This window comes from Oncorhynchus mykiss, chromosome 12 (genome assembly GCF_013265735.2).
Source record: "Oncorhynchus mykiss isolate Arlee chromosome 12, USDA_OmykA_1.1, whole genome shotgun sequence".
Taxonomy (NCBI): Eukaryota; Metazoa; Chordata; class Actinopteri; order Salmoniformes; family Salmonidae; genus Oncorhynchus; species Oncorhynchus mykiss.
Genome location: NC_048576.1, coordinates 95,620,108 through 95,908,465, shown reverse-complemented (window position 1 = coordinate 95,908,465; position 288,358 = coordinate 95,620,108). Strand labels below are relative to the sequence as shown.

General features: G+C 44.7%; 3 protein-coding genes across 8 annotated transcripts in view; 1 reads left to right on the top strand and 2 right to left on the bottom strand.

Moving 5' to 3' along the window:
- Positions 1-60,026: 60,026 nt before the first annotated feature.
- Positions 60,027-84,584, bottom strand: LOC110486806 (axin-2). 4 transcript variants are annotated; one of them, XM_036939345.1, is made up of 10 exons: positions 83,771-84,568; positions 81,416-82,350; positions 76,550-76,681; positions 71,647-71,749; positions 69,567-69,707; positions 68,655-69,385; positions 68,157-68,381; positions 67,798-67,926; positions 67,006-67,191; positions 60,027-61,333 (listed from the first exon to the last, which is right to left on the bottom strand). In XM_036939345.1, exons 2-10 carry the CDS (start codon positions 82,237-82,239, stop codon positions 61,207-61,209), a joined length of 2,598 nt encoding a protein of 865 aa, XP_036795240.1. In that variant the 5' UTR covers positions 82,240-82,350; positions 83,771-84,568; the 3' UTR covers positions 60,027-61,206. The 4 variants fall into 4 exon arrangements, with proteins under 4 accessions (XP_036795240.1, XP_036795238.1, XP_036795242.1 ...); XM_036939343.1 differs by having other exon boundaries at positions 67,798-67,929; positions 83,771-84,567; XM_036939347.1 differs by lacking the exons at positions 60,027-61,333; positions 67,006-67,191 and adding an exon at positions 67,208-67,573 and having other exon boundaries at positions 83,771-84,584.
- Positions 84,585-93,238: 8,654 nt separating this feature from the next.
- LOC110538761 (centrosomal protein of 112 kDa-like) lies at positions 93,239-278,972 on the bottom strand. Of its 3 annotated transcripts, none has more exons than XM_036939340.1 (28): positions 278,831-278,972; positions 278,121-278,226; positions 277,814-278,004; positions 277,423-277,586; positions 271,273-271,360; positions 269,708-269,788; positions 265,553-265,600; positions 265,369-265,443; positions 246,397-246,486; positions 240,109-240,208; positions 239,477-239,595; positions 236,279-236,422; positions 224,351-224,505; positions 223,952-224,081; positions 223,161-223,253; positions 222,848-222,907; positions 221,295-221,374; positions 197,965-198,100; positions 189,974-190,081; positions 182,469-182,651; positions 168,826-169,056; positions 133,581-133,643; positions 127,685-127,834; positions 110,641-110,730; positions 109,318-109,416; positions 98,601-98,702; positions 94,167-94,231; positions 93,239-93,691 (listed from the first exon to the last, which is right to left on the bottom strand). In XM_036939340.1, the coding sequence occupies exons 2-28, from the start codon at positions 278,218-278,220 to the stop codon at positions 93,688-93,690; spliced, it is 2,949 nt and encodes a 982-aa protein (XP_036795235.1). In that variant the 5' UTR covers positions 278,221-278,226; positions 278,831-278,972; the 3' UTR covers positions 93,239-93,687. The 3 variants fall into 3 exon arrangements, with proteins under 3 accessions (XP_036795235.1, XP_036795236.1, XP_036795237.1); XM_036939341.1 differs by lacking the exon at positions 278,831-278,972 and adding an exon at positions 278,771-278,793; XM_036939342.1 differs by lacking the exon at positions 109,318-109,416.
- Positions 278,973-287,327: 8,355 nt separating this feature from the next.
- LOC110486837 (protein kinase C alpha type) overlaps positions 287,328-288,358 on the top strand; it is a 225,879-nt gene continuing 224,848 nt past the window's right edge. Inside the window, exon 1 of the mRNA XM_036939339.1 lies at positions 287,328-287,497. Within this exon, the coding sequence (XP_036795234.1) occupies positions 287,328-287,497 (170 nt within the window). The remainder of the gene's footprint in view (positions 287,498-288,358) is intronic.

Genomic DNA, 288,358 nt, shown 5'->3' with positions numbered 1-288,358 from the left:
GGGAACCAACAATAGTGTATGGGCCATAAAGCTGAGGGGAACCAACAATATTGTATGGGCCATAAAGCTGAGAGGAAACCAACAATAGTGTATGGGCCCTAAAGCTGAGGGGAACCAACAATAGTGTATGGGCCATAAAGCTGAGGGGAACCAACAATAGTGTATGGGCCATAAAGCTGAGGGGAACCAACAATAGTGTATGAGCCATAAAGCTGAGGGGAACCAACAATAGTGTATGGGTCATAAAAGCTGAGGGGAACCAACAATAGTGTATGGGCCATAAAGCTGAGGGGAACCAACAATAGTGTATGGGCCATGAAGCTGAAAAGATACCAACAATAGTGTATGGGCCATAAAGCTGAAAAGATACCAACAATAGTGTATGGGCCATAAAGCTGAGGGGAATCAAAAATAGTGTATGGGCCATAAAGCTGAGGGGAACCAACAATAGTGTATGGGTCATAAAGCTGAGGGGAACCAACAATAGTGTATGGGTCATAAAGCTGAGGGGAACCAACAATTTTGTATGGGCCATAAAGCTGAGGGGAAACCAACAATAGTGTATGGGCCGTGAAGCTGAGGGGAACCAACAATAGTGTATGGGTCATAAAGCTGAGGGGAACCAACAATAGTGTATGTGCTATCAAGCTGAGGGGAACCAACAATATTGTATGGGCCATAAAACTGAAAAGATACCAAAAATATTGTATGAGTCATAAAGCTGAAAAGATGCCAACAATAGTGTATGGGTAATAAAGCTGAGGGGAACCAACAATATTGTATGGGCCATAAAGCTGAGGGGGAACCAACAATATTGTATGGGCCATAAAGCTGAAAAGATACCAACAATATTGTATGGGTCATAAAGCTGAGGGGAACCAACAATATTGTATGGGCCATAAAGCTGAGGGGAACCAACAATAGTGTATGGGCCATAAAGCTGAGGGGAACCAACAATATTGTATGGGCCATAAAGCTGAAAAGATACCAACAATATTGTATGGGTCATAAAGCTGAGGGGGACCAACAATTTTGTATGGGCCATAAAGCTGAAAAGATACCAACAATATTGTATGGGTCATAAAGCTGAAAAGATACCAACAATATTGTATGGGCCATAAAGCTGAGGGGAACCAACAATAGTGTATGGGCCATAAAGCTGAGGGGAACCAACAATATTGTATGGGTCATAAAGCTGAGTGGAACCAACAATATTGTATGGGCCATAAAGCTGAGAGGAAACCAACAATAGTGTATGGGCCATAAAGCTGAGGGGAACCAACAATAGTGTATGGGCCATAAAGCTGAGGGGAACCAACAATATTGTATGGGCCATAAAGCTGAGAGGAAACCAACAATAGTGTATGGGCCCTAAAGCTGAGGGGAACCAACAATAGTGTATGGGCCATAAAGCTGAGGGGAACCAACAATAGTGTATGGGCCATAAAGCTGAGGGGAACCAACAATAGTGTATGAGCCATAAAGCTGAGGGGAACCAACAATAGTGTATGGGTCATAAAAGCTGAGGGGAACCAACAATAGTGTATGGGCCATAAAGCTGAGGGGAACCAACAATAGTGTATGGGCCATGAAGCTGAAAAGATACCAACAATAGTGTATGGGCCATAAAGCTGAAAAGATACCAACAATAGTGTATGGGCCATAAAGCTGAGGGGAATCAAAAATAGTGTATGGGCCATAAAGCTGAGGGGAACCAACAATAGTGTATGGGTCATAAAGCTGAGGGGAACCAACAATAGTGTATGGGTCATAAAGCTGAGGGGAACCAACAATTTTGTATGGGCCATAAAGCTGAGGGGAAACCAACAATAGTGTATGGGCCGTGAAGCTGAGGGGAACCAACAATAGTGTATGGGTCATAAAGCTGAGGGGAACCAACAATAGTGTATGTGCTATAAAGCTGAGGGGAACCAACAATATTGTATGGGCCATAAAACTGAAAAGATACCAAAAATATTGTATGAGTCATAAAGCTGAAAAGATGCCAACAATAGTGTATGGGTCATAAAGCTGAGGGGAACCAACAATATTGTATGGGCCATAAAGCTGAGGGGGAACCAACAATATTGTATGGGCCATAAAGCTGAAAAGATACCAACAATATTGTATGGGTCATAAAGCTGAGGGGAACCAACAATATTGTATGGGCCATAAAGCTGAGGGGAACCAACAATAGTGTATGGGCCATAAAGCTGAGGGGAACCAACAATATTGTATGGGCCATAAAGCTGAAAAGATACCAACAATATTGTATGGGTCATAAAGCTGAGGGGGACCAACAATTTTGTATGGGCCATAAAGCTGAAAAGATACCAACAATATTGTATGGGTCATAAAGCTGAAAAGATACCAACAATATTGTATGGGCCATAAAGCTGAGGGGAACCAACAATAGTGTATGGGCCATAAAGCTGAAGGGAACCAACAATAGTGTATGGGTCATAAAGCTGAGGGGAAACCAACAATAGTGTATGGGCCATAAAGCTGAGGGGAACCAACAATAGTGTATGGGCCATAAAGCTGAGAGGAAACCAACAATAGTGTATGGGCCATAAAACTGAGGGGAACCAACAATAGTGTATGGGCCATAAAGCTGAGGGGAACCAACAATATTGTATGGGCCATAAAACTGAAAAGATACCAACAATATTGTATGAGTCATAAAGCTGAAAAGATACCAACAATAGTGTATGGGTCATAAAGCTGAGGGGAACCAACAATATTGTATGGGTCATATAGCTGAACGCATACCAACAATAGTGTATGGGCCATAAAGCTGAGGGGAACCAATAATACTGTTTGGGTCATAAAGCTGAAAAGATACCAACAATAGTATATGGGTCATAAAGCTGAGGGGAACCAACAATATTGTATGGGCCATAAAGCTGAGGGGAACCAACAATAGTGTATGGGCCATAAAGCTGAAAAGATACCAACAATATTGTATGGGTCATGAAGCTGAAAAGATACCAACAATATTGTATGGGCCATAAAGCTGAGGGGAACCAACAATAGTGTATGGGCCATAAAGCTGAGGGGGAACCAACAATATTGTATGGGTCATAAAGCTGAAAAGATACCAACAATAGTGTATGGGACATAAAGCTGAGGGTAACCAACAATAGTGTATGGGCCATAAAGCTGAAAAGATACCAACAATATTGTATGGGTCATATAGCTGAACGCATACCAACAATAGTGTATGGGCCATAAAGCTGAGGGGAACCAATAATACTGTTTGGGTCATAAAGCTGAAAAGATACCAACAATATTGTATGGGTCATAAAGATGAGGGGAACCAACAATTGTGTATGGGCCATAAAGCTGAAAAGATACCAACAATATTGTATGGGTCATAAAGCTGAAAAGATACCAACAATATTGTATGGGCCATAAAGCTGAGGGGAACCAACAATAGTGTATGGGCCATAAAGCTGAAGGGAACCAACAATAGTGTATGGGTCATAAAGCTGAGGGGAACCAACAATAGTGTATTGGCCATAAAGCTGAGTGGAACCAACAATATTGTATGGGTCATAAAGCTGAGGGGAACTAACAATAGTGTATGGGTCATAAAGCTGAGGGGAACCAACAATATTGTATGGGTCATAAAGCTGAAAAGATACCAACAATATTGTATGGGTCATAAAGCTGAGGGGAACCAACAATTTTGTATGGGCCATAAAGCTGAAAAGATACCAACAATATTGTATGGGTCATAAAGCTGAAAAGATACCAACAACGGTGTATGGGCCATAAAGCTGAGGGGGAACCAACAATATTGTATGGGTCATGAAGCTGAAAAGATACCAAAAATGGTGTATGGGCCATAAAGCTGAGGGGAACCAACAATATTGTATGGGTCATAAAGCTGAGGGGAACTAACAATTTTGTATGGGCCATAAAGCTGAAAAGATACCAACAATATTGTATGGGTCATAAAGCTGAAAAGATACCAACAATATTGTATGGGCCATAAAGCTGAGGGGAACCAACAATTTTGTATGGGCCATAAAGCTGAAAAGATACCAACAATAGTGTATGGGCCATAAAGCTGAAGGGAACCAACAATAGTGTATGGGTCATAAAGCTGAGGGGAACCAACAATAGTGTATGGGCCATAAAGCTGAGGGGAACCAAAAATATTGTATGGGTCATAAAGCTGAGGGGAACCAACAATAGTGTATGGGTCATAAAGCTGAGTGGAACCAACAATAGTGTATGGGCCCTAAAGCTGAGTGGAACCAACAATAGTGTATGGGTCATAAAGCTGAGTGGAACCAACAATAGTGTATGGGCCATAAAGCTGAGGGGAACCAACAATAGTGTATGGGCCATAAAGCTGAGTGGAACCAACAATAGTGTATGGGCCATAAAGCTGAGGGGAACCAACAATAGTGTATGGGTCATAAAGCTGAGGGGAACCAACAATATTGTATGGGTCATAAAGCTGAGGGGAACCAACAATATTGTATGGGTCATAAAGCTGAGGGGAACCAACAATAGTGTATGGGTCATAAAGCTGAGAGGAAACCAACAATAGTGTATGGGTCGTAAAGCTGAGGGGAACCAACAATATTGTATGGGTCATAAAGCTGAGGGGAACCAACAATATTGTATGGGTCATAAAGCTGAGGGGAACCAACAATAGTGTATGGGTCATAAAGCTGAGGGGAACCAACAATAGTGTATGGGTCATAAAGCTGAGGGGAACCAACAATAGTGTATGGGTCATAAAGCTGAGTGGAACCAACAATAGTGTATGGGCCATAAAGCTGAGGGGAACCAACAATAGTGTATGGGTCATAAAGCTGAGGGGAACCAACAATATTGTATGGGTCATAAAGCTGAGGGGAACCAACAATATTGTATGGGTCATAAAGCTGAGGGGAACCAACAATAGTGTATGGGTCATAAAGCTGAGGGGAACCAACAATAGTTTATGGGTCATAAAGCTGAGTGGAACCAACAATATTGTATGGGTCATAAAGCTGAGGCGAACCAACAATAGTGTATGGGCCATAAAACTGAGGGGAACCAACAATAGTGTATGGGCCATAAAGATGAGGGGAACCAACAATATTGTATGGGCCATAAAACTGAAAAGATACCAACAATATTGTATGGGTCATAAAGCTGAGGGGAACCAACAATATTGTATGGGTCATATAGCTGAACGCATACCAACAATAGTGTATGGGCCATAAAGCTGAGGGGAACCAATAATACTGTTTGGGTCATAAAGCTGAAAAGATACCAACAATAGTGTATGGGCCATAAAGCTGAAGGGAACCAACAATAGTGTATGGGTCATAAAGCTGAGGGGAAACCAACAATAGTGTATGGGCCATAAAACTGAGGGGAACCAACAATAGTGTATGGGCCATAAAGCTGAGGGGGAACCAACAATAGTGTATGGGCCATAAAGCTGAGGGGAACCAACAATAGTGTATGGGCCATAAAGCTGAAAAGATACCAACAATATTGTATGGGCCATAAAGCTGAGGGGAACCAACAATAATGTATGGGCCATAAAGCTGAGGGGGAACCAACAATATTGTATGGGCCATGAAGCTGAAAAGATACCAACAATATTGTATGGGTCATATAGCTGAACGCATACCAACAATAGTGTATGAGCCATAAAGCTGAAGGGAACCAACAATAGTGTATGGGTCATAAAGCTGAGGGGAACCAACAATAGTGTATGGGCCATAAAGCTGAGGGGAACCAACAATATTGTATGGGTCATAAAGCTGAGGGGAACCAACAATAGTGTATGGGTCATAAAGCTGAGTGGAACCAACAATAGTGTATGGGCCCTAAAGCTGAGTGGAACCAACAATAGTGTATGGGTCATAAAGCTGAGTGGAACCAACAATAGTGTATGGGCCATAAAGCTGAGGGGAACCAACAATAGTGTATGGGCCATAAAGCTGAGTGGAACCAACAATAGTGTATGGGCCATAAAGCTGAGGGGAACCAACAATAGTGTATGGGTCATAAAGCTGAGGGGAACCAACAATATTGTATGGGTCATAAAGCTGAGGGGAACCAACAATATTGTATGGGTCATAAAGCTGAGGGGAACCAACAATAGTGTATGGGTCATAAAGCTGAGAGGAAACCAACAATAGTGTATGGGTCGTAAAGCTGAGGGGAACCAACAATATTGTATGGGTCATAAAGCTGAGGGGAACCAACAATATTGTATGGGTCATAAAGCTGAGGGGAACCAACAATAGTGTATGGGTCATAAAGCTGAGGGGAACCAACAATAGTGTATGGGTCATAAAGCTGAGGGGAACCAACAATAGTGTATGGGTCATAAAGCTGAGTGGAACCAACAATAGTGTATGGGCCATAAAGCTGAGGGGAACCAACAATAGTGTATGGGTCATAAAGCTGAGGGGAACCAACAATATTGTATGGGCCATAAAGCTGAGGGGAACCAACAATATTGTATGGGTCATAAAGCTGAGGGGAACCAACAATAGTGTATGGGTCATAAAGCTGAGGGGAACCAACAATAGTTTATGGGTCATAAAGCTGAGTGGAACCAACAATATTGTATGGGTCATAAAGCTGAGGCGAACCAACAATAGTGTATGGGCCATAAAGATGAGGGGAACCAACAATATTGTATGGGCCATAAAACTGAAAAGATACCAACAATATTGTATGGGTCATAAAGCTGAGGGGAACCAACAATATTGTATGGGTCATATAGCTGAACGCATACCAACAATAGTGTATGGGCCATAAAGCTGAGGGGAACCAATAATACTGTTTGGGTCATAAAGCTGAAAAGATACCAACAATAGTGTATGGGCCATAAAGCTGAGGGGAACCAACAATAGTGTATGGGCCATAAAGCTGAGGGGGAACCAACAATATTGTATGGGCCATGAAGCTGAAAAGATACCAACAATATTGTATGGGTCATATAGCTGAACGCATACCAACAATAGTGTATGGGCCATAAAGCTGAGGGGAACCCATAATACTGTTTGGGTCATAAAGCTGAAAAGATACCAACAATATTGTATGGGTCATAAAGCTGAGGGGAACCAACAATTTTGTATGGGCCATAAAGCTGAAAAGATACCAACAATATTGTATGGGTCATAAAGCTGAAAAGATACCAACAATATTGTATGGGCCATAAAGCTGAGGGGAACCAACAATAGTGTATGGGCCATAAAGCTGAAGGGAACCAACAATAGTGTATGGGTCATAAAGCGGAGGGGAACCAACAATAGTGTATGGGCCATAAAGCTGAGTGGAACCAACAATATTGTATGGGTCATAAAGCTGAGGGGAACCAACAATAGTGTATGGGTCATAAAGATGAGGGGAACCAGCAATATTGTATGGGTCATAAAGCTGAAAAGATACCAACAATATTGTATGGGTCATAAAGCTGAGGGCAACCAACAATTTTGTATGGGCCATAAAGCTGAAAAGATACCAACAATATTGTATGGGTCATAAAGCTGAAAAGATACCAACAATGGTGTATGGGCCATAAAGCTGAGGGGGAACCAACAATATTGTATGGGTCATAAAGCTGAAAAGATACCAACAATGGTGTATGGGCCATAAAGCTGAGGGGAACCAACAATATTGTATGGGTCATAAAGCTGAGAGGAAACCAACAATAGTGTATGGGTCGTAAAGCTGAGAGGAAACCAACAATAGTGTATGGGTCGTAAAGCTGAGGGGAACCAACAATATTGTATGGGTCATAAAGCTGAGGGGAACCAACAATATTGTATGGGTCATAAAGCTGAGGGGAACCAACAATAGTGTATGGGTCATAAAGCTGAGGGGAACCAACAATAGTGTATGGGTCATAAAGCTGAGGGGAACCAACAATAGTGTATGGGTCATAAAGCTGAGTGGAACCAACAATAGTGTATGGGCCATAAAGCTGAGGGGAACCAACAATAGTGTATGGGTCATAAAGCTGAGGGGAACCAACAATATTGTATGGGTCATAAAGCTGAGGGGAACCAACAATATTGTATGGGTCATAAAGCTGAGGGGAACCAACAATAGTGTATGGGTCATAAAGCTGAGGGGAACCAACAATAGTTTATGGGTCATAAAGCTGAGTGGAACCAACAATATTGTATGGGTCATAAAGCTGAGGCGAACCAACAATAGTGTATGGGCCATAAAACTGAGGGGAACCAACAATAGTGTATGGGCCATAAAGATGAGGGGAACCAACAATATTGTATGGGCCATAAAACTGAAAAGATACCAACAATATTGTATGGGTCATAAAGCTGAGGGGAACCAACAATATTGTATGGGTCATATAGCTGAACGCATACCAACAATAGTGTATGGGCCATAAAGCTGAGGGGAACCAATAATACTGTTTGGGTCATAAAGCTGAAAAGATACCAACAATAGTGTATGGGTCATAAAGCTGAGGGGAAACCAACAATAGTGTATGGGCCATAAAACTGAGGGGAACCAACAATAGTGTATGGGCCATAAAGCTGAGGGGGAACCAACAATAGTGTATGGGCCATAAAGCTGAGGGGAACCAACAATAGTGTATGGGCCATAAAGCTGAAAAGATACCAACAATATTGTATGGGCCATAAAGCTGAGGGGAACCAACAATAGTGTATGGGCCATAAAGCTGAGGGGGAACCAACAATATTGTATGGGCCATGAAGCTGAAAAGATACCAACAATATTGTATGGGTCATATAGCTGAACGCATACCAACAATAGTGTATGGGCCATAAAGCTGAGGGGAACCCATAATACTGTTTGGGTCATAAAGCTGAAAAGATACCAACAATATTGTATGGGTCATAAAGCTGAGGGGAACCAACAATTTTGTATGGGCCATAAAGCTGAAAAGATACCAACAATATTGTATGGGTCATAAAGCTGAAAAGATACCAACAATATTGTATGGGCCATAAAGCTGAGGGGAACCAACAATAGTGTATGGGCCATAAAGCTGAAGGGAACCAACAATAGTGTATGGGTCATAAAGCGGAGGGGAACCAACAATAGTGTATGGGCCATAAAGCTGAGTGGAACCAACAATATTGTATGGGTCATAAAGCTGAGGGGAACCAACAATAGTGTATGGGTCATAAAGATGAGGGGAACCAGCAATATTGTATGGGTCATAAAGCTGAAAAGATACCAACAATATTGTATGGGTCATAAAGCTGAGGGCAACCAACAATTTTGTATGGGCCATAAAGCTGAGGGGGAACCAACAATATTGTATGGGTCATAAAGCTGAAAAGATACCAACAATGGTGTATGGGCCATAAAGCTGAGGGGAACCAACAATATTGTATGGGTCATAAAGCTGAGGGGAACCAACAATTTTGTATGGGCCATAAAGCTGAAAAGATACCAACAATATTGTATGGGTCATAAAGCTGAAAAGATACCAACAATATTGTATGGGCCATAAAGCTGAGGGGAACCAACAATTTTGTATGGGCCATAAAGCTGAAAAGATACCAACAATATTGTATGGGTCATAAAGCTGAAAAGATACCAACAATATTGTATGGGCCATAAAGCTGAGGGGAACCAACAATTTTGTATGGGCCATAAAGCTGAAAAGATACCAACAATAGTGTATGGGTCATAAAGCTGAGGGGAACCAACAATATTGTATGGGTCATAAAGCTGAGGGGAACCAACAATATTGTATGGGTCATAAAGCTGAGGGGAACCAACAATTTTGTATGGGCCATAAAGCTGAAAAGATACCAACAATATTGTATGGGTCATAAAGCTGAAAAGATACCAACAATATTGTATGGGCCATAAAGCTGAGGGGAACCAACAATTTTGTATGGGCCATAAAGCTGAAAAGATACCAACAATAGTGTATGGGTCATAAAGCTGAGGGGAACCAACAATATTGTATGGGTCATAAAGCTGAGGGGAACCAACAATATTGTATGGGTCATAAAGCTGAGGGGAACCAACAATAGTGTATGGGTCATAAAGCTGAGAGGAAACCAACAATAGTGTATGGGTCGTAAAGCTGAGGGGAACCAACAATATTGTATGGGTCATAAAGCTGAGGGGAACCAACAATATTGTATGGGTCATAAAGCTGAGGGGAACCAACAATAGTGTATGGGTCATAAAGCTGAGGGGAACCAACAATAGTGTATGGGTCATAAAGCTGAGGGGAACCAACAATAGTGTATGGGTCATAAAGCTGAGTGGAACCAACAATAGTGTATGGGCCATAAAGCTGAGGGGAACCAACAATAGTGTATGGGTCATAAAGCTGAGGGGAACCAACAATAGTGTATGGGTCATAAAGCTGAGTGGAACCAACAATATTGTATGGGTCATAAAGCTGAGGGGAACCAACAATAGTTTATGGGTCATAAAGCTGAGTGGAACCAACAATATTGTATGGGTCATAAAGCTGAGGCGAACCAACAATAGTGTATGGGCCATAAAACTGAGGGGAACCAACAATAGTGTATGGGCCATAAAGATGAGGGGAACCAACAATATTGTATGGGCCATAAAACTGAAAAGATACCAACAATATTGTATGGGTCATAAAGCTGAGGGGAACCAACAATATTGTATGGGTCATATAGCTGAACGCATACCAACAATAGTGTATGGGCCATAAAGCTGAGGGGAACCAATAATACTGTTTGGGTCATAAAGCTGAAAAGATACCAACAATAGTGTATGGGTCATAAAGCTGAGGGGAAACCAACAATAGTGTATGGGCCATAAAACTGAGGGGAACCAACAATAGTGTATGGGCCATAAAGCTGAGGGGGAACCAACAATAGTGTATGGGCCATAAAGCTGAGGGGAACCAACAATAGTGTATGGGCCATAAAGCTGAAAAGATACCAACAATATTGTATGGGCCATAAAGCTGAGGGGAACCAACAATAGTGTATGGGCCATAAAGCTGAGGGGGAACCAACAATATTGTATGGGCCATGAAGCTGAAAAGATACCAACAATATTGTATGGGTCATATAGCTGAACGCATACCAACAATAGTGTATGGGCCATAAAGCTGAGGGGAACCCATAATACTGTTTGGGTCATAAAGCTGAAAAGATACCAACAATATTGTATGGGTCATAAAGCTGAGGGGAACCAACAATTTTGTATGGGCCATAAAGCTGAAAAGATACCAACAATATTGTATGGGTCATAAAGCTGAAAAGATACCAACAATATTGTATGGGCCATAAAGCTGAGGGGAACCAACAATAGTGTATGGGCCATAAAGCTGAAGGGAACCAACAATAGTGTATGGGTCATAAAGCGGAGGGGAACCAACAATAGTGTATGGGCCATAAAGCTGAGTGGAACCAACAATATTGTATGGGTCATAAAGCTGAGGGGAACCAACAATAGTGTATGGGTCATAAAGATGAGGGGAACCAGCAATATTGTATGGGTCATAAAGCTGAAAAGATACCAACAATATTGTATGGGTCATAAAGCTGAGGGCAACCAACAATTTTGTATGGGCCATAAAGCTGAAAAGATACCAACAATATTGTATGGGTCATAAAGCTGAAAAGATACCAACAATGGTGTATGGGCCATAAAGCTGAGGGGGAACCAACAATATTGTATGGGTCATAAAGCTGAAAAGATACCAACAATGGTGTATGGGCCATAAAGCTGAGGGGAACCAACAATATTGTATGGGTCATAAAGCTGAGGGGAACCAACAATTTTGTATGGGCCATAAAGCTGAAAAGATACCAACAATATTGTATGGGTCATAAAGCTGAAAAGATACCAACAATATTGTATGGGCCATAAAGCTGAGGGGAACCAACAATTTTGTATGGGCCATAAAGCTGAAAAGATACCAACAATATTGTATGGGTCATAAAGCTGAAAAGATACCAACAATAGTGTATGGGCCATAAAGCTGAAGGGAACCAACAATAGTGTATGGGTCATAAAGCTGAGGGGAACCAACAATAGTGTATGGGCCATAAAGCTGAGTGGAACCAACAATATTGTATGGGTCATAAAGCTGAGGGGAACCAACAATAGTGTATGGGTCATAAAGCTGAGGGGAACCAACAATATTGTATGGGTCATAAAGCTGAGGGGAACCAACAATAGTGTATGGGTCATAAAGCTGAGTGGAACCAACAATAGTGTATGGGCCCTAAAGCTGAGTGGAACCAACAATAATGTATGGGTCATAAAGCTGAGTGGAACCAACAATAGTGTATGGGCCATAAAGCTGAGGGGAACCAACAATAGTGTATGGGCCATAAAGCTGAGTGGAACCAACAATAGTGTATGGGCCATAAAGCTGAGGGGAACCAACAATAGTGTATGGGTCATAAAGCTGAGGGGAACCAACAATATTGTATGGGTCATAAAGCTGAGGGGAACCAACAATAGTGTATGGGTCATAAAGCTGAGGGGAACCAACAATAGTGTATGGGTCATAAAGCTGAGGGGAACCAACAATAGTGTATGGGTCATAAAGCTGAGTGGAACCAACAATAGTGTATGGGCCATAAAGCTGAGGGGAACCAACAATAGTGTATGGGTCATAAAGCTGAGGGGAACCAACAATATTGTATGGGTCATAAAGCTGAGGGGAACCAACAATATTGTATGGGTCATAAAGCTGAGGGGAACCAACAATAGTGTATGGGTCATAAAGCTGAGGGGAACCAACAATAGTGTATGGGTCATAAAGCTGAGTGGAACCAACAATATTGTATGGGTCATAAAGCTGAGGCGAACCAACAATAGTGTATGGGCCATAAAACTGAGGGGAACCAACAATATTGTATGGGTCATATAGCTGAACGCATACCAACAATAGTGTATGGGCCATAAAGCTGAGGGGAACCAATAATACTGTTTGGGTCATAAAGCTGAAAAGATACCAACAATAGTGTATGGGTCATAAAGCTGAAAAGATACCAACAATATTGTATGGGTCATAAAGCTGAAAAGATACCAACAATATTGTATGGGCCATAAAGCTGAGGGGAACCAACAATAGTGTATGGGCCATAAAGCTGAAGGGAACCAAAAATAGTGTATGGGTCATAAAGCTGAGGGGAAACCAACAATAGTGTATGGGCCATAAAGCTGAGGGGAACCAACAATAGTGAATGGGCCATAAAGCTGAGTGGAACCAACAATAGTGTATGGGCCATAAAGCTGAGGGGAACCAACAATAGTGTATGGGTCATAAAGCTGAGGGGAACCAACAATATTGTATGGGTCATAAAGCTGAGGGGAACCAACAATATTGTATGGGTCATAAAGCTGAGTGGAACCAACAATAGTGTATGGGTCATAAAGCTGAGTGGAACCAACAATAGTGTATGGGCCCTAAAGCTGAGTGGAACCAACAATAGTGTATGGGTCATAAAGCTGAGTGGAACCAACAATAGTGTATGGGCCATAAAGCTGAGGGGAACCAACAATAGTGTATGGGCCATAAAGCTGAGTGGAACCAACAATAGTGTATGGGCCATAAAGCTGAGGGGAACCAACAATAGTGTATGGGTCATAAAGCTGAGGGGAACCAACAATATTGTATGGGTCATAAAGCTGAGGGGAACCAACAATATTGTATGGGTCATAAAGCTGAGGGGAACCAACAATAGTGTATGGGTCATAAAGCTGAGGGGAACCAACAATAGTGTATGGGTCATAAAGCTGAGGGGAACCAACAATAGTGTATGGGTCATAAAGCTGAGTGGAACCAACAATAGTGTATGGGCCATAAAGCTGAGGGGAACCAACAATAGTGTATGGGTCATAAAGCTGAGGGGAACCAACAATATTGTATGGGTCATAAAGCTGAGGGGAACCAACAATATTGTATGGGTCATAAAGCTGAGGGGAACCAACAATAGTGTATGGGTCATAAAGCTGAGGGGAACCAACAATAGTGTATGGGTCATAAAGCTGAGTGGAACCAACAATATTGTATGGGTCATAAAGCTGAGGCGAACCAACAATAGTGTATGGGCCATAAACCTGAGGGGAACCAACAATAGTGTATGGGCCATAAAACTGAAAAGATACCAACAATATTGTATGGGTCATAAAGCTGAGGGGAACCAACAATATTGTATGGGTCATATAGCTGAACGCATACCAACAATAGTGTATGAGCCATAAAGCTGAGGGGAACCAATAATACTGTTTGGGTCATAAAGCTGAAAAGATACCAACAATAGTGTATGGGTCATAAAGCTGAAAAGATACCAACAATATTGTATGGGTCATAAAGCTGAAAAGATACCAACAATATTGTATGGGCCATAAAGCTGAGGGGAACCAACAATAGTGTATGGGCCATAAAGCTGAAGGGAACCAAAAATAGTGTATGGGTCATAAAGCTGAGGGGAAACCAACAATAGTGTATGGGCCATAAAACTGAGGGGAACCAACAATATTGTATGGGTCATAAAGCTGAGGCGAACCAACAATAGTGTATGGGCCATAAAACTGAGGGGAACCAACAATAGTGTATGGGCCATAAAGATGAGGGGAACCAACAATATTGTATGGGCCATAAAACTGAAAAGATACCAACAATATTGTATGGGTCATAAAGCTGAGGGGAACCAACAATATTGTATGGGTCATATAGCTGAACGCATACCAACAATAGTGTATGGGCCATAAAGCTGAGGGGAACCAATAATACTGTTTGGGTCATAAAGCTGAAAAGATACCAACAATATTGTATGGGTCATAAAGATGAGGGGAACCAACAATTGTGTATGGGCCATAAAGCTGAAAAGATACCAACAATATTGTATGGGTCATAAAGCTGAAAAGATACCAACAATATTGTATGGGCCATAAAGCTGAGGGGAACCAACAATAGTGTATGGGCCATAAAGCTGAAGGGAACCAACAATAGTGTATGGGTCATAAAGCTGAGGGGAACCAACAATAGTGTATTGGCCATAAAGCTGAGTGGAACCAACAATATTGTATGGGTCATAAAGCTGAGGGGAACTAACAATAGTGTATGGGTCATAAAGCTGAGGGGAACCAACAATATTGTATGGGTCATAAAGCTGAAAAGATACCAACAATATTGTATGGGTCATAAAGCTGAGGGGAACCAACAATTTTGTATGGGCCATAAAGCTGAAAAGATACCAACAATATTGTATGGGTCATAAAGCTGAAAAGATACCAACAATATTGTATGGGTCATAAAGCTGAAAAGATACCAACAATATTGTATGGGCCATAAAGCTGAGGGGAACCAACAATAGTGTATGGGCCATAAAGCTGAAGGGAACCAAAAATAGTGTATGGGTCATAAAGCTGAGGGGAAACCAACAATAGTGTATGGGTCATAAAGCTGAAAAGATACCAACAATATTGTATGGGTCATAAAGCTGAAAAGATACCAACAATATTGTATGGGTCATAAAGCTGAAAAGATACCAACAATATTGTATGGGCCATAAAGCTGAGGGGAACCAACAATAGTGTATGGGCCATAAAGCTGAAGGGAACCAATAATACTGTTTGGGTCATAAAGCTGAAAAGATACCAACAATAGTGTATGGGTCATAAAGCTGAAAAGATACCAACAATATTGTATGGGTCATAAAGCTGAAAAGATACCAACAATATTGTATGGGCCATAAAGCTGAGGGGAACCAACAATAGTGTATGGGCCATAAAGCTGAAGGGAACCAAAAATAGTGTATGGGTCATAAAGCTGAGGGGAAACCAACAATAGTGTATGGGCCATAAAGCTGAGGGGAACCAACAATAGTGAATGGGCCATAAAGCTGAGTGGAACCAACAATAGTGTATGGGCCATAAAGCTGAGGGGAACCAACAATAGTGTATGGGTCATAAAGCTGAGGGGAACCAACAATATTGTATGGGTCATAAAGCTGAGGGGAACCAACAATATTGTATGGGTCATAAAGCTGAGTGGAACCAACAATAGTGTATGGGTCATAAAGCTGAGTGGAACCAACAATAGTGTATGGGCCCTAAAGCTGAGTGGAACCAACAATAGTGTATGGGTCATAAAGCTGAGTGGAACCAACAATAGTGTATGGGCCATAAAGCTGAGGGGAACCAACAATAGTGTATGGGCCATAAAGCTGAGTGGAACCAACAATAGTGTATGGGCCATAAAGCTGAGGGGAACCAACAATAGTGTATGGGTCATAAAGCTGAGGGGAACCAACAATATTGTATGGGTCATAAAGCTGAGGGGAACCAACAATATTGTATGGGTCATAAAGCTGAGGGGAACCAACAATAGTGTATGGGTCATAAAGCTGAGGGGAACCAACAATAGTGTATGGGTCATAAAGCTGAGGGGAACCAACAATAGTGTATGGGTCATAAAGCTGAGTGGAACCAACAATAGTGTATGGGCCATAAAGCTGAGGGGAACCAACAATAGTGTATGGGTCATAAAGCTGAGGGGAACCAACAATATTGTATGGGTCATAAAGCTGAGGGGAACCAACAATATTGTATGGGTCATAAAGCTGAGGGGAACCAACAATAGTGTATGGGTCATAAAGCTGAGGGGAACCAACAATAGTGTATGGGTCATAAAGCTGAGTGGAACCAACAATATTGTATGGGTCATAAAGCTGAGGCGAACCAACAATAGTGTATGGGCCATAAACCTGAGGGGAACCAACAATAGTGTATGGGCCATAAAACTGAAAAGATACCAACAATATTGTATGGGTCATAAAGCTGAGGGGAACCAACAATATTGTATGGGTCATATAGCTGAACGCATACCAACAATAGTGTATGAGCCATAAAGCTGAGGGGAACCAATAATACTGTTTGGGTCATAAAGCTGAAAAGATACCAACAATAGTGTATGGGTCATAAAGCTGAAAAGATACCAACAATATTGTATGGGTCATAAAGCTGAAAAGATACCAACAATATTGTATGGGCCATAAAGCTGAGGGGAACCAACAATAGTGTATGGGCCATAAAGCTGAAGGGAACCAAAAATAGTGTATGGGTCATAAAGCTGAGGGGAAACCAACAATAGTGTATGGGCCATAAAACTGAGGGGAACCAACAATATTGTATGGGTCATAAAGCTGAGGCGAACCAACAATAGTGTATGGGCCATAAAACTGAGGGGAACCAACAATAGTGTATGGGCCATAAAGATGAGGGGAACCAACAATATTGTATGGGCCATAAAACTGAAAAGATACCAACAATATTGTATGGGTCATAAAGCTGAGGGGAACCAACAATATTGTATGGGTCATATAGCTGAACGCATACCAACAATAGTGTATGGGCCATAAAGCTGAGGGGAACCAATAATACTGTTTGGGTCATAAAGCTGAAAAGATACCAACAATATTGTATGGGTCATAAAGATGAGGGGAACCAACAATTGTGTATGGGCCATAAAGCTGAAAAGATACCAACAATATTGTATGGGTCATAAAGCTGAAAAGATACCAACAATATTGTATGGGCCATAAAGCTGAGGGGAACCAACAATAGTGTATGGGCCATAAAGCTGAAGGGAACCAACAATAGTGTATGGGTCATAAAGCTGAGGGGAACCAACAATAGTGTATTGGCCATAAAGCTGAGTGGAACCAACAATATTGTATGGGTCATAAAGCTGAGGGGAACTAACAATAGTGTATGGGTCATAAAGCTGAGGGGAACCAACAATATTGTATGGGTCATAAAGCTGAAAAGATACCAACAATATTGTATGGGTCATAAAGCTGAGGGGAACCAACAATTTTGTATGGGCCATAAAGCTGAAAAGATACCAACAATATTGTATGGGTCATAAAGCTGAAAAGATACCAACAACGGTGTATGGGCCATAAAGCTGAGGGGGAACCAACAATATTGTATGGGTCATGAAGCTGAAAAGATACCAAAAATGGTGTATGGGCCATAAAGCTGAGGGGAACCAACAATATTGTATGGGTCATAAAGCTGAGGGGAACTAACAATTTTGTATGGGCCATAAAGCTGAAAAGATACCAACAATATTGTATGGGTCATAAAGCTGAAAAGATACCAACAATATTGTATGGGCCATAAAGCTGAGGGGAACCAACAATTTTGTATGGGCCATAAAGCTGAAAAGATACCAACAATAGTGTATGGGCCATAAAGCTGAAGGGAACCAACAATAGTGTATGGGTCATAAAGCTGAGGGGAACCAACAATAGTGTATGGGCCATAAAGCTGAGGGGAACCAACAATATTGTATGGGTCATAAAGCTGAGGGGAACCAACAATAGTGTATGGGTCATAAAGCTGAGTGGAACCAACAATAGTGTATGGGCCCTAAAGCTGAGTGGAACCAACAATAGTGTATGGGTCATAAAGCTGAGTGGAACCAACAATAGTGTATGGGCCATAAAGCTGAGGGGAACCAACAATAGTGTATGGGCCATAAAGCTGAGTGGAACCAACAATAGTGTATGGGCCATAAAGCTGAGGGGAACCAACAATAGTGTATGGGTCATAAAGCTGAGGGGAACCAACAATATTGTATGGGTCATAAAGCTGAGGGGAACCAACAATATTGTATGGGTCATAAAGCTGAGGGGAACCAACAATAGTGTATGGGTCATAAAGCTGAGAGGAAACCAACAATAGTGTATGGGTCGTAAAGCTGAGGGGAACCAACAATATTGTATGGGTCATAAAGCTGAGGGGAACCAACAATATTGTATGGGTCATAAAGCTGAGGGGAACCAACAATAGTGTATGGGTCATAAAGCTGAGGGGAACCAACAATAGTGTATGGGTCATAAAGCTGAGGGGAACCAACAATAGTGTATGGGTCATAAAGCTGAGTGGAACCAACAATAGTGTATGGGCCATAAAGCTGAGGGGAACCAACAATAGTGTATGGGTCATAAAGCTGAGGGGAACCAACAATATTGTATGGGTCATAAAGCTGAGGGGAACCAACAATATTGTATGGGTCATAAAGCTGAGGGGAACCAACAATAGTGTATGGGTCATAAAGCTGAGGGGAACCAACAATAGTTTATGGGTCATAAAGCTGAGTGGAACCAACAATATTGTATGGGTCATAAAGCTGAGGCGAACCAACAATAGTGTATGGGCCATAAAACTGAGGGGAACCAACAATAGTGTATGGGCCATAAAGATGAGGGGAACCAACAATATTGTATGGGCCATAAAACTGAAAAGATACCAACAATATTGTATGGGTCATAAAGCTGAGGGGAACCAACAATATTGTATGGGTCATATAGCTGAACGCATACCAACAATAGTGTATGGGCCATAAAGCTGAGGGGAACCAATAATACTGTTTGGGTCATAAAGCTGAAAAGATACCAACAATAGTGTATGGGCCATAAAGCTGAAGGGAACCAACAATAGTGTATGGGTCATAAAGCTGAGGGGAAACCAACAATAGTGTATGGGCCATAAAACTGAGGGGAACCAACAATAGTGTATGGGCCATAAAGCTGAGGGGGAACCAACAATAGTGTATGGGCCATAAAGCTGAGGGGAACCAACAATAGTGTATGGGCCATAAAGCTGAAAAGATACCAACAATATTGTATGGGCCATAAAGCTGAGGGGAACCAACAATAATGTATGGGCCATAAAGCTGAGGGGGAACCAACAATATTGTATGGGCCATGAAGCTGAAAAGATACCAACAATATTGTATGGGTCATATAGCTGAACGCATACCAACAATAGTGTATGGGCCATAAAGCTGAAGGGAACCAACAATAGTGTATGGGTCATAAAGCTGAGGGGAACCAACAATAGTGTATGGGCCATAAAGCTGAGGGGAACCAACAATATTGTATGGGTCATAAAGCTGAGGGGAACCAACAATAGTGTATGGGTCATAAAGCTGAGTGGAACCAACAATAGTGTATGGGCCCTAAAGCTGAGTGGAACCAACAATAGTGTATGGGTCATAAAGCTGAGTGGAACCAACAATAGTGTATGGGCCATAAAGCTGAGGGGAACCAACAATAGTGTATGGGCCATAAAGCTGAGTGGAACCAACAATAGTGTATGGGCCATAAAGCTGAGGGGAACCAACAATAGTGTATGGGTCATAAAGCTGAGGGGAACCAACAATATTGTATGGGTCATAAAGCTGAGGGGAACCAACAATATTGTATGGGTCATAAAGCTGAGGGGAACCAACAATAGTGTATGGGTCATAAAGCTGAGAGGAAACCAACAATAGTGTATGGGTCGTAAAGCTGAGGGGAACCAACAATATTGTATGGGTCATAAAGCTGAGGGGAAACAACAATATTGTATGGGTCATAAAGCTGAGGGGAACCAACAATAGTGTATGGGTCATAAAGCTGAGGGGAACCAACAATAGTGTATGGGTCATAAAGCTGAGGGGAACCAACAATAGTGTATGGGTCATAAAGCTGAGTGGAACCAACAATAGTGTATGGGCCATAAAGCTGAGGGGAACCAACAATAGTGTATGGGTCATAAAGCTGAGGGGAACCAACAATATTGTATGGGTCATAAAGCTGAGGGGAACCAACAATATTGTATGGGTCATAAAGCTGAGGGGAACCAACAATAGTGTATGGGTCATAAAGCTGAGGGGAACCAACAATAGTTTATGGGTCATAAAGCTGAGTGGAACCAACAATATTGTATGGGTCATAAAGCTGAGGCGAACCAACAATAGTGTATGGGCCATAAAACTGAGGGGAACCAACAATAGTGTATGGGCCATAAAGATGAGGGGAACCAACAATATTGTATGGGCCATAAAACTGAAAAGATACCAACAATATTGTATGGGTCATAAAGCTGAGGGGAACCAACAATATTGTATGGGTCATATAGCTGAACGCATACCAACAATAGTGTATGGGCCATAAAGCTGAGGGGAACCAATAATACTGTTTGGGTCATAAAGCTGAAAAGATACCAACAATAGTGTATGGGTCATAAAGCTGAGGGGAAACCAACAATAGTGTATGGGCCATAAAACTGAGGGGAACCAACAATAGTGTATGGGCCATAAAGCTGAGGGGGAACCAACAATAGTGTATGGGCCATAAAGCTGAGGGGAACCAACAATAGTGTATGGGCCATAAAGCTGAAAAGATACCAACAATATTGTATGGGCCATAAAGCTGAGGGGAACCAACAATAGTGTATGGGCCATAAAGCTGAGGGGGAACCAACAATATTGTATGGGCCATGAAGCTGAAAAGATACCAACAATATTGTATGGGTCATATAGCTGAACGCATACCAACAATAGTGTATGGGCCATAAAGCTGAGGGGAACCCATAATACTGTTTGGGTCATAAAGCTGAAAAGATACCAACAATATTGTATGGGTCATAAAGCTGAGGGGAACCAACAATTTTGTATGGGCCATAAAGCTGAAAAGATACCAACAATATTGTATGGGTCATAAAGCTGAAAAGATACCAACAATATTGTATGGGCCATAAAGCTGAGGGGAACCAACAATAGTGTATGGGCCATAAAGCTGAAGGGAACCAACAATAGTGTATGGGTCATAAAGCGGAGGGGAACCAACAATAGTGTATGGGCCATAAAGCTGAGTGGAACCAACAATATTGTATGGGTCATAAAGCTGAGGGGAACCAACAATAGTGTATGGGTCATAAAGATGAGGGGAACCAGCAATATTGTATGGGTCATAAAGCTGAAAAGATACCAACAATATTGTATGGGTCATAAAGCTGAGGGCAACCAACAATTTTGTATGGGCCATAAAGCTGAAAAGATACCAACAATATTGTATGGGTCATAAAGCTGAAAAGATACCAACAATGGTGTATGGGCCATAAAGCTGAGGGGGAACCAACAATATCGTATGGGTCATAAAGCTGAAAAGATACCAACAATGGTGTATGGGCCATAAAGCTGAGGGGAACCAACAATATTGTATGGGTCATAAAGCTGAGGGGAACCAACAATTTTGTATGGGCCATAAAGCTGAAAAGATACCAACAATATTGTATGGGTCATAAAGCTGAAAAGATACCAACAATATTGTATGGGCCATAAAGCTGAGGGGAACCAACAATTTTGTATGGGCCATAAAGCTGAAAAGATACCAACAATATTGTATGGGTCATAAAGCTGAAAAGATACCAACAATAGTGTATGGGCCATAAAGCTGAAGGGAACCAACAATAGTGTATGGGTCATAAAGCTGAGGGGAACCAACAATAGTGTATGGGCCATAAAGCTGAGTGGAACCAACAATATTGTATGGGTCATAAAGCTGAGGGGAACCAACAATAGTGTATGGGTCATAAAGCTGAGGGGAACCAACAATATTGTATGGGTCATAAAGCTGAGGGGAACCAACAATAGTGTATGGGTCATAAAGCTGAGTGGAACCAACAATAGTGTATGGGCCCTAAAGCTGAGTGGAACCAACAATAGTGTATGGGTCATAAAGCTGAGTGGAACCAACAATAGTGTATGGGCCATAAAGCTGAGGGGAACCAACAATAGTGTATGGGCCATAAAGCTGAGTGGAACCAACAATAGTGTATGGGCCATAAAGCTGAGGGGAACCAACAATAGTGTATGGGTCATAAAGCTGAGGGGAACCAACAATATTGTATGGGTCATAAAGCTGAGGGGAACCAACAATAGTGTATGGGTCATAAAGCTGAGGGGAACCAACAATAGTGTATGGGTCATAAAGCTGAGGGGAACCAACAATAGTGTATGGGTCATAAAGCTGAGTGGAACCAACAATAGTGTATGGGCCATAAAGCTGAGGGGAACCAACAATAGTGTATGGGTCATAAAGCTGAGGGGAACCAACAATATTGTATGGGTCATAAAGCTGAGGGGAACCAACAATATTGTATGGGTCATAAAGCTGAGGGGAACCAACAATAGTGTATGGGTCATAAAGCTGAGGGGAACCAACAATAGTGTATGGGTCATAAAGCTGAGTGGAACCAACAATATTGTATGGGTCATAAAGCTGAGGCGAACCAACAATAGTGTATGGGCCATAAAACTGAGGGGAACCAACAATATTGTATGGGTCATATAGCTGAACGCATACCAACAATAGTGTATGGGCCATAAAGCTGAGGGGAACCAATAATACTGTTTGGGTCATAAAGCTGAAAAGATACCAACAATAGTGTATGGGTCATAAAGCTGAAAAGATACCAACAATATTGTATGGGTCATAAAGCTGAAAAGATACCAACAATATTGTATGGGCCATAAAGCTGAGGGGAACCAACAATAGTGTATGGGCCATAAAGCTGAAGGGAACCAAAAATAGTGTATGGGTCATAAAGCTGAGGGGAAACCAACAATAGTGTATGGGCCATAAAGCTGAGGGGAACCAACAATAGTGAATGGGCCATAAAGCTGAGTGGAACCAACAATAGTGTATGGGCCATAAAGCTGAGGGGAACCAACAATAGTGTATGGGTCATAAAGCTGAGGGGAACCAACAATATTGTATGGGTCATAAAGCTGAGGGGAACCAACAATATTGTATGGGTCATAAAGCTGAGTGGAACCAACAATAGTGTATGGGTCATAAAGCTGAGTGGAACCAACAATAGTGTATGGGCCCTAAAGCTGAGTGGAACCAACAATAGTGTATGGGTCATAAAGCTGAGTGGAACCAACAATAGTGTATGGGCCATAAAGCTGAGGGGAACCAACAATAGTGTATGGGCCATAAAGCTGAGTGGAACCAACAATAGTGTATGGGCCATAAAGCTGAGGGGAACCAACAATAGTGTATGGGTCATAAAGCTGAGGGGAACCAACAATATTGTATGGGTCATAAAGCTGAGGGGAACCAACAATATTGTATGGGTCATAAAGCTGAGGGGAACCAACAATAGTGTATGGGTCATAAAGCTGAGGGGAACCAACAATAGTGTATGGGTCATAAAGCTGAGGGGAACCAACAATAGTGTATGGGTCATAAAGCTGAGTGGAACCAACAATAGTGTATGGGCCATAAAGCTGAGGGGAACCAACAATAGTGTATGGGTCATAAAGCTGAGGGGAACCAACAATATTGTATGGGTCATAAAGCTGAGGGGAACCAACAATAGTGTATGGGTCATAAAGCTGAGGGGAACCAACAATAGTGTATGGGTCATAAAGCTGAGTGGAACCAACAATATTGTATGGGTCATAAAGCTGAGGCGAACCAACAATAGTGTATGGGCCATAAAACTGAGGGGAACCAACAATAGTATATGGGCCATAAAGATGAGGGGAACCAACAATATTGTATGGGCCATAAAACTGAAAAGATACCAACAATATTGTATGGGTCATAAAGCTGAGGGGAACCAACAATATTGTATGGGTCATATAGCTGAACGCATACCAACAATAGTGTATGGGCCATAAAGCTGAGGGGAACCAATAATACTGTTTGGGTCATAAAGCTGAAAAGATACCAACAATAGTGTATGGGTCATAAAGCTGAAAAGATACCAACAATATTGTATGGGTCATAAAGCTGAAAAGATACCAACAATATTGTATGGGCCATAAAGCTGAGGGGAACCAACAATAGTGTATGGGCCATAAAGCTGAAGGGAACCAAAAATAGTGTATGGGTCATAAAGCTGAGGGGAAACCAACAATAGTGTATGGGCCATAAAACTGAGGGGAACCAACAATATTGTATGGGTCATAAAGCTGAGGCGAACCAACAATAGTGTATGGGCCATAAAACTGAGGGGAACCAACAATAGTGTATGGGCCATAAAGATGAGGGGAACCAACAATATTGTATGGGCCATAAAACTGAAAAGATACCAACAATATTGTATGGGTCATAAAGCTGAGGGGAACCAACAATATTGTATGGGTCATATAGCTGAACGCATACCAACAATAGTGTATGGGCCATAAAGCTGAGGGGAACCAATAATACTGTTTGGGTCATAAAGCTGAAAAGATACCAACAATAGTGTATGGGTCATAAAGCTGAAAAGATACCAACAATATTGTATGGGTCATAAAGCTGAAAAGATACCAACAATATTGTATGGGCCATAAAGCTGAGGGGAACCAACAATAGTGTATGGGCCATAAAGCTGAAGGGAACCAAAAATAGTGTATGGGTCATAAAGCTGAGGGGAACCAACAATAGTGTATGGGCCATAAAGCTGAGTGGAACCAACAATAGTGTATGGGCCATAAAGCTGAGGGGAACCAACAATAGTGTATGGGTCATAAAGCTGAGGGGAACCAACAATATTGTATGGGTCATAAAGCTGAGGGGAACCAACAATATTGTATGGGTCATAAAGCTGAGGGGAACCAACAATAGTGTATGGGTCATAAAGCTGAGGGGAACCAACAATAGTGTATGGGTCATAAAGCTGAGGGGAACCAACAATAGTGTATGGGTCATAAAGCTGAGTGGAACCAACAATAGTGTATGGGCCATAAAGCTGAGGGGAACCAACAATAGTGTATGGGTCATAAAGCTGAGGGGAACCAACAATATTGTATGGGTCATAAAGCTGAGGGGAACCAACAATATTGTATGGGTCATAAAGCTGAGGGGAACCAACAATAGTGTATGGGTCATAAAGCTGAGGGGAACCAACAATAGTGTATGGGTCATAAAGCTGAGTGGAACCAACAATATTGTATGGGTCATAAAGCTGAGGCGAACCAACAATAGTGTATGGGCCATAAAACTGAGGGGAACCAACAATAGTGTATGGGCCATAAAGATGAGGGGAACCAACAATATTGTATGGGCCATAAAACTGAAAAGATACCAACAATATTGTATGGGTCATAAAGCTGAGGGGAACCAACAATATTGTATGGGTCATATAGCTGAACGCATACCAACAATAGTGTATGGGCCATAAAGCTGAGGGGAACCAATAATACTGTTTGGGTCATAAAGCTGAAAAGATACCAACAATAGTGTATGGGTCATAAAGCTGAAAAGATACCAACAATATTGTATGGGTCATAAAGCTGAAAAGATACCAACAATATTGTATGGGCCATAAAGCTGAGGGGAACCAACAATAGTGTATGGGCCATAAAGCTGAAGGGAACCAAAAATAGTGTATGGGTCATAAAGCTGAGGGGAAACCAACAATAGTGTATGGGCCATAAAACTGAGGGGAACCAACAATATTGTATGGGTCATAAAGCTGAGGCGAACCAACAATAGTGTATGGGCCATAAAACTGAGGGGAACCAACAATAGTGTATGGGCCATAAAGATGAGGGGAACCAACAATATTGTATGGGCCATAAAACTGAAAAGATACCAACAATATTGTATGGGTCATAAAGCTGAGGGGAACCAACAATATTGTATGGGTCATATAGCTGAACGCATACCAACAATAGTGTATGGGCCATAAAGCTGAGGGGAACCAATAATACTGTTTGGGTCATAAAGCTGAAAAGATACCAACAATAGTGTATGGGTCATAAAGCTGAAAAGATACCAACAATATTGTATGGGTCATAAAGCTGAAAAGATACCAACAATATTGTATGGGCCATAAAGCTGAGGGGAACCAACAATAGTGTATGGGCCATAAAGCTGAAGGGAACCAAAAATAGTGTATGGGTCATAAAGCTGAGGGGAAACCAACAATAGTGTATGGGCCATAAAGCTGAGGGGAACCAACAATAGTGTATGGGCCATAAAGCTGAGTGGAACCAACAATAGTGTATGGGCCATAAAGCTGAGGGGAACCAACAATAGTGTATGGGTCATAAAGCTGAGGGGAACCAACAATATTGTATGGGTCATAAAGCTGAGGGGAACCAACAATATTGTATGGGTCATAAAGCTGAGTGGAACCAACAATAGTGTATGGGTCATAAAGCTGAGTGGAACCAACAATAGTGTATGGGCCCTAAAGCTGAGTGGAACCAACAATAGTGTATGGGTCATAAAGCTGAGTGGAACCAACAATAGTGTATGGGCCATAAAGCTGAGGGGAACCAACAATAGTGTATGGGCCATAAAGCTGAGTGGAACCAACAATAGTGTATGGGCCATAAAGCTGAGGGGAACCAACAATAGTGTATGGGTCATAAAGCTGAGGGGAACCAACAATATTGTATGGGTCATAAAGCTGAGGGGAACCAACAATATTGTATGGGTCATAAAGCTGAGGGGAACCAACAATAGTGTATGGGTCATAAAGCTGAGGGGAACCAACAATAGTGTATGGGTCATAAAGCTGAGGGGAACCAACAATAGTGTATGGGTCATAAAGCTGAGTGGAACCAACAATAGTGTATGGGCCATAAAGCTGAGGGGAACCAACAATAGTGTATGGGTCATAAAGCTGAGGGGAACCAACAATATTGTATGGGTCATAAAGCTGAGGGGAACCAACAATATTGTATGGGTCATAAAGCTGAGGGGAACCAACAATAGTGTATGGGTCATAAAGCTGAGGGGAACCAACAATAGTGTATGGGTCATAAAGCTGAGTGGAACCAACAATATTGTATGGGTCATAAAGCTGAGGCGAACCAACAATAGTGTATGGGCCATAAAACTGAGGGGAACCAACAATAGTATATGGGCCATAAAGATGAGGGGAACCAACAATATTGTATGGGCCATAAAACTGAAAAGATACCAACAATATTGTATGGGTCATAAAGCTGAGGGGAACCAACAATATTGTATGGGTCATATAGCTGAACGCATACCAACAATAGTGTATGGGCCATAAAGCTGAGGGGAACCAATAATACTGTTTGGGTCATAAAGCTGAAAAGATACCAACAATAGTGTATGGGTCATAAAGCTGAAAAGATACCAACAATATTGTATGGGTCATAAAGCTGAAAAGATACCAACAATATTGTATGGGCCATAAAGCTGAGGGGAACCAACAATAGTGTATGGGCCATAAAGCTGAAGGGAACCAAAAATAGTGTATGGGTCATAAAGCTGAGGGGAAACCAACAATAGTGTATGGGCCATAAAACTGAGGGGAACCAACAATATTGTATGGGTCATAAAGCTGAGGCGAACCAACAATAGTGTATGGGCCATAAAACTGAGGGGAACCAACAATAGTGTATGGGCCATAAAGATGAGGGGAACCAACAATATTGTATGGGCCATAAAACTGAAAAGATACCAACAATATTGTATGGGTCATAAAGCTGAGGGGAACCAACAATATTGTATGGGTCATATAGCTGAACGCATACCAACAATAGTGTATGGGCCATAAAGCTGAGGGGAACCAATAATACTGTTTGGGTCATAAAGCTGAAAAGATACCAACAATAGTGTATGGGTCATAAAGCTGAAAAGATACCAACAATATTGTATGGGTCATAAAGCTGAAAAGATACCAACAATATTGTATGGGCCATAAAGCTGAGGGGAACCAACAATAGTGTATGGGCCATAAAGCTGAAGGGAACCAAAAATAGTGTATGGGTCATAAAGCTGAGGGGAACCAACAATAGTGTATGGGCCATAAAGCTGAGTGGAACCAACAATAGTGTATGGGCCATAAAGCTGAGGGGAACCAACAATAGTGTATGGGTCATAAAGCTGAGGGGAACCAACAATATTGTATGGGTCATAAAGCTGAGGGGAACCAACAATATTGTATGGGTCATAAAGCTGAGGGGAACCAACAATAGTGTATGGGTCATAAAGCTGAGGGGAACCAACAATAGTGTATGGGTCATAAAGCTGAGGGGAACCAACAATAGTGTATGGGTCATAAAGCTGAGTGGAACCAACAATAGTGTATGGGCCATAAAGCTGAGGGGAACCAACAATAGTGTATGGGTCATAAAGCTGAGGGGAACCAACAATATTGTATGGGTCATAAAGCTGAGGGGAACCAACAATATTGTATGGGTCATAAAGCTGAGGGGAACCAACAATAGTGTATGGGTCATAAAGCTGAGGGGAACCAACAATAGTGTATGGGTCATAAAGCTGAGTGGAACCAACAATATTGTATGGGTCATAAAGCTGAGGCGAACCAACAATAGTGTATGGGCCATAAAACTGAGGGGAACCAACAATAGTGTATGGGCCATAAAGATGAGGGGAACCAACAATATTGTATGGGCCATAAAACTGAAAAGATACCAACAATATTGTATGGGTCATAAAGCTGAGGGGAACCAACAATATTGTATGGGTCATATAGCTGAACGCATACCAACAATAGTGTATGGGCCATAAAGCTGAGGGGAACCAATAATACTGTTTGGGTCATAAAGCTGAAAAGATACCAACAATAGTGTATGGGTCATAAAGCTGAAAAGATACCAACAATATTGTATGGGTCATAAAGCTGAAAAGATACCAACAATATTGTATGGGCCATAAAGCTGAGGGGAACCAACAATAGTGTATGGGCCATAAAGCTGAAGGGAACCAAAAATAGTGTATGGGTCATAAAGCTGAGGGGAAACCAACAATAGTGTATGGGCCATAAAACTGAGGGGAACCAACAATATTGTATGGGTCATAAAGCTGAGGCGAACCAACAATAGTGTATGGGCCATAAAACTGAGGGGAACCAACAATAGTGTATGGGCCATAAAGATGAGGGGAACCAACAATATTGTATGGGCCATAAAACTGAAAAGATACCAACAATATTGTATGGGTCATAAAGCTGAGGGGAACCAACAATATTGTATGGGTCATATAGCTGAACGCATACCAACAATAGTGTATGGGCCATAAAGCTGAGGGGAACCAATAATACTGTTTGGGTCATAAAGCTGAAAAGATACCAACAATAGTGTATGGGTCATAAAGCTGAAAAGATACCAACAATATTGTATGGGTCATAAAGCTGAAAAGATACCAACAATATTGTATGGGCCATAAAGCTGAGGGGAACCAACAATAGTGTATGGGCCATAAAGCTGAAGGGAACCAAAAATAATGTATGGGTCATAAAGCTGAGGGGAAACCAACAATAGTGTATGGGCCATAAAGCTGAGGGGAACCAACAATAGTGTATGGGCCATAAAGCTGAGTGGAACCAACAATAGTGTATGGGCCATAAAGCTGAGGGGAACCAACAATAGTGTATGGGTCATAAAGCTGAGGGGAACCAACAATATTGTATGGGTCATAAAGCTGAGGGGAACCAACAATATTGTATGGGTCATAAAGCTGAGTGGAACCAACAATAGTGTATGGGTCATAAAGCTGAGTGGAACCAACAATAGTGTATGGGCCCTAAAGCTGAGTGGAACCAACAATAGTGTATGGGTCATAAAGCTGAGTGGAACCAACAATAGTGTATGGGCCATAAAGCTGAGGGGAACCAACAATAGTGTATGGGCCATAAAGCTGAGTGGAACCAACAATAGTGTATGGGCCATAAAGCTGAGGGGAACCAACAATAGTGTATGGGTCATAAAGCTGAGGGGAACCAACAATATTGTATGGGTCATAAAGCTGAGGGGAACCAACAATATTGTATGGGTCATAAAGCTGAGGGGAACCAACAATAGTGTATGGGTCATAAAGCTGAGGGGAACCAACAATAGTGTATGGGTCATAAAGCTGAGGGGAACCAACAATAGTGTATGGGTCATAAAGCTGAGTGGAACCAACAATAGTGTATGGGCCATAAAGCTGAGGGGAACCAACAATAGTGTATGGGTCATAAAGCTGAGGGGAACCAACAATATTGTATGGGTCATAAAGCTGAGGGGAACCAACAATATTGTATGGGTCATAAAGCTGAGGGGAACCAACAATAGTGTATGGGTCATAAAGCTGAGGGGAACCAACAATAGTGTATGGGTCATAAAGCTGAGTGGAACCAACAATATTGTATGGGTCATAAAGCTGAGGCGAACCAACAATAGTGTATGGGCCATAAAACTGAGGGGAACCAACAATAGTGTATGGGCCATAAAGATGAGGGGAACCAACAATATTGTATGGGCCATAAAACTGAAAAGATACCAACAATATTGTATGGGTCATAAAGCTGAGGGGAACCAACAATATTGTATGGGTCATATAGCTGAACGCATACCAACAATAGTGTATGGGCCATAAAGCTGAGGGGAACCAATAATACTGTTTGGGTCATAAAGCTGAAAAGATACCAACAATAGTGTATGGTTCATAAAGCTGAAAAGATACCAACAATATTGTATGGGTCATAAAGCTGAAAAGATACCAACAATATTGTATGGGCCATAAAGCTGAGGGGAACCAACAATAGTGTATGGGCCATAAAGCTGAAGGGAACCAAAAATAGTGTATGGGTCATAAAGCTGAGGGGAAACCAACAATAGTGTATGGGCCATAAAACTGAGGGGAACCAACAATAGTGTATGGGCCATAAAGATGAGGGGAACCAACAATATTGTATGGGTCATAAAGCTGAAAAGATACCAACAATATTGTATGGGTCATAAAGCTGAAAAGATACCAACAATATTGTATGGGCCATAAAGCTGAGGGGAACCAACAATAGTGTATGGGCCATAAAGCTGAAGGGAACCAAAAATAGTGTATGGGTCATAAAGCTGAGGGGAAACCAACAATAGTGTATGGGCCATAAAGCTGAGGGGAACCAACAATAGTGTATGGGCCATAAAGCTGAGTGGAACCAACAATAGTGTATGGGCCATAAAGCTGAGGGGAACCAACAATAGTGTATGGGTCATAAAGCTGAGGGGAACCAACAATATTGTATGGGTCATAAAGCTGAGGGGAACCAACAATATTGTATGGGTCATAAAGCTGAGTGGAACCAACAATAGTGTATGGGTCATAAAGCTGAGTGGAACCAACAATAGTGTATGGGCCCTAAAGCTGAGTGGAACCAACAATAGTGTATGGGTCATAAAGCTGAGTGGAACCAACAATAGTGTATGGGCCATAAAGCTGAGGGGAACCAACAATAGTGTATGGGCCATAAAGCTGAGTGGAACCAACAATAGTGTATGGGCCATAAAGCTGAGGGGAACCAACAATAGTGTATGGGTCATAAAGCTGAGGGGAACCAACAATATTGTATGGGTCATAAAGCTGAGGGGAACCAACAATATTGTATGGGTCATAAAGCTGAGGGGAACCAACAATAGTATATGGGTCATAAAGCTGAGAGGAAACCAACAATAGTGTATGGGTCGTAAAGCTGAGGGGAACCAACAATATTGTATGGGTCATAAAGCTGAGGGGAACCAACAATATTGTATGGGTCATAAAGCTGAGGGGAACCAACAATAGTGTATGGGTCATAAAGCTGAGGGGAACCAACAATAGTGTATGGGTCATAAAGCTGAGGGGAACCAACAATAGTGTATGGGTCATAAAGCTGAGTGGAACCAACAATAGTGTATGGGCCATAAAGCTGAGGGGAACCAACAATAGTGTATGGGTCATAAAGCTGAGGGGAACCAACAATATTGTATGGGTCATAAAGCTGAGGGGAACCAACAATATTGTATGGGTCATAAAGCTGAGGGGAACCAACAATAGTGTATGGGTCATAAAGCTGAGGGGAACCAACAATAGTGTATGGGTCATAAAGCTGAGTGGAACCAACAATATTGTATGGGTCATAAAGCTGAGGCGAACCAACAATAGTGTATGGGCCATAAAACTGAGGGGAACCAACAATAGTGTATGGGCCATAAAGATGAGGGGAACCAACAATATTGTATGGGCCATAAAACTGAAAAGATACCAACAATATTGTATGGGTCATAAAGCTGAGGGGAACCAACAATATTGTATGGGTCATATAGCTGAACGCATACCAACAATAGTGTATGGGCCATAAAGCTGAGGGGAACCAATAATACTGTTTGGGTCATAAAGCTGAAAAGATACCAACAATAGTGTATGGGTCATAAAGCTGAAAAGATACCAACAATATTGTATGGGTCATAAAGCTGAAAAGATACCAACAATATTGTATGGGCCATAAAGCTGAGGGGAACCAACAATAGTGTATGGGCCATAAAGCTGAAGGGAACCAAAAATAGTGTATGGGTCATAAAGCTGAGGGGAAACCAACAATAGTGTATGGGCCATAAAACTGAGGGGAACCAACAATAGTGTATGGGCCATAAAGCTGAGGGGGAACCAACAATAGTGTATGGGCCATAAAGCTGAGGGGAACCAACAATAGTGTATGGGCCATAAAGCTGAAAAGATACCAACAATATTGTATGGGCCATAAAGCTGAGGGGAACCAACAATAGTGTATGGGCCATAAAGCTGAGGGGGAACCAACAATATTGTATGGGTCATAAAGCTGAAAAGATACCAACAATAGTGTATGGGCCATAAAGCTGAGGGGAACCAACAATAGTGTATGGGCCATAAAGCTGAAAAGATACCAACAATATTGTATGGGTCATATAGCTGAACGCATACCAACAATAGTGTATGGGCCATAAAGCTGAGGGGAACCAATAATACTGTTTGGGTCATAAAGCTGAAAAGATACCAACAATATTGTATGGGTCATAAAGCTGAGGGGAACCAACAATTTTGTATGGGCCATAAAGCTGAAAAGATACCAACAATATTGTATGGGTCATAAAGCTGAAAAGATACCAACAATATTGTATGGGCCATAAAGCTGAGGGGAACCAACAATAGTGTATGGGCCATAAAGCTGAATGGAACCAACAATAGTGTATGGGTCATAAAGCTGAGTGGAACCAACAATATTGTATGGGTCATAAAGCTGAGGGGAACCAACAATAGTGTATGGGTCATAAAGCTGAGGGGAACCAGCAATATTGTATGGGTCATAAAGCTGAAAAGATACCAACAATATTGTATGGGTCATAAAGCTGAGGGGAACCAACAATTTTGTATGGGCCATAAAGCTGAAAAGATACCAACAATATTGCATGGGTCATAAAGCTGAAAAGATACCAACAATGGTGTATGGGCCATAAAGCTGAGGGGGAACCAACAATATTGTATGGGTCATAAAGCTGAAAAGATACCAACAATGGTGTATGGGCCATAAAGCTGAGGGGAACCAACAATATTGTATGGGTCATAAAGCTGAGGGGAACCAACAATTTTGTATGGGCCATAAAGCTGAAAAGATACCAACAATATTGTATGGGTCATAAAGCTGAAAAGATACCAACAATATTGTATGGGCCATAAAGCTGAGGGGAACCAACAATTTTGTATGGGCCATAAAGCTGAAAAGATACAAACAATATTGTATGGGTCATAAAGCTGAAAAGATACCAACAATAGTGTATGGGCCATAAAGCTGAAGGGAACCAACAATAGTGTATGGGTCATAAAGCTGAGGGGAACCAACAATAGTGTATGGGCCATAAAGCTGAGTGGAACCAACAATATTGTATGGGTCATAAAGCTGAGGGGAACCAACAATAGTGTATGGGTCATAAAGCTGAGGGGAACCAACAATATTGTATGGGTCATAAAGCTGAGGGGAACCAACAATAGTGTATGGGTCATAAAGCTGAGTGGAACCAACAATAGTGTATGGGCCCTAAAGCTGAGTGGAACCAACAATAGTGTATGGGTCATAAAGCTGAGTGGAACCAACAATAGTGTATGGGCCATAAAGCTGAGGGGAACCAACAATAGTGTATGGGCCATAAAGCTGAGTGGAACCAACAATAGTGTATGGGCCATAAAGCTGAGGGGAACCAACAATAGTGTATGGGTCATAAAGCTGAGGGGAACCAACAATTTTGTATGGGCCATAAAGCTGAGGGGAACCAACAATATTGTATGGGTCATAAAGCTGAGTGGAACCAACAATAGTGTATGGGTCATAAAGCTGAGGGGAACCAACAATAGTGTATGGGTCATAAAGCTGAGGGGAACCAACAATATTGTATGGGTCATAAAGCTGAAGGGAACCAAAAATAGTGTATGGGTCATAAAGCTGAGGGGAAACCAACAATAGTGTATGGGCCATAAAACTGAGGGGAACCAACAATAGTGTATGGGCCATAAAGCTGAGGGGGAACCAACAATAGTGTATGGGCCATAAAGCTGAGGGGAACCAACAATAGTGTATGGGCCATAAAGCTGAAAAGATACCAACAATATTGTATGGGCCATAAAGCTGAGGGGAACCAACAATAGTGTATGGGCCATAAAGCTGAGGGGGAACCAACAATATTGTATGGGTCATAAAGCTGAAAAGATACCAACAATAGTGTATGGGCCATAAAGCTGAGGGGAACCAACAATAGTGTATGGGCCATAAAGCTGAAAAGATACCAACAATATTGTATGGGTCATATAGCTGAACGCATACCAACAATAGTGTATGGGCCATAAAGCTGAGGGGAACCAATAATACTGTTTGGGTCATAAAGCTGAAAAGATACCAACAATATTGTATGGGTCATAAAGCTGAGGGGAACCAACAATTTTGTATGGGCCATAAAGCTGAAAAGATACCAACAATATTGTATGGGTCATAAAGCTGAAAAGATACCAACAATATTGTATGGGCCATAAAGCTGAGGGGAACCAACAATAGTGTATGGGCCATAAAGCTGAATGGAACCAACAATAGTGTATGGGTCATAAAGCTGAGTGGAACCAACAATATTGTATGGGTCATAAAGCTGAGGGGAACCAACAATAGTGTATGGGTCATAAAGCTGAGGGGAACCAGCAATATTGTATGGGTCATAAAGCTGAAAAGATACCAACAATATTGTATGGGTCATAAAGCTGAGGGGAACCAACAATTTTGTATGGGCCATAAAGCTGAAAAGATACCAACAATATTGCATGGGTCATAAAGCTGAAAAGATACCAACAATGGTGTATGGGCCATAAAGCTGAGGGGGAACCAACAATATTGTATGGGTCATAAAGCTGAAAAGATACCAACAATGGTGTATGGGCCATAAAGCTGAGGGGAACCAACAATAGTGTATGGGTCATAAAGCTGAGGGGAACCAGCAATATTGTATGGGTCATAAAGCTGAAAAGATACCAACAATATTGTATGGGTCATAAAGCTGAGGGGAACCAACAATTTTGTATGGGCCATAAAGCTGAAAAGATACCAACAATATTGCATGGGTCATAAAGCTGAAAAGATACCAACAATGGTGTATGGGCCATAAAGCTGAGGGGGAACCAACAATATTGTATGGGTCATAAAGCTGAAAAGATACCAACAATGGTGTATGGGCCATAAAGCTGAGGGGAACCAACAATATTGTATGGGTCATAAAGCTGAGGGGAAGCAACAATTTTGTATGGGCCATAAAGCTGAAAAGATACCAACAATATTGTATGGGTCATAAAGCTGAAAAGATACCAACAATATTGTATGGGCCATAAAGCTGAGGGGAACCAACAATTTTGTATGGGCCATAAAGCTGAAAAGATACAAACAATATTGTATGGGTCATAAAGCTGAAAAGATACCAACAATAGTGTATGGGCCATAAAGCTGAAGGGAACCAACAATAGTGTATGGGTCATAAAGCTGAGGGGAACCAACAATAGTGTATGGGCCATAAAGCTGAGTGGAACCAACAATATTGTATGGGTCATAAAGCTGAGGGGAACCAACAATAGTGTATGGGTCATAAAGCTGAGGGGAACCAACAATATTGTATGGGTCATAAAGCTGAGGGGAACCAACAATAGTGTATGGGTCATAAAGCTGAGTGGAACCAACAATAGTGTATGGGCCCTAAAGCTGAGTGGAACCAACAATAGTGTATGGGTCATAAAGCTGAGTGGAACCAACAATAGTGTATGGGCCATAAAGCTGAGGGGAACCAACAATAGTGTATGGGCCATAAAGCTGAGTGGAACCAACAATAGTGTATGGGCCATAAAGCTGAGGGGAACCAACAATAGTGTATGGGTCATAAAGCTGAGGGGAACCAACAATTTTGTATGGGCCATAAAGCTGAGGGGAACCAACAATATTGTATGGGTCATAAAGCTGAGTGGAACCAACAATAGTGTATGGGTCATAAAGCTGAGGGGAACCAACAATAGTGTATGGGTCATAAAGCTGAGGGGAACCAACAATATTGTATGGGTCATAAAGCTGAGGGGAACCAACAATATTGTATGGGTCATAAAGCTGAGGGGAACCAACAATAGTGTATGGGTCATAAAGCTGAGTGGAACCAACAATAGTGTATGGGCCCTAAAGCTGAGTGGAACCAACAATAGTGTATGGGCCATAAAGCTGAGGGGAACCAACAATAGTGTATGGGTCATAAAGCTGAGGGGAACCAACAATAGTGTATGGGTCATAAAGCTGAGTGGAACCAACAATAGTGTATGGGCCATAAAGCTGAGGGGAACCAACAATAGTGTATGGGTCATAAAGCTGAGTGGAACCAACAATAAATTATGTAAAAGAGCATGTGAAGAGTGTGAACAAGTTCTACAAATGTTTTATTTATTTTTTATTTTACCTTTATTTAACCAGGCAAGTCAGTTAAGAACAAATTCTTATTTACAATGACGGCCAACCAGAAGGCATAAGGCCTCCTGCATGGACGGGAGCTGGGAATAAACATCAAATAAAATATAAATATAAATATAATGACAAAACACACTTCACGACAAGAGAGACAACACAACACTACGTAAAGAGAGACAACACAACACTACGACAAGAGAGACAACACAACACTACGTAAAGAGAGACAACACAACACTACGACAAGAGAGACAACACAACACTACGTAAAGAGAGACAACACAACACTACGTAAAGAGAGACAACACAACACTACGTAAAGAGAGACAACACAACACTACGTAAAGAGAGACAACACAACACTACGTAAAGAGAGACAACACAACATTACGACAAGAGAGACAACACAACACTACGTAAAGAGAGACAACACAACACTACGTAAAGAGAGACAACACAACACTACGTAAAGAGAGACAACACAACACTACGTAAAGAGAGACAACACAACACTACGCAAAGAGAGACAACACAACACTACGTAAAGAGAGACAACACAACACTACGTAAAGAGAGACAACACAACACTACGACAAGAGAGACAACACAACACTACGTAAAGAGAGACAACACAACACTACGTAAAGAGAGACAACACAACACTACGTAAAGAGAGACAACACAACACTACGTAAAGAGAGACAACACAACACTACGTAAAGAGAGACAACACAACACTACGTAAAGAGAGACAACACAACACTACGTAAAGAGAGACAACACAACACTACGTAAAGAGAGACAACACAACACTACGTAAAGAGAGACAACACAACACTACGTAAAGAGAGACAACACAACACTACGACAAGAGAGACAACACAACACTACGTAAAGAGAGACAACACAACACTTCGTAAAGAGAGACAACACAACACTACGTAAAGAGAGACAACACAACACTACGTAAAGAGAGACAACACAACACTACGTAAAGAGAGACAACACAACACTACGACAAGAGAGACAACACAACACTACGTAAAGAGAGACAACACAACACTTCGTAAAGAGAGACAACACAACACTACGTAAAGAGAGACAACACAACACTACGTAAAGAGAGACAACACAACACTTCGTAAAGAGAGACAACACAACACTACGTAAAGAGAGACAACACAACACTACGTAAAGAGAGACAACACAACACTACGTAAAGAGAGACAACACAACACTACGTAAAGAGAGACAACACAACACTACGTAAAGAGAGACCTAAGACAACAACATAGCAAGGTAGCAACACAACATGACAACAACATGGTAGCAACACAACATGGTAGCAGCAAATGAACTGTCGTTGTTCGGAGTCAACAAATCCTACTGTTTTGAAACTATATTCATGGTTATTTTATTGTGTTAATCCAAAAAGTTACTTTTTTCTTCAAATTCCGACCCTGGTTGGTTGATTTTCATTTGGTTGAGTTGTCAACTAACGTGAATTCAATGTGAAATAAACAAAACATATCCCCGTATCAGACGATTTAGGTAACAAGTTGGGTGAAAAAAGACATTTTCTTATGTTGATGACTTTTTGCAAATCCAATGACTTTTCCACGTTGATTGAACTCCATCACATTGTTGTTGAATTTAGGTGGAAACAACATTGAAACAACCTGTTTTTGCCCAGTGGAAAACCAACTCTAAACTATTTTATTTCTTTAACCTCTATTCCATGCTTCATTTCTCCAGGGGATTGAAATGACTCTTTAGATGTTTGGATGACTGACTACTTGCCTGACTGACTGACTGCCTGACTGACTGCCTGACTGACTGCCTGACTACTTGCCTGACTGACTGCCTGACTGACTGACTGCCTGAGGTTAGGACTCAATCCGAGGCACTTAGTAGCGAGCTTGACATTTAAAGGTAATTTCTAATTGAGCCTATATCTGCAGTGTGTACCGTGAATGTGATCTCGGTGAATACGCGAACATTGCCTTTAAAAAGTGTATTGTCGACATGACTCTACAACGGGCCTCAGATTGAATCCCGGCTTGACTGTTGCTCTGGCCCACAGCCAGTGGTCTGTTTGTTACAGTGTGTTGTGTTCCAGTGATGGAGGAGGCCTTAGCTTCCCATATAAAGGGTCATCTGGCCCAGACTTCCATCTGGTGGATTAGAAAATGTCTGCGTCCCCAATGGAACCCTAGTCCTTATATAGTGCACTATGAGCCCTGGTCAAAAGTAGTTAATAGGGTGCCATTTGGGATGTATCCCAGGCTTTGTTAACATGATGTCACGCCACTTCAAAACAAACCAGAGGTCTTTTTCAAACACGTTTTTCCATCATCATAAAGGGAGAGATTAAAATGTGATTGGCACAGATCACAACAGTGGAAAAACACACACCCCCACAAAAATGTCAGCACACACACACACAAACGTACACGCTCAATAAACAGACATACACACCCACAGTCACTCAATAAACACACATCCCACAATGCACACTTACCACACACAGACATTTCTGCTAATCACCAGCTGGAACTTGATATTGTTTGTGTGATGTTTTGATAATCTACTGTGTTTCTAAACTCAGGCCAAGTCAACCCATCCTCTGCAGCCTGCATTACACATGTGTGGGAAAATGTGAGCGTCTGTGTTTGTGTCAGACATACAAACATTAATAATCTCTTTGATGCCCACCACCCAACCTCTCGCTCATTCACTCTGTCGCTCTCTCTGTCTCTCTCTCTCTCCCTTTCTCTTTCCATCTCTCTCTCTCTCTGTCTCTCTCTCCCTCTCTCTTTCCATCTCTCTGTCTCTCTCTCTCCCTTTCTCTTTCCATCTCTCTCTCTCTCTCTCTCTCTCTCTCTCTCTGTCTCTCTCTCTCCCTTTCTCTTTCCATCTCACTCTGCCTCTCTCTCTGTCTCTCTCTCTGTCTCTCTCTCTCTCCCTTTCTCTTTCCATCTCACTCTGTCTCTCTCCCTTTCTCTTTACATCTCTCTCTCTCTCTCGCCCTCTCTCTTTCCATCTCTCTCTCTCTCCCTCCATCTCTCTCTCTCTCCTTCTCTCCCAGTACACAGCCTGGCTAATTAAAGTGCAACGTGTCAATGGGGGTATCCCCTACATCCCCACAGCCTGCGTGGCGCACCCCTGACATGATTGATTGTGACTCTCAGGGCTCTCAGCTGGGTGTCCCCCTCTGCTCCCTTCCCCGTCCCCCTCTGCCCCTTCCCCGTCCCCCTCTGCCCCTTCCCTGTCCCCCTCTGCCCCCTTCCCCGTCCCCCTCTGCCCTCTTCCTCGTCCCCCACCCCACAGAAAGGCTTACATGGGCCCTCCGTAACCTTCCCTGGCATTGTGCCACATCAAAGACCCGGCGGGGGACATTAGCATTTTTAATCAGCAGCCGGGCCCCATGCTGGCACAGGATGCCTGATCACTATAATCAGTAGGACACAGAGAACACCCTGTCCAGTGAACACACACTCACACAGAACTGATACACACACATGAACAATCACACACATCCCAACTACCCTTTCAGTTCCCTAGTGCACCATTACACATGCGTACACGCTTCCACCTAACATGCACACACACACACGCACGCACGTACGTGCACACACACACCACACACAACCCCAAATGAGCCAAACAAATCGTTCCCTTTTTAGTTAGCTGAGTGGCTTGTTAGTGGAAATTAGCGAGCTCCCTCTTTGTGTCAGCCTCATTCTCTGTCCTGGTACCCTCATTTCCTGGGCCATCCTATCATACTCATGTTCTGTCCTGGTACCCTCATTCCCTGGGCCATCCTATCATACTAATTTTCTGTCCTGGTACCCTCATTTCCTGGGCCATCCTATCATACTCATTCTCTGTCCTGGTACCCTCATTTCCTGGGCCATCCTATCATACTCATGTTCTGTCCTGGTACCCTCATTCCCTGGGCCATCCTATCATACTTATTCTCTGTCCTGGTACCCTCATTTCCTGGGCCATCTGATCATCTTCCTCTCTTCTCATTAGAAATGGGGGAAAAAAATACAACTACCCCCCCTCTCACCCCCTTTCCCCCTCGCTCCCACTCTCTCTCCCTCTCACCCCCTTTCCCCCTCGCTCCCACTCTCTCTCCCCCTCTCTCTCTCTCTCTCCCCCTTCCAGGAATGACACAATCAGCGCCTATACCACAGGGTAAAGGGAGGTGAGAGGAAGCAAAGCTACGATCATAAAAGTCCTCCTCCATTCATTAGCAGAGACCTCTGAGTGACCATTTAAAGTACAGATACAGTTCAATACAGAGAATATAAAAGTTATTCCGTTACTCAACAATATGAAGGCAGACATCATTAAATAGAATCCTTTTCCCATGAATCTTACAGGTAATCTTACCTCTTTAGAAGGGCATGTCTGACAACTCTTTTGTATTTATTTTCAGTAATACCAATTATCCCCAACGAAGACATTCTTTAAAAAAGTATACTTGATCGAAACAGACCTTATATGGGCAAATACAATTCATAGAATAAAGAGGAAAGTTTTCCATCTTCCTGTCTGAGGTTTTAACCTTCCAGACTTTGAATTGTATCAACTTGCTACCCAAGGCTTTTACTCGTGACATATACAGTGGGGAGAACAAGTATTTGATACACTGCCGATTTTGCAGGTTTTCCTACTTACAAAGCATGTAGAGGTCTGTAATTTTTATCATAGGTACACTTCAACTGTGAGAGACGGAATCCAGAAAATCCAGAAAATTCTTAAGTAATTAATTTGCATTTTATTGCATGACATAAGTATTTGATACATCAGAAAAGCAGAACTTAATATTTGGTACAGAAACCTTTGTTTGCAATTACAGAGATCATACGTTTCCTGTAGTTCTTGACCAGGTTTGCACACACTGCAGCAGGGATTTTGGCCCACTCCTCCATACAGACCTTCTCCAGATCCTTCACGTTTCGGGGCTGTCGCTGGGCAATAGGGACTTTCAGCTCCCTCCAAAGATTTTCTATCGGGTTCAGGTCTGGAGACTGGCTAGGCCACTCCAGGACCTTGAGATGCTTCTTACAGAGCCACTCCTTAGTTGCCCTGGCTGTGTGTTTCGTGTCGTTGTCATGCTGACCCAGCCACGACCCATCTTCAATGCTCTTACTGAGGGAAGTAGGTTGATGGCCAAGAACTCGCGATACATGGCCCCATCCATCCTCCCCTCAATACGGTGCAGTCGTCCTGTCCCCTTTGCAGAAAAGCATCCCCAAAGAATGATGTTTCCACCTCCATGCTTCACGGTTGGGATGGTGTTCTTGTGGTTGTACTCATCCTTATTCTTCCTCCAAACACGGCAAGTGGAGTTTAGACCAAAAAGCTATATTTTTGTCTCATCAGACCACATTCCTCCCCTGGATCATCCAGATGGTCATTGGCAAACTTCAGACGGGCCTGGACATGCGCTGGCTTGAGCAGGGGGACCTTGCGTGCCCTGCAGGATTTTAATCCATGACGACGTAGTGCGTTACTAATGGTTTTCTTTGAGACTGTGGTCCCAGCTCTCTTCAGGTCATTGACCAGGTCCTGTCGTGTAGTTCTGGGCTGATCCCTCACCTTCCTCATGATCATTGATGCCCCACGAGGTGAGATCTTGCATGGAGCCCCAGACCGAGGGTGATTGACCGTCATCTTGAACTTCTTCCATTTTCTAATAATTGCGCCAACAGTTGTTGCCTTCTCACCAAGCTGCTTGCCTATTGTCCTGTAGCCCATCCCAGCCTTGTGCAGGTCTACAATTGTATCCCTGATGTCCTTACATAGCTCTCTGGTCTTGGCCATTGTGGAGAGGTTGGAGTCTATTTGATTGAGTGTGTGGACAGGTGTCTTTTATACAGGCAACGAGTTCAAATAGGTGCAGTTAATACAGGTAATGAGTGGAGAACAGGAGGGCTTCTTAAAGAAAAACTAACAGGTCTGTGAGAGCCAGAATTCTTACTGGTTGGTAGGTGGTCAAATACTTATGTCATGCAATAAAATGCAAATGAATTACTTAAAGATCATACAACGTGATTTTCTGGATTTTTTTTTATTTTTGTCTCACAGTTGAAGTGTACCTATGATAAACATTACAGACCTCTACATGCTTTGTAAGTAGGAAAACCTGTAAAATCGGCAGTGTATCAAATACTTGTTCTCCCCACTGTAGTTGAACTCACTAAAGAGGAACAATGGGTTCATATTGAAGATGCACATGCTCATCCCCAGAATCTTTTCATGTGTCTATTTTCAAAGGATAAAGCTAAGAACATTAACAACTTCATAGTTAAGAACACTTTAACAATATGGAAGAAAATGAATCATATTCTATAAGAACCAATATCACTCCCATAAAATTGGATAGCTTTTCAGAATTCATCTGTAAATTGGTCCACATGGAAAACTGAAGGCACCATAAATGAACAGGAAATACATTTATTTCCGTTACAGAATTTAAATTTGGACTGAACAATGTCAAAAGTTTCAAATACATGCAACTTAAAAGTTACATATCACAAAATGTCAATTTGAAACAGTCTTCACATCAGGGCAACCTTGAGGGAATCTTATTTGAGTCATAAAAAGATGTTCATATGATAGGTAAGATATACAAAACCTTGCAGAGATCATATCCAACTGACAATCTCTTAAATATAAACTGTTGGAACCAAGACTTAAAAAGAACTGATGTTGGCACAATATGGAGGGAAAGTTGGAGTAGAACTAACAAAATTATAGTTAATGAAAATGTACGCTTGGTCCGGTATAAACTAATCCATAGAATGCATTATACAGAAGTCACACATTTTAAAGGACAATGGCAGAGAGAGAGAGAGAGGGAGAGAGAGAGAGAGAGAGAGAGAGGTGGGGGTAGAGAGAGAGAGGAGAACAAACACATGCCATCTGCCACACAATGCATGTCACGGTCATATTAAAACTTCATCACAGGAACAGCATGGCAGACCGCTGTACATTAACCCCAATGACAACAGAGAACAGACAGAACAAAACAACAGGTGAGTTGAAGAAGAAGTGGAGGAACAAGAAAAAGAAGAGAGAGGAGGAGGAGGAGGAGGAGGAGGGGAAAGAGGAGGAAGAGGTAGAAGAAAGATATTCAAATCCATTCAGTGTAATACTATCATCCATCTGGTTATCTGACTTGTACGCATCGTCTCAGCACACAGCGGCGCGCTATCATCAGTGGCTTTTCCCCAGTACATGAAGGCACAGGATTAGCTTTTTCCAAGACAGATGCAAATTCACCATGGGAGCAAGAATAGCATCAAATCTGGGCCTGTTAATAGTTGAGAGAGAGAGAGACTTCCAAGTCCTAATATTCCCTCAGAAGTAGCATTATCTCACCAGCCCAACCTGCATCTCAGCACAAACCAGAAAAAAACACAGACACAAACACACACACACACAGCAAACACACACACGCGTGCAGGCACGTACACACACAAAGCTTTAAAAGCTATGGCAATCCTTGGATGGAATTAGAGAAATGTGGTTTAGTAAAGCTTATCAACTGACTCCCTGGTGAAAGAAACAACCAAGAGGCACGCTGTTTTATTTTCATCTACCTTCTCTTTTCTGCGTGTCTCTGTGAACATGACGTTTAGATATGGTGCGCTTGAAGTCCTTCCTCAAAGTGGGATCTGGGCACGACATTGCGTGGCGCGAAGTGGTGGCTTCCTGATGTTTCCCTCGCCGCTCTCCCACTGCGCAGCGGACGGAATCACAACCCAGAGACGACCGTTGGAAATGACATGTGATCAGCCCATATACATGTTCTGTTCACTTTGAGGATGAAAAAAACAGCACAACAGAGAGACGAGCGATAGCTTTAGTTTCCTGGTTTTGTCTAAGTGCTTGATGATAAAGTTATAGCTGTGCATTGCGCATTCCTTGACTAATCAGGTGCAGGACCACTCACAGCTGCTGATGATGTTTTCATACCGTGACATCATGACAAGTACATTATAGCACACTGGGCAGAGAATTCAACATATATTCCAAGTTGGTTAAACTTGATTTCATTTAAATGACGTGGAAACCTCATTGATTCAACCAGTGTGTGCCCAGGATGTGTGTGTGTGCATGTGCCCCAACATGTATTCATTCACCTCATGTCCTTAACCATGCTGTTCCTGTTCTATCTTTTCTCCACCTCCAAACAGACAGATTGTTCTGCTGACTGAAGATGAAAGAGAGAGATACAGAAAGAGACAGACTGACAGAGAGAAAGAGATGGGGAGGGAGAGAGAGAAACACATATATATATATATATATACATGAGAGAGAGGCATAGAGAGAGAGAGAGAGAGAGAGAGAGAGAGAGGGGGAGAGGGAGGGAGAGAGGGAGAGAGAGAGAGGGAGAGGGAGAGGGAGAGGGAGAGGGGGAGAGAGAGAGAGGGAGAGGGAGAGAGAGAAGGGGAGAACAAACGGGTGCGGTGGAGAGCAGAGGAGAGGCAGCAGCTCTCAGCAGTGTCCTGCCTGTATGACTTTAAAGAGCAGAAACAGGAAGGAGACTGCTCTCTCTTTATGGCCTGCTAGCTCTCAGAGATAAGGAGAGAAACACCAAAAGGAACAGAGAGAGAGGGGGAGAGAGAAGGGGGAGTGAAAGAAAGAGAAAGAGAGAGAGGGCGAGAGATAGAAAGAGAGAGAGAGAGAGAGAGAGCGCGAGGGAGAGGGCAGCTGGACAATGGGGTGTGAGGGGGAGGGAGAGGGGGGGATAGAGGGGAACGAGGTGACAGTCATCTCAATAAGCATAGAGTGAAGTTAGTTAAAGAAACAACTACAAGCCAACTTTCTCTCTCTCTCTCTCTATTACCCATGTCCCTCTCTTGCGCTCTCTCTCTGATGCTGAGGAATTTGTGCCTGACTTTCACAGCTTTATCTCAACAGAGGAGTTATAAAGAAATGAGCTTGCAGCCACTTTTCCTCTGATGTCAGAAATACACAGGCGAAGGATTGGGAGTAGAGAGGGATCAAAGAGAGATTGGGCCTGGCTGTGATGGAGTTACTGCAGACAGAGACAGAGAGAGAGAGAGAGAGAGAGAGAGAGAGAGAGAGAGAGAGAGAGAGAGAGAGAGAGAGAAAGAGATTTACAAACAGCCAATAGACCTCTCCCACATCAGTTTCGTTTTTAGCGACAAAACCATCATGAACTTCATCTATTCATGAGTATCAATGTAGTCTTAATGTCTTAATGTCTTGAATACATTTTACATAGTTAATAAGTTGAATGGAACTTTTGGAAAACGTGTATACATGGAATGGATTTTCCATGACCATGCCTTTAAAGTTTCTAACAAAAAAGTTGTTTACCAGATCATAAATGAAAGATTCCGTCTTTCTCCGAGGGGAAAAGTTGAGCTGAAAAAGAGACGTCATGTTCAGACCAGCTCCTTACAACCCGCATCAAAGGAACATCCTGCTTTTATAACGCCTGGCTGCCTTCCAAGTAGCACCCGGTTCCCTTTAATGCACTACTTCTGACCAGGGCCCATCCACAGCCCTATGGGCCCTGGTCAAAAGTAGTGCCCTACATACGCAATAGGGTGGCATTTCGGACGTAGACCATGATATACAAACTTGCCAACTGCTATGCAGTTTGTGTGGCTAGCATGATGGTTTTTAATGGTAGATGCTATAGTGTCGTGGCGCAGACAGTCTTTAGTGGGTTCAGCTACAGTGGTGAGACCGTAGAGGAGGATACAGCTGGGTTTAAATGAGGGTTTAAATCTTAACAAGAGGGGAAAGAGACAGACGTGGAGGAAGAGAGGGCATGGCAGAGCTATACATCTTACACCCTTTCACTCACACACACGTGTACACACACACATCAAGAACACGCACACGCACGCACACACACACACACACACACACACAGACAGGGAAACTGGCCTTGAGCCCTCTGTCCCAAGCTCGCCAGCTGTCTGGGCTCACCCAGGCACAGCAGCAGTCTTCCTATCTGCTCAGCATTAGGACCCTGGCTGGCTGCTTTAAAGCCCAAGCCCTTTGAAGTGACACCAAAGTCAGACACTAGTATCTCTCATCTCCCATCTCCCTTTTAACACGGCAGCACCAACATTTCAGCCCTTCTTCGCCCCTTTTCATGCTGCTGCCTTTGAATTGATCCCCTTTTAAATACTAATTTTAACTTCTTCAAGGCAAAGCAAAGCATCGTGGTTAAGATTCTTCCGCTTCACGTATTCCTTTTCAGCCAGATAACAAGCGCTCAAAGGTAGCCGAGGTTCAGAGAGCTCTGAGAACAGTAAGAGTCACGCAGGGCTCTGATCTTCTGTGTCAGAGTCCTGCTAAACGCTGTGTTGTCCCTTTGAAGGCTTCACATTCTGGCTTTCATCTAGCGGATAACAACATCTCAATTGGTGTGTTGGTTCATTGCTTAGGATAAACCAAGATATCAAACGACTTCGGAACCTGTTGCTAGAATATCTCTATATGGGGAAACTATAACAAAATATGACATTACACAGGCTTTATGAATGATTTAGGAAGCATCTACGGAGGGCTCATAAAGGCTTTATGAATGATTTAGGAAGCATCTACGGAGGGCTCATAAAGGCTTTATGAATGATTTAGGAAGCATCTACGGAGGGCTCATAAAGGCTTTATGAATGATTTAGGAAGCATCTATGGAGGGCTCATAAAGGCTTTATGAATGATTTAGGAAGCATCTATGGAGGGCTCATAAAGGCTTTATGAATGATTTAGGAAGCATCTATGGAGGGCTCATAAAGGCTTTATGAAGGCTTCATAATGCCTTTATTGGTTGATAACCTGAGGTTGAAAACATCAACAGATGAAAACATCTCTTGCTAGTCTTTGTGATCCTGCAGTTTCTGTCTTTCCCAACCAACGCTCATTTTCCTGTTTTCTGGGTGAAACATTTCACGGTTCAGCAGATCAAACACTCTCATAAGCTCAGGGTTTGTTTATTCCTACCCACACCCACCGAGAGAGAGAGATATGCAAGCAGCACTGCTCATTTTCCACATTTGCCTCAACCCTTCCTCTTTCACCCTACTCACTATAACATTCTCCTCTCTCTGAACAGCCTGTCATTTTAAACACCTCCCTCTTCCTTTTTTCTTCACATATTTGTACCTGCTTTTGGGACTTTCCCCAATCCCTCTCCCTCCCTCCCTGCACCCTTTCCTAACCCCTCCCTCCCTCCCTCCCTCCCTCCCTCCCTCCCTCCCTCCATCCTTCCCAAACCACTTCTCCCTTCCTCCACCCTTCCCTAACCCCTTCTCCCTCCCTCCCCCCCTCCATCCTTTCCTAACCCCTTTTCCCTCCCTCCCCCCCTCCCCTCCACCCTTCCCTAACCCCTTCTCCCTCCCTCCCCCCTCTACCCTTCCCTAACCCCTTCTCCCTCCCTCCCCCTTCCACCCGTCCCTAACCCCTTCTCCCTCCCTCCCTCCAACCGTCCCTAACCCCTTCTCCCTCCCTCCCCCCTCTACCCTTCCCTAACCCCTTCTCCCTCCCTCCCCCTTCCACCCGTCCCTAACCCCTTCTCCCTCCCTCCCTCCAACCGTCCCTAACCCCTTCTCCCTCCCTCCCCCCTCTACCCTTCCCTAACCCCTTCTCCCTCCCTCCCCCTTCCACCCGTCCCTAACCCCTTCTCCCTCCCTCCCTCCCTCCCTCCCTCCCTCCCTCCCTCCCTCCCTCCCTCCACCCATCCCTAACCCCTTCTCTCTCCCCCCCTCCACCCTTCCCTCACCCCTTCTCCCTCCCTCCCCCCTCCACCCTTCCCTAACCCCTTCTCCCTCCCTCCCCCTTCCACCCGTCCCTAACCCCTTCTCCCTCCCTCCCTCCTTCCCTAACCCCTTCTTTTCTCGGTGTGTACCTGTATCCCCTCCCCAGTCACCCCTTAACCCTTTTCCTGCCCCTCCCCTCGCCTCTATCCGTAAACACAGTATGCACTACATTAAACCCCATCTCTCTCTCTCTGTGAGAAGGTCTGGTGCAGGTTGAGGTGATGTGTGTGATCTCTAGCCAGGACCATTCCTTTCCCAGGCAGACAGGCAGGGGGTTGCTGGGCAGGCACGTCTGACTTAGATCTGAGACCTGCTATCCTCCCTCTCTCTCTCTCTCTCTCTCTCTCTCTCTCCCCCCCCCCTCTCTCTCGTCTCCCACCTTTCGTCTCCCGCCTCCCACCCCTCTCTCTCTCCCCCCCCCCCCCCCTCTCTCTCTCTCGTCTCCCGCCCCCCCTCTCTCTCTTCCTCTCCTTTAAAGGAGGCAGTGGAGGAGGATGGAAGGATGGAGGGATGACAACACCAGGGGAATGCTGACAGACCAGCGGTTAGAACACTGTATCCCAGCTTATTAACACTCAATACCAAACAGCCTCCTCCATAACTCCTAGGGTAACCTCTCCCTCACACACCAAGCCAGGGGGACAGATTTATTCTCCCTCAGCTTCAGGTTAGTGCACTATGGGACCATGAAGATCAATATACTACATTCTGCAGTCATTAACTTGACAGAAGAAAAGGCTCCATCAACACCATTTGCAGCACCAGTGTCAGTGTAACAGCACCACATAGTACTCCACAACGATCTCCACTGTAAATATGCCTCTGTAAGAGCAGGAGTACTTCAACATCATGCAGAGCCCTGGGCCAGAGTCTGTTACCTATCAGTTACAGCCAATGGGACTTGGCTGTACAAATATACAGAATTGAAATATACACTGAGTGTACAAAACATTAGGAACACCTTCCTAATATTGAAGCGCACCGGCTTTTGCCCTCAGAACAGCCTCAATTTGTCAGGGCATTGACTCTACAAGGTGTCGAAAGCGTTCCACAGGGATGCTGGCCCATGTTGACTCCAATGCTTCCAACAGTTGTGTCAAGTTGGCTGGATGTCCTTATGGTGGTGGACCATTCTTGATACACACGGGAAACTGTTGTGTGTGAAAAACCCAGCAGCGTTGCAGTTCTTGACACAAACCGGTGTGCCTGGCACCTACTACCATATCCTGTTCAAAGGCACTTCAATGTTTTGTCTTGCCCATTCACCCTCTGAATAACACACATACACAATCCATGTCTCAGTTGTCCCAAGGCTTGAATCCTTATTTAACCCGTCTCCTCCCCTTCATCTACACTGATTGAAGTGGATTTAACAGATGACATCAATAAGGGATCATAGCTTTCACCTGGATTCACCTGATCAGTCTGTGCCATGGAAAGAGCAGGGGTTCCTAATGTTTTGTACAGTGTATATGTGCGTACTATACCATGATAAAAAGGGTTTCAGTCCTAGTCTTTGCCCTTCTGATTTGAGATTGGAGAGGGTTGGTTGATGTATTTGTTATGCTGTGTGTTGTGTTTCTGTCTGTTGTTGAGTGGATGGGAGAAAGAGCAACATACTGTTTAATAATCAGGAGGATGTTTAGATTGCAGACACACATTGGAGCGAACAAACCTAGTCTCCATGTCTTGACTCTCCAAACGCGACCCATGTATCTCTCTCTCTCTGTCTCGTTCTCTACCACTCTCTATTCTCTCTCTCTCTCTCTCTCTCCTCTCTCTATCCCCTCTCTCTCTCTCGCTCTCTCTCTGTCTCTCTCTCTCTCTCTCTCTCTATCCTCTCCCTCTCTCTCTCTCTCTCTATCCCCTCTCTCTCTCGCTCTCTCGCTATTCTCTCTCTCTCTCTCTCTCTCTCTCTCTCTCTCTCTCTCTCTCTATCCCCTATCTCTCTATCCTCTCTCTCTCTCTCTCTGTAACGATTTTCGTCCTCCTCTTCTGAGGAGGAGTAGGAAATATCGGACCAATGCGCAGCGTGGTAAGTGTTCATGTTGTTTATTATAACCGGAACACTGAAACAAAAACAAAAGTGGAACAAAACACAACAGTTCTGTCAGGTACTCACACAAAACAGAAAACAATCACCCACAACTCAAAATGGGAAAACAGGCTACCTACAGTGCCTTGCGAAAGTATTCGGCCCCCTTGAACTTTGCGACCTTTTGCCACATTTCAGGCTTCAAACATAAAGATATAAAACTGTATTTTTTTTGTGAAGAATCAACAACAAGTGGGACACAATCATGAAGTGGAACGACATTTATTGGATATTTATTTAACAAATCAAAAACTGAAAAATTGGGTGTGCAAAATTATTCAGCCCCTTTACTTTCAGTGCAGCAAACTCTCTCCAGAAGTTCAGTGAGGATCTCTGAATGATCCAATGTTGACCTAAATGACTAATGATGATAAATACAATCCACCTGTGTGTAATCAAGTCTCCGTATAAATGCACCTGCACTGTGATAGTCTCGGAGGTCCGTTAAAAGCGCAGAGAGCATCATGAAGAACAAGGAACACACCAGGCAGGTCCGAGATACTGTTGTGAAGAAGTTTAAAGCCGGATTTGGATACAAAAAGATTTCCCAAGCTTTAAACATCCCAAGGAGCACTGTGCAAGCAATAATATTGAAATGGAAGGAGTATCAGACCACTGCAAAGCTACCAAGACCTGGCCGTCCCTCTAAACTTTCAGCTCATACAAGGAGAAGACTGATCAGAGATGCAGCCAAGAGGCCCATGATCACTCTGGATGAACTGCAGAGATCTACAGCTGAGGTGGGAGACTCTGTCCATAGGACAACAATCAGTCGTATATTGCACAAATCTGGCCTTTATGGAAGAGTGGCAAGAAGAAAGCCATTTCTTAAAGATATCCATAAAAAGTGTCGTTTAAAGTTTGCCACAAGCCACCTGGAAGACACACCAAACATGTGGAAGAAGGTGCTCTGGTCAGATGAAACCAAAATTTAACTTTTTGGCAACAATGCAAAACGTTATGCTTGGCGTAAAAGCAACACAGCTGAACACACCATCCCCACTGTCAAACATGGTGGTGGCAGCATCATGGTTTGGGCCTGCTTTTCTTCAGCAGGGACAGGGAGATGGTTAAAATTGATGGTAAGATGGATGGAGCCAAATACAGGACCATTCTGGAAGAAAACCTGATGGAGTCTGCAAAAGACCTGAGACTGGGACGAAGATTTGTCTTCCAACAAGACAATGATCCAAAACATAAAGCAAAATCTACAATGGAATGGTTCAAAAATAAACATATCCAGGTGTTAGAATGGCCAAGTCAAAGTCCAGACCTGAATCCAATCGAGAATCTGTGGAAAGAACTGAAAACTGCTGTTCACAAATGCTCTCCATCCAACCTCACTGAGCTCGAGCTGTTTTGCAAGGAGGAATGGGAAAAAATGTCAGTCTCTCGATGTGCAAAACTGATAGAGACATACCCCAAGCGACTTACAGCTGTAATCGCAGCAAAAGGCGCTACAAAGTATTAACTTAAGGGGGCTGAATAATTTTGCACGCCCAATTTTTCAGTTTTTGATTTGTTAAAAAAGTTTGAAATATCCAATAAATGTTGTTCCACTTCATGATTGTGTCCCACTTGTTGTTGATTCTTCACAAAAAAATTCAGTTTTATATCTTTATGTTTGAAGCCTGAAATGTGGCAAAAGGTCGCAAAGTTCAAGGGGGCCAAATACTTTCGCAAGGCACTGTAAGTATGGCTCTCAATCAGAGACAACGATAGACAGCTGCCTCTGATTGGGAACCATACCAGGCCAAACACATAGAAAAAGAAAACCTAGACCTACAACATAGAATACCCACCCACATCACAACCTGACCAAACTAAAAATAGAAACATACAAAGCAATCTACGGTCAGGGCGTGACACTCTCTTATCTTCCCCATACCTAGTCCACCTCCACCCCACTCTACCCCTCCCCAACCCCCCCCATCCCCCTGTTGCCTCTGCCTGGGAAACATGGAAGCACAGAGACCCAAAAACACTTGGTTAGCCATAAAACTTCACATGCACTCTCTGTCCCCCCCCCCAACACATATCCCCACAAGAGCAGGCATGAGAGGAGACAGTGAGACAGTAAGACAATGAGACGAGAGGAATAGGCAGAGGGACAACAATCAAGGCTGTCTCTGTGGTGGAGAGAAACTAACAGAGCGACAATAGAGACAATTATGGAGAAAGGAAGAGAGAGAGAGAGAAGTGACTGCAGGCTACCATTCCACCAGGGGTCCTGAACAATGACTATCCTGTTGCTCTCTACGGGGCATCACTAGCTTACCCCACTGAAACATTAGACAAGCGTAAACATACCAGGACAATGGTCCTCGGTCTCCACTGTCTCATTCAAAGGTGTATTTTTGCTCCTGCCGTTGGCTGGGTGTAGAGGAGATATCCCACCTCGCCATGTGTCCTCAGTACCCACTCCATATGTAGCCTATCTGTTTCTGTGTATCGTGTTCCTGAACGTCAAAACCCTGTCTTCTGTGCTACCCAAAGCATTTATGAGATAGGGAATCTCCTCATATCAGTGACTTGTGATGGGGAACAAGAAATAGAATTCCTTTTTTTCCAGTGTCATTTCAGAGCCTACGACAATGCACGTCTTCCATTGTTCTGGGTACATACCATTAAGTTACCAAGACAAATAGTAATCTATCTGATGACAAAGAACCTGATGGTCACTCTGACAGATCTCCAGACTTCCTCTGTGGAGATGGGAGAACCTTCCAGAAAGACAACCATCTCTGCAGCACTTGACCAATCAGGCCTCAGTGGCCAGACGGAAGCTACTCCTCAGTAAAAGGCACATGACAACCCGCTTGGAGTTTGCCAAAAGGCACCTAAAGACTCTCAGACAATGAGAAACAAGATTCTCTGGTCTGATGAAACCAAGATTAAACTCTATTGGCCTGAATGCCAAGCATCATGCCTGGAGGAAACTTGGCACCAGCCCTACGGTGAAGCATGGTTGTGGCAGCATCATGCTGTGGGGATGTTTTTCAGTGGCAGGGACTGTGAGACTAGGCAGGATCGAGGGGAAGATGAACAGAGAAAAGTACAGAGAGATCCTTGATGAAAATCTGCTCCAGAGCGCTCAGGACCTCAGACTGGGGAGAAGGTTCACCTTCCAACAGGACAACGATCCTAAGCACACAGCCAAGACAATGCAGGATTGGCTTCGGGACAAGTCTCTGAATGTCCTTGAGTGGCTCAGCCAGAGCCCGGACTTGAAACCAATCAAACATCTCTGGAGAGACCAGAAAATAGCTGTGCAGCAACTCTCCCCTTCCAACCTGACAGGGGATCTGCAGAGAAGAATGGGAGAAACTCCCCAAATACAGGTGTGCCAAGTTTGGAGCGTCATACCCAATAAGAATCGAGGCAGTAATCACTGCCAAAGGTGCTTCAACAAAGTACTGAGTAAAGGGTCTGAATACTCATGTAAATGTGATATTACCGTTTAAAAAAATATAAACTAGCAAAAATAAAAAAAACTATTTTTGCTTTGTCGTTATTGGGTATTGTGTGTAGATTGATGACGGGAAAAAACTATTGAATCAATTTTAGATTAAGGCTGTAACATAACAAAATGTGGAAAAATTCAAGGGGTCTGAATACCTTCCGAAGGCACTGTGTGCCTATAGATAGCTGCTTCTAATGGGATTCTGCTTGAGGTCATTCTACTTTAATCTGGATATATGTGTGACGTTTTTGTTCCACTCAGTCAGTTGAACAGTAAGACTAAAATTGAAGAGTCCTCTGCATGTCGGTCTGAAATAATAAGCCTAAACCCTAAACTGTTTTTGATTGATACCTTTCTGCTCCTCTGGCCCTAGCAGCCGTCATTCATGAGGGGTGTGTTTGTGTGTGTGTGTGTGTATTTATGTATGTGTGTGGTGAGTGTGTTACATCAGAAGACCGGAGCGTATAAGTACCTAGTCATGTGATTGGTCACATGCCAGGGTTCTGTTACCACAGCGGCGCCTGGCAGTGGTCCAGACCAGGCCCGGGGTCCTGACCACAGTCCCACGGTCGTCTAGGGAGATGCCTGAGTGGAGCGCTGATCTGCAGACTCAGAGCACAACTCAGGCAGACACAAAATGACGGGGTTCAGGAGCCAAATTGGGGGACTCGCTCCCTCACATCCGTCTGAGGCGCGGTGGGGAATGGAGGAGGGAGGAGGGGGTTGGTTGGGGAGAGAAGGGGGTTGAGGATGGTGATGACAGACAGTGAGCAGAACTGTGTCTCACTACTGGGCTGGGCTGTGTTCTACTGTGTTGTGCTTTGTAATGTTGTGCTTTCTAATATTGTGTTGAACTTTGCGATGTGCTTTCTCTACTGCCCTGTATGGACCACCTGATGAAGACCTTCACTGTTGAAACCATGTTTGTCTGAGATCCCCTATAAAAACGCCACTTCCATACAGCTACGACTGGAATGTCTTTTTTTGTAGCAGATTAGGAGAATTTACGCAGCAGGTCAGGAAAATGAACGTAGCAGGTTAGGAGAATGAACGTAGCAGGTTAGGAAAATGAACGTAGCAGGTCAGGAAAATGAACGTAGCAGGTCAGGAGAATGAACGTAGCAGGTCAGGAGAATGAACGCAGCAGGTCAGGAAAATGAACGTAGCAGGTTAGGAAAATGAACGTAGCAGGTTAGGAGAATGAACGTAGCAAGTTAGGAGAATGAACGCAGCAGGTTAGGAGAATGAACGTAGCAGGTCAGGAGAATGAACGCAGCAGGTCAGGAAAATGAACGTAGCAGGTTAGGAAAATTAACGTAGCAGGTTAGGAGAATGAACGTAGCAGGTTAGGAGAATGAACGTAGCAGGTCAGGAGAATGAACGCAGCAGGTCAGGAGAATGAACGTAGCAGGTCAGGAGAATGAACGCAGCAGGTCAGGAGAATGAACGCAGCAGGTCAGGAGAATGAACGTAGCATGTTAGGAGAATTAGGTTAAGGTTAGGAAAAGGGTTAGCAAAAATGCTCTCCTAACCTGCTACGGAAAGTCACTTCCGGTCATAGCTGTATTGAAGTGGCGTGTTTTTAGGCAGCCCCGTTTGTCTCTATGACGACAATACAATTTCTGTATTGATACAATACAATTTCTGTATCTCGAGGCCTCACTTCCTGTTTAGTACTGTTGTCGCGCCAACAGTCTTTGATCTCTCCGGTGACAGGCAACACAAGGAGCAGATTAACAGATGCTAGGTATCTGTGGAGGAATAACAACAGAGAGAGAGAGATGTGGACAGTCCGGGCTCAGAAGACAGAGAGATATCAGATAGGCACACAGGCTGGCCAAGTCATTATGAATGTGTATTGGTAAGAAACACCCAGTGCTCCAGTGATAATGATCACTGTCACTATTCATTCCCATGGACAGGGAATCAAGCACAGTATGGGAGAATGTAAGGGAAGAATTTAAATGCAAACAAATGTGTTGATTAGATGGATGATGATAAGAGGAGGATGAGGCGGAGATGGAAAAGGACGAGGAAGTGATGGAGGAGGAGGAGGATGAGGAAGAAGTGGAGATGGAAAAGGAGGAGGAAGAGGAGATGGAGGAAGAAGAGATGGGGTGGATGAGGAGGAGACGGAGGAGAAGGAGGAAGAGATGGAGGATGAAGAAGAAGAGGAGATGGAAGAGGAGGATGATGATCTGGTTGAAATGGCTATGACCTTCTGATTGAACAGATTTGGGTGTTGGGTTAAGGAATGAAGCATGCATGTCCTATACTTGAAAGAACACCACCATCACACCAACTGTCCTCCAATGTGCTCCATGAAACTTCCCACAGCAGGTTTCAATTATTCAATATGCCAGCTGCCCTCCATATTGAATAGCTACCATTTTCCAAAGTAGCCACGGTTTTGAAAAGCAATTTGGAGGTTACCCTGCTTAGTCCAGGCTTTTTAAAGATTGACCCTATCCAAAATAGCCTTTCATACAAAGAGAAGTTCACTGAGTCTTGACTCCATAGAGCCTCTCTGAATACAGCAGCTTGCCTGTGAAGACGGAAAAAGGCCTTCAACTGTATTAAGTAACCTTTGCGGATGAAAGCTGTGAAAATGGTATTTTAACAATATTGTGATGCCCTTTCAATATGAAAGGCGGCGGTATAGGGGATGCTCTCAGCCAATGAATGCATAGGAAGGAGAACGGCGTGTGTGTTGAGGAAGTGGTGATCATCCTCTAATAATACAAGCCTGCCTCTAGTAATACAAGCCTGCCATCCTAGTAATACAAGCCTACCTCTAGTAATACAAGCCTGCCTCTAGTAATGCAAGCCTGCCTCTAGTAATGCAAGCCTGCCTCTAGTAATACAAGCCTGCCTCTAGTAATACAAGCCTACCATCCTAGTAATACAAGCCTACCATCCTAGTACTACAAGCCTACCATCCTAGCTGATGGGTATGTCAGATGTGCAGTGTGATGACAATCATCATGGCCCAATCTAAAGTGTTTAGAGAAAATAAATCAGTCAGAAATCATATCCCCACAATCCACTCATTAAAATACAAATTGTATTCATGTCAGAAATGCACACACACACACACACACACAGAGAAGGGCTCTAGTGGTCAAATTAGAGCTGTGTATTCATTTCCAGCAGGGAGCATATTAAAGCTGATAATAGGAACACATATGACAGACTTCTCTCTGGGTCCTGAGAGCTCCAGCAGCCCACCACAGCAGTGTGTGAGCTCAGGGGTACCCAGCCTAATCCTCCAGTTATCTCCAGGAGGTCCCTCCGGCTTGCCCAGGACCCCCCACACCTCCCTGGGTAGAGGTACAACTGGGAAAGGAAACGTGTGGACAAATATAATTCAAAGATGTACATCCACAATCCATCGTCTTCATGTAGACATGCCAAACTAGTGCTGGGCGATCCATCGTCTTCATGTAGACATGCCAAACTAGTGCTGGGCGATCCATCGTCTTCATGTAGACATGCCAAACTAGTGCTGGGCGATCCATCGTCTTCATGTAGACATGCCAAACTAGTGCTGGGCGATCCATCGTCTTCATGTAGACATGCCAAACTAGTGCTGGGCGATCCATCGTCTTCATGTAGACATGCCAAACTAGTGCTGGGCGATCCATCGTCTTCATGTAGACATGCCAAACTAGTGCTGGGCGATCCATCGTCTTCATGTAGACATGCCAAACTAGTGCTGGGCGATCCATCGTCTTCATGTAGACATGCCAAACTAGTGCTGGGCAATCTATCGTCTTCATGTAGACATGCCAAACTAGTGCTGGGCAATCAGTACTTTGAGGTCGGTTTGATAATTAAAAAATAATCACGGTTTTCATTACTTTTCTAAAGATTAAATGCACTATTCATTGTGGGTTGAAGGATGTACCATAGAATAAAACAATTAATAAAATAAAGTCCCATGAGGGCAGTGACTGACAATTACTTATTAACCACAAGTTATTCACATTCTCTTTTAAAATATTTTGTTTTCTTTGAAGACTATTTAGTTCCAAGTCATCTCATCTCTATAGAGCTGCTGCCTATACTGTCTGGCAAAATGACTGTTTTAGTAGTTCTTAGTATTTTCAGGTAGCGCATCGAAGCAAGTACTCCATGTATCCCTCGATCACGCATTCTTCAGTCTGTTATGCAGCAGGCGTAAAAGCGACAGACCAGACAAGTTGGCACGCACTGGATTATGGTCATTGTAGTTAATCATCACGTTTTCTGTGCAAAACTATGTAGAACACTGGCCTGCTGGAATCTACAACTCCTACACAGTTCAGACATTAACTGATTTATCTCTAGAGAATCTGCAGGGAAATATGAACAATGAGCTCACAGAAAAAAACTACATTCAATAAAAATGATTGAACCAACTTTGGTCAATTAGTTGTTTAAATACCAAAATATAACCAATATTTCTGTTAATCGGTCAGCACTAACGCCTTTTGGGGATTTCAGGTCAAGACCACACACACACACACGTCCCCAGTTTGTTAGACAAGTCTGAACACACACACGATCCCATACACAGTTGAAAAAAAGCAGAGTAGAGCATTCTCATTTCATTTGAAAAATATAACTTTTTAATAAAGGCTACATCTCTTTATAATAATAATTACATGAATTAAAGTACCGAGGCATCTTTCCAATGGAGCTCTACAGAATAGAATGCATCATTTACAGTTTTAATACAAGTGGAACAAAAAAAAGCCATGAAAAATATAAAACAAACGTGATTACAAGGAGATGGTAAAAAGGCATAGTAATAAAATCTCTTTTGAACATAAGCCCCTTGTGAAAACCAAGGGAGTATCATACCCCGATAACAGGGTAGTAACATGGTAAAGGGACCCATGTAGGCACAGCTACTGTACTCAGTTAAACACTACGGCTTCCTCCAAACGCCACCCTATTCCCTATGGAGTGCACTACTCTTGCCCTGGTCATAGGGAAGAGGGTTCCATTTCAGACGCAGCATCGTAGTGTGTGTTAGCATCATAACCTCTTCCTCTGTCAAGGGTCAACAAGACACACAGGAGAGACTGGTCAATTCAACACAATCAGAGGTGTAAATACCACTAACATTTGTGGGGGGGACAAAACATTTTTTTTGGGGGGGGGGGGGGGGACTAGTCTCTCGAAGGCAGACATACTCATTAGGACATGTATCAGAACTGGTTTTGCTAAACAACATGAAAATGTGCGTTTCTTATTGGACAGATCCAGGAAAGGTAGTCCCTCCCCCTTTGTCAGTTTCCTTCCGTTCGACCTAATGAATACACCCCTGGATCTGTCGTTCTGCTCACAAGCCAGGACATCAAGGAATGAGGGGTGGCTATACACAAAACAACTGTTGAGCTTGGCTGGTATAGATTCATTTGGTGGGCTTGTCTTTAACAGGTGTAAATCTATGTTAGCATGTTTCTGCAATTTGGGGTAGTTTGGTGCTCTGGGCCAGTTTAGGGCCAGTTCGGGGGTAGTTTGGTGCTCTGGGCCAGTTTAGGGCCAGTTCGGGGGTAGTGTTGTCCTAAGTGTGGGCTCGTTCCCTGTGCAAAGCCTGGGCAACAAAACAAAGGCACTGAGAGATGAGACTTACAGGGCTGTGGTACCTGTGCTATACCACACCGTGAAGTTAGGGCAGGAAGTCACTGATCAGAACAGAAAACACTGCCACAGGATTAGTTGACAAGGCAGGAAAGGGGAGGGTGGAAAACTAAATACTTTGCATTTGAAATATTGGAGACGACATCTCCCAATTCTCCAAGCAGCTTGTCCATCCACAGGACTATGGGGAGGGGAGTGACATTTCAATAAATTATTTATAAACTCTTTACATTTATCAAAAAAATCATTATATGTCCATCTGCATATACATCTAGGGTTGTTGGTAGAGGCAGGCTCAGATAGGGCACCAGTCCCAACTTTCACCTCTCAACCTTTCACCTCTAGCAGTCTCTCAGCTTTCAGAGGTCCCAGCCTACTCCCTCAGATAGTGGTCATTCAATTCACGTATAGTTTCTGGAACCCAACACCCGTATCCAAACCCAACCCACAGTCCACCATTTTCTCCTCTTTCATCTCCAAGACGTTAAATAGTTGTTAAATAGTCCTGTTGATGGCTACTCCTCTACTCCACTACTCCTGTACTCCACTCTCCATCCTTCATTGGCCAAGCTTCTTCAACAGAATCTCCAGTCATCAGTCCTTAAGACTCTCTGGTGGAACAGGGGGGTGGTGTCCATGCAGTTTCTGTAATACATTCCTCTGGTACTTCTGGAGGGGTATCAGTCCATCCTCTCCACCTTGCCCAGGATCTTCCCCTGGTACCTGGGCAGAACAGAGCTGTCATCCAACACCTCCTCGAACACGGCTCCACACTTAAACTCATCACTGGCCCTCTTGAAGTAGTACCTGTAACCCAGGAGGGGAGAGAGGGGGTTAGTGACAACATGTCAATCATCTGTACAGTACAGCCAACACAACCAGACCATAGAAGACCTGGATTACATGGAACAGTACTATTGAACAGTACTCTATCCAACACATACGTGGAACAGTACTATTGAACAGTACTATAGCCAACACATACGTGGAACAGTACTATTGAACAGTACTATATCCAACACATACGTGGAACAGTACTATTGAACAGTACTATATCCAACACATACGTGGAACAGTACTCTATCCAACACATACGTGGAACAGTACTATTGAACAGTACTATATCCAACACATATGTGGAACAGTACTATTGAACAGTACTCTATCCAACACATACGTGGAACAGGACTATTGAACAGTACTATATCCAACACATATGTGGAACAGTACTATTGAACAGTACTATATCCAACACATACGTGGAACAGTACTATATCCAACACATACGTGGAACAGTACTCTATCCAACACATACGTGGAACAGTACTATTGGACAGTACTCTATCCAACACATACGTGGAACAGGACTATTGAACAGTACTCTATCCAACACATACGTGGAACAGTACTATTGAACAGTACTCTATCCAACACATACGTGGAACAGTACCATTGAACAGCATGCTATCCAACACATACGTGGAACAGGACTATTGAACAGTACTCTAGCCAACACATACGTGGAACAGTACTATTGAACAGTACTATATCCAACACATACGTGGAACAGTACTATTGAACAGTACTATATCCAACACATACGTGGAACAGGACTACTGAACAGTACTATATCCAACACATACGTGGAACAGTACAATTGAACAGTACTCTATCCAACACATACGTGGAACAGTACTCTATCCAACACATACGTGGAACAGTACTATTGAACAGTACTCTATCCAACACATATGTGGAACAGTACTATTGAACAGTACTCTATCCAACACATACGTGGAACAGTACAATTGAACAGTACTCTATCCAACACATACGTGGAACAGTACTCTATCCAACACATACGTGGAACAGTACTATTGAACAGTACTCTATCCAACACATACGTGGAACAGTACTATTGAACAGGACTATTGAACAGTACTATATCCAACACATACGTGGAACAGTACTATTGAACAGTACTATCCAACACATACGTGGAACAGTACTATATCCAACACATACGTGGAACAGTACTATTGAACAGTACTCTATCCAACACATACGTGGAACAGTACTATTGGACAGTACTATATCCAACACATACGTGGAACAGTACTCTATCCAACACATACGTGGAACAGTACTATTGAACAGTACTCTATCCAACACATACGTGGAACAGTACTATTGAACAGTACTCTATCCAACACATACGTGGAACAGTACCATTGAACAGCATGCTATCCAACACATACGTGGAACAGTACTATTGAACAGTACTATATCCAACACATACGTGGAACAGGACTATTGAACAGTACTATATCCAACACATACATGGAACAGTACTCTATCCAACACATACGTGGAACAGTACTATTGAACAGTACTCTATCCAACACATACGTGGAACAGTACTATTGAACAGTACTATATCCAACACATACGTGGAACAGTACTATTGAACAGTACTATATCCAACACATACATGGAACAGTACTCTATCCAACACATACGTGGAACAGTACTATTGAACAGTACTCTATCCAACACATACGTGGAACAGTACTATTGAACAGTACTATATCCAACACATACGTGGAACAGTACTATTGAACAGTACTATATCCAACACATACATGGAACAGTACTCTATCCAACACATACGTGGAACAGTACTATTGAACAGTACTCTATCCAACACATACGTGGAACAGTACTATTGGACAGTACTATATCCAACACATACGTGGAACAGTACTCTATCCAACACATACGTGGAACAGTACTATTGAACAGTACTCTATCCAACACATACGTGGAACAGTACCATTGAACAGCATGCTATCCAACACATACGTGGAACAGTACTATTGAACAGTACTATATCCAACACATACGTGGAACAGGACTATTGAACAGCATGCTATCCAACACATACATATATTCAGCAAGATACACAATGAAGATAATGTCATGTGGATTCAATATGATCTGGTTTAACCTCAGGTTGTGTGTGCGCACCGTGTGTCTCTTTTCCTTCATTAAGCCCTACTCCCCTACCCCAGATAAAGGAGCCATTGTGCAAGGGTCCAGAGAAGACGGCCACTGAGGTCAGAGGTCAAGAGCTAGCCTCCCCCAGCCCTTTGGACTCTTGAGGGGAGGAGAGACAAACTCCTGTGATCTACAATGCACCAACAACACTTCACTCTCAACTAACCCTCAGACTGAACCAATGGCTTCTGTATTATAGGGGTGGTCTTTGATAGTCTCGGGTTCTACAGGGGCTTATTGGATATAAGAGGGTCTGGACTAATTCAAAATCCACCCGTTTCCTCTCATTTCATCAGTCCTGCCCTGGTACTGAGCTACTCCGGCTGACTAACTGGTTATCATTAGGCCCTCAGTGAAAGGACCCTTCATATAAAGAAGGCTCAGATTTTGGGTGCCTGCAAGTCTGCCTGTTATAAACCCTGACCTTGACACACGCATCATATTTTCTCCTAGTCACTGCCCTTCCCTCTGTGAGAGGTATATAGGATGCAGTAGAAGGGTCCCGGTAGGCAGCCAGGGAGGGGGCGGCGTCATCTAATCTAAGCAGCCAACCACCTGAGGGGGGACCTCTTCCTGTCAGCCATGATGACTACACTGGCCCTGTTAATGACCCCCTTTACCCCCCAAAACTACCTCCCTTCTTTTTAGAGGAAGAGGAACCAGCGGGGGAGGAAGGGTAAGTGCTGTATACCTCAGCCATTCATTCTGTAATGGAAAAATGCCTCATTTTGCCCATGTGTGGGGTGGTGCACGTCGTGCGCCTTGGAATTCCTAAAGCTCGTGTTTTACGAGAGAGCTGACAAAGTCATACAAACAATGCTCGTAAAAATGAGGAAAAACATTTTTTAAACAAAAAAAGTATTCTCAAACACACACAAAGGGTGTTCACTAATAAAAACCAGTCTCCATTTGAAACACAGGAAGAGTTCACTAAACGGGGTGCAACAGGGTCTCACACAGCTTCTATTAAATCAGAACAACAATACTCAGACTGGGGAAATAATCATTGTTCTCTGGCGGGACAAGTATGAACTGGGTAAATAAGAGGACATGAAAGAGGAACTAAGACACGCTAGATAATTGGAGCCTTATTTCTGAGAAGGGGCTCTATCCTTCTCCAAAAAACTTCAAAGGAGCACGGATCTTATTTGCTCAAAGAGGGAATGAGAGAGAGAGAGAAATAACTATTTCCATTGGAACATGTTTTATGTGGCAGAATTTTCAGTGTGCAACATCTGGCAGCAATATTGTCTGGCAGGGCCGGGCCGTACTGTTCTTTGTTGAACGTAAGCCATGTCCAAATGACCCAACGCCACACCTCCCCCCCTGCTACTGCTATTAAAACCATAAGCTTTGAATCCCCCTATCCTCCCCTCTAACAACGTGGATGGTTAGACAGAAAGACAAGACAATCAACTACATAGACAAGAGAGAGATGATGGCCACTATGCAGCCCTGCTTCTCACGCCTTAGACCTAGGTTCACATGACCGGACCAGGGAAAACTCTGGACCAGAGCTACAGCCCTAGAGTGTTCCCTTGCTCCATGGCCTAAAAGAGAAACTGAATGTGTGATGCATTCCCATCACATCCCTACAAACCATCTGTACTAGTTATGAACCAATGCTTGACTCTTGATACCATTCTTGTACTCCAGATCACAATGGAACAGAGTTGTCATCTGAAGTGCGTTGGACACACCTCTAATAGTGAACAGGGTGTAGTATCCCAAACAAGCACGTCCTTCCTTTAACCACGCGCCATACAAACAAACCAAGCCTGAAATATGACCAATACATTTCCCAGAAAATGATGCCGCCGTGTAAACCCAAACTACAGTGTGTTATTCTGTGTGTTACTTTAACGTGCGTGCACTTCAACGTGCGCATCCTTAAAGCAGGCTGCCTGATAGCATCAGTGAGGAATTTGCACGGCTGGCCGTTTGTGTGAGTCTTTGTTGGTTGAAATGAAAGGGGCCGGGTTCAAAGGCGTGCGTATTAAGTGTGCCTCGCCATGGAAATCAATACCAGATGGGACCCAAAACACTCCTCACTTCAAATTCTCTCCCTCCCTCTTTCCTGCAACCCCCCCCCCATCCGTCTCTCATTCTCTCCTCTTCCTTCGTTTTAACCACAAACACAGGCATATGAAGTCAATACTCCAACTCATGTGAGCATTCAGCCCAACAGAATAGAGTCGAGAGAGTTTCTAAAGACCCTACCTGGGGCGGCAGGTAGCCTAGTGGTTAGAGGCGGGTAGCCTAGTGGTTAGAGGCGGGTAGCCTAGTGGTTAGAGGCGGGTAGCCTAGTGGTTAGAGGCAGGTAGCCTAGTGGTTAGAGGCAGGTAGCCTAGTGGTTAGAGGCAGGTAGCCTAGTGGTTAGAGGCAGGTAGCCTAGTGGTTAGAGGCGGGTAGCCTAGTGGTTAGAGGCGGGTAGCCTAGTGGTTAGAGGCGGGTAGCCTAGTGGTTAGAGGCTGGTAGCCTAGTGGTTAGAGGCGGGTAGCCTAGTGGTTAGAGGCCGGTAGCCTAGTGGTTAGAGGCCGGTAGCCTAGTGGTTAGAGGCGGGTAGCCTAGTGGTTAGAGGCGGGTAGCCTAGTGGTTAGAGGCGGGTAGCCTAGTGGTTAGAGGCGGGTAGCCTAGTGGTTAGAGGCGGGTAGCCTAGTGGTTAGAGGCTGGTAGCCTAGTGGTTAGAGGCGGGTAGCCTAGTGGTTAGAGGCTGGTAGCCTAGTGGTTAGAGGCTGGTAGCCTAGTGGTTAGAGGCAGGTATCCTAGTGGTTAGAGGCTAGTAGCCTAGTGGTTAGAGGCGGGTAGCCTAGTGGTTAGAGGCGGGTAGCCTAGTGGTTATAGGCTGTTAGCCTAGTGGTTATAGGCTGTTAGCCTAGTGGTTAGAGGCGGGTAGCCTAGTGGTTAGAGGCGGGTAGCCTAGTGGTTAGAGGCGGGTAGCCTAGTGGTTAGAGGCGGGTAGCCTAGTGGTTAGAGGCGGGTAGCCTAGTGGTTAGAGGCGGGTAGCCTAGTGGTTAGAGGCGGGTAGCCTAGTGGTTAGAGCATTGGGCCAGAAACTGAAAGCTTGCTGGATTGAATCCCCGAGCTGACAAGGTACAAATCTGTCGTTCTGCCCCTGAACAAGGCAGTTAACCCACTGTTCCTAGGCTGTCATTGTAAATCAGAATTTGTTCTTAACTGACTTGCCTAGTTAAATAAAGGTAAAATACCAGCTGGGGAGGAGATCTGGGAAACTAATGGAGCTATGAAGACACTTTGTGGGTGGCTGTTTTTCTAGTGTGTGTGTGTGTGTGTGTGTGTGTGTGTGTTCTTACCAAGATGATCATAACAGTGACCTAGCGTGTGAGAATGTCAGACTGTGTATGCATGAATGTGTGTGTGTCCGTGCATTGAATGTGCGCCGTAGTCTCCCTTCTCCATACCTGTAGTGTCCCTTCTTGCGGAGCTGTTCTTTAAAGTGTCCCAGTGTGAGGCTGTGTGTCTTCATCCGCCTACGGTAGGGGATCTCCTCACCACAGAAGAAGTAGGTTACCTCTGTCTCACTCCCCATGGCTGGAGCAACATGGCAGCCTGTCGTCACCTGCAGCACCCTGTTGGTGTCTCTCAGCCTGAGGGGGAGAGGAGAGGTGTGAACACAGACCTTCACTTTCCCCTATAGAACACTATTATTAACAAGCTCGCTTGGTGGGTCGTAGCTATGGTTACACAGAAACAGAGGAACCAGGGCAGGAGTAAAGGCTGGTATATGATCTAGAAAAGACTGATGGTTGACTAGAGAGTAGATAACATCTGTCTAGAAAGAGGAGAGAGGGGTGTGTGTGTGTGTGTTCTCTGCTCCCCTTCAGCCATGTCCAAGGCTCTGTAGAGTTACTTCAGAAGGAGGGAGGTTAACTAGGGCCTGTTCTGTTCTACAACTGCTCTCTGAAGGTCAGACAATTCAGCACCATGAAAGACGGCTCTGCAGTCAGGGGGAAAGGACTACAACACACACTGCACACACACACACACACACCAAAGAAAGATCAGGGAAAGAAAGAAAGAAGAAAACTGACAAGGTTGGCCTCTTGCAAATGGAACTTCACGTGTGTGTGTGTGTGTGTGAATGCATATCTTCCTCCTCCACATATGTAATATCATGTTAGTGAACAGAGGAGAGGAGGAGGAGGAGAGAGAGATGAGGAGGAGGAAGATGAGCAGAGAGATGAGAGGCGTACTCTTCTGTTTGGAGAGAAGCAGCAGGACCGGAGCCGGGACCGGGGCTGAGGGGGGACGGCACTGGGCAGGGCCCACTCTGGACAGGCATAGGGTGGCACTTCTCTCTCTGGAGGCTGGATGTAGAGTGTCTGCTGGGGAGAACAGAATAGACCAACGTTATTACAGTACAATGTGGTAGTCCAGTCTCCGGCATCACACTATCTAACCGCAGACAGGTTTCAACAGCAGGAATCACAATGGTATAGTAAAACAACTGATCAATGCATGGTAGTGTCAATATGTACTCCACTGTCTACAGGGAGAACTACAGCCAACGTTTTAGTATCAACCTCTGTGTGGGTCGGCGTGCGGCTCCTACCTCTGTTTGGGGGGTTTGGAGACGGAGGCCTCCTCTAGTCTGCGACAGGCTTCCTCCAGCTGGGACAGGGTGTTGGGCGGGGGCAGGGGGGGCATGGCCGGGTCCTGGATGAAGGGATGGGCGGGCTGGTGGGCACGGAGATGGGCGCTGGCACCTCCGCCGCCCCACGTGTGTGTCTGGTTGGACGCCGCTCCGCCGCCATACGCCTTCTTAGTGCCCTGGGTACTGTTGGGCGAAGATAAAAACAGCCAATCAGCATGGAGAATGGAAGGAAGTGGGAGGGGTCAATTGTGGGGAATGTTGGGAAATGTACTTTGCATGCATGTAAAATGACATTGGGATGCAATTGTGAAACAAAATGATGAAAATTGTGTTTAAATGTACTGAGAGGACGACAATAAATAAGTTGCAATGAAAGGAAAACAAGTGAAGGGAAATGTATCTCTGAGGCATTGGGAGAGGACTACAACAGGAAGTGGAGAGGCTAGACCCCCCTACCTGTGGGGCTTGTGGTGCTTGTCCTGCCGGTCACTCTCCAGGATCCACTGCCACACGTTCTGGGAGCGGTCTGTGCTGTCACTGGGTAGCTGGAGGGGCACGACCTCACCCCCCTCTGCTGCCCCCTCCTCAGCCCCCGGCCGACAACCCCCTCGGGAAAGGGAACTGGAGCGCCCCATATTGGACTCTGCGGGACTGCTGCCACAGGACACCATCTCCCTGCCCAGGCTGCGACTGCGTGGGTAAGGGGGACCACCCTCCGCCCCTCCAGACCGCACCGGACACAGACACAACACCCTCTGGGCTGCCTCTCTCTCCATCTGCTCCTTGCTCTTGGAACCGGCGTGGTGGTGGATGTAGTGGTGGTGGATGTGCTTGGTGCTGCTGCTGGGCCTGCCCAGGGAGAGGGCCCTTCCTGGAGTGAAACCTACTGAGAAGCCCCCTAAGCTGGAGGTGCCACTGGGGCTGGAGGCCCCGGGTGAGACCAGGGGCTTGAGACCGGGGCCTCCCCGGGAAAGAGTCCTGTGCTCTGGAGAGCGGGAGCGGGGTAAATGGCGGGCCACGGTGGACGGGGACTGGCAGCCAGGGGTCTTTAGGACACGGGACAGGTGGTCATCCAGAATGGCCTGGGGGTCCTCGTCGTTGGGGCCGGTGGGCTGGAGGGACAGGGGGTGGGGGGAGAGCAGGGGGGCACTACTGCCGGGCACCTCAGCCTCGTCCCTCTCCTCCTCCTACACACAGCCAGAACAGAACGGTTAAGTCAGGACAGATCTCAATGACAAACATACACACATGGACAGGAAAGAAGAACAGTATTGAATGACACAATCAAGGAAACCATTAGACCATTGCCATAGACCTCTGAGATAAGGATTCCCACATCTATAAATCCAACTACTAGTTCATCCACACCTCTTGCATCTGCTGCAGCCTCTCCTCCAGGGAACTCATGGTCTCCTGTTCTCTTTTCAGACGCTCCAGACGAGAAATGAGCTGAGACGCAAACGCTGCCGGCTCTACCGGAGTCATCTCCTTAGGACATCTCTGTGTCCGCTATGGAGGGAGAGAGAGGGAAGGAGAGAGAGAGAGAGAGGGATGGAGAGAGAAGGAGAGAGAGAGCGAGAGAGAGAGAGAGAGGGATGGAGAGAGATAGAGAGGGAGAGAGGGATAGAGATAGAGAGGGAGAGAGGGATGGAGAGAGAGAGAGAGAGAGGGATGGAGAGAGAGAGAGAGAGAGAGGGGGATGGAGAGAGCGAGAGAGAGGGGGATGGAGAGAGAGAGGGGGATGGGGAGAGAGAGAGAGAGAGAGGGGGAGAGAGAGAGAGAGAGAGGGATGGAGAGAGAGAGAGAGAGAGAGGGATGGAGAGAGAGAGAGAGGGATGGAGAGAGAGAGAGAGAGAGAGAGAGAGAGAGAGAGGGATGGAGAGAGAGAGAGGGATGGAGAGAGAGTTAAGATATGTAACAGTTAAAGGAGGGGTCGGTGTCCACATTGTCTTCCACCTGAGCCCTCTCCTCCTATCTTCCCCCCTCCCCATCCCTGCTAGCCATCTCATCCTTGCCCCAGTGCCCCCTCCACCCCTGGCAGTGCCACCCCTGGGCCCTGGGTCTGTGGTGGCAGTTGGTTACACTCCTTGGAGCCTGGGCTCTCTGCGTGTTCCCTCTGTAGTGCAACCAAGCCATCAGCGCTTCCCTCTGAAGTCTGTACACTTCAAAGGGCCCTCGTCAAATATCAAACATTCACTAGGGGAGGGAGGGAGAAGGGAGGGCAGTGGCTTTACATCTAGGAATAAAAGTCACATATCGACAGGGGGGAAGGAGGAGAAGGAAAGGGAGGATTAAAAGGAGAAGATGGGGAGATGTGTGCAGGCAGCAGGGAAGGGAGGGAGAGATGGAGGGAGATCAGAGAGGAGCAGGGGTAATTTATTTCACTGTTGCACGCTGGGCACCTCTGAGGTACAGTAGAGTCATTATACCCCTTATGTGTGTGTGTGTGTGTGTTATTTTATCATTGTCATTGTTGCACTGGGGCTTTCTTGATTCCTCTTCCTCTCTTTTTTGTTCCTTCCATCTCTTTGTAGTGGAGATGAAGGGAGAGAAGACAGACAGACAGACAGAGGCGGTCTGCCCGGCCCACGTGTCCTGACAATGGCAGCTATCCCCCAATCAGAGGAGAAACTAACACGAGAAAGGGGGGCGAGGAAGGGAGTGTGAAAGAGCACAAAGATGGAGAGAGAATCTTGGACTCTTAAGAAAGCATATATTTGTGAGGAGAAGAAAGAGGGATCAAAAAGTTTGATTCAACTAGCTACCGATGTTGCTAGTTTGGCCTTCCCAAAACTAATTTTCCCATGTCTCCCCTCTCCAACTCTCTTCTTTCCTTTCTTTTGGCCTTTCCAAAGCCCGTCAGTTACCAACTCCCCCCTGACACACTCCAACTCTTCCCTCAGATCCCTCATTTTAGGGGTGCAGCCTGAAGAGGGGTGGGGTTGTGGAGGGGAAAGCGCTGTTGGAAGTTGTCACTTTCCTCTGCGTTTGCTCCATTCATCCTCTGATCAAAGAGGTGTGTGTGTGTGTGTGTGGAGGAGCCGGGAGTTGATTCCAGAGCCTCCAGATAAAGCTGAGAGAGAGGGGGAGCTCTCCCCCATCTCGCCATTCTATGTATATTTTCATCATCAGTGTGTGAAGAGAAGACACTGGTCTTTAGAATGCACCGGATAAACAGCTTAGAAACAGTCTCCTGCAGACTTCAAGGAACCCAACGGGGGTGTGGGTTACAAAGGTAGCGGGGGGGGGACTTTGACATCTGCTTGGCTCTCAGATCTTTGTTGTTGTTGTTGTTGTTGAATGGAAGACGTAGAATAGAGATGGTGGTACTATACATAGAACAGCAGACCTGAATACAGGCCGCCATGGAAATGGATGTTGCACTACTGAAAAGCACTAATAAGTGGGGCAATAGGACATTTATGTGTGTTTGTGTTTGTACACTTACAGGGAAGGCAGGTAGAGAGACCTGGCTGTTCATCCTCATGTTGCGCTGCATCTCTCTCTGCATGTGCTTCTTGGAGCCCAGCTTGTAGGGAGGGATGCCTTCTCTGTCAGGGAAACACACAGGATACACAGGTCAAACAGCCAATCAGACACAGCAATACACACACCCAACCAGGAAGCAGCTCATTGGTCACCTAATAGCCATTTCAATCACCCCCCATTTAACCCAGATAAAAAAATACAATATATTTCAGGTCAATTCTGAATCTGAGGTGTAGTGAACAAGAGGTGAACATTGGATAGGGTTTCTGCTAGGTCTCAGGTCAGTGTGTCTGACAGAATAGGGGATTTCATCTGCCCTAAAACTGACACTCATCTCCAGCCATAGCTCCCTGAGCAGTGGGCACTTCACCACACACCCCTGCACTTCCTTTTAACTGAGCCCAGAAAGGATCACTCAGCCCTCTGAGAGCTGTGCCAGGCTTTAGCTGTTAGCATTCATCACCAGCAGTATACAAAGTTAGCATTAGCATCCTGCCATTGACTTGCCCTGGAATCCCACTGAAAAGACTAGTCTAGAAGCAAACTATACTGTTTGGAAGGTTAACACACAAACCCACTGATCAAAGTGTCAGTCCTACAGAGAGAATGATCATAACATGTAGGCTAATAAAACATCTCCTCTCAGATCACCCGCCATATACATTCTGCAATCATAGTATAGAGCCCATCACGCCAGGACAATCCAATCATAGTATAGAGCCCATCACGCCAGGACAATCCAATCATAGTATAGGGCCCATCACACCGGGACAATCCAATCATAGTATAGGGCCCATCACACCGGGACAATCCAATCATAGTATAGGGCCCATCACACCAGGACAATCCAATCATAGTATAGAACCCATTCACACCGGGACAATCCAATCATAGTATAGGGCCCATCACACCGGGACAATCCAATCATAGTATAGAGCCCATCACACCGGGACAATCCAATCATAGTATAGGGCCCATCACACCGGGACAATCCAATCATAGTATAGAGCCCATCACACCGGGACAATCCAATCATAGTATAGGGCCCATCACATCGGGACAATCCAATCATAGTATAGAGCCCATCACGCCGGGACAATCCAATCATAGTATAGGGCCCATCACACCGGGACAATCCAATCATAGTATAGAGCCCATCACACCGGGACAATCCAATCATAGTATAGGGCCCATCACGCCGGGACAATCCAATCATAGTATAGGGCCCATCACGCCGGGACAATCCAATCATAGTATAGGGCCCATCACGCCGGGACAATCCACAGCCTATAGCTGACGTAGTCAAAATACAACTCTGTCTGATCTAGTATTGCCTTAAGGTACTTCGTCCACACCAAACAACCAAGAGCAAAACCCAGTGCTTCTCTCCCGGGCCAGGCGAGCCCTGCCCTATAAAACATCAGTGTCTCAGTGACCTAGCCTAGCCAGTAGTGCACCCGACCGCCACTTGTCTCACTGTTGCTTTGAAAGCTTTGAAATCCCACAGTCATGCGCATTGCCCCCCTCCCCCCGTCGAACCGCTCCAGTCTTCATTTGGCAAGCCTGCCTCTGATCTCCTCACATCAAAAAGCTGGTTTGTGAGATAAGGTAATGTTTGAAGTCTGCGCAGCTGCATTCCCCAGCGTCCAAGCAAATCCATAAATAAGATATAACCCCCCCTTTTTATTTTCTTTATCTAGAAATGAGATGAACATTTTTGGTGTGCCGCCCAGCCTTTTCAACAGTCATAAAGACAGAGATATTCTAATCTTAAATGAGCTGAGTAAAAAAACAACAACCAGGAAGCGTGTGTGTGGCTTTGGAGGCTTTCGTCTCCGTCGCAGATACTAGGCCTGTACTATCAAAGAGTCAGAGTACGGTGCAGGATACTAGGCCTGTACTATCAAATAGTCAGTACGGTGCAGGATACTAGGCCTGTACTATCAAATAGTCAGTACGGCGCAGGATACTAGGCCTGTACTATCAAAGAGTCAGAGTACGGCGCAGGATACTAGGCCTGTACTATCAAATAGTCAGTACGGTGCAGGATACTAGGCCTGTACTATCAAATAGTCAGTCAGTACGGTGCAGGATACTAGGCCTGTACTATCAAATAGTCAGTACGGCGCAGGATACTAGGCCTGTACTATCAAAGAGTCAGTACGGTGCAGGATACTAGGCCTGTACTATCAAAGAGTCAGAGTACGGTGCAGGATACTAGGCCTGTACTATCAAAGAGTCAGTACGGTGCAGGATACTAGGCCTGTACTATCAAAGAGTCAGAGTACGGTGCAGGATACTAGGCCTGTAATATCAAAGAGTCAGAGTACGGTGCAGGATACTAGGCCTGTACTATCAAAGAGTCAGTACGGTGCAGGATACTAGGCCTGTACTATCAAAGAGTCAGAGTACGGCGCAGGATACTAGGCCTGTACTATCAAAGAGTCAGTACGGTGCAGGATACTAGGCCTGTACTATCAAAGAGTCAGAGTACGGTGCAGGATACTAGGCCTGTACTATCAAAGAGTCAGAGTACGGTGCAGGATACTAGGCCTGTACTATCAAAGAGTCAGTACGGTGCAGGATACTAGGCCTGTACTATCAAAGAGTCAGAGTACGGCGCAGGATACTAGGCCTGTACTATCAAAGAGTCAGTACGGTGCAGGATACTAGGCCTGTACTATCAAAGAGTCAGAGTACGGTGCAGGATACTAGGCCTGTAATATCAAAGAGTCAGAGTACGGTGCAGGATACTAGGCCTGTACTATCAAAGAGTCAGTACGGTGCAGGATACTAGGCCTGTACTATCAAAGAGTCAGTACGGTGCAGGATACTAGGCCTGTACTATCAAAGAGTCAGTACGGCGCAGGATACTAGGCCTGTACTATCAAAGAGTCAGTACGGCGCAGGATACTAGGCCTGTAATATCAAAGATTCAGTACGGTGCAGGATACTAGGCCTGTACTATCTAGGGCTCTATACCGGTGCTTTGATTATGCCTGTCTAGATGGTCACTGGTCAGGCAGTCAGAAAGTTACAGACTCGTATCATAAACTCTTTATAACTGCTATACTCTAGTAAACCTTCTAAACCACTCCCTTGGCTGTAAAATAAAGTTATTTCGATTTCAGACAGGATTCTTTAGCTAGGTCGTGATTCACAGGAACGACAGTTTGCGAGTTAGCAATTCCAGTGATAAGTGTCATGTGATCCAAAGGCCCAAGATCATCCTGAAGAGCTGACTTTAAGACTACATTACTGTCAAAGACAGGTGATGAATGGAGATATCCTATAAAGGCTGTTTACCATCGGGGAAAATGCTCCCCAGTTCCAGTCTACTTAAGGGGTGGCTCTACCATAGGCACCAATGCATTAGCAGCTGGGTCTGGTCTACTTAGTTCATTGACTTTATATGAAGCAGAGAAAAAGGAGCTCATGAAATGTATTGCTTTCTCTCGTGTCTCTGATTACGGCCATGTGTCATGAGAAACTACAGCCATGACTCGAAGACTTCATCTCTCCCACCATGGCAACACTTCTCCTCTAAATCAGACTACAAACATACTGTACTAGGGAATGGGGCTGGAGCATGCATTGTAAGGCTGGGGTCTAGGGCCCAAGGGGGGGCTAAACGGGGGTGTAGCCTAATGGTTAGAGCCAAGGCTAGGGCCTGGGGATTAGGTCTACAGGCCATCCTGTCCCTGGTCTGGTTCTACTCTGGCCAGTAGGCCTCTGAGGTGTCAGGAGGAACAGCCAGGCTTATTTCACGTGGGGGGGGGCTCCTACTCTCCCATCCACTAGCAGGGCTGTGTGTGTGTGTAGATTGGTGGTCTCAAGAGGGTTCCCTATTCCTGACAGTGCGAGATTCCAGGTGAGCTGTACCGAGGCCTAGAACCGGAGAACCTCCTTAGAACCCCATCAAAGAGGAGCTAGCATCAGACCAGGACAAGTCAGGAAAACCACAAACACTGTTCAGGTTCAGCTAAGAGGCTCTGAATCAAAACTCTTTCCCAGAACGTTCCCAAACACTGTTCAGGTTCAGCTAAGAGGCTCTGAATCAAAACTCTTTCCCAGAACGTTCCCAAACACTGTTCAGGTTCAGCTAAGAGGCTCTGAATCAAAACTCTTTCCCAGAACGTTCCCAAACACTGTTCAGGTTCAGCTAAGAGGCTCTGAATCAAAACTCTTTCCCAGAACGCTCCCAAACACTGTTCAGGTTCAGCTAAGAGGCTCTGAATCAAAACTCTTTCCCAGAACGTTCCCAAACACTGTTCAGGTTCAGCTAAGAGGCTCTGAATCAAAACTCTTTCCCAGAACGTTCCCAAACACTGTTCAGGTTCAGCTAAGAGGCTCTGAATCAAAACTCTTTCCCAGAACGCTCCCAAACACTGTTCAGGTTCAGCTAAGAGGCTCTGAATCAAAACTCTTTCCCAGAACGTTCCCAAACACTGTTCAGGTTCAGCTAAGAGGCTCTGAATCAAAACTCTTTCCCAGAACGTTCCCAAACACTGTTCAGGTTCAGCTAAGAGGCTCTGAATCAAAACTCTTTCCCAGAACGCTCCCAAACACTGTTCAGGTTCAGCTAAGAGGCTCTGAATCAAAACTCTTTCCCAGAACGTTCCCAAACACTGTTCAGGTTCAGCTAAGAGGCTCTGAATCAAAACTCTTTCCCAGAACGTTCCCAAACACTGTTCAGGTTCAGCTAAGAGGCTCTGAATCAAAACTCTTTCCCAGAACGTTCCCAAACATGACTTCCCATGACACTCTTCTCACGATAGTAACCATCAGTATACTCCAAACCAGAGAGGCTCCAGTCCTTTCCCTCAGAAAACACACCATTTAAAACATGACCCTCTACTTACACACTGCTGTCTGTCATGGACATGGAGTCGTCTGTCGTGGCGTCGCTGGACACCTCGCTGTCGTTGGTGCTGGTGGCTGGGGCAAATGAGCCCACATGGTACGGGTTGACCGGGTCCCCTCGCCTGTGGGACCTACACACAAAGGACAATGCAGTTTAAATACGTGTTTAAGGTAGCAATATATCAGAAATACACTAGTACCTTTCATCTGTTTAGACCACAGCTAAGGCCATAGGGCGCTTATTTCTCTTCTTGTGAAATAAGAGAAACTGGGTTGTAGATATTTGTGGACCTATGCTGCCAACTTGAAACTACTCCCTTTGTGTGTGTGTGTGTGTGTGAGAAAGAGAGAGAGAGAACGTGTGTGAGAATGTGTTGTCACGACATTGGTATTGTGATACTACCATACCAGATTTTCCTTGGCAAAAAAAGAAAACACGAAGCAGACTGAAATCTAAGGTCCTTCAAAACCTACTTTCGTAAGATATGTGCTATAGCTTGCCCAAACAAAACTAATGTGACTCTTGGTGACAACATAAGGCAGTTTTTTTCCAACATTAGGACCGTTTTCCTCAAGAAATTATGTCCACTTCATGTTTTGTTTTCTTTGATTCCTAGTATGGTGATAGTGGTGTCGCGACAACACTAGTATGGTGATAGTGGTATCGTGACAACACTAGTATGGTGATAGTGGTATCGCGACAACACTAGTATGGTGATAGTGGTATCGCGACAACACTAGTATGGTGATAGCGGTATCGCGACAACACTAGTATGGTGATAGCGGTATCGCGACAACACTAGTATGGTGATAGTGGTATCGTGACAACACTACTATGGTGATAGTGGTATCGTGACAACACTAGTATGGTGATAGTGGTATCGTGACAACACTAGTATGGTGATAGTGGTATCGTGACAACACTAGTATGGTGATAGTGGTATCGTGACAACACTAGTATGGTGATAGTGGTGTCGCGACAACACTAGTATGGTGATAGTGGTATCGTGACAACACTAGTATGGTGATAGTGGTGTCGCGACAACACTAGTATGGTGATTGTGGTGTCGCGACAACACTAGTGTGGTGTGTGTCTCGGACAGTAATGACTTGGAGTTCAACCACACTCCAGGGCCTGAGGAATGTGACAGGGTTCTCTCTCCCTGGGGGGGGGGGGGGGGGGGGGGGCTAGTAGAAAAGGGGAAAGGGGGATACCTAGTCAACTGAATGACTTCAACTGAAATTTGTCTTCCCCATTTAACCCAATATCCACGTCTTCGGTGCCCGGGGAACAGTGGGTTAACTGCCTTGCTCAGGGGCAGAATGACAGATTTTTACCTTGTCAGCTCGGGGATTCAATCCAGCAAGTTTCGGTTACTGGCCCAACTCTCTAACCACTAGGTTACCGATCAGAGTCAAACTGGCCCTAAAACTGACCAATCCCTCTAGCTGTCTCTCACCGTATTGGCATGGGAAATCTATGTTTACATTGCCAAAGCAAGTGAAATAGATAAACAAAAGTGAAATAAACAATAATAATAAAACTCTTGCTTCACAGCCCATCACCTCCTGCTGTGATGCATTCCTACCCAAGCAGAGGAAACTAAGAAAGGGGGGAATGAGAGAAGAGGAGAAAGAGGGAGAGAGAGAACCTGAGCTCACAGCCAGGTAAGAGAGGGAGAAGAAAAAAATAGGAAGTGTGAGAGTGTGTAGGGAAAGGAAAGAAAGGAGAGCAGAGAAAAGGGGGAAGCAGGGCCTCTTCTTTATGAGCAGCCCACTGGCAGGAGAGAGCCAGAGAGCTGGAGAGGAAGAGAGAGAGGCGCCCAGCATGACTAAAGCCATAGGCCCCAGCTCCAACCTGACCTTCAGAGGGGCTTGCAAACACGCAGGTATTTAGCACAGCTGGCCTCACATCTCTCTCTCCCTCCCTCTCTCTCTCACCCCCCCCATTCATTATTTTGCTTTCTTTCAGGAAGAGACCCCCCCACCCACCTCCTCCCAGTCCCCACAACCCCTTTCTGTCCTTCCTTTCCGCTCGATATCCCTCTAAAGTACATCTAGTCCCCACATCCCAGCGTTTTCTAAGGGAAGAGATAAAAGTGGGGAAGAAAGAGGAGAGAAAAAATGAGAAGGGGAAATCAGAGGAGAATCACAGTAAACAAGTGAGAGGGAGGGTGAAAAGAGAGCGAGGGAGAGATTGGGGGTTTTAAAAAAACATTGAAAGAGAGAATGAGTCTGCTGTCGCTGCTCGGTGGTTTTTGAGAATAATCTGATTCAGGGAGAAGAAATGAGTTCCACATACCAGGGAGAGGAAAGCAGCTAGATGGGGAGTCAGGGACACCAGTCTGATTCAAAACAACACCTAACCAGGTGATGGAATAATGGAGATCGGTCTGAACTGAAGCCTCACTGGGACATGAACCCATGTCCTTCTCAATCCTCCTATGGGGCAGGCTGGGTTGTCAACACAAGATCTTCCTGGTCCCTCCCCTATAGTGTGTTGATTCTATTGACACTTTCTAGCCCAAGCAGAGCCAAAATCCAGCCAAAACCACTAAGAAGTTGCCCAGTTCCCCTCCCTGCAGGCCAAACACCAGTCTGGCACCAGGGCTCTAAAGCCTGATAGACTCCCTCTTTAGAAATGTTAAACTTAAGTGGTTCGCCTGACAAGTCAATGGCCATTGATTCATGACAACCAGCTGGCCTTGGGTTGGGCCTCATCAGCTGATTCGGGTCCCTCATCCATTACAGACCAGCAAGTCAATGGCTTGTTGGATTAGCACATTAGCAAGTTGTCATATTTCACTCCCATTAAGATAAGGCAAATACAATCTGTTTATATATGAGCAGTAAGGGGAGGATACAACTGAGGTATGATATGAATAAATATTCACCTGTAGCTACGTGGTCTACATTCTGCAAAACACCACTCCCTTGTCACCCACTGAACATCTGACATGTATAGATATTACATACACATATGACCATGAAGTCCAGATAAGTGAAACCGAACCACTGCTCTGAAGTGGCTCTGAACATTTCAAAATGACTAGCCTACTATTTGTCATGTTTGAGATACAAGGAGATGTATCCCTATCCTTAGAAATGGCCAAAGCCGTGTGTGGCTGAGGCACAGCATAGCAGAGTAGTGGCATCATGTATTATTGGCTGACAGGCTGGGGCCAAGGCCAGGCGTGCTCTGTTAACTTCCCGTGGAAGGCGATCCCTCTATCTGCTGAACTATTTCAAAGCTCCGGAAACTGAGGCAAGCCAGCAGAGGGCTGCACTCTGTCTAGAGAACACCATTTATATACTACACACACACACAGAGACACAGAGAGACAGAGAGACAGAAGAGAGAGAGAGAGCTAGATGGGAGAGAGAGAGAGAGCTAGATGGGAGAGAGAGAGAGAGCTAGATGGGAGAGAGAGAGAGAGCTAGATGGGAGAGAGAGAGAGAGCTAGATGGGAGAGAGAGAGAGAGCTAGATGGGAGAGAGAGAGAGAGCTAGATGGGAGAGAGAGAGAGCTAGATGGGAGAGAGAGAGAGCTAGATGGGAGAGAGAGAGCTAGATGGGAGAGAGAGAGCTAGATGGGAGAGAGAGAGATAGAGAGCTAGATGGGAGAGAGAGAGAGAGAGCTAGATGGGAGAGAGAGAGAGAGAGCTAGATGGGAGAGAGAGAGAGAGAGAGCTAGATGGGAGAGAGAGAGAGAGAGAGCTAGATGGGAGAGAGAGAGAGAGAGAGCTAGATGGGAGAGAGAGAGAGAGAGCTAGATGGGAGAGAGAGAGAGAGAGCTAGATGGGAGAGAGAGAGAGAGAGCTAGATGGGAGAGAGAGAGAGAGCTAGATGGGAGAGAGAGAGAGAGAGCTAGATGGGAGAGAGAGAGAGAGAGCTAGATGGGGGAGAGAGAGAGCTAGATGGGAGAGAGAGAGCTAGATGGGAGAGAGAGAGAGGGAGCTAGATGGGAGAGAGAGAGAGAGAGCTAGATGGGAGAGAGAGAGAGAGAGCTAGATGGGAGAGAGAGAGAGAGAGCTAGATGGGAGAGAGAGAGAGAGAGCTAGATGGGAGAGAGAGAGAGAGAGCTAGATGGGAGAGAGAGAGAGAGAGCTAGATTGGAGAGAGAGAGAGAGCTAGGGGGAGAGAGAGAGAGCGCTAGGGGGAGAGAGAGGGAGCGCTAGGGGGAGAGAGAGGGAGCGCTAGGGGGAGAGAGAGGGAGCGCTAGGGGGAGAGAGAGGGAGCGCTAGGGGGAGAGAGAGAGAGCGCTAGGGGGAGAGAGAGAGAGCGCTAGGGGGAGAGAGAGAGAGTTAGGGGGAGAGAGAGAGAGCTAGGGGGAGAGAGAGAGAGAGCTAGGGGGAGAGAGAGAGAGCTAGGGGGAGAGAGAGAGCTAGGGGGAGAGAGAGAGCTAGGGGGAGAGAGAGAGCTAGGGGGAGAGAGAGAGCTAGGGGGAGAGAGAGAGCTAGGGGGAGAGAGAGAGCTAGGGGGAGAGAGAGAGCTAGGGGGAGAGAGAGAGCTAGGGGGAGAGAGAGAGCTAGGGGGAGAGAGAGAGCTAGGGGAGAGAGAGAGCTAGGGAGAGAGAGAGAGCTAGGGAAAGAGAGAGAGAGAGAGAGAGAGCTAGGGAGAGAGAGAGAGAGCAAGAGGGGGAGTGTGTGTGTAAAGTATCTCTCAAACAAAGCTAACAAGCAAGGTGAGATAAACGCATCTGGAAACTGTCTATTTTGAGACAGTATATGCTCTTTTGATGTTATATCCTAGTTATTATCCATGACTTACAAAGAGCCATTGACGCTAGGCTAGTCACTGCATTCCCCAACATTTCCCTAATAGTTGGCTATAGTACGTGAAATAGGAAGGGACCAGCGTCTTACCTGTACCCCTTCTCCATCACCGTCCTCATAGACACTGTTGCCCTCAGTGCCTGGGCAGAAAGTCCAACCACAGAAGCCAGCGCTTTGGCTTTGAAATCATTACAACTCCACTCCTCTTCCTCATTCAGGGTGGGCAGGTACCCACACACCAGCTTCAGGCTACCTAGCCCGTTAGGGTTCACATGAGCAGGGTTCTCGCCCCCGCTCCTCACATACTCGAGGTAAATGTCCGAGGTCAAGAACATCTGGTAGGGGCTCTCCTCCATGCTGGTCTGGATCTCAGTCTGTGCCTGGTCGAACATAGCCGAATCAATCTGTTGCTTCTTAATATTATCCCGAATGAAGGTTTTGGTCGCAGGCTTGAGCTGCTTGGCAACTATGCTGCTGGTGTCAATATAGCGCTTGTAAATAGCTTTGGCGACTCGCAGCGTTTTGGTATCCTTGAGGTCCATCTGCCTGAAACCATTACAGGCGAACCAAAAGTCTAAAGTGTCGACGCATTTCTCGCGCTCCAGGAATGTCCTAAATAGATGAGCACCGTCTTGGTCCCCAAGAAGAGAATGCAACGACTTGGTCCACCGGGCTAGCGGCGAATCCGGTGACGCGCTCCCCTCGGGTTCCCCAAGTCCATCCTCGTTCCTCTTCGCAATGTAACCGGGAGGCGCGAGCAAAAGCGCTTTGACCGCGGTACCCTGGGGTCTCATCATGGCGAGTTTGCCGGGGTAGCACGGCAGCACCTCGCCCTCCTCCCCCGGGACCGGGGGACGGGGAGCATCTTCTCGGAAGCTATTGGCGATATGGTCCGATATAAGCGCTCTGCTCATGGCTCCGAAGGCAGCAGCAACAGAAATCCTGTGCGTTGTTCGCCTCAGAGCGCTACAACAATCCCCTCACTCTCTATAGTCAGCCGGGGAGCTTCTCTGCCAGTCTTCTCTCTGAAACAGAAGTATTATTCTAATCAAACTCAGATCCACCACAAACTTCAAAAGGCATACATGCAGTAGAAGTATTTTCAGAACCTTTACAGACTGAGAGAGAGAGAGAGAGGAGAGGTGCGGCAGATTTACATAAGTACTCAGATTTTATTTGGGTGCTCACTGACATACCTTCCTTAGCCAATGTTGGTGTTGAAAGTGATCATTAACATCACACGATTTAGCATAAACTCATAAAACAGATGATGTTCCCATCATCTCGCTCCACTTCATTAACTACATAGGAAAATGATAAATCCAAGACCACAGAAACATGTTCTGTGCGGAAATATCAAGTAGACTAGATGGAATACAATACAAGTGCAAGAGAGAGACATTTGTACACAATAGCATACCGAAGATCGCTATCTGTGAGCCGGTGTTCTCGTGAACACCTCAACAATTAGCTGGCCATCAAGCCCAATCTGATCCTGAACACGCCGCAGCACATGTCCAGTACACCACCGACCAACAGACACCAACCCACAACGAGGCGTGACGCCACTTTCCGTTCACTATTTTCTCATCATACGCGTCACAAAACAGCCAAACGGTCCAAATGGAATAGATGGAATAGATTACACAACCCTAAACGTATCCAAGAAACAGACTAACGTTACTAGACTAGGCTACAGGACATGTTTTGAAAACGTGATGGAGAGCGTTGATTTTGAACTGAACTTGCCTTTTGAAGTAGGCTAACCAAGGTAAAAAATGATAGGCGGGTTCTCTGATTTCTGTTCTACCAACATCATGAACCACAAATTGATAAACACATTTTTAAAGGCCTCCGAGAAGCAAGCTACGGTCCACGAGAAACAGGCTATAGACATGGAAGCAGAGCCGACAACCGATGGCTGCTAAACGCTACACTGTATTCTCCGATCAGAAACTGTAACAAGATCACCTTTCGAAGTTGTAACACTTGCTTTGAGGCGAAAGCGAATAAATCACCTCAATCCATAAATCGGCCGAATCGAGATCCTCATTAGCCTACATCGCCGTTTATATTCTGCACCAGAAATAATATAAATGTGCAACTACCTAATTCCATAACGCTCTTCTATCTTTAGTGGGTAAAATAGGCTACATTGCTTCATCCAACCACACAGAAAAGTATTCAGATCTCACGGGGGAGGAATTCCAAATACTTATTTCGTGATGAATAGTCCTCTAAAAAGCGTATCAAAGTTTAGATAAAGTGCCCAAATACTTATCACAACGAAACGTAATCGCACAACACAGCAAATGATAGTTGTTTGAGCTCTATATCCTGCAAACTAAGTTAATTGCATACAGCCACATTACTTCAAAGAAAGTCAACAGAACATCAAAGGAACTCCAATGGGGCCAGCGCGAGGAACACACTCTTGTAACTTACCATCGATCCACGAGTTCGGTCTTCCAAAAGTATCCGTTTTTTTATCCACAGAAAAATAATCCACAATAGTCGATTCCACGACAGACCCCTTCACAGTCCGATTTTTTTCGTGTTAGCTGCAGAAAGAAAAATGTAGTTTTCCAGGGGGGGGAAAAATTCTGCTTAGTTTCCCCCTTTTCTTTGCAAATGTTTCAGTCTGCCATGCCATACCGTAGGTCTCTCCTGTAGGCTATTCCAATACGTTCTGGGCTCCGCGTAAAACAGCGCACTTCAAAGTAAGGAACCGACAGCCTAGTCCCGGAAGCAACATAGAAAACAATACTCCCCCTTTCCCTTTCAAAAAGAACACAGCGCATTCAAATTCACCAACACATATTCATCCTTTATCTTTTCATGTTTTCAGAGGATGGTGAATTGATGGCCGCGGTGAAAAAAACTAAAAACATTCTAATAATTTTTACTGGCGATTTTACAGATCACAAAGTTACAACAAAGTTTCTAGGACCTTATCAAAGACAAGAACTCTTGAGCCAACTCCCTGAGGCTTTGGAACGTCAGAAGTAACAGATCTGCCGCCCCAATAGCATTATCCCTGCAATCCCTCTGTTGCTACATAAACTTTAAAGACACAGGCCTCTTTTCTTTTAAAGACTCGAATAGTTTCCTGATTAACCCATTTCTATCTTTGGGATGCGCAAAATACACCGTTGTGTTGGCTATCTAATCTGGTATACAATTTCCCCAGGGTAATCCTAGAATGCCAAATTATCAAATAAAACGACAATCCATATATGCCATGTGCAGTTGAAATGCATGTATGACATACATCTCAGCAGCACATTTTCCACAGCTCCTTCAAGTGGCCAGGTTGGGTAAAGGAATGATATACACATGGGTTATTAAAGATGCAATTTGCAATAGTTACTGCAATTCTATGTTCATTTCAATTAACAATATAATATAACCCATTGGTCATTGAAGATTATAAACTGGGTTGTTCAAGCCTGAGTGCTGATTGGCTGACAGCCGTGGTATATCAGACCATATACCACAGGAAAGACAAAACATGTATTTTTACTGTGTTAATGTATTGTTGGTAACAAGTTCATAATAGCAATAAGGCACCTCGGGGGTTTCTGATCTATGGCCAATATCCAGGCACTCCGTGTTGCATCGTGCATAAGAACAGCCCTTAGCCGTGGTATATCTCCTCGGGCCTTATTGCTTAAATATCATTTCTTAATGTCTCATGAGCTTAGAACAACTGCCTTACCCAATCATAACTGAAAAGAGAAATGAGTCTGATTTACTCCATGGTTAACAGCTTGAAAATACATCTGTTTAAAACTATTATGTTGATTTCACACTAGAGAAATCTTTCCCTCAATGTAGGATTAATAGCTAGGCTATATCATATGGATAGAGTGGACTGAAGAGTACAACCACTATGTTTGATTTAGCATTCAGCCTCTTCTCCTTTTTATCAATCATCTCCTTTCTATCAATGTCCCATTTGCTCTACAACCCTGGCACACGAGGCCACCTTTTACATCAATGATATCAATGCCTGGCTTTATACACCACAAAAAGGGGGGAGGAGGAGTATGATGGAAGGAGGAGGAGGAGTATGTGATGGGATGGAGAGAAGGCCCGTAGTAGACAACCCAGCCATTCTACCCATAATGCGCTCATTGACTGACGCAAGCAGCTGTGGGGCTTGTTTTGTCTGGGGCAGACAGTGGTTTCATGGACATCTGGATGTTACTTTAGAAGACTGCCTTGTTTGTCCCCTCTGGGACTCCATACAGTGATTAGTAGAGCAACAAAGTACGCTGTAAACTAGTCTTTGAACAAGATGGCTGTCTAGGTCAGTGTTTATTGGGATATCCATGCAGCTCCTTCTCAAAGCCATTGGCTGTGCAGATGTTCTATCTATCCCTTCTCACTCATAGAACATTAACCCAACACCATAACCCTTTGTTTACCGTTCGTGGTGTAACGGGGGGGGGGGGGGGGGGTAACCTAACCTCTGACAGTAAACGCACAGAGATAAAACCCCATCCCCATGGAAATAGCCCTATACCTCCTACCTCCTGCTGCTGCCAGGGGCCAGATGGGCCCCCGTGTCCCACTCAGGGCCTTTGATATGGCAAGGCCCCCTTCGAGGACACCTCAGTCTCCACCTTCAGGCCCTACTGAGCCTGACCTCTATTCTGACCTGGAACAGAGCTGCCCTGGCCCTAGTGACCCCTATTCTGCCCTGGCCCTAGTGACCCCTATTCTGCCCTGGCCCTATAAAACGATACATAACAGGGGAGAGGAGCAGGGCAGGGTTAGCTACCCCTGATGTTTTGGTGCTTTTATGGCTGGGGGTATATTGTATCCTGAACAGCTCTGACCTGTCCTCCCCATGCTAGCTACCGGCCATCTCAGCTGCTGTTGTAAACTCCACACTAAACAGAGAGAGAGAGAGTGTGTGTGTGTATGTGAGATTGTGTGTGAGAGTGTGTGCGTGAGCATGTGTGTGAGAATGTATGTGTGAGTGTGTGCGAGAGTGAACATCTGTGAGTATGAGTGTGTGAGAGTGTCTGAGTGTGGAAATCCGTGTGAAAGTGTGTCACTGTGTGTGTGTGCTAGTTGCCTTCTCCTCTCAGTGCTGTAGCCCTGTGATCAGTAACTGCTCTCAATTATCCTATTGTCTGCTGCTCCTTTTCAGCTCGGGGTTAAACTCTTAGCAGCTCCCTTTGAAGTCATCATCCCTTTATCTCAAGCCAGACCCAAGAATTTGGTGGAGGACAATGGAAAATGAAACCAAGAGGGAGGCTTATGGCAATTATCAACGAGGGCCCGTGAGTACAAGTAAGTGTGAATGTCCGTTTGGAGAGAAGGTGGGGGGTGGGGTAGAGTGAGAGAGAGGCAGAGAATTGAATTGAGAGGACATGGGTTTACTGTTTCTAATTTGTTTGGTGTGTACACACCAGAGGCAAAACAACTCCAAAGAGGAAATGGTGTCTCCCTCCTTTAAAGAGGTGACAACAAGGGGACAATGCCTTTAAAGGAGCCAGGAGAGGAGAGGAGATGGGGAACGAAAGAGAGGATGACAGGGGGTGAGAGGAGAGGAAGAGAGATGGAAGGAACGGACAACAGCAACAGAGGGACAGAGGAAGAGAAGAAGATATGGAAGGATTGGACAACAGCAACAGAGGGACAGAGGAAGAGAAGAAGATATGGAAGGATTGGACAACAGCAACAGAGGGACAGAGGAAGAGAAGAAGATATGGAAGGATTGGACAACAGCAACAGAGGGACAGAGGAAGAGAAGAAGATATGGAAGGATTGGACAACAGGGGGACAGAGGAAGAGAAGAAGATATGGAAGGATTGGACAACAGAGGGACAGAGGAAGGGAAGAAGATATGGAAGAATTGAACAACAGCAACAGAGGGACAGAGGAAGAGAAGAAGATATGGAAGAATTGGACAACATGGGGACAGAGGAGAGGAGGGGAAGAGGGGAAAAAGAGATGGAACGAAAGGAGGAGAAGGAGAAGTGCAGTTGTTAGCAGAATCAGATGGCATGCTGTGAGAGAGCCGGGAGAGCAGACAATTAAAGTGTGGAGTTAAGAGAGGCTTTGAAGTTGGACATGGTGCCTAATACCCTTAGAGTGAGCTAAAGAAGGGCAACAATTCACCAGCTTGTTATGGGGCTGTTTGGAAGGGAGGAGGAGGAGGGAAGAGGGTGTCTTGTTAAAAGGTTCAATTTGAGGAAAATAACTTTAATTTCAACCCCAAATAGCCTCTGAAGGATTGTGGCGGCACAGCGGCAGCTGTAGTGTGGGAGTACAGGAGTTCAACAGCAACCGGTGCATTCTGATGAGCGACTGTGTGATAAATGTTGAGGCTGGGTAGAGGAGGGAGAGAGAGAGGGAAGAGATAATGAAAGAGAGAGAGGAGGATGAAGAGAATGAAATAGATAGGGAGAAAGGGGAGATGAAAGAAAGCGAAAGAAGAGAAGTAGGCCTCGAGAAAAAGAGAGAGGTTATTATTGAAGGTTATTTATTTGTCTTTTCACCCCAGTTTTAATCCCATTTTGCACATGGCTTTTAAGTCTACCAATGTATAAAACAATGTGGGATGCACAGTCAAATCCCATTTGGCCATGAAGCTCTCCTCTCAAATAACTTTCATTTCCTCTTACTGCATTTCTCTTTCTGACCGCCTTTCTGGGGTTGAGGGCTGATGGACACCCGTTTCAGAGAGGACGTCACTATCTGGCCATGCTGGTAAGGACAGAACGTAGGTATTTTCTCAGGTGTTCACTACAATAAAATGTGTGGTTGGTCACAGATAGACATCCATATCTGGCCTGCGAGAAAAGGGCAGAAGTATGGAACGCTGTGACCACCAATCTGATTTTAACCACTAACCTTAACCCTAAGGATTTAAACCACAAACCTTAACCCTCACTCTAAGGATATCTCTATCTCTAACCCTAAACGTGCATTGGAATATGAACAAAGTCACCATTTTGTCCTTTCTAACATGATCATCTAGTGACTACCTCTCAGATAGATCCACTTTCTACTTCCTGTTTCTCCACTACCGTGGTCAGGAGCGTCATCAGGATTATCACCATGGTGATGGTGGACCATAGTCTGATGTGGACACACAACCTCAGGGGTTGACAGGGGACAGGCCACCAAGGGTTTACTTTAACGGCCTGAAGGTTGAGAGGGGACAGGCCATCAAGGGTTTACTTTAACGGCTTGAAGGTTGAGAGGGGACAGGCCATCAAGGGTTTACTTTAACGGCCTGAAGGTTGAGAGGGGACAGGCCACCAAGGCTTTAGTTTAAGGGCCTGAAGGTTGACAGGGGACAGGCCACCAAGGCTTTAGTTTAAGGGCATGAAGGTTGAGACAGGACATGCCACCAAGGGTTTACTTTAACGGCCTGAGGGTTGAGAAGGGACATGCCACCAAGGCTTTAGTTTAAAATCTCATACTAGGCGTAGACTTTTATACCTATACGCTCATATTCAGTATCATTCTAGCTAATGTATTTCATAACATTACTACACAAATGAATGACTCCTTTAAAATATGTACTAGCCATGCCTAGTTGTAGACTGCCTGGGCTGATAAAATGTGGTGATGGGGTGTGTCTATAAATATATGATAAGCGTTTTGAGGTACATTTTAAGTTCATACCAAGTGTATTGCTGGAGGGTAAGACAATGGGTCAGACAGTGTTCTAGACAGAGAAAGGGAGGAGGGAGGAAGAGAGAGATGGAGACAGACAGATATCGGTACAGAGAAAGAAAAGAGAAAGAGAGAGAGAGAGAGGTACAGAGAGGGAGAAAGAGAGATACAGAGAAAAATAAAAGAGCGAGAAAGAGAGAGAGAAAGACAGATCTCTACAAGCGTATGTGACTGATAATCAGACATCTCAACCCAAGACTTAACTGGAATCTGACCTTTCTGTTCAGGTCTGGCTTGGGTGAAGTTGAGTTGAACAGGGTGGAGTAGAGAGGAACTATACTAACGCCCTGCACAGCGTTCTGTTCTGGGCTTCACTTCAACTTATACTATCAGCACTGACAAAACTCCATCCTGCAATCACACAAATTCACTCAGACAAACACCACAGCTAGCTGCTATCTATCCCAGTGTCTAACAGCCATCCCCGGCCTTGTGTGTGTGTGTGGGCCTCTCAGGTGGCTACCGTATCAGCATTACTGCAACTCAGGGACAACTCAGGAGTTGAGTGATGGCCTGGAAAAAACTAGCAACACTGTTTGCCGTCAACATCAGTGATCATCGCCATATCAACCTCTAGAACCTCTAGGAGTAGAGGAAAAACATGACGGGAAACAGAATAAATAAATAGTGAGGAGACACTGCTGTGTGTGTGTGTGTGTGAGGAGATGCTGTAGTGATAAACAGGGTTATTTATGCAGGCAGTTTGTGCAGAGCGGAGCAGCCAAACACAGGTCTCCCGGGGACTAAGTCAGAAAACAACTCTATAAAAAGATCCACTGACTTTACTAGCGTGTTCACACACACACACACACACACACACACACAGTCAGAGACAGTAGGCTTCCACACATCACCATGCATAAACCACAAACTATACTACCAGGACAGCAAGACAACTCAACCTCAAATCACCTAGCAATTCCCTAAACAGTACCCCTATGACCTTTCTCCATCACAGAGACCATATCCCAAAACAAAAATCACTCAAGACACTTGTGCTTCATGGATTTGGAACTAACAAATCCCCAGCACACACTTTCTTTGGGATTGCCTGGGTGTGCTTCGGTTCTGTGCCACCAGGCGGAGGGATACAGAACTCTGGGACAGTGGAACATCCGTCTCCCTTTTATGATGTCACAGTGTCGGCACTCTGTCTCTGATGGGGAGATAACACAGAGAGGAGGGAGGAGAGGAGGAAGACCTTTGATCTATGCAGTTGGGTTGGCTGTGTGGAAGAAGTGTCATAAAGGTACTCTGTTATTTTATGTGTAGACAGATATAAAGGAGTACATTCTTGGCATCTCAACAGTCTGAAGTGACTTGTCGGAACACAGTATGACGTAAGATAATATGGTGGAATGTCTATCAGGAATTTGACACCTGTCTAGTCCATTCACATCAATGTAGATGAAAGTTACTTTAGACTATTGAGATGCATCCTAAATGTAAATGAGCGAATCTGGGGTCACTTCCTCCTCTGACCTTTAGCACCAATGCTCCAGCCTGGGCCTCCTGCCAAGCCTGAGTTATTTTTTATTTAACCTTTATTTAACTAGGCAAGTCAGTTAAGAACAAATTCTTATTTACAATGACGGCCTTCCCCGGACAAACCCTAACCCGGACAATGCTGGGCCAATTGTACGGCGCCCTATGGGATTCCCAATCTCGGCTGGTTGTGGTACAACCTGGAATCAAACCAGGGTCTGTAGTGATGAACACACACACACCCTAAAGCTGAGCTCATTCAGACAACCTAAATACACACATTCACATCCAAAACCATTGACTCCATTCTTCCCAAACACACCCCTAACCTCCAACCACCCACCAACCCCAGCTTCTCTGCTAGCACATCTCATTGAGAAGGGTCACACATGTTCTCTTAGGACAGTGGTTCCCAACCTTTTCTTACTGTACACCAACTGAATTTACTCTGCCCGGAGCACCCCTGAAGTACCCCTCATGTGCATTTTACCAAGAAGCCAATGGTTGAATGAGTCTTCTCAAGTACCCCCTGTGGATAGGCCAAGTACTCCCAGGGGTCCTAGTACTGTCTTAGGATGCAACTGTGGTGGAATGAGAGTCCTCCGTGCTCCCCTTCCACAAACAACAGACTCTACAAAGGCTTGGTGCCCAAACACTAAATTCCTGTTCCTGTCGGTGTGAAAGTCTCTCTCTCTCTGCCCAGGCAGCAGAATCAGCACATAAAATAAATACGGAGTGGTGTAGTGTTACGCTTGGAAACCGTAGAGCAGGTCACGGACAATGGGAATTTGAGGAAGTGCGCAACAGCACGCGTACAAGAAAAGCAATTCCAATGCTAATGGGGACGCAGGGCTTGTTTGAAATGAAATCTGCTGTTTTGGAACATAATAATAATGCCTCAAACCTAACCCGTCTTCTTCCAGGAAATGAGGATTCCCTTGAACCGGCCAGCATTGAAACCCATGCATTCCTCCTTGTCCAGCATAATACGATACGTAATAAGAGTGGTAAACTATACAGGCCTCTCCCTAAACACACAAACGTTATCATCCTTACCAGCCTCGCTCTGCAGGCATCTGAGACTTGGCCTGGAATTCAATCAAACCCGCTATGCAGTAGCAATGTTTATGCACTGCAATGTCTGTTCACAAAATATTGCTCTTGCAGTCCTTATTCTTACATCTTGAAGCATCTACTTGTGACGGGAGTTTGAAAAAGTAGTAATAGTACTAGTTGTTTTCATGTCATTCAAAACCATTGTGTTAATATATTTGACCAGGGGGGACTGCTTAAATACAGCAATGCCACAAACGGCTGCCATTTAATGGACAGGAACGTCTGAGGTCATCATGGGTTTCCAGTGGAGACAATGGTATAAGCCAGAGTCATTCAGAACCATACTAAACTACTGTTCTGTTTGGCTGGATGTTCCACCATTACTACCAGAGGTCTCTATCTGCACCAACCACAAACCCCCAATACAACAGAACTACTGTTCAGAATAGAAAATGGCTGCCACGCTCCAATGGGAGCAATGAAGATTCAAGGTCTCTGGCTTGGTCGTAAAGAGTAGATCTCAATTCGTTGCAAGCTGAGGTTGTGTGTCAACTCAAAAATAATACAATATTTTTATTACATATGGGATCAAAACACTGTTAAGATGAGAAATTATGTGTTCATTGACAATCAAACAAATTAATATGATGGAAAAATGACTTTAATAAAACAATGCATTCGGTATGTACATTCAGTATGTCTCATGGAATCACAAAAAACAACATACACTACATGGCCAAAAGTATGTGGACACCTGCTCGTCGAACATCTCATTCCAAAATCATGGGAATTAATATGGAGTTGGTCCTCCCTTTGCTGCTACCACAGCCTCTAGTCTTCTGGTAAGGCTTCCCACTCGATGTTGGAACATTGCTGCGGGGACTTCCTTCCACTCAGCCACAAGAGCATTAGTGAGGTCGGGCACTGATGTTGGGTGATTAGGCCTGGTTTGTAGTCGGCTTTCCAATTCATCCCAAAGGGGTTTGATGTGGTTGAGGTCAGGGCTCTGTGCAGGTCAGTCAAGTTCTTCCATATCGATCTCAACAAACCATTTCTGTATGGACCTCGCTTTGTGCACGGGGCATTGTCATGCTGAAACAGGAAAGGGCCTTCCCCCAAACTGTTGCTACAAAGTTGGAAGCACAGAATCGTCTAGAATGTGATTGTATGCTGTAGTATTAAGATTTCCCTTCACTGGAACTAACGATCCTGAACCATGAAAAACAGCCCCAGGCCATTATTCCTCCTCCACCAAACTTTACAGTTGGCACTATGCATTGGGGCAGGTAGCGTTCTCCTGGCAACCGCCACACCCAATTCGTCCGTCGGACTGCAAGATGGTGACGCGTGATTCATCACTCCAGAGAACGCATTTCCACTGTTCCAGAGTCCAATGACGGCGAGCTTTACACCACTCCAGCCGACGCTTGGCATTGCGCATGGTGATCTTGTATGTGGCTGCTCGACCATGGAAATCCATTTCATGAAGCTCCCAACGAACATGCAACGCACTTCAGCAATCGGCGGTCCCATTCTGGGAGCTTGTGTGGCCTACCACTTTGTGGCTGAGCAGTTGTTGCGCCTAGATTTTTCCACTTCACAATAACATCACTTACAGTTGACCAGGGCAGCTCTAACAGGGCAGAAATTTGACAAACTGAATTGTTGAACATCACTAAGCTCTTTAGTAAGGCCATTCTAGTGTCAATGTCTCTCTATGGAGATTGCATGGCTGTGTGCTAGATTTGAAACACCTGCCAGCAACGGGTGAGGCTGAAATAGCAGAATCCACTCATTTAAATGGGTGTCCACATAACTTTGTATTTATAGTGTATGTATGGATAGTACGCACATTAAACATCCACAAAAAGTTATGAAAAATTATTGATTTCTAACGGGGAATGTGAAAAAAAATCTGACAGTGAATAAATATGTACAAATCCATAGTAGTTAAAAACAGTGTGGGTGTGGCCAACATAACTGGCACAACTGATTGGTGCACCCATGGCATGACAGATGTGTGATGCCTGGTAACTGTGGCGATGATTCTCACATCTGATAGACTGTCTTATTCTTCATGTCCGGATAATGGGTGTGGCCAAGGGAAGAACAGTCCATGGTTACCTAGATTGGGTGAGGGGAGGGGTTTAGGACAGGAGAGAAAAGGGAGGGTTGTTTAAGCACATGTCATGTTTCATGAACTTCACATCTCTCAACAGTATTATATTACTCAAAGAGGATAGAGAAGATTCAGTTTTGACTACCTGCCCGGGACTACAGATGGAAAATCTGGCACATTTACAGAAATATTGATTGATGTGTATTGTCCCTGTCAAATCAATGTAGTAAATGAAATGACTGAGTTGGGTTTGGGTGGTGTAATTTGAGTGACTTCGACGCCTCCTATGTTCACCCAGATAGATCACAGCATTGTCCCAGGTGGCAGCAGCAGACTATTTGAATGGCCACTCTCATCACAGGGTATGTATAGATGCTTTCCATAAACACATCCAGTGTCTCTGACAGCATGACGGATGGACGAGACATCAAAGGCTTCCACCGCCAGGCCTCGATCACAGTCACGTTACAGGACATTTACCTCCTGCTGTGACAGGCATCCAGGTCCTCCTGTAACACAGAAGCTCTCTTCTGGAGGAAGTTCACCTGCAGCCAACACAGAGTAAGGGGTCAACACACACAGTAGGGGGTCAGGGGTCAATGCACAGTAGGGGCTCAGTAAGAGGGTATAGGAGTAGAGTGATAGAGAAGGGGTTGAGATAGAAAAGGGTTAAGGCAATAGGGGGCAAGCATTGGAGAGTAGGGGGGAGTAGGGGTTGAAGGGAGCAATTCGTAGGGGGCTAGGGAGTAATTCATACGGGAGTAGGGGGCTAGGGAGTAATTCATAGGGGAGTACGGGGCTAGGGGGTAATTCATACGGGAGTAGGGGGCTAGGGAGTAATTCATAGGGGAGTAGGGGACTAGGGAGTAATTCATAGGGGAGTAGGGGGCTAGGGAGTAATTCATAGGGGAGTAGGGGGCTAGGGAGTAATTCATAGGGGAGTAGGGGACTAGGGAGTAATTCAAAGGGGAGTAGGGGACTAGGGAGTAATTCATAGGGGAGTAGGGGACTAGGGAGTAATTCATAGGGGAGTAGGGGGCTAGGGAGTAATTCATAGGGGAGTAGGGGGCTAGGGAGTAATTTATAGGGGAGTAGGGGGCTAGGGAGTAATTCATAGGGGAGTAGGGGGCTAGGGAGAAATTCACAGAAGAGTAGGGGGCTAGGGAGTAATTCATAGGGGAGTAGGGGGCTAGGGAGTAATTCATACGGGAGTAGGGGACTAGGGAGTAATTCATAGGGGAGTAGGGGGCTAGGGGGTAATTCATAGGGGAGTAGGGGGCTAGGGAGTAATTCATAGGGGAGTAGGGGGCTATGGAGTAATTCATAGGGGAGTATGGGGCTAGGGAGTAATTAATACGGGAGTAGGGGACTAGGGAGTAATTCATAGGGGGCTAGGGAGTAATTCATAGGGGAGTATGGGGCTAGGGAGTAATTCATACGGGAGTAGGGGACTAGGGAGTAATTCATAGGGGAGTAGGGGCCTAGGGAGAAATTCATAGGGCAGTAGGGGGCTAGGGAGTAATTCAAATGGGAGTAGGGGGCTAGGGAGTAATTCATAGGGCAGTAGGGGGCTAGGGAGTAATTCATAGGGTAGTAGGGGGCTAGGGAGTAATTCATAGGGGAGTAGGGGGCTAGGGAGTAATTCATAGGGGAGTAGGGGGCTAGGGAGTAATTCATACGGGAGTAGGGGGCTAGGGAGTAATTCATACGGGAGTAGGGGGCTAGGGAGTAATTCATACGGGAGTAGGGGACTAGGGAGTAATTCATACGGGAGTAGGGGACTAGGGAGTAATTTATAGGGGAGTAGGGAGTAATTCATAGGGGGCTAGGGGGTAATTCACAAAAGAGTAGGGGGCTAGGGAGTAATTCATAGGGGAGTAGGGGGCTAGGGAGTAATTCATACCGGGAAGGGGGCTAGGAAATAATGAATACGGGAGTAGGGGCTAGGGAGTAAGACGACTGAGTGAGATTATAGGTGAGAGGTTAGGATTTTGATACAGTAGTGAAACCATGAGAATCCAAGACATGGGGTCAGTAAAGCTAGGTCACTAGTACTTTACGGGGACAGTGAAAGAGGGTTAGATGAGGCAGTATCAGGCCTTAACTACATACAGTGAAAGAGTTAACTTCCAAAGGGTTAGATGAGGCAGTATCAGGCCTTAACTACATACAGTGAAAGAGTTAACTTCCAAAGGGTTAGATGAGGCAGTATCAGGCCTTAACTACATACAGTGAAAGTCTAAACCCCCTTCAACTTTTTCACATTTTGTTTGTCAGTGCCTCAGTTTCATGCATTTTTACAAATATTTCTACACGCCATACTCCACACTTAAGGACATTTTTTTTTATATAGTGAAAAAAGTATTTATTAAAAATACAAAACTTAAATATCATAATTGGACATGTCTCCACCCCCCTGAGTTAATACTTGGTGGAAGCACCTTAGGCAGAAATTACAGCAGTCTGTTGGGATAGGTCTCAACCAGGTCTCAACCAGGTCTCAACCAACTTTGCACACCTAGATTTGGCAATATTTGACCATTCTTCTTTATAAAACTGCTCAAGCTCTGTCAAGCTCCTTTGGGAGCATAGATGGAGAACAATCTTCAATCTTAAATGTTTTAATTAAATGTAGGTGGGGGCTCTGACTGGGCCACTCAAGGACAGTTTCCTTTTTATAACTTAATCACTCCACCGTAGCTTTGGCTGTGTGCTTCAGGTCGTTGTCATGCTGAAAAGGGGAACTTCCGTCCCAGTTTTAGCTTTCTTGCAGAGGGTAGCAGGTTTTCCTCAAGGACTTTTCTGTACATTGCTTCATTCATTGCCCCTTCTATCCTGATAAGTGAGAAAAGTGAGGATCTCTCTGTACTTTGCTCTGTTCATCTTTCCCTTGATCCTGACTAGTCTCCCAGAACCTGCCACTGAAAAACCTCCCCATAACATGATGCTACCACCAACATGCTTCACAGTAGGGACGTTGTTCTTTGGGTGATGGGTTTGCGGGTATGATGGGTATTGGGTTTGGCCAAACGTAACGCTTTGCATTTAGGCCAAAACGTTTTGCCACATGGCTACTTTGCCTACTTCAAGACCGGTGGGCTTTCTTGAATAATGGCTTCCATCTTGCCACCCTATATGGCAGATTTGTGGAGTGCTTGGGATATTGTTGTCACATACACACTTTGACCAGTCTTGGCCATAAAAACCTGTAGCTCTTTCAAAGTTGCCATTGGACTCCTACTTGCTCGGTCATCCAGTTTGGAGCGACGGCCTGATTTAGGCAGGGTCTTGGTGGTGCCATACACCTTCTACTGTACTTCTTAATAATCGTCTTGACCGTGCTCCAAGGGATATTCAGGCCTTAGAATGTTTTATCCCCAGAACCTACAGGAACTGCTGAATTGATCCTGAAATCATGTGAATCACTACAATTCAACACAGGTGGAGGCCAATTAAGTTGGTGTGTGATTTTGAAGGTGACTTGTTACACCTGAGCTAATTTAGGACTGCTATTAGAAAGCGGTGGAGACTTCTACAACCAAGATATTTCAGTTTTATTTTGTATCGATTTTAAAAAAATTTCACTTGGAAGTTGTGGGGTAGGATGTGTAGATCAATGGAGAAAAACAACGATTTGAATGCATTTTACTCCAGGCTATAAGGCAACAAAAGGTGAAAAGTTTGAAGGGGGCTTTAGACTTTCTATAGGCACTGTACATACTACTGTCTTCCACAACAAATGAAAACAAATACAAATCCTTCTCTTTAGATCAAATGAAACAAAAAGGTTATAATATTTATTGATGTGTAACTACTGTACTGGAACTCAATGGTACATTCCCTTCTCTTGGATGGAAACCTCAGGAACAGATTTAGCGTTTCAGTTGGAGAGGCGGAGCTGCTGCTTTCAGAGGAGTAACAGCACCAGTATGCAAAAACGGAACTGCGGTCGGATGCCATGGAGTCACTCTTTCGTTCAGTAAAATAATGCGTCGTAATGTGCAAAACCCAAGACATCCTCAATGAAAAGGGAGGCCGTTCTGGTCGTGAATTACATCGTATAAACATATCCGATGGTAGAGGCTTGTGGTGGCAGGACTGGAAAGAGATCCAGCCGGAGCTATCCAAAGCAGCCAGGCGTTGGGGCCAGTTTGAGTTTAGAAATGCGGGCCCCCTCCAAATGTTGTTGTTGGTTGGTTAGTGGGGCCCCCCTCTCCCTCAGCCCGCTCCACCACAGCCCGACACAGAAAGGCCTATTGTTTACATTTGAAATTCCCGTCCCTCACGCCGCCCAACACAGTTTTCTTGTCGAACAAGGCCCAGTTAAACTAATAGGAGACTGTCCACGGCGGCTGGGCGGCAGTATTAATGTGGTTAAACGCGGGGTGTAATTGATCATAATAATTGTGTGTGATCTGATGGAGCCTAGAGAAAGAGAGGGAGCTTCAAAGTGGACCGGTCCAAAGCCATGTCTATGGGCTCTGGTGTCTGGTCTACACCACCATATGATATCCCCTCACCACGGCCAAGGAATCAAACAAACAATGCTGACACTCACATTGAGACTAAGTGTGGGTTCTGTCTGGGATGGTTTCTATCAATATGTAGAGAGGGAGGAAAGCAGAAAAGAAAATGGCAGCAAAGGAAAACTGTTCATAGTTGGTATCTGAAGAAACACTGAAAAGGAAAGCAGGTCTATAAGGTGAGATGTATGGAGTGTATTGCCCAGGTACAGGGACCTCGGTCTGTATTACTCCATATAGGTCAGGGGTCAACAACTCTAGGTCACTAACACATTAATCAACTAACCAAGATCTTGATAGTTAGTTGATATGTGGATTAGTTTAATTTGGTGAGTTAGATATAGGCTGTGAGTGTCCTGTGTATAGTGTCCCATGCAGGACTTGTTCCTACCTGAGACTTGAGAGAGGAGATGGTGTCCTCCAGCTCCTGTCGCAGCTCAGCTGGCATCAGCCCTTTCATTTTCATCGCACACTCCTGAAGCACCACCGTCACCTGCAGGGAGAGGAACAGGAGGAGGAACAGGAAGAAAGAGAGGATGTGGTTCAATACACTTATTGTAAGTGTCTCTGGACAAGAGCTTCTATTAATTGACCAAAGAGTAATTATACACACATCGCCCCTTATTGGCTAATAAAAAGATCACGGCCACCATAGACCACATGTGGCCAACTCAGCGTAACCCTTAGGGTATGCAGTAGCTGCAGGTTTGTGTTCCAGCTCAGCACAAACACACCTAATTCAAATGAACTAATCACCATATTCATTTTAGAGACCATCATTATCTGAATCAGGTGTCTTAATAAATCTGGGCCTGAGCAGACATTTACTTCCGCCCTCCTGGACCAGAATTGACCACCCTTGACTTTTAGACCCAGGCCCAGCTGGGTTTGAAAGAACAGACAGAACACATCAAACACACCAGCCCTCCCTATGTCGGGCACAGAGAGGGCTGTCTGGAGCTAAATTACACTGGAGAAAACCATAGTCTGATTACAAAGTTTAAAACGTTTGGTTAGCCATTCCTCCATGCCCACAAACACACACAGAGCATGTACTGAAGGTTCAGTAGGCAGACATGCTGTAATGACAAACTGAGAGGTTTCACCCCTCAGAGCCTGGTTCTTCTCTAGGTTTGGTCCTAGGTTCCTACCTTTCTAGGGAGTTTTTCCTAGCCACCATGCTTCTACATCTGTATTGCTTGCTGTTTGGGGTTTTAGGCTGGGTTTCTGTATAGGCACTTTGTGACATCTGCTGATGTAAAAGGGACTTATAAAGACATTTGATTGATTGATTGATTGACTGATAACTAGGGAGAGCCCCAAACTATTCCTACTATTACATTTTTAGCATGCCGAAGTCCAGTTATTTCCTCTTTATTTTTCTTTAGATATTCAGTTCGAGAGAGAGAGAGAGAGAGAGAGAGAGAGAGAGAGAGAGAGAGAGAGAGAGAGAGAGAGAGGCCAAGTATTAGAAAATTGGTTTTCCAAAAATAATTTTCCTGTTGTGGATTTAACTGATTGATCTGGTTTTCTGTAATGAATCTTTCAGGGGCACAATGAAAGGGATTTGGACGCACTTCAAAGGGGGAGAGTATAAATGATCCCAACACAGAACAGCTCTTTTTGTCTCAGCACAGTGTGCAGTAGATTAGGCCTTTGCCACTTAGCCCAAAATGTTCTCCCTCCCACCTCATTTAAAAGTGTCGGGCCAATAACATCATCAGGAGAAAAAGTCTATCAATTTTCTTTTGTTTCTTTCCTCCGTGAGAAAGGGAGCCATGAGTAATTTGAGAATGAACAATTTCAAACATACGCAAAAAATAATATTTTACAGGCTGTAATTTGGGATGCCAACAAGCAACAAGTAAAAAAAAAAGTGTAGAACCCCTGAGAGGGAGGCAGTTATAACAAGATGGCACCCAGACAAAACACTCAAGACCAAAAAACACAGAACGAACAAACAACGGTTAAATGATCACTGTCCTCATAAACCACATCCAATGTAAAAGTATTGGGATTCTTTGCAAGCTTTCCATTCAAGTTCCCTGGCTGCATTCTTAATGCATATACAGTACGTACAGTGCAGTATTTAAGTTACCACAGCAGTAAGGGTGTACACACTTCAATCTAAATGACTAGCGCCCTCCCGACAACTCCCTGTCCGTTTTCCGTCCCATAGATCAGATTCAGGGTAACTAGAATTCACTGGCTGCATTCTTAATGCATATACAGTACGTACAGTGCAGTATTTAAGTTACCACAGCAGTAAGGGTGTACACACTTCAATCTAAATGACTAGCGCCCTCCCGACAACTCCCTGTCCGTTTTCCGTCCCATAGATCAGATTCAGGGTAACTAGAATTCACTGGGCTACACTGCAGGGTGGACTGGAGCCTCTACTCACAGGATTGAGACTAATCAAAGTAGACAGGCCATGAATGTTTAATTGAATAACTATGAGTACTAGAGAAGGGGGAGAAAGAGAGAGAGAGGATGAGAGAGGACGAGAGAGAGAAAGATTGAGAGAGAGATGGGACGAGAGAGAGAAAGATTGAGAGAGAGATGGGACGAGAGAGAGAAAGATTGAGAGAGAAAGAGAGGACGAGAGATGACGAGAGAGAGAGAGGACGAGAGAGAAAGATTGAGAGAGAGAGATGGGACGAGAGAGAGAAAGATTGAGAGAGAGAGAGAGGACAAGAGAGAGATGATGAGAAAGAGAGGTAAAATGAAAAATAGAGAAAGAAAGCAAGAAAGGAAGAGGGGATAAGCGAAACAGATCTCCTAGGGGGTAATATATTACCCCTTCACTTTTCTTGTCTGACAGCGAGAGGGTATACTGTATAATAGAGATGTCTACCTGGCCACCAGCCTAATGACGTTTCAGCCAGCTGTATTAGATCATCATTAGCCTGGGCGTTGTACTGTAGGACAGACACAAAGAGCTCTAGATCACATTATAGAGGATATGCTCTGCAGCTGGAATGCTATGTAATGCGATGTAATGGCTGCAGGTGGACTTAGTTAGTGGAACACTGCAGTGCTTAATTGTGTTGTCCCCTGTTAGGTAAGATGTGAGCTGTATGTACTGCCTGTTTGAAAAGAGAGTTCTCTAATACAAGTCTGATTCATATATATACAGTGCCTTGCGAAAGTATTCGGCCCCCTTGAACTTTGCGACCTTTTGCCACATTTCAGGCTTCAAACATAAAGATATAAAACTGTATTTTTTTGTGAAGAATCAACAACAAGTGGGACACAATCATGAAGTGGAACGACATTTATTGGATATTTCAAACTTTTTTAACAAATCAAAAACTGAAAAATTGGGCGTGCAAAATTATTCAGCCCCTTTACTTTCAGTGCAGCAAACTCTCTCCAGAAGTTCAGTGAGGATCTCTGAATGATTCAATGTTGACCTAAATGACTAATGATGATAAATACAATCCACCTGTGTGTAATCAAGTCTCCGTATAAATGCACCTGCACCGTGATAGTCTCAGAGGTCCGTTAAAAGCGCAGAGAGCATCATGAAGAACAAGGAACACACCAGGCAGGTCCGAGATACTGTTGTGAAGAAGTTTAAAGCCGGATTTGGATACAAAAAGATTTCCCAAGCTTTAAACATCCCAAGGAGCACTGTGCAAGTGATAATATTGAAATGGAAGGAGTATCAGACCACTGCAAATCTACCAAGACCTGGCCGTCCCTCTAAACTTTCAGCTCATACAAGGAGAAGACTGATCAGAGATGCAGCCAAGAGGCCCATGATCACTCTGGATGAACTGCAGAGATCTACAGCTGAGGTGGGAGACTCTGTCCATAGGACAACAATCAGTCGTATATTGCACAAATCTGGCCTTTATGGAAGAGTGGCAAGAAGAAAGCCATTTCTTAAAGATATCCATAAAAAGTGTTGTTTAAAGTTTGCCACAAGCCACCTGGGAGACACACCAAACATGTGGAAGAAGGTGCTCTGGTCAGATGAAACCAAAATGTAACTTTTTGGCAACAATGCAAAACGTTATGTTTGGCGTAAAAGCAACACAGCTGAACACACCATCCCCACTGTCAAACATGGTGGTGGCAGCATCATGGTTTGGGCCTGCTTTTCTTCAGCAGGGACAGGGAAGATGGTTAAAATTGATGGGAAGATGGATGGAGCCAAATACAGGACCATTCTGGAAGAAAACCTGATGGTGTCTGCAAAAGACCTGAGACTGGGACGGAGATTTGTCTTCCAACAAGACAATGATCCAAAACATAAAGCAAAATCTACAATGGAATGGTTCAAAAATAAACATATCCAGGTGTTAGAATGGCCAAGTCAAAAGTCCAGACCTGAATCCAATCGAGAATCTGTGGAAAGAACTGAAAACTGCTGTTCACAAATGCTCTCCATCCAACCTCACTGAGCTCGAGCTGTTTTGCAAGGAGGAATGGGAAAAAATTTCAGTCTCTCGATGTGCAAAACTGATAGAGACATACCCCAAGCGACTTACAGCTGTAATCGCAGCAAAAGGTGGCGCTACAAAGTATTAACTTAAGGGGGCTGAATAATTTTGCACGCCCAATTTTTCAGTTTTTGATTTGTTAAAAAAGTTTGAAATATCCAATAAATGTCGTTCCACTTCATGATTGTGTCCCACTTGTTGTTGATTATTCACAAAAAAAATACAGTTTTATATCTTTATGTTTGAAGCCTGAAATGTGGCAAAAGGTCGCAAAGTTCAAGGGGGCCGAATACTTTCGCAAGGCACTGTATATATATATATATATATATATATATATATATATATTCATAATACAGTTTCCTACTATACTAAGCTGATCAAGGGGTCGAAAAATGTAGATATTGCCAGATGTTCACTGTCCGAGGAACATGCCGTGGAAGCTTTATTGCTGGGTAAAGTGTCCATAAGCAGAGGTAATTAAACTGTTCTGTGTTCTTTTTCTCTCTTCATCTCTGCCTGTCTTGTTGTACATGCAACCTGTCTCACATGCATTCATTAAAAAACCCATAAAATGTTAGCTGCTAATTTTCAGATTTACACCACATAAACCATTTTCACTGGACTATCTGTTGCTGCCAAGTTCTGATTTCCCTGGGGGGTTGGCCTTGCAATAACCAAGTGGTGAGACACAGCCCTCTATATTTAAATGTTTCAGGTACACTCCGATAGGTGTCTGCGTCACATACAGTATCTTCTATTGACATTATCTTCTATTGTTTGTCCTCATGTGTCTGTTTTTCAGCATAAAGTACTCTGTAGTCACTTAGTGTGGACACCAGGTGAGACCACACACACAATAACCATCTCTCTTCTTCACTTCATCTCTCTCTCCCTTCTCCCTAAATCATCTAGATTATATCAGCTGCTTTGGTGAACCCCTCCCGCATCTGAACTGGCTGACACAGAGGGCACAGCATGGTCATAGGCAAGAGGTCACTTGGTCGGGACAACAGGAAGTATTATTAAAGAGATGCTGACATTGAAATACAGACAGATGTAGTAGTCCCAGAGTTAATGATCCAAGGTCAGTTTTGAATTTCACCTCCTGATGATTATGATGACTGACCGTGTTAGAACAAAAGAAAAACAGGGCTTAATCATGCACTCTCTCTATCCATCTGTCTCTCATCTGCAGGTATGTTTTGATGTGAGAGAGGAAGCCAGTCCCGTCATCGTCAATGATCATAATTACAATAAATGTATTATGTATTCATAACACCTGGATAATGAACTTCTTTCAATAAAGTGTTTCACATTCTCCACTGGTTGAAATTATGTATCTCCTTGAAATACTATCCTGGTTCCTCAGATTAATGCAGATGAAGGGAGTTAGATATGCATAGTTTTTTTCTGTATATATGAATTACAAATCAATCATGTTTCTAGTCTTTTGCATAGTTAACCTTTTGCGTGTAGGGGGCAGTATTTTCGTTTTTGGCTAAAGAACGTACCCATTTGAAACTGCCTATTTCTCAGCCCCAGAAACTAGAATATGCATATAATTGTCAGATTAGGATAGAAAACACTCTAACGTTTTCAAAACTGTAAAAAAATGAGCGTGAAAGATCACATTGCGTAATTGGATAGGTTGGGGCTCTCAGAGTGAGTTTTGCGCTATAGAGTAGAGCGGCCATTGTTTCTCCTGGTGTTATTGAAAAACCTACACACCCGGTTGATATAATATATCTAATATATATTTTAAAAACAACCTGAGGATTGATTATAAAAAACATTTGACATGTTTCTGTGGACATTATGGATATTATTTGGAATATACGTCTGCGTTGTCGTGACCGCTCTTTCCTGTGGATTTCTGAACATAACGCGACAAACAAACAGAGGTATTTTGGGTATAAAACTAATCTTTATGGAACAAAAGGAACATTTGTTGTGTAACTGGGAGTCTCGTGAGTGAAAACATCCGAAGGTCATCAAAGGTAAACGTTTTACCAAACGTTTTACACAGATCGGCTACACATCCATAGGCATTCAGTTATTTTTATCCTCCACTACATAAAAAGCAAGTACATAAATAAACCCTTTTTCAGGACCCTGTATTTCTAAGACAATTCGTACAAATCTAAATAACTTCACAGATCTTCATTGTAAAGGCTTTAACTTGTTGAGTGTAGGGGGCAGTATTTTCATGTTTGGCTGAAAAACGTACCCAATTTAAACTGCCTATTTCTCAGGCCCAGAATCTAGAATATGCATATAATTGTCAGATTAGGATAGAAAACACTCGAAAGTTACCAAAACTGTCAAAATATTGTCTGTGAGTATAACAGAACTGATATTACAGGCGAAAACCTGAGAAAAATCCAACAAGGAAGTGCTGTTTTTCTTGAAAGCTCTCTGTTCCATTGGATGACTTGCCTCCATTTAAAGGGATATCAACCAGATTCCTTTTCCTATGGCTTCCTCAAGGTGTGAACAGTCTTTATACATAGTTTCAGGCTTTTATTTTGAAAAATGAGCGAGAAAGAACCCATCGCGTCAGTGGATGGCAGGGTGCCAGCAGAGTTTTTCATGCGCTACAGCTTGGAACAGCCATTTTCTCTCTCTCTTCCTATTGAAGAAGCTACATTCCGGTTGACATATTATCGATTATATTATTAGATTATTTATATAAAACACATTTGACATGTTTCTACAAATTTTTATTTTGGATATAAAAATAATCTTTATGGAACAAAAGGAACATTTATTGTGTAACGGAGTCTCGTGAGTGCAAACATCCGAAGATCATCAAAGGTAAGCGATTTCATTTATTGCTTTTCTGACTTTCGTGACCAATCTACTTGGCTGCTAGCTGTTTGTAATATTTTGTCTACTGAGAGAGATGTTCTTACATAAACGCTTGGTATGCCTTCGCTGAAAAGCTTTATTGAAATCTGACACCCCAGGTGGATTAACAACAAGCTAAGCTGTGTTTTGCTATATCGCACTTGTGATTTCATGAAAATTAAATATTTTTAGTAATTTAATTTGAATTTGGCGCGCTGCAATTCAGCGGATGTTGATAAAAATGATCCCGGTAACGGGATGGGTGCGTCAAGAAGTTAAACACTGTTTTCCATGCTTGTTCAATGAACCATAAACAATTAATGAACATGCACCTGTGGAACGGTCGTTAAGACACTAACGACTTACAGACGGTAGGCATTTAAGGTCAGTTATGAACACTTAGGACACTAAAGAGGCCTTTCTATTGACTCTGAAAAACACCAAAAGAAAGATGCCCATGGTCCCTGCTCATCTGCGTGAACGTGCCTTGGGCATGCTGCAGGTAGGCATGAGGACTGCAGATGTGGCCAGGGAAATAAATTGCAATGTCCGTACTGTGAGACGCCTAAGACAGCGCTACAGGTAGACAGGATGGGCAGGTGATTGTCCTCGCAGAAGCAGACCACGTATAACAACACCTGCATAGAATAGGTACATCCGAACATCACACCTGCGGGACAGGTACAGGATGGCAACAACAACTGCCCGAGTTACACCAGGAATGCACAATACTTCAATCAGTGCTCAGACTGTCCGCAATAGGCTGAGAGAGGCTGGACTGAGGGCTTGTAGGCCTGTTGTAAAGCAGGTCCTCACCAGACATCACTGGCATTGCCTAACCCACCGTTGCTGGACCAGACATGATTGGCAAAAAGTGCCAATCTTCACTGATGAGTCGCTGTTTTGTCTCACCAGGGGTGATGGTTGGATTTGCGTTTATCGTCGAAGTAATGAGTGTTACACCGAGGCCTGTACTCTGGAGCGGGATCGATTTGGAGGTGGAGGGTCCGTCATAGTCGGGGGCGGTGTGTCACAGCATCATTGGGCTGAGCTTGTTGTCATTGCAGGCAATCTCAACGCTGTGCGTTCGAGGGAAGACATCCTCCTCCCTCATGTGGTTCCCTTCCTACAGGCTCATCCTGACATGACCCTCCAGCATGACAATGCCACCAGCCATACTGCTCGTTCTGTGCGTGAATCCCTGCAAGCCAGGAATGTCAGTGTACTGCCATGGCCAGCGAAGAGCCCAAATCTCAATCCCATTGACCACGTCTGGGACCTGTTGGATCAGAGGGCTAGGGCCATTTCCCCCAGAAATGTCTGGGAACTTGCAGGGGCCTTGGTGGAAGAGTGGGGTAACAAGAACTGGCTAATCTGGTGCAGTCCATGAGGAGGAGATGCACTGGAGTACTTAATGCAGCTGGTGGCCACACCAGATACTGACTGTTACTTTTTATTTTGACCCCCTTTGTTCAGGGACACATTATTCCATTTCTGTTAGTCACATGTCTGTGGAACTTGTTCAGTTTATGTCTCAGTTGTTGAACCTTATGTTCATACAAATATTTACACATGTTAAGTGTGCTGAAAATAAACGCAGATGAAAGTGAGATGTCGTTTCGTTTAGTTAGCTAGCTATGTTACTTCAGCTGCATTGCAAGGCAAGCTTACACAATTGTATATTCAATTTGCAGTAAATGCTTTAGCTAGCTAGATTCTTTATATCCACTGTTGCACAAGACGACAGCCTGGTTTGCTGGTTTTCTCAGGAGTCCCTAAAACATTAAACAACACAAATGACAAATTAATTCTCCTGTCACAACACTAGCTAGCTAGCTGGCTAATGTTAGCCAGTCAAATAACTTGCTAAATAGCGATTTTCGTAAATTAACTTTATGACAAAAATATGCACAAACGTTTGTCTCTACATTAACTAACATATTCCTCTCAATTGTAAATGTTTTGCTTGACTCGTTATGACAACTTACATTTGGTTCCACCGTAATGTTTTGTCAGCCATCTTTGTTGAAGAAAGCCCCAGGGACGGGTGGCTTACGTCAAATTCGTCATTGGAACCACTCGATATGATTGGTCATATAAAAACCTTGGGACCCAAATGCATAATGAATTCTCTAACTCACCCTTGCGGTGGCCTGGAGAAATGAAGCCATGACGCTGGGTACCTCTAAGTCCCGCAGTGTAAGCTCACAACTTTCAAAGGAGGAACCACTGTAGGCCTGAGGATGGGTAGATATATACACAGCCCATCTACACTGATCTATAAACAACTGGGGAGTGCCTTGGAGACAAAGCTTTAGTGATCATAAGGCTAATGTATGTCTCACCAAGGCAATTGGGTGTCCTGGTTTACTGGGCAATGTGCAGGGGTGGAGAGAGGCAGAGCAGCCATTTTCTATGGCAGCACCTTTGTTGTGGCTAATACACGCTAGCTATGCTAACCCAGACGTAGATACTACACTACAGTAGGTCAGGCAAAGGACCTAGTGAACTATTTTCAGCTGTGTATATATTCAACACATGGATAGAATAGAAGTCAATGACATCAGTCAGAACCAGGTCAATTCCATTTCAACTGCAAAATTTGGTGGCAGCGGTGGGATCTGGGATGGTAAGCAGTCTGGGGCTCAGAGTGGTGAGAGCAGGTGAGCGATAGTGAATTGAAATTCACTGAATCTCCCGAGTTGACTGAAGGATCACATCGAACACTCCAGCTGAATATGGAAGCCTTTTTCTGAGAGACTTCACTTTCTTTCAGTTCTGTTTCTCACGGGCTGTTCTATAACTCATTTATAATATCGCTCCCTCGCTTCATCTCTCTCTTTCTGAATCCCTCTCTGTACAGTAAAGGCCTGTTTAGTCTTTAGACAGGTGGATGGAGGGATGTGAGGAGAGGAGGCTTTTAAAGCGGCTCCTCGCCGATCACACAGATGTAAGGAACTTTTGAAGACAGTGGCTGATCAAACCTAGGCGCCAGGTTTTGGCCATTGACAGACTCAGGATGTAAAACAGTGCAACTGTTCTCCAAAGCATCCGTCAGAGAGAGAGAGAGTGAGAGGAACAATCTGACTTTCCACACAGAGACAACGGTTTCATCTCCACCCTCTTTTAAAAGGAAAATAGGAGTTTATTGTTGTTCCTGATGAAGCGTTAGATTCCATTTTGAAGCTCCTGAGAGAAGCAGAAGTCTTTTAACTTGTTCTCCTGCTATCCTCTTAAAATGACAACATTTCATCTATATATAGTCTTTAGATTGTGCTGGTGGTTTTGACTTTCCCCCAGCGCTTGATACTGTCTGTCACACACCAAGGTTTTTGACAGCTGCCAGACGAAAGAAACACGGTGTTGACACTTTGAACATTCAAATGAAGTTTGCCACGTAGCTTGAGTTATGCTAATGACGATGGGGGGGGGGGGGGGGGGCAGATTGTGCTCGTTGTTGGAAGATTCTGGAGTGACAAAAACCTTGTCAGATACAAGGGGGTACATCAAAAACCACGCCGCTCACAAAGTTTGCGCCTCCACATCTCTCAGTTGCACTCTGAGAGTTCGTTGAGAAACGCTTTGAATTCAAAAACGCTTCGCTTCCTTGAAAAAAATAAAGAGCTTCACAGAGAAGTGACTAAAAAGAGAAAGAGCGATAAGAAAACAGATCTGTGTGAACTGTTACAATCCAGGATGGGTTAGTTACTAGTGCAGTGAGTTACACACAGAACTGCTCAACACCAGCGGCTGATTGATCTGTAAATAACCAGTGTACTTTTGATTGTCTTCAGACAGACTGAACCTCACCGTGAGGTGCAGCCGAGCCGCCATTTTACAGCGGGGAGTCCGAGAGGGCTCTGGAAGAAGCAGGCGGGAAACATCTGTGTGAAGTCTTGGGCAGAGAAGCTGTTTTAGTGTGTGAGATCAGATTACAAAGACATGTCTTGGCAGATAAACTTGGGCAATATCCCTGAGAGTTAGTGAGCTAGTAGGCCTCAGGTTTTATTAACACACACATCAGTCGCACAGACACACACACAGACATGCAAAAACACACACACGAACACACACATACAACACACCAGCCTCCGAGAGCCTCTCTCTCCTAGTAAGGAGGTATAGAGAACAGAGTCTCACTATCACTACACTGAGAGGGCCCATCTCCAGTCAGACACAGACCACCAGGTAAACACAGTCTCAGTGAAGCCCATAGGAATGAGTTGACTTCAGACATAGTTATAGGCCAGTCTCCCAGACACAGATTGAGTTTGTTCCTAGACTAAACGCATGTTCAATGGAGAATCCTACACGCCTAACACACCTTTGACGATTTGCATAATGAAAGTCTGTACAACCTTGGAAAAAGTTCACCTTGCAGAAGTTTAGGTTAAGCCCTGTCCTTTTAACTAGGTTGGATGAGAGGAAAAAGCATCTAGGACTGGGTCAACCCACCGGCTGGTGGCCCTACTACCCTAGCACCACTGACCCATTCTGGGGAGATTTATGTCCGTCCGACATGGAGCTGTTCCAGCAAAGTGTGTGTAAGGGTCACTGGGCGGCTCCCCAGGACCAAGAGTTGTCTCCATTGGTACATAGCAGCCTGGAGGTACACAGGCCCAGCCAGAGACAGAGAGACCACCAGCCAGCCTGCTACGTGGTGATTACTGCCTTTCTTCTCCATGTGTGTCAAGGTCAAAGCAGACCTGTGATTACAGAGCTCACAGGGGCCATGGCTCCGGGGCTGGTGTGTGTCTGTGTGCGAGTGTGTGTGCAGTGGTTCAGGATTCCCTCTGAACATTCCTGCCCCATAGTGCTGGCTTTTGAAGCCGGATCTCGAGGAATTTGGAAAATCTCTGCCTCTGAACTAGGGGTTGGGAAGAATATAGGGGAGAGAGAGGAAGAGAAGAGAGGGTGAAACTGAAGGTTGACGTAGGGGGTTGAGGTAGAGGGGTGAGGTAGAGGGTTTAAGTAGAGTGGATAAGGTACACGGGTGAGGCTGAGGGGTGAGGTAGAGGGTTGTGGGTGAGACTGATGGGTAAGTCTTAGGGGTGAGGGGGTGAAGTTGAGGGGTGAGTCTGAGGGGGTGAAGTTGAGGGGTGAGGTTGAAGGTGAGAAGAGGGAATCTGTTACCTGCTCCTGGTTCTCTAACTCTTTGTTCAGTAGTTTCTTCTCGGAGGAGTGCAGCTGCCTCTGGAGATTCTCCATCTTCTCCTGCAGAACCTAGAGAGACAGAAAAGGGAGAGCACATTTGAACAAGGGATAGTGGGAGAGAGAGAGATTGGAGAACCATATAGTTTAAAAAAGAGAGAAAGAGGACAGAGATAAATGACAAATGATAGAGAGCGAGAGAAGAAAAAGAAAAAGAGGAGGGAGAGAAGGCAGAAAGAGAGATGTGACTCTCAGATTAACAGTGTATTAAAAGGCTAATGATAAAGTGGTGACAGTCATTATTGGAAAGCTGGGCTCATTACCCAGAGTCATTCACAAGGAGATAGAGAGAGAGAGGCACACAGGAAATTAACTACTGTTAACTGTCTGGGCTTTAAACATCACACACACGTCTCTTGTGAATACATTGTGGATCATTATATTGGTGCAGTTTCAGATATGAACACTGAATTATGAGTGTAGGCTGGCTACCAGATACCTGAGATTCAAACAGTTTACCGGGGATTCTACCAGGGTACACAATGCCCTCCATGAATCTACCGCCAGTACTGCTGGGCAGGCATACAAAAACGACTGTATGGCATAAATACCAGTAAAGGAAGGCTTCCACATCTAAGCAGTGTATTATTTTGCATCCCCAAACTCTGGATAGAATATAAAGGACTAAGCCTTGTTCACATTGGCAGGTTGAAGTGACTCAAATCCATTTTTTTGGCATATCAGATTCTAATCTGTTCTTTTTCATGCAGTCTGAACAGCCAAAAAGCTTGATCAGATATTTCAAGACAGATTTCAAACCAACTTCGTAGATGGTTTGAAGACAGATATAAATCTGATTCCTGGCCATGTGACTTGTGTCTGAATGGTCAAATCTGATTATTTTTTTTGCGCTGAAGAGTTTTTTAAAAGTTATTTGGCATATCTTGTTGCTTGCAGCTACTCTGTTGACAGTTTGACCCCCCCGGGACACATTTAGTTTTTTGTCCTAGCACTAGACAGCTGATTCAAACAATCAAAGCTTGATGATGAGTTGGTTATTTGAATCAGCTGTGTAGTGCTAGGGCATAAACCAAAACGTGCACCCATGGGGGGCCCCGGGACCGAGTTTGGGAAACCCTGAACTAGTTGACTGCTGGGGCTTGCCAAAAACAACTTGTTTTGAAAGTTGGATCATATCATATGGGGCTTTAAAAGTGTTCTTACACTGTGATTTTGAACATTCAAACCAACTGGGACACGTCCATGGCAGGCACTGTTGTCACCTTAGCTTGTTACGTAACTTCTGAGTGATAGGAACCACGAGCATCAACACCAATCAGCCTACACCACTGCGCACACACCCGCCATTACTATGACAACTAGCATAGCCATGACTGCTGTCTGAACCGATCTGGTCACTTGTAACTTGCTGTTTGGACAGTCAGTATTCCAAAACGGATTGGAAAAACAAAACTGATTTGAGCATTAAGGCCATCAGTGTGAACAAGGCTTTAGAGGTTTGTGTAAAGAATAGCAGATGAGAGAATAGCGGAGAAAAGAACAGAATAGCAGAGAAGAAGAGGAGTGGAGAAAAGAACAGAATAGAGGAGAAGAAGAGGAGTGGAGAAAAGAACAGAATAGAGGAGAAGAAGAGGAGTGGAGAAAAGAACAGAATAGAGGAGAAGAAGAGGAGTGGAGAAAAGAACAGAATAGAGGAGAAGAAGAGGAGTGGCGAAAAGAACAGAATAGAGGAGAAGAAGAGTGGAGGAGAAAAGAACAGAATAGAGGAGAAGAAGAGGAGTGGAGAAAATAACAGAATAGAGGAGAAGAAGAGGAGTGGAGAAAAGAACAGAATAGCAGAGAAGAAGAGGAGTGGAGAGGACTGTTTTCCTCTCCTGCTCTAAATGATAGCAGTGGAAAGAAAGAAAGGCTTGGCTCCTGAATGCGACTCAGAACCAGATGTCTCACACACACGCGTGTTAACTTCACGTTCGATTAGGCCTCACGAGAACCAGAGCACACGCACACAAGGTAAGTCCACTGGTATGGGTGTTGATGGTTTGATGGGGGCTGTGTGTGTTAGGCAGAGAGGCACTGCTAAGCATCAGCATTATGACACTCCCTGCAGTGTGTGAATGAGTAAGGCAGGTGTTCCCATCCATTCCTATGGTTGAGGGAAATATAGCTCAGGTAATAACCATGACTGACTGGTGATATACAGCCCATCCACTCAACATAAATGACTAACATCATGTAGGTTTACCATTACCTGCAGCTCCTGGGAAGCACAACCCCGACGCATTGAACACAGATCACGAAAAGGTACAAAATGTTGGGTAACACTTTATGTACCTACAAGGTTTTTACTAACTACAGTTATTACTGTGTAGTTACATGGGTATCAGGGTTAACTTAAGATAAAGTGTTACATCAAACTATCTTTCTTCAAACTGTCTATCCCTTCGCACAATATTATGAGACAACAACAGACGTCAAAAACGAGTGCAAAGATCTGAATTCAAAGCTCAGTCAAATGATCATGGTTGAAAGTAACTTTAGGAATGATTGATGCGGCCGCCAGCACACATTCCTCTTCCAAGTGGTTCTGTTTATTAATGCATTAAAAGGATCCGTCTGCTTTCCGCTGTTTGAACTGGACCCTTCCTGTTCTAAGTCAACACAATGTGTCGCCCAAATGACACCCTTTTCTCTATCTAGTGCACTACTTTTGACCAGAGCCGTGGGCAATTCCTTATGGGCCCTAGTCAAAAGTAGTGCACTAAATAGGGAATATGGTTCCATTTGGGACTCTACCACAGAGACTCACTGGATGAGGTGAATAAGTGTATTGGCAGATGAATATGATACTGGTTGATGTTACTCTATTAATCAGGCTCCGTCTTCTCCAGTCACGGTCCTCTCTGCTTCCTTCTGATCACGTCAAGCACTTCACTCCAACTGACTTGTTTACAATTACCATAAAACTTCAATTAGCCGGGCATCTGCACACATTTCAGCAAACAAACGGCTGTTCCAAATAGACGGCAGTTCCAAATAAACGATTGGTCTAAATGTGTAACGGGATGCAGAAGGGGAGTTTAATGAATAAGAAAAGGCAGATAAACAAAACAGGAGAAGCATACTGGATGTGACCAAAACCAATACTGTCTGATGAGGGCACTGAGGGCTAAATAAAGGGAGGGTAATCAAGGTGATGATGAGATCCAGGTGTGTGTAATGATGGGGAGTAGGTGTGCGTAATGATGGAGAGCAGGTGTGCGTAATGATGGAGAGTAGGTGTGCGTAATGATGGAGAGCAGGTGTGCGTAATGATGGTTGCCAGGACCGGTGGTTAGTAGACTGGTGACATCGAGCGCTGGAGCGGGAATAGGAGTGACAAAACTGTTTAGGAGTTTACCATGGACACAGATCTGATATTCTCACGGTCATGTGCATTCAAATGTTCTGTGATTTTATTCTGTCATCGTTGCCATGGTGCCACCAAAAAATGTATGGTGCCGAAGCACAGAAATGGGGGTGTCTGATAGTGAACGCTAATAATCGGGAAGCAAGTACAGGGAGGGAATTTAATAAATAAACAAACATGGAAAAAACCAAGAAACACAAGTTGCGTAGAGACATGAAACATATAAACAGGAACAATAAGACCTGAGGAAAGAACCATAGGGAGTGACAGATATAGAGGAGGTCATCAGGAAGGTGATGGAGTCCAGGTGTGTGTAATAATGAGAGGAGGAGCGGGAGTAGACGTGACAGATAGCCTTTCCAAGTCTGATTTGCTTATCTTTGTTATTATAATGTTTACATTGGCCATACTGGTCACAATAAACAGTGTGGTAGTCTTTTCAAAATGTTATTGAGAAAAAGCTGTGTGCATTAAGGAGATAGAAGCCTGTCTCTAATACGCGCCGGTTATGTTTAGTGATTATTAAAGAAAATAAACGCCCAAACTATTCATTGAAGTTTTACGGTATCCAACTTGCCTCGCATTTCATCAGTTGAAGATTGTTTGACTGCTAGTCTAAGGCTTGAACTTTTTAGCTTCTGGTCACGTATTACTGTAATTGGGGTGTTGTGTTCATGGACTTTGTAGTTTCTGGTCACGTATTACTGTAATTGGGGTGTTGTGTTCATGGACTTTGTAGCTTCTGGTCACGTATTACTGTAATTGGGGTGTTGTGTTCATGGACGTTTTAGCTTCTGGTCACGTATTACTGTAATTGGGGTGTTGTGTTCATGGACTTGTAGCTTCTGGTCACGTATTACTGTAATTGCGGTGTTGTGTTCATGGACGTTTTAGCTTCTGGTCACATATTACTGTAATTGGGGTGTTGTGTTCATGGACGTTTTAGCTTCTGGTCACGTATTACTGTAATTGGGGTGTTGTGTTCATGGACTTTGTAGCTTCTGGTCACGTATTACTGTAATTGGGGTGTTGTGTTCATGGACTTTGTAGCTTCTGGTCACGTATTACTGTAATTGGGGTGTTGTGTTCATGGACTTTGTAGCTTCTGGTCACGTATTACTGTAATTGGGGTGTTGTGTTAATGGACTTTGTAGCATGTTTAATATGAACTGTGTGATACATCATCTATATGATGTTACACACAGAGGTTATGTGTGAGGTGACAGAACTCTGGGATATGAATAGCAAGGGTGTAGAGAATGAAACTCTCTCTCTCTCTCTCATACACACACACACTTTCCCCCCTGAGGATAGCCCAATTACCCCACCATGTCACCCCCCTCTGGGGCCCCCTGACCCCCCCTTCCCCATTCCCAGCACCATGACACAGCGTTTCCTGAACGTCTGAGTGAAGGCTTCTGGGAAGAGATGAAGAGCGTGCTGACTGTACTCTGATCTCTTCATCTGGTTGATGAAACACTACAGGGCCAGAGCATCACTGCACAAACGCATCAGTCCTGGAAGGAATCATTAATAGATGCATGATAATGAATGACTCCATGGATTCATAATGGAATCCCCGTATGAATCAGACAGACCTTCCTCCAGGCCTCTTCACTGATCACCATCACATACATGTATCTGTGACAAGTAACATTTGATTTGATCCATCCTCATCATCTCCTAAAGTTAAAAAAAATCAGCGATAAGTCTCCAACCAAGCCCTATTCCCTATGTAGTGCACTTCTTTTGATATCTGGTCACACTACTTTTTTTATATATTTTTTTTCTCAAATATTTTTTATTAAACACACACAAGAATGGTATATAGGTATACAAGACAGGTATACAATTCTCATCTAAACATAGATACCCAACTGCTCGGGTGGCAGGGCCAGCACATGGGTGGCAGGGCCAGCACATGGGTGGCAGGGCCAGCACATGGGTGGCAGGGCCAGCACATGGGTGGCAGAGCCAGCACATGCCCAAAGGTGGATTAAAATATTACAACTGAGAGTGCGATAATAAGTACAAATTCACAGCGCTGACTCGTCCAAGTAGGAGAGGAAAGGCTACCAAATTTGATCAAATGTTGATCATTTATTGTTCAGAATATATCTAATTATTTCTAAGTGTACAGTGTTTGCCAATTCACTGAGCCATAATTTGGTAGAGGGTGCTTCCCTCCTTTTCCAAAACAACAAGATTAGTTTTTTTGCCGAAATGAGACCATAAGAGATTAGTTGTTTTTGGGGGTTGGTTAATCCGTTTAGGGACTCAGATACTCCCAGGATTATCAGAAGTGGGTCTGGATCTGTCACACTACTTTTGACCTCTGATTAAACGTAGTGCACTATATATTACGGAATAGGGTGCCATTTGGGAACAAGAGACGGTCTGTCTAGGACAATAGAGTTGTAGTATCTGAAGATAGTTCCTTGATTGTTCCTCAAAAATTCTATAGAATATAAACACAAGATTCAATAGAATAGATCCAATTCAACTGTTGTGGAGGATATGGGTGATCCTTCCATCCAGACTCCATACTACTGTACCATAGCCTGAGGACCAGGAGAGTCCCTCCTCAGTCTGGTTACCCCAGTGATCCTGCTCCCCTCCTGGGCACAGATCTCTAGGCTCAGCCTCTCTCACTGTTCTGAAGGGATAGGACTGGATCAGGGCCTGATCCATGGAACCTTACTGAGAAGAAACATCCTCCCCATTCCCAAACCTGCTCCCACTGCACAGATCTCACCCAGAGGCCATCCAGATTCCCCACCCCTGGTTGATCCTAGATACACCTTAGATACCCCATCTGTTTCCCCACAACTTTGAAGAAGTGTTATGGTTAGAGCCTCTCCCAGATGCTACATCTGTGATTCATCTCTATCTTCATCTCTCTCTCCTTCTCTCTCACACACACTCATTAATTCTCTCCATCCCTCCCTCTCTCCTTCTTCCTCTCTATCTGCCTGTGAATGCGTGATTTTCTATGGAGGATAATTCCAAAGTGTCTCCAGATGGGTTAGGGTGATATGGTCTCAGCCATCCAGACTGGAATCAACAGACGTGGCAAATTCTATTTCCTGAGGGAGAGGATGAGGGGGGAGAGGTGGAGGATGAGGAAGGAGAGAGAGGGAAGGAAGAGGAGGAGCGGTATAGGGAGATGTGGGAGGAGCAAGAGAGAAGCTGGAGAAGAGAAGGGAGAGGGAGAAAATAGGGAGATGAGGAAGAGGAGGACGGCAGGGCCACTGCTGGAAGGGCCTTCTCCCCTCTGTATCAGCAGTGTACTTCTCTCTAAAGTGGAAGTTGGGCTCAAAGTATTACCTCACACACATAAACCAACACACTCCTCAAAACATTACCTCACAAACATAAACCAACACACTCCTCAAAGCATTACCTCACATACATACACCAACACACTCCTCAAAGCATTTCATACAGGTACAGGCATGCCTTAATATTAACACAAGTTCTAAAGGTGAGTATAAAATCAAACAAAATTACACACACACACACACACACACACACACACACACACACACACACACACCTGAGTCATCTTTCCTGGGTGGTCTCCTCCTGCAAAGATAAGGCCAATACGCTTCCCTCGGGTGAACTAAAATCAACAGCAGAGAGAAGAAGAAGGGGAAGGAAAGCAGCAGTGGTTGTCTTCATGTTTCTATTTGCAGTATGCTGTCAGAAAGCTTCTCAGAGTCAGATTAAAGAGATACTCTGATGACCCTGAGGTGGTCCTCTGTAGCTCAGTTGGTAATGGCTCTTGCAATGCCAGAATAGTGGGTTCGATTCCCGAGGCCACCTATACAGAACAAATGTATGCACGCATGACTGTAGGTCACGTTGGGTAAAAGTGTCTGCTAAATGACATTGAATTGAAGAGTTAGCTAGGCAGAACTACTGCAGACTGACTGCTGCAGGCAACTGGCGGCACAGCCTCAGGGCAGCTAGATCACACAGACACACACGGCAAAGTGCATGCACGCACACAATACAAAATGTACACATGCACGGCCAAACATGCACACACCACCAATTGTACCCACACACACTCACAATTCAGTCTGTGTGGGTGTAACTACATGTGTGTGTACACGTGTGATTACCAAACTACCTTGAAATGACTGTGGTATGAGAGAGAAAGAGGGAGGGAAAGAGAGTGGTGGTTTGCGTCATGCGTGGCTTCTGATGTCTGGACGTAAAGGAGAGATTTGGGCTTGCTCTTTAAAGCCCTTTTGATGGGCATAGTGTGTGTGTCACTGTGGCCTGAGCTCTGAGCCTATCAAAATAGAACAGAGAAAAATAAGAGATAATTGAAAGCGTGATGGAGAGATCTACTGTGTAGGTTTGTAATAAAGTAAACCAGCTGCAGCTAAGCCACACTCCCAGAGGAAGAACCCTGCTCTCTGTCCCTCTGTCACCTCCAGGTGCTGCCGGCTATAGTGTCACAGTTGAAAGGGAATAGGAAAACGCTTGTCCATACTGTATTCGTGCATACATCCAGGTTTATTGGAGGCGTTCAAGAGAGTCCCAAGCATTATATCAAGAGTCGACTGTACTGTTGCCCTTTACACTCGCACCCGTATATAAGGCTTCAAAATGGCAGATTTGGACACTAATAAATGCCTAAATTGGAACATAGTGGCTGTACAGTAACATGCTATACATGACGTCAGAGCTCTGGCTCTGCGCTTCACAGCTCTGTATGTGTTTTGACTAACAGCCATTTTGAGCTTGAGCGCGACAAGCGCGAGGGCCATTCTTTTTGTCTGAGTGAGGAGAATGCTGTAAACGAAGAGGACTTGATATATTTTCAAAGATGAGACGTTGAGGTCCAAATGTGAACTTCACATCTCCAAATCATAAAACTCATGTCATATACAGTGTCAACGTTATTAATCACGATGTTTACAGTACAGTTAGAATATGACATGGCGTTGTTCTGGGTTGTTCTGAACACAACGAGCCTGCTTGTCTATTGTGAAGAACATTTGCCGCAGCACACGCACCTGAATGTACTGGTGACTCCTTTCTATGCTCTATACCAAAATGATGATCTGTTTCCCTGAATTGCCCTGTGAAAGCCTAACACTGTAACACCGTATTTTAGAACTTAGCTAGTCATGTCGCCAATAGAGTGTTCAAATTATGAAATCCCAGATTGTGATTTCTAACGGACTGGTTTTGGACAGCGTAAACAACAACAGCGTAAACAACAACAGTAATTGTGTGATGGCGGATGGGGAGGGTTGTGTTCCAAACAAAACAACTTGCTCTAGTTCTTCAACAACACAGGTAGGAGAGATCAAAAAACGACCTTATAGTTGAACACTCTTCTTTGAGTCATAAAAGTGCATTGAATTTGCTTAGGAACTGTGCACACATTGTAGAGGTGTGTGGTCACTTGGAAACACCAGTTAGATCTCTCACTCAAAATATTTTTGGGGTCTTATGTTGCACCTACCTACACAACATTATTCTATTTCCAGGAATAGAATAATCTCATGTTACTGAATGTATCCAAAATAGTTTAAGATTTAGTGGTCAACAAATGCGGAAAAGTACAGTAAAAGTAGAATGCACATGAAATCAGCAGCGTAATATTTAGAATCAGTCTTGTGTCAGGTGAACTGTTGTGTCCTCACCTTTGGTCTAATCATTTTCCAAACGCTTTCCTTTCAATTGCTACCATGGTTATTCATTTCATATTTCTTCTGTACCAAACATTTCAAATTCTATAAAAGTCAATTCCCACTAGTGTAAAGGATTCATGGGCTTTCACCTCGATATTGTAGTACAGAGACTATACTGGTATTATGACACCTTCCTGTAATGGGTTTCTCACGTGGTATTCTGGAATGTTATCTCCCTCACTTCCTGTGATAACGGGATCAAACGATTCTGGGAATCTGCCCACGCCAGGAAAACTCATCAATCAACCAGCACCACACGGGCATACACATACATACATACATACATACACACACACATACACATACACACACACACACACACACACACACACCTCTGAGGCATCAGTCTTAATATTGAACAGTATACACCTGCTCTTGATCTGGTCCTGCCCACAGGCAAAGTTCCCTTTCCACTTCCATAGTAGCATATAGGCCCAAACACACATAAGTACAGTCACACCTGCAGAAGGTCAGCCTAGTCCTGTGTATGTGGCTGTGCCACAGGCTTTATTGCGTTTATTGAGTTTCACCCCATTTTGCCCTCAGAACAGCCTCAGTTTGTCAGGGCATGGACTCTATAAGGTGTTGAAAGCGTACCACAAGGTTGCTGGCCCATGTTGACTCCAATGCTTTCCACAGTTGTATCAAGTTGGCTGGATGTCCTTATGGTGGTGGACCATTCTTGATACACACGGGAAACTGTTGAGTGTGAAAAACCCAGCAGCGTTGCAGTTCTTGACACAATCAAACCGGTGCGCCTGGCACCTACTACCATATCCTGTTCACATGCACTTACATATTTAGTCTTGCCCATTCACCCTCTGAGTGACACACATACACAATCCATGTCTAATTGTCTCAAAGCTTAAAAATCATTTGACCTGTCTCCTCCCCTTCATCTACATTGATTGAAGTGGATTTAACAAGTGACATCAATAAGGGATCATAGCTTTCACCTATGTCTATGTCATGGAAATAATTTTGCACACTCATTGTATATAGGCCTATATATATATATATACACACACACACATCTCACACTGTCCATGGTCCATGGGTGTCAGTTTCACTGTGGTATTAAAATAGCAGCAGGAAAATGTGTGTGTGTGTGTGTGAGCGTGTGAGACAGAGATAGAGACATGGTCTTGACTCAGACGTGTGTGTGTGTGTGTGTGTGTGTGTGTGTGTGTGTGTGTGTGTGTGAGACAGGAAGTGTTGCTGAGGGGAGCAGGAACAGCAGTGTGGATCAAAGAGGAGCCATGTGCCACTATGGGCGGGTACCATTGTTTATTCATCAACCGGCTCTCCCTTTTGGCAGCCGGAGGTGAACATGTATGTGTGTGTGACAGAGGGGGCAGGAGGGAGAGAAGAAGAGACAGGGAGAAGAAAGAGGAAGACAGGGGAAAGGAGAGAGAACCCTAACCCTCCTGTTTGACATGTATGTGTGTGTGACAGAGGGGGCAGGAGGGAGAGAAGAAGAGACAGGGAGAAGAAAGAGGAAAAGACAGGGGAAAGGAGAGAGAACCCTAACCCTCCTGTTTGACATGTATGTGTGTGTGACAGAGGGGGCAGGAGGGAGAGAAGAAGAGACAGGGAGAAGAAAGAGGAAAAGACAGGGGAAAGGAGAGAGAACCCTAACCCTCCTGTTTGACATGTATGTGTGTGTGACAGAGGGGGCAGGAGGGAGAGAAGAAGAGACAGGGAGAAGAAAGAGGAAGACAGGGGAAAGGAGAGAGAACCCTAACCCTCCTGTTTGACATGTATGTGTGTGTGACAGAGGGGGCAGGAGGGAGAGAAGAAGAGACAGGGAGAAGAAAGAGGAAGACAGGGGAAAGGAGAGAGAACCCTAACCCTCCTGTTTGACATGTATGACAAGACTCAAGGTGTTAGAGGTGAGGAAACCACCATAGACTTGAGATGGACTCAGAGCCTCCAGTCCCTCTAACGACACGCCCTGCTCCCTCCCTCCCTGGGTAGTGTGGGCATTGAGTGGTGTGACATCAACACCACTTCCTGTTTTCCTACTTCCCTTTCATCCCTCTCTTTCTTTCATCTGTGGATGGGTGGATCATATCAGAGAGAAACAAAGAGAATGAGAGAAAGAGACAGACAGACAGACAGACAGACAGACAGACAGACAGACAGACAGACAGACAGACAGACAGACAGACAGACAGACAGACAGACAGACATTGAGAGACAGAGAGCGAGAGACAGAGAGCGAGAGACAGAGAGCGAGAGATGGAGAGAGAGAGAGCGAGCGAGAGATGGAGAGAGAGCGAGAGCGAGAGATGGAGAGAGAGCGAGAGAGAGAGAGAGCGAGAGATGGAGAGAGAGAGAGAGAGCTGCCTGGTAGATAAGGGTAATTTTACATTACATTTACATTCCAGGATCTACAGTACATGTGTCACATGTCATATCTATTGAGGAAGGGGACGATGGTGGGGATATGGACATTGGTGTGAAGTTGAGCCTGGATGAAAGTGGCATGTTGGAGACAGAACCTACGGACCAGGGAGCATCCCTAGCAAAGGACACATCCTCAATCCAGATTCATCAACCCCAGACGTTGTCACGTACAAGGAACCTGAGAAACCCTCAGAACAGGAGGACTCACCACCTGTCTCTGCCCCAGGACAAGACCTTTCTCAAGCCCTGGATGGGGGGATGAAAAGCGGGTGACTTCTCCTTCAGATGCAGATATTGTCTCTGGAGCAGTGGAGCCCGAGGAACCTAGAAGACACGGTCATTTCGCACACAATTTTCTAGGTTATATCTGCTTATGTGACTCATCCATATATTTTTAGGGCTTGCTTGTCTGGTGTCCTTAGCCTTGCAGTGACTTCAGGCTGTGGATGCCGTACAGGAAGGCTCTTTAACTCCCTGATTACAAGAAAAAAGTATGGAAAATGTACACACTCATTACTGCAAGTGGCTAAATGACTCAAATGTAAATGAGGTCTACATAAGGGTGTCACAATAATGACATAATAACAGGTGTTATTAACCTTCAGGAACAACCCGTTGTTTGGGCCGGCCAATTACTGCTAATGACTGGTGTTTCTGGGATCAGAGGGGAGTGAGTTCCGACTCAGTGAGAGGGAGGAAGTTAGAACAGGAATGAGAAGACTCATCTCTTTATCACGATCTACATTTATTATGACTTCAATCATTGTGTCTTGCCATAACAGAGCTGCTCCTTGGCACCGCTCAGATCTTCTGGCCAAATCAATGTGGAGGGACTTACAAATCATCCTGTGTGGTCATATCTGACACAGTTTGTATCTGGCCTGTGATCCTCTGGATCCACACAGAACAGGCAGGCTTGGGACAGTCCTACCATGAGATGCCTATTCACCCGTCCTCTCTTTAGAGGTTACAGCCGTGGAGACAGCGGTACTAAACTAGAAATAAGGCCAAAAGCAGTTTCATCTGGTCAGAGGGCAGAAGGGACATAGGATACCACAGACAACAACTGTTTTGGGATTATTACATTCAAATGTCTGTGCTGCCACTTTGATGTTATTTTCTCCCCGTCACCATTGTCTTCAGCCCTTCAGCTTTCATAATCCAGCCTTTGAAGTGAGCAGAGAGGAAACAGTGTCAGCGGGCGACGTGATAGTTCCACCGGCACCAAACGGGCCACTCAGCGCTCCACACACACACACATGAATGAGCACAAACAAACACACACACGGGTGAGAACGAGTGCACGCACACATGCACTCTCTGTCCCATCTCTCTCTGCTGCTCGCTGTTTAACATGTCTCTCTCCCCCTCCCTCCTCTCATTCTCTGTTTAACACGTCTCTCTCCCCCTCCCTCCTCTCATTCTCTGTTTAACCCGTCTCTCTCCCCCTCCCTCCTCTCATTCTCTGTTTAACACGTCTCTCTCCCCCTCCCTCCTCTCATTCTCTGTTTAACCCGTCTCTCCCCCCCTCCCTCCTCTCATTCTCTGTTTAACACGTCTCTCTCCCCCTCCCTCCTCTCATTCTCTGTTTAACCCGTCTCTCCCCCCCTCCCTCCTCTCATTCTCTGTTTAACGCGTCTCTCTCCCTCCCTCCTCTCAATCTCTGTTTAACGCGTCTCTCTCCTCCTACCTCCTCTCATTCTCTGTTTAACGCGTCTCTCTCCCCCTCCCTCCTCTCATTCTCTGTTTAACGCGTCTCTCTCCCCCTCCCTTCTCTCATTCTCTGTTTCACCCGTCTCTCTCCTCCTCCCTCATTTCATTCTCTGTTTAATGCGTCTCTATCCCACTCCCTCCTCTCAATCTCTGTTTAACGCGTCTCTCTCCCCCTCCCTCCTCTCAATCTCTGTTTAACGCGTCTCTCTCCCCCTCACTCCTCTCAATCTCTGTTTCACCCGTCTCTCTCCCCCTCCCTCCTCTCAATCTCTGTTTAACGCGTCTCTCTCCCCCTCACTCCTCTCATTCTCTGTTTCACCCGTCTCTCTCCCCCTCTCTCCTCTCATTCTCTGTTTCACCCGTCTCTCTCCTCCTCCCTCCTCTCATTCTCTATTTAACGCGTCCCTCTCCTCCTCCCTCCTCTCATTCTCTGTATCACCCGTCTCTCTCCCCCTCCCTCCTCTCATTCTCTGTTTCACCCGTCTCTCTCCCCCTCCCTCCTCTCATTCTTTGTTTAACGCGTCTCTCTCCCCCTCCCTCCTCTCATTCTCTGTTTCACCCGTCTCTCTCCTCCTCCCTCCTCTCATTCTCTGTTTAACGCGTCTCTCTCCTCCTCCCTCCTCTGTTTCACCCGTCTCTTTCCTCCTCCCTCCTCTCATTCTCTGTTTCACCCGTCTCTCTCCTCCTCCCTCCTCTCATTCTCTGTTTCACCCGTCTCTCTCCCCCGTCTCTCTCCCCCTCAATCCTCTCATTCTCTGTTTCACCTGTCTCTCTCCCCCTCTCTCCTCTCATTCTCTGTTTAACGCGTCTCTCTCCCCCTCCCTCCTCTCATTCTCTGTTTCACCCGTCTCTCTCCCCCTCCCTCCTCTCATTCTCTGTTTCACCCGTCTCTCTCCCCCTCCATCCTCTCATTCTCTGTTTCACCTCTCTCTCTCTGTTTCACCCGTCTCTCCTCCTCCCTCCTCTCATTCTCTGTTTCACCTCTCTCTCTCCCCCTTCCTCCTCTCATTCTCTGTTTCACCCGTCTCTCCCCCTCCCTCCTTTCATTCTCTGTTTCACCAGTCTCTCTCCTCTCATTCTCTGTTTCACCCGTCTCTCTCCTCTCATTCTCTGTTTCACCCGTCTCTCCTCCTCCCTCCTCTCATTCTCTGTTTCACCCGCCTCCCCCTCCCTCCTCTCATTCTCTGTGGTCCCTGGACTTTAATCAACAAGTCATTGGTTAATTGGAAGCCCATTAGTGGGTGGTTAGTACTGTGGGATGGTAATAATGAGGAGATAGATAATAGACAGAGCTTTGTCTGCTGCTAACACTGGAGATAGGAGACACACACACACAGCCTGGGCTGCTGCCTCATACACACACAGGGAGATTGTGTGACATATTGTGTGTGTGTGAGAGACAGGTAACATGTATGTGTGTATCTGGAATGTGTCTGTCTGACCAGAGAAAGCTACAGCAGCAGAAGAATCCAGACTCCAGGGGCAGAGACTGGACCAGTCCAGACCAGCCCTGTATTACCCCACACTGTCAGTCAGCCACAGAGGTGTTCGGATCGCAACACGTGGCATTTCTCACATTCTAGGTGTGGTGGTGCGGAGCCGCCGGGTGGCTTATTTAACCCGGGGCAGGCCGGCCTCCTGCAGAGCCTACCCAGAAATGAGTGCCCCTCACTGGGCTACGGGGGAGAGAGGGGACTGGGTGTCTGGAGGAAAGAGGATTTATATGGAAGTCTGCTCCTACAAACAGTACAGAGAGCCTTTAAAAATAAACCTCCATCCCAGACACAACAGCCAATTAAACTAGAGAGAGACACACCCAGACAACTACCACAGTGTCACTGTCTGGCTACTGGAGTTTCCCGTCCCAGGTCAGATAACTGATCCTATATAGGGGCTAGTTCAGCTGGGCAGAAGGTTGTGTGTGTTAGTGTATGTGTGTGTGTGTGTGTGTGTGTGTGTGTGTGTGTGTGTCAGAGTATGGGGGTTAGAGTGTATGTGTGTGTCAGAGTATGGGGGTTAGAGTATATGTGTGTGTCAGAGTATGGGGGTTAGAGTGTATGTGTGTGTCAGAGTATGGGGGGTTAGAGTGTATGTGTGTGTCAGAGTATGGGGGGTTAGAGTGTATGTGTGTGTCAGAGTATGGGGGTTAGAGTGTATGTGTGTGTCAGAGTATGGGGGTTAGAGTGTATGTGTGTGTCAGAGTATGGGGGTTAGAGTGTATGTGTGTGTCAGAGTATGGGGGTTAGAGTGTATGTGTGTGTCAGAGTATGGGGGGTTAGAGTTTATGTGTGTGTTAGAGTATGGGGGGTTAGAGTGTATGTGTGTGTCAGAGTATGGGGGTTAGAGTGTATGTGTGTGTCAGAGTATGGGGGTTAGAGTGTATGTGTGTGTCAGAGTATGGGGGTTAGAGTGTATGTGTGTGTCAGAGTATGGGGGGTTAGAGTGTATGTGTGTGTCAGAGTATGGGGGTTAGAGTGTATGTGTGTGTCAGAGTATGGGGGTTAGAGTGTATGTGTGTGTCAGAGTATGGGGGTTAGAGTGTATGTGTGTGTCAGAGTATGGGGGGTTAGAGTGTATGTGTGTGTCAGAGTATGGGGGTTAGAGTGTATGTGTGTGTCAGAGTATGGGGGTTAGAGTGTATGTGTGTGTCAGAGTATGGGGGTTAGAGTGTATGTGTGTGTCAGAGTATGGGGGTTAGAGTGTATGTGTGTGTCAGAGTATGGGGGTTAGAGTGTATGTGTGTGTCAGAGTATGGGGGTTAGAGTTGAAACCCATCATAAAAAATGACAAAGCACATACATTTCAACTGTGACCCCGGGTTTAAAGCCCTCTCACAAAGGAGAGGGGACATGTGTCTAGTCTATAAAAGTATTCTGGCCAGACCGGGGAACTGAGTGTGTCTGGGCTGGGGTGTAAGTTAACCAGCCAGTCGGCCCCTCCCTGGGACTCAGACTGGCTGGTTACTGACACTGAGGGGGGCCAGGAGAACTGAGGGCTTTAAGCCAAACAGGAGCTTCAGCCTTAACCAACCACCTACACAGTGTAATGTAGTTCACAACAGTTCAATCAGGAAGGCTGGTCTGAATGCTTGTTTCACTTCGTCCTGTAAGCAGAACACAATTCACTTTGTTTTCTATTCTACGGGCATAGTGGGAATGAAGACAAACATATCTTCAGCATGACGTCTTGTTTCTTCTCCTGTTTCCTGTTAGCCATGTGAGGAATGTCATTCACCTATTTACCTTTAGCCAATCAGCACGGCCCAGTAATGCACATTCCTCACGCTGACTGTTCAACCTATGAGCTCACTCTTGCAATTATCACCTTCCTCTCTCTCAACCAATGGGTGTACATCTTGGGACGTATTTATATGTCAACTTACCCATGTTCTCTCGCTTGCTGTTTTTCAACTAAAGTTTAGGACAACCACTATTTAATAAAATGTAATATTACATTGTGTCTCTGATGTTGATTCAGCTGAGCCTGTACTCTATTGAACTGTATTATATCCTAACCCAACTAACTGGTAAACACAAGAAAAGATGTCTGCCATCTTGGACATTGACAAATGTCATCCACACAATAAAGAATGTAGTAATGATCAACAGTGACAGTTTGGGAGATGGACAGATGTCCAGTGGGGTTATCCTTTACCTTGAGGCTCAGTAGTGGGCACTTTGTAGTGCCTTTAACAGACTGTGGCGTGCACTACTGGTGTCTACTATATAGTAGTGTCCTTTGCAGAATGTCCATGAAACTTTACCTTGTTCTTAGTGTCTGTGTGGCGGCTCATCTGCCTCCTCTCATCATCCCAGCGAGCTGTAGCCTCCTTCAACTGTCTCTCCTTCTCCTGCTGCTGCCGCAAGCCCTCCTCCTTAGCACCACGCACTGACGTCTGCAGCTCCGCTATCAACTATGGAGAGAGGGATGAGAGAGACACAGATTAGATGGGAGAGGGAGAAGGGGGTGATGGGTTGGGATGAGAGAGGGAGAGACAAATTGAGAGGGGACAACAGTGACCCCTGAGGAGCACCATTCCAAGAGGGTTGATATAGATACATCCCCTTATGACACAAACAGTATTAAACACACTCTAAAAAAACTGACTATGGGGATCATGGTTGGTGACCCCTGACCTGACCTCAAGATAATTACATTTGTCATTGAACACCAAATGGGAATTGATTAGCCAAGTCCTAGGTCCAGGTCTCTAGTGTTCGGTACAGTACAGTTCAGTCCTAGGTCTCTAGTCCTCTGTACAGTTAAGTTTAGTCCTAGGTCTCTAGTCCTCTGTACAGTACAGTTCAGTCCTAGGTCTCTAGACCTCTGTACAGTACAGTTCAGTCCTAGGTCCAGGTCTCTAGTCCTCTGTACAGTACAGTTCAGTCCTAGGTCCAGGTCTCTAGTCCTCTGTACAGTACAGTTCAGTCCTAGGTCCAGGTCTCTAGTCCTCTGTACAGTACAGTTCAGTCCTAGGTCAAGGTCTCTAGTCCTCTGTACAGTACAGTTTAGTCCTAGGTCCAGGTCTCTAGTCCTCTGTACAGTTAAGTTTAGTCCTAGATCCAGGTCTCTAGTGCTCCGTACAGTTCAGTTCAGTCCTAGGTCCAGGTCCTTAGTGCTCTGTACAGTACAGTTCAGTCCTAGGTCCAGGTCCTTAGTGCTCTGTACAGTACAGTTCAGTCGTAGGTCCAGGTCCTTAGTGCTCTGTACAGTACAGTTCAGTCCTAGGTCCAGGTCCTTAGTGCTCTGTACAGTACAGTTCAGTCCTAGGTCCAGGTCCTTAGTGCTCTGTACAGTACAGTTCAGTCCTAGGTCCAGGTCCTTAGTGCTCTGTACAGTACAATTCAGTCCTAGGTCCAGGTCCTTAGTGCTCTGTACAGTACAGTTCAGTCCTAGGTCCAGGTCCTTAGTGCTCTGTACAGTACAGTTCAGTCCTAGGTCCAGGTCCTTAGTGCTCTGTACAGTACAGTTCAGTCCTAGGTCCAGGTCCTTAGTGCTCTGTACAGTACAGTTCAGTCCTAGGACTTAGAGTTTTTCCTTCAGTGACAGACCCTGTTTGTTGCTGTTTTTTGAACAGATGCTGTTTCAGGAAGCGTTTAGTTGAGTCTAAATGGAACAGGAGTTTTTATGCTAATATAAGAGAGAGTGTGGGCAGCAAACAAATGCTGCATTAACATCAAAACACACAGCTTGTTGGAGCCGGATATGAAATGCTTAACATATTTCCCAACAACATGATGTCACTATCTGTAGGACACCATGGGAGACAGAAATGCATCTCTGGTTTAGTTACTATTAGGTACAGACTCCATTAGTTAGTGTCAATGGTGTGTCTCAGCAATAGTCTCACAGTTCTCTGTCTGTCCTGAGAAAGAGAGAAAGAGAGAGAGAGAGAGAGAGAGAGAGAGGCAGACATACACAGAGAAAGAGAGAGACATATCGAGAGAGGAGGAAAAAAGCTCCTAGCTTTTTGAAAAGTAGAGTGAGTTTGTGTTGGTTAACTTGTGGTACACATCAAGATGAAAAGGAGCAGCAGTAGCTTTGAAATACCCCAGTCAAAATGAACATTATATTTAAGCTGCAGCTGAGAGAGAGAAGAGAGAGAGAAGAGAGAGAGCAGAGAGGGAGAAGAGAGAGAGAAGAGAGAGAGCAGAGAGGGAGAAGAGAGAGAGAAGAGAGAGAGCAGAGAGAGAGAAGAGAGGGAGAAGAGAGAGAGAAGAGAGAGCAGAGAGGGAGAAGAGAGAGAGAGAAGAGAGAGAGCAGAGAGAGAGCAGAGAGGGAGAAGAGAGAGAGCAGAGAGGGAGAAGAGAGAGAGCAGAGAGAGAGAAGAGAGAGAGCAGAGAGGGAGAAGAGAGAGAGAAGAGAGAGAGCAGAGAGGGAGAAGAGAGAGAGCAGAGAGGGAGAAGAGAGAGAGAAGAGAGAGAGCAGAGAGGGAGAAGAGAGAGAGCAGAGAGGGAGAAGAGAGAGAGCAGAGAGAGAGAAGAGAGAGAGCAGAGAGGGAGAAGAGAGAGAGCAGAGAGGGAGAAGAGAGAGAGAAGAGAGAGAGCAGAGAGAGAGAAGAGAGAGAGCAGAGAGGGAGAAGAGAGAGAGAAGAGAGAGAGCAGAGAGGGAGAAGAGAGAGAGCAGAGAGGGAGAAGAGAGAGAGCAGAGAGGGAGAAGAGAGAGAGCAGAGAGGGAGAAGAGAGAGAGCAGAGAGAGAGAAGAGAGAGAGAAGAGAGAGAGCAGAGAGGGAGAAGAGAGAGAGAAGAGAGAGAGCAGAGAGGGAGAAGAGAGAGAGCAGAGAGGGAGAAGAGAGAGAGCAGAGAGGGAGAAGAGAGAGAGCAGAGAGAGAGAAGAGAGAGAGCAGAGAGGGAGAAGAGAGAGAGAAGAGAGAGAAGAGAGGGAGAAGAGAGGGAGAAGAGAGGGAGAAGAGGGAGAAGAGAGAGAGTAGAGAGGGAGAAGAGAGAGAAGAGAGAGAGAAGAGAGGGAGAAGAGATGAGAGAGAGCAGAGAAGAGGGAGAAGAGAGGGAGAAGAGAGAGAGCAGAGAGGGAGAAGAGAGAGAGCAGAGAGGGAGAAGAGAGAGAGCAGAGAGGGAGAAGAGAGGAGAGAGAGCAGCGAACAGGGATAAGAGAGGAGAGAGAAGAGAGGAGAGAGAAAAGATAAGGTAGAGGAGAGAAAAAATAGGAAGAGAGAAAACTACTCGCTCAGGCCCGTTGAACCGCTCGCACTAGGCTAGACAGACAGACAGATAATTGTTTACTGTACATTAGTTCAACTCAACTCGTCGTTCAACAGTCTTACTGGAATCCTCTCATTGAGTGGGAGTTATGGGAATGAGCGACTTAGCCGACCGCAGAGGGAGAGATTAGACTGATTTAGTCAGCGGGACCAGCCACATGAAAGCAACAAATGGTCCATTATTATGGGAACATCAGTTCTGGGCGTAATAATTATCTTGCTTATAGATTCTCTAGCATCTCGTCTGTAGCCTGGAGTGATAATATAATATAATGATATAATGACTCATTAACCCTGTCTTTCTCGTTATTCTTGTACCTTTATACCTAGTCTCATATCGAGGGCTTCATCCGACTGTACTGTACTGTAATTGGCCTGAACAGGCCGTCTTTAATGTCACAGGCTGGTTGGTAGCTCTGTTTAGGCTGGGTTTGCCTCACCTCAAAGTGAACATACAGAATGAAAGGCAGTTGCAGGGCCTCTCAGAGTCCGGCTGGCCATTTATCAGTTCTCTATGACAGACAGAGTGTGACACAATGAACTCACTAGGGCCTTAACAAGAACCAGAAGAAAGTGAACTAATGCACTCCCAGATCAGAAGCAACAAATAGTTACATAACACCCAGAAGGGCATGATTGTCATTTACATCACGTATCTTTCAGTTATTGCCTGATTCTACTAGGATGTTAAGTACTTCTATGCATTAAATAATAATAACAGTAGCAAACATGCGTTTCCTGCTCCTAACTGGATTCAACTTGTTATTACAAGCCTTTCCCATGTTCAACCAGCAGCAGTGTTGAGATAAAGGGCTGGGGGAGCTCCCGGGGACCCCCACTGTTGCCTCATCATTAACCAGAGAAGAGAAACAAACCGGGCTGGGTTCAGAGGTCGCTCAGGAAGGCCACACTCAGCAAGACGATTAAGCGGCCCGGATTTCAGAGACGCTAATTATCGAAGCTCAAAGGACCCTGTGTGTGTGTGTTGTATGAGTGTGTGTTTGTTCACACTGTGTGTGTGCGTGTTGTGTGTGCGTGCATCCACACTGCATGTGTCTACCCTAGTGCCCTCAGGATAACGTATGGCGGCTTGCTCTGTTTTAATTGGGATACTACTACCCATGCTGCAGTGCTCTCCCTGCGAGAGAGATCGATGACCTCTGACAGACACTTAGGGGTTACACAGTGAGGGCAGCCTCCAAGGTTCAAAGGCCCTCTGTTTACATTCGATCCAGTTGCCCCCAGGGCTCCTATGCATTAAAACCTATTTAGTCCCTACACAACACCTTTGAAAGTCAAGCAGCTAACACATGCTACAAATACCAACAAATAGCGTGCTTTAATATGGTGGGTAGACTTCCTCTGAACTTAGAAACAAACACATGCATGTATAATGTCCTTAGAGCGTTGGGTTCAGTCGTTGTCGAACACATGGAACTGGGGCTTTCAGCAACAGAATGCAGAGGAAGGGTGTGAAGTTGAACTCGTGCGAGCGTTAGTTGCACCCCTTCAAAACAGAGGATTAATATTTTGGAGCCTCTGTTGACGGAAACTTTACCTCGCCACATAGGAAAGACGAGTAAACACAGAGTGAACTTTCAACTACCACCCGAGAGACGTTTGATGTCGGGGGCATTGTGCAACTTCATAAGCTCCTGTTTTCTCACAACATCTGCTTGTCAACCTCGCTTTCAACTCAACGCTGCCGCCGTCAAAAGTGGACCCAAAACAGGGGGATTGAAAAAAAAGAGAGTGAGAAAGACAAAATAGTTTCTCCTAAGGTCATGATTTAGCAATTAAAGCCTGTGATGGAATATGATATTTCACCCCTATATTTCAGATTATGATAGATCTAATCTTCTTTGTTTTCAAACATAAAAACAGTGACTTGTGTTGTTTTAAATTTTTTATACTGCCCAGCTAAAAGGCGCTTTGAAGCCACAGTCTGAAATCTGGGAATCTTTTCAACGGTCATTTCAATTCTTTATATTTTTGCTTAAAAAACAAATCTCAGACTGTAGCTTTAAAGCCTCCCACATGTCCAAACAGAGCGAGACGAGAGAGAGAGAGAGAGAGAGAGAGAAAGGGTAGAATGGGGGGAAGAATGGAGAAGAGGAGGAATGGCCTGGTGGTTTTGATTCATGAACAGAGAGGAGAGTTCCTCTGGCTTTAACTGCTCTCAGTCTGAGGAGATTAGGTTTAATGTTAAACATATGGTCCTGGCCAGAGAGGAGAACCATCAAACAACACCCCTGACGTCATGGCCAGGGAAGGGGAGCGGGAGAGAGAAAGAGAGGGGGGGGGGGCACGAACAAGTGTGTGCATGTGTGTGTGCATGCGTGTGTGTGTGTAATAGGCACCTAAAAGTACCTAAAACCCTCATATCTTCCAGCTAATCCCACCTGGGTTCCGTATTGCTGTATGCAAGGCGGTGCAAATACATAAATAGGATTCTATATATGGATTAAAGGCAAATCTGAACATTGTGAAACAACTAGAATCAAACAGTAAAGTCTACCTCTTGGGTATAAAACCTGGCTAACTAACTGGGCCAGATTTCCACACCACCTGTGAAGTGCCTGGACCAAAGCCTGGCTAACCTTCGCCTCAGATGCCTCTGGATGTTACACAAAGGCATGAGAGATAGAAAGAGAGAGAGAGAGAGAGAGAGAGGAGAGAGAGATGAAAGAAAGAAAAAACCTAGGAGGTAGAGCTTAGACATTTAAACATGTAGATGAATTTGTCTGCAGCATTACGTTAAACTTGGTGTGTGGTATAGATGTGTGTGTTGTAAAAGTGTGTGTGTGTATTTGTGTTTAAGCAGGGAGGGAAGGGGGGAGTGGATATTTTTTCTCACAGCTCCCGACTGAACGTTTGTGTGCTTTTTTCCAACAAATCTTCCAAAAAAGAAGGCCAAAAACAGGAAAAGAGAAGAGTTTACCTGAGCAGACTTGGCAAGCTTCTGACTGTATTCCTTCTCAATCTGCTTTAGCCTGGTGTTCGTCTGCAACACAAAGTGGAGAGAGGGAAAGACAGAGTAAGAGATTTGCATACAGACACACACAAGACATAGAGGGAAAGAGAGAGAAAGACAGTGAGGTTTGAAATTGGACCTGTTTGTAGGAAGTACACACACACACACACACACACACACACACACACACACACACACACACAGCCGTTGACCCCTGTCTCTTGGCAGTGTCCCCCTGCCTGCCTGTCGCTGGGCTGGCGTTACTCTGGGCACAGTGCCAGGCTCCACGCCCCTGTGGCAGCAGCAGCCAGTGAGTGGCCCGGGGGCACACTGCTCCCTCTGATGCCCTGCCAACCATTCATCACTTAACAGGAAGAGGGGGAGAAATCAGCCACGGCTGCCAATTATCAGGGAAAAACAGAAGGAAACTGGGACAGGGGAGACACAACATGGAGGAAGAACATACAGACACAACATGGAGGAAGAACATACAGACACAACATGGAGGAAGAACATACAGACCAACAGACACAACATGGAGGAAGAACATACAGACACAACATGGAGGAAGAACATACAGACCAAAAGACACAACATAGAGGAAGAACATACAGACACAACATGGAGGAAGAACATACAGACACAACATGGAGGAAGAACATACAGACACAACATGGAGGAAGAACATACAGACACAACATGGAGGAAGAACATACAGACCAACAGACACAACATGGAGGAAGAACATACAGACACAACATGGAGGAAGAACATACAGACACAACATGGAGGAAGAATATACAGACCAACAGACACAACATGGAGGAAGAACATACAGACACAACATGGAGGAAGAACATACAGACCAACAGAAACAACATGGAGGAAGAACATACAGACACAACATGGAGGAAGAACATACAGACACAACATGGAGGAAGAACATACAGACACAACATGGAGGAAGAACATACAGACACAACATGGAGGAAGAACATACAGACCAACAGACACAACATGGAGGAAGAACATACAGACACAACATGGAGGAAGAACATACAGACACAACATGGAGGAAGAACATACAGACCAACAGACACAACATGGAGGAAGAACATACAGACACAACATGGAGGAAGAATATACAGACACAACATGGAGGAAGAACATACAGACACAACATGGAGGAAGAACATACAGACCAACAGACACAACATGGAGGAAGAACATACAGACACAACATGGAGGAAGAACATACAGACACAACATGGAGGAATAACATACAGACACAACATGGAGGAATAACATACAGACCAACAGACACAACATGGAGGAAGAACATACAGACACAACATGGAGGAAGAACATACAGACACAACATGGAGGAATAACATACAGACCAACAGACACAACATGGAGGAAGAACATACAGACACAACATGGAGGAAGAACATACAGACACAACATGGAGGAAGAACATACAGAAACAACATGGAGGAAGAACATACAGACCAACAGACACAACATGGAGGAAGAACATACAGACACAACATGGAGGAAGAACATACAGACACAACATGGAGGAAGAACATACAGACACAACATGGAAGAAGAACATACAGACACAACATGGAGGAAGAACATACAGACACAACATGGAGGAATAACATACAGACACAACATGGAGGAATAACATACAGACCAACAGACACAACATGGAGGAAGAACATACAGACCAACAGACACAACATGGAGGAAGAACATACAGACACAACATGGAGGAAGAACATACAGACACAACATGGAGGAATAACATACAGACCAACAGACACAACATGGAGGAAGAACATACAGACCAACAGACACAACATGGAGGAAGAACATACAGACCAACAGACACAACATGGAGGAAGAACATACAGACCAACAGAAACAACATGGAGGAAGAACATACAGACACAACATGGAGGAAGAACATACAGACCAACAGAAACAACATGGAGGAAGAACATACAGACACAACATGGAGGAAGAACATACAGACACAACATGGAGGAAGAACATACAGAAACAACATGGAGGAAGAACATACAGACACAACATGGAGGAAGAACATACAGACCAACAGACACAACATGGAGGAAGAACATACAGACACAACATGGAGGAAGAACATACAGACCAACAGACACAACATGGAGGAAGAACATACAGACCAACAGACACAACATGGAGGAAGAACATACAGACACAACATGGAGGAAGAACATACAGACACAACATGGAGGAAGAACATACAGAAACAACATGGAGGAAGAACATACAGACACAACATGGAGGAAGAACATACAGACACAACATGGAGGAAGAACATACAGACACAACATGGAGGAAGAACATACAGACACAACATGGAGGAAGAACATACAGACACAACATGGAGGAAGAACATACAGACCAACAGACACAACATGGAGGAAGAACATACAGACACAACATGGAGGAAGAACATACAGACCAACAGACACAACATGGAGGAAGAACATACAGACACAACATGGAGGAAGAACATACAGACACAACATGGAGGAAGAACATACAGACACAACATGGAGGAATAACATACAGACACAACATGGAGGAATAACATACAGACCAACAGACACAACATGGAGGAAGAACATACAGACCAACAGACACAACATGGAGGAAGAACATACAGACACAACATGGAGGAAGAACATACAGACACAACATGGAGGAATAACATACAGACCAACAGACACAACATGGAGGAAGAACATACAGACCAACAGACACAACATGGAGGAAGAACATACAGACCAACAGACACAACATGGAGGAAGAACATACAGACCAACAGACACAACATGGAGGAAGAACATACAGACACAACATGGAGGAAGAACATACAGACACAACATGGAGGAAGAACATACAGACCAACAGACACAACATGGAGGAAGAACATACAGACACAACATGGAAGAACAACATACAGACCAACAGACACAACATGGAGGAAGAACATACAGACACAACATGGAGGAAGAACATACAGACACAACATGGAGGAAGAACATACAGACCAACAGACACAACATGGAGGAAGAACATACAGACACAACATGGAGGAAGAACATACAGACACAACATGGAGGAAGAACATACAGAAACAACATGGAGGAAGAACATACAGACCAACAGACACAACATGGAGGAAGAACATACAGACACAACTTGGAGGAAGAACATACAGACACAACATGGAGGAAGAACATACAGACACAACATGGAGGAAGAACATACAGACCAACAGAAACAACATGGAGGAAGAACATACAGACCAACAGACACAACATGGAGGAAGAACATACAGACACAACATGGAGGAAGAACATACAGACACAACATGGAGGAAGAACATACAGACACAACATGGAGGAATAACATACAGGCACAACATGGAGGAAGAACATACAGACACAACATGGAGGAATAACATACAGACACAACATGGAGGAAGAACATACAGACACAACATGGAGGAAGAACATACAGACCAACAGACACAACATGGAGGAAGAACATACAGACCAACAGACACAACATAGAGGAAGAACATACAGACCAACAGACACAACATGGAGGAAGAACATACAGACACAACATGGAGGAAGAACATACAGACACAACATGGAAGAAGAACATACAGACACAACATGGAGGAAGAACATACAGACACAACATGGAGGAATAACATACAGACACAACATGGAGGAATAACATACAGACCAACAGACACAACATGGAGGAAGAACATACAGACCAACAGACACAACATGGAGGAAGAACATACAGACACAACATGGAGGAAGAACATACAGACACAACATGGAGGAATAACATACAGACCAACAGACACAACATGGAGGAAGAACATACAGACCAACAGACACAACATGGAGGAAGAACATACAGACCAACAGAAACAACATGGAGGAAGAACATACAGACACAACATGGAGGAAGAACATACAGACCAACAGAAACAACATGGAGGAAGAACATACAGACACAACATGGAGGAAGAACATACAGACACAACATGGAGGAATAACATACAGACCAACAGACACAACATGGAGGAAGAACATACAGACCAACAGACACAACATGGAGGAAGAACATACAGACCAACAGACACAACATGGAGGAAGAACATACAGACCAACAGAAACAACATGGAGGAAGAACATACAGACACAACATGGAGGAAGAACATACAGACCAACAGAAACAACATGGAGGAAGAACATACAGACACAACATGGAGGAAGAACATACAGACCAACAGACACAACATAGAGGAAGAACATACAGACACAACATGGAGGAAGAACATACAGACCAACAGACACAACATAGAGGAAGAACATACAGACCAACAGACACAACATAGAGGAAGAACATACAGACCAACAGACACAACATGGAGGAAGAACATACAGACACAACATGGAGGAAGAACATACAGACCAACAGAAACAACATGGAGGAAGAACATACAGACACAACATGGAGGAAGAACATACAGACCAACAGACACAACATAGAGGAAGAACATACAGACACAACATGGAGGAAGAACATACAGACCAACAGACACAACATAGAGGAAGAACATACAGACCAACAGACACAACATGGAGGAAGAACATACAGACCAACAGACACAACATAGAGGAAGAACATACAGACACAACATGGAGGAAGAACATACAGACCAACAGACACAACATGGAGGAAGAACATACAGACACAAAGTGTTAAAGGCAGACGGACAGACAGACAGACAGAAGGACAGATTGACAAACAGACAAAATGTGATAAAGGCAGACAGACAGAAGGCCAGATTGACAAACAGACAAAATGTGATAAAGGCAGACAGACAGAAGGACAGCTTGACAAACAGACAAAATGTGATAAAGGCAGACAGACAGAAGGACAGATTGACAAACAGACAAAATGTGATAAAGGCAGACAGACAGAAGGACAGATTGACAAACAGACTAAATGTGATGAAGGCAGACAGACAGAAGGACAGATTGACAAACAGACAAAATGTGATAAAGGCAGACAGACAGAAGGACAGATTGACAAACAGACAAAATGTGATAAAGGCAGACAGACAGAAGGACAGATTGACAAACAGACAAAATGTGATAAAGGCAGACAGACAGAAGGACAGATTGACAAACAGACTAAATGTGATAAAGGCAGACAGACAGAAGGACAGATTGACAAACAGACAAAATGTGATAAAGGCAGACAGACAGAAGGACAGATTGACAAACAGACAAAATGTGATAAAGGCAGACAGACAGAAGGCCAGATTGACAGACAGACAAAATGTGATAAAGGCAGACAGACAGAAGGACAGATTGACAAACAGACTAAATGTTATAAAGGCAGACAGACAGGAGTGTTTTTGACTTGTGCATTCTGGGTTTTATTCTTCGTCCACTTGGAAAGGTCATTAACAGTCAGCTAGAACCACACATAGATAAGACATTTCACAATAAGCAACCAATTACTATCTCTACATAATGACTCATCACGGAGAGGGTACAGAGCACTGTGAGATAAATATGTAGATATCACCTCAACATCAACTTTATATAGCTCTGATGTCACAGACATGTCTGTACAGGTTCAGTGTCAGTCTGGTCTTTCTACACCTCCACTGTGACTGGTTCTGTTCTAACTCTCTCTCTCTCTCTCTCCCTCTTCCCCTCTCGCTCCCCCCTTCTCTCTCTCTCGCTCTCCCCCCCTCTTCCCCCCCCCCCCCCCCTCTCTCTCCCCTCTCTCTTTCTCTCTGAATGTTGAAACACTGCTGAAATACAGGATGGCTCGAGCACAGAGTACCGGCGAGATTCCACAGGTCAGTCCTGACAACAGATTAGTACTGTCTAAACATCACCCTTTCAGATCAGCTCTCTTCTGGTGGCACTGACAGACAGACAGACATATTAAGAGACAGACTCTCTGTAATGCTCTGTATTAGCAAACACACCCCAAAAACCCATCAACGCCGTGGGCCTGGCCCTGCTCCTAACAGTTCCTGACAAACGGCAAAGGAACAGCGGGCCACTGTCGAATGGACACACCTGTCACCACGAATACAGGCAGCCGTCACCACGGATACGGCTCTTGTATGTCTTCCTGTCTGTCTGTTTGGCTTTGAAAGTCTCTCGTCTGTCTCTCTGTCTCTCTAGGGGCCTTATCGGCTGATGAGAGAGAGAGAACAAAGCCAGCCGTGAACGACAGAAGAGAAATAAAGGAGAAGAAAAGACAGGAGAACAAAAACACTGTCGGCCCTAAATGTTCCTCCTGCACCTGACAGACAGGCAGACTGACACGTCCATCCATTCCCCCAGCCTGCCTTTGTTGCTATAGAGACGGTTCCTGCTTTGACTCCAGCCTGATTAAAGTCCACTGTTGGGCTAAGCTTGTGTCTGCTTTCACACATACGGTTTTCGTCTAATGAAAACAAACTCTTTATGATAACCCACACAGACGACACACAAACTCATGGGAATATAGGAGAACACTGTATATATCTAAAACCACAGGGAAACCCTACACTAATGCATAAAGTTATCTACTTTATATCCAATACACATTAATAGTGTTTCTGTTCTGAAACAACAAAGTTAACACACAGAAAGACCATCAGGTCTAAAGTAGACAAACATTTTTTAAGAGAGTGTGTGTGTGTGTACTTTAAAGTGGACTACCTGCACAGCCTGCCAAAAGTGTCTTAGCGCTGAAGGCTCTTTGAGGCCGTATCAGACTCTTCAATCGCTTAATAATCCTGGCTGGCGTGGAGCGGTGAGCGGCTGAGGCTGCCTTTGAAGTGTGTGTGTGAGGAACAGTGGAAGTGTATCTGAAGGCAGGAGCATGCACCGCTTACCAGAACTTAATTAACAATCTGCAGCTGGAACCGGGCCAGACTCTCTCTCTCTCTCTCTCTCACACACACACACACACACACACACACACACACACACAAGGTACAGACAGGTGTACTGCACTTTCTCTTTCCTTAGAATAGGGTGTTGTTTGTTGCAGGAGAAGGAGGGGGCAGCTTTGGGAAAACATCTCCACATCATGGTTTGCCAGAGGCTTATCATTTCCTTGTGTTTCCTTAGCTAAGTCACAAAACACATATCGTTTATTGCATTGTATACATCACATGCTGGAGACAGCCCTTTTGGAAAAACCACATGATTTCACATTACATTTCCACGTGAAACTTATCATACATTTACATTTCAGTCATTTAGCATACGCTCTTATCCAGTAGTGAGTTGATTCACTCATACTGGTCACCATAGAACCATGTGTTTTTGGAACACTTCACATTAGTGATGGGGGGAAAGATGTGGACAGTTACATATCGCAATATTATTTTGACGATATATGGATACTCTGACTCCTTGTATTGACTTGTTAGGTAGCGTTAGTTAGTGCTAGTCGGCTGTACCTGCGCAGAAACTCATCTTTTCCTCCTATAGCTTGTTCTCGATCTAGCCCTTTTATTTCCATGACTGGTTTTTATCATGGCTCTCTTGTCTCTCGGCAGCAGAGATACGGTGCATTCGGAAAGCATTCAGACCCCTTGACTCTTCCAAATGTTGTTACGTTACAGCCTGATTCGAAAATGGAATAAATACATTTTCATCCGCATTAATCTACACACAATACCCCATAAAGACAAAAGCAAAAACAGGTTTTTAGAATAAAAAAAAAATGTATTTAAAAAATGTAAAACAGAAATACCTTAGTTACATAAGTATTCAGATACTTTGCTACTGTATGAGACTCGAAATTGAGCTCAGGTGCATCCTGTTTCCATTGATCATCCTTGAGATGTTTCTACAACTTGATTGGAGTCCACCTGAGGTAAATTCAATTGATTGGAGATCATTTGGAAAGGCACACACCTGTCTATATAAGGTTCCACAGTTGACAGTGCATGTCAGAGCAAAAACCAAGCCAAGAGGTCGAAGGACAGGATTGTGTCGAGGCACAGATCTGGGGAAGGGTAGCAAACACTTTCTGCAGCATTGAAGGTCCCCAAGAACACAGTGGCCTCCATCATTCTTAAATGGAAGAACTTTGGAACCATCAAGACTCTTCCTCAAGCTGGTTGCCTGGCCAAACTGAGCAATCGGGGGAGAACGGCCTTGGTCAGGTAGGTGAGCAAGAACCCAACGGTCACTCTGACAGAGCTTCAGAGTTCCTCTGTAGAGATGGGAGAACCTTCCAGAAGGACAACCACCTCGGCAGCACTCCACCAATCAGGCCTTTATGGTAGTGGTTAGACGGAAGCTACTCCTCAGTAGAAGGCACATGACAGCTTGCTTGGAGTTGACCAAAAGGCACCTAAAGGGCTGTCAGACCATGAGAAAAGATTCTCTGGTCTGATGAAACCAAGATTCAACTCTTTGGCCTGAATGCCAAGCGTCACGTCTGGAGGAAACCTGGCACCATCCCTACAGTGAAGCATGGTGGTGGCAGCATCATGCTGTGGGAATGTTTTTCAGCAGCAGGTTCTGGGAGACTAGTCAGGATCAAGGGAAAGACGAACAGAGCGCAGTACAGAGAGATCCATGATAAAAATCTGCTCCAGAGTGCTCAGGACCTCAGACCGGGGAGAAGGTTCTCCTTCCAACAGGACAGCGACCCTAAGCACACAGCCAAGACAACGCAGGAGTGGCTTCTGGACAAGTCTCTGAATGTCCTTGAGAGGCCCAGCCAGAGCCCGGACTTGAACCCGATCTAACATCTCTGGAGAGACCTGAAAATAGCTCCCCATCCCAACCTTGGGAGGATTTGCAGAGAAGAATGGGAGAAACTCCCCACAGGTGTGCCAAGCTTGTAGCGCCATACCCAAGAAGACTGAGGGCGTTAATCACTGCCAAAGGTGCTTCAACAATGTACTGAGTAAATGTTCTGAATACTTATGTAAACGTGATATTTAATTTTCTAAAAAACTGTTTTTGCTTTGCATTATGGGGTATTGTGTGTAGATTGACGAGGGGAAAAAACAATTTAATACATTTTAGAATAAGGCTGTAATGTAACAATTTTGAAAAAGTCAGAGGTTCTGAATACTTTCTGAACGCACTGTATAGTGAGCAATATGTTTGAAAAAACATCAAATCCCAATAATACATATCGTATCACACATAAGTATTGCAATAATATCGTATCGTGAGGTCCTTGGCAATTCCTAGCCCCATTTCACGTGATGATATTTCAAAATGAGATTTTCACGTGATCACATGACCTTTTACATATGGATTTCTGATGTGATGCCCTGCAAACAAACATTGGTCGTTAGGATACACACACAGACAGTACGTTTAACATATTTGACACACTTTGACATACATGATTACATTGTGTATGTTTATTTATACAGTAACTATTATCACCTGGGATTTGAACACACAATCTCTTAGTTCACTGCATTTCCATCTTCCTGCTACGTCACCATGTCTGTGTCAATGACTGATTTCACCTCTATTCCTACACTTTGGACTTAAGTAAAGTCAATCTCAGCTTTGTTAAAAATACACCAAAGAAAAGTCATTATATTTATCATAGTGATTCAGGCATAACATTAAGCAGAATAATATGCACCACCAACAGACTAAACAGAAAACTCCTCAAATTGCTGAAATAAGTAAATGAAATCAATGATGAGAGAATAGTCAGATGAACTAAAATAGCAGTGCAGATGGCACTCTTTTGCTAAGTACAGAGATGTGTTATAGATAATGAATGTGTAGAGGAATGCTCCAGACGTTTTGGCGCAGCAGAAAGATCAGCCTACCCCAAACCCAGTGGTTGTGAGTTCAAATCCCAGTTGGGGTCATAATGAAAAGTCAGTACCATGTGATCATCAAGTCAAATTAGCAGTTTCACAAAAAACCTTCATACGTGAAAATCTAACTCTCACATGTGGAATTGCATTTTGTATCCCCATGTTGTCACATTTACTTCACATGAGATCATGCTTTCACATGTTATTTATTAAATGTTGATTTGACATGTTGTCTCATGTTATCACATTAACTTCACATGTGAAATGTATTTGTTTTTTCTGTAAAGGAGGATATTTCTTCCACATGGAACTTTTTTCCCAGGAATGTTTTAGAGAGATATCTGGGCTTCGCTAAGCTTGGACAACACAACAAAATGACACGATACTACAAGATTCACGAGAGGCCGGCTAGCATAAAGGTGATGTCATTGCAGTAAGAGTGGGTGGAAAAGATGGTATGATTGACAGGTACACGGATAAAGGGGTGGGGCTAGGTACTTTCCATATGACTGTTATCTCCAAGGTGACTTTATAAACTGATGAAACCCAAAATAAAACCTGCTAACACTATACTTCTGCTGACCTTATGTACATACATACAGCATTCATAAAGTATTTATGAATACTACATAGTATGTTATAATAGAAACCACAAACTGGTATGAACATTATAAAGACCTTATAAACAAGAACATCAACGTATACCGAAAGACTGATTTGTAAACGTTACGGAGAGAACAACGACTAGTGGTGTCCCAGGTATGAGTTGTCTCAGTGATCTATAGGCCTTTCAACACTATGGTGAGTGACTGGAACAGATTCCTCTGAATCTACCTAACACACGTCTATGGCAGCAATTTGGGTTACATTTGTGAGGGAGAGGACTCCGGGTGATGTTATTTGCTTGTTTGTCTGTAATTACTGTGTACAAGTGTGTGTGTGTGTGAGAGAAAGAGAGAGAGACCATGTGTATATGTGTGTGTGTGTAAGCGCCTCTTGAACTGTCACGGCAGTAATGAGAAGAGTTTTCATTTTCCATTTCACAGCCTCCCATCATTGATTCCGTCACTTCAAATTCCTCCTAACAGGCACTGCTGCACCCACTTAATACATATCTCACGCATGCACACAAGTCTATACATGGAGGACTCAGTGCCTGAACACATCTGCCTGTCTTAGACTAGGAGGGTGTGTCTGCCTGGTATTAGGGAAGCTGTTACAGGCATTATAACATAGCAGAGTCTCATAATGTGATGCGTGACTACATACAGTGTGTTCATCACCAAAGGCCTGTTCAGTAAATAGGGTCAGACACGTGAGGTATGGTGGTAGTGGTACAAAGAAAGTTAGACATCGAGTGCTGGAGAGGAAGCTCCTGGGAAGTACACACACTGGTCTGGTGTGTGTGCTTTTGTACATGCATGTTGAAGATCTAGCTAGGTGTTTAAACACTTTTCTCAGTCCTGTGCTTGGTGAGGGTGACCGCATGCTAATGTCAGCCTTTACATTTGAGTCATTTAGCAGACGCTCTTATTCAGAGCAATTAGGGTTAAGTGCCTTGCTCAAGGGGACATAGACAGATTCGAAGAAGCAAACTTTCAGTTACTAACCCAACGCTAGGCTACCTGCCTTCAGACAGCATAATCTCATTTTCTACCTCTTTTTCTTTCTACCTAGCTATCTCTCAGTCTCTTCAACTCAATTACCGTCATGTTTATATGACGGAACCACTTGGAATACACTGTTGGGCTCTCCTTTTAACTCTCTCCTTTTAAATCCCTCTCTTTTTAACTCCCTCTCTTCTTTGAGCCTGTCTAGAGTTGTGTGGAGAGGGTCTGTCTCACCTTTATTAAGGGGGATCAATGTGGCAGACAGAGGAGACAAGAGAGGGGCGCAGACAGGGGTCCATGAATACATCTGAGTACAGATTTTGGGGGTGAGTGGAGTTGTGTATATCAGCTTCTCTGTGATGGCCAATGACGTCTTAAAGTGGTCGGACCACCTGCGGGATGTTCCATTAGATGACCCCGGGGGTCGGACCACCTGCGGGTTGTTCCATTAGATGAGCCCGGGGGTCGGACCACTTGCGGGTTGTTCCATTAGATGACCCCGGGGGTCAGACCACCTGCGGGTTGTTCCATTAGAAGACCCCGGGGGTCGGACCACCTGCGGGTTGTTCCATTAGATGACCCCGGGGGTCGGACCACCTGCGGGTTGTTCCATTAGATGACCCCGGGGGTCGGACCACCTGCGGGTTGTTCCATTAGATTGACCCCGGGGGTCGGACCACCTGCGGGTTGTTCCATTAGATGACCCCGGGGGTCAGACCACCTGCAGGTTGTTCCATTAGATGACCCCGGGGGTCGGACCACCTGCGGGTTGTTCCATTAGATGACCCCGGGGGTCGGACCACCTGCGGGTTATTCCATTAGATGACCCCGGGGGTCAGACCACCTGCGGGTTGTTCCATTAGATGACCCCGGGGGTCGGACCACCTGCGGGTTGTTCCATTAGATGACCCCGGGGGTCGGACCACCTGCGGGGTGTTCCATTAGATGACCCCGGGGGTCAGACCACCTGCGGGGTGTTCCATTAGATGACCCTGGGGGTCAGACCACCTGCGGGTTGTTCCATTAGATGACCCCGGGGAAGCTTGCCTGAGCAGAGGGCTGCGGTACAAGAGACAGATGAGCTTAAACAGGATCAATGGGACAGGAGAGCAGAGGGGGAGGAAGCGAGGAGGAGAATGGTCTAGTTGGAGAAACCTTGTTGTAGCCATATGCAGGGCTGAGGAGAGGATGCTCCTCTCTCTCCTCCTCTTCACGTGTTTCTTTTCTGTTCTTTCTCCATCTCATCTTCTTCCACCTCTCTAAATGTCCCTACAGAGTTGTGTTCAAAAGCACACTGACAGAGAGAGAGCTGCAATATGTTTTGGGGGGACTGGCAAAAGTCTTTGCTCTGTCTCTTTCATCTGTCTGAGTCATTATCTCTGCTGCTGCTTTCAAGGCCCACGGCAAAGACGAGATGCACACACACATATACCGTTTGTATGCACAAATGCAATCACCCGTAGCACACACACGTCAAACAACATGTTATATCCCCCCTCATCCACAAACAACACAACAGCTCTAACTTTCACCTTCACCCCCCCTTCTAAATCAGATGTTCTGCTGACACACCTCCATCCCTGTCTGTTACTCTGAGGTGATCCTCATCCCTGTCTGTTACTCTGAGGTGATCCTCATCCCTGTCTGTTACTATGAGGTGATCCTCATCCCTGTCTGTTACTCTGAGGCGATCCTCATCCCTGTCTGTTACTCTGAGGTGATCCTCATCCCTGTCTGTTACTCTGAGGTGATCCTCATCCCTGTCTGTTACTCTGAGGTGATCCTCATCCCTGTCTGTTACTCTGAGGTGATCCTCATCCCTGTCTGTTACTCTGAGGTGATCCTCATCCCTGTCTGTTACTCTGAGGTGATCCTCATCCCTGTCTGTTACTATGAGGTGATCCTCATCCCTGTCTGTTACTCTGAGGCGATCCTCATCCCTGTCTGTTACTCTGAGGTGATCCTCATCCCTGTCTGTTACTCTGAGGTGATCCTCATCCCTGTCTGTTACTCTGAGGTGATCCTCATCCCTGTCTGTTACTATGAGGTGATCCTCATCCCTGTCTGTTACTCTGAGGCGATCCTCATCCCTGTCTGTTACTCTGAGGTGATCCTCATCCCTGTCTGTTACTCTGAGGTGATCCTCATCCCTGTCTGTTACTCTGAGGTGATCCTCATCCCTGTCTGTTACTCTGAGGTGATCCTCATCCCTGTCTGTTACTCTGAGGTGATCCTCATCCCTGTCTGTTACTCTGAGGTGATCCTCATCCCTGTCTGTTACTATGAGGTGATCCTCATCCCTGTCTGTTACTCTGAGGCGATCCTCATCCCTGTCTGTTACTCTGAGGTGATCCTCATCCCTGTCTGTTACTCTGAGGTGATCCTCATCCCTGTCTGTTACTCTGAGGTGATCCTCATCCCTGTCTGTTACTATGAGGTGATCCTCATCCCTGTCTGTTACTCTGAGGCGATCCTCATCCCTGTCTGTTACTCTGAGGTGATCCTCATCCCTGTCTGTTACTCTGAGGTGATCCTCATCCCTGTCTGTTACTCTGAGGTGATCATCATCCCTGTCTGTTACTCTGAGGTGATCCTCATCCCTGTCTGTTACTCTGAGGTGATCCTCATCCCTGTCTGTTACTATGAGGTGATCCTCATCCCTGTCTGTTACTCTGAGGCGATCCTCATCCCTGTCTGTTACTCTGAGGTGATCCTCATCCCTGTCTGTTACTCTGAGGTGATCCTCATCCCTGTCTGTTACTCTGAGGTGATCCTCATCCCTGTCTGTTACTCTGAGGTGATCCTCATCCCTGTCTGTTACTCTGAGGTGATCCTCATCCCTGTCTGTTACTCTGAGGTGATCCTCATCCCTGTCTGTTACTCTGAGGTGATCCTCATCCCTGTCTGTTACTATGAGGTGATCCTCATCCCTGTCTGTTACTCTGAGGCGATCCTCATCCCTGTCTGTTACTCTGAGGTGATCCTCATCCCTGTCTGTTACTCTGAGGTGATCCTCATCCCTGTCTGTTACTATGAGGTGATCCTCATCCCTGTCTGTTACTCTGAGGCGATCCTCATCCCTGTCTGTTACTCTGAGGTGATCCTCATCCCTGTCTGTTACTCTGAGGTGATCCTCATCCCTGTCTGTTACTCTGAGGTGATCCTCATCCCTGTCTGTTACTCTGAGGTGATCCTCATCCCTGTCTGTTACTCTGAGGTGATCCTCATCCCTGTCTGTTACTCTGAGGTGATCCTCATCCCTGTCTGTTACTATGAGGTGATCCTCATCCCTGTCTGTTACTCTGAGCCGATCCTCATCCTTGTCTTTTACTCTGAGGTGAACCTCATCCCTGTCTGTTACTCTGAGGTGATTGCAGGACATGATCATTCCCTCCTCTGTTTTTCTATATAATCCATGAGCAGGAATAATGGGATTTGGTGTATCTCCAAATGGCAGAGAACCAGACAGTGGAGAGGCTGTTGGTTGAGGCGGAACAACAGGGATGAGAACAAATAAACAGCACCACCATCTTCTGGCTGACAGAAGAACAGGACTCACACACTAGCTACTTCCAACCCTGCAAGACTCAGTGATACCCCAGCTAAAACCGTCTAACACTGTCGTAATTACATACCCCAGCTCAAACCGTCTAACACTGTGGTGACTACATACCCCAGCTAAAACCGTCTAACACTGTGGTAATTACATACCCCAGCTAAAACCTTCTAACACTGTGGTGACTACACACCCCCCAGCTAAAACCGTCTAACACTGTGGTGACTACATACACCAGCTAAAAAACCCTAACACTGTGGTGATTACATACCCCAGCTAAAACCTTCTAACAGTGTGGTGATTACATACCCCAGCTAAAAACCCCTAACACTGTGGTGATTACATACCCCAGCTAAAACCCCCTAACACTGTGGTGATTACATACCCCAGCTAAAACCCCCTAACACTGTGGTGATTACATACCCCAGCTAAAACCCCCTAACACTGTGGTGATTACATACCCCAGCTAAAACCCCCTAACACTGTGGTGATTACATACCCCAGCTAAAACCCCCTAACACTGCGGTGATTACATACCCCAGCTAAAACCCCCTAACACTGTGGTGATTACATACCCCAGCTAAAACCCCCTAACACTGTGGTGATTACATACCCCAGCTAAAACCCCCTAACACTGCGGTGATTACATACCCCAGTGGGTATAGTGCATTTGGAAAGTATTCAGACCCCTCAACTTTTTTAAACATTTTCTTACGTTACAGCCTTATTCTAAAATGGATTCAATAGTTGTTTTGCCTCATCAATCTACACACAACACACCATAATGACAAAGTAAAAACAGATTTGTAGATATTTTGGGGAAAAAAAACATAAAATAATAAATAAATATCACATAATGTCACATCTGACTGTGTATTCACGTTGCTTTCCATAATAGTGTGTAACCACATTACCAGTCAGACAGTCTACTGTTCCTCTACATCTAGGACTACATATATGAGAGAGAGATAAAAAACTCCATCTTCTCACACCGAAAGGCCTGGCAGCTCCATCTTCTCCTTCTTTCTTCCATCTCTCCTTCCTTCCCATTGTCATAGCCGAGGAAACCTAAATTAACCATGGTGTTTGTGTACCACAGACCTCGGCGGGGACCGTGGAGGCCAGGTGTGATTACCGTTAGCCAGATGAGAGTACAGAGAGCTATGCCAGCTAGATACACAGGGTTAACCAACACACAGACTGACACATAGGAAGACTCTGATTATCTCTCCCTCTCTGTCTGGGTTTTACCACGGCTGGTCTCGGTGAAGGAGAGAGCAGTGGATGAGACTGGAGCAGAAGAAAAGGGTGGAAGTGGAGGAGTGTGAGGAAAGGACACACACATGGCACACACACACACAAGCACACATACAGATACACACAAGCATGCATACAAATGTGCACGCCACTCAGGTATGCACACACACCCACACCCACACACACACACACCCACACACACACACACACACACACACACACACACACACACACACACACACACACACACACACACACACACACACACACACACACACACACACACACACACACACACACAGCCCTCTGCATCAGCTACATAACAGTCATCCGTTCCCTGCTCAAGGTCTGAGTAACCATGGGTAACCACTAACCATCCACCACTAGCAATATTCCATGATCAAGAGTTAGTTCCCTTCATGTTCAATTCTCTATCAGCTGTAGAAGGGAACGAGGTCAACTCCAGTAAACGCTAGACTAGCCTACCTTATAAGGTATACTTAGGGCCAGTCCTTTTCCCTCACCACCAAACCTAGTACGGAAATAGCCTATAGGGACAGAGTTTTGCCTGGTCAGAGTATAGCCTGGTACCAGATGTTTGTGCTGTCTTTCCCACCTCCTACAGTCACTGGCAAGACGACACAAACAAATCTGGGACCAGGCTAGCCAGAGTATTTACTACTCTGTCTGAACATATCAAACTAACCATCCATTCACCTCCACTAAAACACCACCGTACCAGAATATATACTACTCTGTCTGAACATATCAGACTAACCATCCATTCACCTCCACTAAAACACCACCGTACCAGAATATATACTACTCTGTCTGAACATATCAGACTAACCATCCATTCACCTCCACTAAAACACCGTACCAGAATATATACTACTCTGTCTGAACATATCAAACTAACCATCCATTCACCTCCACTAAAACACCCCCGTACCAGAATATATACTACTCTGTCTGAACATATCAAACTAACCATCCATTCACCTCCACTAAAACACCCCTGTACCAGAATATATACTACTCTGTCTGAACATATCAAACTAACCATCCATTCACCTCCACTAAAACACCACCGTACCAGAATATATACTACTCTGTCTGAACATATCAGACTAACCATCCATTCACCTCCACTAAAACACCACCGTACCAGAATATATACTACTCTGTCTGAACATATCAAACTAACCATCCATTCACCTCCACTAAAACACCGTACCAGAATATATACTACTCTGTCTGAACATATCAAACTAACCATCCATTCACCTCCACTAAAACACCGTACCAGAATATATACTACTCTGTCTGAACATATCAGACTAACCATCCATTCACCTCCACTAAAACACCCCCGTACCAGAATATATACTACTCTGTCTGAACATATCAGACTAACCATCCATTCACCTCCACTAAAACACCGTACCAGAATATATACTACTCTGTCTGAACATATCAGACTAACCATCCATTCACCTCCACTAAAACACCACCGTACCAGAATATATACTACTCTGTCTGAACATATCAAACTAACCATCCATTCACCTCCACTAAAACACCGTACCAGAATATATACTACTCTGTCTGAACATATCAGACTAACCATCCATTCACCTCCACTAAAACACCCCCGTACCAGAATATATACTACTCTGTCTGAACATATCAAACTAACCATCCATTCACCTCCACTAAAACACCACCGTACCAGAATATATACTACTCTGTCTGAACATATCAGACTAACCATCCATTCACCTCCACTAAAACACCCCCGTACCAGAATATATACTACTCTGTCTGAACATATCAAACTAACCATCCATTCACCTCCACTAAAACACCACCGTACCAGAATATATACTACTCTGTCTGAACATATCAGACTAACCATCCATTCACCTCCACTAAAACACCCCCGTACCAGAATATATACTACTCTGTCTGAACATATCAGACTAACCATCCATTCACCTCCACTAAAACACCACCGTACCAGAATATATACTACTCTGTCTGAACATATCAAACTAACCATCCATTCACCTCCACTAAAACACCACCGTACCAGAATATATACTACTCTGTCTGAACATATCAAACTAACCATCCATTCACCTCCACTAAAACACCACCGTACCAGAATATATACTACTCTGTCTGAACATATCAGACTAACCATCCATTCACCTCCACTAAAACACCGTACCAGAATATATACTACTCTGTCTGAACATATCAAACTAACCATCCATTCACCTCCACTAAAACACCGTACCAGAATATATACTACTCTGTCTGAACATATCAGACTAACCATCCATTCACCTCCACTAAAACACCACCGTACCAGAATATATACTACTCTGTCTGAACATATCAAACTAACCATCCATTCACCTCCACTAAAACACCCCCGTACCAGAATATATACTACTCTGTCTGAACATATCAGACTAACCATCCATTCACCTCCACTAAAACACCCCCGTACCAGAATATATACTACTCTGTCTGAACATATCAAACTAACCATCCATTCACCTCCACTAAAACACCCCCGTACCAGAATATATACTACTCTGTCTGAACATATCAGACTAACCATCCATTCACCTCCACTAAAACACCCCCGTACCAGAATATATACTACTCTGTCTGAACATATCAGACTAACCATCCATTCACCTCCACTAAAACACCACCGTACCAGAATATATACTACTCTGTCTGAACATATCAGACTAACCATCCATTCACCTCCACTAAAACACCACCGTACCAGAATATATACTACTCTGTCTGAACATATCAGACTAACCATCCATTCACCTCCACTAAAACACCACCGTACCAGAATATATACTACTCTGTCTGAACATATCAGACTAACCATCCATTCACCTCCACTAAAACACCGTACCAGAATATATACTACTCTGTCTGAACATATCAGACTAACCATCCATTCACCTCCACTAAAACACCCCCGTACCAGAATATATACTACTCTGTCTGAACATATCAGACTAACCATCCATTCACCTCCACTAAAACACCACCGTACCAGAATATATACTACTCTGTCTGAACATATCAAACTAACCATCCATTCACCTCCACTAAAACACCACCGTACCAGAATATATACTACTCTGTCTGAACATATCAGACTAACCATCCATTCACCTCCACTAAAACACCACCGTACCAGAATATATACTACTCTGTCTGAACATATCAAACTAACCATCCATTCACCTCCACTAAAACACCGTACCAGAATATATACTACTCTGTCTGAACATATCAAACTAACCATCCATTCACCTCCACTAAAACACCACCGTACCAGAATATATACTACTCTGTCTGAACATATCAAACTAACCATCCATTCACCTCCACTAAAACACCGTACCAGAATATATACTACTCTGTCTGAACATATCAGACTAACCATCCATTCACCTCCACTAAAACACCCCCGTACCAGAATATATACTACTCTGTCTGAACATATCAGACTAACCATCCATTCACCTCCACTAAAACACCGTACCAGAATATATACTACTCTGTCTGAACATATCAGACTAACCATCCATTCACCTCCACTAAAACACCCCCGTACCAGAATATATACTACTCTGTCTGAACATATCAGACTAACCATCCATTCACCTCCACTAAAACACCGTACCAGAATATATACTACTCTGTCTGAACATATCAAACTAACCATCCATTCACCTCCACTAAAACACCACCGTACCAGAATATATACTACTCTGTCTGAACATATCAAACTAACCATCCATTCACCTCCACTAAAACACCACCGTACCAGAATATAGTGCCTTGCGAAAGTATTCGGCCCCCTTGAACTTTGCGACCTTTTGCCACATTTCAGGCTTCAAACATAAAGATATAAAACTGTATTTTTTTGTGAAGAATCAACAACAAGTGGGACACAATCATGAAGTGGAACGACATTTATTGGATATTTCAAACTTTTTTAACAAATCAAAAACTGAAAAATTGGGCGTGCAAAATTATTCAGCCCCCTTAAGTTAATACTTTGTAGCGCCACCTTTTGCTGCGATTACAGCTGTAAGTCGCTTGGGGTATGTCTCTATCAGTTTTGCACATCGAGAGACTGAAATATTTTCCCATTCCTCCATGCAAAACAGCTCGAGCTCAGTGAGGTTGGATGGAGAGCATTTGTGAACAGCAGTTTTCAGTTCTTTCCACAGATTCTCGATTGGATTCAGGTCTGGACTTTGACTTGGCCATTCTAACACCTGGATATGTTTATTTTTGAACCATTCCATTGTAGATTTTGCTTTATGTTTTGGATCATTGTCTTGTTGGAAGACAAATCTCCGTCCCAGTCTCAGGTCTTTTGCAGACTCCATCAGGTTTTCTTCCAGAATGGTCCTGTATTTGGCTCCATCCATCTTCCGATCAATTTGAACCATCTTCCCTGTCCCTGCTGAAGAAAAGCAGGCCCAAACAATTATGCTGCCACCACCATGTTTGACAGTGGGTATGGTGTGTTCAGGGTGATGAGCTGTGTTGCTTTTACGCCAAACATAACGTTTTGCATTGTTGCCAAAAAGTTACATTTTGGTTTCATCTGACCAGAGCACCTTCTTCCACATGTTTGGTGTGTCTCCCAGGTGGCTTGTGGCAAACTTTAAACAACACTTTTTATGGATATCTTTAAGAAATGGCTTTCTTCTTGCCACTCTTCCATAAAGGCCAGATTTGTGCAATATACGACTGATTGTTGTCCTATGGACAGAGTCTCCCACCTCAGATCTCTGCAGTTCATCCAGAGTGATCATGGGCCTCTTGGCTGCATCTCTGATCAGTCTTCTCCTTGTATGAGCTGAAAGTTTAGAGGGACGGCCAGGTCTTGGTAGATTTGCAGTGGTCTGATACTCCTTCCATTTCAATATTATCGCTTGCACAGTGCTCCTTGGGATGTTTAAAGCTTGGGAAATCTTTTTGTATCCAAATCCAGCTTTAAACTTCTTCACAAAAGTATCTCGGACCTGCCTGGTGTGTTCCTTGTTCTTCATGATGCTCTCTGCGCTTGTAACGGACCTCTGAGACTATCACAGTGCAGGTGCATTTATACGGAGACTTGATTGCACACAGGTGGATTGTATTTATCATCATTAGTCATTTAGGTCAACATTGGATCATTCAGACATCCTCACTGAACTTCTGGAGAGAGTTTGCTGCACTGAAAGTAAAGGGGCTGAATAATTTTGCACGCCCAATTTTTCAGTTTTTGATTTGTTAAAAAAGTTTGAAATATCCAATAAATGTCGTTCCACTTCATGATTGTGTCCCACTTGTTGTTGATTCTTCACAAAAAAATACAGTTTTATATCTTTATGTTTGAAGCCAGAAATGTGGCAAAAGGTCGCAAAGTTCAAGGGGGCCGAATACTTTCACAAGGCACTGTATATACTACTCTGTCTGAACATATCAAACTAACCATCCATTCACCTCCACTAAAACACCACCGTACCAGAATATATACTACTCTGTCTGAACATATCAAACTAACCATCCATTCACCTCCACTAAAACACCGTACCAGAATATATACTACTCTGTCTGAACATATCAAACTAACCATCCATTCACCTCCACTAAAACACCACCGTACCAGAATATATACTACTCTGTCTGAACATATCAAACTAACCATCCATTCACCTCCACTAAAACACCACCGTACCAGAATATATACTACTCTGTCTGAACATATCAGACTAACCATCCATTCACCTCCACTAAAACACCCCCGTACCAGAATATATACTACTCTGTCTGAACATATCAAACTAACCATCCATTCACCTCCACTAAAACACCACCGTACCAGAATATATACTACTCTGTCTGAACATATCAAACTAACCATCCATTCACCTCCACTAAAACACCGTACCAGAATATATACTACTCTGTCTGAACATATCAAACTAACCATCCATTCACCTCCACTAAAACACCACCGTACCAGAATATATACTACTCTGTCTGAACATATCAGACTAACCATCCATTCACCTCCACTAAAACACCCCCGTACCAGAATATATACTACTCTGTCTGAACATATCAAACTAACCATCCATTCACCTCCACTAAAACACCGTACCAGAATATATACTACTCTGTCTGAACATATCAAACTAACCATCCATTCACCTCCACTAAAACACCGTACCAGAATATATACTACTCTGTCTGAACATATCAGACTAACCATCCATTCACCTCCACTAAAACACCACCGTACCAGAATATATACTACTCTGTCTGAACATATCAAACTAACCATCCATTCACCTCCACTAAAACACCACCGTACCAGAATATATACTACTCTGTCTGAACATATCAGACTAACCATCCATTCACCTCCACTAAAACACCACCGTACCAGAATATATACTACTCTGTCTGAACATATCAGACTAACCATCCATTCACCTCCACTAAAACACCCCCGTACCAGAATATATACTACTCTGTCTGAACATATCAGACTAACCATCCATTCACCTCCACTAAAACACCACCGTACCAGAATATATACTACTCTGTCTGAACATATCAGACTAACCATCCATTCACCTCCACTAAAACACCACCGTACCAGAATATATACTACTCTGTCTGAACATATCAGACTAACCATCCATTCACCTCCACTAAAACACCCCCGTACCAGAATATATACTACTCTGTCTGAACATATCAAACTAACCATCCATTCACCTCCACTAAAACACCACCGTACCAGAATATATACTACTCTGTCTGAACATATCAAACTAACCATCCATTCACCTCCACTAAAACACCACCGTACCAGAATATATACTACTCTGTCTGAACATATCAGACTAACCATCCATTCACCTCCACTAAAACACCACCGTACCAGAATATATACTACTCTGTCTGAACATATCAAACTAACCATCCATTCACCTCCACTAAAACACCACCGTACCAGAATATATACTACTCTGTCTGAACATATCAAACTAACCATCCATTCACCTCCACTAAAACACCGTACCAGAATATATACTACTCTGTCTGAACATATCAGACTAACCATCCATTCACCTCCACTAAAACACCACCGTACCAGAATATATACTACTCTGTCTGAACATATCAAACTAACCATCCATTCACCTCCACTAAAACACCCCCGTACCAGAATATATACTACTCTGTCTGAACATATCAAACTAACCATCCATTCACCTCCACTAAAACACCACCGTACCAGAATATATACTACTCTGTCTGAACATATCAAACTAACCATCCATTCACCTCCACTAAAACACCGTACCAGAATATATACTACTCTGTCTGAACATATCAAACTAACCATCCATTCACCTCCACTAAAACACCACCGTACCAGCCCCAAACCAAACACAGATCAGAGAGGACTTGCCCAACTAATCCACCCCTGCAGTTCAAAGAACCGCTCTCGCTCTCTCTCTCTCAGACTGAGAGTCAATACTTACTCAAGAAGAAGCCTAACAGCATTCACCTCATATCAGACCTGAGCTCTAGAATCTTTTGTTATGGGGTGTGCCGGTTAGATTTCTAGTGTTGACAGGTGGAGCAAGTGTTTGGGTGTGTGTGTGACACACAGTGTGGGTGTGAGTGTGTATGTGTGTGTTTGTGTGGGTGTATGAGTGTGTGGGTGCGAGTGTGTGTGTGACTGACACAGTGTGGGTGTGTGTGAGTTTGTGTGTGACACCGTGTGTGTGTGACTGACACAGTGTGTGTGTGTGTGTGTGTGTGTGTGTGTGTATGTGTGAGACAGTACGTGTGTAGTCATTAGGGAGGGACATGGAGGGAGACAACAGAGAGCAGTGTACACGACCTTATAGCTCAGAGTAAAACACTTTGGTGTAAAACACTGATTCACAACATTAACTTCTGTAGTGTTAACCCCTTCTCTATGGAGAATGCCACACATGACGAAGGTCTAGACTAGGGTTGCAAAGGGTCGTAAACGTTCCGTTAAATTGTCCATGGGAAGTTAAGCTGGGGAACCTGGGGAATTTTGCTTAAATTCATCAAAAAAGTTAGCTTATAACAGTGAATCTTTTATGTGGAACAATTCTAGGTCTGTGGCATATTTTGATTAAACTATCCCCAATGCAATGGAATTGCAACCCTCTCCATGCACAGTGCATTCATCCATCACATGTAGAGCTGATTCTCAAGATCTGCTTTTGAGCCCACACTACTACACTGTCTGAGCCAAGGACTACATGCTTTCTGGTAAGTTTTGATTACAATACTGGGTGGGCTGAACATATTTTATACGACATACATTATTTTTTGTTAACTAGTAAATAGTAGCCTACAGCAAAGTGTGTTTAAATCATTTCTAACTTATTAATAATTTCTGCTAGTTAGTTTTAGCTGGCTTGAACCTGCTAACTGAGGAGTGTTAATTCACCTGTTTCCATACATGTTTCATTTTAAAACATTTATCTTACAAAGGAGTTGTTTAATCTAACTGCTTAACTATTTATCTGTATATGGAATTGTATTTGGGTTTTCTTTACTCATTTTTTTCTAAAATTTACAGGAAAATGCCACGGGCGCTATCTGATGTGTGGAGACATTTCACTGCAGCTAATGTAGAAGAAAAAGCTGTGTACATTTGCAAATACTGTGCCAAATCATATGTGAAGAATGCAACAAAAATGCAGATTCATCTGGCCAAGTACATAAAGTTCCCTCAGCGCTCACAACAAGCAACCTCTGACAGAAGTCCCTCTACTTCTATTCGAGGTAAAAATGATGAATTGCACACCTTAGCGATAGCAACAGCTCATGGTCCTCCTGGAGTCAGAGAAATGCTGATGAATGTCTTGCTCGAGCTGTGTATGCAACTGGTTCACCTCTAATGCTTACAGGCAATGTGTATTGGAAGAGATTTCTGAATGTTCTTTGCCCAGCATACACCCCTCCAACCAGACATGCTTTATATACTCATTTGCTGGATGCAGAGTTCAACAGAGTTCAAGTGAAGGACAAGCAAATCATAGAGAAAATAGACTATTGCAACCATCTCTAATGGGTGGTTGAATGTTCGTGGGAAAGGAATAATGAACTATATCATCTCCACCCCTCAACCAGTATTCTACAAGAGCACAGATACAAGGGACAACAGACACACCGGCCTCTACATTGCAGATGAGCTGAAGGCAGTCATCAATGACCTTGGACCACAGAAGGTATTTGCACTGATGACAGACAATGCTGCGAACATGAAGGCTGCTTGGTCTAAAGTGGAGGACTCCTACCCTCACATCACACCCATTGGCTGTGCTGCTCATGCATTGAATCTGCCCCTCAAGGACATCATGGAACTGAAAACAATGGATACACTCTACAAGAGAGCCAAGGAAATGGTTAGGTATGTGAAGGGTCATCAAGTTATAGCAGCAATCTACCTCACCAAAGCAAAGTGAGAAGAATAAGAGCACCACATTGAAGCTGCCCAGCAACACCTGTTGGGATGGTGTTGTCATCATGTTAAACAGTCTCCTGGAGGGGAAGGAGTCTCTCCAAGAAATGGCCATATCACAGTCTGCCGATATGGACAGCCCCATCAAGAGGATCCTCCTGGATGATGTATTTTGGGAGAGAGTGTTATTAAGCAGCCTGAAACTCCTGAAACCTATAGCAGTACCCACAGCACGGATTGAGAGAGACAATGCCACCCTGTCTGATGTTCAGACTCTGCCTGCAGATGTAAGAGAAGAAATCCGTATTGCCCTGCCCACTTCACTGTTGCTCCAAGAAGAGGAAACTGCAGTTCTGAAATACATCAAAAAGCGTGAAGACTTCTGCCTGAAGCCCATACATGCCACAGTGTACATGTTGGACCCCAAGCATGCTGGAAAGAGCATCCTGTCTGGTGCAGAGATCAACAAGGCCTATGGTGTCATCACTACTGTGTCTCACCACCTTGGCCTGGATGAGGGCAAGGTTCTTGGCAGTAGAAGACATGAAAGCCTGAGACGAAGACAACACGTGTGTTGAAACTGTTTTTGGGAGATGCCATGGATCATTGGGGATCATTCAATATTCCCTTTCTTTTGTTGTTCAGTGAAATCATCCCATGTGAAGAGTCAACTCATTTCATTAAAGTTCAATTCGTAACTAAATAGTTAAAAAAAAAAGATTTTGGAAGGATTTAATCATTTGCAATTGTGTCTACTTATGATAAGGTAAAAGGTTTCTGTTTCTGTCTCCATATGATATGGTAAATACAGTGCCTTGCGAAAGTATTCGGCCCCCTTGAACTTTGCGAACTTTTGCCACATTTCAGGCTTCAAACATAAAGATATAAAACTGTATTTTTTTGTGAAGAATCAACGACAAGTGGGACACAATCATGAAGTGGAACGACATTTATTGGATATTTCAAACTTTTTTAACAAATCAAAAACTGAAAAATTGGGCGTGCAAAATTATTCAGCCCCCTTAAGTTAATACTTAGTAGCGCCACCTTTTGCTGCGATTACAGCTGTAAGTCGCTTGGGGTATGTCTCTATCAGTTTTGCACATTGAGAGACTGAAATGTTTTCCCATTCCTCCTTGCAAAACAGCTCGAGCTCAGTGAGGTTGGATGGAGAGCATTTGTGAACAGCAGTTTTCAGTTGTTTCCACAGATTCTCGATTGGATTCAGGTCTGGACTTTGACTTGGTTTCATCTGACCAGAGCACCTTCTTCCACATGTTTGGTGTGTCTCCCAGGTGGCTTGTGGCAAACTTTAAACAACACTTTTTATGGATATCTTTAAGAAATGGCTTTCTTCTTGCCACTCTTCCATAAAGGCCAGATTTGTGCAATATACAACTGATTGTTTTCCTATGGACAGAGTCTCCCACCTCAGCTGTAGATCTCTGCAGTTCATCCAGAGTGATCATGGGCCTCTTGGCTGCATCTCTGATCAGTCTTCTCCTTGTATGAGCTGAAAGTTTAGAGGGACGGCCAGGTCTTGGTAGATTTGCAGTGGTCTGATACTCCTTCCATTTCAATATTATCGCTTGCACAGTGCTCCTTGGGATGTTTAAAGCTTGGGAAATCTTTTTGTATCCAAATCCGGCTTTAAACTTCTTCACAACAGTATCTCGGACCTGCCTGGTGTGTTCCTTGTTCTTCATGATGCTCTCTGCGCTTTTAACGGACCTCTGAGACTATCACAGTGCAGGTGCATTTATACTGAGACTTGGTTACACACAGGTGGATTGTATTTATCATCATTAGTCATTTAGGTCAACATTGGATCATTCAGAGATCCTCACTGAACTTCTGGAGAGAGTTTGCTGCACTGAAAGTAAAGGGGCTGAATAATTTTGCACGCCCAATTCTTCAGTTTTTGATTTGTTAAAAAAGTTTGAAATATCCAATAAATGTCGTTCCACTTCATGATTGTGTCCCACTTGTTGTTGATTCTTCACAAAAAAATACAGTTTTATATCTTTATGTTTGAAGCCTGAAATGTGGCAAAAGGTCGCAAAGTTCAAGGGGGCCGAATACTTTCGCAAGGCACTGTATATCCAATGCAAAAAACATCTACATTTAAATGGTATTAATATTAATTTTCATATATTCCCGTTAATTCCCACGGAAAGTTTCCACCTCTGAATATTCCCCAAAATGTGCAACCCTAGTCTAGACCATGGGTACAGAACTCTGACCCTACGAGGTCCGGTGTCTGCTTGTTTTCTGTTCTACCTGATAATTAATTGCACACACCTGGTGTTCCAGGTCTAAATCAGTCCCTGATAGGAGGGGAACAATGAAAAAATGCAGTGGAACTGGCTTCGAGGTCCAGAGTTGACTTTGTGGGGTCAGACTAAAACCTTGCTTGACAAATAAATTGAGACTTTGCAAGTAGCAGTTTGCAGGATGCCATTGTATTCAACATGCATTGGAAGCTTTAACTGAGACACATAACACTAGACAGAGACAGAGACAGAGACAAAGAGAGAGAGAGAGAGAGAGAGAAAGAGAGAGAGAGAGAGAGAGAGAGAGAGAGAGAGAGAGAGAGCTTCCGTCGTGAGAGGGTCTCTGTCTGTGTGTGTGTGTGTGTGTGTGTGTGTGTGTGTTCTCGGAAACACCTTTCGCCTTTTCTAAAAATCGTCATAGCCCCTAACTCTGGTAAGGCAAGCTCTTTCTAGGAAGCCCTGATACTCTTTGCTTTGCCATGACTTGAAGGCTTGAAGAGCGAGGAAGAGGTTAAGAGAGGGAGGGATAGAGGGAGGTAAATAAGAGAACCAGATAAGGTTAAGTGAGAGGTAGGAGACCTCCTCTGAGCAGCCCAGAACAGAGGCAGCGTTATCAGGCACACAGAAGCTTCACAGGCCCCTCTGTGGAGGATGGAGATTGGGAGGCTGGGGCTGCACGTGTGTGTGTGTGTGTGTGGGGAGGGGGCTTTATGGACACACACACACACACACAGATAAACCTCAATATCAGCCAAACAGTGAAATACCCCCAACTACTCTTTCTCTCGTTCTCCAATATCTCCCCATGTCTCTCTTTCCTATTCTTTCTGGGGAGTTAGAACAATCTTAATGCGTGATCTTATCTCCTCTAAAATACTGTTTCTCATTATTTCATTCCCCAGCTTTCTCTCTCTCTCAAACACACGCTTCTTTGATGAGAATCCATTCATGGATTTAATGGATTTCTCCTGCCTTTACCCCGGGATCTAGGAGATGCCTTCAAACAGTCCGCCCGGCCCCGGCTTCAGGCTTCAACACCGACCGGGCTGGGGCAGATTGCAAAGGACAGCGTTTTCTGCCTCGGCATCAAAAGAATAAGACATTTCAGCTCAGAAAACAGCCTGCCCAGTCAATATGGATCTAAAACTGGCCAACTTCAATCCCACATGAAATAACTGCCATGAAACAGCGCTGGAACTTGTCATTTTTTTCACCCATCATTCCTATGTCAAACTTTAATCACAGATAAAAAGGGGAAAAAGTTTCCTATGTAACTTTCGCCTAACGTTTGAGCTCGCTTCTGACCCTGTGTGTGCATTTCCAGCTAAAAAGGACCAACTGGATTTTGGGCTGAAACTCATCAGTTATCTTTAAAGAAAAGTATGCCACATATCTATCACATTGCAGATGGTGGATGAACCTAGTTCAACTCTGCTCACAATTTCAGTTCGACATCAGACACTCTGACATCTGCAGGTCATCATAATATCATCCTGACGTCTCAGATGGAAAATAGGAGGGAAGAAAAACCGTCAAAATGAGTTACGGCTGGTAAACAACTCTTACGTGTCTGGTGTGATTGGTTTTATGTGAGGGGAAGAGAAACAGACAGGAAAAGAGGCGTTCCTTCATACTTCATATACTATAAAGTCATGCACTCTCTCACCAACTGTCATTCTCTCCCATACTAACTATTCTATGTGGATCCAAAATGGCGCTGGGTGCCCTGGCGGTCCCTGCATTCCGGGCCTAATGCGGTGCAGCTGGGCTGGGGCCTAATGAAATAGAGGCTCTTTGATGGGCCCTGGTCAAGATTAGGCTCTGATCAACACCACCTACCCCGGGCTTCCTTCGCAACCTGCACAGGATTATGGGTGATTTCCCAGCCCTGGGCTGTATTAAGTGCAATGGAGGGGCTACTGGACATAATGAACATGGGGCTGGGAGGGGCTACTGGACATAATGAACAGTGGCTGGGAGGGGCTACTAGACATAATGAACAGGGGTTGGGAGGGGCTACTAGACATAATGAACAGGGGCTGGGAGGGGCTACTGGACATAATGAACAGGGGCTGGGAGAGGCTACTGGACATAATGAACAGGGGCTGGGAGGGGCTACTGGACATAATGAACAGGGGCTGGGAGGGGCTACTGGACATAATGAACAGGGGCTGGGAGGGGCTACTGGACATAATGAACAGGGGCTGGGAGGGGCTACTGGACATAATGAACAGGGGCTGGGAGGGGCTACTAGACACAATGAACAGGGGCTGGGAGGGGCTACTGGACATAATGAACAGGGGCTGGGAGGGGCTACTGGACATAATGAACAGGGGCTGGGAGGGGCTACTGGGCATAATGAACAGGGGCTGGGAAGGGCTACTGGGCACAATGAACAGGGGCTGGGAGGGGCTACTAGACACAATGAACAGGGGCTGGGAGGGGCTACTGGACATAATGAACAGGGGCTGGGAGGGGCTACTGGGCATAATGAACAGGGGCTGGGAGGGGCTACTGGGCATAATGAACAGGGGCTGGGAGGGGCTACTAGACACAATGAACAGGGGCTGGGAGGGGCTACTGGACATAATGAACAGGGGCTGGGAGGGGCTACTGGACATAATGAACAGGGGCTGGGAGGGGCTACTGGACATAATGAACAGGGGCTGGGAGGGGCTACTGGACATAATGAACAGGGGCTGGGAGGGGCTACTGGACATAATGAACAGGGGCTGGGAGGGGCTACTGGACATAATGAACAGGGGCTGGGAGGGGCTACTGGACATAATGAACAGGGGCTGGGAGGGGCTACTGGACATAATGAACAGGGGCTGGGAGGGGCTACTGGACATAATGAACAGGGGCTGGGAGGGGCTACTGGACATAATGAACAGGGGCTGGGAGGGGCTACTAGACATCCAGTCCATTATTACTACCTCTTCTACTACGTGTTATTATTGATTTGACTCTTTTCATTGTTATTATTATTGATTCATGTACTGCACTGTTGAGGGAGCTAGCGCATAAGTATTCTGCTGCACCTTTTATAGCCGATCGCTGCAGCTGTACATAGTCCATCTGTGAATAGCCCACCCAATTTACCTACCTCATCCCCATACTGTTTTTATTTATTTACTTTTCTGCTCTTTTGCACACCAGTATCTCTACTTGCACATGTTCATCTGATCATTTATCACTCCAGTGTTAATCTGCTAAATTGTAATTATTTGCCTACCTCCTCATGCCTTTTGCACACAATGTATATAGACTCTTTCTTCTACTGTGTTATTGACTTGTTTATTGTTTACTCCCTGTGTAACTCTGTGTTGTTGTCTGTTCACACTGCTTTGCTTTATCTTGGCCAGGTCGCAGTTGTAAATGAGAACTTGTTCTCAACTGGCCTACCTGGTTAAATAAAGGTGAAATTAAAAATAAAATGTTAAAAAAAAATACCTGCTGTAAACTGTGTATGTGATCAATTGATTTTGACAGAGAAAGGAGGAGTGATGGAGGGGACTTGAACCTGTCTGGTCCACCAAGATACTGTAGGTCAGAGCAGGGGGAATGATGCATCTACTGAAGGTGTATCACACTAACCCCTCCTCTCTCCATGTACCTCTGAAACTACACAGTTCACTCTTGACTAGAATACAAATGGGAGGCTAACCTGTTGGGGTGGCTGGTTAAATCTGTAGCATTATTAAACCCTGCCTGTCACACAGGTTCTGAAAGGTCTCCTTAGATAGTCAGTCAGTGAGATGATGTCAGTCACGTCAGTCGGTTGATGCCAGTCAGTCAAATGATGTCAGTCAGTCAGTCAAATGATTTCAGTCAGTCAAATGACGTCAGTCAGATAATGTCAGTTACTCAGTCAGTCAGTCAGATTAAGTCAGTCAGATGATGTCAGTCAGTCAGATGATGTCAGTCACTCCATCAGATGATGTAAGTCAGATGAAGTCAGTCAGATGATGTCAGTTACTCATTCAGTTAGATGATGTCAGTTACTCATTCAGTTAGATGATGTCATTCAGATGAAGTCAGTCAGATGATGTCAGTCACTCAGTCAGTTAGATGATGTCATTCCTTCTCCCAACAGTAGGGCCAGCTCCACTCCTTCTCCCAACAGTAGGGCCAGCTCCACTCCTTCTCCCAACAGTAGGGCCAGCTCCACTCCTTCTCCCAACAGTAGGGCCAGCTTCACTCCTTCTCCCAACAGTAGGGCCTGCTCCGTTCCTTCTCCCAACAGTAGGGCCTGCTCCACTCCTTCTCCCAACAGTAGGGCCAGCTTCACTCCTTCTCCCAACAGTAGGGCCTGCTCCGTTCCTTCTCCCAAAAGTAGGGCCTGCTCCACTCCTTCTCCCAAAAGTAGGGCCTGCTCCACTCCTTCTCCCAACAGTAGGGCCTGCTCCACTCCTTCTCCCAACAGTAGGGCCTGCTCCACTCCTTCTCCCAACAGTAGGGCCAGCTCCACTCCTTCTCCCAACAGTAGGGCCTGCTCCACTCCTTCTCCCAACAGTAGGGACTGCTGCACTCCTTCTCCCAACAGTAGGGCCTGCTCCACTCCTTCTCCCAACAGTAGGGCCTGCTCCACTCCTTCTCCCAACAGTAGGGCCTGCTCCACTCCTTCTCCCAACAGTAGGGCCTGCTCCACTCCTTCTCCCAACAGTAGGGCCTGCTCCACTCCTTCTCCCAACAGTAGGGCCTGCTCCACTCCTTCTCCCAACAGTAGGGCCTGCTCCACTCCTTCTCCCAACAGTAGGGCCTGCTCCACTCCTTCCGAGAGTTGAAACTGCAGTGCCCAGCTGATAATCCCCCCGACAATTGCCTCAAAACTTAACCTGAACTATACCGAAACTAATTTCACACATATAACAGATTAAATACATTAAGTAAAGTGTGATGGGGAGAATGGGTGAGTTGATGAGTGAGGGGAAGTGAAAGAAGCATAATTATGTAATCACCAATTGTGAATGAAGAACAGGGTGGGCAATTCCATTGTATTCATCCATTCAAATTATGGACCTAATCTTAAAATGGTATGTACCCTGTATCAGAGACCTTTTGACACCACACTCCCAAGAGCAAGTCCTGCAGCGAGAGCGTGCGTAATTCTACATGCTGAACCGCTTTCAATCTCTGGGAAAAGATCCACATGGGGCAGCAGACGTGAGAGTCAGAGAATGTGGTGTTTGAGGCCTGTGGAACCGGAGGTTGGCAAGGAGAGCAATGTCTCCATGGACTATTTCTTCACTCCACTGTCATTGGTCAACAAGTTGTTTACAAAGAAAACAAGTCTGGCCGGCACCATGATCAAAGTGAGGCGGGAGCTCCCTCCCTCTGCGCAAAATAAGGCACCTGCACAGCCGTGACAACTGTCCTGAAGAATGACAAGACAACGGGACACAATCAAGAGAAAACAGGATACTATTATGTACTACAACCAAACAGATGTTGTGTTAAGCATGTGAAAGTTACAAAAATGTTGTCATTTTCCTCCCGGGTGGCGCAGTGGTCTAAGGCACTGCATCGCAGACTGCATCGCAGACTGCATCGCAGACTGCATCGCAGACTGCATCGCAGACTGCATCGCAGACTGCATCGCAGTGCCACCAGAGACTCCGGGTTCGAGCCCAGGCTCTGCCGCAGACGCACAATTGGCCCAGCGTCGTCTGGGTTAGGGAGGGTTTGGCCGGCAGGGATATCCTTGTCTCATCGCGCTCTAGCGACTCCTGTGGCGGGCCGGGCGCAGTGCACGCTGACCAGGTCGCTAGGTGTACGGTGTTTCCTCCGACACATTGGTGCGGCTGGCTTCCGGGTTGGATGTGCGTTGTGTCAAGAAGCAGTGTGGCTTGGTTGGGTTGTGTATCGGAGGACGCATGGCTCTCGACCTTCGCCTCTCCCGAGTCCGTACGGGAGTTGCAGCGATGAGACAAGACAGTAACCACTACTAATGGGATACCACGAAATTGGGGAGAAAAAGGGGGTAAGAAACAAAATAAATATTTTGACCGTGCTTCTTGATGGTTGGGGTAAAAATATATATTTTTATTGCTGTTATAAAAAAAGCTGTTACCCTGATCCAAAGCATATGCTTTCTCTTTCATAGTTGTAACAAAGGTACTCCACAAATAAAATTGATTGACCACTTGAATTTCGGTGTTTTTGTTTTTACATATAGCCTACAGTAACATAAACTAATGAAAATGCTATTGTGTTATTTGAAATCAAATACAACTCATATTGTAATGTTAGCCTTCCTAAACACAACCACAGTATTATTTTTGCTATAGCATATATGAAATATATGAATTCTACTGTTAGAATGTTGCAGTCAGAATGACTGCTCATTAGCTTAAAGGGGGGGTCCATGGACACCCAGCAGACCTAGTGTTAAAAGCTTCCATCTGATAAGCACTCTGTTATGTCCTACATACCAATAACAGGACACATCTGGTATACTGGAGCATGACTGATTCCTCATATGTATACTACCCCACCTCTGTACCCTGTTCTTCTCTACTGGGAGTGCCATGGAGGGGTGGGAGACTATGAAAGGGAGGGTGGAAAGGGGGTGGAAATGGAGGAGAAGAGGGAGGATGTCCTTGACTTGTGGCGGTGCTATGTCCCTAGCCCACCCATCCCATCACCCACCTTATCCTGGGCTCTCTCTCTCTTCCCTTCTCCCCTGGCGGTGCTATGTCCCTAGCCCACCCATCCCATCACCCACCTTATCCTGGGCTCTCTCTCTCTTCCCTTCTCCCCTGGCGGTGCTATGTCCCTAGCCCACCCATCCCATCACCCACCTTATCCTGGGCTCTCTCTCTCCCCTTCTCCCCTGGCGGTGCTATGTCCCTAGCCCACCCATCCCATCACCCACCTTATCCTGGGCTCTCTCTCGCTTCCCTTCTCCCCTGGCAGTGCTATGTCCCTAGCCAACCCATCCCATCACCCACCTTATCCTAGGCTCTCTCTCTCTTCCCTTCTCCCCTGGCAGTGCTATGTCCCAACCCCGACCCCCTCACCCACCTTCTCCTGGGCCAGTTGTCTCTCGGCCTTGTGGCTCGTCTCCAGCTCCAGGCGGATGTGGTCCATCTCGGCTCTCAGCCTGCCCAGGGAGGCCTCCTGGTCCTGGGCCGCGCGCTGCCTCTCCTCCTCCCTGAGCACCCCCAGCTCCAGCAGCTGCTGCTTCCTCTGGCTGTGGGCCTGCTGCAGCTCATCCCTCAGAGAGGACACCTGCTCCTCCAGGTCAGAGATGACCTGGGGTCAGGGAGATACACAGGTACACTCACGTCAGGAAAGAGGTAGCACACTAAGACACTACTGTTTGGAGACACTAATAAGTTATGTCCTGCCGTGGTATTGGCAGAACAACTGCAACACTAAGTGTCACACTGAGCTTGTTCGTCTCCTAGCGACTGTTAGTCAGATCCATTGTACAGAGTACATAAAAAGTTACCTTTTAGTGCCCACAACCTTAACAATTCATGTGCAGCACACACACTCATGCACGCACATATACATACACATATATATACACACACAAGTGGGTATGACACCCAATCTCAGGGTCAGTCAATGACACCTGTCTCAGGGTCAGTCAATGACACCGGTCTCAGGGTCAGTCAATGACACCGGTCTCAGGGTCAGTCAATGACACCGGTCTCAGGGTCAGTCAATGACACCGGTCTCAGGGTCAGTCAATGACACCGGTCTCAGGGTCAGTCAATGACACCGGTCTCAGGGTCAGTCAATGACACCGGTCTCAGGGTCAGTCAATGACACCGGTCTCAGGGTCAGTCAATGACACCGGTCTCAGGGTCAGTCAATGACACCGGTCTCAGGGTCAGTCAATGACACCGGACTCAGGGTCAGTCAATGACACCGGTCTCAGGGTCAGTCAATGACACCGGTCTCAGGGTCAGTCAATGACACCGGTCTCAGGGTCAGTCAATGACACCGGTCTCAGGGTCAGTCAATGACACCGGTCTCAGGGTCAGTCAATGACACCGGTCTCAGGGTCAGTCAATGACACCTGTCTCAGGATCAGTCAATGACACCGGTCTCAGGGTCAGTCAATGACACCGGACTCAGGGTCAGTCAATGACACCGGTCTCAGAGTCAGTCAATGACACCGGTCTCAGGGTCAGTCAATGACACCGGTCTCAGGGTCAGTCAATGACACCGGTCTCAGGGTCAGTCAATGACACCGGTCTCAGGGTCAGTCAATGACACCGGTCTCAGGGTCAGTCAATGACACCGGTCTCAGGGTCAGTCAATGACACCGGTCTCAGGGTCAGTCAATGACACCGGTCTCCTCTGGCCTACTCTTTCAACATTAAAAGCTTGGATCAGAAGTAAAACAGTGAGGGAGTGTTCCAGAATGACGTGGAATGGAACAGTGAGGACGGGGGAATCCCAGTTTGGGCTGGGAATACAGAGGAGAGGAGCAACAACAAGCACAGGGAATGCCAGAGTGTCTGCCCGCTCAGCCAGCTCAGCAGGAAGGGAAAACACACACCCGTCCCTCTGATCTGAGTCACACAGGCCAGGCAGGGCCTACATCAAAGAGCAGGCATTCCACTAAGCTCAGCGGTCTGATTTAATGACAGAAATTAGCCTAAATCAAAGGTCACTCAGTCAGGAGGAAAATGGGCACCGCTGCCATGTCTCATTTCAGGAAATACAGAGAAGAGACTAGTCAGAGAACTAGAGCAGGAGTGTGTGTGTGTGTGTGTGTGTGTGTGTGTAAATCAACCCGGCCTCAGGGAAACGTTTAGGGCTGTAGTTGACAGGGACCTCCATTTGGAAGTCAATCTGTGGTTTGTGTGTGTGTTTAATGGGGATTGTGTGTTCTACCGAGTGTGCACAAGCCTGTGTGTGCATGCTTTCATGTGTATGTGTGTGTGTGTGTGTGTGTGTGCGTGTATGTCCGCCCGCAGATGTGTGTGCTGGCTTATGTAGGGGCTGCAGTGCAGAGATGGACTGACCCCTCTCCTGACCCCTCTTCCTTTGAACTGATCTACAGCTTTGACTTTGCCCCAGCACAGCTCTTTGATTCAGATTGCTGCCAGAGAGAGCAGCATTACAGCCACATTACATTACAGGAATGCTAATGACCAAGCCAACCGTATTTAAACAGACATTAACTATCAAGCAGTTAGGCAGCTTCTGGACTGGCATGGAATTATTGACCTGTAGTATGTATGTGAATAGAGCTAGAAATTATGGAGGAATGTGAGAGATTGAGAGAGGGGGAGGCAAAGAGAGAGAGAGAGAGAGAGAGAGAGAGAGAGAGAGAGAGAGAGAGAGGGAGAGAGAGAGGGATAGAGAGAGGGAGAGAGAGAGAGAGAGGGAGAGAGAGCGGGGGGAGGTAGAGAGAGATTGAGAGAAGGGGGTGACAGAGAAAGAAAGAGAGAAGGGGGAGACAGAGAGAGAGATATAGATATAGAGGAAGAGAGAGATAGAGACAGTGAGATAGAGAGAGAAAGAAAGAAGGGGGAGGCAGAGAGAGAGAGATATAGATAGAGTAAGAGAGATAGAGAGATATAGATATAGAGGAAGAGAGAGAGAGAGACAGAGAGATAGATATAGAGAGAGAAAGAAAGAAGGGGGAGGCAGAGAGAGAGAGATATAGATGATGAGAGATAGATATAGAGAGAGATAGAGGAAGAGAGAGATATAGATGATGAGAGATAGATATAGAGAGAGATAGAGGAAGAGAGAGAGATAGAGACAGTGAGATATATATAGAGAGAGAAAGAAAGAAGGGGGAGGCAGAGAGAGAGATATAGATAGAGGGAGATAGATAGATAGAGAGAGAGAAGGGAGATGCAGAGAGAGACAATGGGGGCAGAGAGAGAGAGAAGGGGGAGGCAGAGCGAGAGAGAGAGAGAGAGGGGGAGGCATAGAGAGAGAGACAGAAGGGAGAGAAAGAGAAGGGGGAGGCAGAGAGAGAGAGAGAGAGAAAGAGAGAGAAAAGGGGGAGGCAGAGAGAGAGAAAGAGAGAGAACTTTCTACTGACCCTTCCCCTCTCTCTCCACAGACACCCTGTACTGCCCCTTCCCCTCTCTCTCCACAGACACCCTGTACTGCCCCTTCCCCTCTCTCTCCACAGACACCCTGTACTGCACCTTCCCCTCTCTCTCCACAGACACCCTGTACTGCCCCTTCCCCTCTCTCTCCACAGACACATTCTACTGTCCCTTCCCCTCTCTCTCCACAGACACCCTCTACTGTCCCTTCTCCCCTCTCTCTCCACAGACACCCTGTACTGTCCCTTCTCCCCTCTCTCTCCACAGACACATTCTACTGTCCCTTCCCCCCTCTCTCTCCACAGACACATTATACTGTCCCTTCCCCTCTCTCTCCACAGACACCATCTACTGTCCCTTCCCCTCTCTCTCTCTCTACAGACACCCTGTACTGTGCCTTCTCCCCTCTCTCTCCACAGACACATTCTACTGTCCCTTCCCCCCTCTCTCTCCACAGACACATTATACTGTCCCTTCCCCTCTCTCTCCACAGACACCATCTACTGTCCCTTCCCCTCTCTCTCCACAGACACATTCTATTGTCCCTTCCCCTCTCTCCCCACAGACACCCTGTACTGTCCCTTCCCCTCTCTCTCCACAGACACCCTCTACTGTCCCTTCCCCTCTCTCTCCACAGACACCCTGTACTGTCCCTTCCCCTCTCTCTCCACAGACACCCTGTACTGTCCCTTCCCCTCTCTCTCCACAGACACCCTGTACTGCCCCTTCCCCTCTCTCTCCACAGACACATTATACTGTCCCTTCCCCTCTCTCTCCACAGACACCCTCCACCGTCCCTTCCCCTCTCTCTCTATACAGACACCCTGTACTGTCCCTTCCCCTCTCTCTCCACAGACACATTCTACTGTCCCTTCCCCCCCTCTCTCCACAGACACCCTCTACTGTCCCTTCTCCCCTCTCTCTCCACAGACACCCTGTACTGTCCCTTCTCCCCTCTCTCTCCACAGACACATTCTACTGTCCCTTCCCCCCTCTCTCTCCACAGACACATTATACTGTCCCTTCCCCTCTCTCTCCACAGACACCATCTACTGTCCCTTCCCCTCTCTCTCTCTACAGACACCCTGTACTGTCCCTTCCCCTCTCTCTCCACAGACACATTCTACTGTCCCTTCCCCCTCTCTCCACAGACACATTCTACTGTCCCTTCTCCCCTCGCTCTCCACAGACACCCTCTACTGTCCCTTCCCCTCTCTCTCCACAGAAACCATCTACTGTCCCATACCCTCTCTCTCCACAGACACCCTCTACTGTCCCTTCCCCTCTCTCTCCACAGACACCCTCTACTGTCCCTTCTCCACTCTCTCTCTCCACAGACACCCTGTACTGTCCCTTTCCCTCTCTCTCCACATACACCCTGTACTGTCCCTTCTCCCCTCTCTCTCCACAGACACCCTGTACTGTCCCATACCCTCTCTCTCCACAGACACCCTCTACTGTCCCTTCCCCTCTCTCTCCACATACACCCTGTACTGTCCCTTCCCCCCTCTCTCTCCACAGACACATTCTACTGTCCCTTCCCCCCTCTCTCTCCACAGACACCCTCTACTGTCCCTTCCCCCCTCTCTCCACATACACCCTCTACTGTCCCTTCTCCTCTCTCTCTCCACAGACACCCGGGCATCCCAGGACAGTGAGGTTCTATCTCGTTATGGCTTCAGTCACATGGCAATTAGAGCAGAAAGCGTCTGAAGTCTTCTTTTTGGTGGAAAATCTCACAGAGACATCAAAGGCTGCATCACCACAACACCCAGATGCCATGGCTGTGTCACACACCCTCACACACAGAGACAGACAACACAGAAAAATAGGAGGATACGCACGAACTCACACACGAACACACACATACAGAGAGAGAGAGAGACAGCCATAAACAGTGCCAGGCGTGATGGTCCACATGACTTCAAGGGCAGGCAGCTATTAGAACAGGTCCCTGAACAGCCTTTAATGTAGAATTCCCTCTTCAACTCGTCTGGCTGATCCCTCTTCCCTATAACTTTAATATGTTTGGGAAATAACATATGGGCTAACAACATATAGGCTAACAACATATAGGCTAACAACATATAGGCTAACAACATGTAGGCTAACAACATAAAGGCTAACAACATAAAGGCTAACAACATAAAGGCTAACAACATAAAGGCTAATAACATATAGGCTAACAACATAAAGGCTAATAACATATAGGCTAATAACATAAAGGCTAATAACATAAAGGCTAATAACATATAGGCTAACAACATAAAGGCTAATAACATATAGGCTAACAACATAAAGGCTAACAACATAAAGGCTAATAACATATAGGCTAACAACATAAAGGCTAATAACATATAGGCTAACAACATAAAGGCTAATAACATATAGGCTAACAACATAAAGGCTAACAACATAAAGGCTACTGAAACAAAAGTTGGAAATAAAAGGACTGCCTAGTATTGTTGCAGCAGGTGCATAATAGCATTCTGAACTGAAGGGTGTCAATTTAGTCCAACAGTCCTACTCTTCATGACAGCTTCCTCTCACCATGCTGACATAGAATGTGTGATTAAATACATGTTGAATAGTATGAATGTTAAGTCGTTTGTTGTATGAGGTTATACTAAATCACCTGAAGCGGCAAGAATAGATTTGAGAGGTGAGGAAATGGAAAAAAATTGAAATTAAATAGATAAAATCCAATATTCAAATATATGAATGGATAAGGGATAGAGAGAACAAAAGACAGAGAGAGAGAAAGAGCCAATCTGGAGTGGAGACCACATCTGTCTGAGCTTGGACTGAACATCAATAGGGAGAAAGGGGGAGGGAGACAGGGAAAATAAGGGACAGCTGCAGTTGGAAACAAGCTCATTTGTGGCATGTGACAAGTGGACGAGATTTAAAAACAATAGCTACCCCTACTCCAAATTCCCACCCACTCTCAGAAAATCATTTCTAATAGCAAAGCTTCTAAGAAATCAAAATGTGGAGCTGAATGTAATCTGAAATCTAATGACTTAGGTACTACAACACACAACAAACGTCAGCCATTGATCTCTCTGTGTCCGCATGAGACATGTGAAAGTGAAACTTCAAGCAGTCCTACCTCAATCACAAAAAGATGTGATCTAATCAACATGCAAAAATCACAAACATAACTCTAACCAACCCACTGATGTGTCCACTCAACAACAGACAGAGCTCAATGACTATAGGATGTCTGGGAGGAAGGGAAGACAGGGCTGGCAAAACCATCTATAGGGACTGATCAATCGTTCAAGTACAAGGCAGAGAGAGAGACAGACACACACCCACTCCCCCCAAGACACAGCGTTCTTGTCCAGCTGTCTGTTGTGTCGTCTTCTCTCTCATCAGACACCCTTCCTCAGCTCAGATTCACCCTGTCATCAGGCCCTTCATTTCTCCCTGTCTTGTTAATCACTTACTGGGAGAAAAAGTTAGTTGAAAGTTTTGCCAGGGTTATTATTTAGTCCATCACAGTGTTAAGGAGAGAACCCTCTGAGGATCTGACTCTCTCCCATGCTGTTTGAAGTCCAGATGTTTCTCAGAAAAGACGTTGTCAGGACGCGAGAGGGGGGGGTGGGGGGGGACGGAATTACCCATAAAAATGAGTTGAGTGAAGTCGCTGTAAGAACGAGCCAATAGAATGATCACGTTTCTGTTGTTCAGGACAACAAGGCTTAAATTCATTTGGAATGTTGGTGTAGTTTCTGAAGTGGAATTCTTTGGACGGACTAATAAGGAAACAGACTCCAATGCCCTCAAAGCATGAGAAACAACAGCACTAACTAAGTGAAATACATATCACCCCTGCACAACAACAGTTAATCCATTTAAATATCCAGCAGCTTGAGGAGAGGACAGATCCCTGTGCCGTGGCAGACAGTCAGAACACAAACAAAACTATTTATTAGGTTTAAAAACAAGAGAAAACATGAGTATTGCACCAGAATATGGACTGTGTTTGGGGACAGAGAGGACTGCGTGTCTCTTGAGTGTGTTTGATGAGGGAGTGTGTGTGTGTGTCACTCTCTCTCTGTAACTCTCTCTCTGTCTCTCTAATGGGGCTCTCTTCCACCCTCCTGTGCCGCTGATCAGCTAACAGAGCAGCACAGGCTGCAGGCGAACACATTTACTGAGAGCTGCTGTCCTGGCTGCAAGGTTAACACATGTACTGAGAGCTGCTGTCCAGGCTGCAGGCGAACACATTTACTGAGAGCTGCTGTCCTGGCTGCAAGGTTAACACATGTACTGAGAGCTGCTGTCCTGGCTGCAGGTTAACACATTTACTGAGAGCTGCTGTCCTGGCTGCAGGTTAACACATTTACTGAGAGCTGCTGTCCAGGCTGCAGGTTAACACATTTACTGAGAGCTGCTGTCCAGGCTGCAGGCGAACACATTTACTGAGAGCTGCTGTCCAGGCTGCAGGTTAACACATTTACTGAGAGCAGCTGTCCAGGCTGCAGGCGAAGACATTTACTGAGAGCTGCTGTCCAGGCTGCAGGCTAACACATTTACTGAGAGCAGCTGTCCAGGCTGCAGGCTAACACATTTACTGAGAGCTGCTGTCCAGGCTGCAGACAAACACATTTACTGAGAGCTGCTGTCCAGGCTGCAGGCGAACACATTTACTGAGAGCTGCTGTCCAGGCTGCAGGTTAACACATTTACTGAGAGCTGCTGTCCAGGCTGCAGGCGAACACATTTACTGAGAGCTGCTGTCCAGGCTGCAGGTTAACACATTTACTGAGAGCTGCTGTCCAGGCTGCAGGCGAACACATTTACTGAGAGCTGCTGTCCTGACTGCAGGCGAACACATTTACTGAGAGCTGCTGTCCTGACTGCAGGCGAACACATTTACTGAGAGCTGCTGTCCTGGCTGCAGGCTAACACATTTACTGAGAGCTGCTGTCCAGGCTGCAGGCGAACACATTTACTGAGAGCTGCTGTCCTGGCTGCACGGACTGGCAACTGATGCTGCTTTTTCAGCTCATCCTTTCATCTTCAAAGATAATGGTTGAAATGGAGGACTATGAGCGTGGCAAAAGCCCAGTTGACGGTTTTGGATGGTAAAAGCATCACAATGATGACCCCAAGGCTGAGGAGGAGGATTTGGGATAATACCCTCTGTGTGTTGGACGCCAACTCCAAACTCCCAACCCAGCATCACACCAATCTCCAAATAACTATTTCCTCATTAGTTGATGATACAGCAAACACCACTGCAGCCACAAAAAGGCACAAGAGAAGGGTCCTTAACTGGAAAAGAAACATCTAATTTAAACGGCACTGTCACTGCACAAAGCTCATTTAAACAGCACTGTCACTGCACAAAGCTCATTTAAACAGTACTGTCACTGCACAAAGCTCATTTAAACAGCACTGTCACTGCACAAAGCTCATTTAAACAGTACTGTCACTGCACAAAGCTCATTTAAACAGTACTGTCACTGCACAAAGCTCATTTAAACAGCACTGTCACTGCACAAAGCTCATTTAAACAGCACTGTCACTGCACAAAGCTCATTTAAACAGCACTGTCACTGCACAAAGCTCATTTAAACAGTACTGTCACTGCACAAAGCTCATTTAAACAGTACTGTCACTGCACAAAGCTCATTTAAACAGTACTATCACTGCACAAAGCTCATTTAAACAGTACTGTCACTGCACAAAGCTCATTTAAACAGTACTGTCACTGCACAAAGCTCATTTAAACAGCACTGTCACTGCACAAAGCTCATTTAAACAGCACTGTCACTGCACAAAGCTCATTTAAACAGTACTATCACTGCACAAAGCTCATTTAAACAGTACTGTCACTGCACAAAGCTCATTTAAACAGCACTGTCACTGCACAAAGCTCATTTAAACAGTACTATCACTGCACAAAGCTCATTTAAACAGTACTGTCACTGCACAAAGCTCATTTAAACAGCACTGTCACTGCACAAAGCTCATTTAAACAGCACTGTCACTGCACAAAGCTCATTTAAACAGTACTGTCACTGCACAAAGCTCATTTAAACAGTACTGTCACTGCACAAAGCTCATTTAAACAGCACTGTCACTGCACAAAGCTTATTTAAACAGTACTGTCACTGCACAAAGCTCATTTAAACAGTACTGTCACTGCACAAAGCTCATTTAAACAGTACTGTCACTGCACAAAGCTAATTTAAACAGTACTGTCACTGCACAAAGCTCATTTAAACAGTACTATCACTGCACAAAGCTCATTTAAACAGTACTGTCACTGCACAAAGCTCATTTCAAGTTGCAGGACAATTCAATATGCTTTATTTTAAAAAAAGAAAATGTTTTTTTATATAAACTTTATTTAACTAGTGAAATCAGTTAAGAACAAATTCTATTTTACAATGACGGCCTGCAATGGCAAATATATTTCAAATGAGTAGGCAACAGTCACCAATAAGCCATCCTCAACAGTTCCATCCTGTAGGTGTATGGGCCAACATTGCTGTTCTGCAGAATGAATGAGTTGTGTTCTCCACCTGGCCACCACATGCAGCATCTTTTGCACATCACATAACCTCCACATTAAGGCCTTTTCTGTCCACATAGTTGAATTCCTTTTGGGATGGTGCTTTTATGGTGATGTGGGTGCTGTCCATTGATCCATTCGTATTTGGGAACCCATTGGTGGCAAAGAAACCTCTCGACTTCAACCGGTTGTGTGATGGTGTATGGAAGCTGCATGCAACTGTTCATTTTGCTGATGATTTCATCCAAAACATTGGCTCATCGAGGTTTTGAGATGCCGATCGGCAAACTCACTCTGAGGAACCTACTGGGTACATAACTTAAAAGCATGTCTGACATGTATTGAGGGGCACAATCATGGATTGATTTAAAAACAATAGAAGAATTTTAAAATTAATTGTAAAACTCCCAGACAGCTAGTGCAGACCTTAAAACAGGTGAATCGTCTGCGTAGCAGTGAAAATCAATGCCGTGCGTTCTGATAACGCTGCCAAGAGGTAACATATATAAACTGAAGGACAGAGAGCTGTTTGGCATCTGTGTTGGCGCTAAGATCCTTTACCACTTTAACTAAGGCTGTCTCTGTGCTGTGGTGGGCACAAAAAACACATTACATTTTTTTTTAAACACAGTTGGCACCAAAAAAATATTTTGCGGTTTGAAAACGAATTTCTCCTGAATGTTGTTTCAGAATGGAAGGTTGGAGATTTGGCGAAAATTGCTAGGAGCTGCAGAATCTACATGACTTCTTCAGAAGCGGTTTCCGCACAGCAGTTTTTGGCACAGTGGAGATAGTGTCTGTGAACAGGAAGTGATTAACAATAGTTTGCACTTCTTCAGATATGCAATTAAAAACAGTTTTGAAGAAGGTGGTGGGGATAGGATCCAGAAGGCAGGTAGAAGGCTTAAGTTGTGATATCTCTAAAAACGATGCAGACCAAACTCTTTGGTCCTTTAAAAACCTGCTGTGTGTAAAATAGTGTTCTATAGATTGGAAAATACTAAATGTGACTAATGACAACATAATGCATGTCCATAGTGCCTTTACGTGGTAGGCTAGGGCACAAAACCTATCATCAGGTCTTACTTGACTGATACTTGACTGATACTTGACTGATCTTATCTCCGCAAACGTATCACATTTAGATGTGGGGGAAAATTCGCATAGAATTGAGGGGGTAGGATTTATTAGGTCATCAATGGTGGAGAAGAGCACTCTGATTAATTCTGATTAATTGTGATCAAGTTAGAAAAATGAGTCCGTCTGGCACTTCTAATTGCCTTGTTATATATTTCAAGTTGCTCTCTCAGAATATCATAATGGACGTACAACTTTTACTTTCTCCACTTCCGCAATGTTTCTTTAATTGATCTCTTTAATTGAGCTCTCCTTGTCCAGACTCTAGACCTTTATTTAGCAGGGTAACACAGACAGTTGGTCAGGGAAGGGGCCCCTGCAGAGTATCCTTCCTAACAACAAGTGGTGATGAGGCCAGGACAGAGAACTCTTGTGCTCCACCACCTCCTGATGCATCTCCTTCTCCTCTTCCTGCGTAGTCTCCTCTTCCTCCTGCATCTCCTCCTCCTCCATGTTGACCACGACTAATTTGTTGTCCTTCCCAACTGGTTGGGTGGGGTGGAGACCAGCCTATTTATTAGACTCATCCTACCATGTGAAGGGGATGAGTCGGGATTACTCATCCTCACGACGTGTGGCTGACATCCGCTCCCTCTGCCTGCTTTCCATAGTCAGGAAGAGAGAGAGTAAGTGAGCAACACAATCCTTCCAGAGATTCCAGGAAGAGAAGGAAGAGCGGGAAAGCAGGGCCTGGATCCAATCACCTCGCCAGGAGTTGATTCCCAAATCCTGGCAGTCACAACGGGACAGATTCCATTGTCTGTCTTCCTCACACACAAGATAGTGTGGGTGAGTCGCTTGATGGAATGTTGAATACCACTTAAGCCTCACAATAGTGAAAAGTACTAAGTAGTAGGAATTAAGTAGTGCATTTAAGCTATGCTTGCCAGTTTCAGAAAGCGTTCATATTTTCTGGATGCATCAACAAAATACTCTGCTTTTCAACATTCCTCTTTCAAAACTATCAGGTTGAGGTTGAATGCCCCATTTATTTCCATCTGTATGACAGAGTTTCAAAGGGGTAAACGTCTATGGTAATGCAAACCTACTTCATAATATGGGACCTAAAGTGATGTTAAAAAAACTCATCTTTCTAATTGGCTCATTCATCCCCCCTCCTGTCCCCTGTAACTATTCCCCAGGTCCTTACCGTAGATGAGAATGTGCTCTCAGTCAACTTACCTGGTAAAATAAGGGTTAAATAAATACATACAAATAACATACGTACATTCTGGAGCCCAACTGCTGCTCTCCAAGAACCTGAACCACAGAGAACTTTGGTTTTATTTCTTTTTCATTGGGGGAGGGGAGATTTTGAGGTGCGTTGTGGCTCCACATAATCGTATGGTCGAGCGATGGCCATGGCAGAGACAGACAGACTAACCAGAATAGTAGAGTGGATGCCAACAGATACCTCAAATCATAGCTGAGAGAGTGTGTTCAGGGTAGCTGTGTATGAGAAGGAAGATGAGATGTTTTCTTCCACTGAAAGGAGCAGGCCATATGGAAAGCTGTCACCTCTGCCATATAGAACAGTGCATACTGTACACATAACCCTGTCTTACTGTCAAACGTATGGAGCGGATTAACATGAAATAACAATGTTTCTAAAACATTTGACTGTTTGACCTTGAAATGCTACAGTTTAAATGCCATCTTTCTATACTTCTAATCATATTTCTATGAATTCATTTATGGCCAATAAGGTCAAATAGTAAAGACAGCATATTTATTTTATTCCCCATTTAAGTCTAAATGCTTTTAAATCTAGGCCTATACTAATTCATACTAGACCTACTTCTTAAAAAGAATAATCATCTTAACGATGAATAATAATCTTAACGGTGAAATTCCATTTGGTTCTGTTGTTCGTACACAGTTGTGTAACCTGGGAACCATCTGTGCCCGCCGTTTGCTGCAAAAACATTTGAGAGTCGCCGTTTGTCCAAATGTCCAAAAATACTGAATGTGCACGGCTGGACCCCTAGTCTCCAGCCAGGAGCCAATAAACAAGCCCTCGCCATGCTGACATTCTACATTTCATCTGGAGGCTTGAGGAGTCAAATACATCCCCGGACGGGGGCTGCTCTGTCAAATGGCTTCCCACAGCGTCTCCATGCTAGCCAGGCAGGAGAAGCGGCGAGGAGAGGGGAGATGGAGGGAAGAGAGTGGAGCAGGGCTGCAGGGAGAGAAAACCTGCTGGAATCACAAGTGTTAAATAGGCTTGGGGATTGGGGACTCCATCAATATAGCGCCAAATGTCATATAGCCATTGTAGCGGTAGTGTGTTGTTGTAATGGGAAAGTAACTGGTGCTTATGGGAGGGAGATGGCTACCTGCGGTGAGGGGAGAATGCCATGTACAGCCTGTTCCTCCGTAGGGGGATTACGGGGCACTCGCCGTATGCGGCTGATACACGGCTGATACCGACCCCGGTGAACCAGGGAAAGAAAGGAGAGAAATGCAACCCAGGGTTTGGGGAAGAAAAGGCCAGAGGTACTGCACAGCGACCAAGAGCCTTCCTTTCCTTTATCTGGCAACCTGTGGTTTCCAGGCGTTTCAAGTCTTTTCACTTCTAGCACGGAACCCTGCCGCGAAACCAGGAAAGAAATACAGAACCGCATTAGAAGTTAGCACTGTATGATAATATTAATTTATTTCGGTTTAATCGACATTTAACTTTTCTATTCATTTGCAGTCCTTCCTACAACAACAACGGTCCTCCCTATTTTATTTCGCAAATAAAATAATTTAGGATTGAAATAAGAATTCGGGATTCTTCCTTTCCGCTCACACACACCTGCACCGCTACAAAACAAATTCTGCACCTAGCAGCAGGTGAGAATGTACTACTCGCAGCGTTTTTGAAAGCCCAGCACCACAGAACGTTAATGGCCAAACAAAATGGTGACCAGGAGAGAACCTGCGGGAGAGCGGTGCGGACCAGAGGAGAGTAGTGAGACCTCCTACCTGGGCGTCGTGTTGCCTCCACTCCTGGGTCTGGTGCTGGTGCTGGTGCAGGGCGGCCCGCGCCTCCCTCTCCATGGTGCCCACCTCCCGCTGGCGCTGCTGGACCAGATTGTCCCTCTCCGTGCTGTAATGCTGCTGTAGACGCATCCTCTCCTGCTCCTGCCCTGCACGCTGCTCGCACATCTGATTGGACAACAGGAGGTGAGAGGAAGAAGACTACAATCAGCCCCAGCCCTGTCGTCATGACAATTGTTCCATCAATCCACCCATACATCCCTTCCATCCCTCCCCATACTCCAATGCGCCCCGCCGTTGCACAAAGGACAGGACCAAAAAAAAGAGAAAGTTTGTCTCTTGCCTCACGACTCGATGACTCCACGACATAATGCAATTCTTTACATCATTATTACCTCACACTGTTTCCATCCCACTATCGCTCGCTCTCTTTCTCCAAATCAGACTCCTGTCGCCCCTCTCCTATCGGCATATAAATGAGCAGTTAGCTTGGGCTGTCTATGCAGAGAGGCTGTGAGGGGTTAGCCATCTGGCTACTAGAGGAGCTACCCTCGCCCCATGCTATGAGTCTCACAGCGTGGGGAAATGGGCTTAGTAAGGGCGATGCCTATCATCATTATACTACGCCCCACTCAGAGGACGTGAGGAGAAGGAAGACAGGAACAAACTTCGGAGGGGAGAAATCTACAAAAAGCGGAGAGGAGATGGAACATGTTCCTTCAACCTGCCATCGTATTCATTCAGAGTCCGACAGACTGCTGCGGAAGAATCAAATCAGTGTTTGCTTTCAAATTTGGTTGCCTATCGCCGCCAAATGATCGTAGCTGTACAGGTCTACGCTGACAACGAGAGACTATTTAGAGGACAAAATAACAAAAAGCTTCCCACAAGCTGACCAACAGAAATGCTGCCCCAACCGACACACTGAGACAGTGAGTCATCGTCTGATGGAATTAACAGAAAACCTAAAAGAAAAAAGAGACGGGGAAAAATACAAAAGAATCCTCCAAAAGAAAGAACCCCTTTAGAAACATACCATGCTGTCAGTCAGTTGAGCTAGGCTATCCCAGTGTCCACAGACAGCTCCTCTCTGCAGCGTTAGCTCTGCTAGCCTAGCGCTGCGGATCTGAGACAAGTCACCTGCTGTGAGGTAAAGCCTGGTGGCGGAGTGCTGAGAACGCTAAAGCCCAAGCACCGCCAGTGTCTGCTTTTTTCCCAGGCTCCGCTCTCTCTGCTCTCACACCCCCAAGGCGGGGTACCCATGACCCTGTCCCATCCCCACGGTGTGCTCCCCTGCCGGGGCTATGAAAGGCCAGCAGGGGCCCTGGGCTGGGGCCCAGCTCTGAAGCTAATCCTCCACACATTGTGCTCCCCCGGCACCCTACCTGGGTCTGCCACAGATAGGACAGACAGATAGGACAGACAGATAGGACAGACAGATAGGACAGACAGACAGACAGACAGACAGACAGACAGACAGACAGACAGACAGACAGACAGACAGACAGAGACTAGGCAGAGAGCCCTAGTCCCAGCCCACAGGTTTAGCCCACAGTTTTAGCCCACAGGTTTAGCCCACAGGTTTAGCCCACAGGTTTAGCCCCAAGCTCCAGACACTGCTTACGCTTAGACTAATGCTATTCTGGTGATGAATGGGTATATCGACAGGAGGCTGGATTCCTCACTCAGTAAAGGTCACAAAAGACACTTCTATCAGCCACGCAGGATTTCAGGGTTTCCCCACTACTTGCGTTTAGGTAGATTTGAAAACTGTAAAGGGAGGGATGACTGAATACAATGTTTTACCTGGATTTTCTCTGTGGTTCTTCTATTGCTGTCGCACATCTACATTTGTAAGGAATTAGTTAGTATGTGTACATTCTACCAAAACACACACACACACACACACTACTAAACACACACACTAATAAACACACATACTCACACACTTGGGACATAAACAGTAGTTTTCAGAAAGACATCCCACAGCTCATTTCTAGAGCAAAATCCTCTTAGACAGTTCACCACAAACACAAACAAAGCATTGTGTGAGACCGGCCTGGCCATCTTCCGTGTTATTGTCATTGGAGATGTTCGGCTTTGCTGCTCCCACAGAGTTAATACATGACATCTGCTCTGTAATTCAATTCCATTCACTATAATATAATTCATTCAGTAATATAATAGAGACCCAATCATATCCAGCAACTGGATTTCACAGTCATGCAGAATCACGCCACAGATCATGATTCATATCTCCACAGCATGTCAGAGTCTGATGGGCTGACTGATAGGCGGCTAATTCCTACGCAAAACTACAACAACAGCGTGACACCCGACGACAGGAGAGACAAGTGGGGAAGCGTTGGCTTACTGTTTCGTGTGACCGTCCTGATTTCATTTCAGGGTTTTGGTTTTGAGAGAGAGAGGGGGTTTGGAGGTGGACAGGAAGGCCGAGTTAGATCTGTTTTCAAAAAAGTAACATTATGAAAGGAGGCAGAGGAGGAGAGAGAGAGAGAAAGAGAGAGAGAGAGAGAGAGAGAGAGAGAGAAAGAGGGATTATGGAGACACACAAACATCCTGGTTACGTCACAGACTGGGTGCTGAGGCTCTTAAAAGGGCCGGAGAACTTAAAGGGGAGAGGGAGAACTGTCTGGCCTCAGCAGGGTGACGAGAAGGGGAGAGGGAGAACTGTCTGGCCTCAGCAGAGTGACGAGAAGGGAAGAGGGAAAACTGTCTGGCCTCAGCAGAGTGATGAGAAGGGGAGAGGGAGAACTGTCTGGCCTCAGCAGAGTGACGAGAAGGGGAGAGGGAAAACTGTCTGGCCTCAGCAGAGTGACGAGAAGGGGAGAGGGAAAACTGTCTGGCTTCAGCAGGGTGACGAGAAGGGGAGAACCTTCTGGCCCAGCAGGGTGATGAGAAGGGGAGAGGGAGAACTGTCAGGCTTCAGCAGGGTGACGAGAAGGGGAGAGGGAAAACTGTCTGGCTTCAGCAGGGTGACGAGAAGGGGAGAACCTTCTGGCCCAGCAGCGTGACGAGAAGGGGAGAGGGAGAACTGTCTGGCCTCAGCAGGGTGACAAGAAGGGGAGAGAGAAGAACTGTCTGGCCTCAGCAGGGTGACGAGAAGGGGAGACGATGAGCGTTTCGGTGTGTGGATGCGTTTACTAGACCTAGACTTTGTGTCATTTGTTGTCACCAAATATCTGAGGAGCAGGACAGATTAGGGGTTTCCATGGGGTCAGGGGTTACGCCACCATCTATAACAGCCTTATGACCTCCCTACGTCAGTTCAACGTCAAGGAGCAGGGCTGTGAAGGGCCGGCGTGATGTCCTAATGACCTGGAGGTCAGAGGGAAACAACTCCTCTATACATGGAGCCTCCTTTAAAACTCTCACTGATGTGACCTCAGTGGAATGCCCCTTTGTGAATGGTTCAATGGGCAAACTTGACCTGGTGACCCCGAGACACCAATCACATTACAAGGGAACATGCAATTGGAAAATACACATCAGACAGACACGAGACTCTTTCTATACGCTCCGAATCTCTCTCTCTCTCTCTCCACTCTTCTGCTCTCTTTATCTCTGAGGTGGACGTCACCGATGAGGACACCAAATGTGGCATTAGCACAGAGGGCTGATGTACTGGGAAAGAGAGATGTTTCTCTCGGTGTATCGCTGAAGAAAATGACGCCAAATGCTTATAGTATGAAATAGATGCCTCTGCCTTTCTTTCATTTCCTTCCCTTGGTTAGTGTTGATTATCTTCACTTAAATATTTTCAGAACTCTGGTAATTGTCCTTGACCCCTTCTGTCACATACATACTGTTCTCCATTTAAAAGGGATTATGATATTTACATCCCGGTAAACATTTTCAGATGTTTCAAATTCAGCAACACTGACACACAAACAATGGAAAATTACAACTAGGATAAAAACCTGCTTTTGTCGACAAACTATTTAATGGTAGGACTGAAACGCAATTGTCACTACTACAACGTTTTGTGAAAACACTTTCACATCTTCAACTGAGCTCCACTTCTGCTCCTCACTTTAACTCCAATTTAATGGGCATTTTATGTGGATTTAAATAAATAAAAGGAGAATTCACGATACGATTATATTCAAACTTCAATAACCCCTGTATCGAGAGATTATTAGGAAAGGCGCAACCTCAAACCGACGATTCCACCACGGACCAAATCGGAAACGGAAACCCATTCCTCTATTTGCCACCACAACATTGCTCTCATATCCTCCACTCCAAAACATCTGGAGCGAGTGACACGCAGCGCTAGTCTGTCTGCGCGTGGGGAATGAGAGTCGGATGGTTATTAGGCGGGAGGTGGAGAGATAGATGTGTTTTTTTAAAGAGCTCGGGAAATCAATCATGTCTTTGACACACACTGTAATCACAGATGATACCCTAGTTAGTGACTGGATACACTGAGAATGAGTGGACTCTCTAGTGTCACAGATATGAGGTTGGCTCACAACAATACTGAATATTACTCATTGGACATAGTAGCTGACACAAAGGTGATATTAAAAACATCTGTTTTTCAACTCATACACCAAGTTAAAACATAGGCTACATATACAGTATGCTGTGTAAACATGTAATGGTCCCTGTGTGTTTAGTCGTTTCGACCGATGACACCGCTTGGCATGGTAGTTAACTTCACAGCTCCAAAGAGGCTAAACTGAACAGCAATTAAGGGGAATGGTGTCTCCAATTCTTCATACAATCCCATCATTTCAACCAGATAATGGACATTCCAGTGGGTTAATTGAATTTCCTCCTCATAAAAGTAGACTTTATATCAGCGAGTTAGATTTCAATAGAAAAGGAAAATGGTTTGGAGATTTCTAATCAGAGGAAACTGATGGGGCTGGAAGATAAGACGACGGTAGGACCCGAACACAGATTGAATCAGAGTTTTCCATTGGGGGTTTAATAGTTGATTAAGACCCCAAATATCTGTTGAATATCATCTGTGTCTTTTGAGATGAGGCAATACAGAGGAATAAAATATAATAAATACAGAGGAATAAAATATAATAAATACAGAGGAATAAAATATAATAAATACAGATGAATAAAATATAATAAATACAGAGGAATAAAATATAATAAATACAGAGGAATAAAATATAATAAATACAGAGGAATAAAATATAATAAATACAGAGGAATAAAATATAATAAATACAGAGGAATAAAATATAATAAATACAGAGGAATAAAATATAATAAATACAGAGGAATAAAATATAATAAATACAGAGGAATAAAATATAATAAATACAGAGGAATAAAATATAATAAATACAGAGGAATAAAATATAATAAATACAGAGGAATAAAATATAATAAATACAGAGGAATAAAATAGAATAAATACAGAGGAATAAAATAGAATAAATACAGAGGAATAAAATAGAATAAATACAGAGGAATAAAATAGAATAAATACAGAGGAATAAAATAGAATAAATACAGAGGAATAAAATATAATAAATACAGAGGAATAAAATATAATAAATACAGAGGAATAAAATATAATAAATACAGAGGAATAAAATATAATAAATACAGAGGAATAAAATATAATAAATACAGAGGAATAAAATATAATAAATACAGAGGAATAAAATATAATAAATACAGAGGAATAAAATATAATAAATACAGAGGAATAAAATATAATCAATACAGAGGAATAAAATATAATAAATACAGAGGAATAAAATATAATCAATACAGAGGAATAAAATATAATAAATACAGAGGAATAAAATAGAATAATTACAGAGGAATAAAATATAATCATTTAAAAACTCCCTCAAATGGATTTCAGAATGTCCCACATTCAATGAGAGTACAAAACATTAGAAACACCTGCAATTTCCATGACATAGACTGACCAGGTAAATCCAGTTGAAAGCTATGATCCCTTATTGATGTCACTTGTTAAATCCACTTCAATCAGTGTAGATGAAGGGGGGAAGGCAGGTTAAAGAAGGATTTGTGAGCCTTGAGACAAGTGAGACATGGATTGTGTATGTGTGTTATTCAGAGGGTGAATGGGCAAGACAAAATATTTAAGTGCCTTTGAACGGGGTATGGTAGTAGGTGCCAGGCGCACCGGTTTGTGTCAAGATCTGTAACACTGCTGGGTTTTTCACACTCAACAGTTTCCCTTGTGTATCAAGAATGGTCCACCACCATAAGGACATCCAGCCAACTTGACACAACTGTGGAAAGCATTGGAGTCAACAGGAACCAGCATCCCTGTGAAAAGCTTTCGACACCTTGTAGAGTCAATGCCCTGACGAATTGAGGCTGTTCTGAGGGCAAAAGGGGGTGCAACTCAATATTAGGTCTGTTCCTAATGTTTTATAAATTCAGTGTACAGTATGCTATGTAAACATGTAAAGGTCTGTGTGTTTAGTCGTTTCAACCAATGACACCCCTTTGCATGGTAGTTAAACGGATCACACCCTTTTTTTCAATTTACACCTAAAATGACATACCCAAAACTAACTGCCTGTAGCTCAGGACCTGAAGCAAGGATATGCATATTCTTGATACCATTTGAAAGGAAACATTTTGAAGTGTGTGGAATTGTGAAATGAATGTTGGAGAATAGAACACATTAGATCTGGTAAAAGAGAATGCAAAGAAAAAAAAATGCGCTTCCAATTCTTTTTGTTCCATCATCTTTGAAATGCAAGAGAAATGTCATTATATCACCTAGGAGTCTAGGCGCAATTTAGATTGTGGCCTCTAGATGGCAGCAGTGTATGAGCAACATTTTAGACTGATCCAATGAATCATTGCATTTCTGTTAAAAATGTTGTATCAAGTCTGCCCAAATGTGCCGAATTGGTTAATTAGTCACATTAGCTGAACCGTCCCGCTGGGGGGACACCGATCCCATAGAGGTTTTAACTTCCTGATTCTAAAGAGGCTAAACTGAACAGCAATAAAGGGGTGTGGTTTGTGTTAGATGCCTTCAAGCTTTCTCCAATTCTTCATCCAATCCCATCATTTCCACCAGATAATGGACATTCCAGTGGGTTAATTGAATTTCCTCCTCATAAAAGTAGACTTTATATCAGCGAGTTAGATTTCAATAGAAAAGGAAAATGGTTTGGAGATTTCTAATCAGAGGAAACTGATGGGGCTGGAAGATAAGACGACGGTATGACCCGAACACAGATTGAATCAGAGTTTTCCATTGGGGGTTTAATAGTTGATTAAGACCAAAAATATCTGTTGAATATCATATGTGTCTTTTGTGATGAGGCAATACAGATGGCTCACGTTGAGGATGGTGTCAGAATGTCCCCGTATTCAAATACACAAATACATATTCAATTAATGAATCCCAAAATTATAGGAAATGCTTAAAGTTTAAACAAGACATTTTTGGGCAAAAACATAACAGTATCAAGTCCCCCTCTCTCCTGTCTCCCACTGACCTGCTGTTCGTATTTCTGTTTGAGCTCCTCCACTTGGTAGGAGAACTCCTTGGCCTGTTTCTCTCTTAGGGACTTGGAGCGGGTCAGATCCTCCTCCACCTTATCCATCTACAAGAGGGAGAGAAAGATCACTCTGTGATTCTCAATGACAATAGCAACATATGTTCCATGCTCAGAGAGAGCGAGAGAAATCTATGGAGAAAGTAATGAGAGGTTACTCGGTGACATCCTGGCACAGACAACTGTATATTTACATAGAAAAGGAGAGATGGGATCTTTCCCAATGACTTATCTACAGACAGATGGCACTATGGCAATATGTTGTGATGCATTCTGTTATTATGTGAAAACATCCTTTGAACTGCAGTGACAGTTTCTGTTCTGCATGGTGCTGTGTGTCTTTATATTCTACACTCACAAGGACAGACACGTTTCTTTAAACGGCATCCAGCGGAGTGAAAGCTTTTAACATGAGAAGTAATCCATTTAGACACAACCCTATCGATACAGTTTAACACCAACATAACACTCACAGAGAGAGAGAGAGAGAGAGACAGAGAGACAGAGAGAGAGACAGAGAGAGAGAGACAGAGAGAGAGAGAGAGAGAGAGAGAGAGAGAGAGAGAGAGAGAGACAGAGAGAGAGACAGAGAGAAAGAGAGACAGAGAGAAAGAGAGACAGAGAGAGAGAGAGAGAGACAGAGAGAGAAAGAGAGACAGAGAGAGAGACAGAGACAGAGAGAGCGAGCGAGAGAGAGAGAGAGAGAGAGACAGAGAGAGAAAGAGAGACAGAGAGAGACAGAGAGAGACAGAGAGAGACAGAGAGAGACAGAGAGAGACAGAGAGACAGAGAGAAAGAGAGAGAGAGAAAGAGAGACAGAGAGAGAGAGAGAGAGACAGAGAGAGAAAGAGAGACAGAGAGAGAGACAGAGACAGAGAGAGCGAGCGAGTCTCTCCTGTCTCAGCCTCCAGTATTTATGCTGCAGTAGTTTATGTGTCGGGGGGCTAGGGTCAGTTTGTTATATCTGGAGTACTTCTCCTGTCCTATTCGGTGTCCTGTGTGAATCTAAGTGTGCGTTCTCTAATTCTCTCCTTCTCTCTTTCTCTCTCTCGGAGGACCTGAGCCCTAGGACCATGCCCCAGGACTACCTGACATGATGACTCCTTGCTGTCCCCAGTCCACCTGGCTGTGCTGCTGCTCCAGTTTCAACTGTTCTGCCTTATTATTATTCGACCATGCTGGTCATTTATGAACATTTGAACATCTTGGCCATGTTCTGTTATAATCTCCACCCGGCACAGCCAGAAGAGGACTGGCCACCCCACATAGCCTGGTTCCTCTCTAGGTTTCTTCCTAGGTTTTGGCCTTTCTAGGGAGTTTTTCCTAGCCACCGTGCTTCTACACCTGCATTGCTTGCTGTTTGGGGTTTTAGGCTGGGTTTATGTACAGCACTTTGAGATATCAGCTGATGTACGAAGGGCTATATAAATAAATTTGATTTGAGAGAGAGACAGAGAGAGAGAGATAGAGAGAGAGAGAGAGAGAGACAGAGGACAGACAGAGGACAGACAGAGGACAGACAGAGGACAGACTTAATATGCTTTATTATATTCATAAAGATAGGGCGAAATGGAGATAGAAAGAGATGTAGAGAGATGGATGTAGAGGGGGAAGGATGCAGAGAAGATTGATGCTCTCTCATGACTTTGATGTGAGACGAGGATAGAGAGAGATGGAAGATCGGGAGTCCAGGGGATCGCTGGGGAGAGGAGGAGGAGAGTAAAAGGAGGGATAAGGATAGGGGGGAGAGTGTGACTGCCCATGGTGCTGTCAGTTAGGCCCACTGTATGTCTATTCTATGATATTCCCACCCACACAATGTCAATAAGTTCCATGTTAAAGGCCTACAGTAACATACTAATTAGCACAGAACATCTCCACTGTTCACAATGTAACACGTGCTCTGTCAATGAAGCCCACACACACTCTGCCCAGAAGTGCTCACACTTTGTAGTTCTCTCTCACTGTTTACAGCTAAGTCTGCATCGATTAGTTATCTCTCAATAATCCACAGCCCACATTCTGCCAAGTGTTGAACAGTGGCCCAGTGAAATAGACTAATTACTCCATCACTCCACTGTTTAGAGACACGTCCTCTGTGACGGCATCTAACATCAATACCACCCGGCCCACTCCACATATATACCACCCGGCCCACTCCACATATATACCACCCGGCCCACTCCACATACAGTGCCTTGCGAAAGTATTCGGCCCCCTTGAACTTTGCGACCTTTTGCCACATTTCAGGCTTCAAACATAAAGATATAAAACTGTATTTTTTTGTGAAGAATCAACAACAAGTGGGACACAATCATGAAGTGGAACGACATTTATTGGATATTTCAAACTTTTTTAACAAATCAAAAACTGAAAAATTGGGCGTGCAAAATTATTCAGCCCCTTTACTTTCAGTGCAGCAAACTCTCTCCAGAAGTTCAGTGAGGATCTCTGAATGATCCAATGTTGACCTAAATGACTAATGATGATAAATACAATCCACCTGTGTGTAATCAAGTCTCCGTATAAATGCACCTGCACCGTGATAGTCTCAGAGGTCCGTTAAAAGCGCAGAGAGCATCATGAAGAACAGGCAGGTCCGAGATACTGTTGTGAAGAAGTTTAAAGCCGGATTTGGATACAAAAATATTTCCCAAGCTTTAAACATCCCAAGGAGCACTGTGCAAGCGATAATATTGAAATGGAAGGAGTATCAGACCACTGCAAATCTACCAAGACCTGGCCGTCCCTCTAAACTTTCAGCTCATACAAGGAGAAGACTGATCAGAGATGCAGCCAAGAGGCCCATGATCACTCTGGATGAACTGCAGAGATCTACAGCTGAGGTGGGAGACTCTGTCCATAGGACAACAATCAGTCGTATATTGCACAAATCTGGCCTTTATGGAAGAGTGGCAAGAAGAAAGCCATTTCTTAAAGATATCCATAAAAAGTGTCGTTTAAAGTTTGCCACAAGCCACCTGGGAGACACACCAAACATGTGGAAGAAGGTGCTCTGGTCAGATGAAACCAAAATTTAACTTTTTGGCAACAATGCAAGACGTTATGTTTGGCGTAAAAGCAACACAGCTGAACACACCATCCCCACTGTCAAACATGGTGGTGGCAGCATCATGGTTTGGGCCTGCTTTTCTTCAGCAGGGACAGGGGAGATGGTTAAAATTGATGGGAAGATGGATGGAGCCAAATACAGGACCATTCTGGAAGAAAACCTGATGGAGTCTGCAAAAGACCTGAGACTGGGACGGAGATTTGTCTTCCAACAAGACAATGATCCAAAACATAAAGCAAAATCTACAATGGAATGGTTCAAAAATAAACATATCCAGGTGTTAGAATGGCCAAGTCAAAGTCCAGACCTGAATCCAATCGAGAATCTGTGGAAAGAACTGAAAACTGCTGTTCACAAATGCTCTCCATCCAACCTCACTGAGCTCGAGCTGTTTTGCAAATAAGGAATGGGAAAAAATTTCAGTCTCTCGATGTGCAAAACTGATAGAGACATACCCCAAGCGACTTACAGCTGTAATCGCAGCAAAAGGTGGCGCTACAAAGTATTAACTTAAGGGGGCTGAATAATTTTGCACGCCCAATTTTTCAGTTTTTGATTTGATAAAAAAGTTTGAAATATCCAATAAATGTCGTTCCACTTCATGATTGTGTCCCACTTGTTGTTGATTCTTCACAAAAAAATACAGTTTTATATCTTTATGTTTGAAGCCTGAAATGTGGCAAAAGGTCGCAAAGATCAAGGGGGCCGAATACTTTCGCAAGGCACTGTATATACCACCTGGCCCACACAGGGTGAAAGCAAAACACACACACACACACACACACACACACAGGTCAAAGTCAAGGGCTTTAGTGATAGAACTAAACACTGTAGGATTGTTAACTCAGGCCACTTTAAATTGTTCATTAAAATGATAAGAACCGGCTGTAAAAATCACACAGTGGGATTTCAATTTATGGGAACATAGAATCTTTCTTTGCTTTTCTCATATTTTGCCACCTAGCACTCTGTGAGGATAATATAGCTGATCACAAATAGAGGGCCCTAAAAGGAACATGTTTAAACCAGCTGTGAGAGAGAGGGAAAGACAGAGAGAGCATGAACGAGAGAGAGCAAGGAGAGAGAAAGAGAGGGAGAGAATAAGAGACAGAGGAATCTGTGTGCAGCCAGCATGGCGCCCCTGTGCATCTGTGGCCAGGCTGTGTCTTCCTAACTCAGAGGTGTGTGTGTGTGTGTGTGTGTGTGTGTGTGTGTGTGTCTGTGTGTGAGTGAGTGAGACGGGCCTGCAGTCATCGGCATTGTCTTGGTTTTGTTCACTGTCTGTTTGTCATCCAGCCTCCACTCTCTGTGTTGACGAGATAGGAAAGAGAGGGGACAGGGGTGTGAGAGGGCACGCTAGGGTCAGAGACGATGGAAGAGATGTGCATGTGTCTATGTGTATGTAAACTAAACTCCTGGTCTAAAGCTGACGACCAACACCAGCGTGCTGGAGGAGGCCAGAATAAACAGCATCACCATTACTGGTCGTTAGAGCGTTGGGCCAGTAAACAAAAGGTTGATGGATCCAATCGAAGAGCTGACAAATCTGTCGTACTGCCCCTGAACAAGGCAGTTAACCCACTTTTCCTTGGCTTAACTGACTAGCCTAGTTAAATAAAGGTTAAATAAATATATATATATTACAACCCCAACTCTAATTGGACAGGTTGTGTGATCCGGATGCCCAACTCACGCCTCCCGAAACAGATCACGTACTTCCAGTTGAATGAAAGTCAGCGAGCCCTTGACGGACAAAGGAAACACTACAAAGACAACATCAAAACAAACCTTCAGAAATTATACATCCCCTCTAACAACTGGAAGGACACTGTACTAAACCTACAACTGGAAGGACACTGTACTAAACAGACAACTGGAAGGATACTGTACTAAACCTACAACTGGAAGGACACTGCACTAAACCTACAACTGGAAGGACACTGCACTAAACAGACAACTGGAAGGACACTGCACTAAACCTACAACTGGAAGGACACTGTACTAAACCTACAACTGGAAGGACACTGCACTAAACAGACAACTGGAAGGACACTGCACTAAACATACAACTGGAAGGACACTGCACTAAACCTACAACTGGAAGGACACTGCACTAAACCTACAACTGGAAGGACACTGTACTAAACCTACAACTGGAAGGACACTGCACTACACCTACAACTGGAAGGACACTGCACTAAACCTACAACTGGAAGGACACTGCACTAAACCTACAACTGGAAGGACACTGCACTAAACAGACAACTGGAAGGACACTGCACTAAACCTACAACTGGAAGGACACTGCACTAAACCTACAACTGGAAGGACACTGCACTAAACCTACAACTGGAAGGACACTGCACTAAACAGACAACTGGAAGGACACTGCACTAAACCTACAACTGGAAGGACACTGCACTAAACCTACAACTGGAAGGACACTGCACTAAACCTACAACTGGAAGGACACTGCACTAAACCTACAACTGGAAGGACACTGCACTAAACCTACAACTGGAAGGACACTGCACTAAACCTACAACTGGAAGGACACTGCACTAAACCTACAACTGGAAGGACACTGTACTAAACAGACAACTGGAAGGACACTGTACTAAACCTACAACTGGAAGGACACTGCACTAAACAGACAACTGGAAGGACACTGCACTAAACAGACAACTGGAAGGACACTGCACTAAACCTACAACTGGAAGGACACTGTACTAAACCTACAACTGGAAGGACACTGCACTAAACAGACATCTGGAAGGACACTGCAATAAACAGACAACTGGAAGGACACTGCACTAAACAGACATCTGGAAGGACACTGCACTAAACAGACATCTGGAAGGACACTGCAATAAACAGACAACTGGAAGGACACTGCACTAAACAGACATCTGGAAGGACACTGCACTAAACAGACATCTGGAAGGACACTGCAATAAACAGACAACTGGAAGGACACTGCACTAAACAGACAACTGGAAGGACACTGCAATAAACAGACATCTGGAAGGACACTGTACTAAACCTACAACTGGAAGGACACTGCACTAAACAGACAACTGGAAGGACACTGCAATAAACAGACAACTGGAAGGACACTGCACTAAACAGACATCTGGAAGGACACTGCACTAAACAGACATCTGGAAGGACACTGCACTAAACCTACAACTGGAAGGACACTGCACTAAACAGACATCTGGAAGGACACTGCACTAAACAGACATCTGGAAGGACACTGCACTAAACAGACATCTGGAAGGACACTGCACTAAACAGACAACTGGAAGGACACTGCAATAAACAGACATCTGAAAGGACACTGCAATAAACAGACATCTGGAAGGACACTGCACTAAACCTACAACTGGAAGGACACTGCACTAAACAGACAACTGGAAGGACACTGCACTAAACAGACAACTGGAAGGACACTGAACTAAACAGACATCTGGAAGGACACTGCAAAAAGTCCTTTTTTCAGGACCCTGTCTTTCAAAGATAATTCGTAAAAATCCAAATAACTAAACAGATCTTCATTGCCTTGGTGGAAGAGTGAGGTAACATCTCACAGCAAGAGTTGGCAAATCCATGAGGAGGAGATGCACTGCAGTACTTAATGCAGCTGATGGCCACAGCAGATACTGTTACTTTTGAACCCCCTTTGTTCAGGGACACAGTATTCCATTTCTGTTAGTCACGTGTCTGTAGAACCTGTTCAGTTTATGTCTCAATTGTTGAATCTTGTTATGTTCATACAAATATTTACATATGTTAAGTTTGCTGAAAATAAACGCAGTTGACAGTGAGAGGACGTTTCTTTTTTTGCTGAGTTTAGTAGTATCAGTATGTTACCTGTAGTTTCATGTAGTATTATCAGTATGTTTAATGTAGTATTATCAGCATGTTACCTGTAGTTTCATGTAGTATTATCAGTATGTTTCATGTAGTATTATCAGTATGTTTCATGTAGTATTATCAGCATGTTACCTGTAGTTTCATGTAGTATTATTGTTACAGTTTTCTTTCTCCTCTTCCTCTGAAGAGGAGGTGTAGCAGGGATCGGACCAAAATGCAGCGTGGTTATTTTGATTCATCTTTAATAAAAGATAAACACGAACAATACAAAAACAAGAAACGTGACGTGAAAACCTAAACAGCCTTATCTGGTGCAAACAAACACAGAGACAGGAACAATCACCCACGAAACACTCAAAGAATATGGCTGCCTAAATATGGTTCCCAATCAGAGACAACGATAAACACCTGCCTCTGATTGAGAACCACTCCAGGCAGCCATAGACTATTCTAGACAACCACACTAACCACAATCCCAAGACAAAACACACCACATAAATAACCCATGTCACACCCTGGCCTGACCAAAATAATAAAGAAAACACAAAATACTAAGACCAGGGCGTGACAATTATCAGTATGTTACCTGTAGTTTCATGTAGTATTATCAGTATGTTACCTGTAGTTTCATGTAGTATTATCAGCATGTTACCTGTAGTTTCATGTAGTACTATCAGTATGATACCTGTAGTTTCATGTAGTATTATCAGTATGTTACCGGTAGTTTCATGTAGTATTATCAGTATGTTACCAGTAGTTTCATGTAGTATTATCAGTATGTTACCTGTAGTTTCATGTAGTATTATCAGCATGTTACCGGTAGCTTCATGTGGTATTATCAGCATGTTACCTGTAGTTTCATGTAGTATTATCAGTATGTTACTTGTAGTTTCATGTAGTATTATCAGTATGTTACCTGTAGTTTCATGTAGTACTATCAGTATGGTACCTATAGTTTCATGTAGTATTATCAGCATGTTACCTGTAGTTTCATGTTAGCGTAGGTCTTCTCTGAGCTGATCTCTACTTGCTTCTTAAAGTGTTCCAGAGCATTCTCTGCCTGCTGGGTCTGCTGCCGCTGACACTCCCTCTCACGTCCCAGCTGCTCCTCCTTCTCCCTGAAACACATACACACATTAACACATACACAAGCAGACCACCATAGTCCCTGTGCCCAAGGAAGCGAAGGTAACCTGCCTAAATTATTACGTAAGTATGCTCTCTCTAATTCTCTCTTTCTTTCTTTCTCTCAGAGGACCTGAGCCCTAGAACCATGCCTCAGGACTACCTGGCGTGAAGACTCCTTGCTGTCCCCAGTCCACCTGGCCATGCTGCTGCTCCAGTTTCAACTGTTCTGCCTGCGGCTATGGAATCCTGACCTGTTCACCGGACGTGCTACCTGTCCCAGACCTGCTGTTTCAACTCTCTAGAAACAGCAGGAGCTGTAGAGATACTCTTAATGATCGGCTATGAAAAGCCAACTGACATCTACTCCAGAGGTGCTGACTTGTTGCACCATTGACAACTACTGTGACTTTTATTATTTGACCCTGCTGGTCATTTATGAACATTGGAACATCTTGGCCATGTTCTGTTATAATCTCCACCCGGCACAGCCAGAAGAGGACTGGCCACCCCTCATAGCCTGGTTCCTCTCTAGGTTTCTTCCTAGGTCTTGGCCTTTCTATGGAGTTTTCCCTAGCCACCGTGCTTCTACATCTGCATTGCTTGCTGTTTGGGGTTTTAGGCTGGGTTTCTGTACAGTACTTTGAGATATCAGCTGATGTAAGAAGGGCTATATAAATACATTTGATTTGATCACCGCCCCGTGGCACTCACGTCGGTAGCCATGAAGTGCTTTGAAAGGCTGGTCATGGCTCACATCAACAGCATCCTCCCGGATACCCTAGACCCACTCCAATTCGCATACCGCCCCAACAGTTCCACAGAAGACACAATCTCAATCACACTCCACACTGCCCTTTCTCACCTGGACAAAAGGAACACCTACGTGAGAATGCTGTTCATTGACTACAGCTCAGCGTTCAACACCATAGTGCCCAAGAAGCTCATCACTAAGCTAAGGACTCTGGGACTAAACACCTCCCTCTGCAACTGGATCCTGGACTTCCTGACGGGCCGCCCCCAGGTGGTAAGAGTAGGCAACAACACGTCTGCCATGCTGATCTTTAACACTGGGGCCCCTCAGGGGTGTGTACTTAGTCCCCTCCTGTATTCCCTATCACCCACGACTGTGTGGCCAAACACGACTCCAACACCATCATTAAGCTTGCTGACGACACAACAGTGGTAGGCCTGATCACCGACATCGATGAGACGGCCTATAGGAAGGTCAGAGAACTGGCAGGACAACAACCTCCCCCTCAATGTGAGCAAGACAAAGGAGCGGATCACAGATTACAGGAAAAGGTGGACCGAACAGGCCCCCATTAATATTGACGGGGCTGTAGTGGAGCGGGTCGAGAGTTTCAAGTTCCTTGGTGTCCACATCACCAACAAACTATCATGGTCCCAACATACCAAGACAGTCGTGAAGAGGGCACGACAAAACCTTTTCCCCCTCAGGAGAGAAAAGATTTGGCATGGGTCCCCAGATTCTCAAAAGTTTCTAAAAGGTGCACCATTCGAGAGCATCCTGACCGGTTGCATCACCGCCTGGTATGGCAACTGCTCGGCATCTGACAGTAAGGCACTACAGAGGGTTATGCAAATGGCCCAATACATCACTGGGGCCAAGCTTCCAGCCATCCATCCTATATAATAGGTGGTGTCAGACTCCAGTCACCCAAGTTTTTTCTGCTACCGCACGGCAAACGGTACCAGAGCCCCAAGTCTAGGACCAAAAGGCTCCTCAACAGCTTCTACCCCCAAGCCATAAGACTGCTGAACAATTCATAAAATCGCCACCGGACAATTTACATGACCCCCCCACCCCTTTGTACACTCTATGTTTGTTGGTTACCTATGCATAGTCACTTCGTCCCTACCAACATGTACAGATTACCTCAACTAGCCTGTACCCCAGTACACTGACTCGGTACCGGTGCTCCTTGTATATAGCCTCTTTATTTATATTCTTATTATGTTACTTTTTATTTTAGTCTACTTGGTAAATATTTTCTTAACTCTTCTTGAACTGCACTGTTTGTTAAGGGCTTGTAAGTAAACATTTCACGGTAAAGTCTACACTTGTTGTATTCGGCGCATGTGACAAATAATTTGATTTGATACATTAACACACACGCACACACACACACAAATGACAGAAGAAAAAGTGATACATAAACATACAAGGAGTTATTTTCTCTGTAATTTGATTGATTTTGTTCACTGTAAAACACTCTGCTGTCCATCACTTCTCAGTTCAAACCTTTAATGGTTGTGTAGCAGAAGTGATGGTTGGAGTGATAGCTCAGTACACAAGGGCTTTGTGTACGGGGGTGTGTGTGTGTGTCAACAATATAGGGAGTCCCAGCATAAAGAGCTGTCAGAGCAGAGACAGTCTTCAAGTCAGGATCACGCTGAATGATACACCGCAGCTGTCAAACCTGCCTTCAGAACATGTCTAGTGTGTGTGTGTGTGTGTGTATGTGTGTGTGTATGTGTGTGTGACTGAGACGGGCCTGCAGTCATCGGCATTGTCTTGTTATGATCACTGTCTGTTTGACATCCAGCCTCACCTCTCTGTGTTGACGAGATAGGAAAGAGTGGGGACAGGGGAAGTGTGTGAGAGGGCACGCTAGGGTCAGAGACGATGGAAGAGATGTGCATGTGTCTATGTAGTGCAGTGTGTAGGGAACAGGGTGTCATTGGTCTACAGTAGTACAGTGTGTAGGGAACAGGGTGTCATTGGTCTACAGTAGTGTAGTATGTAGGGAACAGGGTGTCATTGGTCTACAGTAGTGTAGTATGTAGGGAACAGGGTGTCATTGGTCTACAGTAGTGTAGTATGTAGGGAACAGGGTGTCATTGGTCTACAGTAGTGCAGTGTGTAGGGAACAGGGTGCCATTGGTCTAAAGTAGTGTAGTGTGTAGGGAACAGGGTGTCATTGGTCTAAAGTAGTGCAGTGTGTAGGGAACGGGGTGTCATTGGTCTAAAGTAGTGCAATGTGTAGGGAACAGGGTGTCATTGGTCTACAGTAGTGCAGTGTGTAGGGAACAGGGTGTCATTGGTCTAAAGTAGTGTAGTATGTAGGGAACAGGGTGTCATTGGTCTACAGTAGTGTAGTATGTAGGAAACAGGGTGTCATTGGTCTAATGTAGTGTAGTGTGTAGGGAACAGGGTGTCATTGGTCTAATGTAGTGTAGTGTGTAGGGAACAGGGTGTCATTGGTCTAATGTAGTGTAGTATGTAGGGAACAGGGTGTCATTGGTCTAAAGTAGTGTAGTATGTAGGGAACAGGGTGTCATTGGTCTACAGTAGTGCAGTATGTAGGGAACAGGGTGTCATTGGTCTACAGTAGTGCAGTATGTAGGGAACAGGGTGTCATTGGTCTACAGTAGTGTAGTATGTAGGGAACAGGGTGTCATTGGTCTACAGTAGTGTAGTGTGTAGGGAACGGGGTGTCATTGGTCTAAAGTAGTGTAGTGTGTAGGGAACAGGGTGTCATTGGTCTACAGTAGTGCAGTATGTAGGGAACAGGTTGTCATTGGTCTAAAGTAGTGCAGTGTGTAGGGAACAGGGTGTCATTGGTCTAAAGTAGTGTAGTATGTAGGGAACGGGGTGCCATTGGTCTAAAGTAGTGTAGTGTGTAGGGAACAGGGTGTCATTGGTCTACAGTAGTGCAGTATGTAGGGAACAGGTTGTCATTGGTCTAAAGTAGTGCAGTGTGTAGGGAACAGGGTGTCATTGGTCTAAAGTAGTGTAGTGTGTAGGGAACAGGGTGTCATTGGTCTACAGTAGTGCAGTATGTAGGGAACAGGTTGTCATTGGTCTAAAGTAGTGCAGTGTGTAGGGAACAGGGTGTCATTGGTCTAAAGTAGTGTAGTATGTAGGGAACGGGGTGCCATTGGTCTAAAGTAGTGTAGTGTGTAGGGAACAGGGTGTCATTGGTCTACAGTAGTGCAGTATGTAGGGAACAGGTTGTCATTGGTCTAAAGTAGTGCAGTGTGTAGGGAACAGGGTGTCATTGGTCTAAAGTAGTGTAGTATGTAGGGAACGGGGTGCCATTGGTCTAAAGTAGTGTAGTGTGTAGGGAACAGGGTGTCATTGGTCTAAAGTAGTGTAGTGTGTAGGGAACAGGGTGTCATTGGTCTAAAGTAGTGCAGTGTGTAGGGAACGGGGTGTCATTGGTCTAAAGTAGTGCAGTGTGTAGGGAACAGGGTGTCATTGGTCTACAGTAGTGCAGTGTGTAGGGAACAGGGTGTCATTGGTCTAAAGTAGTGTAGTGTGTAGGGAACAGGGTGTCATTGGTCTAATGTAGTGTAGTGTGTAGGGAACAGGGTGTCATTGGTCTAATGTAGTGTAGTGTGTAGGGAACAGGGTGTCATTGGTCTACAGTAGTGCAGTGTGTAGGGAACAGGGTGTCATTGGTCTAAAGTAGTGTAGCATGTAGGGAACAGGGTGTCATTGGTCTACAGTAGTGTAGTATGTAGGGAACAGGGTGTCATTGGTCTAAAGTAGTGTAGTGTGTAGGGAACAGGGTGTCATTGGTCTACAGTAGTGTAGTATGTAGGAAACAGGGTGTCATTGGTCTACAGTAGTGCAGTGTGTAGGGAACAGGGTGTCATTGGTCTAAAGTAGTGCAGTGTGTAGGGAACAGGGTGTCATTGGTCTAAAGTAGTGTAGTGTGTAGGGAACAGGGTGTCATTGGTCTAAAGTAGTGCAGTATGTAGGGAACAGGGTGTCATTGGTCTAAAGTAGTGCAGTGTGTAGGGAACAGGGTGTCATTGGTCTAAAGTAGTGTAGTGTGTAGGGAACAGGGTGTCATTGGTCTAAAGTAGTGCAGTATGTAGGGAACAGGGTGTCATTGGTCTAAAGTAGTGTAGCATGTAGGGAACAGGGTGTCATTGGTCTACAGTAGTGTAGTATGTAGGAAACAGGGTGTCATTGGTCTAATGTAGTGTAGTGTGTAGGGAACAGGGTGTCATTGGTCTAAAGTAGTGCAGTGTGTAGGGAACAGGGTGTCATTGGTCTACAGTAGTGTAGTGTGTAGGGAACAGGGTGTCATTGGTCTACAGTAGTGCAGTGTGTAGGGAACAGGGTGTCATTGGTCTACAGTAGTGTAGTATGTAGGGAACAGGGTGTCATTGGTCTACAGTAGTGCAGTGTGTAGGGAACAGGGTGTCATTGGTCTAAAGTAGTGTAGCATGTAGGGAACAGGGTGTCATTGGTCTACAGTAGTGTAGTATGTAGGAAACAGGGTGTCATTGGTCTACAGTAGTGCAGTATGTAGGGAACAGGTTGTCATTGGTCTAAAGTAGTGCAGTGTGTAGGGAACAGGGTGTCATTGGTCTACAGTAGTGCAGTGTGTAGGGAACAGGGTGTCATTGGTCTACAGTAGTGCAGTGTGTAGGGAACAGGGTGTCATTGGTCTACAGTAGTGCAGTGTGTAGGGAACAGGGTGTCATTGGTCTACAGTAGTGCAGTGTGTAGGGAACAGGGTGTCATTGGTCTACAGTAGTGCAGTGTGTAGGGAACAGGGTGTCATTGGTCTAAAGTAGTGTAGTATGTAGGAAACAGGGTGTCATTGGTCTACAGTAGTGCAGTATGTAGGGAACAGGGTGTCATTGGTCTAAAGTAGTGTAGTATGTAGGAAACAGGGTGTCATTGGTCTACAGTAGTGCAGTGTGTAGGGAACGGGGTGTCATTAGTCTAAAGTAGTGTAGTGTGTAGGGAACAGGGTGCCATTGGGACGAGGTCTATGTCTAATGCTCAGAGTGAAGATGAGTCATTGGTCACTGCCAGACACCCACACAAGTGTGTGTAGATGTGTGTCTTGTAATGTTTTGGGAAAAGAACAGACAGAAAAGGAGAAACATTATTTCTTCCCTCACCACTGCCTTCCTAATTTACCGCACCACCAGACAGTAAGATAATAATAACAACAACAACGGGGGAAAAGGAGGCAACAAAAAAAGAAAGAAAATAGTAAAAGAAGACATTTTTTCCTCCTCTTTATAGCGTTCCTCTGTCTCTTTGTAATTTTGGTCTCTCTCATGTCGGACATCAAAGATGGCAGAAATGGTTTTTCCCCCGCCGTTGTGTACTCTGTAATTATTAATCAGGCAGGCAATATGACTGGCTTCAGGGTGCTGTGCAAAGCAGCCAGACACAAAAGGATGTGAAGTCAAGTCGCGCTGAAAAGATGGGAGGAAAAGAGAGAGGTAAACACTGAGAAGGAAAGGATGTGACAGAAATAGCAGGATTAACTTCTTCAAAACTTTCAAATAAAGAGGAAGACAGAAGTTGGGTGTGTTGTGAGCATGAGAAGAGTGTTGTCACTCCGAGCCTGTTTGTTTGTGTGACTGTGAGTGTGTGCGTATGAAAGTGTGCGTGTGTGTGTGTAATAAGCATGTATTTAACACTTGACATTTGTATATAGATGAACGCATGAGGTCATCTGAGGAAGTGAGTGTGACCATATATGTGTGTGTGTGTGTGTGTGTGTGTGTGTGTGTGTGTGTGTGCATGATGACCGTGTGTGTGTGTGCCTAAATATGTATCTGGGAGTGTGTGAGACAGGGAGCAGCAGTCAGTCAGTCACCATCAATCACAGAGAAAGGGGTGAGATGAGAGGGCAGAGAGAAGATGGAGGGAGGCCTGGCGGAGAGAAGGAGAAGGAGGAGAAGAAAGAGGCGGATGCCAGCTCCTCGGTGGCCCACGGCTTTAAATGGCTTCTGGTCAGAGAAGTGGAAGGAGAGAGGAATCAAATTAGAGATGTGCCATCCTCTCATCCCGCCATCTTAAAGGGATAAAAAGAGGGGAAAAGAGAGGGAGAGGAAGAGGAAGAGTGTGAGTGTTAAGGATGACAGGGCTTCCTCCTAGCCGCATGCCAGACAGGAGGCTCCAGGGCTCCCGTCTTTTTCCAGACCTCTGAAACCACATGACGCCTTGCCTCACACACACCCATACAAGTGCACATACACACATACTGTATGCCTCACACACACCCATACACATGCACACATACTGTATGCCTCACACACACCCATACACATGCACACATACTGTATGCCTCACACACACCCGTACACATACACACATACTGTATGCCTCACATACACCCATGCACGTGCACATACACACATAATGTATGCCTCACACACACCCATACACGTGCACATACACACATACTGTATGCCTCACACACCCATCCACGTGCACATACATACTGTATGCCTCACACACACCCATACACATGCACACATACTGTATGCCTCACACACCCATACACGTGCACATACACACATACTGTATGCCTCACACACACATACCCATACACGTGCACATACTGTATGCATCACACACACCCATACACGTGCACATACACACATACTGTATGCATCACACACACCCATACACGTGCATATACACACATACTGTATGCCTCACACACACCCATACACGGGCACATACACACATACTGTATACATCACATACATGGGCACATACACACATACTGTATACATCACATACATGGGCACATACACACATACTGTATGCATCACATGCACCCATACACGGGCACATACACACATACTGTATACATCACATACACGGGCACATACACACATACTGTATACATCACATACATGGGCACATACACACATACTGTATGCATCACATACATGGGCACATACACACATACTGTATGCATCACATACATGGGCACATACACACATACTGTATGCATCACATACATGGGCACATACACACATACTGTATGCATCACATACATGGGCACATACACACATACTGTATGCATCACATACATGGGCACATACACACATACTGTATGCATCACATGCACCCATACACGGGCACATACACACATACTGTATACATCACATACATGGGCACATACACACATACTGTATACATCACATACATGGGCACATACACACATACTGTATGCATCACATACATGGGCACATACACACATACTGTATGCATCACATACATGGGCACATACACACATACTGTATGCATCACATACATGGGCACATACACACATACTGTATGCATCACATGCACCCATACACGGGCACATACACACATACATCACATACACGGGCACATACACACATACTGTATACATCACATACATGGGCACATACACACATACTGTATGCATCACATGCACCCATACACGGGCACATACACACATACTGTATACATCACATACACGGGCACATACACACATACTGTATACATCACATACATGGGCACATACACACATACTGTATGCATCACATACATGGGCACATACACACATACTGTATGCCTCACACACACCCATACACGGGCACATACACACATACTGTATGCATCACACACACCCATACACACATACTGTATACATCACACACACCCATACACATACTGTATGCATCACATACACCCATACACGTGCTCACACACAATGTCTCCCCTCAAGCACACACCCTCCGTTACAGAGCCCTCCACCTTCATCATGGGACACAGCCAGTCAGGATAAACCAGTTACCATCCTTCTATTGAGGTTTGTCTTCTACTACTATGAAGCTGATTGAGAAAGAGAAGTCCTTTGTGATTACTGAAGAATGGTAGTATAGCATGCTGTCCAGGCCAACTCAATCAATGAGCTGTTCTGTACTTTAATCATCATGTGTGCACAGAATGTCCTCAATGTAATGTACTGCATGTGGTTGGAGTGTCTGACTGCAGGGTAGACACACACACACACACACAAACATATGGAATCTGTATATGGACACATCTGGTCTGGTCCAGCATATGCCAGGCAGTGTGTGTGTGTGTGTGCGTGTGTCTGAGCTCATGCAAACAGAATGATAACGAATCCACAGACACATCAAAGGCCCACCCTGAAAAAAGAGGGAGCATATAAAAGAGAGAAAATGCTAAACTGAAATATTCAACACCCTCAGAAGAAAAAATAAAACAGCATATTTGTTCATTCCTTTCCCAAGAGAGAGAGAGATGGCAGTCGGAGAAGACCATCGAGCTTGGAGGCTTCAGAACTGACATGCAAATATGCCGAGCTATGAGACCAGAGAGAGAGAGAATACATAGGAACTCATCTTGTGGTCCAAAAATCTGTCTGAGCTTTAAGAGAGAAAGAGAGGAGAAATGAGAACTGCAAGAGACCAGTAACTGACTATCTGAGAGGCCTGTATGCAGACAGCAGAGCAGGAGGGTAATGGTGATGGTGTGTGTGGATTAAGATACAGGCCTGTTGTTGGGCAGATCAGGCTAAAGGCCTGTGTGATATAGAGTTTGCCACTCCACCTCAGCCTCAGTGATAACTGTGAATAAAGGTGTGCCACAGGGATGACTTCCAACTCCCATTCTGTGTATTATGTATGAAAACAACTGTACAAGCCACAGTCCCAACTAGTCAATGGCCACTAGGGAACAAGATAACTTGCTTCATTGCAGCGCCTATAGAAAGAGGAGGCGGCTATTGAGATGCCTGTAACAGTCACTGGGGACCGCATGTAAATAGTTGCAGATGCAGCTATGGAGGAGCAGAGGGAGGAACAGCGGAGGGAGGAACAGCAGTGGGAGGAACAGCGGTGGGAGGAACAGCAGTGGGAGGAAGTGCATAAAGGGGGATCCAGAGAGGAAAGCAGAGTTATTCCATATCTGGAGGGGATTCTCCCATCTCTGCTATGCATTTATACCACTTTGGATTCATACATCATTCATGAAGTTGCCATAGTATGCAAAATCATCCATGCACTAAACCCACGTGTACAGATATTTACATAACGACATTACTTGGCAAAACTATTGTAATGAATGGCTAACAGCCCTGAAGGAAACAGAACCATATATATATTTTTTTACTGTTGAACCTTTATTTATACAGTGTAGTCTCATTGAAATAAACTCTCTGTACCAAGTCTAGAACCAATAGGACCCTTAACAGGTTCTACCCCCAAGACATAAGACTGCTAAATAGTTAACCAATAACTACCTGGACTATCTGCACTGACCCTTTCTGACTAATCACATATGCTGCTGTTACTGTTTATTATCTATCCTGTTGCCTAGTCCCTTATCCCTACCTATATGTACATACACTGTACAGTGGGCTCCAAAAATACTGGCACCCCTGACTGGCAATGCACAAACAATACTTAAAAAAATACACTGCTCCAAAAAATAAAGGGAACACTAAAATAACACATCCTAGATCTGAATGAATTAAATAGTTTCTTTGCATAGTTGAATGTGCTGACAACAAAATAACACAAAAATGATCAATGGAAATCAAATGTATCAACCCATGGAGGTCTGGATTTGGAGTCACACTCAAAATTAAAGTGGAAAACCACACTACAGGCTGATCCAACTTTGATGTAAAGTCCTTAAAACAAGTCAAAATGAGGCTAAGTAGTGTGTGTGGCCTCCATGTGCCTGTATGACCTCCCTACAACACCTGGGCATGCTCCTGATGAGGTGGCGGATGGTCTCCTGAGGGATCTACTCCCAGACCTGGACTAAAGCATCCGCCAACTCCTGGACAGTCTGTGGTGCAACGTGGCGTTGGTGGATGGAGCGAGACATGATGTCCCAGATGTGCTCAATTGGATTCAGGTCTGGGGAACGGGCGGGCCAGTCCATAGCATCAATGCCTTCCTCTTGCAGGAACTGCTGACACACTCCAGCCACATGAGGTCTAGCATTGTCTTGCATTAGGAGGAACCCAGGGCCAACCGCACCAGCATATGGTCTCACAAGGGGTCTGAGGATCTCATCTCGGTACCTAATGGCAGTCAGGCTACCTCTGGCGAGCACATGGAGGGCTGTGGAAACGCGTTCTCTGGAGTGATGAATCACACTTCACCATCAGGCAGTCCGACGGATAAATCTGGGTTTGGCGGATGCCAGGAGAACGCCACCTGCCCGAATGCATAGTGTCAATTGTAAAGGTTGGTGGAGGAGGAATAATGGTCTGAGGCTGTTTTTCATGGGTCGGGCTAGGCCCCTTAGTTCCAGTGAAGGGAAATCTAAACGCTACAGCATACAATGACATTCTAGATTATTCTGTGCTTCCAACCTTGTGGCAACAGTTCCAGTGAAGGGAAGGTCCTTTCCTGTTTCAGCATGACAATGCCCCTGTCGTGTCTTTGGCTATGCCGGATTAAGTGATATGACATGCTATTCTATAAAATCCTTTCTCCGTAATTAATATTACCTGATTGAGCTAATCATGTAAATGTAATTAACTAGAGAGTCGGGGCACCACAAAATAATATTTATAGAGCTGTTATCTTCCGAATAAACTCTTAAAGACCTAGTCATATTTTACATCAATAGCAGTCAATATTAATCGTCACTTTAATTCAGTCTCATCTGAAAGTTGTAAATTCTTGGTTATCTTCACGAACCCTGGCTAAAAAGTTGAATCAGCAATACAAAATTGGGTTTAATTATGTATTTACTAAATACCTAACTAATCACACAGAATTACATATACAAAGAATGAATCATACCTTGAATACAAATTACGTCATAAAGGAAAATGTCCCTAGAGGGCGGAAAAGATATGACAGCTGGTTACACAAAAGAAAAGGGGCTGGGTTTGAGTGAAAGAGCGGGAAGACTGAGGAACAAAAGGGAGAAGCTGTGCTATCGTAAACACAGTATCTTATGCATTCTAAATTACCGCCCATTTGGAAAAGGAAAACGCAATAAATATTTACTCTGAGCTGCGCTTCGGTAGGTTGGTGGTAGATGGAAGGCCGTGTTGCCAAACCGAGTCCTTTGAAGAATGTCTCTGGTGGTCAACTAGATACATTGTAGTAACGTTGTTGTGTGGTATACGGGATACTCTGTCTGTTCCTTCCTAACCCACGTTTGCAGCTGCTGTTGCTAACTCAATGGCTAGGAGGTATCACTTCTGTAGTGAATACGAGTTCAAAGTTCATACCATTCGCAACCAAAGCTCACGCTGAGGTTGGCTTCGTTCTGTAGTTATTATCTGAACGACAGTCGTATTCACATCCTCGGAACAGGAGGTTACATTTTTGTCAAGGGCTTATATAGTGGAGGGAGAAAATGGGTGTGTTTCATAGTTTACAACCTATGTCTCTTCACATGGGCGGGCCACTGAGTCGGGCCTAATTCATTCATGAAAACCCAATTCTCACATTTTAGAAGCTAAAATCCCACGAATAATTTAATATTCAAACATTTAAATTTAACAACAATTCCATGTGAATCCGATAATTCTGATGTGTAGACTTTCCACTGTAGAGTTTATGTCATCCTATCATTGATGAGAATGTATCAGATGACAACCGAACTGACATCATATTCATTAAGTACCACCACATATGTTCAATTGGTCGGATTACCAGAATATAGTTCATTTCCCCCCACTTTCTGATCTCTATGTTAACCAAGGGGTTTTCTAATGTCACATCAGTAGGGTAGAGAGGAAAAAGGGGGAAAGAGGCATTTATGACTGTCATAAACCTACCCCCAGGCCAACGTCATGACACCCCCATACACTAAGCGAGGTCCATACAGAAATGGTTTGCCTAGATCGTGCGGAAGAACTTGACTGACCTGCACAGAGCCCTGACCTCAACCCCATCAAACACCTTTTTCGATGAAATGGAAAGCTGCGAGCCAGGACTAATCGCCCAACATCAGTGCCCGACCTCACTAATGCTCTTGTGGCTGAATGTAAGCAAGTCCCCGCAGCAATGTTCCAACATCTATTGGAAATCCTTCCCAGAAGAGTGGAGGCTGTTATAGCAGCAAAGGGGGGACCAACTCCATATTAATGCCCATGATTTTGGAATGAGATTTTCGACGAGCAGATGTCCACATACTTTTGGCCATGTAGTGTATGCACAACCTTGGGAAAGGTTCTCCCTGCAGAAGTCAACCCACCGGCTGGTGGCCCAACTACCCCTCTCACACCCTAGCACCACTGACTCATTCTGGGGAGATCAACTCCATATTAATTCCCATGATTTTGGAATGAGACGTTCAACAAGCAGGTATCCACATACGTTTGGTCATGTAGTGCATCTACCTCCATTACCTAGTACCCCTGCACATCGACTCTGTACAGGTACCCCGTGTATATAGACAAGTTATCATTACTCATTGTGTATTTATTCCTTGGGTTATTATCTTTCTATAATGTTTCTCTCTGCATTGTTGGGAAGGGCCCATAAGTAAGCATTTTGCTGTTAGTCTCCACCTGTTGTTTACCAAGCATTTGATTTGAAAAGAGACAATTTTACACTGAATACCTCTCTTACTTTGTGACTGATTTAGTTAACCTGAATGTAGTAGGCCTTTCCACAGATGGAATCACATCCCAATCAGGCACTCAACATATCTAAACAGTTGATCAGGTCCCACTGGTTCCTTAAACCTTTGTTCTGGTGTAAAGTATTGAGCTGTGGTAACAACCCTCTTTCAACCTAGGCCAGTCTATATGGCCACCAGTGGACTTCCACTATTGAGTCACGTAGAGCTATCCATTACCCAAGATCCATTTCACAGATCCACCCTTTCCATCCCCACCTTCCCTGGACCCCTCCATCCAGCAGCCCCCCTCAGCCCCATCACCCCCAGCCAAGGAGAAGCCAGATACTTAAGATAGATGGAAATGCTAGGGTGGAGGCACTGAGGCAGGGTGTGTTGTTTCTCTCCTTTCATTAGCATTTAGTTGATGTTATTGTTGATGTTCCACTGCCATTAGGAGCTCATTGTTGTGGAGGCAGCTCATCTGGAGAGCAGGCTGCCTATGTATCTCTCCTCCTCTCCCAATTCTCTGTCCGCAGCACATCCCTCCATCTCTATGCTAATGATCTGAACGGCACTGGGATGAAAGAAGAGATAGAAAACAGGTTTTCTTCTCTGCTTTGTAGTTCTTTATGTTGTTGCTATAGCGACGCAGACGTAGAAATCTAACTGATGCAGCCATGCTCATTTGCATGGAGGGATAGAGGTTTTCCTTGTCTTCTTTATTTTGGGAGGGTTCAGAGGAGTGTAGATCACACCTTCCTTTTACAAACAACTCTCCTGATCCCAAACAAACTAAATACCTGCTGCCGCTGTCCCGCGTTTACGCAGAAAGTAAAGTGTTTATGCAGAAACACTAACGGAAGCACAAACACAGAGACACACGTCGGAATACTTTAGTCGGATCCACAATGAAACATGGTGTGATAAAAAAGGACCCAAACACACACATATCCGTGTTTGCACAGTGCATACAATCTACAAAGATGCCAGCCTGTCTAAGGTATAAACCCAAGCGCCTGTTGGGCATGTCGAGAGGTTTAAACTTGTTTAATTTCATCTCTCATCCTCCCATCTCCTCTATCAGCCACTGAACACACATAAACACACACACACCTGCGTGCAGTCCTGCTGTGGCTTTGAAGTTCTCCTGGATCATCTTTGAAGGCCTTCACTGTTGCCACGGCAGCAAGTAGGTAGCAGACATCACATCAGACTCTCATTGTGTGTGTGTGTGTGTGTGTGTGTGTATATATGTGTGTGTGTGTGTGTGTGTGTCAAATTACATTTTCTAATATAATCAAATGTTATTCATCACATGCTTGGTAAACAACAGGTGTAGACTTAACAGTGAAATGCTTCCTTACGGGACCTTCACAACAATGCAGAGAGAAAGAAAATAGAGAAATAATAGAAAATAAAAGTAATAATAAAAATACAATGAGTAATGAATGATAACATGGCTAAATACATGGGGTATCAGTACAGAGTCAATGTGCAGGGCACGAGGTAATTGAGGTACATATTTATTTTATTTAACCTTTATTTAACTAGGCAAGTCAGTTTAGAACAAATTATTATTTACAATGACGGTCTACCCCGGCCAAACTCTAACCTGGACGACGCTGGGCCAATTGTGCGCCGCCCTATGGGACTCCCAATCACGGCTGGTTGGGATACAACCTGGAATCGAACCAGGGTTGAGACGCCTCTAGCACTGAGATGCTAGGACTAAAGTGACTAGGCAACAGGAGAGATAATAAACAGTAGCAGCAGCGTACGTGATGAGTCAAAAACGTTAGTGTAAAACAGGTCACTGAAGATAGTTAAATAGTTAACCAATAGCCACCCGGACTAACTATTTAGCAGTCTAATGGCTTGGGGGTAGAAGCTGTTCAGGGTCCTGTTGGTTCCAGACTTGGTGCATTGGTACCGCTTTCCGTTCGGTAGCAAAGAGAACAGTCTATGACGTGGGTGGCTGGAGTCTGACAATGTTTGGGGCCTTTCTCTGACACCGCCTAGTATAGAGGTCCTGGATAGCAGGGGGCTTGGCCCCACTAATGTACTTGGCCGTACAGCTGCTCTCAATGGTGCAGCTGTGCAACTTTGAGGATCTGAGGGCCACTGCTAAATCTTTCCAGTGCGTGCGTGCGTGCGTGCGAATGCATCTGTGTGTGTGCAGGGCGTTCCTTCTCACCCTACCAGACTGAGTTCTTAATTAATTAGCTCAGAGCTCTGATGCGACACTCACTATTTCTAACTGTTTAACACTAACGAGAGACCGGCCCGCTTGTCACCGAGCAGAGTGATAATTTATGCGTCCAGATTTACGTCTGCTGCCTCATCAAATGCGTCCTCTCTCACATCCACTCACGTGTCTGGGACACCAGTGACAGATGATAGGAGAATGTATTCATTCTGTCAAGCGAATCTGCATTAAAATGCGCCTTTATCACCGTCTAGTCTTCACAGGGAATATTTGTCCTTGGAACTGAGCGATATGAATAATGTTATCGATTCAGATCTCAGTGGAATGTAAAGGATTGAGAAATCAATGGGTTTTTACCTGACAATAGCCTCAATGCATTTCCTGCCTAATAACCACATCAAACTCACATGTCAGGTGTAGAACTCACATTAAAATCATAGAAACACACATTCCTCACATTTTCAAGATTACTGTTTCACATCCGGCCGTGATTGGAAGTCCCATAGAGCAGCGCACAATTGGCCCAGTGTCGTCCAGGTTTGGCCGGGATAGGCTGTCATTGTAAATAAGAATTTGTTCTAAACTGACTTGCCTAGTTAAATAAATAAATAAATATCTACCTCAATTACCTTGTGCGCTGCACATTGACTCTGTACTGGTACCCCATGTATTTAGCCATGTTATGTTATGACTTTTATTTTCTATTATTTCTCTATTTTCTTTCTCTCTGCATTGTTGTGAAGGGCCCGTAAGGAAGCATTTCACTGTTAAGTCTACACCTGTTGTTTACCAAGCATGTGACAGTAGGACTGTTACGGAGACTGTACTACTTCCACACCGGCGGTCACGAGTCATGACAGCAGTCAAATTCCATGTGACAGTTTAGTCACGGTAATTAAGCTCCTCCAAGCTCTGATGCTGCTGATGGTCATTAGTAGCCTGCAAAACGTACTAACTGCCTGGTACTCAGCACACTATTGTCCCACTCTGACATCAATACAAATGTAATCGAAAATCTAATCAAATACTTCATGACAGACCATGAGCTCATGTTGCGTAAACATTTCTATAGGCTATGCAATTGCGTGAGAAAACAGAGTGATGGCCTCTATTAAAAAGAGGAGGATCTCATCAGCTTTCTAGAGGCTAGGCCTACTATACAGAAGTATAGCCTACCTAGCTGGCAGGAAAATGAACCACTTGAAAAGGGTCCTCCATTCGCTATTTAAGTGCATAGAAGACATGTATTTTTTCCGCTGCCCCTGTTTTGAGACAGGTACATGATAATGGTCCATTCTAAATCAAAAGAAATTGCATACATATATTGTTTAGTATATGAATGATATATTATCACTGGTGAATGATGCCCAACTTAAGGCAAGGAACAGCGAATGCTTTTTTTGCGACTTTTTCAAATCATAGTCGCATACCTCATGTAGCCTAGCCCATAGGTCTATACGTTTTAATAAGGTCAGTATCATACCTCATGTAGCCCAGCCCATAGGTCTATAAGTTTTAATAAGGTCAGTATCATACCTCATGTAGCCCAGCCCATAGGCCTATATGTTTTAATAAGGTCAGTATCACACCTCATGTAGCCTAGCCCATAGGTCTATAAGTTTTAATAAGGTCAGTATCATACCTCATGTAGCCTAGCCCATAGGTCTATAAGTTTTAATAAGGTCAGTATCACACCTCATGTAGCCTAGCCCATAGGCCTATATGTTTTAATAAGGTCAGTATCATACCTCATGTAGCCTAGCCCATAGGCCTATATGTTTTAATAAGGTCAGTATCACACCTCATGTAGCCTAGCCCATAGGCCTATATGTTTTAATAAGGTCAGTATCACACCTCATGTAGCCCAGCCCATAGGCCTATATGTTTTAATAAGGTCAGTATCACACCTCATGTAGCCTAGCCCATAGGCCTATATGTTTTAATAAGGTCAGTATCACACCTCATGTAGCCTAGCCCATAGGCCTATATGTTTTAATAAGGTCAGTATCACACCTCATGTAGCCTAGCCCATAGGCCTATATGTTTTAATAAGGTCAGTATCACACCTCATGTAGCCTAGCCCATAGGTCTATAAGTTTTAATAAGGTCAGTATCACACCTCATGTAGCCTAGCCCATAGGTCTATAAGTTTTAATAAGGTCAGTATCACACCTCATGTAGCCCAGCCCATAGGTCTATAAGTTTTAATAAGGTCAGTATCATACCTCATGTAGCCTAGCCCATAGGTCTATAAGTTTTAATAAGGTCAGTATCATACCTCATGTAGCCTAGCCCATAGGTCTATAAGTTTTAATAAGGTCAGTATCATACCTCATGTAGCCTAGCCCATAGGTCTATAAGTTTTAATAAGGACAGTATCACACCTCATGTAGCCTAGCCCATAGGTCTATAAGTTTTAATAAGGTCAGTATCACACCTCATGTAGCCTAGCCCATAGGCCTATATGTTTTAATAAGGTCAGTATCACACCTCATGTAGCCTAGCCCATAGGCCTATATGTTTTAATAAGGTCAGTATCACACCTCATGTAGCCTAGCCCATAGGCCTATATGTTTTAATAAGGTCAGTATCATACCTCATGTAGCCTAGCCCATAGGTCTATAAGTTTTAATAAGGTCAGTATCATACCTCATGTAGCCTAGCCCATAGGTCTATAAGTTTTAATAAGGTCAGTATCATACCTCATGTAGCCTAGCCCATAGGTCTATAAGTTTTAATAAGGTCAGTATCATACCTCATGTAGCCTAGCCCATAGGTCTATAAGTTTTAATAAGGTCAGTATCATACCTCATGTAGCCTAGCCCATAGGTCTATAAGTTTTGATGAGGTTTGTGTCACAACTAAAGTGGCCAAATAACTTCTTAAAATTAAGCACATTCATCCGCATTAGAATGGGTGTAGAGCCGCTGCGTGAGTTTCAAGTTTGGGGAAGATATTTTTCAACATAGAAATTCACCAGAATTACATGCATAATCGCATTTGTGGTTTTCCTGCTAGTGGAATATTTGCGCTTATAGCCTACTGCCGTGTGCACATTGTTGCGCTTATGATGTGAAAAAATAGCCAAATAGTTTATCAACATTTTTGCTAAATGTTCTCATCTGTTGCCTCAGTGGTTGTATTAATTTGGGATTTATCGCATCCCACAACAGTCCCAGACTATGTTTGGAATATTTATTTCTGGCACAGAGTACAATAGGTCAACTTTTGTACTATGGGGGATAGTAGATTGACATAAGATAGTGCTTTTGCTGTTCGTTAGGCCTACTCATCTTGTGGGCTGATGAAAAATAAAATGTGGACAGTTTTTCTAATATCTTTAATATGCACATCGGAATTGAATAAGGACGTGCACAGTTGCGTTCCCCGATGTGTCTGTCTTCACTTGTAGCCTGTGAGAAAGACCCAATCACGTCATGTGCATTGGCTAATAAGAATTGAGCTATCTGAGAGAGCCATGTGAGTGAGAGGTGCTTGGAGCACGCAGCCGGGAGAAGGGAATTATAATTACTATATTCAGCCCAAGGGCCGCAAAAGGCATGGATTTCTTTTTAGGGGGGACACAAAGGGGATGCTCCAGGAAATTCAAGGCATTATTAAGTACTCAAATTGTGAATGAGAGACTGATGAAGTGTGTACAGACTGCGCAAAAAAAACTAGGCAGAGCTCAAGCTTTTCATGCGATTTTTTCAAATCATCATTAGAGTCGCATCACGTAGCCTTAGAATGTATTAAAAATCAAAACATATAGCCCAACATTTGTATCACAACTAAAGTTATATAAATAATTCTAAATGAAGCATATAGGAGTACCAGTTTCTTTGTTAACCGCTCAACACAAAATAGATGCATGTGCGCACCCTCTCGAATCATTTGGATAAAATATCCTATGTTCAATTGTATTCTTCATACTATAAAATAATATAGAATAATTCCAAGGAATTCTAAGCAAATTTTGTCTGCTAAATGAACTAGTGTAGCCCACAGCCATATTGCATAGTCAGATCAGGACTTAACATAATAGAGTATGCTATTGTGTTCTTCTGAACTAGACTACATTTTATTCATATCATGCTTCTTTAGACCTGTCTAAAATATTTAATGGCTTTATTGTGAAGGTGTAGGCTATATTACATGGATATCTTATACTTTTTTAAAACGTAGATGTTCCAAAGATCTGCATCAGTGGCTTGTAGGCTATGTGTGGAAGTCAGAAGATGCTAAATGTGTTTATGTTAATTAACGGTCAATTACCGGGAGGCCGGCAGTTATTTGCTTGACAATCACCGGCTGAAAAAATGTCATGACGGCCACAGCCCTAGTTGAGAGTAGAGTACGGTAAACAGGCTTGACTGGATCTCATTAGGAGACTGGGGCAGAGGTTAGGGCTGAGACTTGGTCTGGGGCAGGGCTGTGTTCCGGGGCCATTAGGAGACTGGGACAGAGGTTAGGGCTGAGACTTGGTCTGGGGCAGGGCTGTGTTCTGGGGCCATTAGGAGACTGGGGCAGAGGTTAGGGCTGAGACTTGGTCTGGGGCAGGGCTGTGTTCCGGGGCCATTAGGAGACTGGGGCAGAGGTTAGGGCTGAGACTTGGTCTGGGGCAGGGCTGTGTTCCGGGGCCATTAGGAGACTGGGACAGAGGTTAGGGCTGACACTTGGTCTGGGGCAGGGCTGTGTTCTGGGGCCATTAGGAGACTGGGGCAGAGGTTAGGGCTGAGACTTGGTCTGGGGCAGGGCTGTGTTCCGGGGCCATTAGGAGACTGGGGGGCAGAGGTTAGGGCTGAGACTTGGTCTGGGGCAGGGCTGTGTTCCGGGGCCATTAAGAGACTGGGGGGCAGAGGTTAGGGCTGAGACTTGGTCTGGGGCAGGGCTGTGTTCCGGGGCCATTAGGCGATTGGGGGGCAGAGGTTAGGGCTGAGACTTGGTCTGGGGCAGGGCTGTGTTCCGGGGCCATTAGGAGACTGGGGCAGAGGTTAGGGCTGAGACTTGGTCTGGGGCAGGGCTGTGTTCCGGGGCCATTAGGAGACTGGGGGGCTGAGGTTAAGGTTGAGACTTGGTCTGGGGCAGGGCTGTGTTCCGGGGCCATTAGGAGACTGGGGGGCGGAGGTTAGGGCTGAGACTTGGTCTGGGGCAGGGCTGTGTTCCGGGGCCATTAGGAGACTGGGGGGCTGAGGTTAAGGCTGAGACTTGGTCTGGGGCAGGGCTGTGTTCCGGGGCCATTAGGAGACTGGGGGGCTGAGGTTAGGGCTGAGACCTGGTCTGGGGCAGGGCTGTGTTCCGGGGCCATTAGGAGACTGGGGGGCTGAGGTTAGGGCTGAGACTTGGTCTGGGGCAGGAGCTGAGATTGGGGCTAGAACTGGGACTGGGGCTGCGTTCCGGGCCATTAGGATTGAGTGAGCTTAGATTGTGTGAGCTTTTAATTGTGCAGAACACATTCTACTTTCATTAGAGGAAGTGTAATCTGTGTATGAGCCAGTAATGAGGTAATGTATGGTATTAATTAGTGTGAGGAATGCATGCAGCATTAGGAGGCCCTGGATTAGACCTGGCCCTGCCTAGCCTGTCAGCTCTGACTGTACTCTACTGTAATGGAACGATAGCCGACTGAGGAAAGGAGAGGAGGAAAGGAGGGAATGCCTGATAGGAGGAGCTCAGTCAGCCAAACATCTGGTGGGAGGGATGGAGAGAGGGAGAAATGTACGAGGAATGGAAAGAGGAAGGGCGGGATGGAGGGAGAGGTGCAGGGGGGATGAGATGGGAGGGGTGCATGGGGATGAGATGTGATTGTAGCTGGAATAATGTAGCAGAGGCCAGTAAAGGAAAAGCCCATATTTGGTTCGACATTATAATATTTTTGACCATTCAAAGATTTTACATCAATGACCAATGGTCTCAAGTAAAATTATTCAGGAAATGAAGCCATGTTAGAGTATTGGGATGTAGCCAAAGCCCTGGCTCCTCCCATAGCCCCTTGTCACAGATAAGGTCACCTGCTCGTTAACAGACTTGCCAAACATGGGCATACGACGTGATGACTATAAACGATGCAGTATGAAGTGAGGATAGAAAAGTAGCGGTGTGGAATCTCACAGGCTACGGCCAACAGACAAGTAACAAACAAAACCAATGACATCAGAGGTGGGAAGGATCACAGGGTGGGTGACATGTCAGACTGTATAACATGTCAAACGAGGCTGCTGCGGTTCTTACTAATTCCAGACAAAGAGAGGGAGGGAGGGATGGAGAGGGAGGGAGTAAGAGAACAAGAATGAGAGAAAGAGAGGGACGAGAGAACGAGAGAAAACGAAAGAAAGCCTAATTGACATGAAATAGAGTGGCCAGGTATGCCAAGGCGCTCTTCTCTCTCTCTGGCAGGCCTCTTTCTAGTCCTAACCACTTCCATGTCTTCCAGTGCGGCCTCAGTGATCCCGGGTTCAGCCATTAACCCCTGCTAACTACACATCTGGAGGACACACTGGATGTATCCAAATACCCATACTTGCATCCTAAATAGTCGGCTGTTTGAGTATGCAAATTTCTTTTGTATAATAGTATGCAACATTACAGAAATTGTGAATTTTTGAAAATCAAGTATGCTTTTGTAGGCTACCTATTTAATTTATGGATCAAGCCTTAGCAGTCGTTCTGATCTCGTTCCCAATGATCATTATGTTGCTGTCCAGTTGTTCCCAATTTATCAGTTTCTGTCTTCAGTTCTTTGTAAATAGGATAGATGGGCTATATGGATCTACAACATTATACACAGTATAATAAACATTAAGAACACCTGTGAAACACTTTCAACACCTTGTAGTGTCCATGCCCCAATGAATTGAGGCTGTTCTGAGGGCAAAAGAGAGGGGTGCAACGGAATATTAGGAAGGTGTTCTTAATGTTTTGTACACTCAGTGTAGGTCAAATGTGATAGTCTGCCTATAACCAGCCTGAGTAGGCCTATAACTCCATTCCTACTCTATTCCGCATTTAGAGAAATTATCTATTATCAGGCTGGTTGAATTTGGAAAAATACTATTTACTAAACGGTGAGTGCTAAATAGTATGCAGTTTAATACGCTAGTATGGGTATTCGGACACGGCCATTGTAGATCTGAGACAGGAGAGGTGTACAACAATACGGAATTCGGCACTGCCCCACAACAGGGGACGCTACACAGCACAGATATGAGAACTCTCTATGGAGGTTCCTATGTTTCAGCATGTGTCAGACAGGCACATATGGAGAGACTAAAAGTGACAACATTTGATATAGCTTCAAATATCCACTGCAGTTTTCAATTACGGCACAAGGGTGAGCTCTGCAAATTATAGCTGTATCCCGGGCCCTGTAACTAGCACTTACCAATGTCTGAGTGCTTAAGCATTTTTCTAAATCAGTGACTTTGGGGGGATTGTATCATTGTATAATTGCATGGATGGAAGCCTGTGTTGGCTCGCTGTGAGACATTTTTCATAAGCTGGAATTGTGGGTTTGTGGGTTGGTGATGTGTGTGAACAAATCCCATGTTTCTGATGTGTTCTGAACCAAACTGAATGGCAAGTCCCCAAGTAGTGATGAAATGAAAGAAGAAAACAGACATTTGATTTACAGTGTTTTGCTACTCACTTCAGTGACTCTTCAAGTTTGGAGATCTTCTTCTTGGTCTCTTCCCTCTCTTTCTCCGCCTCGTTGTGTAGGGCACGCACCTGTGTGATAGAGAGACAGAGACAGAGATAGAGATAGAGATAGATAGATAGATAGATAGGAGAGATAGAGAGATAGAGAGATAGAGAGAGAGAGAGAGAGAGTGAGGGGTAGAAACCGAGACAGACACTATGACAGCAGGTCCATCTCTCAGCAAGCACCCCTTTCCATGACCTTATCCACCTGGGCCCTGGGGTTGCCTCTCCCTGACCTCTTATCTCCACCCATCATCAAGCTGCCATCTGGGCACATCTCCTGATAGGCGTTTAAGAATGTACAGGCAGACAGATTCTTACATCAAGTTTACTGGGAGATGGAGAAAGGCTGTGCACTCAAAACATTTGATGTAGCTATTTAACTATTTTTTCAACTAACAACTTACTTCAGTCACATAAAGATTAAACAACAGAAGGTGAAATGGCATTGACCCTCACCATGACCCTGCTAACAGAGACCCAGACCTGGTAGCTAGCTAGCTTGCAGGTGTATCAGTCCCCCAATGCAGAGGTGCCTGACCTGAAACACACAGCCCTGTTACCCTCCCAGACCCTCTTTATGACTGACTGCTATGCCCTTCAACATGCAGGCTTTACTTTGAAGATGAACCAGGTGTGTGGACCTGCATCTTAAACCTGATCTTCACCCACCTGACTCTGGCCTGGCCGGACCAACTCATTAGATGGGGGATTTTTTATGACAACACATTGGCTTTGAAGGGAGGCTTGAAAGAGAAAGGGGTCGCTGCCATTGCTGTCTGGCAGCAATTAAGGTCCTTGCTGGATTTAGCTGGGGCGACTGAGCATGGCTCTTCGGACGGACAAGACTTCATCTCCCGTCCCCTATGGCCTTAAATTGGGCAACTTCACGCCACACCCCAGCTCTCCCCCTTACACCCGCAAAAACATCTGCTAAATATGCATTTCATTTGATTTGAACCCCCAACTCCCCTAAATGTCAAACCCTCACTCCTCCGAATGCCCCTCACCTTTCCACTCCACCCTTCCTCCCCACAGCCACTGAGCCCTGTGGACCCTGTGACCAGCAGTAGTCTGACCTGTTAATCACAGCATTGAGTTTACAGGCAGGACATAACATATCAAAGGGAAGGGTAGAAGGGGATCTAGCCAGGACCATGTGGGTCCCAGGCTTTTATCTCTCCCATTGAACCACAGTCAGTCTGGAAAGGCAGGTAGAATGTAATTATGATCTGGCTTTAGGTTTCACAGAGTTGACTTTAGGCATGGTAGGCCTACATAGTTATGTAGAGTAAGACTCAGAGGAAAGGACGCTCCTCATTAAGACAAAGTGAGACAGTCTGCCTTTGTTTATTTTGAGCCTATACACTAAATAAGAGGTCAGCCATATATCTCAATTTGATATGAGAGTATTGTATTGACACAAATATTGATTATTGATTTGACATGAGGGTAACTACATTGATTTGATGCGCGGGTAACTATTGATAGAGATTGTACCTTTTTCTCACAGTGGTGCTGCAGATCTGCTTTCTCTTGTTGAAGTTTATTCTCTGTGTCCTGGAAAACACAAGTCAGGAAGTCTGAAACATTCATACAGAACTACAAAGAAGCACAACAAGTTATTTTTATGTGAGATGTGTTTTTCCCATTATTCACATTCAAACAAAACACCCATCTGCTTGAAAATCTATCCAGCAGAGGATATTGAGGGTTATGGGTCTCTGGACACACATCTGTATAGTCTTTTCTACTTCTTCCAGTTTTGGAATGAAGCAGTTCGCACGCGCACGCACACACACACACAGTTTACCCCGAGTTGTTTCAGTCTCCTGTGCTCACTGTCCTGTAGCTGCTGTCTGAGCTGAGCCACTGTCTGTTCCAGGTCCTCAATCACATCAGAGGCCTGAGAGAGAGGGAGAGATGGAGAGAGGGAGAGAAAGAACGAGGCAGGTGGTAAAGTTAAGAGCGTTGGGCCATTAACCGAAAGGTTGCTGGGTTGAATCCCTGAGCCTACAGGTGAAATATCTGACGATATGCCCTTGAGCAATGCACTTAACCCTAATTGCTCCTGTCGCTCTGGATAAGAGTGTCTGCTAAATGACTAAAAGGTCAAATAGAGAGAGAGAAAGTGAGCGAGGATAACAACATGAGTCTTATCTAACAACCATATGACTCAGCAGCAGGGGGATATAAATGCTGTCAAGGCTTCAGTTGAACATAAGTCATACACAGTATAGCGTGAAGATATATCTAACCATTCTACAACATCTTTGAGAGAGTGTGGAACTGTTCATTTTTATTGTTTATTTCACTTTTGTATATTATCTACTTCACTTGCATTGGCAATGTTAACATATGTCCCATGCCAATAAAGCCCCTTGAATTGAATAGCGTGTGCCCAGCTAATAGTTCTTTCAGTGGTGTAGCATCAGGTAATTTGTATGCGCAGACGGCTAGACAGAAATGGTAGCAGAATGTGAATGTGGAACTTGTTTTGCACGCACATCCAGATGTTGCTGCGTACCATGTTGCGCAATGATACTGTCGCAGTGCAGTAGTGTTCTGCAGTAGTCTAGTCTGCTAGCACATGCCGTTGGCTACCTTAGCAGCGGAGAGTGTGTGTTCCTGTTGGAAGTGGCTGATGTCAGCCTCATGTTTGGTCTGGAGCCTCTGCAGTGTGTCTTCATGTTGCTCACTCTGCTGCTCCTTCTCCCTCAGCAGAGACACCCTCCTGGACAACACAACACAGACATACTCAGTACAGACATACAAACAGTCAGCACCACTCACTACTGTAAGGGCCTACTGCTTGGCTCAAACAGAGGCTGGAGCTGGGGATGAGACTGGGGAACTCTGTGTCGGATTGGGTCGGTAAATGAGTTGGGGGCTGTCTGTGTATTTTGGGGTGAGACTTTTCCTTCTTTTCATGTAAGGTTTGGGAAGAGAACAGTGAGTGGGTGGATGGATGTGGGTGACCGAGGTGTGGGGTCTCCTCCTTACTGTCGGTTGGCCTCCTGAAGCTCAGAGCTGATAGAGGCAATGTGGATCTCCAGCTGGCCCTTCTCCTGGGTCACCTTCTGCCTTAGCACGTTACCGTTCTCCACCTCCACTGACAGCTGCTTCACACGCAGCTCCAGCTCCCGCACTGTCTGGTCCTATACAGTGGGAGAGGACCATCAGCATGAGACAGCATGAACATCACTGTCTGGTCCTATACAGTGGGAGAGGACCATCAGCATGAGACAGCATGAACATCACTGTCTGCTCCTATACAGTGGTAGAGGACCATCAGCATGAGACAGCATGAACATCACTGTCTGCTCCTATACAGTGGGAGAGGACCATCAGCATTAACATCACTGTCTGCTCCTATACAGTGGGAGAGGACCATCAGCAGGAACATCACTGTCTGCTCCTATACAGAGGGAGAGGACAATCAGCACGAGACAGCATGAACATCACTGTCTGGTCCTATACAGTGGGAGAGGACCATCAGCATGAGACAGCATGAACATCACTGTCTGCTCCTATACAGTGGGAGAGGACAATCAGCATGAGACAGCATGAACATCACTGTCTGCTCCTATACAGTGGGAGAGGACCATCAGCATTAACATCACTGTCTGCTCCTATACAGTGGGAGAGGACCATCAGCACGAGACAGCATGAACATCACTGTCTGCTCCTATACAGTGGGAGAGGACCATCAGCATGAGACAGCATGAACATCACTGTCTGCTCCTATACAGTGGGAGAGGACCATCAGCATGAGACAGCATGAACATCACTGTCTGCTCCTATACAGTGGGAGAGGACCATCAGCATGAACATCACTGTCTGCTCCTATACAGAGGGAGAGGACCATCAGCATGAGACAGCATGAACATCACTGTCTGGTCCTATACAGTGGGAGAGGACCATCAGCATGAGACAGCATGAACATCACTGTCTGGTCCTATACAGTGGGAGAGGACCATCAGCATGAGACAGCATGAACATCACTGTCTGCTCCTATACAGTGGGAGAGGACAATCAGCATGAGACAGCATGAACATCAGTGTCTGGTCCTATACAGTGGTAGAAGACCATCAGCATGAGACAGCATGAACATCACTGTCTGGTCCTATACAGTGGGAGAGGACCATCAGCATGAGACAGCATGAACATCACTGTCTGCTCCTATACAGTGGGAGAGGACCATCAGCATGAGACAGCATGAACATCACTGTCTGGTCCTATACAGTGGGAGAGGACCATCAGCATGAGACAGCATGAACATCACTGTCTGGTCCTATACAGTGGGAGAGGACCATCAGCATGAGACAGCATGAACATCACTGTCTGGTCCTATACAGTGGGAGAGGAACATCAGCATGAGACAGCATGAACATCATTGACCACCATCAAGATGAACAATTCTGTCACAGATGCGCCATCTTAATAGGACCCTGCTTCTCACAGCAGGAAAATAATCCTGCAATTATTATGTGGATTATAATTAATGGACATTTTTGTGATACATTTTTCATTAGGGCAAATCAAGGCTGACATTTTTAAGTGGAAATCAGAAACGTTAGAAGCCTTTTAAACCTTGAATACACTACAATTTGCATTTCCTGCTGAGTAGGAAAATTCTCTGCAACAACAGTGATCAAATTAAGATAGCAGACCAGTACAACTCTATTTCACCCTACTGTTCTACAGCATGAGTGGCTCATCAATCCAAACCCATTTACCAGTATCAGAAGAGGCTGGTGAGAGGAGCCATAGGAGGACGGGCTCATTGTAAAGATTGGAATAGAATACATGGAATGGTGTCAAACATATGGAAATCACGTTTGACTTTGTTCCATTGATTCCATTCTAGTCATTACAATGAGCCCGTCCACCTGAAGCTCCTCCCACCAGCCTTCTCTGGCCTGAAACCCACTATCCCAGCACCACACCACAGTTTACCCAACTGAACTCATGCTCAATTCTACAGTCAGCCTGAACCGACTGTGTTTCTCAGCAACAAGATTCTCCAACTCTCAGCTAAGCAGACATCAAAGTCCTCAGTGCACCAGGGATAGATCCTATCAGGTGGGACTGTTTTAAAAGACACATCTGATGAATCTGTAGGCTCTTCGTTCCCTCTGCAAAGTCTCAAAGAGAAAGTTAAAGAAATAGACTTCAAAAAGTCAACTGTTCCCCCTGCCTATGAAAACATCTTCTCTCTTGTTCCCAAAAGCGTTTTTCTCTCTCCCCAAGCTGCTGTTTCTTTCGCTTTCACCTGCTCTGCCTAGTTCTGCCTCCTCACAATACGAGTTTAAAGGGCACACAGAAGTTGAGCTCATTGCTCTTGGCCTACGTAATCCCACCAAATCCTCTAATCCCATTCTTCATAAACCAGACAACCGCTCCAGATTACCAATCATACAGACACCCTCATTCTAAACTCAATCGAGGGTGATCAAACAAAGTCCAGGGGCGTGTTCATTAGGATACATCATAGCAAAACATTTTGCATAGGAAAACAAAAATGTCCATGTAGTCCCACCCTGTTTTCTTCTGTTTGGTGATTAATGACCGTGACCCAGCTGATTGTGACTGCCCAGCTAGCACATAACGTTCTGAGAACCATTTGTTTCTTAGAGCTTGGTGAGAGTGTGGTGGTCCTATGGTTGTTTTGCATACAACCATCCCACAATGTTCTGGGAATGGTGCAGGATAGCTGCGCCTTGAGGTCGGACGCCGAGCAGTTACCTAACAGGCAGTGATGCAACCAGTCAACATGCTCTCGACGGTGTAGCTGTATATCTTTGAGGATCTGAGGACCCATGGCAAAAAATGTTCAGTCTACTGAGGGGGAATAGGCGTTGGTTATTACTGCATTGTCGGAACTAGAAGCACAAGCATTTCACTACACTCGCATTAACATCTGCTAACCATGTGTATGTGACAAATAAAATTTGATTTGATTGGTCTTCTGTGGATCTGTTGGGGCGGTATGCAAATTGGAGTGGGTCTAGGGTTTCTGGAATAATGGTGTTGATGTGAGCCATGACCAGCCTTTCAAAACACTTCATAGCTAGAGATGTGAGTGCTACGGGGCAGTAGTCATTTAGGCAGGTTACCTTGGCGTTCTTGGGCACAGGGACTATTGTGGTCTGCTAGAAACGTGGGTATTACAGACTCGGTCAGGGAAAATGTCAGTGAAGACACTTGCCAGCATGCTCGGAGTACACGCCCTGGTAATTCATCTGGCCCAGCGGCCTTGTGAATGTTGACCTGAATGTTGACTTTGAAATGGGGTCTGTTTGAATATACTAAAATGAACAGCTTTGTTAGAGTTTTAAAAAACATGGCATGCTAGCTCTCTTTCCTGGTGGCGCAGTGGACTAATTCTATAGATAGAGATCAGAAGGTCATAGGTTTGAATCTCACTGATGCTGTGCCACAATAAAAAATAAATGTATTTGCATGACTAATTTGCATGACTAATGCCTAAGAAAATGTTCATGCATCCTTCCTGTGCTTGGAGTTAAACAAGTGAACCCAAACTAAGCTAGTAGTGTTAATAAAAGTCTTACTGAAACTTTCAGTGAAAGTTATTCAAAAACCTCAAAATAACCTAGAATTTCCATTGTCAGAACGTTAATAAAACCTCCCAGGAAAACTTTCAGGAAACCATAGTAAAATGTTATCAGAACCTCAGTATAACAAAAAATGTACGTTCCCAGAATAGGCTACATTTTCACTTCGATTCTCAGAACGTTTAAAAACGTTCCATTTTACCGGTCAGGAAACTGATGGCTTCGTTCCCAGAACCAATGGGAAACCAAAAACACCTAGTCTCTGTGTGACAGTTTGGAATGCAGCGCATTCGCAGGTTGATACATGTGATGACAAAGTGGCTGGATGGGGAGTGTGCAGTCCTCTAACCGATGAGAGCTGACTGAGACAGGAGAGCTCTGTGTGTTTTTGGGACAGAGAGGGACGGCCAGTGCCGTCAGGCCCCGTGAGAGGGGTCCTTTGTAAATTGTCTGCAAGCGGCCAACAAGAGTGCCTTAAGAAAATGAAGGGGGAACGAAGGAGGCCTGAGTCAGGACGTGTGCTGACACTTAACGCCCTGGCATGGGATGAGACGGAGAGGCTGTGTGTGTGTGTGTTTGGCGCACTCCCCTGAGCACCAGGTGTTAGCAGCACGTTACATTACCGGCACTGAACTCCACTAATGGGCTCCTTCAGAGAGACAGACACAAAGTGACAAGTGTGTAGTGATAGGCTACATATTAGCTTTGCTCTCCTGAGTCCTTCATAGATTTAACTAGGATAAAATGGGTCTTCTTTAAATAAATAAAAATTGGTTCATTTGGTGCCCAAAATATTTATCAAAGACAAGTTGCGTAACATAATGTAACAGATTCAATATTCAGTGATGGATGACCTACCAACGCCAGTTAAAGAGGTGGTCTCACTTAAACATATTCCCACATATTACACACCAGCAGAATACTTAAACATATTCCCACATATTACACACCAGCAGAATACTGAAACATATTACACACCAGCAGAATACTTAAACATATTCCCACATATTACATACCAGCAGAATACTGAAACATATTACACACCAGCAGAATACTTAAACATATTCCCACATATTACACACCAGCAGAATACTTAAACATATTCCCACATATTACACACCAGCAGAATACTTAAACATATTCCCACATATTACACACCAGCAGAATACTTAAACATATTCCCACATATTACACACCAGCAGAATACTTAAACATATTCCCACATATTACACACCAGCAGAATACTTAAACATATTCCCACATATTACACACCAGCAGAATACTTAAACATATTCCCACATATTACACATCAGCAGAATACTTAAACATATTCCCACATATTACACATCAGCAGAATACTTAAACATATTCCCACATATTACACACCAGCAGAATACTTAAACATATTCCCACATATTACACATCAGCAGAATACTTAAACATATTCCCACATATTACACATCAGCAGAATACTTAAACATATTCCCACATATTACACACCAGCAGAAGACTTAAACATATTCCCACATATTACACACCAGCAGAATACTGAAACATATTCCCACATATTACACACCAGCAGAATACTGAAACATATTCCCACATATTACACACCAGCAGAATACTGAAACATATTCCCACATATTACACACCAGCAGAAGACTTAAACATATTCCCACATATTACACACCAGCAGAATACTTAAACATATTCCCACATATTACACACCAGCAGAAGACCTAAACATATTCCCACATATTACACATCAGCAGAATACTGAAACACATTCCCACATATTACACACCAGCAGAATACTGAAACACATTCCCACATATTACACACCAGCAGAATACTGAAACATATTACACACCAGCAGAATACTGAAACATATTACACACCAGCAGAATACTGAAACACATTCCCACATATTACACACCAGCAGAATACTGAAACATATTACACACCAGCAGAAGACCTAAACATATTCCCACATATTACACACCAGCAGAATACTTAAACATATTCCCACATATTACACACCAGCAGAATACTGAAACATATTACACACCAGCAGAAGACTTAAACATATTCCCACATATTACACACCAGCAGAATACTGAAACATATTCCCACATATTACACACCAGCAGAAGACCTAAACATATTCCCACATATTACACACCAGCAGAATACTTAAACATATTACACATCAGCAGAATACTGAAACACATTACACACCAGCAGAATACTGAAACATATTACACACCAGCAGAAGACTTAAACATATTACACACCAGCAGAATACGTAAACATATTACACACCAGCAGAAGACTTAAACATATTACACACCAGCAGAATACGTAAACATATTACACACCAGCAGAATACTGAAACATATTACACACCAGCAGAAGACTTAAACATATTACACACCAGCAGAATACGTAAACATATTACACACCAGCAGAATACTGAAACATATTACACACCAGCAGAATACTTAAACATATTCCCACATATTACACACCAGCAGAAGACCTAAACATATTCCCACATATTACACACCAGCAGAATACTTAAACATATTACACACCAGCAGAATACTGAAACATATTACACACCAGCAGAAGACTTAAACATATTACACACCAGCAGAATACGTAAACATATTACACACCAGCAGAATACTGAAACATATTACACACCAGCAGAAGACTTAAACATATTACACACCAGCAGAATACGTAAACATATTACACACCAGCAGAATACTGAAACATATTACACACCAGCAGAATACTTAAACATATTCCCACATATTACACACCAGCAGAAGACCTAAACATATTCCCACATATTACACACCAGCAGAATACTTAAACATATTACACACCAGCAGAATACTGAAACATATTACACACCAGCAGAATACTGAAACATATTACACACCAGCAGAATACGTAAACATATTACACACCAGCAGAATACTGAAACATATTACACACCAGCAGAATACGTAAACATATTACACACCAGCAGAATACTGAAACATATTACACACCAGCAGAATACTGAAACATATTCCCACATATTACACACCAGCAGAAGACTTAAACATATTACACACCAGCAGAATACTGAAACATATTACACACCAGCAGAATACTGAAACATATTACACACCAGCAGAATACTGAAACATATTACACACCAGCAGAATACGTAAACATATTACACACCAGCAGAATACTGAAACATATTACACACCAGCAGAAGACTTAAACATATTCCCACATATTACACACCAGCAGAAGACCTAAACATATTCCCACATATTACACACCAGCAGAATACTGAAACATATTCCCACATATTACACACCAGCAGAATACTGAAACATATTCCCACATATTACACACCAGCAGAAGACCTAAACATATTCCCACATATTACACACCAGCAGAATACTTAAACATATTCCCACATATTACACACCAGCAGAAGACTTAAACATATTACACACCAGCAGAATACTTAAACATATTCCCACATATTACACACCAGCAGAATACTGAAACATATTCCCACATATTACACACCAGCAGAATACTGAAACATATTCCCACATATTACACACCAGCAGAAGACTTAAACATATTACACACCAGCAGAATACTTAAACATATTCCCACATATTACACACCAGCAGAATACTTAAACATATTCCCACATATTACACACCAGCAGAATACTGAAACATATTCCCACATATTACACACCAGCAGAATACTTAAACATATTACACACCAGCAGAATACTTAAACATATTCCCACATATTACACACCAGCAGAATACTTAAACATATTACACACCAGCAGAATACTTAAACATATTCCCACATATTACACACCAGCAGAATACTTAAACATATTACACACCAGCAGAATACTTAAACATATTCCCACATATTACACACCAGCAGAATACTGAAACATATTCCCACATATTACACACCAGCAGAATACTGAAACATATTCCCACATATTACACACCAGCAGAATACTTAAACATATTCCCACATATTACACACCAGCAGAATACTTAAACATATTCCCACATATTACACACCAGCAGAATACTGAAACATATTCCCACATATTACACACCAGCAGAATACTTAAACATATTCCCACATATTACACACCAGCAGAATACTTAAACATATTCCCACATATTACACACCAGCAGAATACTTAAACATATTACACACCAGCAGAATACTTAAACATATTCCCACATATTACACACCAGCAGAATACTGAAACATATTCCCACATATTACACACCAGCAGAATACTGAAACATATTCCCACATATTACACACCAGCAGAATACTTAAACATATTCCCACATATTACACACCAGCAGAATACTGAAACATATTCCCACATATTACACACCAGCAGAATAGTGAAACATATTACACACCAGCAGAATACTGAAACATATTCCCACATATTACACACCAGCAGAAGACTTAAACATATTACACACCAGCAGAATACTTAAACATATTCCCACATATTACACACCAGCAGAATACGTAAACATATTACACACCAGCAGAAGACTTAAACATATTACACACTAGCAGAATACTTAAACATATTCCCACATATTACACACCAGCAGAATACTTAAACATATTCCCACATATTACACACCAGCAGAATACTTAAACATATTCCCACATATTACACACCAGCAGAATACTGAAACATATTCCCACATATTACACACCAGCAGAATGCTGAAACACATTCCCACATATTACACACCAGCAGAAGACCTAAACATATTCCCACATATTACACACCAGCAGAATACTGAAACATATTCCCACATATTACACACCAGCAGAATACTTAAACATATTCCCACATATTACACACCAGCAGAATACTGAAACATATTCCCACATATTACACACCAGCAGAAGACCTAAACATATTCCCACATATTACACACCAGCAGAATACTGAAACATATTCCCACATATTACACACCAGCAGAATACTGAAACACATTCCCACATATTACACACCAGCAGAAGACCTAAACATATTCCCACATATTACACACCAGCAGAAGACCTAAACATATTCCCACATATTACACACCAGCAGAAGACCTAAACATATTCCCACATATTACACACCAGCAGAATACTGAAACATATTACACACCAGCAGAATACTGAAACATATTACACACCAGCAGAATACTTAAACATATTCCCACATATTACACACCAGCAGAATACTTAAACATATTCCCACATATTACACACCAGCAGAAGACTTAAACATATTACACACCAGCAGAAGACTTAAACATATTACACACCAGCAGAATACTTAAACATATTCCCACATATTACACACCAGCAGAAGACCTAAACATATTCCCACATATTACACACCAGCAGAATACTTAAACACATTCCCACATATTACACACCAGCAGAATACTTAAACATATTCCCACATATTACACACCAGCAGAAGACTTAAACATATTACACACCAGCAGAATACTTAAACATATTCCCACATATTACACACCAGCAGAAGACTTGGAGTGCTTGTATGCCACCTGTGGGTGTGATGCAGCTAGAGATGCTGTTATGGTACAGGAATACTGTAGTGGTCTGTCAGGAACATGCTCTGTTCTCTTTGTCTCCGTTGACTCACACAGACAAGCACAAACAAAGAGTTTTCAGTCATATTTCAGCTTGTCTTCATGTTGACATACACACTAGCAGCTGCTCTACCTGAACTGTTCTAGACACCAGACAAGTTATAAAACAATTACAGGTGTCAAAACACCTTTCTTTGGGGAAGAAGCCTCCGTGAAAATGTGTGTGTTATATGTTGAAACTCTCACTCTGTCAGATAGCTTTGATAAACTTCACTTTACCTTTTGTTTTTTGGCAAGCACCAGAAACACTGCACACGGTTGCATGATGAAAGACAAACAACATAATTCAGAGGGCTTGGATACTGAGACATCAAATAGAGAGGGGGAGTTCAGAGCTACCTCACCTCAGCTGACATTTCTTATGAAGAGAACAGGAGTGTGTGTGTGTGTGTGTGTGTATGTGAGTGTGAGTGCACGCCCGTGCATGTGTACCTCTGTGGAGGTCAGCCTAAACTAACAGGGGTAGAGCACCTAATTTCCAGTGAAAGAGGGCCCTTTCATGTTGCGGGCCTCACCTGGCTATAGACTATGTTTAATTATTAAAGAGGGGTCTTACTCAGCCTCGCAGGCCCGCTTTTGATGCTTCTTAAATTCCATCCTGCTGACAGACTATCTTGCTGCACATGTGTGTGTGTGTGTGTGTGTGTGTGAGATAGATATATAGAGTGAAAGAGAGAAAGTGTGTGTGTGTGTATGGGTAGGAGTACACTTTACCTGTGAAAGCTATTGAATGCAAATATCTGCGTGTGTGAGAGACGGAGATAGAGAATGTGTGTGTGTGAGAGCGAAAGTGAGATAAAGTGTGTGTGTGTGTGTGTATGTACACGTTAATTGTGAAAGCTGCTGAACGTCATAACAGAAGCTAAATTCATGAAGTACTGTACCGTGTCTGAATGGCCCCTGTTGCTGATCATCCATACCTAATCCCCCACCCCTACTTTGTCCCACCTTAGGTCCTTAACACACACACACACTCTCTCTCTCTCTCTCTCTCAGGTTAGATGGGATTTGGTCCCAAGACACAGATGCAAAGGCAGAGAGACTTTTACAAGGTGGAAGGTAAAGTTGAAGTCAGAAGTTTACATACACCTTAGCCAAATACATTTAAACTCAGTTTTTCACAATTCCTGACATTTAATCTCAGTAAAAAGTCCCTGTCTTAGGTCAGTTAGTATCACCACTTTATTTTAAGAATGTGAAATGTCAGAATAATAGTAGAGAATGATTTATTTCAGCTTTTATTTCTTTCATCACATTCCCAGTGGGTCAGAATTTTACATACACTCAATTAGTATTTGGTAGCATTGCCTTTAAATTGTTGAACTTGGGTCAAATGTTTCGGGTAGCCTTCCACAAGCTTCCCACAATAAATTGGGTGAATTGTGGCCAATTCCTCCTGACAGAGCTGGTGAAACTGAGTCTGGTTTGTAGGACTCCTTGCTCGTACATGCTTTTTCAGTTCTTCCCACAAATTGTCAATAGGATTGAGGTCAGGACTTTGTGATGGCCACTCCAATACCTTGACTTTGTTGTCCTTAAGCCATTTTACCACAACTTTGGAAGTATGCTTGGGGTCATTGTCCATTTGGAAGTCCCATTTCCGACCAAGCTTTAACTTCCTGACTGATGTCTTGAGATGTTGCTTCAATATATCCACATCATTTTCCTTCCTCATGTTGCCATCTATTATGTTAAGTGCACCAGTCCCTCCTGTAGTAAAGCACCCCCACAACATGATGCTGCCGCCAACATGCTTCACGGTTGGGATGGTGTTCTTTGGCTTACAAGCCTCCCCCTTTTTCCTCCAAACATAACGATGGTCATTATGGCAAAACAGTTCTATTTTTGTTTTATCAGACCAGAGCACATTTCTCCCAAAAGTACGATCTTTGTCCCCATGTGCAGTTGCAAACCATAGTCTGGCCCCCCCATGCTGTTTATACTTGCATACTATTGTTTGTACAGATGAACGTGGTACCTTCAGGCGTTTGGAAATTGCTCCCAAGGATGAACCAGACTTGTGGATGTCTACAATTTTTTTTGATTTTCCCATGATGTCAAGCAAATATTCACTGAGTTTGAAGGTAGGCCTTGAAATACATCCACAGGTACACCTCCAATTGACTCAAATGATGTCAATGAGCCTATCAAAAGCTTCAAACGCCATGACATAATTTTCTGAAATTTTCCAAGCTGTTTAAAGGCAGTCAACTTAGTGTATGTAAACTTCTGACCCACTGGAATTGGGATACAGTGAATTATAACTGAAATAAACTGTCTGCAAACAATTGTTGGAAAAATTACCTGTGTCATGCACAAAGTAGATATCCTAACCGACTTGCCAAAACTATAGTTTGTTAACAAGAAATGTGGAGTGGTTGAAAAACGAGTTTTAATGACTCCAACGTAAGTGTATGTAAACTTCCGACTTCAACTGTAAGGTAGGACACCTCACCCTTCATGTCAGCTCTGCTTGTCCGCAAACACTTTATGAGGGGGCGTGTTCAAACATGAGACAGAGGGTGTATACAGTAAGTGTTACTGATGGTCAAAACAGTGTTCCTCCAACTTCCCCAATCTCCCCCACTCACGGTAGCCTGTGTCTGGGCGCCATACTCAGCCTCCATCTTGGCCAGCCTCTGGTTGGTGTCCTCCAGCAGCACCTGAATGTTCTCTGTTTGCTTCTTCTGCAAGTCAAACTTCTCTTGCTCCATGCCCGCAACCGCCGCGTGCAGCTGGGGGGAGGAGGGGCAATGGACACCACAGCGTCAGTCAGCCTATCACAGCTACTACGTGTGGTACCTTGGCTACCTCCACTGGCCCAGGTGTCCAATCAGAGACATTCTACTGTACCAACTCTGGCCTGTTCTGTGTCTCTCTCTCCCAGCATCTGTCTCTCTGAGTCTGTCTCTCCCTGTGTCGCTCTGTCTCGCTCTCAATTTCAATAGATATATCAAGTAGAGGTCGACCGATTATTATTTTTCAACGCCGATACCGATTATTGGAGGACCAAAAAAAGCCGCTACCGATTGATCGGACAATTTTTTTTACATGTATTTGTAATAATGACAATTACAACAATACTGAATGAACACTTATTTTAACTTAATAATAATAACATCAATAAAATAAATTTAGCCTCAAATAAATAATGAAACATGTTCAATTTGGTTTAAATAATGCAAAAACAAAGTGTTGGAGAAGAAAGTAAAAGTGCAATATGTGCCATGTAAGAAAGCTAACGTTTCAGTTCCTTGCTCAGAACATGAGAACATATGAAAGCTGGTGGTTCCTTTTAACATGAGTCTTCAATATTCCCAGGTAAGAAGTTTTAGGTTGTAGTTATTATAGGAATTATAGGACTATTTCTCTCTATACCTTTTGTATTTCATTAACCTTTGACTATTGGATGTTCTTATAGGCACTTTAGTATTGCCAGTGTAACAGTATAGCTTCCGTCCCTCTCCTCACTCCTACCTGGGCTCGAACCAGGAACACAACGATAACAGGCACCCTTCGAAGCAGCGTTACCCATGCAGAGCAGGGGGAACAACCACTCCAAGTCTCAGAGCGAGTGACGTTTGAAACGCTATTAGCGCGCACCCCGCTAACTAGCTAGCCATTTCACATCGGTTACACCAGCCTAATCTCGGGAGTTGATAGGCTTGAAGTCATAAACAGCGCAATGCATGAAGCATTGCGAAGAGCTGCTGTCAAACGCAAGAAAGTGCTGTTTGAATGGATGCTTACGAGCCTGCTGCTGCCTACCATCGCTCAGTCAGACTGCTCTATCAAATCATAGCCTTAATTATAACATAATAACACACAGAAATACGAGCCTTAGGTCATTAATATGGTCGAATCCGGAAACTATCATCTCGAAACTAAGACGTTTACTCTTTCAGTGAAATACAGAACCGTTCCGTATTTTATCTAACGGGTGGCATCCATAAGTCTAAATATTCCTGTTACATTGCACAACCTTCAATGTTATGTCCTAATTACGTAAAATTCTGGCAAATTAGGCGGCCCAAACTGTTGCATTAACACTGACTCTGTGTGCAATGAACGCAAGAGAAGTGACACAATTTCACCTGGTTAATAATGCCTGCTAACCTGGATATCTTTTAGCTTAATATGCAGGTTTAAAAATATATACTTCTGTGTATTGATTTTAAGAAAGGCATTGATGTTTATGGTTCGGTACACATAGGAGCAACGACAGTCCTTTTTCGCGAATACGCATCGCATCGATTATATGCAATGCAGGACATGCTAGATAAACTAATAATATCATCAACCATGTATAGTTAACTAATGATTATGATTGATTGATTGATTGATTGATTGTTTGTTATAAGATAAGTTTAATGCTAGCTAGCAACTTACCTTGACTTACTGCATTCGCGTAACAAGCAGGCTCCTCGTGGAGTGCAATGTAATCAGGTGGTTAGAGCGTTGGACTAGTTAACTGTAAGGTTGCAAGATTGAATCCCGAGCTGACAAGGTAAACATCTGTCGTTCTGCCCCTGAACAAGGCAGTTAACCCACCGTTCCTAGGCCGTCATTGAAAAGAAGAATATGTTCTTAACTGACTTGCCTAGTTAAATAAAGATTAAATAAAGGTGTAATTTTTTTTTAAATAAAAATATCGGCCAAATGGGTGTCCAAAATGTCCAAAAATACCGATTTCCGATTGTTATGAAAACTTGAAATCGGCCATTCCGATTAATCGGTCGACCCCTAATATCAAGTCACCCCTTATTCAGGGGCGAGAGACCTTTTAAAACCTCTTAAGGATCTCTACGGATAGGTGTCCCACACTCAGGACGGTTGAGCTAACATAGGCTAAAGCGATTAGCATGAGGTTGTAATTAACAAGAACATTTCCCAGGACATAGACATATCTGATACTGTCTTGTTAATCTAACTGCACTGTCCAATTTACAGTAGCTATTACATTGAAAGAATACCATGCTATTGTTTGAGGAGTGCACACAGTTATGAAATTTAAAAGTTATTAATAAACCAATTAGGCACATTTGGGCAGTTTTGATTTAAAATAATTGAACAGAAATACAATGGTTCATTGGATAAATTGTGCCTGGGCTGGAATAATACATTATGGCCTTCGCTTGAATTTCAAAGATGATACAACAAAAAAATTATACAAAAAAGAGACCGCATGTTTTTTTCTTTGTATTATCTTTACCAGATCTAATGTGTTATATTCTCATACATTAATTTCACATTTCCACAAACTTCAAAGTGTTTCCTTTCAAATGGTATCAAGAATATGCATATCCTTGCTTCAGGTCCTGAGCTACAGGCAGTTAGACTTGGGTATGTCATTTTAGGTGAACAATTTAAAAAGGGGGCAGATCCTTAAGAGGGCAGGAGAGTTACTTTTTCTCATACATCTAAGCAGAGCTTCCCTTATGGATTCCACTATCATACACTTGGTGACCCTGAACAGATAAGGGAAAATGTCAGTAAGATCTCATTGAGCAGCTTAGTTAACTAGAGTTAGCGGGACTGAAAAGACAATTTAGAGAAGAAGTACTAACATTATTTTTTCAGTAAAAAAAAACACACAGGCCTGGCCGAGTGAGCCTACAAAGAAACGTCTAGAATAAAGATTTCCCAGCTCTATAGTGAACCTGGCTTGGTTGAGGTCAGCCCAGATTCCGCCCTTTCAAATCCTTCTATTGCAGCCTTCCTCAGGCTTAGGAGTGCTTAGGGGCTAGGGCTGGTTGGAAATCGACTTCAGCCCTTCAACTTTCCTTTACCTTTTTCTCCCACTCGTTTTTCAGGGAGTCAGTGCTCTGATCTGACATCTTCTTCAGCTCGCCGATCTGCTTCTCTTTGCTCTCACGGATGACCTGGGACTCGCGCAGCACGCTTTGAACTGTGGATGGAAAAACAACACACACACACACAGACAGAGAACTCAGTAAGGCCCAGCCTCAGGCCCCCCCCCCCCACACACACACACAACATTTGTTTCTTTCACACTACTTCAAGCAAGTTCTGTGAAAGTCACATGCTTTGTATCCCTCGTCATTTCATATTGTATGTCAGCACTGAGAATATCTCCAATCTCCCATAGTATAAAGGGGTTAAAGCTGAGTATAGAGAACGTCTGCAACTAAATCGCTCTGTGCTGGAAGTGTACTGTACAACATGCACTGTCACTAAAGAATCTGTTTATGACAAGTGTGAAATATCAGTCTCATAAACGTGCTGTTAGAAGGAGCACAGCTGGGCAGCATCGGGCCACACCAGTGGGGTCTCACAGTGTAACAGTAACACAGAGTTTAAACTGGGGTTTTACTCTGAGTGTGCAGAGACACACTGGTGTAAATATCCCCTTGAGTCTGCCTCCAGGCTCGACCCCCACTATGACCCCACGACCTCTCACCTTTCTTCTCCAGCTTGCGCACACTCTCCTCCGATTCCTTCTGCTTGGCTCTGTACATGGTCTTCAGCTCATCGATCTCGCCATTCTTACGGTCTAAAATCTAAAGTGGAAAAGGGGGCAGGTAAATTCAACCTGTTCAAAAGTGTTGCATGTTGTTTCATATAGTTGCAAAATGTTGTATAAATAGTGTAGTTCCGGACACACCTCATATTCAGCTCTTCCTTCATTTCTCATCTACTGTTTTTGTTCAGGTGGTTATTTATTTATTTTTTAACCTTTATTTAACTAGACAAGTCAGTTAAGAACAAATTCTTATTTTCAATGACGGCCTAGGAACAGTGGGTTAACTGCCTTGTTCAGGGGCAGAACGACATAATTTTACCATGTCAGCTCGGGGATTCGATCTTGCAACCTTTCAGTTACAAGTCCAATGCTCTAAACACTGGGCTACCTGCCTGGGTATGCAGATATACAGGACATATCGGAGCATAACATTCAGGAACATGCTCAGTAGAAATGATGTGCTTCAACATGATTTCAGTGCACTGTGGTGGGTGCAAAATGTGTGTACTCATACCTTTGCAAGCTAGACTTATTGAAAGTTAACCACTTAAATTAGTAGCCCAAGGCCCCGTCCAGAACCAACCCCTAGCACTAGACACTTGTGTAGATCTGAAAGGATTGGATAGGTATAAGCAAGATGGCAAAATAATCAGCCGGGTGGAGTACGACACCTATCCAATTCTTTCAGATCTACATGAAGTGCCTGGGGAACGGGCTAGGGGTTGTTTCTGGACAGGGTCCATCATGGAGCAATATTGTATAATTGCTACACCTGAGGTTGAGAATGCCTGACTGATTGCCACCAGCTGTCTCTAACTGAGAGCTAGACGAGTCAAGGTGCCAATACAAGGACAGAGCAGCACCCTCACAGTTAAAGCGTCCCTCAGAGGTGTGTGCTTAGTCCCCTCCTGTACTCCCTGTTCACTCATGACTGTATGGCCAGGCACAACTCCAACACCATCATTAAGTTTGCTGATGACATAAAAGTGGTAGGCCTGATCGACCGACAACGATGAGACAGCCTATAAGGAGGAGGTCAGAGACCTGGCCGGGTGGTGCCAGAATAACAACCTCTCCCTCAACGTGATCAAGACTAAGGAGATGATTGTGGACTACAGGAAAAGGAGGACCGAGCACGCCCCCATTCTCACCGACGGGGCTGTAGTGGAGCAGGTTGAGAGCTTCAATATCCTTGGTGTCCACATCACCAACAAACTAACATGGTCCAAGCACACGAAGACAGTCGAAGAGGGCACGACAAAACCTATTCCCCCACAGGAGACTGAAAAGAGTTGGCATGGGTCCTCAGATCCTCAAAAGGTTTTACAGCTGCACCATTGAGAGCATCCTGACGGGTTGCATCACTGCCTGGTACGGCAACTTCTCTGCCTCCGACCACAAGGCACTGCAGAGGGTAGTGCGTTCGGCCCAGTACATCACCGGGGTCAAGCGCTCCAATCAACCAGCAAAGTGAGGGGATCAGGCAGCAAGCTAAGGTCCCCAAGATCAGGCAGCAAGCACAGGTCCCTTAGATCAGGCAGAAAAAACAGGTTCCCTGGATTAAGCAGAAAAACCTGGCCCCTGAGATTGAGCAGCAAACACCAGTCCCCTGGATTAAGCAGAAAAAAATGGTCCTTGGATTAAGCAGAAAAAAAATGGTCCTTGGATTAAGCAGAAAAAAAAGGTCCTTGGATTAAGCAGGGAAAAAAATGGTCCTTGGATTAAGCAGAAATAAATGGTCCCTGAGTTCGAGGAGCCAGGTGATATGATTAAACAGATCTTTCCTGATCCTGTTCTACCTCCATTCAGATGTATTTTTCAGAACCATAACAGCTATGAATGAGGCAGAGAGGTCTTGTCCAACACCCGCTACTCTCCAGGAGACACAGCTCAGCCCTCTTTTAATATTGTATCCCATGAAGCATCTCCTTAAATCCCTAGTGCTGGATCCAAAGTTGTGAAGTATCCTCATAGGTAATGTACTGTTCCTTATCTGGCGTAGACTCTCAAATTGAAATGTTTGTTATCCAATTCTCATTTAAATAACTGTTTCCCCTCAGAAATAACTGACTGGACAGTGAGGAAGGCTGAAATGCTGGCCTTCAGAATGTCATATGCAGCTTGGCCCAACTGTTATTCATGCTACTTTGTAATGACCAGATTTCAAATAAAACTTTCAATTTGAATATGCATGCTGTCTATTTATACACACACGTTAGTCATTTTTATGATGGGCTCTGTGCTGTTTCTGCTTGACAAATTAATGTCTATGTAGAATTTTAGCTATCGACAGTTTGATTACTATTTCAGGGTGTTGTAGGCTACCTAGGTCAGACTATCAGACAGCACACAGGGTCCTACGAGCTTTTATATCTGACATGTGTCTGCTGAGGCTGGGAGCCCTCCAGTGAATGATTCTAATGATTTCTCGTCAGCCCATTGTGTGACCGAGTGCAAACTCACTTTTCTGACACTGCAGATGTACTGCCACCATTTGCTGCACAGGAGTTGAGACTTCTCTGATGGGACAGCCTCTGGCCATGTACACAGGGCTCCACAATAAATTGCACATCTGCTCATGTCCTGTCATTTTAGAACATTCAATTCTCTGGCAACAGCTCTGATGGCATGCTGACTGCATTCATGCCCAATTACATGCTGCCTCAACTTGAGTCGTGTAACACTTTTGACAAAACTGCTCATTTTAAAGAGGCCTTTTATTGTCCGTAGCACAAGGTGCACCTGTGTAATGTTCATGCTGTTTAATCAGCTTCCTGATATGCCACACCTGTCAGGTGGTTGGATTATCTTGGCAAAGGAGAAATGCTCACTAACAGGGATGTAAACACATTTGTGCACAACATTTGAGAAGCTTTTTGTGCATATGGACATTTTCTGGGATTTTTTTTTATTTCAGCTCATGAACATTTTTGGTCAGTATATAAACTCAACATGCAACAATTTCTAAGATTTTACTGAGTTACAGTTCATATAAGGATCTATGGATTTCACATGACTGAGAATACAGATATGCATCTGTTGGTCACAGATACCTTAAAAAAGAGGGAAGGGTGTGGATCAGAAAACCAGTCAGTATCTGGTGTGACCACCGTTTATCTCACACAGCGCAACATCTCCTTTGCATAGAGTTGATCAGGCTGTTGATTGTGGCCTGTGGTTGTCCCATTCCACTTCAATGGTTGTGCGAAGTTGCTGGATATTGGCGGGAACTGGAGCACGCTGTCCTACACGTCGATACAGAGCATCCCAAACATGCTCAATGGGTGACATGTCTGTAGAGTATGCAGGCCATGAAAGAACTGGGACATTTTCAGCCTCAATCAATTGTGTACAGATCCTTCTGACATGGGGCCGTGCATTATCATGCTGAAACATGACGTGATGGCGGCGGATAAATGGCATGACAATGGGCCTTAGGATCTTCACGGTGTATCTCTGTGCTTTCAATTGTGTGCGTTGTCCGTAGCTTATGCCTGTCCATACCATAGCCCCACCTCCCCCATGGGGCACTCTGTTCACAACATTGACATCAGCAAACCCCTCGCCTACACAACGCCATACACGCTGTCTGCTAGTTGAAACTGTGATTCATCCGTGAAGAGCACACTCATCAAGCGTGCCAGTGGCCATTGAAGGTGAACATTTTCCCACTGCAGTCGGTTACAACGCCAAACTGCAGTCAGGTCAAAACCCTGGTGAGGACGACGAGCTTCCCTAAGACGGTTTCTGACAGTTTGTTCAGAAAATCTTCAGTTGTGCAAACCCACAGTTTCATCAGCTGTCCAAGGTGGCTGGTCTCAGATGATCCCGCAAGTGAAGAAGCCGGATGTGGAGGTCCTGGGCTGGTGTGGTTACACGTGGTCTGTGGTTGTAAGGCCGCTTGGACATACTCCCAAATTCTTTGAAAACGACGTTGGACGCTCCCTCAAAACTTGAGACATCTGTGGCATTGTGTTATGACAAAACTGCACATTTTAGAGTGACCTTTAATTGTCCCAGCACAAGGTGCACTTGGGTAATGATCATGCTGTTTAATCAGATTCTTGATATGCCACACCTGTCAGGTAGATGGATTATCTTGGCAAAGCAGAAATTCTCACTAACGGATGTGTGTGTGTGTGTGTGCAATAACATTTGATTTGATTTAATGAGAGATACACAACATCAACATAATTCCCTTCCCCAAACACATCTCATAACAGGAGGTGTCTACAGATGAGCCTTGACTGACTTCACTGCATCCTCTGACTCCATTACATCCCCTTCCAATTCAGACATCAAATAAAATATCACATGCATGAGTGAAACATGTCTTTTTTCAAATAACAGATATCAGTAACCAATAACAGACAAAATAGCAACGGCAATGTACATTGTTTTAGAAACTATGAGCACAGGGCTCTCCATTGTACTGAACTGATTACAGTTATGCATAGCAGTACATGCTAGGAGGCTAATCAGTGTTATTGGGAATGATGATATCCTCAGAGCTGTATTAGTAGAGGGGACCTGACCATGAAAGAGGTGGTTTTACAACACATGACAGACAGAGAGAGAGAGGAGAGAGAAACAACACAAGTTCAGGACTGTGGACCATTTCACAGCGCCGCCTTGTCTTTTGATACACACGGTGGAGATTTGATCAAAACCCCCTGGAAGAGAGATTATTTCCCCTCCGAAACAGTCCCAGGGACCATCAGAGGGTTATTTGTCCTGGGTTTTGTCTGTTAGAAGTGCACTCTGTGTCTAAGCCTGTTGTGGCCAGAGTGAGTGGGATGGGAGACATGAAAGGGAAGGGAGTGAAGGGGGGTAAAGGAAAGTTCACAGAACATTTAGGGACGTCCACTTTTCCTATTTTCCCATCGGCCTTCCTGAGAGGAGAGAGGAGGGTGTGTTTTGGGCACATGTAGAGGGCCGTCGTAACGGGGTGTCAGAGATGGGGTCCAGAGGGACTGGGAGTGGGAGCAGAGGAACGACAGCTTTTAGGACGGTAATTGTGGGTCTTTTCTAACATCTCTATTGCAGAGAGACTCCAGCCAGCCTGACTGACTAGACACTAATACTATCCCACTGTCTGGAGGAAGAGGTGCCATTACATTACACACAGAGGCATAGCATACAGCAATCTGAGATAGCATAGCAATCTGAAGATGTACAATATGGGTTGTTATTTGTTAACCATCTCTTTAGTCTCAATGGAGCTTGATAATCTAGGCTACACAGCATTATGAAAAAAAGTTGTTCACTATCGTGGTATTCTAGCCATCTCGGATCCTTAGAGGATTGCTCCTCAGGCAGCACCTTCTAGATGGAGATATTAAACCCTGTTTGTTGATGCGCTCCAAAACTATCGTTTTAAAAAACAAATACAGGTCTGCCTGAGCTAATTATATAGCTATTGTGCGATGACCAGACGATGACCAGTCTAACCACCATCAGCACCACACACTCATCCATAATTCATCTACCTGGTGCTAATTAAAACTAGCGCTAGCCAGCTTCCCCATGCGCCTTTGAATGGGCTTGTTAAAGTCCCTCCTCCACCACCACTCCCCCTTGAAGACATTAGTCAGACGCCCGGGTAAACAGGGAACAAATTGAATCCGACATCGCTCGCAATCTGTACACAATTAGTGTGATTTGCCTGCAATGACAGAGACACTAAAGAGAGAGGGATGAAGAGCGAGAGCGGGAGAGGCTGGGTAGTGGAGGAGCTGTCACTGTGTCTCCTGTCAGAGACAAAGAGTTCATCGACAGTTTAAACAGAGGGAAAATGGGGCTATTTCTGTTTTATTTAAAGATTCTGTGGCAACAATGAAACCAGACGTTTTGGGAGGAAGTTGACAGATCCCAGGTGCTGGATGTGGAGCTGAGCCGATACACCCCTGGTGAAATGAAACTAACAGGGAGCCCAGGGAGGAGGGAAGGAGAAAAGGGTGTGAGCCCACATCAGATGTAGTGTCAGAGTGGGAGTGGTGAAGGATGCAGGGAACATCACTCTTGTTATACCTACCTTCTGCACTGTCTCACTTTACTGTGCGTTTGTCCTCCATCATTTAAATTCATGGTTTTATGTCTGGGCGGTACTATAACCTCCCTACAGATGATATTATGGCTGTATGTGTGAAGTTATCTAAAATATCAAATAAATAAACATATTAAATCATTAAAATAATTAATTGATAAATCAGTCAGCACTCTGACCTTCTGCACGTCTGCGTCGTGCCTCTGCTGCATCTTCAGTTTCTCCTCCTGGTGCTTGGCCTCCAGGACTTTAGTCTTCAGTCTCTCAGCCTGCACAGAAACACACAGCACCATGACAGACAGGGGAGTCAATACACACATCGTCAAATGCAGCACAGGAGATGGACAAAATAGCAACGGCAATGTCAGCTGCCCCTGTTTTTACTAACTAGGCCAACTAATGGCAAGTAGTGGCATTTCAGATATTTACTGTAGATGGCACAGAGAGCATCAGCGCTGTCAATGAATCAAGCTTCATAAACATTTCTAAATATATTTATCTACAAACAGGACTTCAAATGTGTGTAGGAGGGATGTACCAGACCCAACAGTGTGTGTGTGAGATAATAGTGAAATACAGTATTAGTCAGTGACAGGAACAGGCTAGGCCAGAGAGAACAAGGCATTATGTAGGCTACAGTTATCCACTGACAGCCGGCTCCTTTCAGTTCAGCTCAATATACAGGGGATCAACAGTTCAACCGTCTGAATCTGCATGTCAAGACAGAGCTCCCAGAGCCCTTCATTCACTCCCACACACACAATGCCACAGGAAAATAATACACACTTAGTTAATACGCCAGAAGTGTACACACACAGACAAAGTAACACACATCTACAATAGTAATTCTAAATATTTATACTCACACACTCAAACCAGGTAGACACATGAACACCCACTTTCAGATACGGCTTGCTATTACAGAGTGGCCTTAATACTAAACAACAAGCACATACCCTCTCAGTGTCTACCTAACACAGCTCCTCCTAAGTCATATGTCCTTCTCATCAGCCCTGCCAGAGGTCATGTTGCTTTGTGGCTTCAGGTTTCCTGAGTAAAATACTGGCGGACACAGGCCTTTCATCTGGCTAACGAGACGCTCTCACCAACACGTGGGGAGACTGATAGGAGAGGCCACCCTGTCCCGTGGCTAGCCCTGTATGGGCACCTTCCCCTACTTCTTTGAACTGCCGATGGCGGTTGTTGTGTTGTTGGCTCACTATGTCTAGTAGTATACCTGATCTGATTGCCCCTGGGTGAGGAGAAGGCATGACATGTGCTCCTGATCTGATGTGCCATTGTAGAACTGTCTGGCCTCAGGACTTGGCAGCTCTGGGGCCAACAGACACACAGTCATCCAGTCAGTGGAAAGAGTTTGCTAACGTTGTCAACACAAATGGGAATTAGACAGGATGAGTTCGTATTGCTTTGTGACTAATGTACTTACTCACAGGTTTTAGTCACTGGAGGGTTTGATGCATTGCTCAACTCTGGGGCTCTGTGACAAATACGTCCTTCCAGGTTGGAAAATACCTCTTGGGCAGTCATGTAACCTGTATCTGGGGAGGTAGCTTAGATGGTTAAGTCGCCTATTGTATTGACATTTGACAAACTAGCCAATACCTGCCCCATTCATTCTCACAACAACGCTAATGTTTGCTTTCGAGCAACAAGGATCTGTATCGTACTCATTCCCAGGGTCTTCTACATTCAAACTAGATGAGTCCTATTGTAAACTACTGCTTCCATTATCCCACAACTTCAACTAAGTCTGCTAGACTTATCCTCCTTCAATGGTGCCATGTGATGTTCTCTCTCGTTTCGCTTTCTTTTCTATTGAATTACCACCATTTTCTTGTGCAATCTCTGAGACCACAGGAGACTTGTTGGAGGAGAGATTAGGCTGATTGAAGTGAGGGAGTCTAGTAGATTTTTCCAGCGGCGCTCCAAAACAAGTGGGTGTCACTTTCGCATCACCTCTTCAAATGGGCTTTTTAGAAAGTTTGTCAAACTACATCAGGGGCGTTTGAAAAATGGTTTATAGAGGAAATAGAAAGAGGGAAGAAGGGAGGGAGAGAGGGGGAGTGAGAGAGGAGGATGGAGAGAGGAGGAGGGAGAAAGGAGGAGATGAGGAAGGAGAGGAGGAGCAAGGACGAGGGAGAGAAGAGGAAGGAGAGAGGAGGAGCGAGAGAGGAGGAGCGAGAGAGGAAGGAGAGAGGAGGAAAGAGAGAGTAGGAAGGAGAGAGGAGGAGCGAAGAGTAGAAAGGAGGAGAGAGAGGAGGAAGGAGAGAAAGAGGAAGGAGAGAAAGGACGGAGAGAGTAGGAAGGAGAGAGGAGGAGCGAATGGAGGAGCGAGAGAGTAGGAGCGAGAGAGGAGGGAGAGAGTAGGAGCGAGAGAGGAGGAGCAAGAGAGTAGAAAGGAAAGAGTAGAAAGGAAGAAAGAGAAAGAGGAAGGAGATAGGAGGAACGAGAGAGGAGCAGCACGAGAGGAGCAGGGAGAGAGGAGGAGCGAAGAGTAGAAAGAAGGAGGGAGAGAGAGAGGAGGATCAAATGGAGGAGCGAGAGAGTAGGAGCGAGAGGAGGGGGAGAGAGAGGAGGGGCGAATGAAAGAGCGAGAGAGTAGGCGCGAGAGAGGAGGGAGAGAGAAAGGAGGGAGAGAGGAAGAGCAGGAAGGAGAGAGTAGGAGCGAGAGAAGAGGACAAGCGAGAGAGGAGGAAGGAGAGAGAAGGAGTGAGAGAGGAGGAGCAAGAGAGGAGGAGCGAGAGAGTAGAAAGGAGAGAGGAGGAGGGAGAGAGGAGGAAGGAGAGACAGAGGAAGGAGAGAAAGAGGAGGAATGAGAGAAGAGGAGCGAGAGAGGAAGAAGGAGCGAGAGAGGAAGAAGGAGAGAGGAGGAAGGAGAGAGGAGGAGCGAGAGAGGAGAAAGGAGAGAGGAAGGAAAGAGGAGGAGGGAGAGAGGAGTATCGAGAGAGGAGTGAGAGAAGAGCAGGGAGAGAGGAGCGAGAGAGAGGAGTGAGAGAGGAGAAAGGAGAGAGGAGGAAGGAGAGAGGAGGAAGGAGAGAGGAGGAAGGAGAGGAGAAGGAGCGAGAGAGTAGGAGCGAGAGGAGGGGGAGAGAGAGGAGGGGCGAATGAAAGAGCGAGAGAGTAGGCGCGAGAGAGGAGGGAGAGAGAAAGGAGGGAGAGAGGAAGAGCAGGAAGGAGAGAGTAGGAGCGAGAGAAGAGGACAAGCGAGAGAGGAGGAAGGAGAGAGAAGGAGTGAGAGAGGAGGAGCAAGAGAGGAGGAGCGAGAGAGGAGGAAGGAGAGAGGAGGAAGGAGAGGGGAGGAAGGAGAGAGGAGAAAGGAGAGAGGAGGAGGAATAGAGGAGGAGAGAGAGGAGGAAGGAGAGAGGAGGAGAAATAGAGGAGGAGCGAGAGAGGAGGAAGGAGAGAGGAGGGTGGAATAGAGGAGGAAGGAGAGAGGAGGAAGGAGAGAGGAGGAACGGAGAGAGGAGGAAGGAGAGAGGAGGAACGGAGAGAGGAGGAAGGAGAGAGGAGGAAGGAGAGTGGAGGGGAGAGAGGAGTGAGGAGGAAGGAAAGAGGAGTGAGGAGGAAGGAAAGAGGAGTGAGGAGGAGGGAGAGAGGAGTATCGAGAGAGGAGGAGCGAGAGAAGAGCAGGGAGAGAGGAGCGAGAGAGAGGAGCGAGAGAGAGGAGTGAGAGAGGAGCGAGAGAGGAGAAAGGAGAGAGGAGGAAGGAGAGAGGAGAGAGGAGGGGAAGGAAAGTGGAGTGAGGAGGAGAGGAGAAAGGAGGAGCGATAGAGGAGGAAGGAGAGTTGTGAGAGAGGAGGAAGGAGAACTGGGAGAGAGGAGGAAGTAGAGGAAGAAGGAGAGAGGAGGAAGGAGAAATGAGGAGGAATAGAGGAGGAGCGAGAGGAGGAGGAATAGAGGAGGAGCGAGAGGAGGAGGAATAGAGGAGGAGTGAGAGGAGGAATGAGAGAGAAGGAAGGAGAGAGGAGGGGGGAAAGAGGAGGAAGGAGAGAAGAGGAAGGAGAGGAGGAGGAATAGAGGAGGAAGGAGAGAAGAGGAAGGAGAGAAGAGGAAGGAGAGAAGAGGAAGGAGAGAGGAGGAGGAATAGAGGAGAAAGGAGAGAGGAGGAAGGAAAGAGGAGGAACGGAGAGAGGAGGAACGGAGAGAGGAAGAAGGAGAGAGACGCGCACACCTCAGGTTTCTGAGAAGCTTCAAAATCAGGCATCTCTGTGTGACAGAGGTTTTTCTTTTGAAAAGTTGTTTCTCTCTTAGATGCCATGTTGTTGACACCCAGCTCAGGAGAGGAGAGGAGATGAGGGAAGGATGAGAGAGAAGGTAAAGGGTGAAGGTGTGTTGAGAAAGGAAAGGATAGAGAGGGAGGAGGGAGACGGAAAGAAAAAGAGAAACACAGAAGCAACCGCTCTCACTTTTCTTTTCTCAGAAGCGACCCTGGGTCCAGCCTTTTTTCCCCTTGGGGAATGCGCTCACAAAATGCCTGCTAACTGCTGGGCCCACAAAGCACAGTTGTGTTTATGTATCTTGCTCTGCAGCAGAACTACAATGCCCTGATAGAGCTTTCATCTTCCATAAACACAGATGTAGAGAATATTCCCTCTGCAGTTCCCTGCTAGCTATCTACTGAACACCATTAACATGCCATTCCTCCACTGGGAGGAGAAGCTAATGGATCTTAGCATGATAATTGTACTCTGAGGTAAAATGCAAAACACTACAACCAACAAAGTTTTTAAAAGGAAAGACTTTTGAATGTCACTTAATGTCATGGTAATATTGGGCTTCAGCAGAGACAAAAGACAACATTTCTTCCTAAAAACAATTCACTACTACTATTCAACATGGAGATCCCTTTAAGGACATAAAGTGCATAACTAACAAAAACAATACCCATTCAATTTAAGAAAAGACAGAATATCTGAGTACCATATGCCTGCCTTTGGATTGTCGGCCATTTTACCCTAAAAGCCACTGCATAGAGAGCTCCCTTAGGAACTTCACAAGGCTCAGTGTTGTCCTTTAACCACAATCATACAATCAGAGGGGCTAGTCGTCTGAATCAAACACAGAGCTGAGAGGCCTTCCCATAGGACCCAGGCATGGAAGCAGTTGCATCATTATGCCTTTGGAAAGCATGGGCAGATTGGAAACTGAACCTCAGCTCCAGACCCGTTTGGCCGAGCTGCAGCCATTAGACGAAGAATCACACAGAGCCCTGTGATGGTGCTTGTGAGGAGAACCCCAGGAGTACCAGGGGAAATTTAGTCTCTCTCTCTCTGTTTGCATGTATCAACCCATCTGCATGTGCCAAAGCAATCACATCACGTAAGCCTAATTCTAACCCTATGGGTGGGACTGGCTGAATGGTCTTGGATCATTTCATTGAATATGCCACGGCCCCATCCCATAGTAAGGGTGTGTGTAGTGGGATTACAAGGACTAGACTTGTAACCTCAACCATGGGTGAAAATAGATGACCATATGAGACTAAAGTGACTCAACATCATGGTGGCCAACGTCTGCTCCAGCTGCCACGCTACCACACACTTACTCAACTTATCAATGAAGTCAGTAGCTGAACTGGTACAGTCAGCAATCTTATCAACTTATCAATGAAGTCAGTAGCTGATCTGGTACAGTCAGCGATCTTATCAACTTATCAATGAAGTCAGTAGCTTAACTGGTACAGTCAGCAATCTTATCAACTTATCAATGAAGTCAGTAGCTTAACTGGTACAGTCAGCGATCTTATCAACTTATCAATGTAGTCAGTAGCTGAACTGGGGATGAGCTTGGTGTGAGAGCCCAGAGTTCCTTAAAATAGAAACTGTCTGTCGGGGCTTAGCAACATATGGCGAGGACCAGACCCAGCCGCAGGTCATTTCCTGCTGGTGGTCAGACAAGACACGCCATGGTGGGCAAGGCCTGCGTACGGGGCTTAATGTGGAACCACAGGAGATGATAAGATTCAAGGTGGCGAAGGATGGAGTCAGAGTGAGTCACTGGGACACTTCTGAAGAGGCGTCGTGTGTGGGGTGTGTGTTTGTGTGTGTGGTCATAACTCCACCCTACAGGGCTAGGACTTGCCGAAAATCCACCAAACCCCCCTTTATTGTCAACTGTGACTCAAAAGTCACTGAAATGAAAGAAAACATTTTGAGTGTCACAGATTCCAAAGAAACACAGACCTCCAAAATCCATTTATAAACCACTGTGGTATTCAGGCTACTACATTCTATGGGGAGATTTTCTGGCAAACAGAAAAGAAGAAATTGAATACATTTATTTTAAACATTGGCTTCATCACCAAAATGGTTGACCTTGGATATCTCATTGAACACCTCCTTAGCTGTCTTACTCTGCTCTAAACTAGCTGAGCCTGTTTCCAAATACATTCAAAACCAGATTATGAAACATTCTCTAAAAATCTGGAAACGTTTGGTCTCAGTGAATTTTCAACTTCTGCCCCATTATTAAAGAATCATACATTCTCTCCATCAATATTAGACAGGGCGTTTCATATCTGGGCTGGAGAAGGGATCTCCTCACCGAACGTCTTGTACATTGATTTAGCATCTTTTGAACAGTTAGTCCTAAAGTTAAATATACCTAGATCCCATTTCTTTAGATAACTAGTTAAGGTCAGTTATGAAAACTTAGGACACTAAAGAGGCTTTTCTACTGACTCTGAAAAACACAACAAGAAAGATGCCAATCTGCATGAACGTGCCTTAGGCATGCTGCAAGGACGCACGAGGACTACAGATGTGGCCAGGGCAATAAATTACAATGTTGGTACTGTGAGACGCCTAAGACAGAGCTACAGGGAGACAGGTCGGACAGCGGATCGTCTTAGCAGTGGCAGACCACGTGTAACAACACCTGCACAATATCGGTACATCCGAACATCACACCTGTGGGACAGGTACAGGATGGCAACAACAACGGCCCGAGTTAATCCCTCCATTTTTTTATTTTTTTATTTCACCTTTATTTAACCAGGTAGGCCTGTTGAGAACAAGTTCTCATTTACAACTGCGACCTGGCCAAGATAAAGCACAGCAGTTCGACACATTCAACAACACAGAGTTACACATGGAATAAACAAAACATACAGTCAAAAACAAAGAAAGCAGAACAAAGAAAAATCTATATACAGTGAGTGCAAATGAGGTCAAATAAGGGCAATAAATAGGCAATAAATAGGCCATGGTGGTGAAGTAATTACAATATAGCAATTAGACACAGAAATGGTAGATGTGCAGAAGAGTAATGTGCAAGTAGAGATACTGGGGTGCAAAGGAGCAATAAATAAATACAGTATGGGGATGAGATAGTTGGATGGGCTGTTTACAGATGGGCTATGTACAGGTGCAGTGATCTGTGAGCTGCTCTGACAGGAAAAGCAGTGCCAAAGGAGGAATTGGCTTTGGGGGTGACCAGTGAGATATACCTGCTGTAGCGCGTGCTACAGGTGGGTGTTGCTATAGTGACCACTGAGCTGAGATAAGGTGGGGCTTTACCTAGCAGAGACTTGTAGATGACCTGGAGCCAGTGGGTTTGGCGACGAGTATGAAGCCATGGCCAGCCAACGAGAGCGTACAGGTCGCAGTGGTGAATAATATATGGGGCATTGGTGACAAAACGGATGGCACTGTGATAAACTGCATCCAATTTCTTGAGTAGAGTGGAGTCTATTTTATAGATGACATCGCCAAAGTCGTAGGATGGTCAGTTTTACGAGGGTAAGTTTGGCAGCATAAATGAAGCATATTTCGCTTTGTTTGCAAAATAGGAAGCCGATTCTAGATTTAATTTTGGATTGGAGATGCTTAATGTGAGTCTGGAAGGAGAGATTACAGTCTATCCAGACACCTAGGTATTTGTAGTTGTCCACATATTCTAAGTCAGAACCGTCCAGAGTAGTGATGCTGGACGGGCTGGCAGGTGCGGGCAGTGATCAGTTGAAGAGCATGCACTTAGTTTTACTTGCATTTAAGAGCAGTTGGAGGCCACGGAAGTTGAGTTGTATGGCATTGAAGCTCGTCTGGAGGTTAGTTAACACAGTGTCCAAAGAAGGGCCAGAAGTATACAAAATGGAGTCGTCTGCGTAGAGGTGGATCAGAGAATCACCAGCAGCGAGAGCGACATCATTGATGTATACAGAGAATTAAACGCTGTGGCACCCCCATAGAGACTGCAAGAGGTCCGGACAACAGGCCCTCTGATTTGACACACTGAACTCTATCAGAGAAGAAGTTGATGAACCAGGCGAGGCAATCATTTGAGAAACCAAGGCTGTTGAGTTTGCCAATAAGAATGTGGTGATTGACAGAGTCGAAAGCCTTGGCCAGCTCGATGAATACGGCTGCACAGTAATGTCTCTTATCGATGGCGGTTACGATATCTTTTAGGACCTTGAGCGTGGCTGAGGTGCACCCATGACCAGCTCTGAAAGCAGATTAAATAGCGGAGAAGGTACGGTGGGATTCGAAATGGTCGGTAATCTGTTTGTTGATTTGGCTTTCGAAGATTTTAGAAAAGGCAGGGTAGGATAGATAAAGGTCCATAGCAATTTGGGTCAAGAGTGTCTCCCCCTTTGAAGAGGGGGATGACCGCGGCAGCTTTCCAATCTTTGGGAATCTCGGACGATACGAAAGAGAGGTTGAACAGGCTAGTATTTGGGGTTGCAAAAAAGAGAGGGTCCAGTTTGTCTAGCCCGGCTGATTTGTAGGGTTGCAGGTTTTGCAGCTCTAAGAACATTAGCTATCTGGATTTGGGTGAAGGAGAAATGGGGGAGGCTTGGGCGAGTTGCTGTGGGGAGTGCAGGGCTGTTGACCGGGGTAGAGGTAGCCTGGTGGAAAGCATGGCCAGCCGTAGAAAAATGCTTATTGAAATTCTCAATTATAGTGGATTTATCGGTGGTGACAGTGTTTCCTAGCCTCAGTGAGGTAGGCAGCTGGGAGGAGGCAGCTGCTCTTATTCTCCATGGACTTCACAGTGTCCCAGAACTGGGGGCTATTCGATGCTAATGCAGAACACCACAGGATGTTTTTGTGCTGGTCAAGGGCAGTCAGGTCTGGAGAGAACCAAGTGCTATATCTGTTCCTGGTTCTACATTTTATGAAAGGGGCATGCTTATTTAAGATGGTGAGGAAGTTACTTTTAAAGACTGACCAGGCATCCTCTACTGACGGGATGAGGTCAATATCCTTCCAGGATACCCGGGCCAGGTCGATTAGGACAGGACCTCGCCAGACATCGCCGGCAACAACGTCGCCTATGGGCAGGACCTCGCCAGACATCACCGGCAACAACGTCGCCTATGGGCACAAACCCACCTCACTGAAGTGTTTTAGGGAGCGTTTGATAGTGATGAGGGGTGGTCGTTTCACCGCAGACCCGTTACGGATGCAGGCAATGAGGCAGTGATCGCTGAGATCTTGGTTGAAAACAGCAGAGGTGTATTTGGAGGGCAAGTTGGTTAGGATGATATCTATGAGGGTGCCCGTGTTTACGGATTTGGGGTTGTACCTGGTGGGTTCATTGATAATATGTGAGAGATTGAGGGATTCAAGCTTAGATTCTAAGATGGCCGGGGTGTTAAGCATGTCCCAGTTTAGGTCACCTAGCAGCACTAGCTCTGAAGATAGATAGGGGGCAATCAGTTCATATATGGTGTCCAGGGCACAGCTGGGGGCAGAGGGTGGTCTATAGCAAGCGGCAACGGTGAGAGACTTGTTTCTGGAAAGGTGGATTTTTAAAAGTAGAAGCTCGAATTGTTTGGGCACAGACCTGGATAGTATGACAGAACTCTGCAGGCTAAATTTCCCTTTGGCAGTTTAATCCCGTCTGAAAATGTTATAGTTAGGGATGGAAATTTCAGGGTTTTAGGTGGTCTTCCTGAGCCAGGATTTAGACACGGCTAGGACATCCGGATTGGCAGAGTGTGCTTGAGCAGTGAATAAAACAAACTAAGGGAAGAGGCTTCTAATGTTAACATGCATGAAACCAAGGCTTTATGGTTACAGAAGACAGCAAATGATAGAGCCTGGGGAATGGGAGTGGAGCTAGGCACTGCAGGGCCTGGATTAACATCCACATCACCAGAGGGACAGAGGAGGAGTAGGATAAGGGTACAGCTAAAGGCTAAAATAACTGGCTGTCTAGTACATTCATAACAGAGAGTAAAAGGAGCAGAGTTCTGGGCACAGTAGAATAGATTCAAGGCATAATGTACAGACAAAGGTTTGGTAGTATGTGGATACAGTGAGGGTAAACCTGTGCATAGAGTGGCGATGAAAGAGATATTGTCCCTAGAAATATCATTTAAACCAGGTGATGTCACCACATGTGTGGTAGGTGGAACTAAAGCGTTAAATAAGGCGTATTGAGCAGGGCTAGAGCCTCTGCAGTGAAATAAGGCAATACATACAAACCAAAACAGCAATGGACACGGCATATTGACGTTAGCGAGAGGCATGCGTAGCCGAGTGATCAAAGGAGTCCAGTGAGTGGCTTCAGGCAGCTTGCGGGCCGGGGCTAGCAGGCTAACAGAAGGGCCTTGGAGGGACATCGCAACGGAACAAAGTCTGTTGTGGCCCTCTCGTGCTATTACATCGGCAGACGGATCAGCAGGGCTCCGTGTGGTAAACCAGGCCAATTGGCAGAATAGGTATAGTGGCCAAAGAATTTGTCCGGTGGGCCTCTTAAGCTAACAGTGTTCAGTGCTCAAACTGCCCGCAATAGGCTGAGAGAGGCTGGACTGAGGGCTTGGAGGCCTGTTCTAAGGCAGGACCTCGCCAGACATCACCGGCAACAACGTCGCCTATGGGCACAAACCCACCGTCGCTGGACCAGACAGGACTGGCAAAAAGTGCTCTTCACTGACAAGTTGTGGTTTTGTCTCACCAGGGGTGATGGTCGGATTCACGTTTATCGTCGAAGGAATGAGCGTTACACCGAGGTCTGCACTCCGGAGCGGGATCGATTTGGAGGTGGAGGGTCCGTCATGGTCTGGGGGCATGTCACAGCATCATCAGACTGAGCTTGTTGTCATTGCAGGCAATCAAAATGCTGTGAGTTACAGGGAAGACATCCTCCTCCCTCATGTGGTACCCTTCCTGCAGGCTCATCCTGACATGACCCTCCAGCATGACAATGCCACCAGCCATACTGCTCGTTCCGTGCATGATTTCCTGAAAGACAGGAATGTCAGTGTTCTGCCATGGCCAGCGAAGAGCCCGGATCTCAATCCCATTGAGCACATCTGGGACCTGTTGGATTGGAGGGTGAGGGCTAGGGCCATTCCCTCCATAAATGTCTGGGAACTTACAGGTGCCTTAGTGGAAGAGTGGGGTAACATCTCACAGCAAGAACGGGCAAATCTGATGCAGTCCATGAGGAGATGCACTGCAGTACTTAATGAAGCTGGTGGCAACACCAGATACTGACAGTTACTTTTGATTTTGACCCCCCCTTTGTTCAGGGACACATTATTCCATTTCTGTTAGTCACATGTCTGTGGAAGCTGTTCAGTTTATGTCTCAGTTGTTGAATCAGTTGAAGTCGGAGGTTTACATACAACTTAGCCAAATACATTTAAACTCAGTTTATCACAATTCCTGATTTAATGCTAGTAAAAATTCCCTGTCTTAGGTCAGTTAGGATCACCACTTTATTTTAAGAATGTGAATTGTCAGCATAACAGTAGAGAGAATAATTTATTTCAGCTTTTATTTCTTTCATCACATTCCCAGTGGGTCAGAAGTTTACATACACTCAATTAGTATTCGGTAGCATTGCCTTTAAATTGTTTAACTTGGGTCAAATGGTTCGGGTAGCCTTCCACAATAAGTTGTGACTTTTGGCCCATTCCTCCTGACAGAGTTTGTGTAACCGAGTCAAGTTTGTAGGCCTCCTTTCTCGCACACGCTTTTTCAGTTCTTCCCACAAATTTTCTATAGGATTGAGGTCAGGGCTTTGTGATGGCCAGTCCAATACCTTGACTTTGTTGTCCTTAAGCCATTTTGCCACACATTTTTTGCGATATACAGTGCCTTGCGAAAGTATTCGGCCCCCTTGAACTTTGCGACCTTTTGCCACATTTCAAGCTTCAAACATAAAGATATAAAACTGTATTTTTTTGTGAAGAATCAACAACAAGTGGGACACAATCATGAAGTGGAACGACATTTATTGGATATTTCAAACCTTTTTAACAAATCAAAAACTGAAAAATTGGGTGTGCAAAATTATTCAGCCCCTTTACTTTCAGTGCAGCAAACTCTCCAGAAGTTCAGTGAGGATCTCTGAATGATCCAATGTTGACCTAAATGACTAATGATGATAAATACAATCCACCTGTGTGTAATCAAGTCTCCGTATAAATGCACCTGCACTGTGATAGTCTCAGAGGTCCGTTAAAAGCACAGAGAGCATCATGAAGAACAAGGAACACACCAGGCAGGTCCGAGATACTGTTGTGGAGAAGTTTAAAGCCGGATTTGGATACAAAAAGATTTCCCAAGCTTTAAACATCCCAAGGAGCACTGTGCAAGCGATAATATTGAAATGGAAGGAGTATCAGACCACTGCAAATCTACCAAGACCTGGCCGTCCCTCTAAACTTTCAGCTCATACAAGGAGAAGACTGATCAGAGATGCAGCCAAGAGGCCCATGATCACTCTGGATGAACTGCAGAGATCTACAGCTGAGGTGGGAGACTCTGTCCATAGGACAACAATCAGTCGTATATTGCACAAATCTGGCCTTTATGGAAGAGTGGCAAGAAGAAAGCCATTTCTTAAAGATATCCATAAAAAGTGTTGTTTAAAGTTTGCCACAAGCCACCTGGGAGACACACCAAACATGTGGAAGAAGGTGCTCTGGTCAGATGAAACCAAAATTGAACTTTTTGGCAACAATGCAAAACGTTATGTTTGGCGTAAAAGCAACACAGCTCATCACCCTGAACACACCATCCCCACTGTCAAACATGGTGGTGGCAGCATCATGGTTTGGGCCTGCTTTTCTTCAGCAGGGACAGGGAAGATGGTTAAAATTGATGGGAAGATGGATGGAGCCAAATACAGGACCATTCTGGAAGAAAACCTGATGGAGTCTGCAAAAGACCTGAGACTGGGACGGAGATTTGTCTTCCAACAAGACAATGATCCAAAACATAAAGCAAAATCTACAATGGAATGGTTCAAAAATAAACATATCCAGGTGTTAGAATGGCCAAGTCAAAGTCCAGACCTGAATTCAATCGAGAATCTGTGGAAAGAACTGAAAACTGCTGTTCACAAATGCTCTCCATCCAACCTCACTGAGCTCGAGCTGTTTTGCAAGGAGGAATGGGAAAACATTTCAGTCTCTCGATGTGCAAAACTGATAGAGACATACTCCAAGCGACTTACAGCTGTAATCGCAGCAAAAGGTGGCGCTACAAAGTATTAACTTAAGGGGGCTGAATAATTTTGCACGCCCAATTTTTCAGTTTTTGATTTGTTAAAAAAGTTTGAAATATCCAATAAATGTCGTTCCACTTCATGATTGTGTCCCACTTGTTGTTGATTCTTCACAAAAAAATACAGTTTTATATCTTTATGTTTGAAGCCTGAAATGTGGCAAAAGATCGCAAAGTTCAAGGGGGCCGAATACTTTCGCAAGGCACTGTATATACAGTTGAAGTCAGAAGTTTACATACACTTACGTTGGAGTCATTAAAACTCGTTTTTCAACCACTCCACAAATTTCTTGTTAACAAACGATAGTTTTGGCAAGTCGTTTAGGACATCTACTTTGTGCATGACACAAGTAATGTTTCTAACAATTGTTTACAGACAGATTATTTCACTTATAATTCACTGTATCACAATTCCAGTGGGTCAGAAGTTTACATACAGTAAGTTGACTGTGCCTTTAAACAGCTTGGAAAATTCCAGAAAATGATGTCATGGCTTTAGAAGCTTCTGATAGGCTAATTGACATCATTTGAGTCATTTGGAGGTGTACCTGTGGATGTATTTCAAGGCCTACCTTCCAACTCAGTACCTCTTTGCTTGACATCATGGGAAAATCAAAAGAAATCAGCCAAGACGTCATAAAATAAATTGTAGACCTCCACAAGTCTGGTTCAGCCTTGGGAGCAATTTCCAAACGTCTGAAAGTACCACGTTCATCTGTACAAACAATAGCACGCAAGTGTAAACAACATGGGACCACGCAGCCGTCATACCGCTCAGGAAGGAGACGCATTCTGTCTTCTAGAGATGAAGGTACTTTGGTGCGAAAAGTGCAAATCAATCCCAGAACAACAGCAAAGGACCTTGTGAAGATGCTGGAGGAAACAGGCACAAAAATATCTATATCCACAGTAAAACGAGTCCTATATCGACATAACCTGAAAAGCTGCTCAGCAAGGAAGAAGCCACTGCTCCAAAACCGCCATAAAAAAGCCACACTATGGTTTGCAACTGCACATAGGGACAAAGATCGTACTTTTTGGAGAAATGTCCTCTGGTCTGATGAAACAAAAATAGAACTGTTTGGCCAAAATGACCATCGTTATGTTTGAAGGAAAAAGGCGGAGGCTGCAAGCCGAAGAACACCATCCCAACCGTGAAGCACGGGGGTGGCAGCATCATGTTGTGGGGGTGCTTTGCTGCAGGAGGGTGCACTTCACAATAGATGGCATCATGAGGAAGGAAAATTATGCGGATATATTGAAGCAACATCTCAAGACATCAGTCAGGAAGTTAAAGCTTGGTCGCAAATAGGTCTTCAAAATGGACAATAATTAATGATTAAATGTCAGGAATTGTGAAAAACTGAGTATAAAGGCATTTGGCTAAGGTGTATGTAAACTTTCGACTTGAACTGTATGTATGTATATTTCAGGGGCAGTTGCTCCATGAACAAATGCCTGGGGGTTAGACCTGAGTCATATTCATTAGGCACCAAATGGAGAAAAAGAAACTGCCTGAAACCGGGAGGGACTACCTGAACTTGCCCAATAAGAAATGCTTTCATTTTTCATGCAAAACGTTTTGCTACTGTGTTCTCTAATGAAATTGACCCTGTTAGTTGTCAGACCTGTGACAACCTGTGACCTGTGATAAACCTGTTGCTCTAGTAGACTCCATGCCCAAGGTTAAAACATACAGAACACATCCGAGGCAACCAGGGGTAAGAAAACAGACGGTCTGACTGAAAAAAAGACCATAAAACAACCACTGTGAAACCAGATAAGCCCATCTACAAAAGCCAGTCAGGTCTGTTGGCAGGAGTTTCTCTGTTCTCTTTGTGGGGTTGGAGGTAAGAGGTGCAGGAAACAATTTTTCAACTCACCCACACACACACACACGTACATACACACACATTCCCAGCCCAGACAGTAAAACCCCAGTTCACCACCATTTCCTCTCTTGAAAGTCAAGTGCTTCTGAGCGCCTTTTAACTAGGCCCCATATCACCACGCCGGGTAGTGATCTGGCCTCTATAAAACTACTGAGAGGGCTGGCCGGCTCTCCTTCCTGGCTCCTCAACACACAGTCTGGGACTGACAGCTGACTGCTATCAACCTACTACACACAGACACACACACTACCATAAACACACACACACTAATACAGCACACACACACACAGAATAATATTCCAAGCATTAGTTCCCATTTTCAGGCTCGAAGGCCCTGCTTTCTTTCACCTCTTGATTCTCAACAAACAGCAGTGAGGAAGACTGTGACACTTGGTGCCTGACTGGGCTGAAAATGTAATAACACAGAACACAGTCTCCTCTCCTCCAGTCAGAATGAATTGACCACATTAGTCTCCTCTCCTCCAGTCAGAATGAATAGACCACATTAGTCTCCTCTCCTCCAGTCAGAATGAATATAACCACATTAGTCTCCTCTCCTCCAATCAGAATGAATATAACCACATTAGTCTCCTCCAGTCAGAATTAATATAACCACATTAGTCTCATCTCCTCCAGTCAGAATGAATAACCACATTAGTCTCCTCCAGTCAGAATGAATATCACCACATTAGTCTCCTCCAGTCAGAATGAATAACCACAATAGTCACCTCTCCTCCAGTCAGAATGAATATTACCACATTAGTCTCCTCCAGTCAGAATGAATATCACCACATTAGTCTCCTCTCCTCCAGTCAGAATGAATAACCACATTAGGAGGGCTGATGAGCATTGTTGGTGGTGACCATTGAACCACTCTCTCTCGCTCCCACGTTTCCCCTCTCTCTCTCTCTCTATTCCTCCCTCTCACTCTCTCTATCCCCCTCTGTCCCCCCTGTCCCTCTCCCTTCTTGGCCAGCTCACTGAAGTTGATCTAATTGAGTACAGCATTTCTCCAGGGGGACATAAAAAGCCATGGCGATTAGAGTCAAGTCATGCTCAGTTTTATATTAACAGTGTGAGTAAAGGCGGGTGGGGGACTTCAAAGCGTCCTTTCAGAATGGGATTTTCAGCTTAAATCCACATAAGGAAAAACTGTCACCACTGGTCTGGTTTTTTCTCTCTTAAAGGGACATTCGGAATCGTCCCTTTAGAAACAACACAAACGCAACACAAAGCGCAGCCTAGAACACCATTTTCATGCATAAGGAGATTAAACTCTTTACCAGAGTGACAACAGTGTGGCACTATGTTACATTTGCTTTGAATGGGACTTAACTTGTGGTTCACAGTTTTGGGTTAATGTTATGATCTTGGACTCTAACTCCTTAGAATTTGGATTCACAAATTCTCACGTTATCGTCCCGTTGACATGGAATAGGAGATTGACCAGGCCTACCTCCATCACTATGGATAAAGCCTAGAAGGCCAGCATCCCGGAGTCGCCTCTTCACTGCTGATGTTGAGACTGGTGTTTTGCGGGTACTATTTAATGAAGATGCCAATTGAGGACTTGAGAGGCGTCTGTTTCTCAAACTAGACACTCTAATGTACTTGTCCTCTTGCTCAGTTGTGCACCGGGGCATCCCACTCCTCTTTCTAATCTGGTTAGACCCAGTTGGCACTGTTCTGGCTTGGATTTTGCTCTGACATGTACTGTCAACTGTGTGACCGTATATTGACAGGTGTGTGCCTTTGTCTAATTAATAGAATTTACCACAGGTGGACTCCAATAAAGTTGTAGAAATATTACAGGATGATAATGATCAATGGAAACAGGATGCACATGAGCTCAATTTCATGTCATAGCAAAGGATCTGAATTCTTATGTAAATAAGGTATAGTTTTTTATATATATATATATATAAATGTGCAACAATTCTAAAAACCAGATTTTGCTTTGTGATTATGGCATATTGTGTGTGGATTGATGATGTTTTAAAAATGTAATTCAATTTAGAATAAGGCTATAAAGTCATTTTTGGGGAAAAAGTCAAGGGGTCTGAATACTTCCTGAATGCACTGTACATGTACAGTAGGTATGAAAAAAGTGACTATGAATAGATAATAAACAGCGAGTAGCAGCAACGTAAAAAAGGGGGTCAAGCAAATAGTCTGGGTAGCCATTTGCGTAACTGTTCAGCAGTCTTATGACTGGGTAGAAGCGGTTAAGGAGCCTTTTGGACCAAGACTTGGTGCTCCGGTACCACTTGCCTGGCCCCAGTGATGTGCTGGCCCGTACACGCTGCCCTCTGTTGCGCCTTGCGGTCAGATACCGAGCAGTTTTCATACCAAGCGGTGATGAAACCAGTCAGGATGCTCTCAATGTTGTAGACATCTAATTCTTTGAGAATCTGAAGACCCATGCCAAATCTTTTCAGTCTCCTGAGGGGAAATAGGCATTGTCATGAACGCTTCACAACTGTCTTAATGTGTCTGAACCATGATAGTTTGTTAATGATAGGACTTAGTGCCTGCAAGAAACTTGAAGCTCTCAACCAAGAGGAGAGGAGACTAGTAGATTAGTGTCCCGCTCCTTGAAAGTGTCAGCTTTAGCCTTTAGCTCAGTGCGGATGTGGCCTGTAATCCATGGCCTCTGGTTGGGATATGTACTGATGGTCAGAGTTGGGATGATGTCGTCGACGCACTTATTGATGAAGCCGGTGACTGATATGGCATACTCCCCATGGCATACTCCCCATGGCATACTCCCCATGGCATACTCCCCATGGCATACTCCCCATGGCATACTCCCCATGGCATACTTCCCATGGCATACTCCCCATGGCATACTCCCCATGGCATACTCCCCATGGCATACTTCCCATGGCATACTCCCCATGGCATACTCCCCATGGCATACTCCCCAATGCCTTCGGCTGAATCCCGGAACATATTCCAGTCTGTGCTCTTAAAACAGTCCTGTATCTTAGCATCCACGTCATCTGACCAATTCCATATTGATCGAGTACTTCCTATGCTTGAGTTTTTGCTTGTAATCAAGAATCAGGAGGATAGAATTATGGTCAGATTTGCCAAATGGAGGACAAGGGAGAGTTTTGTACACGTCTCTGTGTGTGGAGTGAAGGTGGTCTAGAGTTTTGTACACGTCTCTGTGTGTGGAGTGAAGGTGGTCTAGAGTTTTGTACGTGTCTCTGTGTGTGGAGTGAAGGTGGTCTAGAGTTTTGTACGCGTCTCTGTGTGTGGAGTGAAGGTGGTCTAGAGTTTTGTACGCGTCTCTGTGTGTGGAGTGAAGGTGGTCTAGAGTTTTGTACGTGTCTCTGTGTGTGGAGTGAAGGTGGTCTAGAGTTTTGTACGCGTCTCTGTGTGTGGAGTGAAGGTGGTCTAGAGTTTTTTCCCCCTCTGGTTGCACATGTGACATGCTGGTAGAAATAAGGGAAAATGGATTTAAGCATTCCTGCATTGAAGTCCCCAGCCACTAGGAGCCCCACTTCTGGGTGAACATTCTCTTGTTCGCTTATGGCCTTATATAGCACGTTGAGTGTGGTCTTAGTGCCAGCATCGGTTTGTGGTGGTAAATAGACTACTATGGAAAATATAGATGGAAACTCTCTTGGTAAAGAGTGTTGTCTACAGCTTATCATAAGGTACTCTACCTCAGTATTGATTGAGGTACTCAACAGGTATTGCTTTCTGGAATGGTTGATGGTTATTAGATGGTTGTCTATGGTTAGGTGGGTGTTCTAGTGCCCACCTCTTTCTCCTGTCTTGCTACTGGGGTCTGCTCATCAGTCCCGGTGCTGTTCTTCAGGCTGGATTTGAGGAATATCTACAGTATGGAAATAAAAGAGTGGGTAAGAAAGAGACGGGGGAGAGAGTGAGGAAAAGGTAACACTTATCTGCCCTCAACACACATGGGAACCCTCCCTTACACTTACCGGAGACAAGGGGATAGGGTTCTCTCTCAAATACCTGGGGTTCTCAATCTGCAAGAGAACAAGAAAAGAAACAGAAAAAAAGCCCTTTACTTATTTTGCATCTCCTCCTTTTTCTCAAGACAAGGCTCCACCACACACACACACACACACACACACACACACACACACACACACACACACACACACACACACACACACACACACACACACACACACACACACACACACACACACACACACACACACACACACACACGTCCCTCCCGACCTCCGCCCTCGGTTTGTCTTAAACAATACAGGACTTCAAACTTCAAAGGCCAGCACTTAACACACAGTTAGTTTCTTCCCTCAGCTCTGACTGTTTACAGAAAGGGAATACCTCGGGCCACTTCAAGGCATTGTGTGTGTTCAGCTCAGCTAGGCCCATTTCCGCTTGGCTCCTCTTTCTGCCAGTCAGCCCTTTTGTCAACCCCTGTTACTCCGTAAGCTATCCATGACGCGTCTATCGGCCCAGAGAGACAGATGTGTATACATACTCCCTCACCAAACACGCCCGCTCTGTCCCCTTTGATTACACAGGGAAGAAAAAACACAATGAGACTGAAGAGACGGCTAACAGGAACGACAACTCTGACGTCAGCCCACCTTAGAGTGTGTTAAGACACAAGTGGACTGACTGACATGGCTATGGAGTAAAACCATCAATGGTTCAACTCTGTTAGGGGATTTAGCCGGGAGGAGAAACTGTACTGTAGTGAGTCGACGGAGTTGGCGGTTTCATCTAATTTCATTCTCCTTCTTCTCCTTTCCTCTTGTTGTGAGTGACCTCCTTATTTCTCTATGAACTTCCCAGGCAGCTTCACACAGTGTGGAAGACAGCTGCAAGGGAGCAGGCGGGATCACAGCCTTCTGAAACAGAGATCCTCTGACTTTGTAGATGACAACATATGACAGAGAGAGAGAGGAAAGAGTTCTACAGCTAAGGCTCAAAGGGCCAGGGAGGGGCGAAGGACGGGAGTAGAGTGTGTGTGTGTGTGTGTGTTTGTGTGTTTGTGCGTGTTTTCTCTGTGGTGTGAAGGTTCAAGTTGGTGAGCTCATTCAGTAATCCTAAATGAATGGGGGACTGAGGCCTGTTTGAAGGCCCAGAGCTGGAGACCAAACTGGTCTGAACTATATGACATGTCAGTAAGACAGTGGACATCCAGTATACTCCAGAACGACCAATCATTCAATACTAAACAGGCAGTGGCTGGACAAACCTCTGCCCTCTGAGCATAGAAACACTTTTGTTTAACCTCTGACACCCAGTTCAGCAAATCAGGCTTATAAATAAAAGTTATTATAAAGTCTTAACAACATTTTTGAATATTGAAAGACGTCCCACACTTACCTCCCTCTCTGTGGAGCGGAGCAGCCCACATCCAACTCTGACCATGGGAGGCCCACATGCCAAGGCTTGCAGGGCAGGGCCAGACCAGACATTGGTGGTGAAACATAAACTGGTGCTAGACTAAACTAAAGTGTGTGTTTGCTTGTGATGTCTGCCCAGCACGGGTACTGGATCCTGTCTGTGGCATTCTCCCTGACAAGGACAGATGGATGAGGCGGCCGCAGACAGAGGAGAGAAGAGAGGAGAGAGGAGAAGAAAGGAGAGCCACTCCACATCAAGGACCTACTGCTCAAGCCAAACAAACACACGTTGTGATGCATCACTTCCTAACGTTGACCCAACGTTGGGCAACAGGTCTGTGAGGCAGACAGGGACAATCGACTGGACTATGAGGGGAAAGACTGCGGTTGTTCTGTTCTCTCCTAAAGGTGAGAGGGAGAGACCTGGCTAGGTGGCTAGATGGCTCTGGGGTACAGACATTTCAAAGAGGATACCAGAAAAGTTTAAACAAATCATGACCAGGCAAGACAGAATTACATTGAGGCAGCAGAGAATGCTGCAGACAGCTGGTAGTTTCAGCCACTGCAACCAAACATCCTGCTCTTAACTCTGTCTATGTTCCACAGTGCAGAGAGCACAGGCACACAGCTTAACCCTGTCTATGTTCCACAGTGCAGAGAGCACAGCCACACAGCTTAACCCTGTCTATGTTAAACAGTGCAGAGAGCACAGCCACACAGCTTAACTCTGTCTATGTTCCACAGTGCAGAGAGCACAGGCACACAGCTTAACCCTGTCTATGTTCCACAGTGCAGAGAGCACAGCCACACAGCTTAACTATGTCTATGTTCCACAGTGCAGAAAGCACAGCCACACAGCTTAACTCTGTCTATTTTCCACAGTGCAGAGTACAACCACCTGTAGATCTATTATAGATGATGCTGGTGGTAGTGGAGGCTAGGGGAGCATTGCCAAGCACACTGCCTCTTATCATTATCACTACCACAACACAGAGCAGAGCAGGGCTTCACGTTCCCGTCAGATACAGGAGAGAGAGATGAGAGAGAATCATCAACTTCATCAAAAAAGAGAGAGACCCGTACAGGTGGAGGGGGAGAGAGAGGGGGAGAGAGGGGGAGAGAGAAAGAATAAATAAGAGAATAAAGACAACATCAGTGTACTGCTTATCTCTCCCAGGTCCAGTAACTCTCCAGACACAGGAGATAAGACAGGAACACATCTAAAGACTCTCAGTCTCCCTCTCCTCCTTCCTCCTCATCCTCCTCTAGCCCTCATCTCACTGCTCTCTGACTGTATCCCTGTGGTCTGACAGACACTGCAGCTGTGTAGGTGCTAGTCAGTAGTTGTGTGTCAGTGTGACAGGCAACGTGTAGTCTACTGGGCATGGGGTACTATCTCATCCAATGGTGGTATATTTCATATAACCAGCCTGGAACTGGCTGTGACTTCAATATGCTTCTCAGGCGTCTAGGGCTCCCCCTTTGCTTCAAACAAGCAGGAATTGTAATCCAAACCCTGGTGTGAGAGGCCTATATACTGTACTTACGATGTTTACAGACATGGAATAAATTAGGGACGATTTTTAGCAGGACACAACGTTTTGGGACATTCAGACAGAAATACAGTACATAACCTTAAGTATGTGGACACCTGCTCATCGAACATCTCATTCCAAAATCATGGGCATTAATATGGAGTTGGTCCCCCCTCCGCTGCTATAATGGCCTCCACTTTTCTGGGAAGTCTTTCCACTAAATGTTGGAACATTGCTGTGGGGACTTGCTTCCACTTAGCCACAAGAGCATTAGTGAGTTTGGGCCCTGATGTTGGGAGATTAGGCCTGGCTCGCAGTCAGCGTTCCAATTCATCCCAAAGGTGGTCAATGGGGTTGAGGTCAAGGCTCTGTGCAGGCCAGTCAAGTTCTTCTCCACATACCTCGACAAACCATTTCTGTATGGACCTCGCTTTGTGCACGGGGGCATTGTCATGCTGAAACAGGAAAGGGCCTTCCCCAAATGGTTGCCACAAAGTCGGAAGCACAGAATAGTCTTTACACCACACCAGCCGACGCTTGGCATTGATCTTAGGCTTGTGTGCAGCTGCTCGGCCATGGAAACCCATTTCATGAAGCTACCGACGAACAGCTAGGGTGCTGACATTGCTTCCAGAAGCAGTTTGGAACTCGGTAGTGAGTGTTGCAACCGAGGACAGTGTTGCTCCTAGACGTTTCCACTTCACAATAACAGCACTTACAGTTAACCAGGGCAGCTCTAGCAGGGAAGAAATGTGGCGAAATGACTAGTTGGAAAGGTGGCATCCTATGACGGTGCCACATTGAAATTACTGAGCTCTTCGTTAAGGCCATTCTACTGCCATGTTTGTCTATGGAGATTCCATGGCGGTGTGCTCGATTTTATACACCATTAGCAATGGGTGTGGCTGAAATAGCCGTATCCACTCATTTGAAGGGGTGTCCACATACTTTTGTATATATAGCACAGGCTCGTGGTCATGGCTGGAGCGGAATAAGTGGAATGGTCTCAAATACATTGATACCATTTAATTTGCTCTGTTCCAGCCATTATTATGAGCCGTCCTCCCCTCAGCAGCCTCCAGTGATATTTTGTGTATGTTATGCATGCTTATCGGACTAGAATATGGAATCATGTTGGCTCTATTCGTAGCATTTCTATCTGCCACGTTCAACAACGTTTGGCTACTGAATGTGGCCCTGGCAGACATACCCCCAGGTTCCAGCTGTTGAGGCGAGTTTCCAGGTCACTGTCGTCAGGAGACGGCACCCCTGGCTTCCTGTGGCCATCCACCTAGGGACCAAAGAGAATAGGTGATACTGAATGTGGGACAACAAGTGCACATACTGTTCAGTAGGGTGTGTTGTATTCTTATCACCCAGCCCCACCCAACTGCTTCTCCAACCCTTCTTTACTATACTCTCCTCCCCTCCATTCGCCTTCCTTACTCTCCTCATCCCTCTCCTCTCTCCTTTCCTCCGTTCTCCTTCCTTACTCTCCTCCCCCCACCCTCCTCCATTCTCCTTCCTTAGTCTTCTCATCCCTCTCCTCTCTCCTTTCCTCCATTCTCCTTCCTTACTCCTCTCCCCTCCATTCCCCTTCCTTACTCTCCTCCCCTCCTCTCCCCTCCATTCCCCTTCCTTACTCTCCCCCCCACCCTCCTCCATTCTCCTTCCTTACTCTCCTCCCCTCATCTCTCCTCCATTCCCCTTCCTTACTCTCCTCTCTCCTTTCCTCCATTCTCCTTCCTAACTCCCCCCCCCCCACCCTCCTCCATTCTCCTTCCTTAGTCTGGTCTCCCCTCTCCTCTTTGCCTCCCTCTCCTCTTTGCCTCCTCCTCCTCTCTCCTATCCTCCATTCTCCTCCCCCACCCCTACCCTCCTCTCTCCCATTCGCCTTCCTTACTCTCCTCTTCTCCCCTCCTTCTCCTCTTTGCCTCCCTCTCCTCCTCTCCTCCTCCTACCCACGCCAGATGTTTGGCGGTTCCAGACCATTACCGTCCCCGTCCTGTCCCCCTACAGTCTAAATTCCAGTCCAGGGGTCACAACTCTCTCCCCTCTGTTGTTTTGCTCAGTCTTTTGTTACAGGGCGCCCCACTCCTGAAACGCTGTTATATAATGTGAACGTTGTGTGAATGTTATGCAAACGTTTCCAGAGTGCTGCTGTTGATTCAGGATCAGGTTTTGTGAACATTTCGTATATACGTTATAATGTGAACATTTCCAGGGTGCTGTTGTTTTTCGGGTCAGGTTTTGCCTGGGGTTGGGTTTGGGGCTTGGTGAGGGTGAGATATCTAAGAAAGAGAAATATCCAATAAAGTCAAAGTGTAGGCATTTTTTTAACCCGAATGAAATTAGGTGGAGGGTGGACCTCTCCCTCTCTCTTTGTCTCTCGTAACAGAACAAGGCACACTGCCAAGTTAACACCTCATATTACACAGACAAATGACGGAAATACCAGGCTGATTAAAATGGTCATAGTCCTGATTCATCGCCTGTAAATGTCACCCACAGTGTTTATTATCATTGATATCGTGGTATGCCAAGTACGAGTGTCACGCACGGTGTAATGTCATACTCTCTGTGTCGCAGCCATTCAACCTACCGTGTGAAAATACAATCAATGGTATGATATGATGGAGAACGTCATTACAGAATAGAATATGTCCTGCCGGAAATTTAAGACTCCGTAATTACAAACTCAGTAACTAAGATAAAATAGGCTAAACGTAAAGAGTTGCCAAGTAGTGACAAGGAGTGTTGTAGAGTACTGCTGACCCCTTTGTTGTGGTCTTCAGAAGAGCGTTTCACTGGGCTGGAGGCCAGGGGCTGAGATGGAGACATCTCCTCATATAGCCGTCTTCTCCTGGATACAGAGGGAATGAGAGAGAGAGAGAGAGAGAATGTGAGAAAGAGAGGGAGGGCAGGAGAAATGTGAGAAAGAAGGAGATATATAGAGAGAGGGAGGGAAAAAGAGAGATGGAGAGAGAGATTTACATTAGGAAAGATTGAAGAAAACAACAACTAAATACAAAGATCTGAGTGTATCACTGGTTGTATTACAGGAAACAGCTTCACCCAATCACTGGCTTACATTATGTCTATCAATATCATTTGTAACTCATCAAATGTGAGTCGTGCAGTACAGATGTAGGATCTTCATATTTTGACCTGTATTGTCGCAGCAAAATAATACTGCAGCAACATGATTTGAAAGGCTATTAGCTGGTGAGGCTATTTCCTGCGGGGCAGGAAAATTCTGAGCAACAAAAGAGTGATCAAATGAAGATCCTACAGCTGTACTCATTTCTGATGCATCTATGCTTTTAGCGCACTGCTTTACTCTCAAAAACTAACACCCTTGCCTCTCGCAATTGACTTTTTCCTACTAGCATTGGCTTTGCTGATAGCTACTTTATTGAGGAATAAAATACTTACCATGACTGAGATGTGGGATCAATACATTAGATCAATACATTAGAGTATCACAATATTATTTTTCACAACATTATTTTGGTAACTCCAAGTAAAAAAAATGAAAAGCTAGGTAGTTAACTTTAGCTAGCGCTAGTCAACTGTACCTGCGCCAAAACTGGTATTTCTTCTGTAACTTGTTTCCATCTTTAAAAAAAAAATGGTGAGCCAACATGTTTCCAGCACTTTTATTTCCATGACTGATTAAAATTCGCTTTTACATGGCTCTCTCTTGTTCTCCTGCAACAGACAAGGTGAGCAATATGTTTGTAACATCGAATCGTAATACATAGATCCGTGAGAATCGCAATACATAACGTATCAGCATCTACACTACCAGTAGAAAGTTTGGACACTCCTACTCAATCAAGGGTTTTTCTTTATTCTTACTATTTTCTACAATGTAGAAAAATAGTGAAGAAATCAAAATGATCAAATAATACATATGGAATCATGTGGTAAGCAAAAAAGTGTTAAACAAATTCTTCAAAGTAGCCCCCGTTTGCCTTGATGACAGCTTTGCACACTCTTGGCATTCTCTCAACCAGCTTCACCCGGAATGATTTTCCAACAGTCTTGAAGGAGTTCCCACATATGCTGGGCACTTGTTGGCTGTTTTTCCTTCACTCTGCGGTCCTACTCATCCCAAAAGATCTCAACTGGGTTGAGGTTGGGTGACTGTGGAGGCCAGGTCATCTGATGTAGCACTCCATCACTCTCCAAGAGCAAACCAGATGGGATGGAGTATCTCTGCAGAATTCTGTGGTAGCCATGCTGGTTAAGTGTGCCTTGAGTTCTAAAGAAATCACTGACAGTGTCACCAGTAAAGCACCCCCACACCATCACACCTCCTCCATGCTTTACGGTGGAAACCACACATGCTGTGATCATCCGTACACATACACGGAGTCTCACAAAGACACGGCGGTTGGAACCAAAAATCTCAAATTTGGACTCAGACTAAAAGGACAGATTTCCACTGGTCTAATGTCCATTGCTTGTGTTTCTTGCCCCAAGCAAATCTCTTCTTATTCCTGTCCTTTCGTAATGGGTTCTTTGCAGCAATTCGCCTGATTCACGCCGTGCAGTTAACTCTATTGAAATTGTCCTCTGCAGCAGAGGTAACTCTGGGTCTTCCTTTTCTGTGGTGGTCCTCATGAGAGCCAGTTTCATCATAGAGCTCAATGGTTTTTGTGAATGCACTTGAAGAAACTTTCAAAGTTCTTGACATTTTCCGTATTGACTGACCTTCATGTCTTAAAGTAATGATGGACTGTCATATCTCTTTGCTTATTTGAGCTGTTCTTGCCACAATACATTTATTTTGCATAACTCATCATGTACACTACTGTTCAAAAGTTAGGGGTCACTAAGACATTTTATTTTTTAAAGAAAAGCACATTTTTTGTCCGTTAAAATAACATCAAATTGATCATAAATACAGCGTAGACATTGTTAATGGTGTAAATGAGTAGTGTAGCTGGAAACGGTAGATTTTTTTAATGGAATATCTGGCTCTAACCAGAATAGAAAGAGGAGTGGGAGGCCCCGGTGCACAACTGAGCAATAGGACAAATACATTAGAGTGTCTAGTTTGAGAAACAGACGCCTCACAAGTCCTCAACTGGCAGCTTCATTAAATAGTACCTGCAAAACATCAGTCTTAATGTCAACAGTAAAGAGGCAACTCCGGGATGCTGGCCTTCTAGTAAAGCATTCAAATAAAGCATTATTTGTTCAACTGCAACTTCTGGGGTAGCTAGCTAGCTTAAGCTTGGTACCTAGCTAGCACCAATACAGCCAGCCTGAAAATAAAGACCAGTAGAATCTGCAGTCATTTTCATTATTTTTAGCAATGATTTTGAAATCCTTGCGAGTAAGTATTAGCTAGGTAGCCACTTGATGTTCGCCGAACTTCAGTTCATGAAAATAAATAGCTAGCCAGCTACTTAACACTGTTGACCAAAGCTAACGTTATAAGCAGCCAGCTAGCATAATCTGGCTAGTGAGGCTCAACCAGACCGGGGTATGTGTTGTGAAGCTAGCCACAATAAGGATAAGGCACAATAGTGGAATTTGCGGTTTGCCTTCAAAATAAAAGTACCTCTTTGAAAGTGATGCAGAAGGTTACAATTAGTGGCATCATGCCATATTTCGACTAGATAATGTTAAACAAGGTTGTAAAGTGAAGCAATAAAATGGGGTATCAGTCTAGTCGGTGACACCCACAGAACACAATTGTAAAGAGTTCACCCAAATATTAATGTTGTAGCTCTTATCGCGGGACTGTATGAAATCACCTCCCCAGTCAGCCTATTGTGTGTACTAACATTCATATTGCACTGTACAGCTTTACATAAGGATTGGGGATCAATGAAATGGGGTATTTACAATGATGGCCTAACCCGGCAAAACCCGGACGACACTGAGCCAATTGTGCGCCGCCCTATGGGACTCCCAATCACGGCCGGATGTAATACAGGCCGTATTCGAACCAGGGACTGTAGTGACGCCTCTTGCACTGAGATGCAGTGCCTTAGACCGCTGCGTCCATGTGTTAACTATTTAACTGTACTAGAATGCTTAAAATTTAAAATAGGTGGTTATTGGTATCGTTTTTTTGGCAAGGAAAATATTGGATATCAGTATCGGCAAAAAATGTAATATTGGTGCATCACTAATGGGAACCTCTGCTGACGCTGACAGAATCAGAGCACTGAGAGCAGTGTAAAAGTGTTTCCCAAATCGAGTCCTCCAGTACCCCCAACAGCACACATTTTTGAGGTAGCCCCGGACAAAAAGCATGATTCAACTTGTTAAGGGCTTGATGATTAGTTGACCAGTAGAATCAGGTGTGTTTGTCCGGGGCCACAACAAAAACATGTACTGTTGGAGGTACTCAACGACCAGAGTTGGGAATCACTGCACTAGGACACGTCCTAGCAAAACTATTTGTCTTCCAACACAACCAAGAGAGAACAGACAACAATGGGAACTTCCGCTACTGATTCTGACAAGCTATGCTTCATTAATTTGTATTACCAGCTAATTAAGCATATACACTGGAGGCAATTAAACCGGCTTAACAATGACTGAATAAATCTGCACAATTAGGGAAGGGTGGAGACGATCGACGAAAGAACAACCAGTACTGTACCGAGGTATGCGATGAAAACATCCAATTATTTCTCTAGGGCACTTTTAACTACAGTCATTTAGGCCTATATATTCGCTTTGTTGTTTTCCTCATGTCCTTAACACTCCAGAGTTCTATGAAGTACTTTTCTGTCACAAGAGACTGACAGTTTGACCACAGAAGATCACTTGCCTTTCTGAAGAAAATGTAATGTGAATAAGAGGGCGATAGAGAAGGTGGACCAGTGAAATTCAGCATCAGAGGCAGGAGAGGGCGCTCTCTGTGTGTCTACATTCTGTTATTAAGTGAGCGCGACTGAATGATACAAAACTTGTATGTTCTCAATTAGTGTCAGTTGAGGTCAAACTTATCATCGTGAAACTAATGGCGTGCATATTTTGTATCCTTTGTGTGTCTCTCTACCAGCTGTAAAAGCAGCCTACATGAAGACTAGCAGGCACACTTTCTTCTCCTCAAGTATGCACGCACGCACACACGCACACACCGGGGGCCAAGCGAGCAGTGCAATGTCGGGCCTCAAAGTCAACAGGTGGATGAGGATAATTGAATCAGATGTGTCTGGAGTCTGAGGCCCAGAGATCAAAGCTGTGCCAGCCAGGCAGGTCGGGGCTAGGGGAGAGAGAGGGGGAGTGTGTGTGTCTCTCTGCTGCTGCAGCCAGTCTTATTAAAACAGCCTGACATCTATACGCTTCGTCCATGACCTCCAGGTGCAGGAGCCAGAGGCCCTAGGTCTCACCCTCAGGCACCCCAAGGAAGGCAGCCAGACCCTGTGGCACAAACAAGACGTGGACCCCTTAACTCAACCACCTGGAGGCAAGGTCAACGAACAGACTCTTGCCTTACAGGGAAAGACCCAAGGCGGCTAAACAGGTCATTTATAAAAGCTGTTTGATGTCTGATGCTGCAAGGACAATGTTATTGTCACACTTGGCGAGGGGGATGGAGAGGGAGAGGTTAGGGGTTCTCATGTGTGGAGCTCAGATGATAGACAGGAGTCAGGGTGAGTAAAACAGAACGAGGAAAAACAAAGAGAGAGAAACAGAAGGGATTCACATATAGGGGTTAACAAATATGATGCTAACCACCACCACACATTTATCCTTCCACCTTTGCCTGTTTGCTATGAGGGGAGAAAGACCAGAAATTCCCCTCGTCTATTGTAACGAACGCAACACTTCCACACATGCCGAGTCAACATTCGGCTGCCCCAACACATACACACACACTTCATCTCTCTCCCCCTTCTCTCAGAGCTCTCCAAGGAACGCCAAAGACAACAACGTGTCAAGACAATCATGGCGTGTTTAAGGCCTGATCCATAAGTGACATGCGAGTACCAGGAGTCGGCAGGTAGGCTTCACACCAGGGCCTCTGAGGATGATCTCTTAACCTGGATCAGCTTGCTACCCCCATTCCTTTCACACAGACACAACTAGACTTTATCCGTTGAGAACAGAGAGAACCATCACGGAGGACATCACCGGTTCTGTCGGTGAGTAACGCCATCTTGTGGCCAAATCTGGAACTTACTCACTCCAGCCAAACATGGTGTCTCTCCTAGCCAGTTAAAAACAGAGTTTCTAAACCTAGAGGCCCAACAACAGGATACTTCTGAGATTTTGGGAAGATGTTCCTAATGTTTTGTATACTCAGTGTAGAACAGGATTGCCAGATATAGAACAGGATTGCTGATACAGTCTAACCTGCAAGCACCCCAAAGTTAAATGACTACTTGACCTATCACCCCATTGCCTGCATGAGGCAGAGATCAAAAGATCATACATCACAAGGAGTCAAATTAGGTTCCTAGAGTTTTATCTAAATGGGAGAGACACATTAAAGAGCATTTGGAAACTATTTAACCATAAACTTAAATTGTTTAAAACCTAGATGTTTTATGTCATCTTATGAAGTGGGTCTTACCTTGTTTCAAAGTAGCCTAGCCAAAATACAACAATAGAAATGTTGAGGGAATTACTTTACAAACACTTAATACGCCATTGAAAACAGCATTTTTCTCATGTTTTATTGGTTTTCAAATCAACATTATTTTACTGTCCAGCAGCCAAAGGAATAATTCTAGTCACTTTAGTAACCCATGCTAGTTAGATCTCCCCTTTCCTAATCTGTGTCACATGAAACCACTCGCGCATCCGTGTGCTTTTGAGAACAGTGTTTCCCTGCCAATTGCATTTAGGAACATTTGCCCATAGCTTACAACCAAGTGTGCATTTTTAAGCAGGCATAGCAGTTGAGTATGTAGCTTAAGCTCTAGTCTATGCCAGGGAATAACCTACCTGTGTGTGTTAGAGTAGGCTGTGGGAGAGGACCTGGCCCTCTCTCTGAGCAGGCTGTCCCAGGAGTCGTCACCCTGGCCCAGCTCTCCCGTTACCCAGTCAGGCAGGCCTGCAGTGCTCTGCTCCAGGCCCCGGCCACATAGAGGCTCGTCAAAGTAGATGGACTGGCAATGAGAAAAGGTGCAGAGCTGAGTTTAGCCATCTAAAACAGTCAAAAACATATAACATACAGTCTACAAAGTACTATAAAATGGAATATCATGAATTAAACAAATAAACAAACATAAGCAACATGGGCAGTCTACTAGCAGTATAGAGCAGAAAGTATACTATTTATAGTAGCTTACATCATCAGCGCACTTTAGTACTATACCGAGGATTGTTTGTTTACCATATATGTTGGTAGAGTCTTGAGACTGCCTGACTCTGGCTTGTGGCTGAAAGGGCCCTCCAGGACCCCTCTTCTGAGCATGTGCAGGAGCAGGCGGGCGTACATGTTGCGGTTCTTGCGTCCCATCAGGCCCGAGCCGGATACACCTGGGTCACACAGCTTCTTGATCCACAGGGCACACAGCTGGCGCTCTGAGGTCAAATAGGGAGCAAGAAATTACAATCAATGCATTACTAACACATATGACAATTACAATTTATAGAACACTTGCTTTTTAGTAATACAACTCATTTTACTGTAGACCTACCTGTCTTGTGGGGGAGTTTTAGGACATATGGTTTCATGTCAACCAGGTGATGGTCAAACTCTGAGTCCAGTTTCTCCCATGTCTCTTCTTGTTTGTTCATAATGTCCTGCACATTGGGAATAACACATTTAACGTGTTACTTTCGATTGGTCACTGTGTTTACATGCAAACGTGTCCACTCCGCCCCTCAGAGCACATTTTAGCTATTGCTTCACAAAAACCATGCGCAACTAAACTACTTCAGAACTAGAGGTTTCAATACAAATGTAGCAAGTCTTTGCTGTTACTGTCATCAATTCGGCATCCCTGCATAGAACTAACGTTGGAAGAGTTAGCTACACACAGACTGAGCCACCAAGCTCAGCTGGCTAATAACAACTGAACCGTTGCTAGACACTTCGACTAGCATCGAGAAGGTGAGGACGGCATATCTATCCTACTAGCTATCTCTCACAACTGAATCTGACATATAGTTAGTTTGCCAATAATGGTGCAGTTAGCTACAGTAGCAATCTGGCTAGCATCAGTTCTGTTGCTAACAGTAGTTCAAGCAGCACATCAAAACGACAAACAAAGTGGCCCGCGCACTTAGTATTCACTTCTAATTTGTATAAATGTTACTCGTTAGTTAGATAATTACGATATATTACACTTCAAGCTAACATTGTGCGATAATACTGGAAAAAGTAGAGTTATTGGCTTGTTATTACCAGCTTCTGCAGATCTAAACGGTTCAAACTTCTGCTACACAGACTGCGTCCTACGTCACATCCTTTTTCCGTAAACAGAAAACGGGAGCGTCCATGTTGTCATAGAAACTGTCAAGCTGATGAAACGAGTGCTCATGCTGTCATTTCCAAAATGGTACCCTTTCTGTGCATTTGCAAGATGTTGCATTGAGTATAGAGTTAAATAGTTGTACATACTTCTGTGATGCAGACCTGCGTTTACTATGCACAGTTCTGTTTGGTTCTAGGTAAAATAAAATACAAATAATAATAATAATTGGAACCCAGCAGCCTAGGCTAGGCCCATTTGTAAATAGTTTCAAATATAACTATTTACAGGATTTTTAAAATATATTTTTAAATGCTTTCAAATACTAAAAAGTCGTTGGATTCGGCCACATTGTTTTAAAATACTGAATGACAAAAAAATAAGTATTTAAAATACAAATATTTAAATATGCATAAATGTAGGCCTATTTGAACCCAGGTCTGCTGTGGTGTTACTTTCAACTAGTTACTGTATGTTTACATGCAAACATGTACACTCCACCCCCCTGAGTACATTTTAGCATTTTCAAAAATTCCACATAACATTCTACACTATACATAAAGTCAGCAAAAAAAATAAACGTCCTCTCACTGTCATCTGCGTTTATTTTCAGCAAACTTAACATGTGTAAATATTTGTATGAACATAAGATTCAACAACTGAGAGGTAACAGTCAGTATCTGGTGTGGCCACCAGCTGCATTAAGTACTGCAGTGCATCTCCTCCTCATGGACTGCACCAGATTTACCAGTTCTTGCTGTGAGATGTTACCCCACTCTCCCGGACATTTCTGGGGGGAATGGCCCTAGCCCTCACCCTCCGATCCAACAGGTCCCAGACGTGCTCAATGGGATTGAGATCCAGGCTCTTCGCTGGCCATGGCAGAACAGTGACATTCCTGTCTTGCAGGAAATCACGCACAGAACAAGCAGTATGGCTGGTGGCATTGTTATGCTGAAGGGTCATGTCAGGATGATCCTGCAGGAGGGGTACCACATGAGGGAGAAGGATGTCTTCCCTGTAACGCACAGCGTTGAGATTGCCTGCAATGACAACAAGCTCAGTCCGATGATGCTGTGACACACTGCCCCAGACCATTACGGACCCTCCACCTCCAAATCGATCCCACTCCAGAGTACAGACCTCGGTGTAACGCTCATTCCGTTGACGATAAACGTGAATCCGACCATCACCCCTGGTGAGACAAAACTGCGACTCGTCAGTGAAGAGCACTTTTTGCTAGTCCTGTCTGTTCCAGTGACGGTGGGTTTGTGCCCATAGGCAATGTCGTTGCCGGTGATGTCTGGTGAGGACCTGCCTTACAACAGGCCTACAAGCCCTCAGTCCAGCCTCTCTCAGCCTATTGCGGACAGTCTGAGTGCTGATGGAGAGATTGTGTGTTCCTGGTGTAACTCTGCCACTGCGAGGACAATCAGCTGTCCCCCTGTAGCACTGTCGTAGGTGTCTCACAGTACAGACATTGCAATTCATTGCCCTGGCCACATCTGCAGTCCTCATGCCTCCTTGCAGCATGCCTAAGCCACGTTCACGCAGATGAGTAGGGACCTGGGCATCTTTCTTTTGATGTTTTTCAGAGTCAGTAGAAAGGCCTCTTTAGTGTCCTAAGTGCTCATAACTGACCTTAATTGCCTACTGTGTGTAAGCTGTTAGTGTCTTAATGACAGTTCCACAGGTGCATGTTCATTCATTTTTGATGGTTCATTGAACAATCATGGGAAACAGTGTTTAAACCCTTTACAATGAAGATCTGTGAAGAGTTATTTGGATTTTTAAGAATTATCTTTGAAAGACAGGGTCCTGAAAAAGGGATGTTTCTTTTTTTGCTGAGTTTACATGGTAAACCAAAATCATGATATTAATAGCAAACATTTACATATTGTCTTTTTTATTTTTGTAATGGAAATGTTTAGGCCTATTATCAATATCATGAATTTGGTGTACTATTTATAGGGCTAGCTGGATTATTGGTTTGCGAAAGTGATTGAACATGTTTTTTCAGCAAGCAATGCCATTCTTTATTCATTAGGGTTGTTCAACTAAAGGAGTTTATTTTGTATGCCTTTGATATTGTAAGTAGAAATTGGGCACCAATAATGAATTTGTTATTGTCATGTATTGTCATGTTGTGTCTTGTTTCTGTCCTTTCCTTTCACCCTGTCTCCCTCTGCTGGTCGTACTAGGTTACCGTTTCTGTCCCTCTTTCCCCCAGCTGTTCCTTGTCTTCTCTGACTACCTCATTCACCCCTTTTCCCACCTGTTCCCTTTTTCCCTCTGATTAGGTCCCTATATCTCTCTCTGTTTCTGCTCCTGTCTTTGTCGGATTCTTGTTTGTGTGTCTCATGCCTGAACCAGACTATCATCGTGTTTGCTGCAACCTTGTCCTGTCCTGTCGGAATCTACCTGTCCATCTGAGCCCACGTGTGTTCATCATTAAAGAAACTCTGTTTGTTAATTCGCTTTTGGGTCCTCATTCACGCACCTGACAGAAGAATCCGACCAAGAATGGACCCAGCGACTTCGGATCCTCTCCACTCAGCCGTCGAGATCCAGGGAGCGATGCTAGGCAGACACGAGCAGGAATTGTCTGCTGCTCGACATGCCGTTGAGACCCTGGCCACCCAAGTCTCCAACCTCACAGAACAGGTTCTCCATCTCCGCCTCGATCCACCGGCCACTTCCAGGGCTTTCGAATCTCCGGAGCCCAGAATCAATAACCCGCCGTGTTACTCTGGGGAGCCCACTGAATGCCGCTCGTTCCTCACCCAGTGTGATATTGTGTTTTCTCTCCAGCCCAACACTTACGCCAGGAGCACTGCTCGTGTCGCCTACGTCATATCTCTCCTTACTGGACGGGCTCGTGAGTGGGGCACGGCAATCTGGGAGGCAAGGGCTGAGTGTACTAACCAGTATCAGGACTTTAAGGAGGAGATGATACGGGTTTTTGATCGATCTGTTTTTGGGGAGGAGGCTTCCAGGGCCCTGTCTTCCCTATGTCAAGGTAATCGATCCATAACAGACTACTCTATTGAGTTTCGCACTCTTGCTGCCTCCAGTGGCTGGAACGAGCCGGCTTTGCTCGCTCGTTTTCTGGAGGGTCTCCGCGCAGAGGTAAAGGATGAGATTCTCTCCCGGGAGGTTCCTTCCAGCGTGGATTCCTTGATTGAACTCGCTATTCGCATTGAGCGACGGGTTGATCTTCGTCACCGAGCTCGTGGAAAGGAGCTCGCGTTCTCCGTTGCCCCCCTCTCCGCATCACTACCATCTTCCTCTGCCGGCTCGGGAGCTGAGCCTATGCAGCTGGGAGGTATCCGCATCTCGACTAAGGAGAGGGAACGGAGAATCACCAACCGCCTCTGTCTCTATTGCGGTTCTGCTGGTCATTTTGTCACTTCATGTCCAGTAAAAGCCAGAGCTCATCAGTAAGCGGAGGGCTACTGGTGAGCGCTACTACTCCTGTCTCTCCTTCAAGATCCTGCACTACCTTGTCGGTCCATCTACGCTGGACCGGTTCGTCAGCTTCCTGCAGTGCCTTAATAGACTCTGGGGCGGAGGGCTGTTTTATGGACGAGACCTGGGCTCGGGAACATGACATTCCTCTCAGACAGTTAAGGGAGCCCACAGCCCTGTTCGCCCTGGATGGTAGTCCTCTCCCCAGGATTCAGCGTGAGACGCTACCTTTAACCCTCACTGTTTCTGGTAATCATAGCGAAACCATTTCTTTTTTAATTTTTCGTTCACCTTTTACACCTGTTGTTTTGGGCCATCCCTGGCTAGTTTGTCATAATCCTTCCATTAATTGGTCTAGTAATTCTATCCTCTCCTGGAACGTCTCTTGTCATGTGAAATGTTTAATGTCTGCTATCCCTCCTGTTTCCTCTGTCTCTTCTTCACAGGAGGAGCCTGGTGATTTGACAGGGGTGCCGGAGGAATATCACGATCTGCGCACGGTGTTCAGTCGGTCCAGGGCCACCTCTCTTCCTCCACACCGGTCGTATGATTGTAGTATTGATCTCCTTCCGGGAACCACTCCCCCCCGGGGTAGACTATACTCTCTGTCGGCTCCCGAACGTAAGGCTCTCGAAGATTATTTGTCTGTAGCTCTTGACGCCGGTACCATAGTCCCCTCCTCCTCTCCCGCCGGAGCGGGGGTTTTTTTTGTCAAGAAGAAGGACGGGTCTCTGCGCCCCTGCATAGATTATCGAGGGCTGAATGACATAACAGTGAAGAATCGTTATCCGCTTCCTCTTATGTCTTCAGCCTTCGAGATCCTGCAGGGAGCCAGGTTTTTCACTAAGTTGGACCTTCGTAACGCTTACCATCTCGTGCGCATCAGGGAGGGGGACGAGTGGAAGACGGCGTTTAACACTCCGTTAGGGCACTTTGAATACCGGGTTCTTCCTTTCGGCCTCGCTAACGCTCCAGCTGTCTTTCAGGCATTAGTCAATGATGTCCTGAGAGACATGCTGAACATCTTTGTTTTCGTTTACCTTGACGATATCCTGATTTTTTCACCGTCACTCCAGATTCATGTTCAGCACGTTCGACGTGTCCTCCAGCGCCTTTTAGAGAATTGTCTTTTTGTGAAGGCTGAGAAGTGCACTTTTCATGCCTCCTCCGTCACATTTCTCGGTTCTGTTATTTCCGCTGAAGGCATTAAGATGGATCCCGCTAAGGTCCAAGCTGTCATTGATTGGCCCGTCCCTAAGTCACGCGTCGAGCTGCAGCGCTTTCTCGGCTTCGCGAACTTCTATCGTCGTTTCATCCGTAATTTCGGTCAGGTGGCAGCTCCTCTCACAGCCCTTACTTCTGTCAAGACGTGCTTTAAGTGGTCCGTTTCCGCCCAGGGAGCTTTTGATCTCCTCAAGAATCGTTTTACATCCGCTCCTATCCTTGTTACACCTGACGTCTCTAGACAGTTCGTTGTCGAGGTTGACGCGTCAGAGGTGGGCGTGGGAGCCATTCTTTCTCAGCGCTCCCTCTCTGACGACAAGGTCCACCCATGCGCGTATTTTTCTCATCGCCTGTCGCCGTCGGAACGTAACTATGATGTGGGAAACCGCGAACTGCTCGCCATCCGGTTAGCCCTAGGCGAATGGCGACAGTGGTTGGAGGGGGCGACCGTTCCTTTTGTCGTTTGGACTGACCATAGGAACCTTGAGTACATCCGTTCTGCCAAACGACTTAATGCGCGTCAGGCGCGTTGGGCGCTGTTTTTCGCTCGTTTCGAGTTCGTGATTTCTTATCGTCCGGGCTCTAAGAACACCAAGCCTGATGCTTTATCTCGTCTCTTCAGTTCTTCAGTAGCCTCCACTGACCCCGAGGGGATTCTCCCTGAGGGGCGTGTTGTCGGGTTGACTGTCTGGGGAATTGAGAGGCAGGTAAAGCAAGCGCTCACTCACACTCCGTCGCCGCGCGCTTGTCCTAGGAACCTTCTTTTCGTTCCCGTTCCTACTCGTCTGGCCGTTCTTCAGTGGGCTCACTCTGCCAAGTTAGCCGGCCACCCTGGCGTTCGGGGTACGCTTGCTTCCATTCGCCAGCGTTTTTGGTGGCCCACCCGGGAGCATGACACGCGTCGTTTCGTGGCTGCTTGTTCGGTCTGCGCGCAGACTAAGTCCGGTAACTCCCCTCCTGCCGGCCGTCTCAGGCCGCTTCCCATTCCCTCTCGACCGTGGTCTCACATCGCCTTAGATTTTGTCACCGGACTGCCTTCGTCAGCGGGGAAGACTGTTATTCTTACGGTTGTCGATAGGTTCTCTAAGGCGGCTCATTTCATTCCCCTTGCTAAGCTTCCTTCTGCTAAAGAGACGGCACAAATCATCATCGAGAATGTTTTCAGAATTCATGGCCTTCCGTCAGACGTCGTTTCGGACAGAGGTCCGCAATTCACGTCTCAATTTTGGAGGGAGTTTTGCCGTTTGATTGGGGCTTCCGTCAGTCTCTCTTCCGGCTTTCACCCCCAGTCTAACGGTCAAGCAGAACGGGCCAATCAGACTATTGGTCGCATCTTACGCAGTCTTTCTTTTTGCAACCCTGCGTCTTGGTCAGAACAGCTCCCCTGGGCAGAATACGCCCACAACTCGCTTCCTTCGTCTGCGACCGGGCTATCTCCTTTTCAGAGTAGCCTCGGGTACCAGCCTCCGCTGTTCTCATCTCAGTTCGCCGAGTCCAGCGTCCCCTCCGCTCAGGCTTTTGTCCAACGTTGCGAGCGCACCTGGAAGAGGGTCAGGTCTGCACTTTGCCGTTATAGGACGCAGACTGTGAGGGCTGCTAATAAGCGTAGAACTAAGAGTCCTAGATATTGTCGCGGTCAGAGAGTTTGGCTCTCCACTCAGAACCTTCCCCTTAAGACGGCTTCTCGCAAGTTGACCCCGCGGTTCATTGGTCCGTTCCGTATTTCTCGGGTCATTAATCCTGTCGCAGTTCGACTTCTTCTTCCGCGATACCTTCGTCGCGTCCACCCGGTCTTCCATGTCTCCTGTATCAAGCCCGTTCTTCGCGCCCCCGCTCGTCTCCCCCCCCCCCCCCCCATCCTTGTCGAGGGCGCACCCATCTACAGGGTCCGTAGGATTTTGGACATGCGTCCTCGGGGCCGTGGTCACCAGTACCTCGTAGATTGGGAGGGGTACGGTCCTGAGGAGAGGAGTTGGGTTCCCTCTCGGGACGTGCTGGACCGTGCGCTGATCGAGGATTTCCTCCGTTGCCGCCAGGTTTCCTCCTCGAGTGCGCCAGGAGGCGCTCGGTGAGTGGGGGGGTACTGTCATGTATTGTCATGTTGTGTCTTGTTTCTGTCCTTTCCTTTCACCCTGTCTCCCTCTGCTGGTCGTACTAGGTTACCGTTTCTGTCCCTCTTTCCCCCAGCTGTTCCTTGTCTTCTCTGACTACCTCATTCACCCCTTTTCCCACCTGTTCCCTTTTTCCCTCTGATTAGGTCCCTATATCTCTCTCTGTTTCTGCTCCTGTCTTTGTCGGATTCTTGTTTGTGTGTCTCATGCCTGAACCAGACTATCATCGTGTTTGCTGCAACCTTGTCCTGTCCTGTCGGAATCTACCTGTCCATCTGAGCCCACGTGTGTTCATCATTAAAGAAACTCTGTTTGTTAATTCGCTTTTGGGTCCTCATTCACGCACCTGACAGTTATATTCAATGAATATAGACCACATGGAAAATTCGATCAAATGTTTTATATGAATAAACACTTGCTAAAAATTCAGCATTATCCCTCTGACTTCCAGGAAGGTTCTTAACCCACTTAACCCAAACGTTTCTCCAAGTTTTCACATCATTGTAAAGCCCTAGTTGCTTTGATAAAGTCATTCCTGAAGAGTATTTATTTCATGTGATTAATGATTCCTTTTAAGGTTTTAAAAAATAAGTCTCTCATTTTAGTGTCAACCCTGTTATGTAACCTGAACTCTCGTTTTAATATGGTAAAACTATTCCCTTTTAAACATTTGTTTTCCAAATAAACATGTAACATCTGATAGTCAAATCATAATGTAAGAGCAGGTGGGATGGTTCTACTCTTTTTGCCAATTTTCTGGTGTTTTGTAGTGGGAAACTGGGTGAGTTGAGAACATGTAAACTCTGTTACCCATAGATAGACAGGCTAGAAACTTTTTAACAATTTCATTTTCTTGTGTGAAGCTTGCATTCAAGTGCACCTCCCTCGTGCACACAACGAGCTTCCATTCCCCGTCACAATGGGATTCATGGCTGATTTAAAATGAGATTTAAAATGTTATGGTCAAACCTATTACTTTATTTGGCACTTAATTAGGTACTTACTTTAGTCTTTTTTTTACCTCTTGAGATGGGAAAAGTTTTTACAAATTATTGAACATGTGCTCTTATGGCAGAATGTTACAATGAGGTGTAATCCAAAGATTTTTTCACCAAATCGCACATCTTAAAAGGCACCGAATTGGTGGAACGACCTAGAAATCGATGTGGCGAGGCAAGGTCACGGAGCCTGCTCACGATGAAAATAAAGAAAGTGGTCTGTGCAACAGAGGTAGATTTTGGAAACAAAGGTTGAACTGGGATTGTCCCAGGTACAAACATATGTGTTACCAGAAATTATATAAATCTACCTTTATGAGCTAGCCTAAATACAGATTATTTCCTGAGAATAGCCTACCACTGTAATAATAAACTTCATCCACATGATGGCAATGCTGACTTGCAATTTCCAACAGCTGCAGTTCAACACTGGATATCATATTATTGACGTCACTTAGAATGAAAAAGAAGCGCTCAGCGGTGGCTCTAGCAAAAGGGAAACCCGCTGTCCAGTGGCTATTTCGCAGTTGCGGTAGCCTATAGTATTTTAGTGAGCGTATAGAAATACAAGTGAAGATTCCTTGGAGTAAAACTGAACCGTACGACCGTGTAGCCTACTTTTTTTTGCAATGGCTGATCATCATCTTTTACATTATAGCGACTCAGCTGCGGTTGGGAACCGTTTCGCCCGCAAAGGTGCTCTGCGGCAGAAAAACGTGCATGAAGTCAAAAATCACAAATTTACTGCCAGGTTTTTCAAGCAACCGACATTCTGCAGTCATTGCACAGACTTCATATGGTAAGCATTATTGCTCTTGCGCACCCATCATTGTGTGAAAGGGGAGAGGAAAAGTTGGTGCGCTCTCGTCATTCCGGTCGTGTTAGTGTATTTCCTTGTTTACCCTATTTGTTGTTTTGAATTATGCTAAATAGTTGCCTTATGTAAAGTGTTAAATGGTTTTGAGGCACTGCTATTAAACTCATAATTAGCCTGTTAGGCGCTTATCCTCATCAAAATGTATAATTTATTAATTCAAATGATACCTTCTGTTATTAAATTAATTGGATGTAATAGTTATAAATGTTCAATAAATTCCATGATGCGAACAGTTAATTTCACATGTGCTATTCTCGTAAAATCATATGAAGCTCGCCATTCACCTTCCAAAAACACTCTTCTGCGCGCTGATTGGCAACTAGAACTCAGCAATAGATCTCTGTGCTCCCGAATTGGGTATGGATTTAAAATGTGTTTTCTTTATTTAACTCGGCAAATCAGTTAAGAACACATTTTATTTACAATGACGGCCTAGGAACAGTAGGTTAACTGCTTTGTTCAGGGGCAGAACGACAGATTTTTACCATGTCAGATCGGGGATTCGATCTAGCAACCTTTACTGGCCCAAAGCTCTAACCACTAGGCTAACTGATGTTAATGTGCAACTTGTTTTCCAACCAGGCCATACTAAACTCGCCCCATAATTACTCATCTTGCCAAGAATGACACACCCCCTTAATCAGAGGCATAATGTCTCAGATATTGTGTTTATTTTGCACTCTAAAACGTTCACATTCAGTAGGCTATTAAATTGATCTTTCACGTCTTTTGAAGTCTAATTTCCCTCTTCCACACATCTTGCCATGCTCATGTCTTATAGCC

What these genes read in the sequence shown, in the direction of transcription:
- LOC110486806 (XM_036939343.1), bottom strand. Translation starts at nt 82,239, where the DNA reads ATGAGCAGAGCGCTTATATCGGACCATATCGCCAATAGCTTCCGAGAA. An exon ending in GTGATGGAGAAGGGGTACAG is followed by an intron (nt 76,682 to 81,415) that starts GTAAGACGCTGG and finishes CTTTGTGTGTAG; the next exon opens with GTCCCACAGGCGAGGGGACC. An exon ending in GCTTCTCTCCAAACAGAAGA is followed by an intron (nt 67,192 to 67,797) that starts GTACGCCTCTCA and finishes TCTCCCCCTCAG; the next exon opens with GCTGAGAGACACCAACAGGG.
- LOC110538761 (XM_036939340.1), bottom strand. Translation starts at nt 278,220, where the DNA reads ATGAACAAACAAGAAGAGACATGGGAGAAACTGGACTCAGAGTTTGAC. An exon ending in ACCCTATCCCCTTGTCTCCG is followed by an intron (nt 265,444 to 265,552) that starts GTAAGTGTAAGG and finishes TCCATACTGTAG; the next exon opens with ATATTCCTCAAATCCAGCCT. An exon ending in ACACACTCTCCGCTGCTAAG is followed by an intron (nt 223,254 to 223,951) that starts GTAGCCAACGGC and finishes CCTCTCTCTCAG; the next exon opens with GCCTCTGATGTGATTGAGGA.